General features: G+C 45.3%; 1 protein-coding gene across 3 annotated transcripts; it reads right to left on the bottom strand.

Annotated features, from left to right (window-relative positions):
- Nucleotides 1-82477: 82477 nt before the first annotated feature.
- C1GALT1C1 (C1GALT1 specific chaperone 1) lies at nt 82478-230946 on the bottom strand. 3 transcript variants are annotated; one of them, XM_069612676.1, is made up of 2 exons: nt 230317-230596; nt 82478-92327 (listed from the first exon to the last, which is right to left on the bottom strand). In XM_069612676.1, the coding sequence occupies exon 2, from the start codon at nt 92320-92322 to the stop codon at nt 91369-91371; it is 954 nt and encodes a 317-aa protein (XP_069468777.1). In that variant the 5' UTR covers nt 92323-92327; nt 230317-230596; the 3' UTR covers nt 82478-91368. The 3 variants fall into 3 exon arrangements, 2 of the variants coding, with proteins under 2 accessions (XP_069468777.1, XP_069468776.1); XM_069612675.1 differs by lacking the exon at nt 230317-230596 and adding an exon at nt 229208-229244; XR_011274158.1 differs by lacking the exon at nt 82478-92327 and adding an exon at nt 198942-199187 and having other exon boundaries at nt 230317-230946.
- Nucleotides 230947-288358: the final 57412 nt, after the last annotated feature.

The raw sequence follows: 288358 nt of genomic DNA, 5'->3' as shown, positions 1-288358 counted from the left end.
AGGTGATTAGAAGTAGTAGTGTATACGTTCATCCATGCCATCACAGCGCTGTGCAATTGCCAGCTTGTCATCACTGTCGTCCTCAGCCTTTGGTGGGTGCATGACCATGTCAGGGGGCAGTGGGATGTTGCGCCTGGTACACATGTTGTGCAACATGGCACAGGCAAGCACTATCTTTCCCACCTTTTCAGGGCTGTACATTAGTGCCCCCCCTTGATCTGCTCAGGCACCGGAACCTCGCCTTTAACAGGCCAAATGTCTGTTCAATGGTGCACCAAGTACGTACATGGGCACGGTTGTATGCCTGCTTGTGGATGTTGTGTGGTTGCCTCACGGGGTCATCAACCATGGCATCAGGGGATAACCAGCATCACCTGTGCGGGAGCAACAGAAAGTGTACAATGTCATACTTCTGCTCATATCATGTTGGCATAGGCTGTATAGTGTTCATTTGAGAAGACACACCTGCACATGCAAAATGCAGTATAGCTAGCATATCTCCTATTTCGGGTACCAGAAATGCACATTGTGCGAATGTGTGTTGGGTGTGTAGTGTGCAGTAGCATTCACATGGCCCATTCACAGACAACATGGCCTCTGACCCTTTTAGTGCAACTGACACAAATGTAACTGGTGCATGTTTCATTATTGTCTTACAATACAATAATACCAATATGTCCATGAAACAAAACCTGACATATGTACTAGAAAACATTTAGATTTCAAATGAGCTGCATGTGTGACCGTGCAGTTCTAACAGGCAGGAGACCTGGCCAATTGTTGTGCAGGCAAATGGTTTCATGTGGGTGGTAGCATAAGTATTCGCTGTCTGTGCATCAGGTGTTGTGGGTTTGCTTGACTGTGTTTGTGCTTTTTTTTGTCACTTTGGTGTGGGGGCATTCTGGTACATGTAGTTCTTTTGTTTAATGCTGTACAGAATTGATGTTATCATGCATGCACTGGGTATTTTCCCTAAATTGAGACACACCTGTCAAAGCCTTGCACTCAGGCATGCTATTACTGTGTTGCACTTTGAGTACCACCTGTACACTTGCACGTTTAATGCACTCACAACCCAAAGTAGGTTTATCTCCCCTTCCCTTTTGTATCTTTAATTGTACTATTCTTGCAATTAATGATAATTGCTCTTATTCGTGGTCTACCTTCCCCTTTAACCACCCTATCCGACCTCTGTGCGCTTTCATGGTGTTTTTGTAATTGTATGAGCGCATAGAAATAGAGAAATAATGTATTGATGCATACACTGTGCGCAGCCACTGGTGATGGGTGCTATACATGCCCATAATCCAACAGTACATATGCCCTTGTAGTTGGTCTCACCCAGCAGCCAGGTAAGCTATGGTGTTCTCTACCCCCGCCCCCAAATTCAACAGTGCAGATGCTTTTGTAGTTAGACTCACCCAGCAGCCAGGTAAACTATGGTGTTTTCTGCCCCCTCGCAAATTCAACAGTGCACATAGCCTTGTTGTTACACTCATCCCTCATCCATGTACGTTGTCCACTGTGACGTGCCATGTACCGAGGCAGCGTGTAGTTGCGCAGCACCATGGAGTCGTGGGTTGAACCAGGAAATCTGGTGCAGCAATGGGTGATGAGGTGGCAGGTATCACACATCATCTGCATGTTCAGTGAATGATAAGGTTTTCTGTTGCAGTACACTGACTCCACAGCATGCCTGTCCACCAGCTCCACATGTGTGCAGTCCAAAGCACCTATGAAGTTTGGCATGCCTGCAAGGGCATGGAAGGCTATTTTTGTGCCATTAAACTGATCAGCAGTCCCGGGTAGGCTGATGTGTTCTCTAACGTGATGCAGAAGGGCATCAATGACCTGGAACAGGACACGTGAAAAACAGGGTTGCGATATCCTATGCAGCTCACCCACAGTGTGCTGGAATGTGCCTGTGGCTAGGAGGTGTGGCACAGACACTACCTTGAGCAAGGGGGGATGGCTGTGCGGATATTTATGAGGCTGACCAAGTTGTCATGGTCCACTATTGAAGTGATGGGGCCTCATTACAACTCAGGCGTTAAGGGTTAACGCTGTCGTTAACCCTTAACGCCTGATTCCAATTTTAACGGCTGCTTCTAGCAGCCGTTAAAATCCATGGCGCTAAACCGCCTTGGTGCTAATTACGGCACCGTAATTTACGGTGCCGTAATTAGCGCCTTCCCCACTCCCATTATGCCCTATGGGGCAAAAATGGGAATGGGGGAGGGTAAATGGGAAATGGGGATTTACCGCCCCACTCACCTTGGAATGGGGTGGTAAATCCGCCATCCACCATGGTGTAAACGTCGTTTACACCATGGTGGTAAAGTTGGTGTACTTACCTCCTGGGCCGTAATGACCCCAATGGTGTTCGTGTCTAGCTGGTACAGGGTGTGGCTCTGGCTTCGGCTCAGGTTGAAAGGTGTGGCCCTTAAGTATGGAATTGGTGGCTGCCTGCTGGCTGGAACCTGCTGGACATTGGGGTTTTGCTGGGCCATGATGGTCCTCCTTCTCCTCAAGCGCCTCCGCTGCATCCTCTGTGTTAGGAAAGATTTCGTAATTGTAGGTAATTTTCCGTCCATGTGGCAACCCCTAAACTTTTTGCTGTTGTTTTTCACCTTGTTCTTGACTTTGCCAGAGAAGTGCAGCCTTCTGCCGCACTCCTCTGGGCTTTCGCTCCTTTCTTACGGGGAAACTGACATGCCCTTAAGACAGTCGGTACCGGGGAACGCTGTTTCCCGTAGTTTCTTTTATCATGTTGCAGCTTTCGTGCAACATGACACAAGAGGGCACTGTAAGCTAAGTTACAGCTCTCTTGGGTCTCTAGCCTTCTACAGGCCCTAGATACTCGTTTAGGATTGTATCTGATCGGTGCAAGTGATTCAGGGACGGGAATGGTGGCAGCGATCGTTTTCTTGTGTTTTGAGCTCCTTTTGGCGTTCTAAGCGCGTTTTTCGCGCTTAACCCAAAATGGTGGCCTGGCTCCCAAAATGGCCAGACCACGAGGCTCCTTTGTCCTGTCCGCTGACCGTCTTGCTCCCTTCACCTTCCCCAGGTCGAGCCGACCCGGGGCCTTCCTTATTTGGGCATGTACTTTCCCGCGAAACACGGATGCTTTCGCGGGCTTGTGTGTGCCTCCAGGATGTGGGCTGGGATGTCTGGTCCCAATACACATCCTGGGTGCCAGAGAGTCTAGGGTGGTGTGAATGCCTGGGACCACCGTGGTCCGTGATTGGTCCACGAATGGTGTGAGTGTTGATGAGCGGATCTCCTATTGGGTCCCCTCCGTTTTGGCGCGAAGGGAACCGTGGATAAGAGGGGGCTGGAAACACCACTACCATGTCGATCTCCTGAGTTCGCACGAACGAAGGAATACAGGAGCCAAGTATCCTGCAACCAAGAGGCTGGACCGAGGAATCGCTGGTGACCCGCTGAAGGACTTCTCCTCTACACTGCTGTCGCCTTGTGAAACCCTTTTCACCTTTGATCGAACCAGAAGGCCTGTACTGGTGCTTCGTCCCTTAGAATAGCGGGAACAGCTATTCTCGGCATCTTCACCATCTCCTACCAGTAAGCCTTCGGAAGCGTCTCTGGGCCATCCAGCTGACTGACCAGCTTACACGGGAGTCTTGCTCTGTAACCGCCGCCAGGTTGTGTAGTATTTCGCGTCCTGGTCACTCTCACACGCTTCGTACACTTGGTGTTCCCAGGTCAGAAGTGAGTAGTGTACATTTGGCTCAAATACACACGGCCGCTCCGTTGCCCTGCTGTGGTAACGAACTGTGCGGGTTTCTTCGATTGGGACGTCTTTTTACTCAACACGACGACGAGGTGTTCCCTGCTCTCCTGAACCTGCCAGCTACTGAAACGGACGCGGAGAAGCCTGGGTCTGCTTGCATCAGGGACCGGTGAGTAGCATAGCTAGGATCTGGTCGCCCTCCTGCAGGAGCCCATTGCTTTTCCCCGCTGTGTCAAACAGCACCCTTGTCCGTACTCACGCTCTGCTTCTGCCCACTGTGGAGGCTGCGCTTGAGTCGCGGAACTTGTTCTTCTTCTTTTGTGCACTAAACTGAACTGCCTGATTTCCCTCGAAGAGCTTCTCCTTTTGCCCGTTGGCACCAGCATGTGCAGGTACTTTTGAGCACAAGGCTCCACTCTTCGCAGGGCTCGGACTTCCATCTAGTTAGGTGCCTCTGAAGGCGAACTGGGTCTAAGCATTATTTCGCACTGCCTGTCTTCCTTCCCTTTTAGGTGGACTACCCATTTCGTGCATCTAACGCTTGAGACTGTCGTATTTGTATATATATTGTGTTGGTATGGTATGTGTTGGTTTACTATCGTTATATTGTGATTTTCTCGCTACGGTCATTGTTTTAAAGGCCTTGAAATAAATGTGTATATATTTGTAATATAACAACTGTTTGGAGTAGTTTGTAAGTGATCTTGCTTTGTGTGCTCATTGCGGGCTTTCAGTCACCCTCACCCCTCTTGAGACCTAGTCTTGACCGCCGCGATCGCTACCTTGATTGGTCTGGCTCGTCCAGAGGTTACCCTGTTCCAAGTAATTGGGTTGGCCTTCTGAACTTCTGCGCCACCAGGACAGAGTTCAGAAATCCGTCTTAACAAATTGGTGTACAGCGGTGGGATACGACTGAAGGTATCCAGTGTTGCGCACGAACTAAGGCATTTCAGGTTATTCCAACCAGGACACGTAGTGAATTGTTGTAGTATAACTTTAAAAAGGCCATAGTCCTATCTAACAGTATGGAAACAAATACCTTGTTAACTTTAAATGCTTCCAAATCAGAAACATTGAAAAAGATGTGTGCGGAGAGAGGTGTTTCCTCTCAAGGCACGAAATTGGAAATGATCCAAAGAATCGTGGCGTGGCAAGAAGCGCAGCTTGACGCTATAACTTCTGAGGACAGTGCGGAAGATGGTGGGGCTGCTCTCACTGGTAGAACCGACGGTTCTGCCGCTGCACTGATCCATCGCGACCACGAGGACAGGGAGGACGAGATGTCTAATGTTTCCTCTGCCAGTGCTGATGGGGAGGCTATGCTTGAATTCAAGAAGCAAGAGCTACGGTTTTGGCAGCAGGAGCTTGAATTCAGCATAGCCAAACTAAAAATCGAACAGGCAGAAAAACAAAAAGACAGGGATCACCAGTTGGAACTGGCCAAGCTTCAGTTTGCAAATGGGTCCGGGGCTTCCTCTCATCCACGGTTTCCGAAAGATCTGCTCAGTGTGTATGAAGAAAGGAATGACATTATGGACTGGCTGAATGCGTTTGAGTATGCATGCGAAGTTCAACAAGTTGACAATGCTGATAAGATTGCCTGGTTACTCAGCAGACTGCCCCATTCTGGCTGTAGTGCCATTATGGAAATGTCGAAGGCTGAGCGAGCTGATTTCGCAATGTTAAAGCAAACTCTCATTTTAAAGTTTGGGAAGACTCCGGCCCAATATTTGAAACGTTTCAGAGAGTATAAGAAAAAGGAAGGTGGTACTTGGGTATCTTATGTCACTGAATCCTTGAAAAACTTAACTGGCTGGGTCGAAGGTTATAAGGTTTCTACCTTCGAAGGCATGATAAATCTTGTCATGCTGGAACACATTTTTGCATCTTCTTCCCCGGAGCTTAAGCAGCATTTGGCCGATTCAAAGGAGATAGATCCTAAGAAGCTGGCCATTGCAGCAGACTTATGGGTCTCACATCGAGTGTCCCATAAGGACAAAACTCATCCTGGTAAGCAGGAGGAAGGGAAACAGTCCAAAGATATGGAGGGTGGAGAATCTGATAAATCTTCTCATAAGGGCCACAAAAAGAAAAATAAGGGTAAGACACAAGAGAACTCACAGGGTAGTGGAGGTCAGCCTCCGAAACAGAAATCTGGTTACAATAAGCCTCCCTATGTAAACAGACCTAATGGATCTTGTTTTGCTTGTGGAGCAACTGACCACGTGAAGGGGGATCCCCGGTGTAAGGTTAGACCTTTGGGGGTCCACTCCGCTAATCTGGCCTTCTCCTCCTACGAGGAAGAAGAGATTACAGGAGCATCCTTCTCCTCAGACTCATTTCCCAGCGGGATAGAGGCTGAGGTAGTTTTAGTTTCCCTGGGTTCCTGGGAGCCTAAAGTCGCAGAGGCTTATGCTAGGATTCCGGATAATACCAAGCACTACTTTAAAGACAGTGGCCCTCATTACGACCCTTGCGGAAATCGGAAAACGATGGCGGAAATGCAATACCGCCATCGAATAGCGCTCGGTGCGACTATGACCCGTCACCGCAAAGTACGAAGCCATTAGCGACACCGTAGTGAACGCCAACGCTAACTGCACCAAGCACGCGCGTGCGCGCCATGCGCGCCATGCGAAACCGCAAACACCACCATGGCGCAAGGGTACGCCAATTCCGACCCTAGCGGACATGTACCTAACGCCATCAGGCATGGCGTAATGTACCATTCCGCCATGGTGAGAAGTACGGCATCGCGAATCAACCGTAAACGGCCCCACTGAGTGCCTGTACACCGCTCCCTGCCCACAAAGTACAACTCCCCGTAGGTGCAATGAAGTCACAATGCAACCATTGAAATGTACAAGTCACCCATGCATGGCAACGAACAAAAGAAACACAAGAGGGGCCAATGGGAGCTGCAGGGCACAGATGGCACGAATACAGAAGCCATCCCAATGGACATGACCACAGTCCCCCACCAAGAAACGCACGCAAACACAGGCACCTGTGACCAGCAATATTCCGAGAATCACATCATTCCACCAGTCCACCTGGCTGACCGGCATCTGTTACACAAAACCCAATCCCCCGCCCCTGAGCATGACAACATTCAAACTGTCATATTGGCAGCCCCCATCCCTGACCTCACGGGCTTAGTAGGCAAACGCGCCCAGTACAGTACCACGCAACTAAACTCCGAAGCTGGAACCCAATGCAGATCTCCTCACAATACATCGCCCCCCAAATAGGCATATGCCACATCACTTGCAAAGAAAAACGCTACACGGGCCAAATCAGAATAGAAATTTAATGCACATCAAAGTCACCAAGCCCATACAGCCATCAGGCCATGAACTCCAAAACACCAATCACCATTGTGGGCTGCATCCGCAAGAAATGACCAGCCACTACTTGTGTGTCGCCCTGTTCCCCCATGGTACACAGAGCCACATTCACGTACGAAAAGGCAACATGGAAGCGCACAGAACCGCAGGGCCGTCCCAATGGGGAGGCACTAGTCCAGCTGAAAGGCCGAAATGTTGCTCCGAGCCACCAGTACTGCGTAAGGGCATGTGGGCCATTGGCGATCGTCCCATAAGATCGTAATGCTGCTCCACTGATTAACACGAAGCAGCAGGTGTCGGGAGTAAAAGCCATCTGCAGGAGTGGCATACAGATGGCAGTGGCAAAAGGGGAGGAGATACCTGTCAACCAAAAGAAAAGAAAAAGAACAGAATGGCCATCAGAACTACATTCCAACAACTCACTTCAATGATCACACGAAATCCACAGCCATATGCATGCTAGCCCACTCCAAAGGATCATCACCACCCCAAAACCACTTGCGACTCATAACCATCTATATCGAGGTGCAAACACCATCACAAACGAGTGTACCTGTGCATGCGACTGTCAAAACAGAATCCATCAGATGGGAATGTTAACGTGCATGGACACAAGTGTCTGAGGGCGCGTCGAGACAGGGAGGGCTCAACAAGGCCAGATAGACGATGGTCCCACTATGGCAGCCCTGCATCACATAGCGTAGGGGAGGCGGATAGATCCCAAGAAGCCCTGTACATGGCAAACTCTGTATCAAATCACCTGCCCATGCATCCATTCATCATTCCCTCATCCCGGGATCAAAACGCCTGAATAATTACTCACATAACATTAGAAACATCCATTGAGTCTGTGCGTTATGCAGCCTGCAAAATCCACAGTGCCCCAGCCCGTGATTCCAGTGTTGTGAAGTAACATGTATTTGGGAACGGCCGGCCTCATCGCCCACGTAGCTATTGCGCATCCCAAACTATTCATATCAATCATTGCTTCCTCGCCATGGGCCCTGTCTCAAGGACATTGAACAATAGAACGTTATATTTGCAGTCAGACCTGTGGGCATCTCCTCGCCGCTAGCTGGAAACCGAAAGCGCCGCCCTTCGAATTCCTCATTTGCAACATCACGTCGAAAAGGCATCTGTGGCCGTTTGAAATCACTAATTATTCCATCGAGTGCGGCTGTGTGTGAAAATGGCAACTGCCTTCACCCACAAATGGGACGCCCCGCCCGTCGTTGCAACTCGGTACAGTGATGCATGAGGGCCCACCGTTACTCGAGTACTACGTTCCACTGACCCTTCACAAGTCTGTTCGCGACTGCACAGATAGTATGTGAAACAATGGGACCACAGCAGAATGAACATATCAACCAATCTTACACGGCCATCGGGTACAAATACATGATTGCAATAGCAAGATGCCATTCCCCGAATTGCAGCGTTGTGCGCGGGACGTGCTCGGCCAAAGGGGAGAGCAGTTTGCACAGGTGGAATTAATCACCACAGGTGGAGGCCATACAGCCTGAAAACACATAAATTGCACAGCCAGTCTCCTCCCACAACCACACCGAAATGCTACCGGCAGGACTCCCGATGTTGGCCCTGGGGGACCTGATAGCACTGCAAGTGCTCCAACTCCAAGAAGAAGACGAACACCAACTACAACCAGCCGCACGGAGGAGACGCAGGAGGAGGAGGAGGCCAAGGCAGGGCCAGCAAGGCCCACCAGCACAGCCACTACCACCACGCAGGCAGCCCGCAATCCCACGCCTCCGAGCACATCCGTTCAACCTCACTGATGAGCAGATCCACACCCTCTACCGTCTGGACCGGGACACCATAGCCGCCATTGTAGACATGACACAGGCTGACCTTGTCAGCATGATAGATAGCCCAACCGCCATCCCACCCCTACTGAAGGTGGTGTCTGTACTCCACTTCCTGGCCACAGGCACCTACCAGCACACAGTCGGACAGTTGCATGGCATTTCTCAGCCACTGTTCTCACGGACACTATTGCAAGTGCTCGATGCCCTCCTGCAGCACGCAGACGACTACATCTCTCTACCACGCTCGGAGCAGGAAATTACCAACACAAAAGTGGGATTCCATGCACTTGCCGGCATACCGGGTTGCATTGGTGCCATCGACTGCACCCATGTGGAATTGGTCGTCCCACATGCCATGGAGGCCCAGTACCGCAACCGAAAACAATTTCATTCCCTGAATGTACAAATGGTGTGTGACTCCAACAGGATCATTACACATTGTTGTGCCCGATTCCCTGGATCAACCCATGATTCTATGGTCTTGAGGAACTCTACAATACCACGCTACATGGAGCGACACGCAGGGAACAGATCCTGGCTACTCGGTGAGTCTCATTACATGCATGATTATGTGGGGTATGTGAATTGGCAATGACCTGGCAGGAAGGGGGGGGGGGTGTGCGTACGTATCAATGGCATTCCACATCATACGTTTCTCGTCCACATACAGGTGATGCTGGATATCCACTGAAGAGATGGCTCCTCACACCAGTCCGGAACCCACGGGACCAGCATGAGGAGGACTACAACCATGCCCACTCACGTACCCGTGTAGTCATTGAACAGGCATTCGGCCTACTGAAGACTCGTTTCCGCTGCCTCAGCAGGTCTGGCGGGGCACTCCTGTACCGCCATGAGAAGGTTGCAAAGATGGTCATGGCATGTGTCATGCTCCACAACATGTGCGTACGTAGAAATGTGCCCATGCCCCCTGACGCAGAACTGCAAGCACCTGATGATGGTCATGATGAGGGTGGGGATGTGGCAGCACCTCATGGAGTCTGCGAGGCACCGGAGGCCCGTGACATTCGTCAGCATCTCATTGATGTATGCTTCTAGCACTCACGCCTGGTGGCTGATACATGGACACGGGACTCGTGGCACTGCGTGTGTCTGGGACATGCACAATATGGACTGTACGCCTATGATGGCCTAGTACACAAAGATCAATGTCCACACATCTCATTGGTTGATCGTGCACTTTTTATGGCATATGTGATGTCATGTTGAACACCCTATCGACCCGCCACCCAAGTGAGCCCAACACACCCCCTCCACCCTCCTACCTCCCCCCCGAACACCAGTGTCCAAAGATGCTCATTGTCAGTGGGCTGTCGCTATTGCAAGCCCCCTCTGCGGGTATCAGGGGCACCCCTGCCTGTGGAGCGCAGGTTCCTTCCAGATCTACGTTGGGGGCTGCCCTGGACGGAACTTGCAACGGATGATGTGTCTGCCTGCTCACGTCCATGCATGTCCCTAAGGGTTTGCGAGAGCTCAGTGAGCACACGGCGCACTGCGGCAAGTTCGGCACATACGTCTTTGGATGTCGCATGCAGTTCCCCCCTCAGGCTCTCGGTGCTTCTCTCCATTTGGACTCTCAGGCTCTCGGTGCTACTCTCCATTTGTGCCCTTAGCGTCTCTGTACCTCTCTCCATTTCTGCCCTAAGTGTCTCAGTTGATGTTTCTATGTCTGCCTTAGTGCCCCCACATTCATCGGCATGGTCCTTGAGGAGTGTGGCCAGTTGCTGCTGTTGTACGATTAACTGGTCGAGGGACTGTTGCCTCTGCTGGGCCATGGCCATTTGCGGGGGTGCCACAGAGGGGCTGTTGTCCTCATGTTGCCTTGCCACAGGGCTTGTGGGGGATGGCCAGTCGTCGTCTTGTGGGTGCCCCTGCGTGGTATCCTCATGTTGTACGGGATGGGACAGACAGGGGGATTGGGACAGGTCATGGATGGATCTGACTTCGACATCCCCGTTTTCTGTGTCCGAGCATGCTGCCATCAATGGGGTGTCACCTATGGTGCTGCTGCCACCAGAGGCAGTGCCTTCTGTGGCATCCATTGGGGGGACCTGTGGTGGTGGTGTTGTGGGCATGCTGGCTGCTGGGGTGCCTGTTGATGTTCCCTCCTCTGTGCTGCCACCTGATTTGTGCTGCTGCCGTGTCTTGATGCGTGCAGCTGAGGTGGAGGGTCTTTGGCCGTTGGTCTTGGCCCTCTTTGCAGGTGTGCTGGTAGGGGTGTCCTGTAGCTCGTCGTTTGGATCGGACCCTGTGGTGGAGTAAAGGAGGGCGAGGGTTATTGATGGGTCTGTGGGAATTGGAATGGCATTGTATCACATGCTTTGGGGTGGTACCTGAGGGTGATTTGGGTCGGGGCCTTGGAGGTGCTTTAATTTGTGTGTGGAGTGAGGGTGCAGTTGTTTGGCAGCCTGCAGTTAGGGTGTGCCTGCTGCACGTGTAGTGCGTGTATTAGGGGTTTTTAATTATTTATGTATTTATTGTGGGTTTTAACGTGCGCTATCAGGCCGATGTGTGTGGACGTTCTCCTGGACATGTGTTTCTGTTGCACTATGTGGACGCATGGTACTTCACATGGATGGACTGTGTGGATTTGGCATTGTTTTATCGGGCCCACCTACCTGAATCTTCGGATGTCTGCACTCCTTTCTCCATCCCTCCGACTCCCTCTATGCTCTCCATTCCGATGGTGGAGGCACAGATTTCTTCCCAGGGGGTCAACTTGATGGGTGATTCAGGTCCTCCCCCGGTGGCTGTGGCAATGTTGCGGTTGGCAGAGAGTATGCTGCGGACGCGTATCCGCAGGTCGTCCCATCGCTTGCGGCATTGCTGTGGGGTGCGGGGTGCGGTCCCCACCGCACTTACCCGCTGTGCCACCAGAGCCCATATGGTCTTCTTGTTTGCAAGTGCCGTTCTGGTCATTTGCGTGGAGAAGACGACGGCAGCATTCTCCTGGAGGGTCTCTGTTAGCACGGTGAGTTCCTCACGGGAGAAGTGGACCTGCCGCTTGCGGTCGCACGCTTTCTTCGCTACTTTTCCCATTTTTCTTGGTTTCGCTAGGGTGGGTGACGGGTTGGGGTGTGTTTCAGGGTAGTGATTTTAGTGGTTGTGTGGTTTTAGTGGTTTTATAGGTGTACGGCGGGATGTTTCCCGTTCCGGGCCCATGTTTTTACTTCCGTTTCCGTATATTTCCGGTCACCGTACTTTCCGGTAGGCGCACACTGCGGTGACCGCTAAGAGGGGTGGCGGTATTGCACCTAGGGCGCCGTACGGCGGCGGTGTGGGCCGTTTTGGGGTCATTTCCGCCATCGCGGACTTTGCACTTCCGCCGTGGCGTGGTGCTCGTGCCCGATGGGTCGGAATGGGCCGCACTTTGCTCCTTCGTGCAATGGCGGAAACGCTATTTACGCTGTGGCGGTCCGGTCAGTCACTTTCCGCCAGGGTCGTAATGAGGGCCAGTGTGTTGATCAATGGAGTAGATACTCCAGCTCTTAGGGATAGTGGGTGCAGTCGCACTGTAGTGGATTCTACGTTGGTAGACTCAGAGGAAGTTGCCAGAGCTACTCTGATGCCCACTAAGTTGGCTGACGGCCCACTCCGTATGTTCCCAGTAATACCTGTAAATCTTACTTTAAATGGTACAGCAGTCAGGATTCCAGTGAGCATTCAGAGAAACATCCCAGGAAAGGTCTTGTTAGGTAATGATCTCAGAGCTTTAGGGCTCGTAGGAGACACTGCCGAAAGACCCTACCAAGGTCTCAAGCACGGGCAGCATTGGCCAAGACCAATACGCTGCCCCAGCCGAAGGGGAAACCCAAGGCGAAAGGAGTCGACAAGTCAAGACGAGGGAAAGAGAATATTCCCCCGAGCTCGCCTACCACTGCGGTGGAGGAAGTTGGTCAATCGCCCGGGCCTGACGAGGAGGTGGCGATGCCTGAAGTATTTGACCCCAACGATCATCCTGAACTAAAAGACTTGTTAGTTGAAGGAGGTCCTGATAGGGACGAATTCAGTAAAGGCCAACGTGAGTGCCCATCTCTGGAAGGCCTAAGGAGACAGGCCTGCTCCCAGCTTGAGGGTGAACCTCCTGGGACGCATAGGATTTATTGGGAAGGTGGACTCCTGTATAGTGAGCCCACAGAGTCTACAGAAGGAGACCATAGGAGGTTGGTGGTTCACCTTGCTGTTAGGCCCTTCCTCCTGCAGTTGGCGCATGAAGTTCCCCTTGCTGGTCACCTTGGTATGAAGAGGACCAAGCAAAGGTTATCCATGCACTTCTACTGGCCCAAGATGGGGGTGCAAGTAGAAAGTCACTGCAGGAGTTGTGCCTCCTGCCAGTTGTCTGGTAAGGTTGGCGCGACAATCCAAGCTCCGTTGGTACCGCTCCCAGTTGTGGGGGTACCATTTGAAAGGGTAGGGATCGACATCGTTGGTCCCCTTGACCCGCAAACATCCTCGGGCAATAGGTTTATCCTGGTGCTGGTCGACCATGCAACCAGATATCCTGAGGCCATCCCATTGAAAACTGTAACTGCCAAGTCAGTTGCAAAAGCTTTACTTGGCATATTTACTAGGGTTGGATTCCCTAAAGAAGTTGTGTCGGATCGTGGCAGCAACTTTATGTCGAAGTATATGCAGGCTATGTGGAAAGAATGTGGGGTCACCTACAAGTTCTCTTCTGCATACCACCCCCAGACCAATGGTCTGGTGGAACGTTTCAACAGAACGTTAAAGAGCATGATTGGGGCTCTGGAGGAACCTCAGAGAAGAAAATGGGATCTTCTTTTACCATGCTTATTGTTTACCTACCGAGAGGTACCACAGGAGGGTGTTGGCTTCAGCCCCTTCGAACTTCTGTTCGGTCATCCCGTACGGGGATCCTTAGCCATCGTCAAAGAGGGATGGGAGATGCCCACTCCCCCTGTTACTACCAACGTAGTTGATTATGTGCTAGGGCTCAGAAAACGGATGGTACTTCTGATGGGCTTGGCTAGTGATAAATTGAAGGCAGGACAAGCGCTGGCGAAACATTGGTACGACCAGAAAGCTTCCCTCATCAACTTTACACCTGGTCAGCAAGTCCTGATCATGAATCCCATAAGGCCTTGAGCTTTACAGGACAAATGGTCAGGCCCTTACACAGTGGTGGAGCCCCTGGGTGAGGTTAACTATTTAGTGGACCTTGGAAGGCCTGGACAGGCTCCAAAAGTGTTTCACGTGAATAGGCTGAAGGCTTTCGTCCCAAGAGTCGAAATCGCAGCACTGCTACTGGCTTCAGACGTTGAGGAAGAGGAGTCTGAACCTCTCCCCGACCTGTTCCAAAGCGGTCCTTCAGATAGCTCCATTGAGGGTGTCCGAGTGGCCCCTCACCTGACTTCTGATCAGCAGGCTGAGGTGAAAAGTTTGCTTAGGCAGTTTTCCCCCCTGTTTTCACAGTCGCCTGGTTTGACACCTTGGTGCAAACATAACATTGACACAGGAGACAGTGTACCTACCAAAAGTAGGGGATACAGGATGTCAGACAATGTAACGCTCACCTGATTCCCGTAGAGGCGCCGGTCTTGACTGGGCGTATACCGTATCTTCAAAGGTGATGTGTAACACACGGCTGGCTCTTTGGGCTGGTCCTCTGTGCACTGTATGTCTTACTCGAAGGGTAAGATGTCTGCAGATAGAAAATATGGGATTAAGGAACTGGGTTATTGAATGTCTCTCTCTTCTTCCCTTTCTCTTCTCCTGTAGAACCCCAAAGGTTAACGCTCTCACCTTAGGTAAGTGAACGCCGTGCTCTCCATCTGCCTCGGGGCAGGGTGCTGTAACCAGTTTCTTCACTGGATAAGGGGAGCAGGCCTCTTGACTTCAGAGGACTGCTGTCCGTCGTTTACTGCACGAACGGTAAGTTTCGAGTAATTCTAATGTCTTTAAAGTCTTTAGTAATGATGTTTCTTGTTTTGCAGGGTTCCGGCGATGGCGGATGACGGGCTGAAGTGAGTTGAAGATGGAGCCCGTGTGATGAGTAGAAGCGCCTGGAAGCACGTAAGTAAGCGCTTGTTGCCTGCTTCACGATGCGCTCTAACTGTCTTTTTATTTTGCAGGTACAAGTTCGGAGCGGCTGCAGGGTGCCGGAATACCCACTGGGTTAGATGTGGAAAGGAGTAATGGCACGTGAGTATTAAAGTTCCCCAATGTCTTTAAACGCACCTTGTTTTGTCTTTCAGATGCGGGATGCAGCGCCGAAGGCCGCCGGAGCGTGCGAAGAGTTGGTAAGCTTTTGTCTTTCAGATGCCGGAATGCAGTGTGAAGACCTCCGGAGCGCACGAAGAGTAGGTAAGCCTTTGTCTTTCAGATGCCGGAATGCAGCGCGAGGCGTTGGTGACAGCCGATGGACCAGGTAAGTGAAGAGCTGTCACTGAAGACCGTAATGCTAACCTGTTCTTTCTTGTCTTTATAGGTGTTGCTGAAGACTGGATTCAGGATGGTAAGCCTTTTTCCTTAGGCCCAGGATCAGATGCAGAAGACATGATGAGCGTTCTGTTGCAGAGGATGCAGAATAACGCAAAGCAAGATTCATCCATCGGGTGTGGTTTAAATAGCCTCCTGTAGTGCTTAGGTGTCTCCTTCCACAGCCACGCCTAGGTAAGAAAAGAGTTCCTGCTTTCGAGAAGAGTTCCAGTGTTCTGAATCTAGGGAGTGGCTCCTGCCCCACCCAACAGGAAAAGTAGTTCCAAACAGAAGAGGATCAGAGGCTCAACTGGCAGGCAAGTAAGCAGCATGGTCTGCTGCAGGTAAGTCCACCCAAGCATTATGAGCCCGGCGCTTCCAGCGCTGGGACTGGACATATTTATGAGCCTGGTGCCACTGGCGCCAGGACTGGGTCCAAAAGGTCCCAATTGGGACTGGTTGGCACTCGGAACCTGGGTTATGGACCTGCTTCCAAGGGAGTTGGGAAAACCCTGACCTTTTGGAAGCAGAGATCATGACAGACAAAGTACGGTCTTATATTAAGACCGAGGTCAACAAGATGTTAGACCTTGGGGTGATTGAACCCTCTAGTAGTCCTTGGTCCAGCCCTGTGGTTTTGGTTCCAAAGGCAGGCACTTCTGAATTGAGGTTCTGCGTGGATTACAGGGCTCTGAATGCTGTCACCAAGACAGAAGCTCACCCCTTGCCTCGAACAGATGAGCTGGTGGATACTTTGGGTGCCTCCAAGTACCTCAGCACGTTTGACCTCACTGCTGGCTATTGGCAAATAGCTTTAGCAGAACATGCCAAGGAGAAGACAGCATTTTCTACTCCAGACGGCCTTTACCAATTCCGGGTAATGCCGTTCGGGTTGAAGAATGCACCTGCCACTTTCCAGAGGCTTGTGAATCATGTGTTGAATGGGTTGGACGAATTCTGTCTTGCATATCTGGACGATAAAGCAGTTTTCAGTGCCACCTGGGAAGACCATGTGAAACACCTCGGGATTGTGCTCCAGGCTCTTCAGAAAGCACACCTGACCATAAAGGCTAGTAAATGCCAGATTGGACAAGACTCAGTGGTTTACCTTGGACATGAAGTAGGTGGAGGGAGGATACAGCCTCTTCCCAGTAAAGTACAAGCAGTACAAGACTGGCCTACCCCCACTACGCAAACCCAAGTGAGAGCCTTCTTAGGACTCACGGGGTATTACCGCAATTTTGTGGCAGACTATGGCACCATAGCTGCCCCTCTGACTGCCCTCACAACTCCGAAGAAACCCAAGAAGGTAACTTGGACCGACGAGTGTGAGAAGTCCTTCAATGGCTTAAAAGACTCCTTGTCCTCAGGGCCCCTGATTATCAAAGACCTTTTATCGTGCAGACGGACGCCTCTGACACTGGGATAGGAGCTGTACTATCACAAGTAGATGAGAAGGGTAAGGAACACCCTATTGGTTTTATTAGCCGCCAGCTTAAGGACAGAGAGCTCAGATGGTCCACGGTAGAGAAAGAATGTTTCTCTGTTGTGTGGGCCCTAAGGAAGCTGAGGCCCTACCTCTATGGGACCCACTTCGCTGTGCAAACTGACCATAAGCTTTTAAAGTGGCTAATGAACATGAAGGGGGAGAATCCAAAGTTGCTTAGGTGGTCCATAAGTCTACAAGGCTTCGACTTCACTATTGAGCATAGGCCAGGTGTCCAACATAGCAATGCTGATGGGTTGTCCAGAATGTTTAACCGACCTGAACAAGAGACTCATCCAGGGGTGGATTAGTTCCCCCTGTCCATAGTCTGGGAGGGGCGAGTGTTAGGAAAGATTTCGTAATTGTAGGTAATTTTCCTTCCATGTGGCAACCCCTAAACTTTTTGCTGTTGTTTTTCACCTTGTTCTTGACTTTGCCAGAGAAGTGCAGCCTTCTGCCGCACTCCTCTGGGCTTTCGCTCCTTTCTTACGGGGAAACTGACATGCCCTTAAGACAGTCAGTACCGGGGAACGCTGTTTCCCGTAGTTTCTTTTATCATGTTGCAGCTTTCGTGCAACATTACACAAGAGGGCACTGTAAGCTAAGTTACAGCTCTCTTGGGTCTCTAGCCTTCTACAGGCCCTAGATACTCGTTTAGGATTGTATCTGATCGGTGCAAGTGATTCAGGGACGGGAATGGTGGCAGCGATCGTTTTCTTGTGTTTTGAGCTCCTTTTGGCGTTCTAAGCGCGTTTTTCGCGCTTAACCCAAAATGGTGGCCTGGCTCCCAAAATGGCCAGACCACGAGGCTCCTTTGTCCTGTCCGCTGACCGTCTTGCTCCCTTCACCTTCCCCAGGTCGAGCCGACCCGGGGACTTCCTTATTTGGGCATGTACTTTCCCGCGAAACACGGATGCTTTCGCGGGCTTCTACATGTCTTGTGTGTGCCTCCAGGATGTGGGCTGGGATGTCTGGTCCCAATACACATCCTGGGTGCCAGAGAGTCTAGGGTGGTGTGAATGCCTGGGACCACCGTGGTCCGTGATTGGTCCACGAATGGTGTGAGTGTTGATGAGCGGATCTCCCATTGGGTCCCCTCCGTTTTGGCACAAAGGGAACCGTGATAAGAGGGGGCTGGAAACACCACTACCATGTCGATCTTCTGAGTTCTCACGAACGAAGGAATACAGGAGCCAAGTATCCTGCAACCAAGAGGCTGGACCGAGGAATCGCTGGTGACCCGCTGAAGGACTTCTCCTCTACACTGCTGTCGCCTTGTGAAACCCTTTTCACCTTTGATCGAACCAGAAGGCCTGTACTGGTGCTTCGTCCCTTGGAATAGCGGGAACAGCTATTCTCGGCATCTTCACCATCTCCTGCCAGTAAGCCTTCGGAAGCGTCTCTGGGCCATCCAGCTGACTGACCATCTTACACGGGAGTCTTGCTCTGTAACCGCCGCCAGGTTGTGTAGTATTTCGAGTCCTGGTCACTCTCACACGCTTCGTACACTTGGCGTTCCCAGGTCGGAAGTGAGTAGTGTACATTTGGCTCAAATACACACGGCCGCTCCGTTGCCCTGCTGTGGTAACGAACTGTGTGGGTTTCTTCGATTGGGATGTCTTTTTACTCAACACGACGACGAGGCGTTCCCTGCTCCCCTGAACCTGCCAGCTACTGAAACGGACGCGGAGAAGCCTGGGTCTGCTTGCATCGGGGACCGGTGAGTAGCATAGCTAGGATCTGGTCGCCCTCCTGCAGGAGCCCATTGCTTTTCCCCGCTGTGTCAAACAGCACCCTTGTCCGTACTCGCGCTCTGCTTCTGCCCACTGTGGAGGCTGCGCTTGAGTCGCGGAACTTGTTCTTCTTCTTTTGTGCACTAAACTGAACTGCCTGATTTCCCTCGAAGAGCTTCTCCTTTTGCCCGTTGGCACCAGCATGTGCAGGTACTTTTGAGCACAAGGCTCCACTCTTCGCAGGGCTCGGACTTCCATCTAGTTAGGTGCCTCTGAAGGCGAACTGGGTCTAAGCATTATTTCGCACTGCCTGTCTTCCTTCCCTTTTAGGTGGACTACCCATTTCGTGCATCTAACGCTTGAGACTGTCGTATTTGTATATATATTGTGTTGGTATGTTATGTGTTGGTTTACTATCGTTATATTGTGATTTTCTCGCTACGGTCATTGTTTTAAAGGCCTTGAAATAAATGTGTATATATTTTTAATATAACAACTGTTTGGAGTAGTTTGTAAGTGATCTTGCTTTGTGTGCTCATTGCGGGCTTTCAGTCACCCTCACCCCTCTTGAGACCTAGTCTTGACCGCCGCGATCGCTACCTTGATTGGTCTGGCTCGTCCAGAGGTTACCCTGTTCCAAGTAATTAGGTTGGCCTTCTGAACTTCTGCGCCACCAGGACAGAGTTCAGAAATCCGTCTTAACACTCTGCCTCCCTGCCTCTTCAAGTAGTAGGCCGGCAGGCATGGCCTCCAGCTCCAGTACTGCTACTGCTAGCATGGTGGTGTTGTAAGGGGTGTGGGTTGTGGGAGTTGTCCTTTTGTGCTGTAGCACTGCTCATTGGGACCACCTGTGATGATTTTGGGGACCTGTGGCATGTTTCTACACACCTGAATTTACTTAACGTGTTGTCCGCAATGCCGGTGTTTCCGGCACCATTTTGACGTTGCTACCAGCATGTCCATGCCGGTAATTGCATGTTCGTGCAGCTCGGAATGTGCACTTACTAACGCCATGCCAGTATCTCAGGCATGGCTGTGGTGTCTCTCCGCTGATTCCGGCAACGGTGTTGCCGGATGCGATGGGTCACTTGCAGTGCCAGTGTTACAAGCATTGCAACTCAGATTATGCCGGTCCGGGAAAAGGTGCCGCTACGGATCTACCGCCAACGCTTGTTCAGGACCGGCATACTTCTAATGAGGCCCACTGTCTTTGGCATCAGTGTTCTACAGATTGCCTCAGCCCTTTCTGGAGTCACTTTTCGCCCTTCTTGTGAAATCAACTGCCCTATGTAGAGCACTTCCCTTTGGCAATATTGTAATTTTGCCTTGTCCACCTTATACCCCTTTTCTGCCAATACTGTCAACAAATATACTTAGTAATTTCAATACTGTTCCTTTGATTTGCTACAAATTAAAATGCCCATTTGTTGTATTCCTGTGCTCGCTATCTGTATGTTGCCTAAATCCATTTAAAGGACCCTATTAAAGATGGAAGTAACTCACAGTACCCTTTTGGAGGAGTTGCATGTGATTCCATGTCCGGTTTCTGTATAGGAAGGAAGTTAAGTCCTGTGACTTTTGGTGGAGTGGTATAGAAAAGAAGGCTTTCTTCAAGTCTATTACCATGAAGGGCGTGGCTTCCTTTGGGATGCTGCAAAAAATGGTCTCTGAGTTCGGAAGTTAAGGGAATTCTGCTTCAACAATTTGGCACAATGGGTGAAAATCCTGAATAAAATTCCATGATCCTCCTGTCGCCTTTTTCAGTGGATATACTGCAGTGTTGCACTGTGATTCTGAAGGTACCAAAATGCCTTGCTTCACTAATGCAGTGATCATCTCGTAAATATCCTTGTCTGCCTCCCTTGATAGAGGATACTGTCTTGCCCTTGGTAAAATAGCCCCTGGCTATTTATCTTGAATGCTTCTATCCCTTTTAGCAGACCCACGTCATAGGGACTATTGGGCCATAAGGCATTGGGTATCCGCCCTAAATCTTCCTCGAAAAATGGTGGTGGCAGATTTTTCACAACACATCCATTCTCTGCAGTACTTCCCTATAATATATTTCCACCCAATGTGTAATGCTTATGTCAACCACCACCTCGTTATCTGATCGATTGTCTTGGAACAACCCCTCATCTGTCACGTCCGTCAACCTGTATCCTTCTCCCACTGCATTACAGTCCTCCATGATCATCCTGTATCATCAGTCCCATGCAGTACTATCCTCTCATCTCTCACTATAACTGCCTCGAGTTCTATTGGGATCACTTTTCATTTTTTCTCATCTAGAGGAACCTCTGGTCTGAATAGAAATTCATTGGGCATGCGTAACAGGCCACCCTGTATTCCTGGGAGCCATGTGATTAACACTTCTACCCCATATAAAAACAGTTTAATGTCTACTGGCACCCATTCTGTACCTTTAGGCCACAATAAGCTTGGATGAATTCTCTCACATTCATGTAATGAATCCCTGGCATTGAACACACTATCCCTTGGTCTGTAAATGAAATGGTCATGTTAAATTGGCTCATCCTGTGTCTACCCATTATATTCACTGGTGTCTGTCGGGAATATAACAGTGGCATGGTCAGGTTGTTTTCTCTCACAGAAAGTTGTAATTCGTCAGTAAAAGGAATCAAACCAGTGGCCTCATAGAATCCCTCTGCATTCATGGCAATGCCTGGCATTGAATATCTCCCCTCCCTTATACAGGAGCTAGGCGCCCCCGTGTCAATGAGAAAGGAAAAAAGTCTTGTCACCTATAGTCACCCCCTATACGTGGTTCCTCAGCCGGGTTGGGTGTAACAGATAGGATTGAACACATCAGGTCTGTCTATGGGCTGTCCTATTGTGGATATAATGACATTCCCATCCCTGTAGATGGTTTGCTCCCTACAATAGTCGCTCCTCCCAGCTTTCACACAACAGCTGACATTGTGGAGCCTGCATGCGTCATGGTCATGATGTTCTGTTGGGCCCGTGCCTGCTATGCTGGTTGTGATTGATGCACCTGTTTCTGTGTCTGGAGTGCATGTGTCATGAGCTGATATTGCTGTATTTGTGTGTCCAGGGTATGCATCTGTTGTGGTGCGTACAACTCGGCTTGTGTGTGAGATCTTGGGCATAATAGTCAGTCTGCTCTGTCAGGTATGTGGGCTGTTGCTGTATTCCTCCATTCAGAGGTATCCCGCTCTTGTAGCTACATGCTCGTGATATGTGGCTAATTTGTCCACACACCCAGCATTGTGCAGAGCCCCCCCTCGTGCATTCTACTGATTTGGGTTTCTAAACCCTCTTCTATGCGCCTTCGTCCTCTTGGCCACTGATTCATGTCATAAAACCTCTTCCTGTCATCTGTGGTCATTTGTGTGCTTGCTGAGCAACTACTCGTTCTCCGCTCATCAACATCGACCCTTACATTGTATACTTAGATCATTTCTTCTGTACTAACTTCACTTCTTGTTTCCTCTCCTCACGCTTCTTTCTCACATTCTCTTGCATTAGAATGCAATAGTGCACTATATTTAGCTGGATTTTTGACCATGGCATAGCCTCCATTCCCACTATTCTCTTAAGCTTCTTTTGTACTTGTTCGGGTAACCCCAGACATTATATGTGATAAAATAACCCCACTGTTTTGTCCCAGGGCTCTCTCATCTCGAGACGCCATTTCTCTTGAATTTCTTGAATATATTGAAATGAGTCTTCATCCTCACGCATTTAGCATGCCATGATTGCGCTTATGTCTGACGTGTGTGGGTATTGCACCCTTAGAACTTGCCATACGGCCGCTCGGCAGTTATTGAATGGCACGCCATTGTGTGCCGTGTTTTGTGCATTCACTCCAGGATATCCTGCTCTTCTTCATACATCGTCAGATCGTCAGCTACTTCCCCAAGAATGGCTGAGAGTAGACTCTTCATGTCCCCTACCGCTAATGTCGTTCCTGTTGTCAGTGTTTCGATCTTGTAAATCCACTTGCCATCCCCCACAGTTAACAAAGGCAGCTTACATCTTAAATTGTCTTTGTCCATCTTCTGCTATGGTGTATACTGAGGTTGCCCCTCACCCTTTTCCAGTAATGGGAACTGTGTCTGTGTCGTCCCTCTGTCCTTTCTCCCCATGTCTTTAGTGGTGGTGAACGCCCTCGCCATCTCTGTCCTGGCTGGGCCCTGAGGCTCTGCACATATGGAGTGATATTGTCCGTGCTCCGCAACCCACTCTCAGAATGTGGTTGTCACCTTGCAATGTCCTCTTCTCCCCTTCCTATATTCTCTTTGCCTCCCCATATTGTGTCTCTGTCTGGGCTCACTTCCTTGGAGCATTGAGTGTGTCTTTTCTTCTCCTCGTCTTCGGTCCCCTGTGAATCCTCATCTGACCCCATGGTCCCAATGCTGCTGCCACTGTCCCCCTCTCTCTTCATCAAAGCTATGTCTCCTTAACATTGTGCCTTCCTGCCGTTTTCCCCTTGTACGATCTGCAACTTCATGCTCCCCCCTCACCGAGGGTTCCGCACTTCGGTCTGCGTGTGGGGCACCCATACTACTTCTTCTGCTCCTATAGAGTTCCCCTATCTTCCTTCGTATACCTTCCCCCAGCCTCATCATCTAAACGTGGCAAGTCCATCTTATTTCCTACTGCGTTCAAAGAGCGTCTTTCTCTGCCGTCGTCTCTATCTCGTTTGCTTCTGCGCTCCTCTTTCCCAGCCTCAGCGTTCGTTAATGAGCTGCTTAACTTCTAACCTCCCTTTCTCCTTTGTTTGCAGTTGATTTTCCTGCTCTTCTTCTGATTTTCTCCTTGCTATATCTTCTAGCTCTGTTTTCTTTTCTCCCCTTCCTCTCTCTCTTGTGCTTCTGTTGGCTCCATTTCCTTTTGCAGTCTTCCACTTACTTCCTTCTCTTCCCTTTCCCTTCCCTTCTGTTTACTTCCTCCATTATCTCTGTCCACTCTTTCGTTTCTTCCACCGCGTCTTTGCTCCTCGGCAATTCCTTTGCTGCATGCCCTGTCTCACTGGCTAGTTTCCCATCCAGTTTGAGCAATATCTGTACGCCTATACATTTGACACCACCGCTTCTTGGCTTTCACTAAACCCTGTTTCCCCCAGGTCATTCTCCTTTAGCTTTGCTTGCATATTACTGCGCTCCCTACATTCGCTGTTTCTGTCTTGTACTGTTTTACTTGCTTGCTTTGCGCCATCAGGTGCACTTTCGCCACTTTATGCTTGAGGTACAAAAATGGGATTAGTGAATCCTGACGCTGCTTTTAATAACTTCATGGGCTAAAATCCCTTGCTTTCTGCTGCTGTGTCTACGTCAGCTATTGGAGGAGGAGGAGGAGAAGAAGAGGAAGAGGGAGGAGGAGGGGGAGAGGGAGGGGAAGGGGGAGCCGAAGGCTGTTTGTCCCCGGGCTCAGCAGCCAATGCTGCCAAACTGAGTCCCCTTCCTCGTGCTGAAACATTTTCCATAACTCTAATATGGTTAATCGCTTGCTCAGTTTATTCCCTTTATAAGCTGCCTGCAAATAAGTGACCATTTGTTGCTGCACACATTTGGAAAAACTTCCGTCTTTGGGCCATGGCTTTGCCACCTTGCCCTCTGTGTCGCAAGCCCATTCCGCGATTTGTTCTATGTCCGCTGTGAGGCCTGCGGGCGATTTGGCGCTATACCAAGAATTAAAATAAATAAATAAATACTTGTGCATTTTGTCTTGATACCGCAGGAGGGACTTGCACATATGTTGAAGAGGTGAATCACTCATTTCTCTTCTCTTTATATAGCACTCTAGCAATACTTACTTGACCTCAAATCAGTATTACGACATATCCAATTTTAATCAATACAATATATCAAAATCTTTTCTCTAGCCTCTCCTGCTCACCACCAAAAATGCAGGCGTGCTCTGCACACTGTCCCTCTTGCGGCTTTCTTTGCCCGGAAGGCTCAAAGTACAACTCTAAGATTCTGAAGCTCTGCCCAAAGGGCACAATACTGATTTTCAAACACAACTATTCACCAAGTTCTATCGCGTTCTGTACACTTCAAGTCCTATTGAACAAGCTCACTGGTAACATCACCACTACCATAGAGGATGGAGTTTTGCTAATCAATCTTTCAATAGATGTGTCCGCTCATGACCTGCCCCAAACACAATGACAAACACGACTTTGCATATATACGGCTGCATTTCTGTCTCCTAACAGGGGAATCAAAAAAATCTTGCTGTCCCTTTTCTATAGCGTCGCCTTATAGAAATGCACCTTCGTGAGGTAAAACAGGAAACCACCTTCCACGATATAAGGCAGCTTCTTCCGCTAACCAATATAACCAAGTAAACCATTAAATAATCATTCACAAACCAAGCTATCGTGCCTAACTCAAAGGGAAACCATTTTATGTATATTTTTTCTTTCCAACGTTTTTTCATCTGCAAGCTAAGCTGACTGTCTAAGCTGACTGCCCAAACTGACTGCCTAATAAAAAGATATCCTTACATTAAACTGAGTCTATACTTACACTGTGTGATCCACTGAGGTCTTTGGGACACTGACTCTCCCACAACCTGCCACTCTGCCGTCCGGTCTGAAATGCGTTCCACGGGAAGCAGGAAGGAATTTACCTCCAAAGGTGGCTCCTGTCGACCTTTTCTTTACACGCGTGTGGTTTTAGGGATTGATTTCCATGGGTTGCCACACAGCCCCTCAGGCATGTGGCGGGACGAGACGGTTTCACAACAAAAAATCCTAGCAACCGTCTTCAGCTACCACTTTGTAAAGGTGGCTGGGGCTCTCTAGCAGTCACCCTAATTATCAGCTGAGAACACTTGGACCCATCAAAGACTGCCCGCCACAAGAACGGAAGACTCACCCATGGGGCAAAGTTACTGGGCCTCATTACAACTCTGGTGGTAGCCGTGCCGTTTTTAAGTTGCATTTTTTCTGGCACCCATGAATGGGCAAGAACCGGGTTGTACCGAGCTCAGCGGACCCAGTAATTGCCCATTTGCAGATGCTGGAATCAAGGGCCTCCCGATCCCCATTCTGCCCCATAGGGCTGAATGGGGATGGGGACGTCGGATGCACTGGCACATTTAGAGTTGTGCCGGTGCATCCGACGTGCTGTGCTCGCGAGTGCCGTTACACCTGCCAGGAAAAACCTGGCGGGTGAGACGGCACCCGAGAGCAGAGCTCCTAGTATGGAGGTCCGGGAGCAACAGTACCAGCATGCTTACCGGTACCATAGTTCCCAGACCGCCATGCTTGTAATGAGGCCCACTGTCTTTTATTATCAAACAAAATGACAGGGATCACACCAGAAAACAAGTATCCTCCGGAGCTCTCGGCTTCCAAGCATGTGTCACCCGAGTTTATCCCAATGTAATGTCACAAATCCAGGTTCCCTCCAAGAAACCTATCACACATTCACATTGGTCAGTTTGGGTAGGATACATATGGGAAACTATATGGGCTAGTTCTACAATTGGATAGCCATGTCTAGGGGCCCCTCCTAGGACCACCTCTACTAGTAACAATCTACAATGTTGCAGGGTCGCAGAGAAACCATTGGCCCTTGCAACAATATTTCCCCATGTGAAAGGTAAATCTGGATTGGTCAGAATGTGTCCTCCCTTCCCTGTGACCCTGGACAGTTACCAGGCTGAGTGTACCTTTTCAAGGCAATGGGAATGAACATGGAGGTGCAAAGGTGTTTCCTAATGTTGCAATCTCTGATCACCTAAGCATGGGAGATTGCAGTCAGTTAGCAGCTTGTGGGCAACCCTTGGAGCCTTTTTCCTTTCTGGTTCCATGGGAACAGGCCTCCTTGTCTACCTTGGCTGAATGGGCATTGTCCGGTTGAGTCACGTGTGTGGAGATCACAAAATGAACCTGCCCCGCTTGTAATTATGAGGGTTTCATCCTGATTCTGCAGGTGGCTCATTGTCTTGGTAACTCAAACTTTTCCGTCTCCACTTGTCCTTGGCTGAGTGCCTTGTTTCTGCTCTCCTCTGGCTGCAGAAATCAGGTCAGCTTTTCCTTGTGCTCGAAGCCTTTCTCTCCTTTGCCATCAATATCAGAGACCTATAGCTTCTATATCATTCCCTATGCCCTCTCCATGTCAATAGCAGTCAAACATGTGCAAGCTAAATATATGAACTCTTTGTATCTTGTGGTTTCAGCTTTGGCGAAAGATATGAACATAAAGATATTTATGTGTATTCGTCCTCTACTGAGTCCTAAGCATGTGCTTCATGCCTATATGCAATAAACTAGTGCATGTTCGTGTAACTTCATGAATGGATGAATATGTACTTCATGTATAATGCAGCTATGTTGTGATGTCAGTGATGATGTCATTGATTTCTGGCTTTGCAGTCAGTCATCATGCTCGATCAATGTCATTTCCATATTGTCCAAGTCATCGATTGGGTATGGTCTGAACGCTTGTGTGAGCGAATAACGCTTCTCACACCTGCAATACATTGAAGATCGTGGTAATGGGCCTAGAAGTGAAGTACATCTTTTGTTTCTCTGCCTTCGTACGGAGGGTCATGTGGGAGGCATGAGGGTTAGATTTGGCCCCCCATCTACAGTTTGCTTTTCGGTTCTAGTGATCTTCATTACTCCAGTCCTGTGATTACAGTTGGTGATTGGTATGAGGGGTTGGAGTAAGGAGACAAGACAAAGTGTTGGTTGTTTCACAATTAGTTTTATTTAAATCATAAAGTGGTTTAGAAAAATGCCTCACTAGCCCTGACTCTGAGGGGTTTCCATGCCTCAACAAAAATAACTAAAGTGTCAGTCGCTGTCAGGATGTCCAAATATAATGTGCACCGTCCTGTGCCAAAAACCTACTCTGACCCTCACACTCTTTATACAAAAAAATCTACTACAAGGGAAAAATAAAGTGTCCTTCAGCTGCTTTCCTGCAGCCTTTCTTTAATGGCCAATGCACAAAGTTCCATTGTGTAAAGTAGTCCCAACTCAAATGTATGAGGAAGTGGTTTTCTTCCCCTAGATAGTGTCAAGCATTGCCAAGGGGGACAATCCACATCCCCTGGTCCTCCTAATCCTTGTCTATAGTGTCACTTAGTTTACAAAGTGTTTATACAAAACTTGTATTCAGTCCAGCATGAATCTGTTACTTTCGCAGATCATGTACTGTGTTTCAGTTTGGCCCACAGCATTTTTATGTATTCTTCCAAGGTTTATGTGTTCACTTCTTTTGTCTAATCTACTTGGTTTACTAACTTGCCAAGTAGTTACTTTTCTGTGTTTCCCAACCAACTGGGGCGAGGAAGAGTAATTCTTTCACTCATGCACTGATGTGCCCTTCAATATGGCTCACCTCAAAACCGCTCTTTTTGGTTCGAACAGATTTCCAAGGATTGCGCCAGTCTTCTGTTGAACTATGCTGTTGGTACAATCTGTAGAAACACCCGTCCTCTGGGCTTTTCCTCCAAGCACTCCCTGGCGTCGCATGTTGGGGCTGTGTTTGCTATCTAATGTGACTGATATGCGCATATCGATCTTGTTCTCCCAAAGAACCGTTGTTATTGTGATACCATAACATATATGGCAACATGGGCTGGGGGGTCTACCCGTAGCACTCATAATATCAGGACTTTACCCTGTCTATGAACCAAATATTCTCGAGTGCAATAAAGGTTACAGCTATTCCCCTCTACTGCTTTTCTTACTGGAGCAATGGCCTTGGGAGTTCAGATGGAAGGCGCACCCTTAACCTTTTGGGGTTCATGGATTTTCCACCAGCCCCATGTCTCTAGGCCAGTTAAGTGAGGCTAGTCATCATCTGTGTCCGTCATAGGACATACTGCAGGAAGAGAAGACGTCAGTCATCTCTTCTCCTAGCGTAACAGTCTTGGGGCTACAGATCTTGTGGGATCCCTGGTTTGTGTCTGCCAGGCGCATCCCACTGACAGACACAGTGTTGGTTGTTTCACAATTCGTTTTATTTAAATCATAAAGAGGTTTGGAAAATGCCTCACTAGCCATGACTCTGAGGGGTTTCCCTACCTCAACAACTATAATTTGACCGTTGTTGTCAGGATGTCCAAAAATAATGTTCACCGTTCTGTACCAAAAACCTACTCTGACCCTCAAACTCTTTATACTAAAAAAATCTACTACAAGAGAAAAATGAAGTGTCCTTCGACTGCTTTTATTTAATATTTAATAGCCAATGCACAAAGTTCCAATGTGTAAAGTAGTCCCAACTTAAATGTATGAGGAAGTGGCTTTCTTCCTCTAGAAAGTGTCAAACAGTGCCAAGGAGGCCAATCTACATCCCCTCGTCTCCCTAATCATTTTGAATAGCGTCACTTTGTTTACACAAATCTTTTATTCAGTCCAGCATGATTCTGTTATTTGCACAGATTCTTTACTGTGTTTCATCTTGGCCGGCAGCCTTGTTGTGTTTTATTCCAAGGCTTATACCTTCACTTCTCTTGTTTAACCTACTTGGTTCACTAACCTGCCAAGTAGTTACTTTTCTGTGTTTCCCAACCTCACTGACTGAGGAAGAGTAATTCTTTCAACCATGCACTTATGTGGCCCTTCAATATGGCTCACCTCAAAACCGCTGTTGTTGGTCCCAACGGATTTCCAGGGACTGCGCCAGTCTTCCACTGAAAGAAGACTTCGGAACTGCTGGAGAAACGGCCATCCTCGGGGCTTCTCCTCCAAGCACTCACTGGTGTCGCAAGTCAGGGCTCTGTGTCTCATGGTCCGCCCTCTGTCACCAGCTACTTTTGTTTTAACTGTATCTCGAGCCCGTAACCGGCTCTGATAACAAGCATTGCTCAAGCTTGTATTCAGATTCACCGGCTCACTGCAGGGTTGTTGCTCCTTCTGAGAACACAGACCACGCTCTGGTACCTTTCCCTCTGAGGAGGTGATGAGCCTCGGATGATGTTAGTTGCGTGGCACTTTCGCGTCACACCAAGGTGGGTGCTGACGCAGCTGTCAATGAGGCAGGAGCTGCACCAGTCCGAAGAGCTGCCCTTGGGACTTCCTCTCGGGTTTTCACACTTCAGCTCCCCGACACAGCGACAAGGTCCTTTACCAACACAGACACCTTTGGGCTCATCCCTCGTCGCTCTTCTCAGGTTGGAGGATGTGCGGTAGATTTGTTCCTCGTGGTATCTTCCAACAAGCCACGGCCCACCGTTCTTCTGCTTCTCTGTACACAAACAGGTTTAATTCCCCGGTTGGTGACTGAGCGTTACTTTTCTCACTATTTCCTTCCTTCTTCGGTATGCTTCTCGTTCTCCTGCTTGCACGACTTCTCAGTCTACAATTATCACGGCTACTACTTCTACTACAACCACAACTGATACTATTGCTTCTCTTTGGATTCTGTTCCTCCTTGCTTTTTATTTGAGGATCATTCCTGCGGTTTTGGGAACAACTAGAACGCTGCTGATGCTTCCTTGTATCCTCGTGTGGCATCCTTGTCCCAGTCCTAATAGTATATGTAGCTGGTGGTAATATTTTGGAATACTTGGCTTGGCACATGAGTGTTAGACTGAGGGTAAGTGTAGAAAACTTTTTTGTTATGTCAGATCTTTGGGACGGGAGCAATGCCCTTGAAGAGAGGGACCCAGGAATGGCCCCTATAAACACCTATGCGACTGTCAACCTGCAGAACGAAGAATGAAAGGTGTAACTCGCTGTTTGGCCAGTCACAGACTGCACCAATGTATCACAGATAAGACAAGAGATCTACTCTCAGAAAGCCATTTAAACCATATCCAGTTGATGGTTTTGAGGAGGCAGAGGTCTCATCAATGGACCAGGTGGACTGACAATAAAGCCAGGTATCGATGACGTCATAATGGACATCCCGACATAGCCATGAAGCTACACAAACATGCTCTAGTTTATTGCTTGTAGACATGAAAAACATGCTTACAACTCCTGTAGGTAGAGGAAGGATACATTTATATAATGCTAAGAACCTTTCCTTTCTTTCACCAAAGCGAAACTGCAAGATGCAAAATATCTGTGGACCAAACTTCCATATGCTTTATTGCAACTAACCATAAGAAGCCATGAAGACACACATGGAACCCATAGGGTGACGGAAGTGAATCAGGGGGGAAAGACAGGTCTCAGATACATGGAAGTGGAGACTTGATCACTGCAGCACGAGGTGCAGAGCTGGTTTTCACAGCCAAAGACAGGGGCGGCTGGAAAATTCCTGGTTCCTGAGGCAGCCAGCCACCTGCAAGAATTCAGAATAAAATACTCATAATTGCAGACAGAAGAGATTCATTTTGCGTTGCTCTCACACGTTACCCAGCAGAACAGAACAATTCTCATTTACTTGTGGTGGGAAGAGAAGCTGTTTCCAACAAGGCAGAGTGGAATGCCCGCTAAAACTGCAACCTGCATGAACTCTCTCAGGCTTAGGTGATCAGACAGTGGTAACAATATGGAACACACTGCCCTCCATGTTCGTTCCTATCACCTTGAAAAGATCCACTTAGATCTATTACTGTTATTCTCACCTGGTCTCTGCAGAGGCCTTGGGGCACAGTTGCAGCCCTCCCAGGGGTGAGGTTGCTCGGGTCCGACTTCGCCCTCTGCGCTTATGTGGTAACTGGTGGTAATAGGTGATGCTGCTCGGGACTGCTCCTGTTGATTAGTTTTGGCGAGCACTCCATTCTGATGCTTCTAGCAGGGGCGCTTGTATCATCTGGACCGAGTTCCTTCACTGGTCCCTTGCATGTGGTAGTCCAGTCCTGCTGCGACTAAGCCACTATACTTCAGGTAAGTGTTCCTTTTTGCCTTTATCTTTCCTCGTCTGTTTTTGTTGTATTGTAAAGTTCGTTGTCTTGTATTGCTGTCCGTTCAACTTTTGATGTTCGCTCTTTTGCTTTCTTTCCTTGCAGGTGATGTTGCCGGCCCGGAAGAAGCTGCAGAGCTCGAGGCGGCAGCCGGAGGGAATGAGGAACGAAGCTGCAGCGGTACAGTAGCTGGTAAGTTGTTAACTAGGGGGCGCGCTGGGTTCAAATGCGGCGCGGCCCTGGGACGATGTTCTAACCTTGTCTTTCTTCTTCTTCACAGGGTCCGAGTTTGTGGATGCGGAGTGCAGTGCTGCGGCGCCGGGCTCAAGATCACTGGATGTCAGGAGAGGAGTCTGCAGATGAAGCGATGAAGCGCTGGTTTCCTGGAGGTGAGTATGCAGGAGAACGCCTGGTTTCAAAGGTAAGTAAACTGGTCCAAGCGGCTGTGAGCGTCACGTTGCACGTGAGTGCACAGTAACGCGAAGCACCGGCCTTAAGGATGGAGCAGCTCATATAGCTGAGCTTCTGAAGCCACGCCCATAGGTTCTGCCTGCCTGCCACACCCGATGAGTCAGCACATGAATACCAGGCCTAGGGAGCCACACCCGATGAGTCAGCACATGAGGATGTTTTCTGGAATAAAGGCTTTCAGCTCCTGGAAAGTTCTTGCAAAATGAAAGAACTCCTGCACTGAAATAAAGTAAAAGCACTCCTGCACTGAAAAAAAGTGTTCCTGCTCACATCTCTATATGAGCCTGGCGCCAAAGGCGCTAGGACGGAGTCCAGCCAGGCCCCCTGTGTTTATGGTTCCCAAATGGACTTAGTGAGTCAAGTGACCCATTTCGCCCCATCACTAGATGGTGTGGTTTTTGTGTTTTGGGGCCTGTAGCCATGACAGTTACCAGACAGGGTCCTTGGCCTGGGAGGACTCGCTCTAGCCAATCCAGGAGCTCTATTTGTGAGGTGGTATAAAATGTTGCATGGGCCAATGGTCTTCCTGCGACCCTGCAACAGTGTATTTTGTAACATTTAGGAGGAGTCTCAGGTGGAGCCACCTGATATGGGGAACCAATGAATATACTAATGTATAGTTTTTGTATATGTAGACAGCCCAAACTGATGAATGGGGACACCCTTTAGGATTTTGGGGTGGACCTGATTTTGTGAGATCATACTTGTATAAAACTGTGTGACACAGGCTCGGAAGCTGAGAATGCCAGAGAAGTGTCTTTTCCTGTATGATCCTTGTCTTTTTTGGATAATAAAAACAGTATACTTTGCCCCATGGCGAAGTCTTCAGTTCTTGCGGTGGTGTAACGCTCACTTGGTATCCACGGGAACGTCACTCAGCCTGTCCTGACCTCTTACTGACCTCGAACACTTCCCTGGAGGCTATTCGACTGGAGACTGGGCCTGAAACACAGGATTGGTAGAGTTTAACTCCCTATTGTCTCTGTGTTCTTGAACCCCTTCTTCCCCGGGGTCTAACCCTTCCCTTTGATCCACAGCTCACCTTGTTTTCTTGGATAGTGTGCTCTCCGTCCTGCTTTCAGCGCAGGGGCTCGTTGCTGCCTAGTTACTTCACTGGCAAGAGTCCGACAGGTAAGTATAATGAGTCTTTTGAACAGTTCTCTAACTTCGTTCCTTTCCTTCCTTAGATGATGGCCGGCGTCCGAGGATGGCAGCGTGCTGCTGAGATGAGTAGCGCTGAAGGTGAGTGAGAGCCCGATGCACCCCTTTCGTATTTGTATTGAACAGAGTTCTTTTTCTGTGTCTTTTAGGTGCTGCAACGTTTTCAGCGTGGATGCCGGTTATGAAGAACAAATGCGGTGAGTAAGCGCGGTATGCGGCGCCTCTAGATGTTTCCACGCTAACCTGGGGTGTCTTTTCCCTCTTGCAAATGGATGAGAAGTTCCAGAGACAGAGTTCCCCCAGAGTGGCTGGGATTCATGTAAGCGTTTGAAGCTCGTACAGTATTTAAAAATAAGCGAAGATTTGCACAATGCTTACTAATGCCTTTTTTCTGTTCTTTTCCCTTTTCCTTAGGAAGCAGCGTGCCGGGATGGGAATGACACCGCCGAAGATGCCCGCAGAACAGAAGGAGCGATGAATGATGGGCACAAGCGCTGCAAGGTAAGGCTGTTCCTAACGGTGTTCTTGTTCTTGCAGGAGCTGAGCGCAGAGGAAAGATGCAGGCCGACTGGAGACCGATCCGAACACGGTGAGTGTCACGCTGCAGGTGCAGAAAACAAAAAGCATGTTTCTCAGCCTGGGCGTGGCTTAAGTAGTCTCTGGGTATCCCAGGTGTCTCTGGGCTGAACCACACCCAAAAGACTAGACTGCACATGCAGTTCTGGGAACCGAAATATGTGGGGGCATCCATCTTGTCCCCATCAATGCACTACAAGTCCAATCCCCAATGTTATCCTATGGGAGTGAGTGAGTCTGGTGCCACAAGCGCCAAGTCTGACTCCAAGTGGGTCTTTGGAGGGATGGAGAGCCCCTTTGTCCTGATGTGTAGTACGTTACCCCATGAAATAATACGCAGACGCGGAGCCTTCATTCAACACGTCTTTATTCTTTAACGCACGATCTCCGAAGTGCCCACCCTACGTCATATCCCGTTCCTCCCCTTCCTGCTGCCCCGTGTTCCCTCACACGTGACAAGGGAGGAATGTGACGACATCACACCCCCCCGATACTAAACATTAAGTTCACTATCAGGGCATCTCCTCAATGAGACGCGGTGGTCGACGTCGGGATCTCTGAGGCCTCCAGTTACTTCTTTCACGCGACTCATGAGGTGTCCAGCGGAGCTCATCAGTGTCGGAATTTTCTTGGTCTCCTTCGTAGGGTGCATCTCGCATCAGAGTGTCCATTGGTATGCACGGTTCGATCAGTGGTATGATCCCAGGCATCTTTTTGAAATGAGAGCTGTTTCTTGTTATTGTGTACACCCTTGAGAGCCATGTAGGTGATCGTGGCCTGGGTCCAGCCTGACATCTTGGAGGGCTGGGGCATGAGGGGCAGGAATCATGACAGGTGGGGAGTCTTTGATGGGCTCAAGTTTCTCTGCTAAGTATCTGGACGAATGCTGTGAGGTCCCATCCGCAAATCCTGAACATCCTCTGGTGGTAAAAAAAGGATGTAACCCCTTGGAATCATCGAATACCCTTCCCCTCAACTCAGTGGCTCCCCCTTCTAGGGAAGATGACAACTTCTCTGATGTTTTCCAATAGAGGTAAGTCACAGCCTTGGAGTTTTTCTTCCCAATTCCACTTGGATTATTCATGAGACCCACTGTGGAAAACCCTTGTGTTCGTCACATAGGTCATGACTGGAGGTTCTACACCCCCACTACAGTATGCCATACAGGAATAGGCAGGCAAGTGGGTGTTACCAGACGCTAAAGAAACAGGGAAATGCCTGCCCTAACCTAGCAAGCCTACACCGCCTCTCAGAGGCTTGTCTTCCCTCATGTGTTCCTCCCACATTTAGCCACCCCCAGGGTCTGAATCGGGGAGCTTCTGCCTTTCTTTGGCCATATGAGGGGAGATTTCCCCCAGTGAAGTTGTGACGACCATGCTAGATTCGTCATACTAGATTAGCTTGTGTCCATCTTATTCGATTCCTTGCATTATTTACATGCAGAGAGCTAATGGTAGCCTGATCATTTCCTTCAGAGCTTTTAATGTTAAAATCAGCAGTCAGACCAGCATGATCACTTGCCCTAGTAGGAATTGCCTGAATGTAAGAGATGTGTTGAATATGTGGGAGTGAGGTAAAAATGTCATCAATAGACGATGCAGTCTTATAGTGTGTTCAAGTTGGTACGCTGTTATGTCTCCTGGGCGGCATCCATTTAGCATTACTAAACCCCAAGCTGATAGGATAGATCATGCCCTACCCTGTTCATTTGATCTCACTATTTTCCGTTAGAAGGTTGTAAGGTGACATTATCATGAACAGCCTCTAGAATTTCCGAAAAGTCCACCTAAAAACTATTAAAAACACCCAAGATTATAAAGGTGGCTGGTCCCGCAATCATCTAATCAAGATTGTAGTATTTGTTACTGAGATCACATTTTGTAACAAATGCCTCATCTCAGGAGGACTATACAGTGCAAGGAATAACCATCTCTTGTTACAAACATTGCCAATTAACAACGTTGGGATCGAATTTGTAAAATACAGCAGCACATTTGTTGCCAAAGTTAGGTGGCTGTCAGATGGGCAGGCTCGCTGACCTTTACTAGTATTTCTGAAATGACAAGAAACTCTATCAAATTCGGGGGTATCAAGAAGCCAAATTTCCAGTGAGATACAAGGAACTCAGCATTTTATTATTGGGAAGGAAACTATTATTGCCCCTAGCAGTCCAAAAGAGTAACTTAACGTCTTTAACATTTTGGCTAGGAAAAGTGCTTGGATGCTACCGGTAATGCTCCTGGGAACCAAGACAAACCAGTGCGTATAGGGGCTGTGTTAGGTGATCTTTTCTCTGCATGCACCTGCCGCTGAAGCAGATTACTACCTGTTCATTGAACCATGATGTTATCGTTCCTATTTAAAATATGAGGGGATCCAGTGTCAAGATGTCTCATGCACAAGCACTACTGTACAGCCCTGCGCACAGTGAGCCTCTTATGAAATCGAATATCAAAGCCCATGAGCTGCAAAGAATCTCTTTTGGCACTATTGAGTCTGTAAAAGTCTGGAAATTCCACTAATGTTATGTTCTGAGAGAAAATCGGTCTGATAGTAGAGACTTGATGGAAGGTCAAGAAGATGGATTGTCTGGTTAACAGAAAGGAGAGATCCTCAAATAGTACTTTTATTGTTCGAGTAATAGGATAACCCCCCAACCAGCAATCTTCCTTCAGGGAAGTTTTGTCCACAACAAGTTACCGATTTATCCTGTTAGCCCTCATTTGATTTGTGGAGGATATTTCTTCTGGAACTAGAATAGCAAGTGTGGCAGATGCATGAGTTTGGATCTTCTTGATTAATTACAACTTGATTCTGACTATCCAAAGAATCTTCCACCTGTATGGAATGGTCTGAGCTATTGAGCATCTGTGGTGACACCATATTGTTCTCTGATACAAGCAAGTCATTTTTAAATTTCAACTGACCTGTTGAAAGCAGGTTTTCATTTGGCTGAGTTTCCTTAGTTTTGTCCACACTGTGATGCTTGAGTCTGTATTATGAGTCATCGTTTTCAATTAAGGAAAACTTTTTCCAACTTGCCGATGATACATTTCTGCTTTTTTTAAAGATTGGCAATTTTTAACGGTACCTTTCTGCTTACCATGGTGCTTTGGACCTTGTTGTGGTTCCGGCCCGATTTTGCAGGAGTTTAGCCGGGACATTACTGATGTTTTCATGCAGCAAAGTATCTTCAATGGTTTCAAATGGAGTAAGAGGTTCTTTGTTTTTTCAGGACCCTCAATTTGCTCTATGATGAGAGACTGCAGCATTCCCTCCCCTTCGAGCTCCCTACTAGTGTTTGTTTCTTTATTGCAGCTGGGTTCATAAGAATTTGCCCTTTTAAGGTCCAGGCAGTAATAAAGCCTGCTTGGACCTTAAACCCCAACATCTTCTAAGGGAGGTTATACAGTTTTACAAAAGACTGCAGCACCAAGTGCAAGGCACCTATAAGGGAGGGCAGGTGTCAAAAAGGTCGAGGGAGAGTTTAGCAAGATGGGCAGACTCCCTTGTGAAAGTAGTCTTAGTGATATACCTGAGAGGTCCCAAAAATGTTGTGGTTATTCATATTTGTGTGATTTAAGAGGGTGTCGCTTAAAGCAGCGTTTTCCAACTCAAGACTTCAGCTTGTAATAGTGACGTCTCTGATGCTAAATTAGAGGCGTGAATGAGCAGTTTTAGTGATTGTGACAGAGGTGTGTATTTACCCAAGTGGCGCATTTGGAGCAGTAGAGAAGTACAAAGTCATTTTAAGGTCACTCTTAGCATCAGTATCTTGTACAACATCCTTATTAACCGCTGACCCTTTTTGGTAGTCCACACTAGCGTTTGCCTTGTTGCAATCTATAATCCCTTCCCCCAATGAGCCTTCCTGCAAGATGGTGATGGTTGTAATTAGATTATCATTTTGGTCTTTACAGGAAGGTATTGGACGATACTGCTGACAAAAGAAATGCCTAATACGCATTTACTGTGCATTCGGATGTTTGCAAAATACTGACTCCATTACACTGAACCAGGGGCGTTGCTAGGTCTGGAAGAGATCCGGGGCTACGCTTATGTCGGGACTGTCGGGACTCAGGGTTAGCTACCTGTTAGGGAGATTTCTCACTCAAGTGCTAAATTCCCTCTACCGTAGAGCCCTCCAGCTCTTTTGCTATATTTTGGGGCTTTGAACTTTTCATTTTCAATGTGTTTTACTTTTGTGTTCTTTGGTTATGGTGTTTTAAACAAACTCCATGGCATCATCTTTTTCTGTGTGTCACACAGCACCTTCAGTGCAGTGGCACAGGGGTGTCTTTCAGACTCCCCAAGGTTTAAATACCTTCTCTGGGACTGACTAGTGTCTCCCAGAGCATGTAAAGTTAAATTGACTTTGCTAATCTTTTCAAATTATTGACCCAGCACATACGATTTTCCAATAGAGTGCTGGAGGGGTTGCTAGCTTCCCCTGAGTCAAAACACTCATGTAACAGTAAAGTGTTACCCTTTTCTACTTTAAATGGCTGGTGGCAGTGGTTTAGATCAAACTACCATGATTTTTTCCAACCGCTAACAGTAGCTAAAAATCGGGTCAGCCATGTTTTTCAATATGGCACCCAAGACCTATCTGTAAAAAAACACTCCGGTCATCTTTTTTCGCCATTTCTTTTAGGAAAGGTCCTTCTTGTGTTTGTCTCTGCGCGCCAAACCAGGTTTGGTCCCTTTGTTTGTTGGCCTTTGGCGGGCTTCAGTGCTGAAGCATTTCTCTGGCGCCTGAATGTCTGTCGTGGACAGAATGTTAGGGAGGTGCCGAAACTCTCTGTGCTTAGTCTCCTAGGAGACCTGAATGCACTCTGGCGGGATTGGCCGTCTGGCTGTCCAGCAAGAACGGCCACCCTGCTGTGTGAGTGACAGCCAGGCTGGAATGAATGGGGGAAAACTGTTTAAAATCAGGTCTCTGGGACTTGGAAAGCAGAGTCGACCACTGGAACGAAAGAACCGAAGAGGAGAGGAAGGAAGAGGACTGTTGCAACTCCTGGACGACCGGTGAAGCCCTGATGCAGGTCCGAATTGCCTGAAACTCCGACAACAGAGAAGCCCTTCAAGGTGAACTTCTTCCCATGAGTTTGGTGGGAACAACCAACTCGCAAGCCACCTGGACACCGTCCCCATCTGGTCGAATTTTCATCAGAGTGCTGTTGAAAACAGTATAGCCAGAGGGAAGGAAACCTGCTCATGGACTTCAAGGCACTCACACCTTAAACCAACGTCTTGCTACAGCTTTTGGCCTCTTCCCTGGGCAGTGCAGGAACCTCCCGACATCCTCCTTCTTGTCCCCATGACTGAAGCTCAGGAACAGTGAGATCTGCTCGAACAGCCAGGAACAACTGCCTCAGCTACAGCTTTCTTCATTGACAAGGTACTGTGCAAACGCGGTCCAGAAATCTTTTCCGCCATCGAGAAAGTGCCTGAAACTTTCCTCAACTATGAAGGCTCGTCCTTCCCTTAACATTCGTCAAACTTTTCGCCTAGCCAAATCCTTTAAAAATCTGTGGCAAAGACTTAACCGTTACTTACCAGAACTGTGCTATCCTATACAAAAGACTCTGAACCATTGACTTTGGCCCAGGCCTATTGAGAAGAATTGCTGGTTGTATTTAACTGAAACCCTTTGCCCTGCCTATGAATGTATTTGGACTGTCTATTCTTATAACCTTGTCTTTTTCCGTGTTTATTAAGTATCTGAAGTGCCATTTTGCTCCCACTTCATTTTGGAGCTAAACTTGTTTATTTACTTACCCGTTGGATTTTTGTGGTTTATTAGTGTGTGTTTTGGAGCTGCGTGTGCTAGTGTAATATTTTGGAATTGACTGAGTAAATAAATGTATATTCTTTTACCAAGAAACCTTGAGTAAGTGTCTATTTGAATCACTGTATTAGTTGGTCCTTCGTGTAACTTGTTCTACTGCTCACTCAACTCTTCAGATAAGTCTGGCTGCTCAGCCACTGCTACCACATAACTGTGTAATACAGGATTGTACCAAAGGTGAGATTGTGCTGACACTTGTAGTCTTAATTGCCTGTAGTGTTCCCCAAGGGTACTGCAGGTGATTATGTCTAACACTACCCTTTTGGTTGTAGCCCCAGAGCATCTATCCGGGGTTACAACCAAAAGACCTGGGGCTATAGCCCACTAAGCCCCCCCCCCCCCCCAGCAACGCCTCTGCACTGAACAAGGGGAGCAAGGATGTCCCCTGTTCTTTATTCAGTGTAATCGCCTCAGGGTTGTCCTCTGCTTCTATTACATGGACAGTGCGGGACGATAAAGTAAAAAGTAAAACGGACCCTGCAACGCCAATTCCGACCCATGTTAGTGGAAGGGAACTGATCCTGCAGGGATAGAAGAGAGTCAGCGGCATACACAGAAGTGTGCAGCCAAAAGGTGAGTTGGCAGGGAAAGGGGAGGAGGATATAGGGATGCGGACAAAAGTGATCACATAGATCCACCAGGAATGGCAACTTCCATATTAAAGAGAAGTATTCAAATGTGTTGAGTTAAAAACTACTTACAGGCTCAGAACAGCAAAGAATGTCAGGACTGGGAACATGGCTTGCCACTTTGCATGGTGCTTTTGCGCCTGTGTGGTAAGTTTCTCTTTCATTCGGCGTAAATACGCAACAGCATTAACTGCCAGCAAAGGCAGACTGTAGAGTTCTGTGTTTTAGTAGAATGACTCTGACATCAAGGTGTGGATGAGTAACTTCTTTAATCAGTTTCCAAGTGTAATATCCAGTTTCTAGAGTCATTATTCATCAGATGGTAAAGTCCAGTTCTCATAGACCAAGCACCGGCATCCTCTCTCTCAGGCTACATCTCTCCAACTCCCTCAAGAGAACACAAGTCACACATAAACATTCTAACCAGTAACATTCCATTGTCAATCATGACACTCACTCCAGATTCCACTAGGATGCAGGATAAGACCAGATCCTTCCGTAGACTTGCAGGGCTCCTGTAGTCCATTGTTACACCGTCTACACTGGGCACTTGGCTCGCCATTTTGTGCTCTATCATTTTACCCAACCAGACACAGCTCTTGATCCAGAGGTTGGTCTTTTATTGTGCGATATGATTGATGATGCCACCAACTATCAGGGATTTGGCATGCATCTCTCAACCGCCCATTCTGTTAATGATTCTTAGTGACTTCACCCCTGACACACGAAAATTCTATAGGGGAGGCACTGCCCACTGACAAACGGGATAAGCAATTGGACAGCAAGAGTGGGGAGATTGAGTTTAAGTGTACGCGTCATAAAACGGGGCATCTTTTCAATACTTCATGAAAAGCCTTATTGCAGTATGCATTCAGATCTGTATACAAATATCTTAAATGGGAGGCGTTGTTATGGGGTAGAAGTACATTGTTTTAATACACAACTTAAAACATTTCCAGGCTGACCTATCAGTTATCAGAAGTAATAACTTACTGCTTCATGTAAATGAAATGGGCCGCAGCATGCTGACAATCTCCGTCTAGAAAAGCAAATCCCCTTTGCTGTCTAATGGGCTTTTAATAGATGTGTGGATTCTCATCAGAATGACCCAATAACACATTTGGTGTGACCGGATATGTGTAAGTAGCCCAAAATCACCAGATTGTTTCCATCATAGATGCTGTGGTGGAATCAGATATTTATTTTAGTATTTGTATAGCGCACTACAGCCCACAGGCATAGAGGCACTGTAAGAATATGTATGCAGGCTTGCTTCAGAGTTATAGGAGAGCGGCCCAATACAATGGAATAATACTGTTGCTTAGTTTACAGTGCGTTGCATATCAAGGTATATTACATAGCAGGAAAGTCAGACAATGGCAGTGAGGGGGAGGCGAATCAAACAAAAAGCCTCGTTTATAAAGCCTTAAGAAGGCAGTATGAGATTCGATCATTCTGAATTGGGTTGGGAGGGTGTTCTATAGTGTCCCTTCATTAGCAAAAGGGGCATGACCAGACACAGTGACAGGCAGGATGTCCCACACAACAGAGGAAAACAATAATACATTGGGATGAAGCTCATGTTATACTGGGAATATAGCCTGTGTGGCCTAGAGAACAAAATATGATTCCTCTCATACCGATGAAGCTCCCTTTGAATATTAATGATGCCCAAATAGACTGACATCCTTAAGGTTGGTTGCAGCCAACAAAGGCCTAGCAAAGCAATGAGTGTTCCAGGCTACATCCTCCTCTGGACTGAACCTCACCGTCTCATTGCCTCCTCTTGTTTCTGCTCTTTCTACCTACTCTGCTGGAACACACTGCCCATAACACTCAAGCCAGTCCAACTGTCAATCTCTTCAAAGCTCAGCTTTAATTCCTCTATTCAATAAGGAGGGATCTCCCCTGCCCCATCTCCCATCATCCCTATCTGACCCGCCACTGCCTCCAGTGATGCTTAATAGTGTAATTTTGTGTATTTAAATAGTACTCCTTTAGGTTAAAGCATGTGGTCCCTTATGTTAACGTTACCTTTGTAAGTCACCTGTTTTCTTACGTACTTTTTCCGGTTTGTTTTGTCCCTGGTATATGTCCCACTTGTTATAAACTGGATCGCCACTTGTTCACATCTTTGTGCTATTTTACAGGCACCTTTCATGGGAATGCCTCCACCATCTGTAAATGTGTTGTAGTAAGTCAATTCTGATCTAAATTGACATCCCTGACAATGTTAGTCACTGCTAATAAAGTGAGTTGATGCTTAGAGGGAGTACATTTTTGTAAATAGTGTTATGCAAAACCCATTAAGAATGGTAATGTTGCTCCATATAAAATGACCTGCTATCATTATTCCCAACCAGGAAACGACGATGGGGCGGGGAAAGACAATTGTAGACTAAGTTGGACACTCACCATTTGCAAATGGAGTAGCGAAACACCGGAGCAATTCATTCACTTTTCAGTTGTACAACTTCCGATTCCGTCATCCAGATCATCCTAGTGGAAGACAGCCTTCAGACCGCATGGACTCTTTCAATATTAGGCTATGTTCTTTGGTCTCTGCAATGCCCATACCGCCTCCCAGTTGTTTGCCAACTGGTACTTGGGGACTACCCCTTGGGGGGGTTTCTGGACGCATTCGTAATGGTCTGCTTAGACAATCGCTTAATTTGCTCTGCATCGAAGGAGAATTACGACAAACCACTTGTATTATTCTTGTCCATCCATCCGTCACCAAAATAAACGGTTTTGCAAAATTGAGTACATGCAAATTCCACGTGACCTGCTAAGCAATCCTGGGGCCTCATTACAAGGAAGGAGGCAACCATGCCGCAATTTGCAGCATGGCTACTTACATTCCGGGTACCGGGTTCCCTGCATGGGGAAGTACCGGGCCATTCCAACCTTGGAGGGCCCAGTATTTCCCCATTCAGGAAACCCGGTCCATCCCTATTCCCATTTGAGCCCCCATAGGGCTCAATAGGAATGGGGAGCATGCTAACAACGGGCCCTTTAAAAACGGGCCCGTTGTTAGCATGCTGGGCTGCTTGCGGGACCCGCGAGCAGACCTCCTAATGGGGAATGTAAGGGGGTTAACGGCTCCGCCATCTTTACTGGCGCTGTTAACCCCTTACCGCCCTCCTCGTAATGACGCCCCTGGTCTTTCAGTAACCACCTTAAGGTAAGTAGTGCAGACACTTTTGTTACCCTTTGATGTGAACGGAACAGGCAGGTGGCAGTAAACCTATATTTACTTTCTTTATGATGCTCTATCGTGCACCAGTGTGGTATTCTTAATAACAAATACTCAAAATGGCTGCTCCTTGTGACACAAGCCCCTTTCTTGGTACCATACTGCATTTTCAAGTCGGAAATGACAATATGTCATTAAGCACTTTCGTAGGGCTCTGCCACGGACTCCCAGTCAGAGCGTTGTGTTTCTGAATTGGTTGAAGCTAGGCCTTGGGGCTGTCGGGCACCATTTCAGTCTAGGGATTTTAACAAGCACGTGGGGAAGCTGGCTGGCGATGACTGGTCAGCATTTGCCCGTTTCAATGGTGCAGTTTGTTATCATTGGAGGGCTGGGGTTGCTTATAGGCTGAAGCTGGGATATAAGGAGAGGGCCTGGAGCCATTCTGGATGCCGCACACTAGAACCAAGAACCTGAAAACACTATGAAGAAATGCTGGAGGGCTGCGGCTGCAGACAAGCATTGCCAAAACCATTCATATGGGAACCTCTGGACAGATTTATAGGGATGAAGGGAGACTTTCACCGGGCAGCTTTCTCCATTAGACTGGTGGGCTTAACCAGTCATAAGTCTTGCACAGCCATCCTTCTTTCTCTGGAACTCAGAAGCATCCCTTAAAGTTCCTAGACCATCATCTAAAGAGACACTATATTGCCTGGTGTTTTAAGACTCTGCAGATCCATTCCTCATGGAGACTCAAACTTGTTTGCCTCCTGTTGCTCCTCTCTCCCATCAATAGGAATGAGCCTACAGCCTATGTTCAACCATACTGTGACCTGGACCCCAGCGGACCCTAGGTGGGGTCACTGTAGCAACACAACCCACCTGAAGTATCCTGGGTGTCCTCCAACAATGGAGACAAAGGAGCCATCTTCCATAGTCGCCAATCATGTCCAGCTAGTAGGTAGTGGGTCACTGATACCGTTAGTCCTTCAGGAGACCAGAAATGCTGCTATACGGACCTGACATTGAACTCTCCCAATGGCCTGCAACCCCTGGACCTCCTGCAAATGGGGCAAAAGCATGAGAAGTTGTCCCGGATGGCCTTGGAGCTCAGGGGCTGTAATTGCATACCACTATTGAAGCGCTCTTACCACCCTATCCCAGTAGCATTTGACTCAAACTACCCTTACCCTGCCCGTGGTCTAGGACTCCTTCCTGGGGAATTGGACGTTGCACCATGTATTTGTGGGACACTCTTTAACTGAAAATGGGGATCTACGTGATCCGTCCGCGGCTGATTTTACTGCGGCCGGAAAGTTTGCATGAGAAATGTACGAACCACCAAAGGTTCGCCCATTTCCCATGCGGACAGACGTTGAAACCCTACATATCCTCACCCCCACCCACACCCATGACACACCCCACACCCACACCCCCAACATACACAAACCCTACTTACCTTTTTCTTCTTGCTCAGTCCCTGCGGCGTCAGTTCCCTTTCACTTCCGTGATCAGGAACTGGCGCTGCAGGGTCCTTTTCTTTTTTTAACATTCTTTTTTCTTCCCGGGTGTGCTGCAGGGGTGTCCCCCGCAACACCCCGCTCCATATACTCTAGAGTATAGTGAGCGGGTGTTGTGGGAGACACCCCTGCAGCCCTTGCAGTCTTTTTTTTGTTAATACTTACCTACAATGCTACCACCAAAGGTTGAAACTTTTGGTTCAAACCTTTGGTGGTAGCATTTTTAGGACTTTTTGTACATGCAACCGTTTGGATACGGTCAAATCATACAATACCAAAATGCTATGTCACTATCGTAAAGTATCAAAAAGAACATACCTATTGGTTTGGGCCAAATGTTCCTTGGGGGACTTTGTAACTGCCTTTAACCCCCTTTCCACGTACGTACCTTTCAACTGTTCCCATTGGAACTCTGATTACTGAACTGGTTATGTGGGGAAGGCCTTAAGCATTTTAGGCTTTACTTCATAATTATACTGAATATATGGTATCGCCTGTCTAAACCATTTTTATTGACTTTCCTTCCCACTTTACTTTGAATAGCATTGCTAGCCTTGTCACTGTGTGTATACTAAAAAGGCGAGTAGCCCTGTGTGTGTGTTACTAAATGTGTGTGTATGTAAATTTAGCACATAGTGTGTAGTATTATTGACCTTAATGCATGTGCGTTCTTTTAATAAATAGTATACTTGCATAATCTGTGTGGACATTCATTTACTTGTCAACATATTTGATGTTAACTGGACCTGCCACCGAACCGCTAATATTTTAATTCTAAGTCTTACTGCTCGGCCTATGCTTCCCAGAGAGTTTAGTTAGACCAAAGTGTGAAAGCCCCTGCAGGTTGGCTTGCCAGAACCCCATAATAGTGTTGGTTCTGAGAATCTCTTATCTGCTTTAGTCGGGGCTTTTACACCATTGTGCATCCATCACAGTGTTGTGGAAAAATGAGAATCCTTTTAGAAAGACTACATGAGCCAGAAATGGCATTTCAAGAACTGTGCTAGGCATTCATTAAGGCTCAAGTAGTGCAGCACCCATTGGCTCCCTGTGTCTAAACGGATCAATTCATACCTCTGTGCATAGTACACCGTGGCTTTTTTGGCACAGAATATCTTCAATCCAAATTGCGCCCAACAATCATTATGCTCGTAAAACGCCTACCTTATTCAGGTTCTGTGTTTTTAAATACTCACGGGTCGGGGTCATGCTTTTTCAGTAGCTTCAGCCAAGCTCTGGAATGCGCTTCCTTGTGCTCTTCGTGCAACTCAGAATCATCTAGTTTTCCGTTGCTCGCTAAAAATTCCTTTTGTTTAGGATTGTCTTTTAAGTTATTTTTGCTCCACTTCTTGCTTTGAATGGCTGGTGAAGAGAGGGTCCTAGGAATGCCGCCCCTCATCCCAATAAACATGATGGGCCAAAGAGTCAAGAACGCACAAAGTCACTCACTATTCGGACAGCTCCCAGGAGGACCACTGACTGACACGTATGCAGAAAGGTATCCTCTCAGACAGCCATTTAAACCTTATCCAGTGAATGTCTTTATGGATATAGGTGCTTCAACAGTGGTCATAAACCCAAATGCCTAGATGGATGACGTTGACTATGACGTCAGTAGTGACACCACGACATAGCCGCGTTAGTCATGAAGTACACTTGCAACCATGCACAACTTTACACAAACACACACTTGTGTACACAAAGAACATGCTTCCACAGTTCTTTATATAGAGGACATATACATACTGTCGAAAGCTTTTATTATTTTTCTCAAATAAGACTAACGGATAGGAAACATAGCACGATATAGATGTGCAGAAATCACAGTACAAGTATAACACAGATCACATAAGGCCACAGGACGAGAGAAAGCAGAACCAGGTTGCACAGAGCAGGAAGGCCAGGACTATCAGCTAAGGTCAGAGACAAGCAGCACATTCAAAACCTAAAATAACAAGGGGCCATCTGCAGAAAAACAGAACAAATCCTCCTAATTGCAGAACAGAAGAGCTCGATTCTGTGGTCCTGACCCAGTGATGTGGGCAGAGGCGTTGCTATTGGGGGGCTAAGGAGGCTATAGCCCCTGATCTTTTGGTTGTAGCCCCAGATAGATTCTCAGGAGCTACAGCAAAAAGGCTAGCTAGCCCCCAGTCCTGAACGTTCCCGACATTAGCTTAGCCCCGGATCTTTTCCAGACCTAGCAACACCCCTGGATGTGGGCAAGCTAGACAATGGTCATTCACCCACGGTGGGAAGACAAACAGTTCTGAGCAACACAGACTTGAAGTGAAACATGAACAAGTTAACAACGTTGCAACGTGAAGAGCACTCTCACAGGTAAAGGTGGTGTTTCTAACAGATACATTGGAAACACAGTATTTACCTTGAAGCGGTGCACGGAGCGCTGAGAACAGAACTGGGTCCCAGGCCTGGGAGATCAGTTCCAGCCAATCAGGGGACCAAAATCTAGGGGTGGATGGCAGAGGGCAAGGGCCAATGGTAATCCTGCGACCCTGCAACAATGTAATAGATCATTTCTTGGGGAAGGGGCAGGTCAGCCACCTGCCATGGAAGGGCCAATTAATGAGGGTCTACAGGGGCAATCCACAGTGTATACCACTCCGAGCACCCAATCAGTAAGTGGGATAGTTTTTTCAGGGAGGGTCCAGGATGTGACAACGTTTTGTATCAAAAAGGATTGACACAGGTTTGGGAATGGTGACTGGAGATTTTTGAATGTCTTGTATGATCCTTGTTGGTTTTTTGTAATAAACAACAGTCTAACTTGCCTTTGGCTGAGTCCTCTGTTTGTTCTGGGGGAAGGATTGTTGGGACTTTGGAGCTGAACGGGTGAGCTCGTAGTAACCCCCAGACCTCTGGCATACCAGACCTTACCAACAAGTTGGTAGCAGAGGGATGGTTTACTACGCCCGTTCGGCATAAAGCCACCTCTCTCCCAGCAGCACCTGGAGGGCTTTGGGGCACCCCACAGGAACAGAGACAATGGGGTGTGCACTCTTGTACAAAGGCAGTCAGGAGCCAGCTTGGAAATATTCTGCCCGTGGTCTGTGAGGAGTCCAGTAGACCAGAAGCTTGGCGACAGCATCAGTGCAACACAGAATGTAAGTATTGATTTAGCCACACGGAAACTAAGGGGAGTGGGAAAGTAACCGAGGGTGTAGGTTGGTAATGTGTATTGTCTAGTGTTGAGTATTGTGAACCATACTATGGAAAGGAGCGGAGGTAGATGTCATTTCTGTGGTTGGGGCACATTCGGTCTTAAGGGAAAAGGTTCTGGTGAATAACCTAGACTATTGGCTTGTGGGCACGGATGACAGAAGTTATTTAAATATTGGGTTTCCTGTGGATTGGGTGTTTTTGCTTGGGTCATGGATGATGGTATCCATGTGTTAGGGCTTAGCAAAGGGAGCTGGCCTAGATTGGGAAGGTGTTAGTTTGGTTAAATCTCGAGGAGGTATTTTACCTGCAAGGCGACGCTCTAGGTACAGATTGAACACACAAAATATTGGTATCCCCTGTTAGGAGGCAGGAAGACAGCTGTGGGTTCATGTTGGGGTTGTGTAAATGTTTGTGTAACGAGGCATTAGCATTGTAAGTGATCTTTAGCCCTCCCTTGTCTAGTGAAGTGGTGACATCACCCATCAGGTTTGTGCATAGGACTCAGAGAGCATGAGGTGTTATAGAAGTTGGTGTTAAGAACCTTAAAATTGACAGAGGAGGCTGTTCATTGGCAGTGTGTGGAAGGCGCATGCGCATGATTAGTGGGTGGGCCCGAGGAGGCAGAGAGTTGTAGAAGGGCTGTGTGCAGAGCACGCCGGGCAGGTTGTTTTTGGGCTGGAGAGGCTGGAGAAAAATTGTTGAAAACTGTTATTTGTGATAATCATAAATCTGAACTGGAAGTATTCCTTGTGCTTGTGTAATAACGGAGTGTCAAAAGCCTCGACTCGAGGTCAAGTAAGTATGAAAGCAATGGATCAAGGGAAATGTGGGCAGACACGCCCCAAAAGCATTTGTGTAATGCTCATTTTAAGGACAAGATGTGTAAATATAGCACGTAATAGCTGAAAAGCACAAAGCGTACATTGACTAACCCATGGCCACAATGCAGAAGTGTCTCCAAAAATGTGCAGCAACCATTACAGGCACACATACAGGACACCTATAAGGGGAAGAGGTTGGCCAATAGTATGGCGATATTTGACACTGGGGACTCAGTTCTCGCCCTCTGCTACCCCACCTTCACCTCCGAGCGAGAAATAATGGGATACAGAAGAAGAGCAAGGGTTGTACCTATGCGAAATAGAATTTGGTATGATATTATACTGTGAATGTGCCCCTCTCCAAGTATTTTTTGTTTGCTCTGGTGCCAGATGTTCAGGAACTAAGTGAACCTCTAGAAAAATGTGTTCTTTTGGAGAATCAATGATCCTATGGCATAAAAGTGATGCCTTTGTTTTGTACACTAACCCATGAAACATGAGAGTAATTGCTATATGTGAATTTGTAAACCATATTGTGTGATATGCTTTTTAAATGATACGCTTTGAACAAAGGAAATTGTCGTAAAATGAATAAAAAGATTATTTCCTTTTTTGAAAACATGAAGTTTTGGGTCTGGTCCATGCCTGTTGATATTTGTGTCAACAGTGTGTAGCTGTTTTGGGTCTAAAATATACTGTGAAATACAGGAGAAGGAGGTAGTCTGTGATTCCTAAATACTACTTCATTGTCTTTAATGACCAGCCATACCTAAAAGTGATTGCATAGGAGCAACAGTAGTAGGTCTGGCTGTTATTTTAACAGCAGCAATACAGTTGTGAAAAGCTGGGTCTCTGCGTCCCTGCAGAAATATGTCCCAAATAGTGCATTGCTGCCTGGTCCAACTATAATTTCTGATTGGAGCCTTTGGTGCTTTTAAATGCTCTACTCACAAAATACCACAGAGTGTCAGGTTTATTGGCATTATAAGTAGGCAAAGTTAGGCGTATATCATCTGCATATCGTACTAAATGAAGGTGGTGTTTCCAAAGGTTTGCCGAGAGCCTGTGCAGCAGGGATGATTAGGTCAAAAAATTAGCAATTACAGCCATGGACCTTTGTTGTTAACAGTTACAGGAACAGGGCATATATTGATTGGCACATTGGGAGCTCAGTGACAGTGGGGAACACTTCCCCCATTTTGTATTTCCCAATTTGCTCGTCTATCTGCCATCCAGCAATTCCAACAAAAAAAGAACCCAGGGAATTTCTCCAAGAGGGAGATGTCCCCCATTGCACCTTGGGGTGCAGGGAGGCTTGCAAAGCACCAGTCCCTTACTAGAGTTTGTGTATAAATGGGATGGGAAAGAACCAAATTCTTCTTCCATAGGGGTGAAGACAGGCCCATCAAGAAGGGAAAAAGACCCTTACCTCAACATACCTGGGGAGTAAATGGAATACCCGTTGGAAAAACCATTGAGCTTGCCTGCTTCCGAAGACATCCAAATATCCGCAGGGATAATGTGTGTCTGGAAGTGCCTCTAAAGACTTCAGCCTGAGAGGAAGGAAAGCACTGGTTTGAAAGGTTCTTGGATGAGTTGCCCTCGGCCCCATTCTCCTACAAAAGCCAAAAGATTTTACTTCTGGCTGCTGCTCCGCAGACCTAAAAGAATATTAAAGCAGGCATTGAGCTGTGAAGCTGCCACTGAACAGGTATTTCCACATGGACTACCATATGAGCGAGACATCAAGCCCCACTTCACACCAGTGAGCCAGTCGAGACAGCCATCCAAAGACATCACCAATGAGAGAGCACCTTCAAGCTAACTTCCATACCTTCAGCAACCTAATTGAATCCATTGAGACACTCGTCCTGAAGACCCTGCCACTACTATCCAGTACTATTTAGCTACTCATCTTGAAGAGAAGACCCCCACACAGTAACCGGTACCATCTCAAAGATATCAAACTTATGAGAAGCACCAAAAATACCAGTGTCAAACCACCAATGACCGGGGTAGTGAACTAATGAAATGGGAGTCAGTCCCAAGCACACTAGGTACATAGACCACAAAGTGTTAGCATAGGCCCTAGAGAAGGTTTAAGCCCTCATCAATATCTTCACTGAAAGCTTTTGAAAGAGTATTTTTGTGTTTTATTCCCTTTTTCTATTTAATGGCCTATATTTTACCTCCCACCTGCACTGCAATTCCTGGATATCCAATGTATCTATTGTATATGTTCAGACTGTCCATACTGTGCTAATCATTTGCAGGGATTGATAGTGTATGTTTGTAGTAGTGTGTGCTAGTTTGGATGATCATGTCCGTTAGGTACTGTGGAAAACCGAGGGCATTCCCCATCTTTCTCCCCAGTGAAAACTTCAGAGGAGAATATCAAAAGGGGAGAATAATATTAATTCCTTTTGTAAATTCCATCATTCTTCGTCCTTTTGTACCTGAAAAGGATATTTGAGTTCAATCTCGAACTCCACCTCCCCAATTCGGAGAACTACTGGGACGAGGAAGAACAGACCTGAAGAAAGAAATATTCCCCATAGGAAAAGTAGGGCTTTGACTTCCTATGAGAGTCCATCATATTGTCCAATTAATGAGATCAGGAGGGGTCAGGCAATCCATTCTAACTACACACACCTGACGCCCATGACTCCTCCCCACAAGGTTAAAAGGTGGAGCACTGAAGCATACAGCGAGCGAGGCAAAGCTTGGAAGGAGCTGGTTGTTTGGAGCAGTGGCAGACCAGGCAGAGGGGAACGACTAGACATTAAGAAAGAGAGAAGCTAACAAATTCTAATGATCCCTTTGCCCGTGCTTAGTTGTCTCCCGAGAATCGTGACAGTCAAGGCCGCCTGCAGGAAAGATTAACCGAGCCCAAAGGTGCTAGCGGGTTGCAGACGACCCTCCCAGGTGAACGACAAAAGTTAGAGAGGACCAGAGGATGCAGCAAAATCAGCCTTGACTTCAAGAGAGAAAGGACGCTACAGATCAAAGCCTCCATTCACAGCCGGTGAGTCTGAAAGAGAAAAGGAGTCCAGTCTGTGTCAGGAAGAGCTTGCAACAGTAGTGAAAGATGCACATGCTGACAGAAGCGATAACAAGTGCGTTGCGTGTTAAAGAACTGTAAATACCGACAATATTAAGTAGTAAAGTGGTAGGGCAAGGGGATTCCTGCCCATTGGAAGGACTTTGTTAAAAGTATGCAAGTTGTGAAAGAGAATGAACAATGGAGTATGGAATTGTAATGCACATTATTTTGAACTGCAAGAACCAGAAGTCATTGTTGAGGAAATATCAAAGTGGTCCTGTTGGGGTTGAGCCAAAACCGCCAACACATTCAAAATACTTAGATAGCTATTTTAGGGACTTGAGCACGACCTAGGAGAGTCCTGAAAGCAGTGCCAAAAATCCTAGGGGAAGGGAATCCTGAAGGGAAAAGAAACAAAGCGAATGGTAACCCTATTGAGGGAAGTCTCCAGTGAAAAGAAACCAGGTAAAAGTTGGTCTGAGCCCAGAAGAGGGGGACTAACTGTAAAAAGAGGGTTTGAGCTCGGAAGAGGGTATCCTGGGTGACACACCCAAGAACCAGATATTAAAAAGACTGTGTGAAGCCTGGCTGGAGACTAAGACCTGAGCTTAAATAAAGAGAAGAACATAAGAAATCTTGTGAACTGTGGCAAATGTGAACCCGACAGAGGGATGCCTTCGAGTTGAAGATAAAGAGTGATATACCCGTGAACATTGTGACACGTGTGAACCCGGCTGAGGGATGTTCACAATGAATAATTGTTGAAAAAGACATTGAGACTTTTTGAATGATACGATTTTGAGTGCTAGGCCGTAGTGAAAGAGATTGAGGGAGGGTGACGTCAAGAAGAATCAGAGCTCGGCTGAGGGGATCCAAGGGGCAAAGAGCCATCGCCCAACGTGAAAGATTGTCAAAGGAACTTTTCTTTCGTTTATTGTTCATGGTCCAGCAGGCCTTCTAAGGCAAGAGACTTTGCAGGAAAAAGACTTGGCCCCAGAAGGTCCTGGCAAAAGAACTGTAACTTTGTGCTGGCGAGGCTCAGGAGTGCACTGTGCTCAAAGGTTCTGCCTTGTCCCGTGCTAAAAACATGGGGAAGGGAGACCCAGCCATACCATCCTGACTTATCATTTGGTGAACACTTTTTTCTTTTCTTGAGCACATTAGCCCACGCCATTTTATAATTTAGTTGTAAGGATTGGCAATTGTTTATTTTTCTTTTAGTATAAGCTCTTTTTATTTGGCAAGATGCCACTAGGACTGCCTTATTATTATTTGATGGTCATAGCTTGCTCCCATCTTAGATTTTGGTTTAGATTAGGTGTTTTTCTCACCCATTATACAGTTTAATAAATACCCTTGAACTGTGATCACTTGTGTCTGTCTTTACTGTTGCCATCATGAGTTCCTTACAGTACACACTGCACTGATTATTTTATTTCAGGGGTCTGCAACCTGTGACTCTCCAGATGTTTTTTTTACTACAATGACCATGATCCCTTTCCATCAACTATGCTGGTTAGGGCTGACAGAATGTGTAGTCCAATACAACCACTGAATTATTGGACGCTTCTGCTGACCAACTTCTGTGCAGTGCACCCTATCCTTTGCCATTGAGGAGGTGGCAAACGCCCTTCTATTTTTGTTTAGGCATTATGATTGAACCATCTCTGTGCCATTTTGTGGTACACGTTTCAACATAGCTCATAACGAGCCATTGCAGTTTGCTTATACTTCTTGGGACCAATAAAAGACATTTCCCAAGTTACTCTGTGAGCATGTGTTCCTATACCACAGCAACCCCTGACACGTCAAATTGAGGCAGCACCATACTGCCAACTGATTCGAATATGACTGCCAGCACACACTGCAGTTTTGCAGGGGTGGCACCTAGCAAGATGAAAGTCAGTCACAGGGTTCTGACAGTAATCCATCCCACCAGCATACTCTCCTCTCATGGTTTGGTCATATGGCAGGGATGAAAAAACATTCTAAATGGGGGAGAAGGACCTTTAGCTCACTAGGTGATATGCCACTGGGTTTGCCATAGAGTCCACATTAAAAGTCCCCAAATATATAGATTCAAACTTGGCGTCTGTTTTCAAACAAGGGTTCCAGGTGGACAATCACACCTTATTCCCTGCGTGGAACGAGTTATGCCAGTCTCCTTTTGTGTTCAGCTAATCTTTTTGCAATCAGATCTAGCCGTATGGCAATTCCGATAAGCCTTTCTCCTGCACATCTTCTTTGTCTTGTACCTCTACCCGAGATGACTAAAAGGAGTGCATCAGAACCATCATAGGATGTTACCCATTAAGGCAGTAGAAAAGAAGCTCCACAATGAAGGTCTGTAGGGAAGTGTGTGCATATCTTGTTATCCGTAAGAACTCCACACAAGAATATGCCCTTTCTTTAATGAAACAATGCAGCTATTCTTCTGCAAGCCGATCCAGCCTAGTTGACCATGTGTCTAGCGGTGCAAGTTTCCTCTCAGGGGTATGCATACCTGGGAGGCAAGTTTGGCACCCGTGTCCCAAATAACCACCCAACACAGACCATAAGCCAGTATGTTATGCCATCAAATGAGCTAACCTCAGAGGTAGGAACATCCTTACAGGCTACAAAATGGCCTAACTTTGTTAAGGAATCTATGATCGTCAGAACAGTGTTAAATCCAGTTTTGCACAGGCAATAGCCCACAAATTAAATTGTTCCAAGTTATGTCAGGTATGGGCAAAGGCACCAGGAGACCCAAAGGTTTCCCCATGGTATTTTCCCTTGGCCTGCTTTGCCTAAGCACATGTGGTGCAAAAAACATTTTTCTTAAAAGAATAGTAAGTCCGACTACTATAAATCTCTCTGAATATGCACACCATTCTGTTATCACTTTTTGTAAGGTGCGACATTCACCCAAGGGCATCTTGGCGCTAGGGAACTCCAAACAGACAGACTAACGTTGGTGAGGTCTGGTATGCCACAGGTCTGAGGGTTACTATGAGCTCCCCTGTTCAGCTCCCAAGGGCTTAACAACCCTGCCCCCAGAACAAACGGAAGACTCAGCCAAGGGCAAGATAGACTGTTTATTACAAAAAAACGACAGGGATCATACAGGACATTCAAAAATCTCCAGAGTCACCATTCCCAGACCTGAGGCAACTCTTTTTGACACAGAATGTCGTCACAACCTGGGCCCTACCCGAAACACCTATCACACTTACTGATTGGGTACCCGGAGTGGTATACACTATGGATTGCCCCTATAGATCCTAATTAATTGGCCCTTCCATGTCAGGTGGCTGGCATGCCCCTTCCCCAAGAAACTATTACATTGTTGCAGGGTCACAGGTTTACCATTGGCCCTTGCCCTCTGCCATCCACCACTGGATTTCTGTCCCCTGATTGGCTGGAACTGGTCTCCGCAGGCCTGGGACCAAGTTCAGTTCTCAGTGCTCTGTGCACCTCTTCAAGGTGATGCGAATGACTATGTGTTCCAAATGTATCTGTTAGCAACATCACTTTTGCCTGTGAGAGTGCTCTCCATGTTGCAATGTTAACTTGTTCATGTTTCACTTCATGTCTGTTTTGTTGAGGACTGTTGTCTTCCCACTGCGGGTGAATGACCATTGTCTAGCCCGGCCGCATCACATGGTTGAGGACCACAAAAATCAAGCTCTTCTGGTCTGCAATTAGGATTTATTGTTTTTCTGCAGATAGCCCCTTGTCGTTTTAGGTTTGGAATGTGCTGCTTGTCTCTGGCCTGGCTGTGAGCCCTGGGCTTCCTGCTCTGTGCAGCCTGGTTCTGCATTCCCTCATTTCTTGTCCTGGGGCTTGTGGCCTTATGTAATCTTCGTTATACTTATACTATGATTTCTGCACATCTATATCGTGCTTGGTTTCCTATAGGTTAGTCGTATTTGGTCCGGCCAGGCTCGTAATTTAGTCCTAAAGCTCCATAGGGTTAGTTGCCACAAGCATCTGCAAGCTTGCTCTGCATCTCTTCGTTGCCTTGCATTCAGCGTTTCTGCACTTGGTTAATGAGAAAAATAATAAAAGCATTTGACAGTATGTATATGTCCTCTATCTACCGAACTGGTTAAGCATGTTCTTCGTGTACACAAGTGTGTGTTTGTGTAAAGTTGTACTTCATGACTAATTTGGCTAGGTCGTGGTGTCACTACTGATGTCGGCACTGTGGTTTCTTGGCATTAGTCAACATCATCATCAAGGCATTTGGGTCCATGACTACTGTTGAAGCACCTGTATCCATAAAGACATTCACTGGATAAGGTTTGAACGGCTGTCTGAGGGAATACCTTTTTGCATATGTGTCAGTCACTGTTCCTCCTGGGGCTTTCCGAATAGTGAGTGACTTTGTGCGTTCTTGTCTCTTTGGGCTGTCATGTTCATGGGGACAAGGGGGGCATTCCTGGAACCCTCACTTCAATCCCCCCTATGGTCGACATGTCAACCAAACCGCCATACTTTGCCACTCTCGCTTTTGGTAGCCATATCTTTGTTACTTCTCCAAGATGTCCATAGTAATTTGAATGATCATCGAAACTCCAGGTCATGTAAGCTGCCATCACCTTCTGGGTTGCACCATATCCATTTCCCCAAGTATCTGTTATTGTTGAAAGGATTATGGAATGTTATCATCTCAGTCAGAAACAGTGGCGACTCCTTTATCCTGGCCCTCAGGTTAATTCATTCTTCCACTATCTTGTCTTTTTGTTCTTCTGTGTTCACATCCACTAACACCTTCATCCCCTTTGTCTTCTCATTAGTTTTGCAACATTGTATAATGCAGACCTTCACCACAGACAGTCCTACTAGTATTAGTGCTCCTAGTAATACCTTCAGTCCGTCTGACAACTATGATGGCATCCAGGACCATATGTATGACAACCAGCTCTGGTCTTTAGCCTGTCCCTTTGGCTTCTTCCTGCAACTTGGTGTGCATTTTTGATAATCTTGTCACTGCTTCTGTCAGTGTGCCGTCCTCTCCATCATTTGCAGGTATGAACATACAACAGGAACTCCCGATCTTGGCACAAACCATTCCATTGCTGTGAGAAGGTCTACAACATATCTGTTTTGGAGTGCCATTAACCTTACTGCTCAGAGTTCTTGTTTTATCATATTGAAGTCATTTACCATGGAGCTTATTGTCTGCATCAGCTTCCATCTTGTTATCTGCAACCATTTAGTGTTTGTGTACATATGGACAGCTGGAACTACTGACGTGAAAAACCTCGGTCCTGCTGAACAATCGATGCTCGGGTGGCACATCGTCTAGTAATCCTTCTGATTCTGATGAGAAATAGTTGACTCTTTTCACCCTACTTTTACAGACCAATTCTTTGTTCCCTTTTCTTCCACTTCTATCGATTTCTTCTTTCTCTTGTTAGTATCCATTTTAGGGAAATTGTCTTCACGTCCTTTTATGGCACTACCAGTGCTAGCATATTCTCCTTCCCAGTTGGGTGGCAGCTTCTCGTATGCCTTGGATCCACAAGCCCAATAGTGGTCCATTGAAACCGCTGTGCCGACCTTCATTGCTGGATGCCTGCCTCTCTGTGTACCTACACTCTGTGTTATCTCCAACCTTTACTGCACCTGTATTCTGGTAACAATGCTGGTTTCTTCAGTGGTATTATGGGCATTGATCCAGCTTCATGGTCTACCCAGGTGAGCTACTTGGTGCTCGCAACCCATTCTTCAGGTTCTTTTTTTCTTCACCTTGTACTGTGTTTACTGGTGCTTGCACTAGCGAGTGTGCTTTGCTTCCTACTACTTCCTCCTTACATCCTTCTGCTGCATATACTTGGCAATACACAAGCATCTGTGGTGTTTCCCAACATCCTGGTTCTCCTCCTATCTCCTTGATGCCCCCCCCGACTCCCCTTCTGGCAGGGTAATTCCTTCAGTGTTATTGTTGTTGTCTCTCTTTTCTGTGGGCCATCAGTTATGTATTGTATAGCTTGGTATAATTGCCATAATTGTTCATCATGTCAAGCGTCTTTATACAACTGTCTTCATAGGGGAACGTTGCCTGAGACATCCATCTCAATATTTCTGTCTTCCCTTAGAATCTTCCTCCGGTTGTAACCATGCATAGGTACATAAGGCATTGTGCCCTTGCTGCTGGTATTTCAGTTGCTATAAATGTTCTGGAAGCACTCACGGCATAGGGAATTAGTGAGCAGACATAGCAGCTCTCCCCAGTGGTTTCTTTACCTACTTTGGTCATGTGCTTGTATCACATGTTGTTAGTAGTGTCAGTGAGATATAGGTTCACCCCTCCCATGTCTCTATTGGCTCTCCGCATACGTCTCCCTAATGTCCTTACAGTGCTCCCCTGTCCACCGGATATGGCCGTGCCACCTGCAGAGGTTGGGGCAATGTTAGTAGAGGATACAGCGGCAGCACTAGATACAAGGGATATTCGCCAAAAAGGGAATTCAAAAACACCACTTGGACATAAGAGACCAGACAAGTATTCTTTTAATAGCCCCTTTCATTACCTGTGCTGATTGGATCCTTGTGCAGCTTGAAGATATCAGTTGCCTGCCTGAAAAGTGCAAAAACAAGCATTATTGTGTTAGTGTTGTAGTAGTTCAAGCCCCGTAAACCATGTCATGGCAAAAATGAATCATTTTTCCCACACAGCCTTAATTGTAGGGTCTCTGAGGACTGCAAGGACGGATCGGTTTCCTCTTTTTAGTAGTGGGTAAACTTGGGCCAGATATGCTATGAAGATGTGGAAATACACATAACACATACTTTCTACTGCTCTGAAGTAATTGACCAGGGTCCATATCCTATTAATCTGATGCCTACGTCTCCATTTAATGTGTGTGCACACACTAGTTTATAAATGTGCATGCACTCAATCTGAGGTTCCTACCTCATCTGCAACCAGAGGAGCCAGCGAAACATCAGATGTAGCCTCTATACGTGTGCCCATTGTACCTTAAAAACCTGTGCTCCTAGAACTTTAGGGTTTTCATGACTTATTCCAGATCTTAATGCACAATGTTATTGTTGAGGTAATAAATTAGTTAATTGATAAGTGACCAGACTGTCCCCAAATTTCAGCGGTTAATGTTTTTGCGATTTCTTTAAAAAGGTACTAGTCTCACTGCATTGTTGGGAAAAGTCTTTGCTGTTTTAATAATAATAATGTAGCATTTATATAGCGCTACGAACCCTCAGGCATCTGAGCGCTGCTTATTAAAGGCTGAGCTTGGTCCTGCCAGGATTCAAACCTGCGTCAGCAGGCTCTACACAGATGTCAAAGCGAGCGCTCTACTCGCTGTGCTATCGGACCTGCAATACTATCCCAGTGAAACTACAGGATCCCACCAATCCGGTACTCGCACCAACTCTGCATCCACCCAAACATTCTGCCATTCATACACACAACACAGTGGGATGTTGGGTTGGAGAGAAACCTCCCCCGGGAGGTTAGGGCTACTTGGAGTCCATGGATCTAGAACTCATGGAAGGCTCAACACCTTCCCTTTGCCAAAAAGGAACAGAGGTCCAGACAAACAGCAAGTTCAAACTGTGGTTTACTATGGCCAAAGATCCACAAGGATTAGTGCATGGAAGAAGGGTCCAGGCACTCTCTCTCAGAGCTCTGGCTTGCAGGCCAGTTTTGTAATACAGTAGTGCCATGCTGACATCACAGCCTGGGCTGATTCCCAAAAAACCGTGAGTGGTAGTTCATCTATAGCTCACCCTATAGGTATTATTTCATTGGTCCTTCCATGTCAGAGGGCTGGCCTGGCTTTTCCCCAATTATCTAGTTTCTACAATGTTGCAGTGTGAAAGTCTTCCCATTGGTTAGTGCCCATTGCTCCCCACTCCTAGGGTTCTGAATTGCCATTGGTTAGAGCTAGGGCCCCCAGGCCTGGGACAAAATCTGTTCTCAGCTCAAAATTTACCCTTTCAAGGTAAAAGAATAACTATGTTTCTGCATCATAATCGAGTGGGAAATACCAATGCCTCCGAGTACACTCGCTCTCATCATTAAACATTCAGGCTATTCTGTAACATTTGTTGAAAGGCACGTCGGGTTTGTGAGGCTGTCCTTCACTCCCAGCTGCCAATCTTGGCCCAATGTCAGCTCTGCTGGACCACATGTTCAGCCACTGTGCTTCTGGGCTTCTACAGCTCCGAATTAGTAATATTTTATGAAGGATTAGTAATATTTTCTTTGCTGGGGTTTATTGCAGTTCAGGGGAAGGAACATTATCTGAAGCAAGTGGCCTTGGCAGCGAGCCTGGCTTACAAAGTGTACTTCCGTTGTTCGTGCTGAATCCAGCGCCACTTGGCTCTACTGAGAGCTGGCTGTGATTTCTTGAGACCAGAGGATGGCTTCCACATTGTGCTATGTTATAGTGCTTGAATTAGTCAATGATACCGCTGTCAGGTTGTTCAAGTGTTTCTGTATTTCCATAGGGTTATTGGCATATAGGCATCTGCAAGCTTTTAAACAGGAACCCTTGCATCTTGCTATTTCGGCGTTGCTGCAGTCACACTAATGGACACAAATAATAAACAATGGCAGGGTGTAACTGTATCTGTCCTCTAATCTCATAGAACTGACGCATATGTTCATCGTGTAGGTGGGTGTATGATTGTGTCCCGATGTGCTGTTGTGGTGTTCCTCATGTCTAACGCAGCTATGTCATGAGGTCTCTAATGACATTGAGTCTGCCTTCTTGGCACTTTTATAAGAAAAATAATTAACACAAGTACTCCTTTGGCACGCTCCAAATAATTTGTATAATTTTTTTTCCAAACTTTTCAATTCTTTAAATGAAATTTACAGTTGTGAGTCGTATTAAGTTCATACATCACATGAAGATTTCAACATCAGATTGCATTCAATTTTCTCATCACATGAGCATTTCAACATTGGATTCCTTCCCTATACACGTGTTTCCCCATCTTGTTAGGTGGTTCCTCAGGAGGGATTCAGTGTTTTAAGTGATAGGTATTTTTCAAATTTGTTTTGTAAATATGATTATGGTAGTATCGATTACAATCATATTATCTGTGGGAACAAGATTATTGTGTAGTTAGGACATTTTCATAATTGGGCCAGTGTTATTGTAACATAGCATTTGTATCAGGTGTTTATACTTACATTGTACATCTATCAATGCTCACTGGTATTTCCCGTATTTGTTGTACCATTGGTATCTTATTTGTTATTGTTCCTTTCCAATTTTGACAAATATATATTCACTGAGCGGTTTTTCACCATTTATTCTAAATTCTTATGTCCTGTGCTAATAAAAGGACAATAGTATCATGGTGCCATATCAAATTACTTTCTTGTTAAGTTATGGGCAAATTTCTTGTTGCTTCCCTTATTGATTCGCTTCCACTCCAAATGAAAAACTGCATGTCTTTTCAGGCCTGATATTCCGAAAAGGACTTCAAAATGGCTGAATTTAAACGGCGTCATTTACGTCGGTATTTATATGCGTAATGACGTCATTGCGCGATTGCATTACGATCACCATTTTGGGTCGGGATATATGTATCACTGGCCCATTGTATAGCATTATTGCGGCCTGGAGAATTCTAATTTGTTATGTCTGATCTGGTTGGTACTTACCATTGTATATTATATGGAGATCACTATTCCTAGTTGCGCACCAAGGTATATAGTGATCATATGTGTATATGTTACCAAGTGAATTACAGTTGCCTATTCTATTCAGGCAGAATACGTGTTTGCATGTATATAGTTGTTTTTCAAACTAGTTGGCTTCATTTTGAAACCTAGCAGTATCACAAATTTACAAAAGCATAAAATTACAAGGAATTGCAGAGAATTACTAGGAATTACAGAAATGCCCCATTTCTGTATCACAATTAAGATCAGTCTTGCAGCAATCAAGATTACAAATCCATATAGCTTACAACTATGGGAAAATATTTAGAAGTTGGAAGAATCCCGAGAGGATTGCGAATTTGTATATTTCCGGCATTTGAAGAGGAATATGTCTAAGACCTCAAAGATTAGGAGGAACTTCTAGTTACAACATCCAAAGAGATGATCCATAGGATTATTATGAATACTAAAAAAGCACATAAGCTCTTGAAAACAATTGATATTATCAAGCAAAATCTAGAAAGTATGAACTTACCTGAAGCAACCTTCAAGAATTTAATACCTATCAGAATTTGAAAAAGAACTCAAACTCAAAAAACAACAGACCTTCCAAAGAGATGAACTAGACTATAAATTTAAAAGGGTGTACACATTTCAAAACAAATATAGAAATAAACAAACCAAACCCTTTAAAAAAGCTACAGAACAAACAGACATCCTCGGGAATTTCGTCCGGATCATCAGAAGTAGAAAGTGAAAATGAAGGAGAAACAGAGCCACAACAGGTAGCTAAAACGTCAGCAGAAGTAACCACACCATATTCTTTTTTAGAAGAATACCAAAAACACAGAAAATCGAGAACATACCCACTACACCAAAGTACACAACAACTGAGGAATTAGCAAAAAATCAAAACACAAATGGTGGCCAACAAAGAGGGGCATCAAGAGAAAGAACAGGAAAGGCAAAAGAAAATACAAACTGAGGGATGCAAACAAGATCCAAACACTTCCAACAGAGGAGAACTTAGTACTTAACTTAGCAAATGTAGAACTATCTAAGGACCTAACAACGGCATTGCACAAAGGTCTATCGTTTAGCCCAACAAACCAGTCAAACTTTTTTCAAACAAATCTGGACCTATTCAAGTTTAGTAGATTACTCAAATTGAAATAATTCTTTGTAACCTCAATAAAACCTAAATGACCAGGTACTGAGAGGCCACGGCCATCAGAACTAACAATCTTTGATACAGAACAAACAGCGACTCTACTGAATAATAGTGAACAACAAGATATACATACAATGGAAACAGTCATATCAGACATGAATCCTGACACTGGACAGATTGAAGCATCTAAATTGAAACCCAGATCAAAATGCATGCCATTAACATCAACAGAAAATGTGATAGACATCTTTGTACTGGCCATACAACAGGATCTAAAAAAGAACGATATAGCCAACAAAACAATCAAATGGAAAAAAATGCAATCTCAACACCTTAGAAAAGAAAGCCATTTATGAGTTGAGTCAAAATGATGAGATAACGGCGAAAGAGGCAGATAAAGGAAGCAAGATTGTACTCCTGAACACAATGGATTACATCAAAATGGCAGAAACTCATCTAAATGACCAAATGTGCTATGAAAGGCTAAAGGAGAACCCAAAGCCAAACATAATTAATGTGTGGAATATTCTGAGCACCCACTAGCATGAAAATGAACTGTTGACGGGTGAAGAGTATGACTATATGAAAAACGCACATCCAGTTCTTGCAACCATCTATTTCCTACCCAAAATACAACAAAATACCATCAAGTAGACCAATAATCAATGGAATAGGATCAGTGAGCGAATCAATATCAGCCTACATATATCGACATTTACAGCAAGCCTAGCCTCATATACAGGACACAAAACATATTATACAACAGCTGGAATTCATTGAATGGGAGGAGGAATACAGATTGGTGACCTTTGATGTTACATCATTATATACAAGTATCCTACATCTAAAAGGAATAGAAACAGTCAATTATTTCTTAAAAGCAAGATCAATCTCATACTTGGAACAAAACCATATGATTCTGGAAATGTTGAACTTTGTCTTGAACAACAATGTCTTCCTATTCAACAACACAATTTACAAACGCCGCCAAGGGACTGCGATGGAGGCATAATTTGCCCCATCGTATGCAAATCTATATATGGAAAACGTTGAACTCAGACACGCATGGCAACACCCGGCGTTTACCAAAGAAAATATAGATGACGTCCTAGTCATCTGGAAAGGAAGTGAAATCCCTACATGAATATGATATGTACTTAAACAACAATAAATACAATCTCAAACTAACAATGGAAAAGAATGTTAACAGAATCAATTTTCTAGATTTAGAACTATATATAGAAAACAACAAAATACAATCTACATTATATACCAAACCAACAACTGGTAATAGCATTTTACATGCAGAAAGCAATCCTCCACAACATATCATCCAAAATATACCATATGGAGAATTCCTTAGGATTAAAAGAAAATGCACACAGTAAAAGGAAAGGACCAAACATGTGGATTTTGCAATTACCAAATTTGCACAAAGAGGATACAATAAACAACAATTAAAGGAAGCCTATAACAAAACCAAGTCTCACACAAGAAGTTAACTATTACAGAATAAACCCCAAGCAAAGAAAAAAACAATAGAAGGAAAGATATGATTCATCACATCATACAGCTCGGATCACATGACTAAGAAAAATACTCAAAAAACATTGGCCTATATTGAGGCTTGACACAGATCTGATAAAGTATACAGATGAGAATCCATGCATCACATTTCGCAAAGCGAAACATTTGAAACAAATCTTATGCCCTTCACACTTTTTGACAAAAAAGAAAGTCCAAGGGAAAAGAAAATTGTGGACAACTGACAAGCTAAAGGAAATTTGTAATGTGGAACTTGCAATTACTGTACATATTCAGATAATGGCAAAAAGGAAATAACATTACCTAATGGCAAAAAACACGTGATTGAGTACTTCATAAACTGCAATTCAAGCTTTGTGTTATATGCAATAGAATGCATCTGCTCCAAACTCTATGTAGGGAGCACAGTGAGGGCACTAAAAATCAGATTTTCCGAGCACCTAAGGACAATCAAAAACAAAGATACGAGATACCCACTAGGGCAGCACTTTGAATCAGAACATCCAGAGGACAGTCCAAATTGAATTAAATATTATGGGCTGGAAATAGTGAAGACCCCGCCCAGAGGCAGAAGTAGAGAAAAACCTTTACGCCACCATGAAGCTATCTGGATTTGTAATCTTGATTGCTGCAAGACTGGTCTTAATTGCGATACAGAAATGGGACATTTTCTGTAATTCCTAGTAATTTTCTGCAATTCCTTGTACTCTTTAATTTCCAATCTTTATGCTTTTGTAAATTTGTCATACTACTAGATTTTGAAATGAAGCTAACTAGTTTGAAAAACAACTATATACATACAAACATGTATTCTGCCTGAATAGAAAAGGCAACTGTAATTCACTTGGTAACATATACACATATGATCACTATATATCTTGGTGCGCAACTAGGAATAGCGATCTCCATACAATATACAATGGTAAGTACCAACCAGACACCAGATCAGACATAACTATTCAAATTCTCCAGACCGCAATAATGGTATACAATGGGCCAGTGATACATAAATCCCGACCCAAAATGGCGATCAGAACACAATCGCGCAATGACGTCATTACGCATCTAAATACAACGTAAATGACGCTGTTTGAATTCAGCCATTTTGAAGTCATTTTCGGAATATCGGGCCCAAAAAGACATGCCGTTTTTCATTTGGAGCTAAAATGGAAGCGAATCATTAAGGTAAGCGACAAGCAATGCATGAAATTTGCCCATAACTCAACAAGAAAGTAATTTGATATGGCAACATGATACTATTGTCATCCTTTTATTAGCACGGGAGAAACACAGGACATAAGAATTTAGAATAAATGGTGAAAAACCGCGCAGTGAATAAATTTGTCAAAATTGGAAAGGAACAATAACAAATAAGATACCAATGGTACAACAAATACGGGAAATACCAGTGAGCATTGATAGATGTACAATATAAGTATAAACACCTGATACAAACGCTACGTTACAATACCAGTGGCCCAATTATGAAAATGTCCTAACTACACAATAATCTTGTTCCCATAGATAATATTATTGTAATCAATACTACCATAATCATATTTACAAAACAAATTTGAAAAATACCTATCACTGGATCCCCCCTGAGGAACCACCTAACAAGATGGGGAAACACGTGTAGAGGGAAGGAATCCAATGTTGAAATGTTCATGTGATGAGAGAATTGAATGCAATCTGATGTTGAAATCTTCATGTGATGTATGAACTTAATACGACTCACAACTGTAAATTTAATTTAAAGAATTGAAAAATTTGGAAAAAACATTATACAAATTATTTGGAGCACGCCAAAGGGGTACTTGTGTTCATTATTTTTCTTATATAATTTTTTACAGTGGAAAGCCGCAGTGTTGCAAGCTCCAGGTGCAGCAAACAAAACATTTCAGTAAACTTTCTAAACAAACATAAGGATACTCGTCATAGTTGCTACGGGCTGAAACAAACAAACATTCTTGGCACTTTTAGCCAAGACTGTCAATTGAGGGATCTTTAACAGCATCTAGGGGCTCTTCATTTACTCTGGGCAAGGTTTGTGTTGCTTTTGGGTTGTAGGGTTGATGGAGTGGGTACTTTTTAGCATATTTGTCACTCATGGGTGCACTGGGAACTGGTGCAGAATGGGGAGTGCGATCATAATTCTTTCTGTTCTTCTTCCGGGTCATTTGTCTGGGGTAAGGGGAAGCAGAGGTACATTTAGACCTCCCCTCTTCAGTGATCAAAGAGAGCCCCGGGCATGACATGCTTGTTTTACTGATGAAAATGTGGCACACAAAGAAAAAATAGGACTATGAAGAGAAAATTACTTGTCCAGATTAAACCCAATTATGAAGAGGCAAAATGCCAAAGTGTCTAGCCATCAAAGTTTAGGATACAAAGAGACAGACGTTGCTCTCTGAGTCTAAGACCTTAATACACCCAAGGGTTTCATGGTTTTAATTTGGGCTATTATGTGGCACTGTAAACATTGCCTATAAGCTGAAATATATAGGCATGGAAAGGGAATATAAGATGCAAGGAGGGACGCAGCCTATGGGTGTTTTTTCCATGACCGCCCATGAATATTCTAGTCACTATGGCTATTCTCACACACTACCCGTCTATCACAAAAATACCAAGCCCACGGGATAGCTTTCAGCAATCTCTGTGTTTTTAAGGGGATGCCACTGCCGTTTCTTTTTTTTTTTGTTTTTTATTATTGAGATACATCGGCACATAAGGCTGGATATAGCATACGGAAAAAAGAAAAACATTTCAATGTGAATATCTTATACTATAGACAAACTTTCATATGTATACTGATAACTCATGAAAGGCCTAATATGCAAAACTAAATGGGACACATCTTAGTGGATAAATATAACATTTATGCAACATTTCAAAATAGACTGATAGGTATGTAGTATATATATTATGGAAGTTATAAAACAGAAGGGACAAACAAGACGGCCAGGAACAAAAGGGGTAGGAAAGAGAATTTATATTACTTATTGTAACAGTTAAGAGCTAGGCAATGTACTATCTAAATACTCGGTGAACGGTCTCTATTTAAATTCATGTTTACTTTGTAGAGATGGTGATGAAGCATTACATTTCTCCATTCTATGAATGTTACAAATGGAGTTCCACCATATTTTACAATTCAATTTTTTAAGGTCTTTCCAATTTGATGTTTTGGATAGCTATTGCTATAAGGAGATCAAACAGGAATCCTTTGTTTTTACCAATAGAAGGTCGAATGGTAGAGCTTCCTAGATACAGATAAGCAAAACAAAGTTCTTGACGCAATTGAAAAATTGATTTTCGTATACCCCACACTCTTCCAGAATGATTGTAAATGGATACAATCAAATACTAGATTTTTTAATGATCCTTTCCTGCATGAGCAACTCCAGCAATTATCCTGTGTGAAACCACCTTTGAATAAAATCAATGGAGTTATAAAGATATGATGAAAAAAATATAAAGTCTGAAGCAAACTTGCTGATACAATAGCTTTAGAGATTTTTCCATATCAAAGGCCATTCCATTTGAGAGTATATTAGGGAGCAGTCCTGTTTCCATTCCAGTTGACTTTTCCATGGAGTTTTATTCTCCGACACAGATAGAAGTACTTTGTAAAACATTGAAGCATTAACATTTTGATTAAGTAAATGTTGCATTTTGTCATCTTGATACGAGTTATCCTTGTCAACCAACATCTCATAGTGAACCACAATTGCATCTAATAGGTTTAAGTATTGGCACATAAATGATTTTGGAATATTATATTTATTTACCATTTCATTGAAAGTAAGAGGTATCCCCCCTACAAATAGTTGTCCCACATATTTAATACCAAGATATGGTTTTCAATATTTTGTTTTTTTGTTAATCTTGATTAGTGGATTCAGCCAGATATATGGGGATACTAATTGAGACGATTTGGAGGTATATGATAATAAATATGTTTTAAGATACACCATAGTAGTATTAATACTACCACCAGTGATGAATCTATTGATTCTACAGATATATGGCCAATCCGCTAGGATGTGGGGGGAACCCATCACTCTCTCAAAAAGAAGCCAACTAGGAGGGTTCTACAAGATGGGGACAAACCATAGCTGAGTTGACATAGCACAAAAGCTATGTGATATTTTCTAAAATCAGGGAAACCCACTCCACCCTCTGTCCTAGGGGTTTTGAGTTTATTAACAGATTCTGTGTTTTTTATTTCCACAAAGAAACTTAATGCATGAGTCTAGAGATTTGAAGAATGTAGCAGGAAGGGAAATGGGGAGCATATATAGCAGATAAAGGACTACTGCGGCAATTGACATATTTATGATTCTAGCCTTCCCCACCATGACAAAAATAGCAGAGACCATGAGCTAGTATGATCTTTGACTCTCACAATGATATTTGTGGTATTTTGCTTTATAGTCTCCTTAATGGAAGGGGTTATTGTAATACCTAAATATTTGATCCCTGTTGGACACCATTTCATTCCTAGATTGGAGCAATGATGTTTGGTACAGTGTATGTTCAGTGGTAAGACCTCTGATTTTTCAATGTTAAGTGTATAGTCCGACGCTAGAGAAAAATGTGTGATAGTGGAAAGTAAGTGATCAAGGTAAGAGTCTGAAATCTGTAACAGTAGTAAAACATCATCTGCATAAGCAGCAGTCTTTACGTGGATATGCTTATTTTGAATTCCCACAATGTTTTCATCCTGTCCGATAGCTTCTAAGAATGGTTCTAGGGCCAGAATAAAAAGAAGAGGGGGGAAAGAGGGCAGCCTTGGCGGGGGAACCTCTACTCAGAGAAAAGAAAAAGGATGTGTGTCCATCAATAAAAATTGCTGTTTTGGGGTTGGAGTATAGTATTTTCACTATTGAGATAAACGAGTCGGGAATACCATGCCAATGAAGCACTTTGAACATAAAATTCCACTCCACTCTGTCAAAAGCCTTCTCAGCTTCAAGCGCAATAGCAGCATAAGGATTGGTGGACGTCTTAATAAGGTTGACAACATTAGTAAAGAGTCTAATATTTCCTGAAGACACTCTTCCTTTAACATACCCTACCTGATCACTTTTAATTAGGCTCAGAAGAAAGGGATTTAGTCAGCTGGCTAATATTTTGCCTAGAATTTTGCAGTCAGTATTAATTAGGGATATAGGTCTATAATTTTGAACTAGTTCAGGGTCTTAATTGGGTTTTGGAAAGACTATTAACATTGCTTCCGAAAAAGATCCTGCCGGTGTTTCATTAGAAATAAAGGATGAATAGAGATCCTGGAGTCTAGGGACTAAAAGATCTTTAAAGTGCGCAAAAAAGTCTATCGGAAATCCATCAGGTCCTGGGGCTTTACCTTTTTTTTTTTTTAGTCCTTTTATGGCTTTATATATTTCATTAGCTTGTACGGGCTCATTTAATGTTTGGAAGTTAGTAGTATAAAAATCATGATGTATATTTCTAAGAAAGTTAGTTCCATGGGTGTCATTGGCAGATGATTCTGAGGTATATAATTTTCGATAGAATGTGGAGAAGGCTTGTAGAATGTCCTTATCTTTAAGAATTCTCTTTCCATTCTGATCTTTTATAACCGCAATTTTTCTAGCTTTATCCTTCTTAAGTTTTAGGTATGAAGTTAGTGATTTACTTGATTTGTTAGAAAATTATTACATTTTTGATTTATACTTTAAAAGGTTAGTACAGGAGTATTGTGTAATCAATTTGATATATAGAATTTTTTGTTTGGTTGATTGCATAAGAATAGAACTAAGATTAGTGCAAATATATTCTAAACTTTTCATTGTTTTAAGAATGTTGTCAGATTCTTGCCTGAGTTTTTTCCTTTTTTTGAGATGCTTAAGAATCATTTGACCTCTTAATACGACTTTATAGCAGTCCCAATTATGGATGGAAGTATCTATATTTAGATTCTCAGTAAAGAAGTTGGTGTGTTGTTGAATGAATTCAGTAAATAGATCATCTCTTAGGAGAGTAGAATTAAATCTCCATCTATTGTGTTGATTTATGCTGTGTGAATTAGATAGTTTAACATTAATAAGAGCATGATCAGACAAAATAATGGGTTCAATTGTAGCTTCTAGTAGGTGATATATTTAGACCAAAAAATAAAATCGATTCTGGAAAAGGAATTATGTGGTGGAGAATAGAAAGTATATTCCCTATCTGCTGGGTGAAGCAAATGCCAAGAGTCTATAAGACCTAATTGCAATACGAAATTAGAGAATTGTACATGGGAGTTAGTGTTTTTAAAGCGTACATTTGACTTTCTATCAAGCATAGGATCCATGATCTCATTACAATCTCCACATACTATAAGATTGGTTGGGCTAGATCTGAACATATAATCTCTCAAATGGGTCCGGAATGTGGGGTCAGCATTAGTAGGACCGTAAACATTTAAAATTGAATATTCAATAGAGTTAATAAGAAGTTTGACCAAAACCCATCTTCCCACGTCAGACTCTGTCGAGATAACTTTACATTTATTAACAAGGGTTATGACTCCATTTTTCTTTCAATATGATGTACTGGCAAAAACTTGTCCTACCCATGTTTTAGTTTCATTGCTTCCAGTTGCGAGAGGTGGGATTCTTGAATGCATGCTATAGCTGGTTTAGCCCTATTAAGATGTGACAAGATGTTTTGTCATTTAATTGGCTTATGCAGGCCTTTGACATTCCATGAAGTAATATTAAGGGACATAGGAGGCATTCAGTATAATAAAAACAATTACAAGGCCCGAGTTAATAAGGTGATGTACAGGTAAACTGACATACAGGACACATTAGGGGAAGGGGAAGACTATCAAATTTGACATGGAGTTTTGTAACAAATATATAGAGTCCATGATACCCAACAACGTAATGGCTAACTGGAAACAGCCATTTCAAACCATGTCAAGGTGAGGTTGTACGTAGCAGTGGTGGACAACCAGATCTAAAGGGTTTACCAAATGCTTTGCTTCAGGGAAAGAGTAATGTGTCATCGTTCCATTACTCCTTTGAAAAGATTTTCAAGTAGGTGGTCTTGACGTAGCCATTTCCTCTTTTCTGTGGTGTTGTATGAATCTCCTTACATCTGCTGGATCTTGGAAGGTGAACATACGCCCATTAAGAGTGATTTTTAAAGATGCAAGATGTATAATTCCGTGCCTAGCATTAAGTTGTTTGAGAGCTGATCTTAGTGTTAACAATTCTTTCCTCCTTGCTGCAGTAGCGTTCGAGACGTCTTGAGATATGTAAATCTTAGTGCTTTCCCATTGTAATCGTTTCCTTTCTTTAGTCTTTTCCATGATAAGGACAACATGCGTGTAGTCCAGCAATGCAAATATTAAAGTTCTAGGAGTTTTTCTCGATTGGGTATAGGGTCCTACACAGTGTGCTCTCTGGATATTGAATTGTACAGATGTTGGGATATTAAGTAACAATGGGAGCATATGATATACGAATTGAATGGGATTATCTTTTTCAATTTTCTCTGGAAGGCCAATAATGCTCAAGTTATTCCTTCGGTTTTCCAGATTTTCAGCTTGTTTCTGGAACGAGATAGCGGTGCTTTCCAGAGCAGTCACTCTTCCTGTGACATCTGCGTTGCTCACCCTTTTTTCCACCTAATTAATTCTGTTTTCAACCATGACCATTTTTCATCTAACATCTGTAGTTTCATAGATGTTACCTCCATGAACGGTTTGAGGGATTTTATTTCATCTAGAATAGCTAGCATTACTGGGTCGTGAGTCTTCTTTGGGTGTTGGAGATTCTCTCTTGGGTGCATTATTGGGTACGGTCAGGGACCCTTCTTTGGAAGTTTTTTGTTGTTGTTGAAGACATGGTGGCTCCATGCAAAGTAGTTCTAACCTTAATAATGATGTATTTTGTTATAAATGAGATGCAAAGGATAACCACCTATATGGTACATTTATCAGCTTCTACAAGTACTATTGCACTTCAGTCATATACCAGTTTTCCAAGAAAGTCTCATCAAATGAATAACCTTCGCTCAAATTAAATGGTTACTATTGTTGCATTAATCCATATGTTAATATTAGGATAGTATGGTGCTTAATATTTTCTCCTGTAATGAGTTCACCTATACTCCTATGCATATATAGGATACACTATATATAGTTAAGCAATTCTATATTTAATTTCATCATATCTTCTTATTCTTCATAGAAATGCGTTTTGCCAGTACATGTGATTTAGAAATGTAAAATAATCCAGCGCAGTATTTAAATAGGATGTGTTCCTTTAAATTGGTTCGAGAAAAACACTTCAAGAAGATAATAAATTGATCGACAATACATACCATCATACACGCGTGTTTAAAAGTACTGTTCCTTTAATGCAGAACCTTTGTTGTGAGTGAAACAGTGTTCCTCCGTAGAGCGACGCTTTCCTGTGTCCAATGCTGACCAGCTGACAGAACACATCAGCTTTATTTTCAACTGCGCGTCGCTGCCTGAGGCTGCACCCACCGGAACCTTAGCGTTGCAGCGTTATCACTTTTCTGATGTCTTCCTGGTGTTTGCTGGTATGGGAGCTCCTCAAACTTTCGCCCGTACAGTAAGGCTATAAGTTAAAGGGGATAGTATAATCTTTTAGCGTGTTAGTGGCTCTTAGGAGATATGTATAATTTCATCCGAGCGGGAGCTTCGCATTAGGCATCCATTCTCTATCGGCGCAAGCCACGCCCCCTCCGCCAATGCTATTTCTAAGTAACCTTCTGAGAGGTAATGGCACAATTGAAGGTGTACATCAGATGGTTCGTTGATGAAAATGTCTTAACCAGGTGTGCCATCAACCATTTGATTTATATACAATATGTGGGTCCTTAAATCTGTTCCTTACACTGAATGCCTATTAAAACAGCCATGTCAAATCCAACAGTTTTGGCTCTTATATAAGCATTTGACAGGAACTGCCATAATATGCCCAGATACTAATACATTGGCCAGCTGTTGCCATCTTATGACCAGGTAGTTATGTTACGTTACTATGCCTTATTAGCGCACAAAATCGCCATATGGCAATACTTGGAAAATGGCATTCCCATCCATACAGATAATTGTGTACGTTTGTAAATACACACACTAAAAGAAAACACATGCACTGCTAATCAAATAGACATACAACCTAAGGATATGAACAGGTGAGTACAGTGGAGAGGCTATTCAGGAGGATTTCTGTTAGTATAAATAATGCCCAATTTGTTGGTGTTCCGAATAGAGTCAGGGCCTGGAAGCAGCAATCCGGTATGAATGTCTGGGAGTTAAAGTCGATGCAACCTCCAAGACTACAACAACCAAAAAGTGAGGTAAAACATACTTCGGTGAACAGTCCTATGGAATCAACAGACCTACGTCCAGGAAATGACACAGATGAGTTTTTTTTTTTAAACATGTTTATTTTAAACCAAGGCAGGACAGTTTACAAATAGCATTGCACAACAACTTTGCTTATTTTTAATAGTTCCCTTGAGTTCATACTGCCCCCCGCCCCCCACTTCCCCTCTCTGGTCCTCTGTCTCCCTCCCCCAGTCCTCCCGTTCCGCGGCTCCGCCCGCTGCCCCTGCCTCTCAAGTGGTCTCCTGGTCCTTCAGGGCCCATCGAGTGTTGATCGGTTTGAATGTCAAGGTGGGGAATCGCTGGTCATAGTCCAGTACTGGGGCCCAGATGTTGTGGAAGCGGTGCAGGACTCCCGCCCTCGCTGCGGTTACCTTTTCCGCGATCAGGATGTCCCATAGTTTTCCCCACCAGTGAGCCATACAGGGGCCGTCCGGGGATTTCCAGAAGAGGGCAAGCACAGTTTTGCCTGCCAGGAGGCATTGTGTTAATAGTTTCACGCTGTTTCCGGTGCGGGGGTAGACCCCGGGGGTTGGGACCCCCAGTAGGACGGTTTTGGGTTCCAGTGGGAGCGCGCTGCCGGTAATCTGTTAAGATAGTCGACAGTCACTGTACCCAGAACTGCTGGATTTTTGGGCAGGTCCACCACATGTGAAAGAAGGAGCCAGGCTGGGCGCATCCCTTCCAGCAGGAACAGTCCACTCGTGGTTTCATGTGGTGTAGCCTAAGCGGAGGGGGGCGGGGGGGAGTACCATCGCAGCATGAGCTTGTATGCGCATTCCTTGTTGGTGACACAGGTAGATGAGGCATGGGTGCACGTCCAGATGTCCACCCAGGTTTGGTCGTCAATCGGGTGACCCAGGTCAGCCTCCCATTGGGCCATGCCTCGAGTTTTTGCCATTAGGAAGTCCCCCAGGAAGCGTCTGTATAGGGTCAAGGTCCTGCCTCTAGATGGTAGGTCCTTAAGCATTAGCTCAAGGGGAATAAGGGGGTGAGTGGCTGCCTGGCGGGTCTGGGGGTGTGAGCACCAGTGGCGGAGCGGACAGTAAGTGAATGTCTCTTTCCTGGAGTTGAAACACCTCCTTGCACTGTTCGAAGGTGCAGGGTTTGTTCCCGAAGTATAGCTGTTCCATGGTTTCGATGCCTCCGTCTATCCAGTTCTGGAAGTTACAGGGGTTTGTCCCCGGCGAGAACTTTGGGTTATGAAAGATTGGTGAGAGAGGGCTTTGACCTCTTGGGATTCCCTTTTGTTTCAGAGCCCAGTCCCAGGAGTTTGGCGGGTGTTTGGTCGTCAGCAAGAGGTTCTTCCAGCGCTTTCTAAGGGGGGCGGGGGCTGGATATGTGGGAGGAATCGCAGGGGGAGCGGAAGTTGAGCTTGCTCCAGTTCCATCCATCTGGGGCGGTCTGTGATTATCTGCCAGCCGTGGATGTGTGCTAGCTGCGCTGCCGCCCTATATGCCCGGAGATCAGGGACCCGCATCCCCCCCAGTCTAGCGCTGCCAACCAGAGTCTTGTGGGGGATTCTGGCCTTCTTGCCCCTCCATATGAACTTTAGCAGTTTCCTCTGTAGATCCTGAATGACTGGTGCTGGGATGGCTGCTGCGAGTGAGGAGCAGGCATAGAGGAATCTCGGGAGCAAGTTCATTTTGACGGCTGTAATTCGTCCCATTAGTGAGATTTCCTGTGTGGTCCAGCACTTCAGGTCGCCTTCCAGTTCTCGGAATAGTCTGGGGAAGTTTGCCTGATGTGTCTTTTGGGTTTGCCGAGATGTGAATTCCCTCCCAGATAGGGGATGGACTTTTCCTGACACTTGATCGGGCACAGCACTCCCGTTGGAGGCCGATGCCCAGGGCCACTGATTGGAGAAGTTGACAGTGAAGCCGGTGACCTCACTGTAGTTCTTTATTTCCGCCAAGGCGTGCCTCGCTGAGGTGCTATAAAACAGCACATCAGCGAGGTGCTGTAGCAAAACATCATCAGCGTATAATGCAATTTTGGGTTGGGACGGGCCAACTTGTGGGCCCTTGATGAGCTTGTTCAGCCTGATCCTCTGGGCGAATGGTTCCATTGTTAGTGCAAAGAGAAGGGGAGACAGCGGGCACCCTGTCTTGTCCTACAGGTCATGGAGATCGGGGTTGATAGGGCGCCATTGATCGTCAGGAGGGTTTTAGGGGATTTGTAGTTGGCCAGAACCATAGACTGGAACGCTGGAACGAAGCTGAAGGCGTCTAGGGTGAGCTCCATGAAAGACCAGTCTACCCTGTCGAGTGCTTTGGTGGCATCTAGGGCCATCAGAGCGAGGCCCTGGGAGTTTCGGTGGGTAAAGTCTACCAGGTTCAGGGTTCTCCCGATATTGTCTCCTGTGGCTATGTTCAAAATGAAGCCAGTCTAGTCGGGGTGGATTATGTCTGGAAATATGTGTGACAGCCGATTGCCCAGGACCTTGGAGTAGAGGTTGGCGTCTATGTTTAGTAGGGCAATTGGTCTATACGAGGCTGGGTCCCTCGGGTCCTTCCCTGGCTTAGGAAGGAGGATAGTTGTGGACTCCTGCATTGAAGGGGTCACCGAGCCTGTCTCCTTGAATGAATTGAAAAGTGTCACCAGATTGGGGGGGGGGATCAGCTGGGGTTTGAATATTTTGTAGAATCTCGAGGAGAACCCGTGTTTTAAGAGATCTGATGGCTTTGTTGACCTCCTTGTCCGTGATTGGTACCTCCAGCCTCTCTCTCGTTGGGTCAGGTAGGCGTGGCAAGGCTGCCCCTGCAGGTATTCCTCTTGTTTAGACCGGTCTCGTGGGGGTGCAGTCATTACGTGGGTTAGGTGGTCCACCGCCAGTTGTGGTTTCCTTGTCTCAGTGTAATGAGTCACCCCCTGTGGGTCGCGGAGCCCTATGATGGTATTGGTGCATCTTGTTTTGGCCGGCTTAGCTACCAGTAGCTTGTTAGCTTTGTTGTTCTTAGCATAATAGAATTGCCTAGTCTTGGCCAATAGTTGCGTGGTATGCTCAGCGTAGTGGGCCTCTAGCTTCTTTCTGGCTGTGCGGATTGCTCGTTGAGTCCTGGGGGACCACCCTTTCTTCTTTTGAGCTTCCTCTGCTGTTTGCAGTTCCTCTTCCAGGGCTTGCCGGGTTTGTCTCCGGTGGAATGCCACCACTTGAGCTATCAGGGATCCCCTTATCACTGCTTTCATCGCGTCCCAGTTGTTAGCAGGGGAAGTGTCTATGACCGGGTTCTCCTCAAAGAAATTCTTAAATAGTGGTTGCGATCTTGTCTCTAATTAGCATGTCATTGAGGATCGGGTCATAGAGCGACCATCTGCATGGGGTGTTAGCTTTGGGGTCCTGGGTTCGAAGCTCCATTATTATTGGAGCATGATCCAATAGGATCCTTGGGCCGATGGATACCTCATTGGCGTAGGCGAGGATTTGGGGCGAAGTTAGGAGGAGGTAAATTCTTGAGAAAGTTCGATGAACATAGGAAAAAAAGGAGTAATCTTTCTCGGTGGGGTGGAGCACCCACCATGAGTCCACTACTTCCAGGGTTCTGAAGAGGCGCAAGAGGCTAAGGGCTTGCGTGAAATCACCAGGGACGGGGGGTGCCATTTATCTCTGGTGGGGTCTGGTACTCCATTGACGTCTCCTCCTATTATTGTTTGGCCTTCTATGAAGCCCGAGAGGGAGGTACCCAATGAGTCGTAGAAGCTTGCTTGCCCCGAATTGGGGTCGTATGCTGATACGAAGGTATAGAGATCTCCCAATAAAAGGCATTCAACTGCCACGAAGTGGCCTATTGGGCAGGTTATGGAGTCCAATATCTGGGGATTTAGGTCTTTCCTAAACAGGATCGCCGTGCCCCCTTGGAGTCTCCGGAGGCGAGGAACTGACGTGGGTATATGCAGGATCGTAGGCGTCCAAAGTCTGCCGGAAGGAGATGAGTTTCCTGGAGCATCTCCACCCCAGCTTCTTCGTCTTGTAGTTTCTGTAGGATCGACTTGCACTTGGAGGGGGAGTTCAGCCCGTTAACGTTTAGCGAGAGACACCGTAGTGTCTGATGCTCACGGGCTAATGCCTCTTCCAACCCCCCCCCCCACACGGATCAGGGGATGGCTGAGAGCCCATTAGTTGCCATCATAGGAGTGGGTTGGATGCCTGCTGTCCTGCTCTTGGGGTTTTAACACCGGCCCCCAACGGGAGGCCAACTCTTTAACTGGCGGGGTGGTCGACTTTGTGGGTGCGCCAAACCCCTGGCCAACAGGCCCAATTGAGTCAGTAGGAATAACATGTGTTTCCAAGGACACAAAGATGGAACGTACCTTGGAATGGGCATAGGCCGTGGGTGGAGCCCGCCGCAGTGGGTAGTAATGATCTTGTGCAGGGCCGGAAATGGCACTTCGCTGTAAAAAAGGGTTGGGCGCCTAGTCCGAGAGTGCAGCAATGGATCCTGTAGCGTGACTTGAGATCTGTTTACCTCCTCCGGTTGTTTCGAGATGCCCTCGACCATGAGGACCGCCTGGGTTGCGGGGGGGGGGGGCAGTCTACAAGCTCCCTGTTGCCTCCGGGTTCGGTGAAGTGGCCTCTTTGGGGGAAGACGGGTGCATGATCTTGCTGGCATCTTCCAGGTGGCTAATTCTCCGCAATGTGCCATTAAATGAAAATTGCAGTGCCGTTGGGAAAAGCCATCTGTACTGGACCTGACGTTCCTGAAGGAAGAGGGCTAGGGGTCGGAGAGCCTTTCTCCTCTGGAGAGTCAGGAGCGAGAGATCTTGATCAATCTGGAGAGGCGAGCCCTGGCAGGTGAGCTCATCTCGTGAGCGGCTGATGGCGGAGATGGCTTCTTTCGTGGAGAAGAAATGGACTCTAGTGATGACATCTGGAGGCCGGTCCGGCGTGGGCGCAGTCTGTGGGTACGGTCTAGCAGTAATTGTGTTTTGTCCAATTGCGGGAGGAGGGCCTGGAAGAAGTCCCCTACATATTCTGGCAGGTTTTTGTCTGGGACCGAGGATGGGATTCTCCCAGATCCGAAGGTTGTTGCGGCTGGCCCTGTTCTCCAAGTCCTCCTGCTTGAACTCGAGGATTTCACACTTGTCTTGGAGAGCTCTTACTGCTTGTTGAATGCTTGTTGAATGTCCCCCAGCGTGGTTGCCTGGTCCTGGGAGCGGTCTTCGACTTCCCCCAGCCTCTGCTCCACCTCAGTTACTGTGTGGTCAGTTTGCTCTAATTTGGTGGTGAGTTCGGTCATGCAGGACCTAAATTCGGCTTGAATATCTGCCATGAAAGCTAATAGGTCGCCCCTGGTGGCCGGGGTATCAGCCCCCTCCTGGGAATCCTGTGGGGTAGGCTTGGCAAGGTCAGGTTTTCTTCCTCCGTCTGGTGCTGTAAGCATGGTGGCGATGTCCGCGTTTTTGCTGGTTTTCGTTTGTTTGGACATAGTGCCAGTTCGTGGGGCTGAAGAGGTGTTAAAGAGGCTGGTTTTGCGTTTAGCTTCAGGGGCGCCGGTTAAGGCTTGGGAGTGTTGGTCCTGGAGTCTGAAGGTGTGAGGCTCCCCAGTGTACAGGGTCAGTCCCGACAGGTCTGAGGATTGTAGGTGGAGAATATGTCCCCTCTGTCTGGTGGGGAAAGGAGGTAAGTCACTCCACCACAGTGAGGCGTCAAATCTGATGGATCCCCTCAGGTTTCAGGTTAGGTGAAGGAGCCTGAGTGGGGAGATGGGCCGGGGCGTCCCAGGAAGTGGATGGCTGAAGAGAGTGCCGCTTCAGGAACGATATGGGGTCAGAACCTCCTCCTTGGAGGGGAGGGGAAGGGGCCGAAGCGGGGCATCCAGATCTGGTGTATAGTCATCTTGCACCGGGGATTGAGTACACCACTACCGGCCTGGGGGGCCAAGTGGATGATGTCGCTGCCTGGCGGGTCTGCCTGCCCCTGCTGAGTGGTGGCTGTGAGTTCCAGGACTTGGGGCCGTAGGACTGGGGTTGGGTGCAGATGGACCTTTAGCGCTTTCCAGATGGGGTCTGCCCCAGTGTATGATGAGCGAGGCGTGGGGTCATCAAACTTGTTGAGGGAGAGTGAGGAGTTTCCTCCGCTTCTTGGACCAGAGGAGAGGTGCTGCATAGGTGTATGGGCCGGGGCACCCCAGGAATTGAGGGTGCCGGCTCAGTGCTGGATGTAATCTCTCTCACCGGCGCAGAGAGAGGACTGGAGAGAGTTCCAGGGGCTGCCGGGGGAGCCGTCTCTTTGCATTCCTTTGGCGCGTTCAGTAAGCTCCTTTGGTGGGGGCCCGGGTAGGGTGCGAGATGGACCCCACCCCTCCCTCGCCCCCCAGCAGCCCCTATCTGGTGATGCACGGTCTGTGCCACCTTCTTCTATGGTGCCGGAACCGGTGTTGTGATCCCGCGCAGGAGAGGCTCCACACACCGTGGGGGCTGCGGGCCAGCCTGGAGTGCGCTGCGGGGGGGGGGGGCCTTGAGGGGCACCACGGACCTCGCTGTGTGGCACACTGGGGGCCGCTTGCATCCGAGTAGTTGCGGGAGGCACCACCCACACGGCTCCAGGTCGGGGTTGATGCCGCGTGTCCTCAGCAGTCTCGGGTCCCGGGGGTTAGCTCCGCTGTTGCTGGGGGCCGTCCTCGGGGCTCTGGAGAATGGTGGATGCCGTGGGAGCCGTCAGTGCTGCCTCTGTTCTCCGGGGGTAGGTGCGGTCGCCATCTTGGATTTTTGGCGCCGTTCTGAGTTCAGAGGCTCCGGCTGAATAACTTCGTCCAACATGAGCGTTATGCTCTCCTGTTCGGCCCAGTCATGCCTTAGGTGTTCTGACGCCCTGGATGTTAATTGGGCCCCAGCTTGGTAGCGGGATGCCGCATCTTTTCCGTTTTTACGGCGGGCTTCACTCGGCTGGCCTTAGGGAAGCAGCCACATCGATGGCACTCCAAGCCAAGCCCGACCAGATGAGTTTTTTTGTAGTCGGTCAGATCTGACTATCTAGATGTGAACTACTCAAATAGCTTCTACTGGTTTTGATAGAAGTTACATATTGCATGTACTGCTACACATCATTTTTCTTTTGCCTCTGGATTTTGAATGGTCTTTTTCAGAAAGAGAACCATTGTTTCTTTAACATTTATGCTTAACAATAAACTGGATCCCTCATAGTTCGTATGCCTGTGTATTATACAATTTAAGGTGCATTTCTGCATATATCATTGTTCCATGGACAACAGAAGATGGTGATACATCTTCTCAGATGTATCCTGTCTTTCTGGGCACTCAGTTGCCATCCTGTTCTTGATTGCTTATCTCGATATTGTTTGCTTGGCAGGAGGTTTACTCCTGTTAGAACAAGTTTCCCTGACCCCCCCCCCCTGTTGATTTAAAGATCTCTTAGGCATGGTTGCATCATGCTGGCCCTTCGCAGCCAGGGAACACTTTTCAGATTTTCTATTTCGTTATCTCATTGAGTTAACAATGTGGTGCCTCTGGCCATCTTTCTCATAATACTATATGATGTATGTGTTTTTACCCAGTAACATCTATTCTGGAAAACCAACTTTTCATGCTTTGTTGTAGATTTGCGAAGACTACCGGGTAACGCTGTGGCATGTGTGACTTGGTTCATATGGCTTATGCTACTTTCACATAGAAGGGTGTTCTTCTAATCTTAACTTTGCTGGCATTTGCTAAACATATCTCAATGCTCCTACCTCAAGGCTGTCAGACTATACTGCACTGGCGATCCCTATTAAGGGGGGGGGGGGGTGCTGGTATACAGGTGTTTGCTGCTTTGGGTCAAAGAAATTATCCATAAAATAGCAATGCCCTGTACGAGAATTACAATTTTCTGGAGCTAAAGGCTTGCATTTGGGTTGATTTGCATACTCCTAAAGCTTTGCTTATGTGGCTCTCAACTGGAGGTGAACATCCTTTGATGGCTAATAGGTGCCACTGGGCCATATGTGACTTGGCTGAAATGATGTATTCAAATTTGTGGGTCCGTCCTGCTAATTAGTGCCTGCTCAATCTACATGAATTCCACTGCACTGATCAGGTTTGATTTTAGGAGTACTGACTTTTTCATTGCATATCTCAGAGTTGATTTTCTAGATAGTTTTAGTTGGTAGGTAGCCAAAGTCCCCTTCCAAAATGGCAGAGAAAAAAATAATCTGTTGTGAAAAGATCGTTGTTGCCTGCCAATCATCCTTGTGGCTTACTTTTTCAGGCCCCAAACCTCTGAGCTTCCCACTTTGGGTTACAAGGTCTCCGTTTTTGATTTTGACCCATGCAATTTTTGCAGGTCTCTCAATTCACCCTGCTGGCATACTTAACAGAGCCACCTACCTCCTCGTTGGAAAACAGTTAAAAACAACAGGTCTAGCAAACCTTTGACTAAAAAGGGATTCAGCATGACATGGTAAACAGCATTGGCGAGGGAGCCCCTTTATGTACCTACTGATCGACACAGTATATTTTACATACACCCCTGTCTCAAATCAGATCTAGCCAAACACGCCAGTTGAAGGAAGCGAGGGAAAACAGAAAAAAAAAAAGATTGGTTTAGTTGGACCCCATTTTTGAACAGATGTTGACACACAGGCAGGACCCACTGGCTGGCATTTACACCCGACCAACTTGCAGACCTGAATCCTTGGTGGGTTTTAATTCCCCCTTTCACGGGGAACAGGGGCGGATGGTGCCTCCAGTCAACATCAAGCAAAAGGCAACTGCAACCACCTGAAGATTCGAACCCCACATCTGCAAAGACCCAATGAACAGAGAGGACATGCGAAGGGAGAAAACAGTGCTATGGGAGATCCATCAACAAACACAGCATGAGAAATTACAAACAGTACATACCTTTAAAAAAAAAAAACATTTCATGGTCTGTGAAATAACACCATACGGAATTAAATGTAAATCATACTTTAATAGCAAATACATAATTTACATGATCTATTTCATTCAAATAGGTTTTTGTATTTCATGAATATCTGTCAGATATGTACAAAAGTAGAAGAATGTGTTCCCATACACCGTCCTAAAAATATTTTGAAAGCCTCTTCCAAAAATATATTTTGTATGTACAGTTTATTCAATGTTCATTCCTCCAATTTATGTCGATATTTACAAGTACACATCCAGTTATGCCAGCAAAGCAGCGTCCCTTCGCTGATTAAACACCAACTGCACCCCAGTAACATTTAATTCTACATACACAGAGTTTGAAGACAGGTCTATCCACAAAAGATTAAGGTAAGGAACAGTCATTGGACATCAAAGAAGCACACACATGAGCAGTCCCGAACTTGCAAGGGTGCGGGGGAGGTGAAGGGGGGCAGGGAGGATTGCTGCATGACTCTTACATTTGGAGGTCTTGATTTTCAGTGAAAAAGTTGAAAATAAGTATTGTTTCAGTAATTTCCTGGACTTCAATATTAGACTAAACAAATTATACAAAATATGGGTCAATGTTATATTTGGATTAGTTATCATATACACAGATGTTACATGGTGCTGCTTTACCATTCTTCTCCCAACTGATCTATGGGATTAGAAGGGAAACATAAAAGTGATCTTTTTTTAGTACTCCTTTCCATTGGTTCAATGGGGAGGGCCCGCCTCCCACTTCTCTACACCAATTCTTTTAACCAACCTTTATTTTGTTAATAGTTTACTTTTTTTTAATGTACTGGTCTATCTGATCAGTGAGAGGCATCTGTCTTGCCATAGGAGTAGACCACCTGGAGGGAGATAAACTGAGTGGGGTTTAGCTTTGCTTTCTAGGTCTGAATTCCAACAGTCTTGAACTAGACCAATTGTCAAGATGGCATTCTACTGCATAAATAAACTGAAGAGCAGCTAGGTTGCCCTGTACACGTTTCAGTGCTCATTCTTCAAAAGGCTTCAAGTCTAGGAGTAGGTAATGAGGAAACCTGTTCTTGACTGACTAGACCAATTAACCATACAGAAATCTTGGGCCCAACCCATGAAGATGATTCCTAGCTCAGTCTGCAGCTTGTGGTACTTCAGATGTTTTGGACTATGACCCCAATGATCCATCACCATGGACTATGCTGCCTAGGGCGGATGGAAGTTGCAGTCCACGATATCTGGAGAGCCAATGGTTGCAGACCCTTGGGTTAGATCACATGGATTTGTTGAACACAGGTGGAGCCCGAGCAATGGGTTACAAGTATGAATACTGCATTTGATGATGTACTGCAAAGCTCTTCCTCACTGTGCATGGATAAACTCATACATGTGTCAAAATGAGCTCTCTTGGGAAACGGACCTGTATGCAATTACCTGAGAAGATTACTAGCATGTCCAACTGCTTAAAAAAAGCAAAAGTGTTTATTAATAACAGAATCGAGATGCAGATTTACTTGGACTGTGCAAATTGCACACATTGAGAGATTCCCTTTTGAGACTGAAGGCTTTCATGAGTACAACGGCATATTTGCCATTGTCCGTATGTCTAGTTGAATACACTGCAGACTAATAACCATGGGCTACATCATCACACCACCCTGGCCATAAGGAAATCTTGATCAAGGTTTAAATCAGGAACATTTTTCTATAGCATGTTTCCAATTTTAGAAGTTCAAATGATGTCAGACCCCCACACAGCAATGCAGAAATCGCAGTGTAAAACATCTGTTATCAATACTAGTGAAAGGTAATATAATTTGTTTATTGTATTGCGTCTTAGTTCTAAAGTGCGAAACCAAGACTTGAAGGCATCTGTGTGTTGACAGCAGACCGGTGAAGCAGTAAACATAATTTCTTAAAAAAGAAGGGTTTTAAGAGTTTTTCGAAAGAGCAGGTAATCTGAGATCGCTCGCAGGTGTTGACAGAGATAATTCCACAGTACTGGAGCGAGTATCTCCACAGTACTGGAGCAAGTACAGAGAAAGAGGATCCTCCAGACCTGGACTTGCAAAAGTGAGTGAGCACCAATAGTTTCTGGGAGGCTGATCGCAAACCTTGTGAGGGCCATAGCATATAAGCTTGCACAGATGCTTAAACTTGCTCCAGCTTCTCACCGGGAGCCAGTGAAGTTCAGTCAGCAATGTAGTTGAATGGGAAAGCCTAGAAGTGCACTAGAAATTCAGGCTGCCCAAGGTAGATACTATTGCAATAGTCCAGAGAGCCCATGATAGAAGCAGTAACTACCGAAGAGCAACAATGAGATGGTAAAGAAATGAAGAATTTTTCTCAAGCGTTTCAGCCCAAGAAACCCGGTGTTGGAAACTGAAGCAATCTGCGACTCACATGAACCTGTAGGGAGAAGCCTTAGCCCTAAACTCTTCACACAAGCACTAGGGGCTGAACAGGGGCCAAACCAATCTGGCCAAAAGGCTGAATTCCAGAGAGAGCTGGGATTAGGAGAGCCAACCACCAAGATCAGTTTTCTACCTGTTAAATTTCAGCCAATTTCTAGACATCCAGCTCCCGATCTCAGTTAAGCAACACTTAAGTTTAGACAGAGTGTCTGAGACCGGGGCCTGAATCGAAAAACCATCTGAGTATTGTCGGCATATGTATAAAAGCAGATACCATAAGATGAGATGGTCAGCAAGAGATTGTAAATAAATATTAAAAGAGAAGAGGCAACAAGGAAGACCCTTGAGGAGCCCCACAATAAACAGAGGATGATGCCAAACGGAAAGGAACCAGAGTCATAATCTGTTGTCACTCTGAGAGGAAGGAAGTGAACCAAGCTAAAGGGGCCATGGACATCCCATTTTTCTCCAAGCACTGGCGAAGAATTATTTTGTTCGATTGCATCAAATGCTGCAGAGAGGTCGAGGAGAATCAAAACTCTGACCTCGCTGCGATCCCGCAGTAGTGCCAGATCATCAAGAACAGAAATCATGACTGACTTTGTTCACTTAAGTGGCCTAAAAGCTGCTTGAAACGGATGTCTGCTTTCTCCAGAAATCTGGATAGCTGAGGGGTAACAATAACTTCCATATGTTTCATAAGGGCGGGGAGCAGCAAAATAGGATAACTATCAGGCACTGTTGGATTAAGGTGGGGCTTTTTTTCTTAAAGAGGTGAGACAACTGTATGTTTTAGGGAAGCAGGGAGAACACAATTTGAGAAACAAAAATGGAGAGCTGCAGTAAACAGCGCAATACAATCAGGAGGGAGAGCTAGAATCAGATGCGAAGGAATGGGATCAGAGGGAGTTGCCAATTCAGGTTTACAGACTGGTTTAGACACAACCTCATTGACCCGGTTACCAAAAAGAAATGCTGAGGGTGCGCTATTGAAGTGCACTCCTAAAGTAGGAGTTGGTACCAAAAGGCTGGACCCAGTAAATGCGATGGAGCTTCTAATCCTGGAAATCTTGTCCAGAAAAAAATAACTGATTTGGTCAGACTTCCTGGGAGCGGGAGGGGTCAATCAGAAAGGGAGTTCATTGACCACTTTAAAAGGTTCCTGAGAGGAACAAGTGGCTGAAATGATGCAATCAGCATAGTATTGTGACTTAGGGACCCTAATAGCCTTCTGGTAGGATAGGAGAACTTGCTTATATCTTGCCCTAGAGTCAAGGGCAAGGTGCCATTTACGATCAGCACCAAATGCTTACTTCAACAGTCTCAGACCAGGGGAGAACCAGGGAGCAGATGGCTTAGCTCGGCAGGTGCCCAATTTAACAGGAGCCAATCTGTCGGCTGTGGTCACCATTGCTTTCAACAAAGCTGAACAGAGGTCAAGGGGGGCGTCTTTAGAAGCATTTAGCTTCAACATGTGTGTGACACCCTGCTACTTTGTCAGAAGAGACCTTACACCACTGCTGCCGATAAGTATGTACACGTGATTTCAAATTCGGCAAAAGGGATGAGAAAAGGAAGTGACCTGACCATATTACAGGTAAGGGTTTAAAAGCGGCCAATAATCAATCTGTAGAAAAGATAAGATCAAGTGTGTTTCCTCTAATGTGCATAGGGAGAAACATGTGTACATGTAGATTAAAATCAGCAAGTCCAGATGAAAATGTAGATGCCCGAGCATCATAACATCATTCAAGTGCGCATTAAAATCCCCCATTAGGATGAGGTTAATACGTGACAAAGCGAGATCTGCTACAGATTGCATAAAGTTGTTTAAAAACTCAATGACGTACGAAGGTGGATGATAAACAAGCAATAAGTGAACCGTGTGGTTATGTGAAAACTGCAATATTGTTAACAGCAGTGCGCAGGGCAAAGAATGAGTAAGGGGGTTAATAGCACATTCCAGATGTGCTTAGTAAATTCGAGCCACACCACCGCCTGAAAAAGAGCCAGGATGATCAAGATGTTTTAACGTATAATTGGAGGGCAGCAACTGGTCAACATCTGGGTCAGAAGAATCTGTCAACCATGTCTCAGTTAGACATATAATTCCATTCCAGGCTGATATTCTGTTAAAATGGCATGCATTTCATGATATGCTACTGCTGAGCGGGCCTTAATCAGAAAGCCTGACCATGAAGTGGCCATTTTCTTACCAATTCCACAGCGTTCCTCCTATCTACTAACTGTCGGGAATGGCCCGCTTAAGAAAGTGGAATGATTTATCGGAAGGTAGGTGGCCTTCAGGGCCAGGGCTAGTAATTCAGCCTGGGAGTGGGGATCGAGACAATCATTTAGTAACTGATTTGGACATTGGTTCTTAGCCCACAGCTCAGTCCGGTCCAGTCCCAAACGTGCACAGACAGGCTTGCCAGAGGCGCGCTGTAGGTGCATGCTTCACGTTCGCTCCGCCGGCACTTAAGTGCCTTGAGTCACGTGGGGGAGTGGCGCTTCAGCTTACTACAATGGATGAGAGAAAAAAAACAATTGTACATGTAAACTATGAAATCCCTAAATGCTGCAATGACTATAAATCAATTTAAAATGCAGTGGGTAATATCTACAAATTAAGCGCAATAGAATTGATTAAGCACAATTGAAACCTATGACGCACTAATATGAGGGTAGCCTCACTGGGTGCTGTTTCGCGTTTGCTCCCCGGCACATGTTGATATTAGTCATTCTACACTGCGCGTCTGCATGCCCAGTCCTATTATGTAGTGAAGCATACACAACCATGCTACTCCCATTTGAAGTGGTGTTCTCTTCATGCACAGACTATTTCCAGGTGTTTATGAACCAGACCATGCCAAAGTAGGAATAACTACCTCACTCGCTCCCTTCTGACATTTTAAAAATCCTGCCCTCAACATATTTGCTTTTCGAAACCCATCACATGAAAACTACTCTCACAGTTTTGGGTTTAGTGGCAAGAGTTACCTGAAAGTATGAACTGCTAAAGTCATCATGCCAACCCAAGGTCATTCGTTATGGCTGACAACCTGTGCATTTTGTTTCTTAGAACAGAGTCACGCGCAGAACCGGACTAGGGATGCGTTTTGTTGCGCAGGTTATGTTCAAGTTAGAAAATGTTAAGCGGCTGCTTCAGACATTGCCATGAGAAGGTTCCAGGTCGCTGAAGCCCTTCTGCCAGTCATATCACATTCAATGCTAGTCAGAGCCTTCCATACAATGCAGAAGGCATGGAGGAAGCCCGGCTACCTAACAAGGCGGCATCCTCTGGTCACAATAAAGGATTTCCAAAAATGCTTCACTGGAGTCCACCTCGTGGGACTCTTGTACAATAGCAAGGATTAAGAGGGAAGATGCTAATCTGCTTGGGCTCTTTGGAAGGGACTCTAAACTCTTTCAGTTTACAATGACTGATCTTTGTTCAATGATGGTCCAGGAGATGTACAGCAGAACTGAATCCTCTGTTCGCACAGAATTTTGTAGTCAGATTGGTTGGTAAAACACTGCATGCAGGAGCAGAGTATACCAAACGGAATTCTTGCTAAGCTGCAAGACCCCAGACCTGCTCATTCTACTTCACTCCCTACAAAACAACCCAAAGACAAACACATTTTGTGAACAGAGACTCTGGGACATTGCATAATTCTATAAAACATGTTTGCTGATATGCCAAAATCTAATGCAAACCACACAGGCAGAGTTTTCCATAGCACATGCAGGTGGCAAATCCCTTCATGGACCACTTTAAAATAATGCATTTATATTTAAAACTATTTTATCATTTTAAAAAGCAAAACCAGGTACATGATCCCGCTAAGGTGTATGTGAAATGCCTGATCAGGAGGTAACATGCTTTAACGTTGGAGTTCAGGCAGGTCCACAGAATGTCACAGACTGGAGTAAGTTGGGGGGGGGTGGGGGCTCCTGTGTATGGTGCCAAGTGGCTTATCTGGCAAGAGATGGCATTCTCCCTTAGTAATATCTTGGTACTAAAGAGTTAGGAGGAAGTGTACAAGAGGTGTCACCACAATGCAGGCCAACCGCCCCCCCGCAAATCTCACAGTTGTCCCAGAGGCACAATACAATCAACAGAACCGGTCTCAGAGTTTCGCAGCCTCTATCCCACATGGAAAGGAAGAGATAGAAACTGCTTAAGAGATGTCAACAGAGAGTGGGAAAGTTAATTAGGGCACAGCTACTAATTTCAAAGTCCCGATTCACCACAACACATCATGGGGCCATGTTCTAATTTTGTACTGCTCTGTAAAAAAGCAAGACTGGTCATAAAATGTCAATTAAAAAAGGTTCCTGAAGCAACAATGAAGTACTCAATCTTGGTGAGCAGAGTAACAATGGTGGATCAATAGGTACTTCTTAAAATGATGTAAATTCAACTACCCAACTCCTATCTTACTGTATATGTTTCTGCTCATGTGTAGGTTCTTCAGGGCTTACTCATTTATGGAATGCCAATGTCAGCACAGCACACAGACCTATCCCATGAGCCTCCGGTCGCGGCAGCATCACTGAAGGATACAGTAGTGGTTCCAGTACAAAATAGGTTCCAGCAGCTTTAATCTGAGCAACAAAAAAAATCTAAAAAAATAAAAAAAATCGCATCCTATTTGACGGCAGTTCTCATTCTCTTTCAGCTCTCTGCTTTTGATGTTGCAAAGCACTTACCAGCACTTTGTCAAAGACCGATGGAAAAAGCTTATTTTTGGTACATTAAATGCATGCTATTTTACTGGACCAAACAGAATTATTCCTCACGTTACTTTACAAATATAGCGTGTCCATCTGCTTCAGTGAACCATGAACAGTGTCTGCGAAAATACTGCAAATATGGAATGGCACAGGATAGAGCCATACACAATAGCAAAAAAAAAGGCACTTGTGTAAACAAGGGAATGTCCATAGGACTATACAAACAGACGTGCACCTAAAAATACATGTCACTGCTTCTATGTGGATTTTGAGTTCATTGATGAATCCAGCAAAGCAATCATGGCCTGTCCAATGCAAGTCTTTTTTGCAGAGTATTTTCGGGTCTATGTTGCGCCTCTTCACCCACTTGGACACTGCTGGATTCCAAACCTCACAATATGTATACACATTTTATCATTATTATGAAAAGCCAGTAATTATTCATTGTACTGTTTAGTAGTTTCTCTATATAGGCCAGGGGTGTTTCAGAATATGCCATATTACATTAAAGCTCTCCCACTTGGGCTGGTTTTAGTGACCTTTCATGATACACATTCTGGACCATTGGTGCACACAAAGACTTTGAAAGTGGTTTGCTTAGAGGCCATCAAATAGACAACGAGACAAGGCCCCGTGGTCCTTCGCTTTACTTGAACAGCGTTTTTGATTAATGTACATCACTTACTCTAAAGGGGTTGAGTCCATTTCAAAGCTGCCCAGGTCAATGGAACGCAGGGAGGTTACGCCACCATAGTAAACGTATAGCTTTAGCTTAAAGAGTGATTGCACACTAGGTCCCAGAAGAAATTGCGTTGAGTGCAATTAATAAATGAACATATTCACATGTGTACATGTTATTAATACAACAGTAGCCAAAACAGCGCCTTGTGTACACACACACACATCTTTGATGAGGTTTAAGTTTCACAGAGTCATCTGCTGATTTCAAGTGGATTCACTTCTTAGGGAAAGTGGTGCAAACAAACTCAAAGCTGTAGTTTGTATTGCGGCAACATTTCTTTGCAAGAACACACCTGGCCGCAACGCCACGTCTCTGTGATCATTTTCTAGCGTTACCCTTGACCAGCAGATTACACAAGCTACCCTCAGACAATAAAATAAATTAGGTTTATTTATAGTGCTCTTTTAAATAGTGTCTCAACTTTACAACATTGCACCTGGACGCAGTACGTTTTCGGAATGCGTCTTTCTGAATTGAATGGTCATCGAATTCTCATCACATGGTGATCCAGTGCTTTGAAAGAAAGTTCAACAGGGGCGCGCTCTAGGACGGCTGACTCTGCTCTGTCTCCCAGGCAGTGGCCGCCTCGTGTAGGCCATGATTCTGCGCATGCGTTGTCAATCTCCATTCACATCCAATGCAGCGGGGAACAGCGCCGTTATTGGTCTTGCTCTTGTTTCGGATTCAATAAACTGGCCCAGCTTTTTTTTTTTTTTAGATAAGGTAGTTGATGCTGGCCCGCAGTGCTATCAAGCCAGATGTTCACTTACCACACTGTGTCCCCCACACCAATGCTGTTTGTTACTCTTATTACTGCCAGAGGATATGTATTGGCAGTCCCGTTTAGTACTGCTTCCGTTGACCCCTGTGCCCCCACTCCCCGACAGTCGAAATGACACAGCAACCAAAATATTAAAAATATACCAGGGCTTTTAAAAAAAAAAATACAAAACTGCCACCACTTATTTCTGCGCCCCAAGTTGTCACAATATGCGACCGGCACCTGCCCCTTCAGTCTGTACATATGCCTTTAATCGTTGTCCGAACCACTGGGTGGCAAAAAGACCAACGCATCGTTAAACGTGTGCCCGTAGGCTCGCAGCCGATAGACGCCGTACATCAGAACGTGCATGTGGTTGGCCGACGTCTCGGTGAAGGTGACCGCCATGTCCGAGCAGCAGCCCTCGACCACCTGCTGCGGGCTGCTCTCCATGGCCTCTTTGATGAGAGTTTCCACAGACTTGGCGTTGAAGACATCCTTGCCGTCGGAATCCTCTGCGTTCTCTGCAAATACTCCGGCATATTTCAGGCATACGGCCAGCTGCTTATCTTCAGAGAGCTTCCAGATCATTCCCGCCTGTTCCGGGCACTTCTCCGGGTCTTTCATCACCGTGTGCAGGCGGCGCAAGGACTCCACGCTCAAGACGATGCCCCCAGCCATGTCCACGTACTCGAGCTCGCCGGACTTCATGGCCTGGCCTATGTAGAAAGGCTGCGCTGCATCCTTTTTAAACAAGAAATACTTCAGATTTTCGATGACCGCAAAAGTGGTTGGGCGCACCATGAAGAACCAGTTGTAGCTGTCTTTGTACTTTTCATACGCATGCTGTAAGGCTTTTCGCATCATTTGCCACGCGTCGGCAGTCTCCGTGGAGATCGAGTTGAACACCTTCACGTTTTCCGAGCTGAAGAAGTCGGCCTTGTCGCAGTGCTTGCTCCACGTTTCCTTGACGGCCGCCCAATGGCTGAGCTCTTTAGGTTTGACAAGGATGAGGCAGTACACGCGGATGCCGCGACTAAGCTCCAGGCGCTCCGCTTCGGACAGCTTCAGCACGTCTTCCTTTTTGGGGGCCTGGATGTGGTGGTGCTCGTGGTGCGCCCTGGGCTCGTGAATAGTCTTGACGTGTCCGAGCATCGTCACCACTGCGCAGAAGAGACCGCCTATCATGAGGCCCTTCATAAAAGAGCTGCTTTCAGAAATCATTGTTCCTAAAAAAAAAAAAAAAAAAAAATGATTAAACCAGAGCTGTTAAAGTATCGAAAAACAACTGTACTTTCTCTGAACGAGCTTAAAAAAGCACATCATATCAAAGGCTTTGTAAAATCATCAACTGCATGTTAATTGTGATCTACGGTCAAAATCAATGAGTTTATTGAATTCATTCTGAATCAACATCATTTCAAATAAATCAAGGAGTTTTGCTGCAGCGTGTGTGTGTGGTGCGATTGAGTTATACACATCGTTTTTCATGGTCATGGTTTTTTTTTCAAATATAGCTTATGCAGTTATCGATTTTCTACTTTTATTCCTTGTCATAAACCAACCACCCTACAACCTTGCCTCGTCATTGCTTTGGGGTGAGGGCAATGTAATTTTGATATTACAGCCTATTGCGCAAGTAAGCAACAGCTGGACCCGACTAATTATGAGCCACCTTAGTGCGGCTTTGTCACAGCTCTGAGACCCTGCAATACCAGAAGCTTGTGGGGGCCAGTCACAGCGCCGGGGCCCTGCAATACATAACCTAAACGTTAGAGAGCGTTTTAGTTGTGGCTTCCACCCCACAGCTCGGACCGTTGGCTGGATTTAGAATAAGCACTTTTATTGCTTGCAAGAAATAGTTTAAAGATGGCAAGCACACTGCTGGAGTTTCTTCTGTGCCCCGTTAATAAGGGCATATAAACAAGGATGTAAAGATGGCCTTTTATTAGGTGTATGACCAGAGAAACAGAGTTGGCGTATAATGGGCAGTGTTATGAACATTTCACTTAAACAAAAAATATGCACACACTTGTGATATCTCCCCCCCCCCCCTCGACCCCCCAGTGCCCACCCACTTGCCTGAACGCTTGGGTTGCTTACTGGAGCGAGCCTAGCCAGCCCATTGAATCCCTGATTTGGCCAAATGCTCACACGGATTTAAGCCTTTCGATAATTTCTCCATACCTGGACTGCAGTCCCTGAGGGTGTTCCCACCACAAGCGCATTGAGACCATAAAGGGAAAGGGTGCTATAAAAATGACTACTACCTCCAACTGATGTATTTTCCTTTTTATAAAAAAATGCTGCAGTTAATTCACGTAAATGGTCATTTAAAAATCAACCCTCTATTACAAAAAAACAACGTCCTTCTCAACTTTCTTGTGTTGGTCTGTGAACAACGTGGCGCATGCCCAGCCCCTACATATCCTAACACAATGGCTGAACTCTCACCTGGCTTTAATGGGAAGAACTCGGGGTAACATAAGTGCACAAAGTGGTTGGGACCCTTGCCCAAATTGAAGGGGGAATATATTTCACCAAGTCCATTTCCACTTGGAGAAGGGGAGGGAGGCCATCAGGGTCCACAGAAAATGCCACAACCCCTGCCCTCTATCACCCCTCCTCCCCCAGGGGAACAGGGTGGTGTGGGAGCTCAATGTACACATTGAATGCTTCGGTCAAGGTCCCGTTTGGTTGTGTGACTTGGTCTAACACATGCCCAGTGGATGGCAAGTACTTTTGGTGGATGCCCGCAAACGTTTTGTTCGCGGGTGGACTGCCTGCAGTGTAACTGCTCGGAGCCCAGTTTTGACGATGGATTGAAAACGGGGGCCAACCAATTTTTGTCCCCCGCCACCAATGTTAAGGATGCGGGGGGACACCCCCGCCGCCCCTGCTCCTAATGTTTGGTATTTTAAGTCGCGACCAAAATGGTAGCACCCAAATTGAACAAAACGTCCTTACTGACAGTTTTAAAAAATATTAAATTGGGTATTACCCTTTTTGTCACGGACTACTCATTCTCTTTATCAAGAATGTAAGGAACCAATTTATCTTCTCTGTTTAATAGTTAAAGTGAATACCCTTCTTTCATTTAAATGTCAAACATTCTGTGACTAACTTTAAAACATTGTTTTTTAGGAGAAGCAGTGCCTATTTTTATAGAATAATGAATTGTTTTATTTTGTAAGCAATTAAACGTCAACAATTAAGAATTTCAGGTTATAAGGAAAACTGAATAATCAAGCAATACATGTTTAAAGTAAAAACATGGGACAATGAATAATTCATCATTTAAAAATTAGTAATACATGATTTTCTCTACATGGATTACTCGATTGGTTCAGGACACAGATTAATGTATCTCTGTCTAAATACACTGGTATTTTGTATGTATCCGTGTGGTATTCAAACCAGTCAACAGTGCAGCTTGCGACAATGGCCAATACCTAGGGGGAGGCTGCCCCAATTCAAGTTCGAAACTAGATTTTTTGCCTTGTATATATATGAATTGTTACCGATTGTTTTTTCCTGTTTGGCAAGCACAGTTTTGTATTGCCCTTTTATGACCTTTGCAGATCTTACTCTTACTGTATTCATTGGGATTCGATACAAAAATATATTTTATCATGGCAATATATACATTTTTCTAAACAAAAAATATAATGTTCAATTATTTATCTAGTTAATAATGATTTGCTTTGTTACCAATGTGATTTGCTTTCACTGTGCATAACATTACATTCATAGCACAGTTTTGAGTCAGACCACATGCTCAATTGTGTTAGAATTTGCAATAATCACTCCTAGTCCATTATTTCTAATTGTGTTCTAAATAATTTAAATAATCTTCTTAATGCTTTGCAACGCCCTTTACAAAAACATTTTGCCCTAGTGTCTTGCTTGGATACCTGAGCTTCCCATCTCCTTAAAGAGCTCTAGGGGGCGGTCTGTCGCTTTCGCGGGAAGGAAGATGGAAAACCTCACTTGAGCTCACTCTCAAATCGAAAAGACAAACCACTGAACAACCACCATGGCAAAAAAGGGTTGTTGCATACAACTGACTAGCAGGCAAGCACCATGGAATCCAAGATCCAAGCCCAACAGGCTCGATTCACCCCTTAATCCTTCCAAGGACGATAGACACAGACCAATAAATTGGGTAATGGTACCCATCAATACTGCACTCGGAAGCAGGAGCAATCTGGCATGACACGGCATCTAGATACATGATATTTTTAGGGGTGGGGGAGGGAAGACGTGAGAACTCGCCATAATCTGGTGTGATGTTTGCAGATTTGGAGAAAATCAACTTGTCATAATGTGGTGAAGTCTGCATTGTACTACGGTGGGGTGTGGGGTGGCGGTGAAATCAGCGTGTCTATGGTTGGCTTGTAGGATGTGATCGATGGGAAGTTGTAAGCACCAATGCTGTGTTCAGGCACACAGTGTTGGTGGTGATGCGAAAGGTGGCATTTCTGGAGTGGCTTGTGAAGTCAATGTCCACGTGGTCTTGGTGATGCAACAGTCTTGGCTATTGTGTGTGTATGTAGAAATTGCTGCATTTATTCCACTGGGGATGGGGATGTCAGCTTTATGAAATTGAATGAGCGGTTTATGTTTTGTACATGGTGGGGGTGTGAAGGGTAACATTAGGTCTATTTTGTGCCAGGGTTTGGTGGTGGATTTGGTTTAGCGGATGATGGGAGATGACAAAGTAAGATGACGACACCGGTATGGAAAAAACAGTTTTGATGTGTGGATCCCCCAAAGGCCTTCACTTGTGTTTCCCATATATGTCACAAGTGTACTGTGGGTTTTCTGTATTTTTTAAAATTTTATTTTAATGCTGTGTAGTTTGGTTACAAACTTTTAGCATATTTGATGAGTGGTACAAGTGTCTGATATTGTTTTCAAAGGTATTACGTGACTTTTCATTTTTCCCCAAGTTTATCTTGCACTGCATATTTCCTTCCCCCTGCCTATGAATCTAAATGGACTCGCCCCTGACTACATTTTCTGTGCGTGCGTTTACATTACCAGTACATGCATGTTTCCTTGCATTTTATTTCAGTTTCTGACAAGCCCTGACCGCATTTCCTGTGCTTGTGGTTTATTTCTGCCAAGTGCTTCTGTGTTCTCCTGCGTTTGTATATTGTCCATGACAGAAGCCTGATCACTATAGCCTTAACCCCCTTGGCTTTTTGTTACTTCATGCCAGAATCTGTATTTGGTTACTGCATTCACGCTTCACTGTACTTGGTTTCCACATTGCGTGCTCAATGCGTTTTGTACTGTTACTTTATGATCTCTCTAGTTGCTTGCCTCCTGGCACACTGGACATTGCCCGCCTTTTTACCCTGTGTTCCTGGACTGTATGGATAGCTGACATTGCGTCTTTAGTATGTGTGTGCACGAGTGTGTATGTGTGACCCTGCCTTGCGAATCTGTGTTGAGTTCCTGCTATTGTGTTTAGTATCATGTTCCTCCACTGTGTGTATGGGTATGTGTATGGGTATGTGTATGGGTATGTGTATGGGTATGTGTGCATGTATGGGTATGTGTGCGTGTATGGGTATGGGTGCGTGTATGGGTATGGGTGCGTGTATGGGTATGGGTGCGTGTATGGGTGCGTGTATGGGTATGGGTGCGTGTATGGGTATGGGTGCGTGTGGGTATGTGTATATGCATGTGGGTATGTGTATATGCATGTGGGTATGTGTATATGCATGTGGGTATGTGTATATGCATGTGGGTATGTGTGTGTGTGCGGGTGTGTGCGGGTGTGTGTGTATGCGTGTGTGTATGGGTGCGTGTGTGTGGGGGGGGCGGGTGTCGGGGAGTTTGTGGAACTGAAGCCATTCTCCTGCCTAGACAAAGGGAACTCCATTCCCTCCAAAACCTGGCCAACCCTCCTGAAAACAAAACTTGTTCACAGCCCAGGTAACAGCTGCTCTTCGAAAAGGGCTGACCACGCTGGACATGTTCATTAAAACACTGATTTATTCACCAAACGCTTGGGGTTGTGGACTGCTGCTAATATTTGGAACCTCTCTTTTGTGTTGCTGTAGAAACGGAATCATGAATGTTCGCAACACGGAGAGCCTTGAAGTAACTTGTTTTCGGTTCAGAGCTAAGCTATGCAGACGCCTTGAGTACCAGCAATGTGCTTAATTTTAAAAACATTTAATTTTCTCATTGATCATGAAGAAGTCAACGCTATCAGCTATTGCCAGATGAATGGGTGCATCTGATCCCCATCTGATCCCCACGTTCTTGCCAAGAACGTGGGGATCAGAGTCCCAGCATCCAGACTTGTATTGTGGCATACCAAACTGGCAAAAATATTGTCTGCGCACAGAGATGTGTGCGGCATCCAGAGATTCTTTGCTTGTGTGTTCTACTGTGATTTCATGGAAACCACCCTGGAAGCCACGCCTCGCCATGGGAGCATGTCAAGGAAAAGGAAACCGCTCAGAGAATGACGAAAGCGACGACTATGTCCAGATGTTTCCCATGAGACCAACAGACCAGCAAAGGAAACAGCTGAGCCTCCAGTCGCAAGGCCTGATTCAAGCCAGATACAAGATGAAACATGCATACTCTCAAACCCAGAATCTGTATTTGGTTAATGCATTCACGCTTCACTGTACTTGGTTTCAACATTGCATGCTCAATGCGTTTTGTACTGTTACTTTATGATCTCTGTAGTTGCTTTTCTCCTGGCACACTGGACATTGCCCGCCTTTTTACCCTGTGTTCCTGCACTGTATGGATAGCTGACATTGTGTCTTTAGTATGTGTGTGCACGAGTGTGTATGTGTGACCCTACCTTGCGAATCTGTGTTGAGTTCCTGCTATTGTGTTTAGTATCATGTTCCTCCACTGTGTGTAGGGGTATGTGTATGGGTATGAGTATGGGTATGTGTGCGTGTATGGGTATGGGTGCGTGTATGGGTATGTGTATATGCGTGTGGGTATGTGTATATGCATGTGGGTATGTGTATATGCATGTGGGTATGTGTGCAGGTATGTGTGTGTGTATGGGTGGGTGTGTGTGTGGGGGGGGGAGGCGGGTGTCAGGGGGAGTTTGTGGAACTGAAGCCATGCTCCTGCCTAGACAAAGGGAACTCCATTCCCTCCAAAACCTGACCAACCTTCCTGAAAACAAAACTTGTTCACAGCCCAGGTAACAGCTGCTCTTCGAAAAGGGCTGACATGCTGGACTTGTTCATTAAAACACTGACTTATTCACCAAACGCTTGGGGTTGTGGACTGCTGCTAATATTTGGAACCTCTCTTTTGTGTTGCTGTAGAAACGGAATCATGAATGTTAGCAACACGGAGAGCCTTGAAGTAACTTGTTTTCGGTTCAGAGCTGAGCTATGCAGACGCCTTGAGTACCAGCAATGTGCTTAATTTTAAAAACATTTAATTTTCTCATTGATCAGGAAGAAGTCAACGCTATCAGATATTGCCAGATGCATGGGTGCATCTGATCCCCACGTTCTGGCCAAGAACGTGGGGATCAAAGTCTCAGCATCCAGACTTGTATTGTGCATACCAAACTGGCAAAAATATTGTCCGCGCACAGAGACGTGTGCGGCATCCAGAGATTCTTCGCTCGCGTGTTCTACTGTGATTTCATGCAAACCCCCCTGGAAGCCACGCCTCGCCATGGGAGCATGTCGAGGAAAAGGAAACCGCTCAGAGAATGACGAAAGCGACGACTATGTCCAGATGTTTCCCGTGAGACCAACAGACCAACACAGGAAACAGCTAAGCCTCCAGTCGCAAGGCCTGATTCAAGCCAGATACAAGATGAAACGTGCATACTCTCAAACCCTGTATCCCAGGGAGCTTCCGCAGGCGAGACCAGTGAGGATACCTCTGGTTCTAGCAGTGCATGGCAGAATGAGCCAATGCTCATGTCCTTGCAGAAATCTGACATGCACATTTTGTTTCCTTTACCACTTTGCTTCTTAATGCACATCAAAAGAAGGTTTGCATCAAACCCTGAAATCAAAATGCATGAAATTCTGTGAAATATGCCACTGCTGGAATCACAATCGGGGTCCACATTACTGAAAACTTACTGCATTAAACCTCAAGGTACAAGTTTGTGCACACAGCATATGTACATATTGGATGACCTCTACTTGCAAATCACTGTGGGTAACAAAGGCACTCACATCTTGGTCTACTTCAAAGAACACCAATTTAAACCGTGGACGGTTTACACGTGTGGTCACAAGCTCAAGATCATACAGTCTAAAGCGCAGTGGGTCAGAAAGTCAGGAGCCAAGATATGCTGGTTGTTAATTGCTAATGGATTCTCAAAAAATCCCTCGTCTTATCTTGCCTTACGTTGAAACTATTGCCAGTAAGGAGTTTGAATTAACCTAAATACCTCACATTAAATTACACACATTCATTCATGCATTCTTAGCTGGGTCCAGTTACAATATATTGGACTTCTCCTGAAATATTTCACTGTTAAATACACGTATTTATTTATGCTTGTGTTGGCCATAACCGCTAACTGTTTTGAAATGTGATGCAGTTATCTATTTGATTTGTTGTAGCACCTACAATATGTTTCTAGGCGCTCATGTATTTATCAAGCAACTTATTTACTTTGGAATGCAGTAATCAGTACTCACCGGTGCTAGGATGCGTATGCGTATGCTTTCTTTTTTCCACCAATATAGGAGGCCTGTTTTGCAAACATAGCTCCTAGAAGGGTTAATGACGGCTTCACAGTGCTACACATCTTTGATCATCTTCAGGGGGATGACATGAAAACAAGCCTAATGTAATACAGCTGTTCATTACTCATGCAGGCCTGCAGCCATTGATGGCCCAAGAATGGTCTTGAAACATACAGCACATGTTTTACATAGAAGGCTAGTGTGCACACTTGCTGGACAAATATTCCTTGGCCTCACCAAGGTCCAGGAAGTGGTGCTTTCCTGTTTTGGCAGATGTGCAAACCACAAACAGTTAACTGCACACCAGTAGGTGTGAGCATTGACTTCACACCGTTAAGTGTTGTATCTGATAAGGATTCAAGAACAGGAAATTGGCAGACACGAACAGAAGCATTGTGCATGTCCGCAAGGTCAAGAAGTAACAAGTGAGGGAAATGTCTCTACACAAAACCTAGGGCCATAGAGTACAGTGGAGGCATTCAATGAATGGGTACAAAGCTCTCACTGGAGGTGCGAAAACCCACCTAATGGAGTTGTACATAGGAGCCCTAAACTCAGCAAACACAGTGACACGCTCAGCTCTAGGCTTTACTCTTCTAGATAGCAGATATGACGCATGCACATGGTCAGGGAAACCATGTTCCTTCCTACATAAAAGGCCCAAGCAAAAAGGGGAAGAGGAGGAACAGCAGTAGACTTGCCTGTGCATCGAGGCCAGAGGGGCTGGTGAGGAGTGCTGAGCAGAGCAGTTCTGAGTAGAGCAGCCACAGGAATGAGACAGCCGGGCCCAGCGAAGCAGAACTCGTAAACCGCAGATGGCGCGGTTTCCTTTGAAGCACATTCTTCTCTAAACATGAGTGAAGGGTGAGGCTTGCTGAGCGCATTTAGGCTGATGGCATGTAGCATAGTGTTGCATAGCTTCATGAGACAAAGTTTACACATGCTGTTAAACTAAAACCACCACTTCTTTGATTATTTATCTATTCAAACATGCTCTTTGCCCACATGGCAATATTGTTCATAGGTGTGATGTTATGTTAGATCTGCTTTTGGTTCAGCTTGTTTAATGAAAATAAGAACCCTCAGAAGATAGGGAGTCATATTAAATACACTAACATGAAAACTCCTGTGTCAAGTGTATAATTCAGAGTAATCTGTCAGAGTGGTATCTCTGAGTCAAAGAACTTTACAATTCCTGGATGTATATGTTTAATCATGTTGGTAAGCACACCAACCTAGGCAGCCCTGTCTTTTAATGCTGAGACACAGCCTAGGGTGAATGTCGACATGAAATGACTGATGATCAAGGGTCTGTTTTCACAGTCTCAAACTTGGTGGAGATCAGAGGCTCAAGGTCACGCCTAACTCGTAGGCAATGAAGTCAGTTGTTTGTTTCAGACTAGCGAGCGAGGGCTCTTGGATACAATAAACCGTCAATGTTGGTAAACGTTGAACTATTACTTTTTTTAAGTTATAAAAATCACAGGGAAAGCAATACAATTAACCATTGATAACAGCAAAGACATGTGTCCTTTACAATGGGGTGAGAGAATGTGACTTGAAGGCCAGATGATGCAGGGGAAGGTGGAAGCATAAACCAGGGACGAGAACAGGACAGAACGACATAGGAACGGGATGGAGAAGTGAGGGAATTATTTTTTCTTTTTTTTTTCTTATTGTCTTATGTCTGCGTTTTGGTGCCCCGATACCTGCGGGTTATCAGTGCCTTATAAATAAATAAAATTAAGGATGAAGGTGTTTTGTTGTCCATGAAGGGTAGCGAGAGAGGAAAACAGGGTGATGCAGTAGCGTAGTGTGATAGGAAAACAGGTTCTTCAGAAAGAAGGCGAGCTTTGAGGTTGGATTTAAATGTTGGCAGAGTTGGAGTAGTAGGGAGAGGATAAGCATTCCAGAGTAGGGGAGCACATGCTTGACTGCCACGAACATGGAGAAGTCGTAGGAAACCATATGGAAGCTATAGACCTCTGAAGCAGACAAGGAAGGAGAGACAGGCTTTGGGTATATAGAAAGGCTGACATGATTGTCGGAGGCATGCAGAAACAAGGCACCCAGCCAAGAACAAGTGGAAACGGGAAAGTTCCCGTCACCAAGACAATGAGCCACCTGCAGGAAATCAGGCTAAAATCCTCATAATTACAAGCAGGACAGTTTCATTCCGTGGTCTCAACACACGTGACACAGCCAAACAGGACAATGCCCATTTAACCAAGGTAGACAGAGAAGACTGTTCCGATTGAACCAGAGGGGAAAAGTTACAAGTGTTGCCCACCAATTGCCAACTAAATGCACTCTCTCAGGCTTGGGTGATCAGAGATGACATTAGAGAACATATTGCACCTCCATGTTCATTCTCATCGACCTGTGAAGGTACACTCAGTCTTGAAACCGTCAAGGATCCCAGGGCAGGGAGTACGCATTCTGCCCAATCCAGAGTCACCTTTCACATAGGGATATAATTTGTTGCAAGGGCCAATGGTCTCTCTGCAACATTGTAGATTGACACTAGTGTGGTGGTGCCAGGGGGAGCCACCAGATACAGCTATCAAATGGTAGAACTATAGCTCCTATATGTAGCTCACCCAAACTGACCAATGTGAATGTCCGACAGGTTTCTGGGATGGAACCTGGATTTCTGATGTCACTCTGGGATGAAACCGGGTGAGACATGCTTAGAAACTGAGAGCTACGGAGGACTCTTGTTATTCTGGTGTGATTTATGTAATTTTGTTTGCTAATAAAAGACAGTAACTTTGCCCCATGGCTGAGTCTTCCGTTCCTGTGGCAGGGAGTCTTTGATGGGCCAAAGTGTTTTCTGCAGAAAAGTGGGCCGGCTGCTAGAGAGCCCTGGCCACAACTATAAAAAGAAGTGGTAGCAGAGGATTGTCGATGGGATCTTTCGGCGAGAAACTGCTTCGTCCCGCAAGCATGCTCGAGTGGCTGTGCAGCGACCAACGGATATCTAGGTCTAAAGCCACGCGTGGAGAAAATATTGGTCAACACAAGTCACCTTTGGAGGGAAATCCTGTCTGCTTCCCGTGGGACGCCCATCAGACCGAACAGCAGAGTGGCAGTTTGGGGAGGGTCCGTGTCAGAGATTTCAGTGGATCACAATACGGAAGTATAGACTCAGCTATATGGCAAATGTGGGGAGGGAATGTCCGCTTGGTGTTTTTTGTTGAAGTATTTGTTTGATGTAGGGATACTGGTTCGTTAGGCAGTCAGCTTAGCCAGTCAGTTTAGCCAGTCAGTTTAGCTTGCAGAAGAAAAAAGAAAAAAGGAAAAAAAATAACCTTGAAAAAATAAATAAAAAGGAAGAACAAATATAATGGTTTCCCTGTGAGTTAGGCAATTTAGCTTGGTTCATGGATGATTATTTAATGGGTTCCCTGTGAGTTAGGCAATTTAGCTTGGTTCCTGGATGAGCCTATGATGGTTTACTTGGGTATATTGGTTAGCGGAAGAAGCTACTTATATCGTGGAAGGTGGTTCTCCCGATTTATCTCTTTGAGATGTATTCCTATAAGGTGACGCTATAGAAGAGGGAGACCACACAATTTAATGGTTTACCCCATTAGGAAAGCAGGAAGACAGCCCTGTATATGTTATGTTGCATTTGTCATTTTATTTTGGGGCAGTTCATGAGTGGATGTATTTGTTGAAGGATTGAGTCTCAGCAATTCTGCCTCTACAGTATTGGTGACGTCACCTGTGAGGTTGTTTAATAGGACTATAAGTATACAGAACACGGTGGAATTTAGTGGGTAGTTTTCCGATTGTGTTTGAGAACCAGTATTATGCCATTGGGGCAGAGTTTGAGAAGCACACGAGTGGAGTTGTGATTTGAGCCTTCAGGGCAAAGAGCCGCAGAGGGGTGGTGCGTGGAGCACACCTGCATTTATGGTGGTGAGCCGGAGAGGCTAAGGTAAAGACTTGTTATTTTGTGTTGATTAAAATTGGATGTGTCGAAATCCTGATTATGGTATGGGTTATTTATAAAAAGCATAGACATAGGCAAGTGTTTCAAAGCGCTCTTTGGGGTTAAGTAAGTATTGAAAAGGTGTTATATAAGCTGATGAACCGATGGATACACCTCGTCAACACTTATGCAAGTCCCTCCCACGATATCAAGACAAAATTTGCAAATATAGCACAGATTGGACTTGCGACACAGAGGGCATGCTGGCAAAGCCACGGCCCAAAGACGGACGATTTTCCAAATGTGTGCAACAACAAATGGCCCTTTATTTACACCTAGCCTATAAGGGAGAAAGCTAAGCAAGATATTGGCCATATTAGAGTTATGGAACTAACAGCTCCCCCTCCTCAAACAGCGCAAGTAGATACAGCAACAGAAAGAAAGGGATTTTACCCCAAAAAGGAGTTAAAAGCAGTAGCAGTATACACCAATCCCACTTTCGCACATCTAGCATATAGAAATGGAGATGCACTTTATGGCGCAAAGCAAGCCAGTAAAGTAACATGAGACATTAGCATCGAATGTAAGGAGCGCAGCGAGATGTAAACAAAGCTACAGGAGAATGACTTGGGGAAGACTGGGCTTGGTGAAGGGCAAGAACTGATAGTATTGAATGAATGGATGGATAGGCGGACAGATATTGCTCAAACTGGACGGAAATACAGCCAGTGAGATGGGGCATGTGGGGAAGGAATTATCGAGTAGTAAAGACGTGGAGGAGGAAGCTAAAGAATGGGCAGAGATAATGGAGGAAGTGCAGAGAATGGAAAGGGAAGAAAAGGAGGAAAGTTAAAGATTGCGAAAAGAAAGGGAGTGAGCGGAAGAACGAAAAGTAGAAAAGGAGAGACAAAAACAGAGCTAGAAGACATAGCAAGGAGAAAAGTAGAACAGGTGAAGCAATTGCAAAGAAGGAAAGAAAAAAGGAGGTTAGAAGTCGAGCGGCCTGGTAAAGAACACAGACGCAGGGAAAAAGGAGGAGTGCAGATGCGAGCAAGAGGGAGACGAGAACAAGGAAAGGTGCTCTCCAAAAGCGGTAGAGATTAAGATGAACTTGCCACAAGGGGGGGCGTTGTTGCGCGCGTGGCAAGATGGCCATGTTTGTGTGAGCTCCATGGAAGTTGTGAACCTTCCAGCTCAATCCTCGCAGTAACAATGCAAGGTGGACCGCAAAATTACTAGAAATGTGCATGTGTAGGTCCAGGAGGTGCTCACCGAGTTTCAGGAAGATCGCTGCAGCAGCACTGGAGATATCCAACAAGTTAAATGGGCCCCAGCGTGACGCATACACTGCTGCACACGGCCACTCTCGAAGGATCTCTTCACAGAGGCAATCCTGGAAGAGAGGGGGGGGGACATCAAAGACATGCTGTGGTGTTTGAGAGCCCGGTGGAGAGACCATATACAGGCCTGTTGGGTCGTGAACCCAATCTGCAGTAATCAACGCTGTGCATGCCACGCAGTGACCCGTGCTGGGTGAAGCCCTGAGAATGCCTGCGCAGAGGATCAGACCCGCTGCCACAACCACGGCGGGGGTCGGTATGCGACCAGGAGGGCTCCTCCGCCTCAGCAACCTGAAATAAGGAGACGAGAATATGAGGCCAGAAGGGCGACATAGCTGATAAGCTGACCAGCTGGCGTATTTGCCGGCAACGGCGGCCTGTTGCAGCACGGCTCGAGAGACGGGTGAACCGAGTTTACAACAGAGACCCTCACGGGCCAGGGCACTCGAGAACACATTGCCCAAAACATCCAGAGAGAGACACAGCGAGAAGGCGGTAAGGCTGTTTGGTTGTGAAGAACGAATGTCCCACACGCTGAAGAGGGAGCAGCCCCCCGGCATGCTGCGACTGCCAGGGGGACTGCAGCATACCCGCCCTTACTCGATACAAGGTCTTCCTCATTTTCAGCATGCGTGGTTACGAAAAGAGACAAAAAACATGAGGGAGGATTGCATGTGCGTGTGAGGCGAACCCCGAACTCCGCCATACTGTGTTGCAGAGCCCCATTACAGGACTGCTGTGCTGGAGATGGAGGACTACACCACCATCCCGTACAAAACAACGAGCTGGGACGTTGTTTTGTACGGGATGGTGGTGTGGTCCACCATCTCCAGCACAGCAGTCCTGTAATGGGGCTCTGCAACACAGTATGGCGGAGCTGGGACCCCCGGCATGGACTCATCTGTTTGTGAGGCCCACATTATCACCAGGTGCATCCCGAGGAACAGCTGGCAGTCGGGGCCTGAGAGGAAGTGAACACATTGATCTCTCTAATTGAGCTCGCATGGAGAGTGGGGATTGCAGGCACCTGGCCCAAGGCAACTTTTAGTTACACATTTGGTGCGAGGACAGTGTTTGTACCGCGAGGTATTTACAATAGCGGTATTAACACTCTGCACCAAAACAGGGTGGCCACTGCCATGACTCAAAGTACGTGATACCTCCTTCAATCGGTGGTGCTCGCCCCTCAGGAGGTGTTGTCGAATTGGTCCTGGCAATGGGGGGTGACCTGACCAACCGGCAACATCGATAGCCACATACAGATTCCTCCCTCCCCCACCTCAGACTATCATTTGAGCACTGGATATATTAAAGCAACCCAGACGAGATCTGGGGTGGGGTGTGTGGAAGACGCAGCCAGCGACAAGCTCTCCGACAACAGAAAGGAACACCCCCAGATTGGCCTGTTACAGATTTTCTGTTTATTATGGGAGAGGTTTAGCCTGCTCTGCTGATGTTGCGGGATGCACTGCGGCGCACGGCGGAGAGGCACCAGAGACCTACTATAATGCCTAAGGGTCAACCTCCCAAAGAAAAGTGGCACAATGGACAAGCTAAACCCACAGCTAAACAATTAGATGCCAGCAGTGAAGGATCAAGCAGCCATGAAACCCAGATGGCAACCCCATTGTCGCCCCCTGCCGACTTACAGGGGGTGGTGGCAATTATGCAACAAGGATTCGGGTCCATTAATGACAAATTAGACGCCATAAATGTTACTGTCTCCACGATCCGTGCACAACTTGAAAAAGCTACCCATTGTATTATGGAGGCTGAAACGAGAATAGGCACGGCAGAAGAGGCCATTGAATCCCTGCAAAACACAGTCACAACAATGTCAAAAGATCTGGGCAGCATCAAAATGAAATATGAAGACCTGGAGGCGAGATCACGGCAGAACAATATTCCTATCATTGGAGTGCCGGAGGACGCCTTAAAAAGGTCCCATGGAAACGGCTGTGGAGAGCTTGTTGAAGGACTTGCTGGGGACCCCAGGATGGTCCTGAATGTTCGTGGTGGAGCGAGCTCACAGATCTCTGGCGGCTAAACACAAAACAGGAGTGTTTCCTAGGCAAATCATTGCGAGTTTGATGAACATGGTGCTGAAAGCGGCGCGGTAGAAGCAGGATCTAAAAATGGGCTCGAGTGCGATTCGTATTTTCCAGACTGGCGGTACAGCAGGAGACACATTAATTTGTCGGAGTCAAGAAGTTGATAAGGGAACACCAGATACCCTACGCAATGCTATATCCGGGTAGGCTCCATATAAAATTCAAAAATAAGACTTTAAGTTCCCGGAGGAGGCGGCGTCGTTTGTAGAATTCAACATTCCATTGCCAAAGAAGAGACCGCTGGAAGAAGGGCAGTGACAATGAAGATTGTAGCAGCATGTCTAAGAGAACACTCAATATGTTGGTAATATATCACTATACCAGTCGTTGTGGAATGTGAACAGCTGCCCCAGCTAGGGTCGATTCTCAATTTAATGCTCTGTTTAATGGCGGGTGGTAAAGTAAGTTTTGGACAGTGTCTGGTGGGGTATTCATGTTGGCACGAAGAGTTGACTAGGCTGATTTTATACACCGGTCACGCTATTCATTATGTGAGTTGGTAACAAAGGTTTAGATATTTGCAAACGGTTCAAGCCCAGTTTCAGTTTTGATAATGCGTAGGCTGGGAGTTCTAGACACCACGGAAGCAGTCGCCCCCAATGCGAGTGCACACTTTGGTTAAACCAGTTTATAAGGGTGGGGGAGGGAGGGGACTGGAGGTCAGCATCGTCAAAGTTCGGGGTACTATGAGGGTGGGGGAGAGAGTTGCTGGGGGAAGTTGGGGTGAAAATGTTTTGAAAAAGCAGATTGATTGCAGCACGCCATGGTCCATTTGAGAGATGGTATGGAAATATAAAGGACACACGAGGGCATGTAAGAACCGATGGCTATAACAGAAGACGACAAAAAAAGCTGGGCTTAAGGTTACAGCTGGTCTGTTGGGTGACTCCTTCGACCTTAAATTAAATGCAAAAAGATCCAAAATGTGAACAGGGATCTATAACTCCTCTATTGCTGATATTCAATGGTCTGTCGCAAATCACTGGACCGACGGTAAGCCACAAAGAAACCCGTCAAAAATAGTAAAGAAAATATGCAAAAGCATAAAAGAAGATCCAGGACATTGCGCCTTATTTCAGGTGATTATGTATTTTAATATTTTTTCTCAAAAAAGTTGCCCTTATAGTATTACACGTGTTTCGGCCTCTGCCGGCCTTTTTTCAAATTAATGCTAACATGTTGAACTGATAGAAAGCATATACACAACAATGTATTACATCATACATATTCAAAGTGGAAGTAAATCGAGAAACATTGAATGCATTGCAAGCAAAAACCCATAATACGAAAGTATCGGTGAAATTGAATAGATAACAAATCAAAATATTCAATAATGAGTTCAAAAAAGAATAATTACACAAAGAAAGGTGGAAAAGTGGGGAGGGGAGACATACAAACAAAGCGGGAGACAAAAGACAAATGTTATAATGTTATATTAGTCATGGTTATTACCTATTTGCTGTGTGTAGTAAAACAACCACGGCTACATCAGGCTAAAACTTAACTACACTGGGGCTCAATGACTTCTTATTCGCGAAAAATGTATTGGGTCGAATCCCATTATTATATGCTCCATTACCAAGAAAAGAATATACAAAATGTCTTTCAATTCCAAAATCATCTATGCGCGCGTCATACATCATGCACTGTAGTGCAAGCGCAGTATACTTCTCCATTAAATAGTATTTTCTTTTCCGTTATAACATGATAAAGTTAGCATTCTACAAGTTAGTATTTATCTTGTAAAGTTTGCAAATCCACATTTCAAAAGCGATCCTCATGTGGGTCGCTAATGTGCTAAAGCAACAGACGCCACTTACTTGACGAAGGAAGTAATCACTCGCGTCTGCTTCACTGTTCTACACAGCTGCCATCTTGGGACTAATTTATTTGTTGCCATGGATACCCGACGCCGTGTGTGCCGCTTCGCCCTGTTGCTTGGCAACGTGTGCGCGAAGTTCTAAATCTAATGTGTTTGGTTACCTTAGTCTGCATTTGCTCGTGTTGTGAACGCCTTATGTGCTGCTCCGCCCTGTTGCTTGGCAACGTGCGCACGAGGCGAATGTCTACATTTACTCATTAACCAACTAGTGGATTATGAATCCAAATATGTCCTTCAATGGCTATTTAAGTCAAACCATTTCTGCAAGATCAAGACTAAACACTATTTCGTTATTACAGAAATGGTTTAAGGGTGTATACTCACCAAGATGAAAGCGGATTAGTTAATTACTATCTATTCAAGAACAATAAAGGAGTGAGTTGTCAATGGATAAGCACGTTGATAATTACTAAGGCTCAACTCAATGTTGGCTTGTAATTCAAAGAAAGGGGTAACATTACAGCTGTAAGTCATGCAATATCGTCTGGACCATAATAGATAAAACAGCATTCTCAGCATTTCCATCAATTATAACAGAATAGGTAATATAGTCTACATTTAAATAATTATAAGAATGATGCCATTTCAGTCTCCAGGTTTAAACCCAGTACAGTTGTGTTAAAGAAACAAATGATTTTAGCTTCTGCTAGGCGTAGTGCCCAGACTCGATCCCCTCCCCTCTTATTCAGAGTAACATGCTGCAAGCCAATACATTGGATGTCTGACTTATCATCTAACTGGTGATTCTTTTGCCAATGGACTGCAGGGGGGAGGTTGGGATCTTGACTCCCAATTTTCGCTAAGTGTTCCCGAATTCTGGTTCTAAGTTCTCTTTTGGTACTACCTATTTACAGTTTTGTACAAGTACATCTAATCGCATATACCACATATTGTGATCTGCAATTAATTGAGTGTTTAATCACAAATACTTTTCTATTATGCCCATCCAGGCTTCTGGTCTTATCTCCCACAAATTTGCACATTGTGCAGTAGCCACATTTCCTGAAACCTGGCTCAATTTTAGTGAGCCAAGTATTTTCATTGTTTTTCGGTGTGTCTGGTAGCATGGATGGGCAGATAGTCGATTTGATAGTGTTGGCTTTCTTGAAAATAATAGTCGGACTGTCTTCAATAAATTTGGTCAGATGTTCATCTAGTTGTAACAAGGACCAATGTTTTTTATAAAGTTTTTCTGATCAATTGATACTTGTATTGGGTTACAAACTTGAGTTTCATTAGGGTTCAGTGTATCCTCTTGCAGTAGATTCTTTGTTTTCTCAAAAGCCTTTTGTAGGCACTTGTTAGGTTAGCCTCTTTGTTTGAATCGACTTCTCAGAAGCTGGCATTCTTGTTTGAATGTCTGGTCATCCTTGCAATTACGTCTTGCCCGTATATATTCACCAAAGGGGATGGTGGAGCGTTGATGGCAGTTTTGTGCATGTAGGATCGAATTCACTTCCGTTGGTTTGCGAAATGTCCTCGTTTCCAAATGACCCTCCTTAACATGGATATTAAGATCAAGAAAGTTGATGGATTCAGCATTGGATTCTCCTGTGAATTCGATCTCAAATTGGTTATGGTTCAGTTTTGCTGTGAATTCATGTAGTGGAGTTACAGACCCATCCCATATTAAAAAAATGTCATAAATGCAGCGGGTCCAAAGTTTAACATGATCTTGGAAAGCTGTATCTGAGTATACAATATAATCCTCCAACATCCCCATGAAGATATTTGCTAACGACGGGGCATACTTCGTCCCCATTGCCACTCCTTTTCGCTGTTGAAATAGACAGTTATTAAAGGTAAATATATTTGAGTCCAAAGTTATCTGTAGCGTTTCTTTCAGCATTTCTATTTGGCCATAATATGATGCGGAATCATTTTTGAAGGTATAATCAATAGAAGCTAATGCCCATTTATGTTGTATAGATGTATACAAGGCTTTAACATCAAGTGTTGCCAGTAAGTAGGTTTTCTGCCAAACAACTGATTCGAGTATCCGTATAAGATTAGAGGAGTCCCGTAGGTAAGACTTGACTTGAGTCGCTCGTGGTTTCAAAATTTCATCCAAATATTCTGATAGATTTTCTGAGATCCACCCGATACCGCTTAGTATTGGGCGGCCTTCTGGTATAACTCGATAGCTTTTATGAATCTTTGGTAAAAAGTACATTGTTGGTGTTATATCTTTGTGTAATTATTCTTTTTTGAACTCATTATTGAATATTTTGATTTGTTATCTATTCAATTTCACTGATACTTTCGTATTATGGGTTTTTTCTTGCAATGCATTCAATGTTTCTTGATTTACTTCCACTTTGAATATGTATGATTGTTGTGTATATGCTTTCTATCAGTTCAACATATTAGCCCTAATTTGAAAAAGGCCGGCAGAGGCCGAAACACGTGTAATACTATAAGGGCAACTTTTTTGAGAATAAATATTAAAATACATCTACAATCACCTGAAATAAGGCGCAATGTCCTGGATGGCTATAACAGGTCCGACTGGGTTGAAGTGAGTGGAATGTGAGGGGGCTGGGCTCACCCATAAAATTGTGCAAAGTAATGGCGTATGTGAATAAGCAAGGAGCCAAAATTGTTGTTCTTGCAGGAGACGCATCTTTTAGAACCCCAGGCATGTAGAGTAGCCCCAGAATTGGGGGGGAGTGGGCGGGAACAGCGCCATCATAAATCATACTCACCTAAGGCCTGTAGGGTTATGATCCTGGTCCACAGGTTGCTACCATTCATAAATTACTCATCAGAAAGCGACGATTGTGGCAAATACGCGATTGTGCATGGGGAAACTGGGCAGTGCTGAAGTTCTGTTGATAAATGTATATGGCCCCCAATATAGATGACCCAGAGTTTTACGAAGGAGTATTCTGAAGGTGTGCTAAATACCCCACTGCATTAGTAATTGCGGCAGCGATTTTAATACCATTCTTGACACTGTTCTGGACCGCTCATCAGCGTCAACCAGAAACCTAACAAGTGCATCACATATGATAAATACATACATTGTGGACCTGGGTTTGAGAGATGTCTGGCGCTCGCTGCATGGAACACAAAAGGGCTTCACCTTTTGCTCGATGGTACTTGACATGCATTCCCATGTAGATCTCTGGCTGAGGTCACAAAGGGTATTAGGGTGGGTGATTGAATCCCAAATACGGGCCAGAACACTATCTAATCATTCACCGGTATCACACACATTGGATATTCCCGAAGCAATCCCCTGGAGACCTCAGTGGAGATTTAAGGCTGCATCCTTGTTAGACCCAGTATACCAGTCCAGTATGGCACAACACATGACTGACTTCTTCGAGAATAATGAAGGTTCAGTGGACACGCAAGCAGTGTGTGGCAACCTTTTAAAGTCTACATGCGAGGGGTTGGATTGGCTATGGAATTCGGAGTCCTTCGAGACATCGGGGAACTCAAAAGATGGGAAGAGGCCTTGGGGAAACTGCAGACAGAATACGCAAGGGACGCCACACAACACACCTGCGGGGAAATTAAAATAAAACTAGTTGAGTTTCATGGCGGCAGACAGAGAAGTACGTTACTTCGACAGACCGGCAGCAGCAGCACCACGGCATGGTGAGCAGGAGGCCAGGTAAACTATTATTATTAAATTATTCTATCTCTTTAGCACTATACCACTATGGCCGGGCAGATCCTTCTTCACACGGGTAACCGGAGCAAGCTCCTTGTTTGTGTGGAGGGGACTAGCCAGGGTCAGCTGGAAATGTCTGCCATACGAACAAGGGGGACTGGCTGCCCCCGACTATGAGCTGTACTTCCTGGCGGCTCAGGCATAATACACGGCACATTACGTGGCACACTGGGTAGAGGACGGGCCACACAGATCATAGAGGCACTAGAAAGACAAGGGAAGAGCAAGGCCACACTTCTATACTGGGTGGTAACTGCAGGGCAGGGACATGAGAATCACCTGGACCCAGTATTAACGACACGGCAAGCATGGTGACTGACCCAAACACCCAAAAACATGACAATATATAGCCCGGTTATGTCAATCTGGGATGCTCCACACCTGGACCCATCCAGAGATGCAGTACTAGCCACACACTTGCGTGAAGCAGGTGTAATACATTTGCGACCTGGGAAGACATGAAGTTACAAGTAGGGGACACCCCACTTCAAAAGCTACAATACTGTGGCAGTGGCATGGGCTGGATTCCCTTTGGAGCCCCCCTCAATACAGAGTCTGAATTACACAATCTCCCCTGGTATGACAAAGCAATCCGCCTCAGCAATATATGAATTGGCACTATCGACAAGGGAGATCCATACGCTTGACATTAAGGGTGATTGGGAGAAGGACCTCAACACTACCTTCACGGACACACACTGGCTCCAGTTGTGCGGGCTGATAAAACTGGTGTCATAAAACTCTAGGTACAGATTGGTTAATTTCAAAATTATAAACAGAGTGCACCTCACCCCAGCCAGTCTTAAGAAAATGTACCCTGCAGCTGACGTAAAGTGCCTGAGACGCTACATTGAAGATGCTGACATATTCCACATGCTGTGGTCGTGCGGGGCACTTACCGAATAGTGGTACAAGGTATGTGAAGCACTGGAAGAGATGACAGATCAATCAATAAATTGGGAGCCTCCAATATGTATACTGGGATATGTCTTCAAAATGAACCCACTAAAGCATAAACTCATAAATATTGGTCTGTTAGCTAAGCGTGTTGTATTAATGAAGTAGAAGAGTGCTATGTCACCTACATTTGAAGATTGGGAGAGGGATATGACCTGGGCAAATGATAAAGAGGAAGTATATTCCAGCCTACTGCCCAATAGGAATCGACCAAAGGTTATTTGGGGAGGCTTCCGCCAATACCTGGTTGATAGAGAAGCTAGCAGGTGTGACAGAAATGTTGCGATGTGTTGATAAGTTGTTCACTGTGTAACCTAAACATGTAATAATGTACTGACTCCTTCACATATATCATCTGATTGTATGCATGATCGATGCTGTATTCCTGCGCAAAGTTAAAGTAAAAAATTTAAAAAAAAGATGTACTTGCCACGTTTAGATGATGATGGGGACAGGATACGAAGAAGGATAGGGGAACTTTATAGGAGTAGGAGAAACAGCATGGCTGCCCCACGGACAGACAGGTGTGCTGGAGTACCCACGGTGAAGGGAAGAACAGGGAGATACAGACCAAACAAAGGGAAAGCAGTGGGAAGATACAACTTTAAGGAGACTAGCTCCAAGGACGACAGAGAAGGGGACAGTGACAGTAGTATTGGGACCATGGGATCAGACGAGGATTCACAGGGGAGTGAGGTTGATGAGGAGGAAAGACTCTCCCCGCTCCAGGGAAGCAAGCCCAGATAGAGACACAATATGGGGAGGCGAGAAAGGCATGGGCAGAGAAGAGTAGGACATTGAAGAGCGACTGCTGCGTCCTGAGAGTGTGTCGCAGAGTGCGGACGATATCACTCCATATGTGCAGAGGATCAGGGCCCTACCAGGACAGAAAGGTACAGAGATGGCAAGAGCGTTCACTACTACTAAAGACATGGAGGAGACAGGGCGGAGGAACGTGGCTGACACAGTTTGCATTATTGGAGAAATGTGGTGGGCGACCTCAGTATATTCCATGATAGCAAATCGACAGACAATTTAAGATGCAAGCTGCCTTCACTGACTGCTGGGGCTGGGAAGTGGATTCATGAGATCGAAAGGCTGACAGCAGGGATGAAATTAGCAGTGGGCAACATGAAAAAGCTTACTTTCAGCCATTCTTGGGGAGGTATCAGGTGATGTATCGAAGAGAGCAGGGTATCCTGGAGTGACTGCACAGAACAAGGCACACAATGGTGCACCATTCAATAACTGCAGAGTGGCCGTACGGCAAGCTCTAAGGGTGCAATACCCAGACACCTCAGATATAAGCGTGATCATGGCACGCAAAATGAATGAGGATGAAGACCCACTTCAATACATTCAACACATTCAAGAAGGATGGTGCCTTGAGGTGAGAGAAACATGGGACAAAACAGTGGGGTTATTTTACCACATATGTCAAGGGCTGCCCGAGTAGGTGCGAAAGCAGCTTAAGAAGCTAGTTGGAATGGAGGCTAAGCATGGTCATAAATTCAGCTAACCATAGTGCATTATTGCAGGCTCATGCAAGAGAATACAAGAAAGAAACGTGAGGAGAGGAAACAAGAATAAGGAAAGTTAGTCCAGAGGAAATGATCTATGTATACAATGGAAGGGGTGATGTTGACGAGCCGAGAGGGAGTAGTTAATCAGCATGCGCAGAACAAGCCACAGATGGCAGGGGGGGGAAGGTTTTGCAGGATGAGGGGATATGAATCAGTGGCCAAGGGGACGAGGAGGGATGCCTCAGGAAGAGGGTTCGGACCACCAATGCAGCAGAACTCAGGAGGGTTTCATGGGGGACAGCAGAGACATTGGGGGTCCCATAGTATGTTGGAGTAGCGGGATACCAGGCAACATAGCTCGATTGTGCAGAGAGAGAGGCAGGATGCTTCCATATGGGGGAATGCAGCAACAGCCCACATACTAGATAAAACAGAATGACCCAAGACATGCAAATGCAGCAATATCAGCCCATGACACATGCATTACAGCCGCAGAGAAACATACAGCCATCACAACCAGCACAGCCGGCACCAGTTCAACAGAACATCATACCCACAACACATGCAGACTCCACAATGCTGACTCACATAAGAAAACTGGGAGGGGCGACTGTTGTAGAGGGCAATCCATTCACAGGGACGGGAATGTCATTATATCCTCAATAGGACAGCCCACTGACAGTCCTGATGTGTTTGATCCTATCCATTAAACCCAATCCAGCTGAGGATCCACATATAGGGGTGACTATAGGTGACTAAGACTTTTTCCTTTCTCGTGGATACGGGGGGGATTAGGTCCTGTATTAGGGAAGGGAGATATCCGTTGTCAGGCATTGTCATGAACATGCAGTGATTCTCTGGGGCCACCGATTTGGTTCCTTTTACAGATGAATTACCAGTCTGTGGGCGAACACGACTTGACCATGCCACGGTTATATTCCTGACAGACACCAGTGAATAAATTGGTTAGAGACATGATGAGCTAACTTAACATGACCATTTCATTCAGAGACCAAGGGATAGTGTGCTAGGGATTCATTACATGAATGTGAAGGAACTCATCCAAGCTTATTGTGGCCAGGTGGTACGGGGGTGCCAGTATACATTGAACTGTTTTCATATGTGGTGGAAGTATTGATAGCATGGCTCCCAGGGATACATAGTAGAGTGTTATGCATACCCAATGAGTTCTTATTTAGACCAGAGATTCCCTTAGATGAAAAGTAAGGAAAGGGGATCCCAATAGAACGCGAGGCAGTTATAGTGAGAGACAAGAGAATAGTATTGCATGGGACTGATGACAGGATGATCATGGAGGACATTAATTGCAGTGGGAGAGGGATACAGGTTGACCGACGTAACAGATGAGGAGTTATTCCAAGACGATCGATGAGATAGCAAAGTGGCGTTTGACACAAGCATTACATACTGGGTGGAAATGACCTACAGGCAAGTGCCACAGAGAATGGCTGTGCTGTGAAAGCCACCACCACTATTCCTCGAGGAAGATTTGGGGAGAGTACCCAGCGCCCTATGGACTAACAGTCCCTAGGACATGGGTCTGCTAAAAGGGATAGGGGCAGTCAAGATAAAGCTTAAACCAGGAGCTATTTTACCAAGGGCAAGATATTCTCCCCCATCGAGGGAAGCAGACGAGGGCCTTAAGGAGACGATTGCTGCATTAGTGAAGCAAGACATTTTGGTACCTTCAGAATCGCAGTGTAACACCGCAGTGTATCCTGTGAAAAAGTCAACCAGCGTATCATGGCATTTTATTCAGGATTTGCATCCTTTAAACTAAATAGTAGAAGCAGAATTTCCATTAGTTCCAAACCCAGCGACAATTCATTGCAGCATCCCGACAGAAGCTACACACTTTATACAGCAATAGACTTGAAGAACGCCTTCTTTTCTATACCACTCCATGAAGAGTCACATGACTCGACATCATTTCTATATAGAAACTGGAAGTGGAAAGACACAAGATTACCACAGGGATACTGAGAGTCACCTTCCATCTTTAATACGGTCCTCCAGATGGATCTTGGCAATATACAGATGGAGGGCACTGTCATACAGTGTGTAGATGACATTTTGATTTGTAGCAAGTCAGAAGAGCAGTGCCGAAACTAGACTATTTACTTGCTGACAGTCTTGGCTGAAAAGGGTTACAAGGTGGACAAGGGAATTTTATAATATTGCCAAAAGGAAGTGCTATATAGGGCAGCTGGTATAGCAAGAAGGGATAAAAGTGACCCAAGAAAGGGTGGAGGCGATCCGCAGAACGATGATGCCAAAGTCAGTGAGAGAGATGCAGCAGTTCTTGGGCCTTTGTAATTATTGCAGAGCCTAGGTGTACTACTATAGTACATATACAAGACCCTTGTTGAGCGGGCTCAGGGAAGCACAGAGAGGGAATGACAAATTGCTATGGACACATGAAATGACTGAAGCATTCCAAGAGCTGAAAGAAGCAATATGCACAGCTCCAGTGTTAGGGATCCCAAACCTTTGTGACAAATTCTATTTGTTCTCACACTCCAATGTAGTAGTGATGACTACAGTACTGTGAGAAACCTGAAAGTGTCTCACCCACCAGTCCCCGGGGATCTGTCATCCAAGTGGCCAGGCCACCGCCATCGCTATTGGATCAAGTTCCTGGGGTGGACCAGTGCAGGAGGATCACCTGGATGAGGGGTCTTTGGGGAGTGGAAGTGAGACACTGAAGGGTGAGATGCGGTATACCCTTCCCTGTAACACCCTTTCCCCATCCTACCAGGTACGATACCTAGAAGCTCAACCCTCCTCCCCTTTCCTGACATTAACACTTTCTCACGGACAGTTCATCGTGAGCGACAACGGACTAACAGAGCCCTATACCTGAAATGACCCAACACAGGCAGAGTCAGGCAAGCAATTACTCATAATTGCACACACCTGACTTCCATCACACTTCCACCTTTTATCCGTGTATGGAGCATAAAAGCACACTCTCAGCTAGGCAAAACGCACGAGGAAGCAGCAATTCCAAGATGCCGGTTTAAACATAGGAGAAAGGCGGCAAGATCAGAGAGGGGTGCAAGGAGGGGGGAACTACCCGTGACCTTGTCGGAGAAGAACCGCAACATTCAGGAGGCCTTGAGGAAAAGAAACATAAGACTGGAAATTACAGCTGAAGAAAGATGCATTGTGTGTCAAAAGAACGCAGGCACAGGGCCCTGCCGCATTGATAGCCAAGGCGGGGAGAAGCGATTGCCGCTGTGGTACTGTCCTTGGCTCAGAGAACAAAGCAGCGCAAGTGACATCAGTACAGCCGGTGAGTCAGAGAGACTGATAGCAGAGGGGACTGTGCCACCATCAAGGTTGGAAGCGGTAGGATTGTATGAAGAAAGAGGACGCATATCTGATTGAATTTCATGAAATCGAAATAGGTAACATATACAGTATGGTCTGGTGTCACGTGGGTGCTCATTCGAAGGTCTCTGTTTCATATCCAACAGAGAATGGGAGAATGATTCAACTGTGAAATCGAAGTGGTCCTGCAATGGGTCAAGGTAAATCCTGTGCACATTTGAAAAGTCGATAGCGAATACGAACTGAAATTGATCTGAGCCCGGCTGAGGGAGACTATTGTATAAAAGGGGATCTGAGCATGGAAGAAGGGGGGATCCATAGTCAACCATGAGTCACCCAAGAAGATATTACTGTGGCAAACATGAACCCGACTGAGGCATGCAATGCATGCAGACTAAAATTGGTCTGAGTCCGTGTGAGGGAGGCCAATTTATAAAAAAGTATCTGAGCCCAGAAGAGGGGGATCCAAACAAAAGATTGTGGCAAGAAAAGGGATCTGAGCCCATCTGAGGGGGATCCAGGGTGAAGAGTGTATCACCCGACTTGAATATTTGGGAAGGAACTTTTTTGTGGTTTTTGGTACATCAGGCCCTCTGAATCAAGAGACTTTAAACATAAGACTTGGGCACAGAAGGCCTTGATGTTGTTAAAAGGAACTGTGTCCTTGTGCCGAAGAGGTCCAAGAGTGTGCTATACTCGAGTGAACCACCTTGTCCCGTTCTAAAAACGTGGGTAAGGGAGGCCAACGGCTTGAACATCCTGACTTATCATTTTGTAAACACTTCCTTTCTTTTTCATGAACACTACCCCACACTATTTGTAACTTAGTGGTAAGGATTGGCAATAGGTTTTTTAGTATTGGCCCTTGTTATTTTGATGAGACTCCACTAGGACTGCATTATTATTATTTGATGGCTGTAGCTTGCTCCCATCTAAGATTTAGGTTTAGATTGGCATCTATGACCCCTTTGATAAATTTCAATAAACACCTTTGAACTGTGGTCACTTGTGTCTGTCTTACTTTGATACCATGCCGTCCTTACAGTACTCACACAGATGACTACCCTAGGGCACAAGCCATTGGATTATTATAGTGGCTGTTTCAACCCGGTAATGAAAGGACATTACCCTTGCGAATAAACTCTGGCTGCTGCTGCATTCGCAGTAGACAAGTCAGCAAGTTTTACTACGGGGTGTAGCACCTTACTTTACATAGAGCACGCCCGCTTAGCAATTGTCAAAAGACCCAGGAGTATGCTGACTACACAGAGAGCTTCTGGATATGAGGTAATCATCTCAAATCCAGCAATCAAGGTAGTGAGGTGCTGGACTGTAAACCCGGCGACGTTTCTAGCTGAACCAGTGGAAGAGGGAGACTATGTACACAACTGTACTACATACAGGGAACAGTATGATGACCTTCTCAAAGTGGGGGAGAAGCTGCTTTAGGGGGAGAAGTGCTTTACATTGATGGGTCATCAACAATAGACCAGACAACAGGGGAAAGCCATACAGGTACAGCAGTGGTGAGACTAAACGCAGATGGCACATCAGCATAAGCAATAGCAAGCGCGAGATTGCCTTCACATTTATCAGCAGCAGAATTAGTGGCTCTCATAATGACATTAGAAGCGTGCAGAGGCTAGGAAGTTACACTGTATTCAGATTCGGCCCATGTGACGTCTACAGTACACTCTGGGCTGTCACAATGGCAGAGGAGGTGCTTCCGATTTGCTGGCGGCACACCAGTGCAGCACGTGCCCCCACTGGGCAGGCTCATAGATACGCTTCAACTCCCAGCAGCAATAGCGGTCGTAAAGTGCCAGGCCCACACGAGGGAGGACGACGCAGTCTCCCGGGGCAACAAAGCCACAGAGGCAAAGAGCACAGCATATTTTTCTGGAATAGCGCACTTTGATACCCAATCAAACACACGTATCCGTGTGCGCAATTTGATTCTAAAAGAAGGCTATAATACATTACCAGCCAACACAGATAATGGAGTTTCAGGGAAGGGCTCCGGCAGAGGAGAAAGAATTATGGGTGAGAAGGGGATGTTCAATATCCCCATGGATGCTTTGCAGTGACAAGAGAGCACAGGCAAGCTAGTAATTCCAACAGCATTACTGCAGATTGCACTTATGCAACTGCACTATCTGACCCATATGGGTAAAAACATACTTGCTGTGCACATTGGGGAAGAGTGGTTCTATCCAAATATGGTGGAGCATATAGCTGCATTTATGGAAAACTAGGTTACCTGTCAAAGGTTTACAGCAGGACATTCCCATGTAGTGAGAGGATCCAAATGCCCCCCAATCAGGCCTTTCCAACATCTCCATATAGACTATGTTGACATGATCCAGGTGTGCTATGGCTACCACTACAGGACAGTGGTTGTGGGCTCCTTTTTAACCGATGGATAGAAGCTGGTCCCTGGTCACATCCCAATGCCCCGAGGGCAGCAGAATTCCTCATTAGAGAAGTGTTCCCATGATGGGGGGTCTGTGAGGTCCTGTGGTCTGACAATGGACCTCCTTTTGTAAATGACTAGCATATCACAACCTTCCTGGGGATACAGCACAAATTCTCCTGTGCCTATCACCCACAAGTGAACAGAGTTTGTGAGCGTCTCAACGGCCCGTTCAAAGAAAAGATTGCAAAGATAAATTCCACTTAAAAAAAAGGGATGGCTTCACCCTTTGCCCCTAGCATTTTCGCATTGCGCAATCAGCCCGGATCCAACCACCACTTAACGCCCCAGGAAGTGGTAACGGGGCTGCGCATGAGACTTCCTCTGGCTCCTCCCACTAGGGCATTGATAGATGCAAATGCAACCACTAATGTTCTTGGAAATTAGAAGTACGAATATGTGGCTTTCTTGATTGTTAGTGCATCTTATCTATCGCCAACAGCAGGCTCGGGGGGAGAGGTCGAAGAACAGCGAGGAAGATAACATTCCAGACATGAATGAACCACCATTACTGTATCCCGGGGACACTGTCTTACTGCAGAATTTTGTGAGGCCCTGGTACAAACCCAGGTTCGAGGGGCCTTATGTGGTAGAAAAAGCCACTGATCGTGCAGTGAAATTGAGTGGGAAAAAATGGGGAATTACATTGGAGACATGAAGCCCTGCCTCTTCCTGCCTAAAAGAAAAGGATTTGATTCAAGAAGGAGAAAAAGAAAAACAATAACTGTGACCAACACGGTCCAAAACCAAAGAGTTAGGGAAGGACAATATGCACACCCAGATTAGGCACACTATCTTTTCCTTACAATAGGTATTCATCAAGAAATTAAAGACTGTCCCAGCCATATGGTTTTCAATAGACGTAGTCCCTTTTAAGAATGCTTTATTAGATTCATGATACGAACATAAACTAAACAAAATGATTCCTCCTTTCACGCTTTTTTTGCTTTATGTAGCCCAGACATACCCACATTTAGCCCGAGGAAACCCATCTATTATTACCCTGCTTTGTGATTCGAGAATCCGTATAGTGTGGGAGTGATTGTTCTATGCACACTCTCCCAATACTAAAGGCGTAGAGGTTAAATTAACATACACTAACCCGAAAACAGCACATTTTTTAGTCTTTTAAGATGAGACGCTCATGAAGAACATGGGAAATGACATTCAAAATGTTGTGATATTTTGTGCTTTCGGCTGTCTCTACATTTTAACACTCCTTGTTTTAAGAATATTGTTGTTTTCCCAAGCACAAGCTTTGGCCCTTACTAACTTGACCCCGGACCATGCTGTAACAGAAGCCATATCAGGGCAGGCGATAAGTGCTGCTAAGGAAGTAAAGAGTGTTAAAAACAGTGCAGAAGTATATTTTAACCAGGAAAATTCCTATATAACTGATTCAGCCTGTATATCAAATAACATGTGGTATAGCCACATGGGCAAAATGAGGAAATTAATGACAAAAGAGAGCCGTTACGTCTGCTCTCTCATCCCCTATGCCAGCAAGAGCACAATGCCTCATGCATTTATTGCAGTGTACCACAAGAGGATGATTTCAAGGGAGACTAGCAACACTAAGGTGGATGTCCAAGAAGACGTTCCCATACGAAAACAACTACAAAAAGACGAGGAAATGTTGGACGATTACTGGAATACAGATAAGCGTGTAGAATATATCACAGAGGAGCTGCACAAAGTGGAAATACAGATAGTGACACAGAAGGAGTTGCAATGTCCCAAAACAGGACCCAGAGAAATGGGAGGAATGCCAGGATGCTGGGAAAGACAGCAGATGCTGATGTATGTACAAGTATACACAATAGACAGAAGGAAGGAGTGGTTGGGAGTAAAGCACATGCTCTCCCAACGGTTCCAGTGGAAGTAGTACAGCAAGAAAATGACAAAGGCCTCAAAGAATGGGAAGCAAGTGTCAGACTGCTCACATGGGTGGAAAACAAAGCAGGGCCCATGCTCATCATGCCGCTCGAGGGAGCTGCATTATGTTTCTTGAATTATGGCGAAGTAGAGGTTGGGGGAAAAAAAAGGGTGTACGCAGATTTCAAAAAGGTACCAGGCATGAAGGTCGGAACAGCAGTAGTGGTGGTCCACTACTGGGCCTGTGGATCAAAAGGCTAAACTGCAGCTGCCTCCAAATTAGGGGGGGGGGATAATGGTTGCTGGTACTGTTGAGCACACCAGCATTGGTAGTTCCTCGAAAAGACATACAAATAGAAGGGTTCCCTAAAATGAATGTTCGCCAAAGAAAGAAGAGATCTGTAGGGGTGGCCAGAGTAAAAAGAGGGAACTATGCCTCATCAGATATGGAAAATGCATTGAATGATATACTACCAGAGCACAGGCTGTTCAGCAGAACTTATATTCTTTGAATCTATCTTTTCAGCAGTCCAGGAAAGCACAAATGCCAAATGGCTCCCGGGTAAGTTGTGAGCTGATGCAGAAAAAAAAACCCACAACTGTAAAGGAGTTCAACGCCATCAAGAAAGAGCTGAGAGCAGTTAGGCTGATGGCCCTCCAGAATAGATACGGTCTTGATCTTCTCACAGCCATGGAGGGAGGCGTTTGTGCCAAGACAGGGTCTTCCTGCTGTACATTCATTCTTGCCCATGACAAAGACAATGGGACCCTGACAGAAGCCATCACCCGGCTTTCTGAACTGCATGCCAAGATGGAGGCAGAAATTAACGCTGTAGGGAGGGGCGAAGGCTGGCTGTCATATCTTCTCATGCATATGAACATGGATGGCAATGGACTGAAAGTATTGGAGGCAGCTTTGATATTAATGTTAGTCTTCTGTGTCATCAGGATAGCCATTGAGCAGTGTAGAAAGACAACTAAAAAGACTTTAGGGAAGAAGGTCCTGATAGACTTAGAGACTGAAGAAGATGAGAAAACAAAGACAGAATGCACTCAAATCACAAATGACGCAGTGTCCTCTGTTCCTGACAGGAACAGCCTTTGAATTCCCATACAACAACTGTGACTATTGGGGAAAATGGGTTTGGTGCAACCCTGATGGAGACTGCAGTTATGTGACATGGAGCCTGGATGATCATGCAAAGTACATCTGGGAGGTATAATGAAGGTCTGGTTCCCGAAATTGCAGATATAAAGAGGGTGACGTTTAGGTAGGGTTGTCGACTCGTCAACCAGAGAGGGGATTGTAGACAGGGGGCCAAATATGACCTTCATGCCTGCCACACGACTGCCAAACAAGCGGGCAGAGAAACGACAGATGTGCCTCACACTTAGGCCCATCACTGCAATCATTTATGTATCAGAGGTGTATCGGAGGTGTGAGAAACGTTACTCTCTCAGACAGCCATTAAGACCATACCCAATCGATTTGGATGATATCAATCGAGCAAGTCGACTGACTGCAAAACCAGAAATCAAGGACGTCATCACTGACATCACAAGATAGCCGCACTTATCCATGAAGCACATTTTGATCTATTCATGAAGCTACACGAACATGGACTAGTATATTGTATATAGACACAAAGCACATGCTTATGACCCACGTATATAGAGGACGGGCACACATACATATTTGTATATATTCATATCTTTCGCCTCATATCTTTCCCCTAAGCTGAAACCGCAAGATGCGCACATGCTTGACTGCCACTAACATGGAGAAGCCGTAGGAAACAATATGGAAGCTATAGGCCTCTGAAGCAGACAAGGAAGGATAGGCAGGCTTCAGGTACGTCGAAAGGTTGACATGATCACCACAGCCAGAGGCAAGCAGAAACAAGGCACCCAGCCAAGGACAAGTGGAGATGAGAACGTTCTAGTTACCAAGACAAATGAGCTACCTGTGGAAAATCAGGCTAAAATCCTCACAATTACAAGCAGGACAGTGTGACCCAGCCGAACAGGACAATGCACATTCAATCAAGGTAGACAGAGAAGACTGTTTCCATTGAACCAGATGGGAACCTTACGAGTGTTGCCCGCAAACTGCCAACTGAATACATTCTCTCAGGCTTAGGTGATCAGAGATGGCAACATTAGAGAACACATCACGCCTCCATGTTCATTCTACTTGCCTTGAAAAGGTACACTCAGTCTGGTAACCGTCCAAGGTCCCAGTGCTGGGAGGACACATTCTGCACAATCCAGAGTTACCTTTCACGTGTGGATATCATTTGTTACAAAGGCCAATGGTCTCTCTGCGACCTGGCAACATTGTAGCTTAAAACTTGTATAGGTGGTCCCAGGGGGAGCCACCAGATATGGCTATCCAATGGTAGAACTAACCCCCATAGCTCCTATAGGTAGCTTACCCAAACTGACCAATGTGAATATCCGATAGGTTTCTGGGATGGAACCTGGATTTGGGACGTCACAACAGGATAAAACCGGATGACATATGCTTACAAGCTGAGAGCTCCAGAGGATACTTGTTTTTTCTGTTGTGATCCCTGTTATTTTGTTTGCTAATAAAAGACAATAACGTTTCCCCATGGCGGAGTCTTCCGTTCTTGTGGCGGGGAGTCTTTGATGGGTCCAAATGGTCTTTGCTGATAAGTTGGGTGACTGCTAGAGAGTACGGCCACATCTATACACAATGCATAGTTTTGAAGATGAGAAGAGACTTATACTTAGCTCTTTGTTTCATAGATGGCCAGCCAATCTGGTGGCAGACAGAGGTGGTAGAAAGAAAGTGAGAGATTGAAAAGTGTGAGGACCGTGAAGTTGAGGACTTTGTCCCGAGTTGAAAAAGCATAGTTGTGATGGCCATAGAGGAGACTGGCACAGAGGTCAGATCTAGAAAGAACTAAAGAGGAGATTAGATATTTAGCAGTATTGAATGGAAGATGACACATTTTTCTGACATTAAGGAGGTTAAGCATGGTTGCAGTGGCAGATTTGGCGATGAAGAGCCATAAGTTGTGTGATGGGTTGAAGATGACCCCAAGGTGAGTGGAAGCAGAGTAAGGAAGGTAGTCGGGAGCAAAGAAGAGGAGGTGGACAGGAAGATATCCTGTTTGGCTGTTAAGCAGAGAACTTCAGTGTTGGTGCAATTGAGGGTGCAATTGAGGATGAACGCATGAGACACCATCCAATATTTGATGGTGGAGAGACAGTTTGACATTTTTGACAGAAGCTCGTCAGATCAGGAGTTGAAGGAGAAGAAGATCTGAGTGTAGTCAGCAATGAGTTATCAGGAGAAGCCGTAAAAGTAGCTCAGGGCACCAAGAGCTGAAGTACAGAGAGTGAAGAGAAGTGGACCAAGGACAGACCCTTGGCGAACTCCAACAGTAAGGGGCCACGAGTGGGGAGTTATGGCTATTCCAGAACACCTGAAAGTGTCTGGGGGCAAGCAAACTAAGTGAGGGCCTCATCTCTGATGCCAAGGAGAGAAAATGCAGAGAGGTGGTCAGAATGTTTGACAGTATCGAAGGCAGCAGAGAGGTCGATAAGAATAGTTGAAAGGTTAGCATGCCAAGAGGAAGAGATGAAGTTGCTAACATTGAGGAGACATTACTGGCAATCAACGGTGACTGTAGGTTCCCTTTGAAATTTGGCCTCAATCGGGTCTGTGGCACACCCCTTACCTCACTATTACCATTAAAAAAATAATGCAATGACCCTGTTTTTTACCAATGCAGCCGCATGCCCAAAGCACATGACTGTTGCGCTGGACAGCAAGCACACAAAATATATGACTTTATCCTTAATTGAATGGAGCCTACTACTGATAACACGATTGAGCAAGCCAGTGACTCTAACCTAGATACTTACGCATTATTGATTGTGACATCACTACTGAGGTTTGTATATAGGACTCAGAGCACGAGGAGGTGCAAAACATTTTGACGATCAAGGATTGACAGAGTTTGTGGTGTTTTTTGGTGGTGCACGGAAGGTGAATGCGCAAGATTAGTGGGTGTGCCTGAGAAGGCGGAGAGTTTCAGAAGGGCAGTGTGCGGAGCAGTCTCAGGATAGTGGTTGAGAGCCGGAGAGGTTTGTGATATTGTGGATTGAACTGTTACGTGAATGTTTGAGGTTAACATCAAGTAAAGTGCATTTGTTTGATAACAGCGGAAGTGCCAAAAGACCCGACTTGGGGTCAAGTAAGTATTAAAATAATGTATTGTGGCAGCAACGTGGGGGGAGGGGACACCCCTACAGCACATGTGCCAGTCCCTTCAGTGATAAGGGTAACATTTGTAAATATAGCACAGAATGTACACGAAGCACAGAGGGTAAACTGCCTAAGCCATGGCCAAAAGTTGGGAGATTTTCCAAATGTGTGCAGCAACGATTACACGCGTACATACACTAGGTCTACAAGGGGAAGACATTGAATAAATGAATGGCTGTATTTGAACTGTGGAAAATGTTCCAGCACAATACAATGGAGCGGATGTGGCACAGCATCACTGGATGCTGAACCAACAGGAGGCTGCGGTTGAAAACCCCTCAGCTCATGCCCCTCCTCGAGAGCGAAAGCGCAACAGTGGGGGATCCAGGGATTATATCCAGCGAGGGAATTTAGAGGAACGACAGGGTACATAAATCCAATATTTGCACCTCCTTCATATTTAAAGCAGGAGGGAAGGGCAGAAAGAGACTGGACAAGCATAAAAGAGAGCGAAATGGGGATGGAAGGGATACAGGAAGGACTGTAGAATATAATATTGAACGAGTTGTTAGGCAGACAAATATTGCTTAAATTGGATGGGAAGACAGCAGGAGAAGTGGGAGGTCCTAATAAGGAAATAATGGGTTGTAAGGACACGAGTGAAGCAAGGGAATGGGCAGAGATAATGGAAGAAATAGGTAGATGAGAGAAGGAGATAGATTAACGCAAAAAAGTGTATGAAGGGAGAGACAGAAGGCTGAAGTGTAAGAGCGTGAACAGCGAGAGATGCAGAGACAGAGCTCAAGCATATGGTGAGAAAAAGGGCACAAGAAGAGAGAGAAAAGCAAGTGCAGATAAAGAGGGAGAAGAGGAGGTTGGAAGTGAAATGGCCGCTTAGAGAGCGACAGCGCAGGGAAGAGGATGATCAAGCTGTGAGGGAACTGCAAGTGAAGTTGGGTTTAGCACGTTTTTATGACAAGAAGGAGAGCGAGGAGCAAGAATGAGGCATGAGCTATGATAGGGCAACAACGCTGCCGGACAGAGACAATATCGGGTACTCCATTAAGGGGGGGGTGGGAGTGTAGGAGCATGATTGACCTAGAAAAAGGGCAGCAGGGAGGCACAGTATTAAGAAGGCTAAGCTTCCAAGATAATGTCAACAGCTATGGTGAAGATACCGTGTCAGATTATGACTTAGTAGGGAGTGAAGATGAGGAAGTGTGGCGACCAGCCCATCGGTCTACAGGGAAGAGCCTAGACCGAGGCATGACTTGGGAAGCAGACAAGGACACGGTTCAACAATGGGATGACAAGGGTGAGAGGGCACATCACTCTAGGGCTATTTCGCGCAGCACAGATAGCGTTACTCTGTATACGCAGAGGCTTAGGGACCTTCCAGAATGAAGGATGGGAGAATTGGCAAGGGTGTTAACCGCCACCAAAGGCACCGGGAGAGAGGGTGGAAAGACCAGACTAACAATACCCACTATTGGAGAAGGCAACCTCAAAACCTATCATGGCAACAGATTGACAAAGGCAACTTGAGGTATAAGTTATCATCGACTGCGGGTGCGGGGAAATGGATACACGAGATGGAAAGACTAAGAGCAGGCACGACACTAGTGTTGGGGGATATGAAAAGTGTACTCTCTGCAATTCTTGGGGAGGTTGCCGATGACGCATGGAAAAAGGGCTGGCTACCCAGGAGTAACCGCCCAGAACACGGCGCATACAGTTAGCCATTTAATAACTGCCGAACAGCCGTGTGGCGCGCTCTACGAGTACAGTTCCAAGATACCTCAGACATTAGCCAGAATAAAGCATGCAAAACGGGGGGGAAGACAAAGACCCCTTACAGTACATTCAAGCTATTCAAGAGAAATGGAGACTTGAAACATGAGATTCATGGGTCAAGACAGTGGGATTATTCCATCATATATTATGTCAAGGGTTGCCAGAGCAGGTGCAAAGGCAACTCAAAAAGTTAGTGGGGATGGAAGCCAAACCGTGGTCCGAAATTCAGCTCACTATAGTACACTATTGTAGGGTAATGCAAGAAAATGCGAGAAAGAAGCGTGAGGAAAGAAAGCAGAAAGAGGCAAAGTTAGTGCAGAAGAAGTTGTTAACATACACAATGGAAGAGGCAATGTTTACCAGCACGAAGGACAAGGTGCCCCGCATGTGCAGTACGGGCCGCCGCCCACAGGGCGCGACTTTCACATGGCGGGGTGATGTCCATTATGGGGGGTAATCTCTGCCGTGCTGGGTAGGTGGACACATAGGGCACATTTCCAAAGTGTGTAGAAGCAGGGGGGAATGCAGCAGAAGGGGGGATTCAATGTCAGCCCACATATCATGGAGAACAGACTGAGTACTACCCTCAGGACCAAACACAATGATGAGTGCAGATATCCAATGTATACCCGCAGGAATACCAGTCCATGACAGACACCCCAGATACAGGCGCCCACACAGCCATACTCACAGGCACAACTTGCACCACAGATGCAAAATAACACGCTGGGACCATACACAGCACAGCAAACCGATGGGATGCAGGCACGCACGGACTCCATGGAAATGACTCCCATTCAGAAGTTGGGAGGGGTGACTGTGGTGGAGGGCAACCCGTTTATGGGGAACGGAATGTCGTCATACCCACAATAGGACAGCCCACAGACAGACCTGATGTGTTCCATCCTATCGATTACACCCAACCCGGCAGAGGAACCACATATAGGGTTGACGAGACCTCTTCCTTTCTTGTAGACACAGGGGCAACTAGATCCTGCATCCGGCGGCGCAAGTATCCAATGTCGGGCGACGCCACAAATGCGCAGGGATTTTTCTGGGGTGACGGATTTGGTTCCTTTTACAGACGATCTTACACTTTCTATAGGGGAGCATGACGTGGCTCTACCCTTGTTGCATTTCCAACAGACACCGGTAAACATAATTGGAAGAGACATTATGAGCAAACCCCACATGACCATCTCATTCACTGACCAAGGGAGAGTGTGTTCCACACCTGGGATTCACCTCCTAAACGTGAGAGAAATGATTCAAGCCTATTGCAGCCGCACAGTACAGAGGGGGTTGCCAGCAGATGGAGCGCTATTCCAATATGGAGTAGAGGTAATAATAGCATGGCTCCTGGGAATAGAGGGAAAAGTATGGCGCCTTCCAAATGAGTACCTGTTTAGACCAGAACTACCGTTAGACGAGACAGAGTGGACGGTGATCCCACTAGAATTAGGGGCAGTGATAGTGGGAGAAGACAGAATAACAGTACATGGGACAGATGACACCGGACAGGCATGGAGGTCAGTGATTGCAGTGGAAGAAGGGTACAGGCTGACTACTGTCACTGAAAGAATTATTGAAAGACAACCGCTCGGATCACAGAGAATGGCAATGATGCTACAAGCACCACCGTTATTTCTCGAGGAAGACTTGGCCAAAGTCCCCAGTGTTCTATGGACCACAAGTCCCTATGATGTATGGAATTTGAAGGAAAAAGGAGCAGTAAAGATAAAACGTAAGCTAGGAGCCATTCTAGAAATAAACACACTAGGCTCCCACAAGGTAATTTTGAGTCCATATTATATATATATATATATATATATATATATATATCTCACAGGGTCCTCTCGAGAAACAGTGTAGGAATGACTGTTGACTGTACTAGCAGAGAAAGGCTACAAGGTAGACAAAGCGAAAAATTACAATACTGCCAGAAGGAGGTATTATATATTGGACAACTGATATCGCAATAGGGGCGAAAAGTGACACCAGAAAGAGCCGAGGTACTTCGCAATACCCCAAAAACCACAACCATAAGACAAATGCAGCAGTTTCTAGGCCTCTGTAATTACTGCAGAGCATGCGACTATAGCACATATATGAGACCCTTGTTGAGCGCACATTATAGACAGAAGAAATGACCGAGGCATTTGAAGAGCTGAAAATAGCAATATGCACAGCTGCAGTGTTAGGCATCCCAGACCATCAAGACACATTTGACCTATTCTCACACTCTAAAGGAGTAGTAATGACTGCAGTACTGATGGAGAAAACGCCCATGGGTCACAAACCTTTAGCATACTACAGCAGGAAACGAGACCCAATGATGAGAGGGCACTAGTCTTGCGAGCAGGCACTAGCTGTCACTGCATTTGCAGTGGAGAAATCAGTGAGTATTAACATGGGATGCAGCACTACTCTTTGTGCAGCATGCTCTTGTCGCAATACTAGAGTGACCCAAAAGTACACTGACAACACAGAGGTTTGGGATATGAGGCGATACTGTCAAATCCAGCTATCAAGGTAGTGAGGTGTTGACTTGTGAACCCGGCGACATTCGTTACTGAGCCCACACAGGAGGAGGACTACGTACACGACTACACCACAAACATAGAAAACCATGACGACATATCGAAGGTAAAGGAGAACGCACTTGAGGGGGGGGAGAAGTGCTTTATATTGACAGGTCATCAACAACAGACCACAGGATAAAGACATACTGGTAAGGCAGTAGTGAGAGTAAAGGAGGACAGGACAAGCGAGGTGGTAGTAAGCGCACATTTACCATTACATTTTTCAGTACAAGCTGCAGAACTAGTAGCTCTAATACTGGCGCTGGAGCGAAGCAAGAATAAGGAAGCAACAGTATATTCAGATTAAGCCTACGTGACGTCTAGAGTGCATTCTGGGCTGTCATGCTGGCTACGGAGGGACTTCCGACATGCTGATGTGTCACCAGTGCAGCACGCGCTCCTATTGGGTAGACTGATCGAAGCGCTCCAATTCCCAATGAGCATAGCGGTCGTGAAATGCTAGGCCCACATGAGAGGAGAGGATTCTGTCTCCAGGGGCAGTGAGGCAGCAGACACGGAAGCAAAACATGCTGCATATTTGGAGGATATTTTAGGAGGATATCTTAGAAATGGACACGCCATCCCAGACACGTATCTTACAAACAACGGTGTTGAAGGAAGGGTACAACACATTGCCAGTGACGCAAATAAAGGAGTTGCAGGGAGCTGCACCAAAGGAGGAAAAGGAATTATGGTTGAAAAGGAGATTCTCCATATCTCCATATCTCCGCCAGACACACTATGGCAGCAGGAAAGCACAGGGAAAGTAGGTATACCATTATCATTGTTACATCCTACCCATATGGGGAAGGACTTACTTGCTGCACACATTGGAGAAGATTGGTTCTGTCCCAACCTGGCAGAATTCACGACCATTTGCATTGTCTGTAAAGGTTTCACAGCAGGTCATACACTGAAGGTAGTGAGAGGAGTCATACTTCGTCCAATGGGCCCATTTCAACACGTTCATGGCGATTATGTAGTATGCTAAGGCTACCGCTACATAGTGGTTGTGTGCCCATTTTCCCGATAAATCGAAGCCGGTCCCTATTCCCTTCCTGATGCCATTCAAGCAGCAAAATTCCTCGTTAGGGTTCTCATGCTAGGGTATCAGGTCCTGCGGTCTGACAACGGTTCTCACTTTACCAATGAGATGTTTCATCACATCACAACTTTGTTAGGAATTCAACACAAATTCTCCTATGCGTACCACCCGCAGGCGAACGGGATGTGGGAGCACCTCAACAGGCTGCTCAAGTAGAACATAGCTAAGATAAGGAAATGTTTGAATAAATGCTGGCTACACTGTTTGCCCTTAGCTCAGTTTGCATTGCGCAACAAACCAGGGTCCAACCACCATCTAACCCCACACCAGGTGGTAACAGGGCAGCACCTGTGACTTCTCCTGACTCCTCCGACTAGGACGCTGACAGATGGAAAAAAAAAATGTGTGATGTATTGGGACAGGAAATGTATGATTACACTGCTGAAAATGAGCGTGTCCTTGCTGGACCTAAAAAAAACTGGAATATACTGAATAATCAGGATATACCAAAACAGAGACACATGGATAGCACAAATACCTTAAACCAAAACCGGAAGGAACAAGAACTGAAAAACTGGGCATGGTTGCCAGGAGTGCTATCAATCAAACCCAGATTCTAGCAACTAGTGGCTGACAAAGGAATAAATCGTGACATCTTAACCCTCACAAAAATGGATGTCAACAGTCTGACTTTAGGTTCTTGGAACACCAGGGGCTTCTCACACTTGGCCCAATCCTGAGACATTAACTTTGGGTTATTCGACATCCTTTGTCTTCAAGAAGTTTGGATGACAAACAAACCTTTGATTGACGGTTTCGATATCGCCTTCTCCTCAGCCTTGCAAGGACCGGCAGGAAGACCAAGGGCTGGTTTAATCACAGCTATCAAAATAGGAGGCGATCTATAACTAGAGAAAATATTAACAAACAAACCTCATATACTTGCCACCCTAATTAAATGGCCCCCAGCACTAACTATTAACAATTCATGGAAAGGAACCACATTTCTCGTGATAAATATCTATTGGAATCCGCGAGAACGTCCTGCAGAGACATTAATCCCTGAAGTCGAAGAAATTCTGGATGAGGCGGGCAGGGCCCACACAATAGATAACACGATCATATGTGGGGATCTAAATTCTAAAATCTTCAAGCAGGGCCAAGAAACTAGTGCAACCAAAAATCTTACTTTTGAAAAGAAAAATAAAGGTTCAACAATTTCTGATGCTATAATCAGAGGAAACAAATGTACTACAGTAATGGATGTCTACGATATGCACAACTTACACACGCTAAAAAAAACCTCTGAACAGGCCATTCCAACTTGGGAGTAAGCAGGTCGTCAGGCAACTCTAGATCACATATATGCCTCCAGTTACCTACTGTCTAAAGTTACGATTTTCAAGATCATAGCGTGCATAGTGACCACAGCCTCTTGCTTACAACATGGAAACCTCCTATTTCCACCGGCTTGCTCGTTTGCCCTACAATGCCGACTAACATCGAGACCAACAAGGGTACTCATCTACGGTTGAAAGTTACAGCCATCACCAACTTAACTGAGTATTACTGCCAAATCACAAAGCTTGAAAAGCGAAAAGCGGAACCATCTCTCACAGACTACTGCTCCCTATTGATACCATATCAATCGTTGGAAACGGGTGGTATAGTGTTATAGTGTCGAAAAATAATCTGCATCAAAACAACCAGATTTTGAAGGAAAAGACTTTGTATGAGACGAGCCACAAGAAAAGCTACTAGTCTGCCCTCTTTACACAATCTTGTGGAGGCTAAGGAGGCCGCTAAGCATTATAAAAACTGGCTTAAAGGATCAAGAATACTCTGAGGCGATGTTTAGAATCCTCAGCGGCAAAAAAACAAGAGCTTTTTGGTCACTTCTCTCATCCAGGGGAGAAATAAATCAGGATTCACTAATGAGCTGTGTGAATGCGAAATCCTTGGTGATGCACTTTTCCAATCTCTTCGGCGATTGTCCAAACCCATCTCCGGCTTACATTGAAAAAGCAGACAGATGGGACATAGAACTGGACAGAAACAACATCGAAGAAAAAAAAAGATCAAAAAGCTTAAATCATCTTGTGCCCCAGGACCAGACGGATTGTCAAATACGGACCTAAAGAACAACTCTGGCCCATGGTCCTTGCCTATAGCGGAAATATTTGAATCATGCTCATTATCAAGATCAATACCTCCATCTTGGAAAACTGCAAATGTGGTGCCGCTTTATAAATCTGCAGACAGAAGAGACCCAAATAACTACCGCCCTATTGCTTTACTCTATTCCATCGGCAAACTTTTTGGATCATTTCTACTTGATAAATTCAAAGTATGGGTCTTATCCTCTGAAGGGTCGGATCCCTTCCAAACAGGTTTCACAAAAAATCTTGGAACAATCGCCAATATATTTACTCTCAGCATTCTAAAGGTGAAAGTATTGGAAGGCTCACCTTGCCTTTTCCTTGCGTTTATTGATCTGTCAAAAGCATTCGACAAAGTCAATAGAAACAAACTGTGGAGGAAACTTGGTATTTGGAATTGTCCAAACTCCTTGTTAGCACCAATTACTGAATTATACTCGCAAACCTTGATAAGAGTTCACCTCAACGGAGCAGGATCACTCAACAAACATTGGCACTGGTCGTGGAGTTCAGCAAGGATGCCCTCTGGCTCCGGCGTTATATAACGCCTATACAGGCGACTACCAGTACACTGAAATCACGGTGAAAGCAATCCCGCCTCCTCCGGGCTTGGAAAAAATCAGTAGGTTGATCTATGTGGATGATATTATCTTAATTGATCAAACTAAGATCGGTCTACAAAGAACGCTGGACAACCTAGACGAGTACCTTCAGGCCAACGACCTGGAGAGCAACACAGAAAAGACCAAAGTAATGTGTCTAGATAAAGGCCCGAGGCGAAAAGATCCAGGCGCATGGTTCCTTGTCAAAGAACGGTTGGAAAAAGTTGTAACCTTTAACTATCTGGGTGTCACCTTCAGTAACCATCGTTGCAAACTACCGATGCAAAAAACCTTGATCCAAAAAAACAAAGGCCTGACCAACCAAACAATAATGGACAGAAAGTTTGGACGCTTCTCGCTAAAAGCGGCAATCACATTTTACAAGGCGAAAGTGGTTCCTGCGCTTACCTATGGGGTGAAAGCTATGCCAATGATTCCCGAGAACATCTGGAACAAGTTAGTGGGATCTCTATGGAGGAAATTATTACATATACCGCAATCTACCCCAGTGGCTTCAATCAGAAAAGAGCTTAGTCTTACATCTCTCAAGGGAACGGTCGATCTGAATGGCATAATGCTATTTAGGGAAAATACTATCTTCCAAAAACAAAATCTTCATACTCATCCATGAAGAAATGAGGAAAACATTAACAAAATGCTGACAAACTGGGTGAATAAAAATCAGGACATTTTGAAAGAAATTGGAAGTTCGGAAGAGGAGCAGGACATTCAAAGAAACCGATTGGTGTAATACCTTGACCAAGGCCATGAGCTAGAAATGCAGCACACACCTCCCGCCGTTTGCACAAAAACTGAATGAGCCCATCAGTTATCTACTAAAATTTCCGAATGAGAAAATTCGCTCTACCTTCTACCAAACCTTAACACCCTAAAAAAAAAAAAAAAATTCTGGGAACCTGGAACAAGACCAATGCAATCTCCTGTCGCTTCTGCACAGATCCACTTTCGATCGAAAATCTGAAGCACATCATCCTCAAATGCCTGGCACTGGTGTCTAACAGAATGACTCACCGAGCTCACTTATATTCACATTTCTGCACTCTAGATGAAGATTACTTGTGGGCATTTTTGATGGACGGTCTTAATCGAAAGCCGGTAATTGAGGTCGGAAACTTTTTAGAGAGTCTTGATTTGGAGACACTCTACTTGGGAACAAAACGGCATTAAATCAAGGCGTGGTCCTTCGGAACTAATCCAAAGAGAAAAAGAAACAAACATTTTAAAGAAATAAAAGGGAACACTACGAAGCGCAAACTTTGTAAAAACAGGTAAAGCACAGTTAAATACAACAAAACATTTTTTTAAAAATGTGTGCAACTTAACCAGAACATCCCTTTAACAAAGTTTTTTTTACTGAATTTCATGGGTTTTTACTAGTGCATGCTCATTTCCTACAATCTTACTAATATCATACTTGACCCAATATAGCAACATTTTTGTCCAATTTACAAAGTTTCATCTTAAAATTCTGCCATTTCCCACCTTTTGGTATCATTATTAACACTTCTATCCACGTTTTGCAACTTTTTTGACTGTTTTTGCATTCGCCGACATCCGTGAACGTCTGCCGTCATTGCGGACTATCTGAAACATGTCACGTGACCGCACATGAGGCATAACGACGTGTTTGCGAATGCATCTGCACTTTGCAATCTGGTCCGTGCTTCGCAGACAGTTCGGAACTGCATTTTCTACTGATCTAGGACCTTTCAAGCTCAAAATGTACCTTTGCACAGCTCCTACACCTATTCTTACTTATTATCCATTAACAATCTAGTACAGAGCACATACTTAGATGAATATTAGCAAAACTGCTCTTTATCTTAAAATTGGCATAAGCTATTGCCATCCCTCCTCCCCAAGATCCACCACCACCAGCTGGAGGACCTACACAACAAAAAAAGCACAGTACTTTCAAAGAGAAGAGGGCCAAGAGGATGAGGTAGAGGACCAAGAAGATGAGGTAGAGGAAGTGCCTACCTCTAGCACCCAGAGAGAATCATGGGTGTGGCAGTTCTTTACCACTGTTGAGAATGTACCAAAGGCTAAACCTACCAAAGTGAAATGCACTGAGTGCGACGTTGTACTCTGTCGCAGACTACCTGGGCAGTACTTCTACGGGACCACCTCCATGCGCCGCCACACCCAATCCAATCCAATCCAATCCAATCCAATCACTGCAATGCTCTCAGAAAGGCTGCTCCTGTCTTAGCATGTAGTAGTCTGTCTTCCTCCACCTCATCTTCCTCAACTAATAATGTAACCACACAGCCTACTTCTGTGGGACACTAAATGCCACCAGCTACCTTGCAAGCAATAAAATAGGCTGTTGATCCACATCTTTCGAAGACAACAATCCTCTGTATTTTTGCATTTTTTATTTATTTGAACTTATATAGTGCACTTACAGCCCAGGGGCATCGAGGCACTGTTACGACATGGTATGTTAGTTACATGATACAGCATTGCTTACTGGTTACATTATGCGTAGCAATCTAGTTACCTGACATGGAATTGCATACTGGTTACTTTAGGAATGTTGTAGAAAGTTACTGTATATACTGCAACACATCACTCTGCAGGGCGCAGCAATTCCGAAGTGCTTTTGAAGCTGTAATCAAGGAGCATGAAAAACACTGCCCCATACCTTAGATGTAACACATGTGCAACATCTTACCCTGTCCACTTGCCTCTCCATATTAGTGCTAATAAAAACAACAACATAAACATATAGACTCCATCTACTTTACCTTTCTTAGTAAAGTACATAGACTCTGTTGGGACAAATTCCCAGGTAAACCAGAGGGCCACTAGGAATTCACGGACTCTTGGAAGGCCCAACACCGTCCCCCAAAAGGAACATAGACCCAGTCAAATGGTAAGTTCAAACTGTGGTTTATTAAAGCCAAAACTAACAGGGATCAGTACAAGGACAGAATAAATCCGTGGACATCTCAACATCTCCTGGCTTGTAAGCCAGTTTTGTCCCAAAATTACTTTAGAATGAGGTCACAACCTGGGCCCCTCTCCAGAAAACCTAACGGGCGGTCGTCAGGAGCCTAATAACCTATATAATCACCTATATGTGTTATTCCACTGGCTCTCTAATGGCAGGTGGCTGGCCTGGTCCATCCCCAAATTACTATCTCTAACAATGTTGCAGAGTTACTCTCTAACCATTGGTTCTTGCCCGTTGCTACCCACCACTAGGATACTGAAAAGTGGTTGGCTAGAGCAGACGCCCCCAGACATGGGATCTGCAATGGTTCTCAGCTCTTGGTGTACCTTCTCAAGATAACAAGTATGACTATATGTCTGCATTGTAACTTGTGTGTACCACCTTCGTCTACGAGAGTGCTTGTCCATCTTGTGCAACACTTGTCTCGCATTGTAACATATTTGTTGCGAGCTTCTGCCTAGCAACGTGAGATCGGCTCCCGTTCCCAGCGCTGGTGGCTGTCCATTGTCTGAGTCGGCCAAGTCACGTGTTCGGAGACCATGATTTGGGAGCTATGCAGCTCTGAATTATGAAGAATTACTTGCATTTATTGCAGTTGGTGTTACTGTCGTTGAGGGAATGGAATGCCATTCGTATCTGGTTGCCTTGGCAGCAGGCCCTGTCCCACACGTTTGCTTTTGTCCAGCCTGTATTCAACTCAGCTCAGCTCTTGCTGAGAGGCTGGTGGCCTGCTTTAAATTTGCTAAACCATTATGCGGTTCCTACAGTATCCATGCTATTCTATATTCTCTATAGGTTAGTCACACTTGGCTCTGGCAGGTCCCATAGGTGCTCCTGAAGTTCCATAAGGTTATTTGCACATAAGCATCTGCAAGCTTTATTCAGGATCTCTTGCTTCTTGTGGTTTCTGTGTTCCTGTGTCTTGCTAATGGCAAAATAATAAAGCAATAACAGTATGTATATTTAATCTGTCCTCTATTTACAGAACTGTATGCTCCTGTTCTTCATGTATTCGAGTGTGTGTTTGTGTCCTGATGTGCGGATTGGCACAGGGCTTCATGTCAAATGCTGCTAAGTCATGGTATCTTTAACGACGTCAGTAACGTGGCTTCTTGGCGCTTTAATCGATACTGTCAATTGAAGTCTCTTTAGTGGCAGCCTGGGGCTCCTCATCCACTCTGGGGTAGACATGTACTGCTCCTGGCCTGTAGGGTTGGCTGAGGGGGGTACCTCTCAACATACTTATCAATCATTGGAGCACTAGGAATTGGTCCAAAATAGTATTACTGTTCAAGGTATCTCCTGGCCTTCTTCTGTGTCATATCTTATAGGAGGGGTAGGAGGTGGCGAATTTCGCCATCCGTCTTCAACTCAATAAGATTTCCCACATTTCCATTAGTATTTTTCGCTACACTAATGGGAATAATGTGGCGTTCATCCCCACACATTCTAGAGTCTGGAACGGGGATAATGGCCCTAGTTATCGGTCCAAGTGACGAGAGGGCAGATAACCAGGGCTCTGGACTGTTATATATATATCTTTTTCTTCCTACACCGGGATGCGTGCAGCGTCCCACCGTACGAAGGGAAATCCTTTTCCAAGATGGCCACAATGGAAAGGGAAGGCGGGGCTCTGTACACAGCCCCTCTTTCCTTTCCATGGCGGCCTGCTGAAGGCAAAGAGAGAACCCTATGGCCATATTAACACAAGCAAATATTTATCATACCACATAACCAGTCCCTGGTGGACATGGCCAATTTTTCTCCATTGGTCGTCCCTTGTGGTAATGGGCAGTAGCCAGATTGTCCGGGTCATGACCTTATGCCATGACCCGGGCAATCTGGCCACTGCCATGGCCACAGGCTATACCTCAGTCAAGAAAAGGTATATCACTATTTTTGTACCTACATTATGACACTTGTCGAAAAATAAAACACTGACACAATTTGAGACCACCGCAGGCCCTGTAATGCATTAAACATACTTTTTGGAGAATAAGGAAGAAAAAACAATTCACATTGAAGGAAATAAAAATGATTAATCTCTTTTTAAAAGGTGTGATCTGAGACAGATAAAAAATCATGAATATGTGATCAAAATGATTAGGAAAGAGTAGGGATAGAGATAATATGTATGAGACTATGCATATAATTAGAGTAGATTGAGAATAAAGGTAGATTTTTTTAAACGTACATTTTAGCTTTGAGGAACAAAATATGTTTTATATAGTAATAGAGTGATCTTGGATCAACATTATTAATGGAGGGGTGTATTTTGAAAAGGTTATATTTTGTATACAAAGTTTTAAGTGAGCTAGGGCCCACTACCAACCACCCTTATAGAAAAAGTAGCTTTGAACCAGATCTCATAGAACTGACTTTCGTTTTTAAGGGTTTTTAATCACACACATGTAATGCTTTTTTTTCTTGAGTAGAGAAGCTCATCTTTAGGTCCATATAGCAAATACCATTTGAAGAAATTCAAAACTGATAATAGATTTGGGGGAGAAAAAAAATCCTTTTTTAAAATATTGATGCATTTTGTGTTGAAGTAATATGCTGGGGGAGCACTTGATTGGAATGTATGGGGTTATGGGGTGGCTAAGCCCTTGGTTGTTTATTTAGTAATAATTTTGAAGCATTTTTGTTTTGCCAAGAAAGCTATATACAACCGTATTGTGAACCCACTGTTTTACACTAGAAATTGTCCCCAGGCACTACACATATATGAATTAGATTGGCACCATTAGATAAATAATTACATAAGCCACTTCCCATTTTAAAAGGTTTGTTAGTTATTTTGGATTTATGCCAGATACTTCTTTTTTAAAGGATTTTATTATAGAACATTATATAAGCACACACTAGAGCACCACTGATTAATTAATCTAATTTTAAGCAATATAGACATTTTTTATTAGTAATAGATGGGACATTTTGAAAGAGCATATATCATAAGCATGCATATAGGGCGATTACATAGAGGAGAAAAAGGCAATGGCAAAGAAACCTGATGAAAAGTAATTGGGAAAATGGAAAGGTGCCTTGCTCAAATAGAGGTGCCTCACACTCTTGTGATACACAGTATAGAAATGCTTGCAACAGCTCGAATAGCTTTAAGAAGTTTCAGTGCACTACCAAAAGGAAGAGCAGATGCACACAGTTTATTTTCATAGACTCTGTAACAAGGAGAAGGCTAGGAAGTATGTCAGAAGGGGGAAATGGGAAAGTGAGTGACGGAGGAGAGAGAAAGAGCACTGAGAAAAGGAACAGACAGGACAGGGAAGACAGATTGCAATAAAGGCATGACAGGTGCTTAATATGTGCCTGGTGTTTGCCAGTGGGCAACACCGTAACTCTTTTCTGGGCACCGGCACTCATTGAGTCAGCGTCAGCCATCCTGTCTACTCCTTTTTTTGACCATTTATGCTATTTCGCACTCAAACAAAATTTGGCTACAAGTAGGCATAATCCATTCTCACCACGTGTATAGCACGGGTTCAATAAATCATACTATTGCCCAACGCTAATACTTTGAGTCAGCGACGTGATACCGCATGTGATCAAATTGCACAACTTTAAAAAGTAGATAGCATTTTAAATGCAGCTTTCTGGCCTGCAGTGCCGACAAAGCCTGCAGGACAGGTCACAGCAATCAGATCACCCGAACACGTGCACATGTCCGTGCCAGCCAGACAAGGGGCACAGACTCAGTGAGTCCGAGATCACACCCTAGCGCTAGCTGGTGCGTACAGGCAGGCACTGACTGCAGCGGCTAGGCTAAGCAGCATGTTCGGGCGGCAACTCAGCTGCAACTAGCTTCCCTCCTCTAGATCAGCACCCTTGGGCACTAGGGAGGTTCAAGGTGAGACTTGAGTTAGATGTGTAAAGTGAAATTAAGTCTGATGATGATGAATGATGATGATGATGATCTCAGCATGGTGGCGGGAGCCTCACGCCCTCACCCTGCAGTTCCCCAATAGCAGAGATACAACAGTGCCTTCCTCCCTCTTGCTTTTTCCTTGGGGGTGCGTATCAGTCAAGTGGCCTCTGCTTCTACCATGGAGGCTGGCCTGACTGCTAGCAAGGGGGAGGGGGGGGGGTCGGGATCCTGTACCAACCCCCTCCCACTAAATTCATGACAAGAAAGAAGGCAATGAAAGAGATCCAACCTATGGTGAGGTCCTCTCTTGCCATCTCAATAGCTCCGTTCTTAAAACTTTACGAGCAAGTAGATGGGAACCTCAAAGACCTGACCACCTTAGTCGCATTGATGAACTCAAAACTGGTAGGCACGGACATGGAAATCACATTAACCAACCAGCTACAGTGGGACAAAAAAAATAAAGGCTTCCTTAAATACAATGTTGGATCAAAGAAAAACTAACGGAACGGAAAAGAAGCTGCTGGCGGAAATTACGAAAGAAGCACTCAATTTATAAAAAACAAAGAAAGCCTCACCTGAGCTCTCCAGAGAGGCGACCAATTATCCGAACCTGAATCAACAGGGACTGAGCGCACCGAATAAGAGTACGAGCGTTCAGGTGACAACAACCCTGGAACCCAATCCGACCGCAACAGACTTCCCGCTTGAACAAACAGTATGCAATTCAAGCAGAAGTTATGAAGAGATCAACACAACACCGCCCCCTATAGACTTAACCAAAGATGAACCCATACAGCGGGAAACAACGCAATCGGAAAGAAGATTGGAAGATCAAAAGAGGACTGATGTACTCGATAACCCGATGGAAACCAATTCATTAAGCATAACCGTACTTAAGCCTGTTAGAAGAGAGGCTTCCGAACAAAAAAACATGTCTAGTTTCGAAAGTATCCTGGAAAAAACAAGATCGATAGTAAACCAAGCCTCTTGTGACCCACAAACACCAACTACCTCATCTGACACTGGCATATGTGGAATCCATCAAGCTGGTGAATCAGCAAACTTTGATAAAGAGGAGGAAAGGAATAACGACATCTTTCCGATCTTTAAGGGAAACATCAATCAATTGTCTGAAACATCTAAAAACCAGGTTAAAAAATCATTACAAGTAAAAAAGACAAAAAAAAAAAAAAGAATCAATGCACCAAGAAATCTCGACGTTGCAATGATTCCAGAAAGTTCTTGCGCAACATAAAGACAGTAAATGTTACTGTTAACCAAAACCTAAGAGCGGAAAACCAAAATGTAAGAGTGGAAACCCAAATCCAGAATAAGAATACCCTAGAAGAGGTGATGGTAGGCGAGCTTCCAGAAAAAAGAAAGGTGTTAGTAAATAAGGACGATGATCATACTAATGCTTTATTGAACCCGTCAATCTATGGGGAAGTGGATGAATCGGGAGCAGCGGAATCTGAGTCACTAACTGGGACACCTGTAGGTCATAACGCTCCGCCCCAAGAGATGGAAAAAACAAACACTGAATCGAAAACTACGATTCCGACGATGGCTCTTAACGAACCACTTCCTCAAAGAACCTGTTCGTTGATACCAAAGATCGTAAAGGCGCTAGATGACTTGCCTTTGGAGGCAAGCCCGATCTTCCTCACAATTAAAGAAAGACGAGAAAAGCTAATTATGAAAAATGCTGGCAGAGAAAGAAGGGCGACGGTGGTAATTAAAAATATACCTCAATCAGAACGTATGAACAAAAACCGAGGGGAGCTCCCCGAAGTCCGAAAGTTTATACCCACTAAGTATAATGGGAATGGGCCTCAACGAGCAAGGAATCTGCTCCGAAACAGATGTTCCTGGAGTCAAAAGCACGAGTAACACATCAAACAGACAAAAAATAGGTGGCAAAAATCCTGTTTCACTCTATAAAGTGAAGCTAGAAAGAATTGAGAGCCAAGATGACCTTATTATGAATCGCAATAACATCCTACACCTTTTACACTGTGTACCGTGTCTTAGAACTATACAATCGTATGACATTCAAACAGTGGAATTTCCACAGGAAGGCCAGAATGACCACGTGATCTTACACCTGAAGTCAATATTATAATAAACATTATCCTAGAGGCAATGCCTGAGTTGATGTCACTAGGGTTTGACATCTCAGAAATAACTAATGAAGGCAAATATAACGAACATACACACAATCAGTCAGAATCACCTGAATGGAAGAAAACAACTGAGGCTCGGACATCGGAGATAATGCGACAAGCTCCCCCTGCATCAGCGAAATCGGGACTCCGAAAGTGAAGGTGAGCTAAAAAATGTGTCATATGACGCCAGCGATCTGGGGGAGCAAATTCAAATAACATTTGCTAGTAATCAAGCTACCAACGAGAAAAATAGTGCAAGTGAAACGAGAAATACCGAGAAGGAGGCAACTAACAATTGGGGTTGGCTAGCCAAGGCTTTGAATAAGACAACTCAAAGTTAATGCCAACCTGAGATCAGGGTCCCAAGGGTCAAGTTCGGATCTTGGAATACCAGAAGATTTTCGCACTTGTTCCAAGAGAGTTGGCTTCTTGGGCTGGATGTTGTTTATCTACAAGAGACGTGGCTAGACAACTGCCCTATTTCCAGAGACTATGAGATTGCATTTAATCCAGCAATTAAACAAACGTTGGGTAGACCTATGGCAGGCTTACTAACCTTAGCGAAAAAAAGTTTGGGATACTATATCATCAATTCCAAAAACGTGTCCCATTACATTCAGGCAACGATAATTGCACAGAAGAATGTAGGAAACACAAAAATTCATATTCTGAATCTATACTGGAATCATAAAACAACATGTGGCATTAGCTATATTGACCAGGTTACATCGATCATAGACGAATGGCTAGAGGCAGACGCTGCTGCCGATATTGTGATATGCGGAGATCTGAACATCAACTGCCTAACAGCAAATAACAACCTAAAAGTGAACAACCCTAACAAAATACAACTTGCTAGACAATGGTCGTTAGAGATGGAGTTAAGAAATCTGGTGCTGCTGAATGGAAACATTGCAGGTGACATCCCAACCAAACCAACGTGGTCCAGAGGCAATCAGCGATCTACACTAGATTACTTCTATGTCAGCGAGAAAGTACACCAAAAGTCTATCTCACTTGTGGTGCACCCCACGAACCATAGTGATCACGACCTAGTCATAATGTCAGTTGCCACAACCAATGGCCCTAAACCCTTAGCTTGGAACTTTCCTGTTATGATTGAATCTAACAGAGTTAGGGTGAAGCTAAATAAGACGGATGTCAAACACATTATAACCTCATACGTGGAGGAGCAAAAAGAAATTGAGTATAACCATCTTTTAGCCTCATTTAAAGAGAAACAACAGGGCTCTAAAGCTTGTCGTTTTGTTGCAAAACATAAGTTTGATTTAGAGGTGAGAAAAGGGAAGAGAGAAATGAGAGCGCAATTAAGACATCTGTCAAAATGGACCACAACGCTAATCCAACTGCCAAACGAGAATGCAAACAAAAATATAAACATTGGCTCCGAACTCACAAAGTAGTCATGCTGCAAAAAGATTCAGAATTAATAATGGAAAAACTGCAAAATAAAAACTCCTCGGAATTCTGGAAGATAATTAATAACGAAGGCCAATGTAATAACCGAAGCTGAGTGGGTAAAAAACTTCTCGGATCTGTACAGCAAAAGAAGAACTGTAAGAGAGAGATCACCACCCACTCTTGAAAATTGGAAGCTAAACTTTGAAAAAAGTGACATTGAGGTAATAAAAAAAGCTAGCTCCTCTAGAGCCCCAGGACCTGATGGCCTAATAAACCACACTATTAAAGAAAATCCGGAGATGTGGACAGAACTATGCTATGTGTTGTTTAATAGAACATCGGCCAACTGTAAAAGTCCTGAATCGTGGAAGAGCGCGATTATTCCAATTTTCAAGAAAGGGAATCGTGCTGATCCAAAGGACTATCGACCTATAGCGCTCTTAGATGTGTTGGGGAAAGTGTATGCAACCCTGTTACAGCAACAACTAGCAAAATGGGCAGCTGAATCAAAACATCTCGACCCACGTCAGACTGGTTTCATCAAGGAAGTAGGTTGCGCCTTGAATCTCCTTTTGATAAATGTACTCAAAATGGAATCCATAAGAACAGGAACCAAGGTGTATCTAGCTCTGATAGACTTCTCCCACGCTTTCGATAGCATAAATCGAGATCTATTATGGGACAAATTGAAGACGTGGGAGTGTCCCGAAAATCTGTTAGCGGCCATTCGAGAGCTCCACACTGGCACAAGCATTAAAATTTGCCTAGATCAAAAGGGCACTTTGTCCGAAGCAATAAACACCTTTTGCGGGGTTATGCAGGGCTGGCCATTGGCTGCTACAATATTCAATCTATTTCTATTGGATATTGGAGGAGCGATCGATAGTGTTCGATCCTTCTCTCCGAGAATACATGGCTCCCCAATAAGCTGGATGTTGTATGCAGACGACCTGATATTACTGGATGTTACACCAATAGGTCTGCAGCGAAAGATGGATGCTGTGGACCAGTATGTAAGAACTAACGGTCTACAGATCAACAAAAAAAGTGTGAGGTGCTAACACTGCAAAACTTGAAAACATCAAAGCAGAAAAAATGTAAATGGCACCTGGGGAAAGAGTGCCTAAACAATATAACAAATACAAGATATTTGGGCATGCAAATCAATGCAAATCTGAATGATAGTCCCTGGAAAGAGGTTGCCAAAATTAAATGCCGGCAATTTGCATGTCAATCAAGTGTCTTACACAAAATTTTCCATAAAGCCTGTAAGGAACTTCTACTGCCAAAAGGTAGTGCCTGCACTAATATTCGACGCAGAAAATGCATTTGCATGCTCCTTTGATGTTTGGTCTATCTTAGAAAATATGTTTTGGGTAAGAGTTCTTCAATTACCGAAGGGAAAATCAACTGCTTGCATCAGATATGAACTAAATCTAATATCAATTAATGCACAAGTTAGTTGGAACCTCCTGAGTCTCTTTTGGAAGGTGACCATGAAGAAAGTGGCTCTGGAGTTCGAAATACTGCATAATCCAAGCAAAGGAAACCCTGCGTGTCTTCTGTCATTATGGAACAAACGTTGTGAGGAAATTCTGGCTTTCTATGACATAGATTTAAAAACTTTACACGACAACCCAAATTCTGCAAAAATCAAAGTCTGGCGACTAGATTGGATTCTGACTGGACTCAAAGGACCTCTAACAAGCTGATGAAAGATGTCCCGAATGAAGCCAGAAACTTAAACATGCTGCAGAACCATGTAGAAATGTACCCAGACAACAACAGCAGATCTTTGCATATACATTTTTCGCTTAAATGCCTTTAAAACCAAAGGGTGGTTAAGAGAGCTATGCAAAACGGAAGACATCAATGCAGAGTGCAGATTCTGCAATCAGACGGAAGAAACTCTAAAACATCTGACACTCTTCTGCGAGGGCCTGCACCGGCAAAGATCTCTGACATTGGGGCCACAGCTAATGAAATATCAAACGCCAAGTGCGGACGACTGGTGGCAAGCTCTGTTTGATAGCCGTGAGAAGCAACTGAACTATGCCTTAAAGGGATGGTCTAGTAAAAATGTTTATTTAAAAAATAGATAGGCCACATAAAAAAAAAAATACTAGCATCCTCCGTTTTAAAACTTCCTATGTAAAATTTTGAGCTATTCAAGCTCAAAATTTGAAAAAGCAAGCACAGGGGCGCAGCCATTTTGTGAAATGGAGGCCCTCCTGTGCTGGCTTTTGCGGCACTAATGAAGGAAAAGCCAGCCAGCTGTAGTAAACAAAGTCTACCGCTGGGTGGCTTTCCCTTCATTAGTGCCGGGACTCGGAGGACGCGGACCGGAGACCAGAGCAGGAAAGCTGCAGCTGAATCTCGGTAAGTGCTATTTATTTTTTCTACAAAAAATAAGCACTAGCTGCGTTTTTTTTTCTAAGTTTTCCGGGCTGGAGGAGCCCGGAAAACTTAGAAATAAAACCGCAGCTTTAAAAACGCTATATTTATGTTTGCGGTCGCTTTTGAAGCGACCGCAAACATAAATACAACGTTATTGTGTTGGAAAACGCTGCTGTTTTAAAACCGCAGCGTTTTCCAACACAACCGCGTTGTGTCTGCCTGAATCTGCTTTACCATTTGGGGCTCTCGGAGCCCGAGAGCCCCAAATGGGAAAGCAGATTTAGGCAGACAACGCAGCATTTAGCATTTCCCATTTGGGGCTCTCGGGCTCCCCACGGGGAGCCCGAGAGCCCCAAATGGGAAATCAGCTGCAGGTAGAAACACTACGCGGCATGTAAACATAACCGCGTGTGTTTCTGCCTGCTGTGGCTTTCACTTTGGGTCTCCGGTGCTCCAGCACCGGAGACCCAAAGTGATAGCCACAGCAGGCAGAAACACACGCGGTTGTGTTGGAAAACGCTGCAGTTTTACTTTCCAAGTTTCTCAGGCTCCTCCGAGCCGGAGGAGCCTGAGAAACTTGGAACGAAAAACCGCAGCGTTTTCCAACACAATAACGTTGTATTTATGTTTGCGGTCGCTTCAAAAGCGGCCGCAAACATAAATACGTTTTTAAAGCTGCGGTTTGATTTCTAAGTTTTCCAGGCTCCTCCAGCCCGGAAAACTTAGAAAAAAAAACGCAGCTAGTGCTTATTTTTTGTAAAAAAAATAAATAGCACTTACCGAGATTCAGCTGCAGCTTTCCTGCTCTGGTCTCCGGTCCGCGTCCTCCGAGTCCCGGCACTAATGAAGGGAAAGCCACCCAGCGGTAGACTTTGTTTACTACAGCTGGCTGGCTTTTCCTTCAGTAGTGCCGCAAAAGCAAAAGCCAGCACAGGAGGGCCTCCATTTCACAAAATGGCTGCGCCCCTGTGCTTGCTTTTTCGAATTTTGAGCTTGAATAGCTCAAAATTTTACATAGGAAGTTTTAAAACGGAGGATGCTAGTATATTTTTTTTTATGTGGCCTCTCTATTTTTTAAATAAAATATTTTACTAGACCATCCCTTTAATTCGCTTTTTGACACTGTTGGAAAAATTGCTGCTGTAATTATTAAACCAAGAAAAATGTTCCGATATGGGTCATAAGAAGGTGACTGTTGATGAAGGCTAGAACATGGACTGCGAGCTAATGATGTCAAGACTGGGATGGAGGAGGGATATACGGATGAATATATGAGGAAATTGTGTATAAATGTAATGATGTATTTTGTTTTTTAAAGGCAATTATTGCCAATAAAAATAAAAATAAAAAATAAAAAAAAGAATCTGCTGGCTTGATTCAGGCGAATTATCATGTCCTCTATGTTGGGTCCCGGGTGTCTTTCCCTCATGATGGCCGTGTTAGGTATCCTCATGTCTACACATAGTCGAAGTCGTCCATGTGTTTTAGGTACTACTACCAATGGAGACACCCAGGGAGTCGGACCGCTTTCAACTCTTTCAATGATATCATTGTCCTTTAACTGTTTCAGTTCTTGTGGCACTCTTGTTTGCAAATGAAACCCTATACGTCTTGGATGCTGAGGAACAGGTTGAACTGATTTATCAATGTGCAGGTGTATCGTGCTGGTCTTTAATTTTCCAATTCCTTGAAATAACTTTGGGAATTTGATCTTCAGCTTTTCTAAGTCTAACACTTCCTCTGACATGGATCTTCGAGCCAAACATCCTGATGGAACACCTTTTATCATTTCCGATTGGTCGTATCGCACATCAATAAGTCTCAGATCCATGGCAATTTTACAGCTGAGACATCTGCCAACAACAGGACTCTTTATAACATGTATGTTGGTTGGTATACATCATTCTTTATGAATTAAATTGCATCAAAACTGTCCTTTATTCAATAGTGGTTGTTCTCCCCCCCCCCACTGAAAAATTGCAGCTTTTGATCAATGTAAAGGATATTGGTTAGCTATTTTCCCATACATTTCCTCACTCATGACATTCACTGTAGCTCCAGTGTCTACCATGAATGGTCTCTACTCCACATATATGCATTAGTACTCTTAGGGGAGTTTTTCCACTCTCCTTGCCACATATTAACCTCACATACTATTTGCTGTATCTATCATATTCATATTCTTGATGATAATCCATAGTCGGTTCTTCTCCTTCATACGACACGGGTGGATTTTCATATGGGTTTTCATATTTCATCTCTTCCTGATCCTGAGCTTGATTGACTGGCGGTGTCCCATTGCTCGATTCTGGTGTATTTTGGTCTGTCATCCCAATTTGCAAATTATCCATGGCTCCAACGAAACCAGGTCGGGTTGTCTGTAGGTTTGGTTTTGCAACAGGGTAAGGTCGCGCTTCTCTTTCTGTAAAGTTTTGTATTCCTAAACCCCTTTGGTTATCATATCTCCTATTAGGTATCAATTGAGGGTTGTATTGATTTGATGGCATTGTTATCCTTTCCCTACACATTGTTTGGAAATGATTTTCCTGCCCACATTGTAGACATATCTGACCTAGAGCAGGACACGGGCCTTTGTGAAGAAATTCAAATCCGCACCTGTAACATTGTCTCCCTCCTATACCTCTGCGCATTAAACCCGGTGAACCTATGCCTGGATATCTTCTTTGCCATTGGGTGTTCTTATTCATAACAGCGATGGTGTCCATCATCTTCGGATTCTTTATGTTGGCTGCTTGTGCATCTTCTCTCTCATATACCCTAGCAAGTTCCAATACTTCCTTCAGGGGCAAGTGTTTCCTGAATTGCAATGACAAACATCCTTCAATTACTCTCAGGCGTATTGCTTCATCATCATTGAAATTGATAAGGTTACAAAAGAAAACCACATTTTGTGAATTTAAGACAAATTGAGCTATAGTCTCGTGAGGGCTTTGTGTGCATTGAATGAATACATATATTTTATAATCTCTGTTGAGTGGAACTATTATCTGAGCATTACCTGCTGCTATTAACAATGGATATGTCGTTCTATCTTGATGTGGAATAGTTTTGATTATGCTTTTTATTTCTTTTCCCACTAGGTTTGTGAAAATGTCCAGTTTATTTTGGGGCATTTTGATCCCCCTTGGCTCTCAAGAACTCTTCAAATTCATCAATCCATTCTTGCCATCTTTGGCCTTATGTTTCTTGTGGTTCCAAAGTAAAGGGGTTTGGTCGTTGTAAATAATTTAGTGGATTGGTTGACATAAGTTTGTTAGCGGAATTTTGAGATGTGGTTTGCTGTTCACTTGCATCTCCAGCTGCATTTTCAACTGACATTTTTATGAGTCCACGTCACCCTTGATATTTCAGAAACAAATAGAAATAATATAATTAATTGTTATCTCTCCCTCTTTTTTTTTAATCTGTGGATTTATTCCACTGTGGCTTGTTCATTATTTTCACCTGCTATGTTTGTAACTTGTTTTATCATTTGTAGTTGCAGTCTTTCAATCTACTTTTCCTCTGTCACTTTCCTTTTTTTTTTTTTTAAATGGAAAATGCTTTCATTTTCCTTCTTTCAGCATGCTTCTATTGTTTTCTCATGTAAATTCACGTGTACTATTCCTCACGTGTTATAATCCGGTTGATTATTCAAATACGTGCTTTTTTCTATTATGTTCGTTTCCATCTGTGTTTAAACATCAGCCCATCGATTGCATTCGCGTACTCATACTCTTATTAAAATGTATCTTAGCTACTCAAAATGGCGGCACGTATTTACACGCCTGTTGGTCCTTTCTTCCAATGTCCTTTCCAGCCCGATTCACTTCCTTGACCGGCACGTAATTTGACGCGCATGTGTCCTTTTTTCTAATCTTTGCCGTTCGCGCTCTGGATCACGCGCTGCCGGTACGTTAAGGTATATTTTAAAAAATGCCGTAAGTATCTTTGTATATATTACTGCGCTGCGTGCGCTTACCTTAAATTTCTTTTGTTCTTTTCTTGTACACAGTTCATGGTACGCCCGTTTGGCCTCGAGCTTCACTGTTGGGCTTCTTCCTCCGTTTATCTTCTCTTTTCTTTTATATACGCCCACATCTCAATTAGCCTGCCATATTCCTTAGTCAGTACTTCTGTCTGGATTCTGCTCCCCTCGTCGCCACTGTTATGTCTTCACTTAGTAGTATATTATCAATAAATACACGAGTACCGTGGTACATTCTCATCTAACTTTATTCTTATTCTAACTGAACCTCCTACATAACAACAACATTCCAGAAGCCCTTTTACCCTAACATTCTATATTCCACTTGACCCACCATCATCCACAGGCCCCAGCAACTATAACAATAGCAATACATAACACCCCACCAAGTTGGCACCAGTAGACTGTTGACTTGTGGACACGGATGACAAAAGATATGTAAAATGTAAATAAGTGGATTTCCTGTGGGTTGGGCATTTTAGTTTGGGTCATAGGTGACGGTATTCCCGTGAGGGTTGGCAAGGGAGCTGGCCTAGATTGCGGAAGGTGAGTCGACTGATTAAGTCTCCTTGAGAGACATTTTGCATGCTAGGCGACGCAGCAGGTACAGTTTGATCACAAGAGAATATTGGTATACTCTGCCTGGAGACAGGAAGACAGCTGTGTTTTTTTGTGTTGTTGGGAGTAACAGGCTATTACAGTGTGCGTGCAGTATTTGATTTTTCTGAACTACCTTCGTTTGTAGGTTGTTAACGTCACCCGTAGGTTTGCACAAAGGACACAGAGCATGAGAAAGTGAGGAGCTAGTATTGGAAGTTGGGACTGGGGGATGAGGTGAACAAGTGGCAGTGCGCGGAAGGTGCATGTGTGAGATTATGGGGGTGCCTAAGGAGGCACAGTGATTGTCAAGGAGGGGTGGTGCGCCTAATAAGTTGTGGCGCTAGAGAGGCTCATAGAAACTGAAAAGTATTGCCATTATATTGTACCTTTTCCCCTAAACAGACTGGAGGTCAGGTAAAGGTACAAAAGATGTACCAAGGGAAATGTGGGGGACACACGCCCCTTCGGCACTTGCGAAGACACTCCTGCCTTACAGGGAGAAGATTTGTAAATATAGCATAGAATGATCCAAAAGTACAGAGGGGAAGTTAACTAAACCATGGCCACCATGTGGAAGTTTTACCAAAGATGTGCAGCAATCGCTATTGACACTCATACAGGGTACCTATGAGCAGAAGAAGTTAACAAAATGCATTTTTGAGTTGTGGCGCATGTTTCAGAAGGGCGAGGAGGATGCAGCGAGGAGTCAATGGATGTTGAGCCAGCAGGAGGTGAAGAAGCCAGGGGCTCATCCCTCCGCTCCTCCCCTTGTCCCTTTGAGCGTAGTATCCGATGACACAGATGACAAGCAAGGGATGTACCCAAGGGAATTAAGGGCAGCAGAGGGGTACTGAAACCAGATATACAAGCCACCACCATATACGAAGGAGGAGGAGGGGCCACTATCGAGCTTGAGGCATGCAGCGAGGCGCAGAAGGGTGTGAAGGGGGGGCTTGGGTGCATAGCCACGAGCTAGTGGATAGGCGGACAGATACTCCTGAAGCAGGAAGGGAAACCAGATGGAGGGGCAGAAGGGGTGACTAAGGCAATTGAGGGCCTGAAGAGAAGCAGCAAAGCATCAGACTGCACAGAGATAATGGACGAAGAGAACAGAAGGGAGAAGGAATGGGAGGAGAGATTAGAAAGAGGACAGGAAGAGGAGGATAGAAGAGAAGTTGGAGAGAGAGGATAGTGAACGAAGGAAGGAGGAAGAGGAGAAGGAGTGCATGGACAGGGAAGGAGAAGAGAGGATTGAGAGGGATCTTAAGGAGAGGAAAAGAGCAGAGCAGGAGCAGCAGGATAGAAAGGGATGTGGAAGAGATCGAGAGGCAGAGGGAAGTAGCAGAGCAGGAAAAACACAAGTTAGCTGAGAGGAAACAGAGGAGATTACAGTTGGATAGACTGGCAAGAGAACGAGCGTGCATGGAGGACGACAAGCGAGCAATAAGGGCGGTAAAGACACAAGGAACCATAGAAAGGGGAAACAACAGACTTGAGGAGGACAGACTAACAGAACCAGATGGCACAAGCTCACAGGGCAAGAACACAGCAGTAAGAGACGGAGCAGGCATGATCAGAGGGACATTGACCTCAGCATGAAACCCATCACAGACTTCACATTGAGGAGACTGATTTTCGCAGACAATTTCTGTAGCAACATGGACACAGGATACGACAATGAAGACAGGAACAGTGGGGATGACAGGTGGGGAGCAGTTCCGACCCCAGTCAACGGGGACAAACAAGCGGATGTCATGGGAGTTTAGGATGCATACAGAGAGGGATGGTGGTGGCAGCTCGAATGAGCAGGCACGACTGGTAAACTACGTGCCCACCCTACATGTCACTGCTACATATGTTGATAGACTTAGAGACCCTTCCAGGACGAAGAAAAGGGGAGACAGCAATGGCTTGTTCAAGGAGAAGGTTAACAAGGAGATATGATGACAGTATCACAGTACCCAAACTAGAACCAGTGGATGCATGCACAGGCACTGAAAGCGAGAGAGGGGACAGACAGGTTAGACTTACTAGAAGAATGCATGAGGAGGAAGAGGGGTTCACAAAAATGCCCTTATTAGAGAGAGGAAAAGTAAGACCCCAGTATATACCATGGAAGCATGCAGACAAAGAATGTGAAATGTAGGCTGCACTCGTTGAGTGCAGAGGCTGGGAAATGGATTCATGAAATGGAGAAGATGACAGCGGGAAATAGGCCAGCTGTAGAGAATGTAAAGGGACTCCTAGTGTTGATCTTGGGGGATGCGGCTGATGATGTATGGAAAAGGGTGGGGTTCCCGACGGTAACGTCAGCACACGTTGGGGCGCCTTCTGCAAACTGCAGAGCAGCAGTATGGCAAGCACTAAGGATACAATACCCAGACACATCAGACATTGGGGCAATTACATCCTGGAAAATGAGGGAAGATGAAGAACTTTTAAGGAGATTCAAGAGCTTTGGCGCCTTGAAACTCGAGAACCGTGGGACAAAAAGCAGTAGCAATATTTTATCACATATTAGTACAGGGGCTTCCAGAGTCGGTCCACAAAAGTTTGAAGAAATTGGTAGTAATGGAAGCAAAGGGATGGACAGAAATACAACTCACGATAGTTTGCCATTGTAGGTTATGGCAGGAGAAGATTAAGAAAAAAGCAGAGGACAGGAAGATAGTTTTTTCTGTACTAGTTTCACTTAATCTATCAAAGTATGCGATGGAAGGGGCGGTCCTAACCAGCCCCACCCCACAGCGACAACAGCCGCAGCAGGAGCAACCACCACAGCTGTTCGGACCACACATGGGGGGGGGGGTTCTTTGGGCAGGGTGGCCCACAGCAAGGTTTCTGAGGAAGGGGCCCAATAGAGAGGGCGTGAATTCGGACCACAGATGCATAACCACCAAGGGGGCTTTCCAGGAGGGTTTCGGAGATATGGGCAACAAATGCAACAGAACCCAGGGGATTTTTTGGGGGGTTTCCAAGGGCAAGTGAGGGAGCCACCACAGTGCTGGACGTGTGGGCAGCTAGGACACATTTCAAGAGTGTGTAGGTACAGGGGGATGCAACAAAACTGGGGGGCGCAGGGCCAGCAGCCCTATCATGGGGTTCAGGACGATTACTAAGCACAGGACCAACAACAGCAAGGACAGATGCAGGGCACACATCAGCAGATGCCTCAAGTACAAGCGCCACAAACACCATGGCAGGTACCACAGATGCCAGCACCGGTACCACAATACTTGCAAGCACCACAGATCCGAGGGAACAGACAGAAAATGGCACAGATACATAATAATGATGCAGCAGCACACATGGACTCAATGGTGACAGTTCCCATTAGAGAACTGGGGGGAGTTACCATGGTGGGGAACAACCCCTTTACAGGAAATGGAATGTCCTTATACCATCAATAGGACAGCCCACAGACGAACTTGATGCGTCACATCCTGTCGATCACACCCAAGCCTGCGGAGGAACCTCGCATAGGGGTGGCGATAGGTGACAAAATGTTTTCCTTTCTTGTTTTCAAAGGGGCGACTAGATCCTGCATTAGGGAAGGAGCATTTATATTGTCAGGTGATGTCATGAACACTCAAGGATTCTCTGCAGCTCGGGAAGTGGTTCCTTTTAGACATTTCACTATCCATAGGAGATCACGATCTATCACTGTCTTTACTCTCGACAGGCACCTGTAAACATGCAGGGACGAGACATTATGAGCAGACTGAACATGACCATTTCATTTAAAGACAAGGAAATAGTGTGCTCTACACCAGGAATACACATGCTCAATGTAAGACAGATTGTTCAAGCACATTGTGGATGCAAGGTACAGAGGGGAGTGCCAGTGTACGCAGAAATGTTCCAGTATGGCACGGACATCGCCATTGCATGGCTTCCAGAAATTGCAGGGAAGGTGTGGCGAGTTCCAAAAGAATACTTAGTGAGGTCCGATCAACCATTGGACAAGGAAGAGGGAACCATAGTGCCAATAGAAATAGAGGCAGTGGTCGCAAGAGAGGATTGGATTGCAGTGCACAGGCAGTGGAGTAACTTTGCTGAAAATGTTGGGGGGACATGACAACTGAAGGAAAGGGGTGGGTTGAAGGGAGGGTGGATGGTGGCTCTGAGATAGTTTCGGCCAAATTGTTTAAAAAATTGTGGTTGAAAGTTAGATTTGACCAAATTCGGTCACCACCATTAGTTCGAAGCCGAAGATACCAAACATGAAGAGCAGTGGTTGCAGGGTTGGCCCCCTCAACCCATGCTCAGTATTTTTGGTTTTGGCGGTTGCGGGGGTGTCTCCTGCTTCCTCAACAGTGGTGGCAGGGGACCCAACAAAAAAAAGAAAAGGGACACTGCAGGGTCAGACCCGAACCGCGTTAAAGGGATGGATCTGACGCTGCAGGTTACAGGAGAGGCAGCGGATGGAGAAAAGTTAATTGGGGGGGGGGGTTTATGGGTGTACTGGCGGTTTGAGGGGACATGTGTTTGGTTTGTTGTACCGAGGTAAAAACGTATTCGCAGTGAAAATTATTGCGGTGAATTCCGCCGTGATTTTGTATGTCGGTCAAACAACCTAAATCCCTGAGGGATAACACTAAACTACTACACCAAAAGAGTCAATTGCTGACGCTCTGTTATAACTTTCATAAGACTGGTGGCATATCTTTAAAATTCAATCGGGCCCCCACACATCTTCAGCCGGCCTGCCATGCACCCAGTGACACAACATAACATTCACAAACTGAATTCCACTAGAACATACAAACAATGCATTATTTATCATTAATTCAGACACAAAAGTCAACACACATATGCTTGCACACACTCTCACTCGCACACAAATTCACTCAGCATCTCCACTAACATACACTGTGTGCACACAACATTTATATGGACATTTACAATAACACATGGAAACAGTGGCGCAAAGTCCATTGAGCAGACCAGACTTCATCACCCCCTGATACCAGAAGCTTTGGAGTACGTTGACTTGACCTAGCTGAACTTTAAAGCAATGGCCGAAAGGACAAGATTCACTGGGATGTCAGCTATTTGCCTGATTTTTCCTTTCATTCAAAGGTAGAAATCATAGGTTAATGCAGTGCAGTGGGTGACCAGGTATAATTGGTATAGATTTTTAAATGTCATATATCTCCAAACTTGGGTTCTGCACAGCACCTTATAGGTCTACGTGCTGATAGATTTTGTTCTGCAAGATTATGACGGATTAAAATTAAGGTATGTTTTCCTGTGTAAAAATGGCTTCAAACTCTGGATTACGAAGCGGGATAGCCGCAAGGAGGTGGTCAAGCGCTCCCCCCCCGTAGCTCTTTTAAGAGCCAGACCGAGACATTTGTCATTTGGACATGCCTTTCCCATTCGGCGCCTCAAAGAGGGTGCCCAACGGTAAAAGTTTCCCGCTGGCAGGACAATGTGTGCTGAGCAATTCCTGCTCAGCATGCTCATTGTCCTGGCAGCAGGATACCTTAACCGTTCCGAATGGTAGAGGTGTCCCGCTGCCAGGACAATGTCCCAAAGAGCTTCGGCAGCAGAAGGTCCTCACGTTGCTCTGTATCAACAGAGTATTACAATGTGAGCCATTAGGCACTGACGGGAGGGAGGGGTGTACTATTAGCAGGGACTTTTGTCCCTTTAGAAATGTAAATGGGAGGGAATGATCAGAAGTGAGAAGGGTGCATAATGTTGGATGCTTTATGAAATAATGACTATGGGCCGGCACCCTTCATTACGGGATGCGCAATTATGAGGTTCCCTTTGCGGGACCCTGTAAGGACGCCTGGTAAAACCAGGTGTCCTTTCCGGGTCCCACGAGGGGAAGAGGGAGGTTATAACGGGCTATTTGTAATGTGCCCGTTATTACCTCCCTCCCCATTCCCATTAAGCCCTATGGGGGCTCAAATGGGAATGGGGATAGGTTCCTGCAAGGAGGAATTACCGGGTCCTCCTATGTCGGAATGACCCGGTAAGTCCTCATTGCAAGAACCCGGCATTGGAGCCCGGTATGGAGGCAGCCATGGCGCTAATAGCACCATGGCTACCTCCATACTCGTAATGAGGCCCTATGGCTTTAAAACCCAAGGAGGATTTGTTAGGCTCACATTCATCTGCGTGATGCTATTGTGACTTTGCATGCAGAATGGGGAGAATTAAACTAAAGACATACTCCAATTGCTCAACATATTTCTATGACAATGGCCCTCATTACGACCCTGGCGGAAAGGGGTTTACGCCGGCGTAAACCTTGGCGCCCCTTTCCGCCTGAGTACGAGTTCCCGTAGCGCCATGGTGATTTTTACGCCTGCTTTTTGCAGGCGGAAAAATCCATGGCGCTACGGGACTTGTTGTTAATTACGCCACCGTAATTTACGGTGGCGTAATTAACGCCTTCCCCACTCCCATTATGCCCTATGGGGCAAAAATGGGAATGGGGAAGGGTAAATGGGGATTGGGGACTTACCGCCCCGCCAAGGTCGGAATGGGGCGGTAAGTCCGCCAACCCCCATGGCGGAGTTGGCAGCTTAGCGCCATGGACCATGGTGCTAATAGCGCCATGGTCCTCCGCCAAGGTCCTGAGGGCCAATGTATATAGTGTATGGTTAGTTTACTATGAAAGGCTAGTTTATTATGTAATGTGGTTTGCTTCCAATGCATTGCCTTAAATGATTATATGTTATATGTTATATAAGCTCTGTGCCGCTGGCCCCCAGAAGTGCTGCTGCTAGCGTCACAGCTAGCGTGACAGCACAGCTGACATGCCCGGCAGCACCCAGTTCAGCACCCTGGCTGCTGACTGAGTCAGGCCAGCTAGGGTGAGGGGCAGGGCATCCCAGCCCTGAATGCATTGCAGCGCAACTGCCAGGCATCTCTGCATTATGTAATGAGACAGCGCAAGCCTTGCTGAGCACCCCAGACGGGCTTGCGCTGTCCAATTACATAATTGATGATTGTGGCCCTCCTGCACTCCCTCCAAAAGATGGGGGGACAAAAAGGCATGCCACAGAAGTTGGGGGGACAAAACCCCCTGCCCCCCCTATAATTAAGCCCATGTGCACAGGATGGGTGACACAGGACGAGCATGGAGAGCAGGGATCACAGTGGCAGAAGGGTGCAGGCTGACCACAGTGACAAAAGAGGAGCTATTCAGGGAAGAGAGACTTGAAATAGAGATGGTGTTCGAGATGACTGTGACTTACTGGTTACAAATAATGCACTACAGGGAAGTGCCACAGAGAATTGCAATGGCACTGGAGGCGCCACCCCTATTCTGGGAGGAGGACATGGCCAAGGTACCCGGCACCCTAGGGACCACAAATCCATAGGACGCGGGTCACAAAGAGCATAGGGGGAGTGAAGATCAAGCTGAAGCCAGGAGCAATTTTACCAAGAGTGAAACAATACCACCTAACTAAAGAAGCAGATGAGGGCATTTATGAGACAATCACAGCCCTGATTCAGAGAGGCATCCTTGTACCATCAAAGTCCCCATGCAACACTGCAGTGTACCCAGTGAGGAAGGTGAAAGGGGGGGGGGATCATGGCATTTCATACAGGATTTGAGGCCTCTTAACCACATCGTAGAAGCAGAATATCCTTTAGTTGCAAACCCCACAACAATTTTGTGCAGCATTCCGGCGGAGCTGCCCGCTTCACGGTCATTGATTTGAAGAATGCATTACACTACACCCAAACTCACAAGATTTGACCAGCTTTATGTATAGAAACCAGAAGTGGAAACATACAAGACTTTGTCAGGGGTACTGTGAGTCACCATCTATCTTAGAGTGATACAGATGGATTTGAGCAATATACAGATGACGAGCATTGTTTTGCAGTATGTGGATGACATTTTGATTTGCAGAAAGACAGAAGATCAGATCAGTGTAGGAAGGACTCAGTACATATGCAGACGGTGTTAGCTGACAAGGACTACAAGGTGGACAAGGACAAATTACAGTACTGTCAGAAGGAGGTGCTATACATTGGACAGACCATATCCCAAAATGGCTGACATATCACCCCAGAGAGAGCAGAGACAATACGCCAAACAACTAAGCCCACGACAGTGAGGGAAATGCAACAGTTCTTAGGGTTATGCAACTACTGCAGAGCATGGGTCTTTGACTAGAGCACATATATGAGGCCCCTACTGGGCACTCTGAAGGAAGAAAGGGAACAAAACATTGATAAACATGGATATGGACCACAGAAATGACTGAAGCATTGGACATGCTGAAAGAGGAAATAAGCACAGCACCAGTGATAGGGATCCCAGACTACAAAAAGGAATTTTTCCTGTTTTCTCAGACCGACGGTGTAGTGATGAAGGCAGTACTGACACAAAAGACAAGCATGCGACACAAGCCAACAGCCTACTACAGTGGGAAACTCGACCCAGTAATGAGAGAACGCCATCAGTGCAAACAAGCTTTGGCAGCTGCCACATTTGCAGTAGAGAGGTCAGCAGCAATAATGAAGGGGTGCACCAGCACGCTCTACGTGGAGCTTGCCCTCTTTGCAATACTGCAGAAGCCAAAGAGCACACTGACAATCCAAAGAGCATCAGGGTACGAGGTGATACTATTCAATGTAGGGCTCAAGATGGTGAGATGCAGAATTGTCAACCCAGCAATATTTCTAGCAGATGTCCTAAAGGTAGGAGACTATGCGCACGACTGTACAGCAAACGGAGATGTTCAGCGACACTCGCAAGGTAGAGGAGGATGCACTTGAGGGGGTGGAGACATGCTCTACATTGACAGGTCTTTAACAATTGATCAGACAGATCGGGTCAGGCATACAGGAACTGCAGGAGTAAGACTGAAGTAAGACGGGACAAGTGAAGTAGTAGCCAGTGCACGACTACCATCCCATTACTCAACACAAGCAGCGGAACTAGTAGCCCTAAAACTAGCACTGGAACACAGCACAGAGAAGGAGGTGACAGTGTATTCTGATTCCGCCAATGTGATGTCCACAGTACACTCTAGACTGTCACGATGGCTAAAGAGAGGGTTCAGGAGGGCAGACTGGTCTCCAGTACAGCATGCACTTCTATTGGGGAGATTGAAGTAATTGCTTGACCAAAACGTATAGTGAAGTGCCAAGCACACACTAAAGGGGAAGATCCCATTTCAAGGGGAACGAAGCAGCAGACTTTGAGGCAAAGTGTGCAGCACACTTAGGGGAGCCATGGGAACTAGAAGGAGTTCCAAATGCGCAAGAGTGCACCAGAAATATGGTGCTTAAAGAAGGGTACTATGTACTGCCAAAAGCATAGATCATGGAATTGCAGGGAGCTGCACTTAGGGAAGAGAAGGAATTGTGGACCAGGAGGGGATGCACAATGTCTCAGACAGATTCCCTATGGCGGCAAGATAACACAGGGAATTTGGTGATGCCACTAGCATTATTGAACACTGCACAATTGTACTATCCAACACTCACGGGGAAGGAGGGCATTGCTACACGCATTGGAGAAACATGGTACTGTCCAAATCTGGAACATGTGGCTGAATTTGTGAGCAATTGTTTGACTTGCCAACAGTTTACAGCAAGGCATACTCTGAGGGTTTTGAGAGGAGCCATACCGAGGCCTGTAGGCCCCTTTCAGCCTTTACATATGGATTATGTAGACATGATCCAAGTTTGCCAAGGATACCCTACATGATAGTGGTTGTATGCCCATTCTCCAGGTGGATTGAGGCAGGCCCCTGTTCACATGCAGACGCCCTTATAGCGTATAGGCTATGTTCCTGGTCAGGGAAGTGTTCCCAAGATGGGGTGTGTGTGAGGTCCTGAGGTCTGACAATGGCCCTCACTTCGCAATGAAATGTTCCAGCACATCTCAGCGTTGTTGGGCATTCAACACAAGTTCGCCTGTGCGTACCACCCACAAGCAAATGGGATGTGTGAACGCCTGAATGGCCTCCTGAAGGAGTGCATAGCCAAAACACAGCAGTGCACAAACAAGAATTGGCTATACTGCTTACCTCTCACCTGTTTTGCATTGCGCAATAAGCCTGGGTCCGACCACCATTTAACGCCTCATGAGGTGGTGGTGGGATGGCACATGCATCCCCCACAAGAACACTGAAAGACTGAGCATAGTGCAGATGTGTAAGGACAGGAGATGCATGAATACATCACTTCTTTGGTTGTTAGTGCTTCTTTTAGCTCTCGCCAGATATGACGACACCAGGGAGGCCCAGAAGACAATGAAGTGAGCAACTGTGACAGTGCACCACAAGACATAGAGGCTCTGAATGTGGGGGACATTGTCCGCCTGAGAATCTTTGTCCGGCGCTGGAATGCGCCATGGTTCACGCATCTGCACGCTGTTGAGAAAGTGGCCGACCATGCTGTCAAACTCAAGGGGAAGCAGGTCTGGAACCAACTGGCAGACATCAAGCCCTACAAAAGGAGTGGCCTCGCCTGGCAACAAGATCACCTCGATTGACTGGGCCAATGTTCAGCACCTAGGAGAAGTACCACCACGTTCTGAACTTACACGATTGGGAGGAAGAAATCCAATGGTCATGGGCTCACAGGCAACATAGTTGCGGACAGAACTGCTCATCGATTTACAGTGAGGGCACACTGTCTGTTATTTTTCTTAAATAACAAACAAGAAAGCCGATGCAATTGTTGATGAATGTCTATGTTGCCCTGTGCCAATCAACACTTTCTCAAACTAATTTGTCCATACTATGAGGAGACCAGGCAGATTCTGAGCTCGATCCCCCGGAGTATACGATCTTGGCTTTATAGAGCATTTGGCCCAAACATACCCAGAGCTTGAGTAAGGCAATCCCCCCCATCCTGACCACACCGACAGACCCATCAGTAAGGAAAGTGTAAGAAAAAGTGTTTGCATTTGCCATAAGCGATTACTTCGTACACAGGGCTTATGAACACTTACAGTACTAACCAAATAATGCATTTCTTTCTGCATTTCTTCACGGGCAACTATATCTTCAAGCCGCATAAGTGAAAATGAATGACATATTAGAAAATGTGATGGTTCTATTTGACTTACTTATTCCTAGCAGTGTTATTGCATTTGCATTTTGTAAAATTACCTGCGTTGCTAGTGCTACCATTGTACCCTCCCCTAACATTCCCCCAACCCAGGCAGGTGGAATGACCATGTCATGTGGACAGGAGTACACTGCTGATAAGGTAAGGAGAGATAAGCGCAGTGTTGACACAGACATGAGAGGAGTTGACATGTATCTCACTGACACTGCTCAAGTGTCTAATAACATGTGGTACAAGCACATGACCAGAGTAGGTAAGTAAACCACCGGGGAGAGCCGTTATGTCTGCTCCTTAATCCCCTACGCCATGTCCCCTATGCCATGAGTGCCTCCAGAACATTCATTGCAACTGAAATACCCGCAGCAAGAGCACAATGCTTAATGTATCTCTCAATGGTGACAACTCGAGGAAGGTTTCAAGGAAAGACAGTGACATTAAAATGGATGTTCAAAGCAATATTCCCATATGAAGACAATTACATAAAGACTTTGGACATGATGAACAATTATGGCAGCTTATTGAAGCTATACCATACGTAACTGCCTAGCCTGACAAAGGAGAAACAGACTATCACACTGAAGGAATTGCCATGTCCATGGACAAGAGTGAAGGAGACAGGAGGAGAGCCTGGTTGCAGGGAAAGACGGCAGATGCTTGTGTATGGCCAAGGGTACACAGAAGATGGATGGAAGGATGGAGTGGTGGGAAGCAAGGCACTGATACTAGCACAATCACCAGTGAACAAGGAAAACAGAAAATGACAAGTGCCTGAAGAAGTGGGAGGTGAGTGCAAGACTAATGACTTGGGTGGAAAATGAAGCTGGACCAATGCCAATAATACCTCTGAAAACACCAGCACTGTGCTATTAGAATAATGGTATGGTGAAGTTGAAGTTGGCGAGAATATCGGATGCAGGAGCATTGAAAAAAACACCGCTATGAAGGCAGGAACAACAGTACTGATGGATCATTACTGGGCTTGCGGATCGAAGGCATACAAGAAGCTGCCACCCGACTGGGCAGGAGTATGCTCGTTGGTACACATCAACGTGCCTTTGTTAGTCATGCTAAAGAAAGATGTGAACGATGAATTCCCGAAGATGGATAATAACAAGGAATAAGAGGTTGATTGAAGGGCTAAAATCAAAAAAAGAAAGAAAGAAATGAACTTTAAAATATGAATATTAAAGCAACAATATAATACAAGTTGATGGAAGGTATAAATAAAGGAACACAAATAACATTATGACATAAGGTTGATGGAGAAAGGTGTGGATACAATATTCAGATTTTCAAATAATGTGCAGCAATGGATGGTGCCTGTTTGAATTGATCAGTGTAATATACTTCATAAAATAAAGAAAATTAATGAAAGGCCAGGAAAGTATGGACAGCCAAGATTGATCTGTCAGTATGAAAGAATGTTTGTCAAAAGAGCATATGAGCGTAAGTAACAAGAACATTATTTATGTAAAAATCTTTATGCATTGCAGGTGAAACATTTTCATTTTTGGAGCGCGTGAGTAATGTCTATATGGTCTTTGTAGAGTATAGTGTAACAATGGGAATAAACATTATAAAAAAGGTAAATATACTCGTGGACAAATAGAAAGAGTAAAGGTAAGTCCCAGTGCACACAGCTAGTGTGTGAATCTCTTCATTCTTCATTACCAGGAGAAAGAGGACCCAGGTGAATACAGAAAAAGGTAGTAAGGGATACAGTATTTATAAACATAGCATTTTTTTACCAAGAAAGGTGTAAACAGGTAAGCAACAGAATAGTATATAAATGCGAGTATGGTCATATCTAGGAAGAGAATGAAGAATAGTTTTGTATGGAAGGTGGAGTAGCCTTTTTTTGATTATGGTGAGAGAGTATTGAATATGTATACCTGTTTAATGCATGAACCTGTAGAGATAATCAAAACAGTGTATGCCTATATGCCACACTGGCATGCACTATATGATCAGTGGTTTTTCCAATATCATGGGTAGGTAGATTAGTGTAGGTAGGAAGTGTTAATTATGTTGCAACAGAATAAATACAGCAAAGAAGGAAGAGACTGTGGTCCCACGCCATCAGGAGGACTACAGAAGTACAGAGAAAATGTTCAGCATAGCAGAGAAGATTTAAAACAGGCATGCCACTACACCATGTTAACACAGAAAATAATAAAGTGCACCATTGTTTCTATTTTTTTTTTTTTTTTTTAAAACAAGCTTGCATTCTACTTGGCCAAAGATATAAAGAGACGACCCCAGCAACATCATGTTAAAGAAAAACATAAGTCCAAAGGTCTATTTTAGGGAAGTACTGTTTGCTTTGCTAGCTGATCAAGAATTTGCCTCTATTTTGGTTTTTACAGGGCGCAAAAAACAATGTTTGTCATGGATGTGCCAAAAAGAAAGAAGACAACATCCTTTAAAAAAAAAAAAATATATATATATGTTTTGGGATTTGTAATGTCTGTTTTCTCTTTTATTATAAACAAGTGACCAATGTAGTGTTACGCTCACCTGGCTCCCACAGAGGCGTCGATCGGAACTGGACAGCTGCGGTCTCCACCAATGTGACGCTTAGGGCCGAGATGACGGACTGGACTGGCCCACCTAGCTTCGTTTGCTTGGCCCGTAGGAATATTCTTCTGCAAATGGAGAAAGGGAATTAACCACCCGTGGAGTTGAGCGTAAATCCCCCCACCCCCGCTGTTCTCCCCACAGATCACCGTTGATGTCCCCTCTTATAGTCTCACCTGATGGTTTGAAAAGATGAGCTCTCCATCCTGCATTGAGCGCAGGGGCGCGTTGATAACCAGTTGCTTCACTGGCTCGAAGGAATTGGTGAGTTCCAGAACAATATTGACTCTGAGATTCCCGGCAAGACGCCGTAAGTATAAAGTTCGTAAGAGTTCAAATGCCTGACTTTCACTCTTCTACGATTCCTTGCAGGTTGCAGCTTGATCCTAACGAAGAGTTCCTCGTGGCAACTGGTAGTATTCTGGTAAGGATTTGTATTTTCCAACACAGTTCGATAAAATAATGTCAATATGTAACCTGTTGCTTTCTCCCTTATTCAGGCGCTGAGAGAAAGTATGAAGTCTTGGGGAATAAGGTAAGTCTATTGTGGTGAGGAGGGTTCCCCTAGTTAGTCCCTTTGTTTCACCTTGCTGTCCTTTTGTTTCCCCTTAGGGGCCGGGGTTCGGCGAAGATGCAGTGGAAGCTGCGCCGACCCGTGAAGAGGCATAGTACCCCTGGTGGTAAAATCAGGTAAGTCTATGGGAGGGTAGCTAATAGGGATGTAACGGTATAACGGTATACCGTTAAAGATACCCTAAACCACTTAATTGAACAATAATAACCGTCAACACTGTTTATACCGTTATACCGTTCACACCGTTAAGTGTGCTTTTCAATCTGATTTGGAAAGGCTGCAGTAAGCAAGTGCTGCGCAGTCTTGGTCTTGCACTGTTTGGATGTGCCGTCTGCCAAGTAGTTTCAGTTGGAGCAGTTTTTATTGCCATTCCATATACCACACGTGCCTGACACAAAATCAATATGTTAGCAGTAGGAAGAATAGATACAGTGCCATGAAGGAAAAGGGTTTACTTTGGGGTGGCGGCTTTGGGGTTTATATATTTATAATGGAGAATGTTCTCTAAACATATAGCAATGGGGGATTTCCCTGGTTCTATCATTGAATTTACATATAATATGTCACAATGCGAAATTCACTCATCTGTCGGTATTCCCTGCTGCCATACCAAAGGGTAACATGTCCTGATTACTGAACACCTTTTGGCCCGCAAGTAAACTAAAGTAAGAGAGAGAGTGTGTGTGAGTGTGTGTGTGGGTGTGTGGGTGTGTATATATACAAGCGTATACTACCATCAGCCTCCATTGATCTGTGGCATGCAGGTTATCAAGATGGCAACATGTTCATCTTCACCAGTAGCCAGTGGGGGAGCAAAAATCCCAAATGACCACTTAAGAAAAGCTATTCAGTTTGCTTTGCCAGTTGCAGCAGCTCCCCTCCCCCCCTCCACACGTGCGTTTGTGTTTGGTGGAAGCAAAGCATTTCAGTGGAAAGTATGTTGAAAAGCCCAATTCTGGCCCTGGGTGACTGGTTTTGTTTGTGATGATAAATCTGTCAATTTATGACCTTTTAGAAAATATATTTGTTAAGATTAGTTAACTCCACGTGCTATACCACGATAACCATGATGTACCGTCATTTGGCAAGAAGGTTATCGTACCGTCATAAAACTAATACTGTGACACCCCTAGTAGCTAATATTCCTCTGTGTATTCCCTTGGCTCACCTTGATGTTCTTGTCTTCTCCTTAGGTGCCGGAGTGCGGCGGGAATATACAGGAGGATGCGGTGGAATGTGAAGATGCTGCGAAGGCCGGTGAGTTCAGTGCGGTGCTGCAGCAGGCGAGGCGCCGCGCATAAAATAACTTCTTTCTTCCAGCTCGAAGGCACGATGGATCGGGAATTCAGGTAAGGATTAAAAGGTATTGCTCTCCAAACTCGAGGCGGGCGTGGCAGAAGGCTGGATGCAGCCTTGCAGGCACGCCAAGTGTTACGCTGCTGGATGCAGAATAACGCGAAGCGTGTGCCGCTCTTCGGGTGTGGTTTAAATAGCCCCCAAAGTAGTCCCAGGTAAGTATTCCTCCCCAGCCCCGCCCAAGTAAAAAATAGTCCCCAAGTAAAGTAGTCCCTTCCAAGCCTCTTTTGGCTTGGAGCTCTTGCAGCATGGTCTGCATCAGGTGAGTTTTAATCTATGAGCCTGGCGCCCATGGCGCCAGGACTGACTCCATATGAGCCAGGCGCCATAGGCGCCAGGACTGGACCCAAATAGCCCCTAGCAGGGGTTGTTGGGCTTGCTTAGGATAACTTGATGCCTGCTTTCGGGGTTGCTGGACGTGGTCTGGGTCCCCGGGGGTAGGCATCATGACATGTAGGCCCAGTGCTGTGAAGAATGTCACAACCACAGAGAAAAGCTATCAAAAATAGAAAACTTTCCTTTGTCACTTAAAAAAGAAAAGCTTGGTGATGACGGTCGGGTTTTTAACACAGCACTTAGAAGGATAAAATGGAGCATGAACCCAGGAAACTGGGGCAAGTGAAAGTAAAACGTGTGCGCTGTGAGAAACCCGAGGGCATTCTGAGTAGACCTCGAGAATCCCTTATTCAGGTGGCCAGGGAAGGGCTGGCGCTCTCAGATCCCAACCCTGGGAGTGGACGAGCTAGGGAGGATGAAAGTGGTAGGGGAGCCCTGGGTTATGCTCAGGGAATTGCCTCAGGTGAAATGTGGTATTGTAACGGGGAAGATGGAGAGGAGAACAATATACTGAGGCTGTAGGCTATAATACGTTTACCCACCTGTCTTACCGAAACCTAACATCCCTTCCATATGTAACAAATCCCCTAGGATCCTACACCCCATTGCATTCAGAAAACATCTCCCAGAAGCCTTGTTTTCCTGTTCCCTTTCCTAATACTCCCAATTATTCTTTTTCACGTCCCTCTGGTTATTCTGTCCCGAACAACCAGAATACAGCATTGACAACACCCTAACATTCCCACAATCCTCCCTGTTCAGATCACGATAAAAACTCTGGTCATTCTTGTTCATTCCACAACCCCTACTAACCCCCTAGCAAGAGAACTATAATCCCATATAACATCTCCTCTCCATCATACCCCGTAGGATACTCGAGAACTCTACCGCACCCCGTTTCCAACCTGAAAACATCTTTACCTTGTAACAGATAACAGACTTGTAATAAAAACGTTTACCTTACGTGTCCCGATACAAGGGTCAGGCAAAGTCAGGCAATGCACACACCAGACAGCCCTTCCTTTTCCGCCCAAGGATAAAGGTTGGAGCAAGAGAGCACAGTAGGAGCAAGGCAGACCGCACGACGAGACAGGTATCCAGATGGGGCAGTTCAAGAGGAGGAGAAAAGCAGAAAATATCGAAAGGCTGACGAGGAGAGATACAACCTTAACCTTTTCGACAAAACCCGGTGAACGCTCCGTTGAAGGAAGCACAAGACCGAGGACAATAGCCCAAGTGTGCTGCAGCAGATGTGAACGGTACACTGAGGGTATCAACGCTGATGAGCAGGAGCGAGGGAGACTCCTGCTTCCATGGTACCAGCCTGACACCAGTTACGAGGAAAGCCAAGAGCTTTATCACAGCTGGCGAGTCGAGGGGAGAGCCGATAAGAGCCGGGTTGTGGTGAATGAAAGTCGCAAAGTGGCAAATTGAACCAAGTTCAAAGAACTGTAAAAGTGTTATGGGGAGACCGGTTGTGAGGATGTGAGCAGGGTGGCCGACGGAATGCGGGACGCCCGGGCAGAGGAGCCCGCCGTACCGCGGGCGTGTGCGGCGCAAACGCTGCCAGGAGTCGCGCTGATGGGGGGCGCCGGGGAGGTGTCCCTGTCGACGGGAACGCCTCATCGGCATTCCGCGGTGGTGCCGGCGTTGCAGCCGCAGCGCCGCGTACGCCCACGAGTGCCCGGGCCACTAGCGCTGCGGCTGAGCAACCCGGGAACACGGCGTGCATCGGCGGCGGGGCTTGGGAAGTCGAGAGCCCGGCTCGTGCCGACCGCTCGGCGTCGGAGGAGCGCCGTACACGTGGTCAGGAACCAGACAGTGGGGGCAAACCAGAACCCCCTCCTTACCTCGAGCAGGGCAGACCCCTAGCAGCAACATAGGGCCTCGAGCAGGACGGGCCTCCGGGGAGCTTGCCTCAAGAGAGACACCATGTTGGGGGGGCAGGGCCTATGGAGAGGGCGTGTGTCAGACACGACCCAGGTGGGATAGCGACCAGGGAGCGGCTGACAACAGGGAGGGGGCAGCTCTACTCATAGAGGGTGGGTGCCTAAGGTCCCCACCAATCGGAAAGGGGGGGGGGGAGTTGTCCCTGATTGGCCCTCTTTCCCTCCAAGCACCTGGTATAAAGGGGACTGGCCTAATGGCAGTTTTGTTGCTTTTTGCAGGGAGAAGAAGAGGGGAGTGAGAGCAACTGGTGGGCCTATCCGGGTCCGTGAGAACAGGAGACACTTCAAGGGGAGAGGAACTCCTGGTGCCTTTTACTCACAGTGAAGTAACTGTGGGACAACCTGGAGTCCAATCACCGTGGTCAAGACATTACATTTAACCAGTGTGTAATAAAGGTCTGCAAAAACTCCACATCGGCTACTGTCCTGATTTCCACAAGTGGCGTAGTCGGCAGGATTAACGAGAACGCGATGAGAAAATAATACAGACACTGTCAGAGGGGCAACTTCAGGCCCAGCAGGCGGCCGCTGATCGCCAAGCCTTTCAGCAGGCAATACAATTGCAGGGTACCCTGCAGTCCACGTCTCAGGACAAACATCAAGAGACGATAAGACACCTGACGGATGCAGTGACCGGCACCCGAAACCAGCCCATGGTCCCTTCCGCAGTGTTGCAGAAATTCAAGGAAGGCGAAGACCCGGCTTTCTTTTTTACCACATTCGAGAGGATCCCCCGGAATGCACAGTGGCCGGTGGACCGCTGGGGCCAGTATGTCGCTCCCCTTTTGTCTGGCATCATGCAAGGTGCCTACCAGGCCGTTAACCCAAACGGAACCACGCCTTACGCTGAAATCAAGAAGGCAGTGTTGGACCGGTTGGGACTTGACGAAGAAGCCCTCAGAATGAGGCTACGCAACACTAGACTCAAACCGGGGGAGAACCCCCAACAGCTCTTCTACCGCGTTAAGGACCTCACCGAGAAATGGCTGCAAGCACCGGGAACAGGCCTACAGGATGTGTTAGATAAGGTCACCCTGGAGCAGTTTGTCGAGGCCCTGCCCCCTCCGATGCAAAGATGGGTCCGACAACATCACAGACCCACCTTATCTGAGGCTGTGGACATAGCATCAGCCTACCAAAAGGCCGGGGGGGGCGGGTAAACCCTTTGGAGTCGGTTCTTCCAATCGCAGCCCGATGCCACCGTTGGAACCCCTCACAACCAAGAGCCTGCGAGTAGTGCCTCCCAAATGGAGAGCAATGGAAGAACGCCCTTCTAGACCCGAGGAGAAGAGAAACGGTCCCGACCCGCGGCCCACCCTGTTGTCCACGGGATACCGGCAACCGCAATGTTATGACTGTGGCGAGTGGGACAATATAGCCCGGTTTTGTCCCCGGAAGAGAGGCGCCGAGCCGATGGAGATCGGATTCATGAGGCGGAGCAAGGATCACGATGCCAAGGTCTCTACGAGATGGACGTCCGGGTAGACGGGAACCTGGCCAGGGCCCTACTCGACAGTGGAAGTCGGCAGACGGCGGTGCTACCAACCGTAAGTGATTCTCCTTACCTCACCAATGTTAGTATCCCAATTCGGTGTATACACGGGGATGTGAGGACCTACCCCATGAAAACCATAACAGTACAGGTGGGCCCTAACGTTGCAGAGGTGAGAGCTGCCGTCCTCCCCTCCTTACCCGCTCCGGTGGTGATTGGAAACAATCTGCCCCACTTCCACCAGACTCTCAAAGCCCTAGACCAGGGATGGTGGGAAGAAGCACCCTTTGCTAGGGAACCCATCCCCCCGAACACCCAGGGACGGGAGAGACCCGCTAGGAAAAGAAGGGAAGCTCGCCTTGCTAAATGCGCATCCATGTATGCCACCCAACGGATAGCCTGGAACCCCGAGGACCATGAGGATTCCATCGGGGGAGAAACCCTGACCGACCCTACCTTAACACTTGCCCGCGAAAGAGCCATCACAGATGGGGACCCAGACCTGACCAAGGGAGCCGGTTTTACATCTAGACAGGGCCTGCTCTATCGGGTCTACCAATAGGAGGGGGGAGCACGAAGGGAACTACTCCTGCCCAAAACACACAGGGGTATTGTCCTCCAGTTGGCACATAATCACCCGTGTGGGGGCCACATGGCCTCCCTAAAGACACAGCAAAATATTCTAAAACGTTTCTACTGGCCAGGGGTCTATGGGGAGGTGGCGGAATTCTGTAAGGGGTGCAAAACCTGCCAGCTGACGAGTGGGGAAAAGCCAGCCTAGGCACCTCTACAGCGGATGCCCTTGATCACCATACCCTTTCAAAGGATAGGTATAGATCTGGTAGGCCCGCTCGAGTCAGTCAGTCGTGGATACAGATACCTGCTGGTCATTGTGGATTATGCCACCCGGTACCCCGAGGCCTTCCCCCCTAAAGGGGATGTCGGCTAACCAGGTATGCGACCAACTCATCCCATACTTCGCACGGGTAGGCCTACCCACCGAAATCCTCTCCGATCAGGGTACAAACTTCATGTCGGCTGTCATGCGACAAGTCTGTGAAAGACTACAGATCAGACGGCTGCGCACCTCGGTCTACCACCCCCAAACGGATGGGTTGGTGGAGAGGTATAACCAAACGATAAAGAAAATGATGAAAAGGGTAACAGGCCCGGAGGGGAAGGACTGGGATAGGGTCATACCCCTGATCCTAATGGTATTGAGGGACACTCCCCAATTCTCGACAGGATTCTCCCCGTTCGAGCTGCTATTTGGAAGACAGCCCAGAACAATCCTAGATCTGGTCAGGGAGGACTGGGAAAACACTAAGGAAACATCCCTCACCGAGTACGCCGAGGACCTTAGGGAACATCTGTCTACTTTGAGGGGACTAGCAGAAACCCATCTAGGTATAGCCCAAGACCGGCAGGAGAGGGCATACAACAAGGGCTGTCGCCTAAGAAAGCTAGAACCAGGGGATAAGGTACTAGTGTTGCTACCCACCAGTACGAACAAAATGTTGGCTCGGTGGAGAGGCCCTTATGTGGTGAAGGACGTGGTGGGACCGGTGAATTACCGGATACACCAACCTGACCGGACCCCATCACATAAAGTCTACCATATAAACCTACTGAAGAAATGGACCGAGCCTGCCCGGTCGACGTACTGGCCACCCAAGGTACGGGGGTGATCTACGCAACCGGCCAATTGGATGCGGTGCAGTGGGGGGAAACACTAACGGAACACATGAAGAATGAGATCCAGGAGACGCTCAACCCCCACCGCAACGCCTTCTCCCATTTACCTGGAAGGACCAGCCTAATAGAGCATCGTATTGAAACCCTAACCGGACACAAAGTCCGGCTGAGGCCTTACAGGATCCCAGAGGCCCGAAGGTTGATCATTAAGAAGGAAATCGAAGAAATGATTAGGCTGGACATCATTGAACCGTCAACCAGTGCGTGGTGTTCTCCAATCGTACTCGTACCCAAGCCAGACGGGGCTGTACGATTTTGTATGGACTTTAGGCAGCTCAACATGAGATCTCACTACGAGGCCTATCCCATGGCCAGGATGGATGAACTACTGGAAAGGCTAGGTGCTGCCCGTTACCTCAGTACCTTGGACCTCACCAAGGGATACTGGCAGATCCCACTACGGGAATCTGACAAAGAAAAGACGGCCTTTGCTACGCCCCATGGACTCTTTCAATATAAAGTACTACCATTCGGGTTGCATGGGGCTCCAGCCACCTTCCAGAGGCTGATGGATGTCCTTCTGCAGCCCCACGACCAGTACGCCGCAGCCTACCTGGACGACATCGTGATATACATCATGGAGTGACCACCTGACCCATCTACGCGAGGTGGTCTGCACCCTGACCCAGGCCGGACTCCATATCAACCCAGGGAAATCGGTCCTAGGGACCCGGGAAACCAAGTACCTCGGACATATAGTCGGTGGCGGAGTGATTCGACCACAGGTGTCCAAAATCGAGGCTATTCAGGGGATCCCAGTACCAACCAACAGGAAACAAATAAGGGCCTTCTTGGGGTTTATAGGGTACTATAGACGCTTTATTCCCGGTTTTTCTTCCCTGGCTGCGCCGCTGACCGAGGCGTTAAAGATCGGGGGTTCCCCAGACCTGTCGACCAATCACGCAGCCATACTGGCCGTCGAGGAGCTGAAGCGCAGTATATCATCCCACCCGGTGTTGGTATGCCCTGACTTCCGGAAGCATTTCTTCCTGCAGACGGACGCCTCTGGCCTGGGGTTGGGGGCAGTCCTGACGCAGGAAGTGGACGGGTTCCTACGGCCAATCTGTTTTGTGAGCCGGAAGCTCCTTCCGCATGAGTTAGCGTATTCCACAATAGAAAAGGAATGTCTCGCCATCAAGTGGGCGGTGGACACCTTACGATATTACTTACTGGGGAGGAAGTTTACGTTGTATACCGACCATGCACCGCTGCAGTGGTTGGCGAGACACAAGGACACCAACCAACGGGTGCTGCGGTGGTTCCTGTCCCTCCAGCCCTTCGACTTCATCACCTTACATAGACCTGCCAGCTTCCAGCTGGTGGCGGATTACTTGTCCAGGTGTTCGATCCAGCCCGACCGGCCTGGATCTGTGGTGAGGGTATGTGAGGATGTGAGCAGGGTGGCTGACGGAATGCGGGACGCCCGGGCAGAGGAGCCCGCTGTACCGCGGGCGTGTGCGGGGGCGCCGGGGAGGTGTCCCTGTCGACGGGAACGCCTCGTCGGCGTTCTGCGGCGGTGCCGGCGTTGCAGCCGCAGCGCCGCGTACGCCCACGAGGGCCCGGGCCACTAGCGCTGCGGCTGAGCAACCCGGGAACACAGCGTGCATCGCCGGCCTCCGGCGGCGGGGCTTGGGCGTCGGAGGAGCGCCGTACACGTGGTCAGGAACCAGACAGTGGGGGCAAACCAGAATCCCCTCCTTACCTCGAGCAGGGCAGACCCCTAGCATCAACATAGGGCCTCGAGCAGGACGGGCCTCCGGGGAGCATGCCTCAAGAGAGACACCATGTTGGGGGGGGCGGGGCCTATGGAGAGGGCGTGTGTCAGACACGACCCAGGTGGGATAGCGACCAGGGAGTGGCTGACAACAGGGAGGGGGCAGCTCTACTCATAGAGGGTGGGTGCCTAGGGTCCCCACTAATCGGAAAGGGGGGGAGGGAAGTTGTCCCTGATTGGCCCTCTTTCCCTCCAAGCATCGGGTATAAAGGGGACTGGCCTAATGGCAGTTTTGTTGCTTTTTGCAGGGAGAAGGAGAGGAGAGTGAGAGCAACTGGTGGGCCTATCCGGGTCCGTGAGAACAGGAGAGACTTCAAGGGGAGAGGAACTCCTGCTGCCTTTTTTTTTTTTAAATATTTTTATTTGGTTTATTACAAACCTTTAAAAAGTGAAAAAACACATCATTATTCATTACACATCTTACAATCTGTCCTGACAACAGAGATAGTCCCCCCTTTTTTTTTTCCTTTAAAAGAATGATTTTTCCACTACAGCATTCGTTAATTAAGACAGATCATCACCAATTTAGGTCACAGACAAGAGTTTCCGGGAGAAGATAGCTTCTAAGAAAAAAGTCAAGGCTATAGTAAGCCTTCTGTCACTTTCATCAAAAAGAACTTGCCACCAGTCCTCGAGACTCAATGATGGACGTGCATTGCTGAATTTCCCCAGGTGATTGCATCTTTCACCAGATAAGGCTGGGCATGTCATTATTAGATGTTTAAGTGATTCTTCCGATTCGTTACACAGTCTACATAATTCTGGCATGGTAGCATCGTTCACCCATAGGTTAGAACGTTCTCTCGTCTGAAAAGCATTTAGACGAAATTTCATATAAATTTTCCTTCGGCGTATATCCGGAAATTTCACTAAATAGTTTTGAATTTCATTAACACTTCTTTTCAGAGGAGGCACATTCTTCATTATGCAATGTTTTTGACATTGCTCACTCGTTAAAATCCAATCTTGTCTCCACAACTTTAATTTAACATGGTTAGGATTTGTCTGCAGAGTGTGAGTATCAGTGCCCAATTCCTTCAGGATCTTCTTAGAACGCTCTACCCAGATGGAAAAAACAGACACTATCGTCGTTTGATTTGCCAAGTTCAGAATCTAAAATTGGGGGTTTTGGGAAGATAGTGTTATTTTTCGGTACAGGTTAAGCGTAGACCAACAGACTCTTGCATTGAGTGAAATCAGACTGAGCTCATGCTTGATGCAGGCTGTTGGAGTACCCCGTGGAAGAGATAAAACACGTGACCAAAACATATTTTCCAATTGGTTCCATAAACCAGCTGAGCACCCAAGAGCACACTCCGTTCCATATAGAAGAGCAGGTACAGCTTTCTGTTTATAGAACGCTAACACCGGTAGAAGTGAAAATTTGCCATATTTTTTGTTGAGCTAAGTCGCTTGATTTGACAGTTTCTTACATTTCATTTTGATGTTGCTGACCCATGGTGCATCGTTTATGTTCGAATTAAACACAGTACCCAAATATTTAATTTCCGATGTAGTGGTTAGCAGTTTGTCACCCAAGTACCATCGAAATTTTTGTCGGGTTCGTGCGTGGGACCCTTGTAGCTTTTGCAATACCATGATCTCAGATTTAGTAGTGTTAATAACCAAGTCATTATTTTTCACGTATTTTTGAAGGGCATTCAAACTGCGTTGTAAGCCAATCGGCGTTAAATCGATCAAAATGAGGTTGTCTGCATAAATCATATGGCCAATATGACAACCATTGATTTTAGGGGGAAATGAGGCAGCTTCCTTCAAAGTTTGACCCACATCTGATAAAAAGAGATTGAAAGTGATTGCTGCCAGGGGGCAGCCCTGTTTTACCCCACAAAATGTCTGGATGGCCTCAGACAGTCTACCAGTTTTATCCAGCCTAATACGTATGTTTGTATCGGTATGTAGATCTTTAATGGCAAGGATTAAGCTGGCAGGACAGTTCCATTTGGACATCTTTTCCCATAGTAATTTGCGATTAATACTGTCAAAAGCGTGGGATAGATCAATGGATGCAATATAAATTTTTCCACCAACTTGGAGGTTATTAATTTTCAACAAATTAATTAACAAAAGGTTAAGACTACAACCAACACCTTTAATGAACCCAGTTTGTCGGATGTCTGTGTGATTGCTAGATAATGACCATCTCCGTAGATCTCGCTGTAGAAAAGTTGCATAAATCTTTCCCAAGACATCGAGTAAGGCAATGGGTCGATAATGACTATGATCTAAGCGATTGCCTTTTTTAAAAATTGGCACGATAATGGCTCTTTTCCAAGTGGTTGGTGTTGTAGCAGTAAGAGCAATCTTGGTAAAAAGATCGTAGCAGAAGTCGGTCCATTCCACAGGGTTTTGTTTCAAGGTGAAATTGGTCAGACCATCAGGCCCAGGGGCTCGAGATGAACTTAATTTAGTAATGGTCTCCAAGATGTCAGATTTCTCAAATTTTAGGTCCCAACGGTTCAACTCTGGCACTAAAGATCTTTTGGTATCGCCTTTGGAACTATAGAGTAATGTATAATGATTAATCCAGCTTTCCTCTGATACCATATTTTCTTGTAGGGCGTCTCGAGGAGCACTAAGATTATTTACAAGTTTCCAAAAGTCTCGGGTATTTTTATTGGCCAGTTCTGACATCATGGCTTCCACATCAAGTTGGAGCAGATGGGCTTGATGCTGTTCTAACCAGTTTTTGTATGATTGCTTTATTTTTTTCCTTTGCAAGGTGGACATACTGGTTGAATCTCTTGGACATCGTCTAATCTCCATTCTCATTCGGCGTTTACGTTTCAAAATATTCAAGTCAAAGACATGGGATCGTTGAAACGTTTGACTTCTTGGTCCCTTGTTAGTCTCTTTAAATTGTGTTAGTAAGTGCCGATATTCAATTTGATTCGGTTCTTTTAGGAATGCTTGATTTATGTTTTTAACCTCTTTATTTTCTAAACGCAGACGGATCCTGTTGGATTCGACAGAAATATTGTGTCCCCAATGAGCAACTGGCTTATCGTATGCGGAAATTACCAATTTCAATAAGTTATGATCACTTTCTTTTTTTTCCACCACCTGAAGTGACTGCACTCTAGCATGAAGGTCATCAGAAACATAAAAATAGTCAAGATTAGATTTCTGAGCCGTCCTTTTCCCAGTAGGTTTCGCAGGGATGTCTCCAGTAGTACATCCATTAAGCATCGACATTCCTCGCGCAGACATCTCTGCAACCCACAACAAGACATCATTTTGGGTAGTGCTTGTCGCATCCATTGTCCTAGTCTGTGCTTTTAGGCAATCGATATTTAAATCCCCGCACAAAACAATTTTAGGAGACAGTTCATTTTCATAGATGGTATAAAGAAGGGTTGAAATTTGATCAATAAACATATTTGCACTAGGCGCTTGATGTTGCCAATACACGTTAATGATTGATATTAAGTCCACGGGACATTTTGCTTTGTTCTCTAATCTAACCGATACAAATTGAAGATATGGTGTTATATTTCTACTCTCTTTGATTTGATACCCAGAGCTTTTCCTTATCATAGTGAGCAGACCGGCCATAGTTCTACCTCGTTTGTTCTGGATCGCAGGATTTAATGCCACTTCGAACTCATCACATAGCGGAGACTCTGATAGCCATGTCTCCTGGATACACACAAAGTCCAATCCCATAAGCCAGGAGTGTGAAAACAAGTGGCTAAACCCACGAGAGTTCCATGATGCTAGTGTTACAAAAGTTCGTTTTCCAGGTTTTAGGCATTAGCTTCGTTGATTATTAGCCAAGGATTTGGCAATCCAATCCCAATCATTCGACTGTGTAGGGCCGACTGCAATGACATCCGTAGCGCTGTTATTGTTTGCAGCAGATCCGACACAAGAAAAGGTTATTTGAATTTGTTCACTCATCCGGGGTGCATTTGTTGTCTTGGGGGGCAGACCATCATCAACATTGAGGCTCCTCGAAGGGTCGATTGCAATCCCCATGAGGTGGGTTGACCCAAGACCATCAAGGCACCCAACAGCGTCCTTTGATTGCAATTGGGAATCAGGTTGAATTGTCCTTGAAAGGATACAATCTTTCTGAACAGATGGATTGGTTTCTTGTGTAATTTGATCTTCTCGAATGTCAAAGCCCATTGATAAAAGAACAGCAGCAGAGTCCAAAAGGATGTTACGTATGATCCCAGAATCGATATGCAAACGGACAATATTGTTTTGTGGTTCTTTATAGAATTCCACAGTTCTAATATCCCCCGTTTCAATTGTCCGAAGATTAGGTACATAATGGAGTAAACGGAGGACGTTGTTCCTATTTAGTGTAAAACCATCATTATTCGACGCTATACGTTCCAAAATCAGTTGGTATTTAGAAATCGGCTTTTTAAAGAATGGCAGTTTGGTTTGATTCTTCGAGGAAGATGCGTGTGTTAAGACATGCTCATTTGTTAGAGCTCTTGGAAAAAGATTCTTCCTGTTTTCACTTTCTTGTTTGTTAGCAGACATAGTGTCAAAGGGAGTAATTATAGAACTCCCTACCCGACTGTACACATCATTGGCAGTTGAGTCCTTCAGTTTGCCATGTTCGTACATTGATAGGTTTTTCCATCTTTCTCCCAGAGTGAGAACCTTCGAGCTTTCAGGTTTCAAAATACCAACGAGTTGTGATTCTTTCGTGGGCACAATGACGCACAGTCTTGAATTCTGCAAGGGTTCAGATAAGATGATGTTAGGAAGAGAAGTTCCAGCCAAGTTAACCTGGTTTGTGTCATTTGAACCTTTTGATTGAATTTCTGTCACAATTTCAGAGTCATCATTATGATCATGTGTTGATAGATCTAACAAATCCACATCAGATTCAGGTAAGTTAGTCACAGGTTTATCAGAGATGACACAAACTGCAGACTTTTCAGCCTCAACTAAATTATCATTTTGTTCTTTGTTGATTGTAACAGGATTGAGGGTAAAGCTTATAGCATTTAAGTTACACAAGAACTTGCGAGAACCATTCATAGCACGAGGCTTCCTCTTAGTTATATTCTTTGATTTTTTTGCTGGTTTGCTTTCACACTCTGATGTTTAGCATCCGATTTAAGCTTGGTGTTAAATATGTCAAACACAGCCTCTTGTTCATCGGAAATAACAACGGGCTCTGTAGTAGTCTTATCTGCCAATGCTTCCCGGATAACCTTTTCGGCAACCTCGAGTGCTACATTAGATGTTGTAGGCTCCTGGATATCTTGGTTTGCACCATTATCAGGTTGCTTAAGACTTTGTAAAGCAGAAGAAAAGGAATAAACTTTGCTTACTGGTACAACACTTCCATTAAAACACAGTCCTTAACACTAACGGGTAAATCAGTGGGCTGTGTTTTATTTGCCGGATCTGAGTTTTCCACAGCACAGACTTTGCCAGCGTCTGGTAGAAGAGTGAGATCTGGGGGCAATAAGTCGCTGGGTGCTGATGGAGAAATAGTAATTACTTCAGAAACATTTAGTCGGCCACTCGAAGAATTACAAGGCCTTGTAAATGGTGCTTCAACACTAGGAAATGAGGCAGGTTTCGAACTTTGTCGTTGTAGGATACTTAGAGCCTGTTTGGCCACTTCAGCAAGTAATTTCTTGTCATCAGCATCTTTTAACCGTTGGTCGTTCGTGTTTGTTAAATTGCTGTCCATTTTATCTGACATTTTACCTAACAACTGAGTGGACGACATACTTGCATGTTCAATTGCACACATTTTTGTATTCAAAAGTGCAACTAGCATTGTCAAATCTTTCACACCATCTTGAACCTGCTCATATAATTTGACAAACGGTGAAAGTGTTATAGACATAGAAGACATCAGGATCGGTAAAAGTTCTTTAGAAATTTTTTCCATCATCTGTGCATAATCAGGCTCACAAGGAATTCGATCTGCTGTTTTATAATAAGTTCTTCGAACTTTAGGAAATGCGCGTTCCATAATTGACGATACAGAGGATTCATCGTCAGAAGAGCAGTCTGTTGTCTGACTCTCAACATTCTCAGTATTTGTTGGAATGGTTAATGTATTGCTATTTCTGCTTACACCAATAGGCTGAAAAGACTGAACCTTAGAGAGAGAGAGGACTCAGGAGTATTTGCAGACTTGCTATTAGAAAGTCTAGGTCTCGATTGTGAACAATGTATTTCTGGAGATTTACTGACTTCAATCCTCCTTCGTTTGATGGAACCAGAAAAACAATTACTATCAGCCTCAACCATGAGAGTGCCTTGACTATTACTTATATTTAAAGCTTGTGTTGACTCAACAGGTCGGGTCTTATTATGTTTAAGACTAGCACGAGCAATGTTGATTTGTTCTAGATCAACCAAAAGTTTGTTTACAATTTCGATAGAATTCCGCCTGTTGGGAGGCTCAGGTAACGAAGAAGGAAGTTGAACAGGATCCATTACAAAACCACACTCACCAGAGCAGTGGTTAAATTCCTCACAAGGCGCGTCTAAAACAGACACTGGTACCAAAATGCTCTCATACGACAGATGAGCTTGCAATTTCTCGGTCGCCATGCGAGCCAAAACATCCAACCTAGGTACAGCAAACACAGCAGAAAGCCTAACGGGAACAACATTAGGCCCATAGTCATTCACGGCCTTCATATGCATTTTTATCTCTTTTGCCAAGACGCTGTTATGTGATAATAAATTCAATTCGTCAGCAAGAGCAATCGGGCAAGGGGTGGTCAAGTCCAAGACACCCGCTCCTACCCCTAACCTACTTGTTGAAAAAGCATCAGCATTATATTGCGTATCAATGGGCTCTTCAAATGTCTCTTCCTCTACAGATCTTAATTGACTTACTTGACTTGCTTCAATCACTCGAGGCAACTGGGGAGTGAGCGGTAATAGGTGTTGAACGTTCCTCTCATTCTCCCGACGTTGTTGCAGACGTGTAGATGGGTAAGACAAGGTCCTTATTTTCCGACGGGTGCCTTCTGTAGAGGCAGGCACCAGAGGTTTGGAGAGCAAGTCATTAGCCAGAGACACAGGCTGCATTTTGACGCCCTACAGCCAAACAGCAAAACAGCAAAACAGAATCTCCTCGCCCTTGCTCCTAAGGGCTTACGCCGCAAGGGTGGTTCGCGGCTCAATTTGAGGTCGCTGTTTTCACATGTGATCAGTCACGTGACTTGCCTCAGGACCGCCTCCTCCAGGAAGCGGCAGCAGCGTCCAGCAAGAGCTCAATGCAGCTCGCAGTGCTGGCAATGTGAAACGAAGGAAAAGCGAAGCAGATTAGCAGTTCAAGCGTCCAAGGCAGAAGAAACACCCCGCACGGGCGGTTCGCGGCTCAATTTGAGGTCGCTGTTTTCACACGTGATCAGTCACGTGACTTGCCTCAGGACCGCCCCCTCCAGGAAGCGGCAGCAGCGTCCAGCAAGAGCTCAATGCAGCTTGCAGTGCTGGCAATGTGAAACGAAGGAAAAGCGAAGCAGATTAGCAGTTCAAGCGTCCAAGGCAGAAGAAACACCCCGCACGGGCGGTTCGCGGCTCAATTTGAGGTCACTGTTTTCACACGTGATCAGTCACGTGACTTGCCTCAGGACCGCCTCCTCCAGGAAGCGGCAGCAGCGTCCAGCAAGAGCTCAATGCAGCTCGCAGTGCTGGCAATGTGAAACGAAGGAAAAGCGAAGCAGATTAGCAGTTCAAGCGTCCAAGGCAGAAGAAACACCTGGTGCCTTTTACTCACAGTGAAGTAACTGTGGGACAACCTGGAGTCCAATCACCGTGGTTAAGACATTACATTTAACCAGTGTGTAATAAAGGTCTGCAAAAACTCCACATCGGCCACTGTCCTGATTTCCACACCGGTTAAGGGGAAGACCAGCTGCAAAGGAAACCAGCACCACGTGGGTGCCAACTCAAGGGACTCTGGTCAATCCCCATTGGAGTAAACTAGAGATAGAAGGCCATAGGATAGCTACTAAGTTAGGGCAAAGTGGTCATACAGGAGGTCAAGCAAAATCCCTGTACAGTCGAAAGCCTTTGACCTAAGAACTATAGAGAAAGTAAGGGAATTGAATCCTGCCACATAAGAAAGCAAGGGAAGTGAACCCCGTGAACATTGAAAGTAAATGTGCATGTGAAGTTGGCAAGGGTGAACCTAGAAGAGGGATGCCGACGAGGAGGTGGCACAGTCTAAAGTCCCAAGAAACAGGGTGTTGACAAAAGTGAACCCGGCCGAGGGATGTCCACTGGAACTGTTTAGAAAGACATTAAGATTTGTGAATGAAAGTAAAGCCATAGTGAACCCGGAAGAAGGAGGCTGACATTTGAAAGGGGTCCGAGTCCGAAGGAGGGAGATCCAGGGGTGGAAAGCCACCACCAAAAAATTGACTAAAGGAATTGGTTAAACCGACATTAAGATTTGTGAAGCAATAACTATTGCAAGACAAGGGGAGGGGAAGCACCCCCTCTCGTCATTTGGGATCCGAGCCCGGCCGCGAGAGTTCCAAGGGTGGAAAACTATCACCCAAAGTTCACTGAGAAGGGAACTGTTTTGTGAATTTGTTGAATACAAGTACTGAGGGGTTTGCGCCCAGGAGAGGCGGACCCAGGGGTGAAGCTGTCACCCTAAAGTAAAACCAGGAAACAAACTTTCATTTTGTTGAAGAACTTTTGTTTTGTTACTTGAATACATCAGGTCCTCAAAGGCAAGAGACTTTCAAGAGGAAGGAGACTTGGCCATTGACGGCCCCGATAGCTGCAAGTGGAACTGTCGTCTCATACTGTGCTCCAAGATCCCACCTTACCTCATTCTTAAAACGTGTGGAAGGTAGACCCAAGCTACTGCATCCTGACAGATTATTTGTGAACACTTCTTTCTTTTCTTGAAAACCATCCCACACCCCCTTTTGCATTAGTTGTAAGGTTTGGCAATTTGTTTCTTAGTATAGGCCCTTTTTATTTGACACAACACCAGTAGGACTGTCTTATTTTAATTTTGATGGTCGACACTAGCTCCCATCTTAGATTTAGTTTTAGATTAGGCATTTTTCCAACCTGCATACAATAAACACCCATGAACTGTAATCACTTATGTCTGTCTTTACTGTTGCCACCATGAGTTCCTCTCAGTGCTTTTTGGTCTCATGTCACAGCACATGCAGGTATCAAGATATATGAACAGGTATGCATGAAAGGGAGACAGAAGCAGACATTCTATTACATTACAAAAAGAGGAAATTCAGTGGCAATTATTTTGGGAGGTAGGAGCGCTTTGAAGAAAAGGATGCACTGAAGCAGCAATGTTTAGATTTTAGGACGAAGTACTGATGATAAAATGTACTTATTTTTCAAGAAACTTGCTCAGATTTTGTATGGCAGATGGACGGGCAGTACCTGCACCCCAAGTGACTAAAGGCAACCAATCCTGCAAGCAGGGAGAAAAGCCTGCATTGTGATGAAAAACAGTTTTGGAGGGACCCAGCCAGATGCCCAGTTGCAACGACTCTTTATGAAACTCCCACATCCTTGTGTCTCATAGAACATGTAATATCCCCTGAACTATCTTATTCAAAGAAGAAGAATGCCCTAGGAATTAAGGGGCCCTTGAACTAGCTGAAAAGCAGGCAATAAAAAGACAAATAAATGATACATGGACTAAATGAAAAAGTCCATGGACTTGGAATAAGGAAAATAAATAAAATCGGGCGGAAGGTGCGCAGCTTGAAGATGAATAAACTGACAGTCAGAAGATAAACTAGAAGTGAATGGGGAATAAGGCGGGACCAAGGAAGCATCGTGGGGTGGGAGAATAGAGAAAATATGAATTAATAAAAGTGTTTTAAATGAAAGTAACGGTAAATAAATGGGCTGGCGAGTTCCCTCGAGGGATAGCAGATGTTGTTCTAACGAGATCTACTGATTCTCGTGGTGGCCAAAATCACTTGCTCTGCATGTTATTTAACATTTAATTGGGTAACAAGATGGGAGCAAACAAAATTACTGTTTGGGGATATGTACGTACATACATACATATATACATACATACATACATAGATTAAAAGAGGGCAAACATATGCCAAAACCTTTGACAAAAAAGGGATACATATGTATATCTTAGATTAGGAGAATACAACATGGTTGGAGATACTATTGGTTCTTTAGAAGTGTCTTTCGCAATACCTCCCATGTTGAGAAAGAGCATTGCATTGAGGGGGCGACAGATGGGGATACATAGGTACACTACAAATGGGGGAGGGTAGACACTATGTACAATGTTGGGTAGTGGTTGAATATTGAATGCTCGTTAAATATCGACCAGACGGGGGGGGGGGGGGGGACATACAGGGGGTACTAACCCCTCCCCCCTCAAATGATATATAGACAAAATGGGAGGTAGGTCAAATAGTTCACTCTCCTGTCCATCATTGTAGAAATCAGGATTAGATTGCCTTTATGAAAAGTAAAAAGTACATTCGAAGTAGGGATCACTGCACACACTTGGTTTGGGGTGGCACAGGAAATGAAGGATGCATTTAGATTACACACCCTCCATGGGTGCTACAGGGATATATTATGAATAATGAGTCTAGAAAATGAAAATGCTTAAATAAATGCAGAATATAGCTCCCTGATATAAAAGAACAGCACAATGTTAAATAAATATATTTTGTAAAAAGATACTCAAATGCAAATGGTTTACAGGCCTATAAAGCCAGGTGTGGGGAACTTTTAACCATGCCAAGGGTTTTGAGATAAGCAAAAAGGACTGACACGTGGATTTTGGCAGCAAAATCAGCAATTTAGAACTATTGATGAAGGGAGTAAACAGTTTTGGCAATATCTTGTAACAAGATATAAGGTTTGGTAGGGTAAAAATAGAATTGGCATAGAAATCAGACAAGAATGAGATAAGGCTAGGCCGCTCCATAATTCCCAGCAGGTATCAGATTTGAATAGAGTTGTGTGAATGTTAGCACTTGCCACACTTGAACGAAGTTGTGGACATTGGCACGGGCCTAGACCGGATGTAGTTGGTAATGATGGCAGGTGCCACCCCTGGAAGTAATTGCAAGCGTTGGCATGTGCCACGCTTCAAAGGGGCTGGGAGCGGTAGCCTGCATGAACATGAATAAAATGATGAATGCCGACCTCTGCCACATATGGATGGAGTAGCCTTGGCTGACCGATACCACACACCAACTGGATTGGGAATGCTCTCTGGGCCAGATTTGAAGGGATGCACAAACACCTGCCTGCCCCGCATACAGACAGGTTTGATGTAGGTGGCCGGGGCCGAACTTGGGCAAGATTATGAATGTGAGTGGACGCCATGTGTGAAAGGCACTGTGAGTATCGGACTGTCCCAGATCTGGACGGAGACGCAGAGATGCTTGCGCACCCCACCTTCCAGACAGCAATGCCAATTAATCAACCCACTAACAATTTCATCCCTCTGCATACACCTCTCAAATGCAAACCAAAAACAACCAGAAGCCTACAACACAACAATCAGCACTAACTTCACTACACTGCAACAACAAAACAAACCACACAGACTTGTACAACAGCACACGATGTCTACAGACCGGAAACTCCCCAAGCCCAGCCAACAGAGTTACCGGGCTGAGGCCGCCAAGCCCACATCACTGCTCTCTTGCACTTTTCCAGCTTATTCCCAATAATTCACCCCCTCTTCTTTTTTTCAGAACCGCAAGAGCGCCACGGGCGTACTCCGGTGGTGATAGTGTGCGGTACAAATATCCTTTAACATGAACATTAACATTAATAGAAGCTTCGGACACATTTATCTATGTTCATGGGTTCATGTAGAGAAAGTGTATAAGGCATATCATCTAAATTAGTTTCAAAGATCAGCTGTATTATTTGGCACCATAAATAAGAGGATATATATTCTCGAACTGTGTTGTGTACTAAAAACGTGGCATAACTTCAGCAAGTACATATGGTGCAGACATTGACGCATGAAGAATGTTCTTGCCAGGAGTTGAGCACTTTCATGGCTATGTCCAGCCAATTCTAAAATAGATCTATTAATTTCCTGCGTCAGGGAAAAGCTGGGGATGCCAGTTATGCTAATAGAAAATTGTTGTGCATATGTGATAACATTATCCAATGGTAACAAAGGGAGGTTTGACCTTTAATTAACTTGGCCTATCAAAACCTACCATATAAAAAAGTGCTAATTCAAATGTTGCGTAATCTTGGAAAATCTATAAAGATAGGTTGGATGCAGACATGCATTGAGTGTGCTCTTTTGTCTTGATGATAAGACACTTTTTGACAACCAGGCTTCTGTTTTTCCCTGTCTCTGCCTGATGGATGGGAGCATGAGAATCCATGGATGTCTGATGGTAGCGTGGGGGGTGTGAGGGAATGACCCCTTTACAAACAATGTATTTTCTACTGCATTTCAGGCAGTTCACTAATACCGTCAGGGCAACACAAGGGTCAGAAGTAGAGTAAGTAATGAGTGCCATTATTAAAAGTTGAGAATGCGGACTTCTGTCTTCTTTTCGCTTGGTATTTTTGCCCTTATTTTCTGGCGATTGTCTGGTTATGGAAAATAAAGCTGTGACCCCTACCAACACTGCCCCAATTCCGGCAGGTGTGGCTACCATATCAGGGCGGGAGGTAAGCACTGCCAGACCAATAAGGAGAGGTAGATGCAGTGTTCATATAGATGTAGGAGGGGTAGATTTATATCTCACTGATACTGCTCGAGTATCCAATAGCATGTGGTACAAGCACATGAGTAGAGTAGGTAAGCGGACAACTGGAGAGAGCTGCTAGGTCTGCTCTCTCATCCCCTATGCCATGCAGGCCTGGATTTCCCTCCATGTACTAATCCCTAATGGTTTGTTGGCTGTAATAAACCACAGGTGAACTTGCTGCCTGTCTGAACGTGTGTTCCTTTTGGGAAAGAACAGAATCAGTTTTTCTAAGTGACACAGGTTTTCATTTTTGCTTTAAAGTTATTTTCTGAGAAAAGGCGGGAATACAAATAAGTATTTTCCCACACACTTGGAGCAGCATTATGTTTCCAGAATGACGGAGCAGTAAAGGTGGGAGAAAACGAAGAATGCAAGCAGACAGCGAAGGCTCCAGGCATGAAAGTAGGGACAGCAGTACTAATGGATCACTATTGGACTAGCAGATCCAAAGCAAACGAGAAGCTGCCACCAAACTGGGGAGGAATATGCTCACTGGTACACATCAACACACCAGCATTAGTAGTTCCACTGAAAGACATCAAAACAGATACATTCCCCAAAATGGACTCTGCCAGAAGAAAGAAGGGGTCAGTAGAATTAACTAGGGAAAAAAAGGGAACTACATATCATCAGCGATGGAAGACTCAGGACGACATACCACCTGAGCACCGATTGTTTAGCAATGTTCTTCAAATCCATCATTCCCGCTGCAGAGACATACACAAACACAAAATGGCTCCAGATTACGAGGTGGGAGCTGATGCAAACCATAAACTCTACTGTCAACTGCTTCAACACCACCATGGAAGAGCTCGGAGCAGTAAGAGTGATGGCCCTCAGAACAGGTATGTTCTAGATCTCCTCACAGCAATGGAAGGAGGAGAGTGCACCAAGATTGTTTTTTCTTGCTGTACATTCATTCCAACAAATGCCAAAATGGAGGAAGAAGCAAAAGCTGCAGGTAAAGTTGAAGGTTGGCTGTCATCTGTCTTCTCATGGACATGGACGGCCAACGGACTGAAGGTATGCTGGACGCATTAGTACTAGTGACACTGTTTGTGATACGGATATGCATCACCCAATACCGCAAAACGACAGAGAAAACCGTGGGGATGAAAATATTAGTAGACACAACTTTCAAAGAAGACAAGATAATAGCAGATCAAGTTACCTGTGGGATGATTCAACCCACTTTTGCTCTGCCATGCGGCATCACTGTGTTCTGATGGTGCCAGAAACATCAAAATGGCCGCAAAACCCTTGTGCACGCCAAAACCTCTGAAAATCGCGCTGTGCAAAACACAAAAAGATGGCTGCCCAATCTACCACGCATGTTGTCAGTGGTGGAACAGAGATCTCACTCCTGAAATATGTCAGTGGGCTCCACAACAAGTGAAAATGGAGTACAGAGGGAAAAGCAGTGCTCTGCTAAATGAAACCCCAAAATCTTGCTTTAAATAACTTTTCTTGGTTGCTGAAACTGCAGAATGCCAGTACAAAACACCCTTAAACATCCCAAATTCTTACTGGGTGCTACAATTCACTTAGTTCAAGAAATCATTGTGAAATTACAATGTCCTGAAAAGCTGAAAGCATCAAAGAAACATTCACAGCAAAAGTTGCCTGCCTGTGGAATCTGTCAAAATCTGGGCACAGTACCCTCGGCTGCCTGAATGACAGCTGTCAGAAGCCTGCATGATAAACTTTAAAACTTGTATAAACTGAAATCAAATGTGTGCAATCTAAGTGGCCTGTTCCTGAGAGTAACCTATGTTGTAATTGTTAATCCCAGGGTTTAGAATCTGAAATAAGTGTTCTAGCTGCTCATTTGAAATCACAAGTGTGTTTTAAGCCAAGGAAAAATGCAACAGAATTAACATTTATATGCAAGCCTGGCTAAAAGTCACCCAAACTGGAGTAACGGCTTTCTCTACAGAGGCAGGGCCTCTCCCTCCAGCTCCTCTCCAGCAGGAAATCACACCTAAGTGATGATTATAGGGTAGGGGACGAATTTGGTCTGCAGGGGGAAGGAGACAATGGACATCCTCCAGCTAAAGGAAATGCTAAGTGTGAAGAGTCGTAAATGGCCTCTGTCCAGGAGAAACAGGGAGGAGATGCTCCTGGGTCCCAGGGAGAGACCAAAGGGGTGGAGCTAAACAACCATTTGTTGCTTAACAAGGACAAAAGACACTTAAAAAAGGCTGATAACTTACTATGTAAAATTGTGCGAAATATAGAAATAACAGCATTGTTAATGTCATTTCTGGATGCACAGATGAAAAGGCGCCAGAACTCTGATGTTCTGGGAAGAAACGCCCATGTTCAACGTGCACGTTTGTAGAAATTTGCTCTTAAATAGGACATTGTGTTCTGGATTAAAAGGGCACAATTCTGGGAAAAGCAGACACAAGATCCTACAGCGACGGGGTTTGGAGGAGTATCTGCTACACAAAATATGTATATATGATTGTTATAGAGGTTGCACATGTGGAAATATGTATTGTACCAAAAGTAGATTTTGTGTTCAAGGAGCTAGGGGTAGACTCTAAGCCTCATACACCCACACCATAACGGTGACAACCTGTTTTCCTCCTCCTATCAAGGAATAGAGGAGAATCTGACCAATCCCTGTCAAGGGGGCGAGCTTAGGCTAAACCAGCCCACACACCCACTTTATCATAAGCATAAATAGAGACAGCTCAGCACTCAGAAAGACAGACAGATTCACCCAGTATACGAATGCTGGCGGAGCACCCTGCTGCAGAATTATCCATCTTACTTGCTCCAGACTACAGAAACTTGGCAAAGCAGAAAGGCCCATTACATAGCTGAACCATTTTCAGCTAGGCCTTAAATTTCCAGAACCAGAACCAACCCAGAAACCAAAGGGGAGCGTCAAGACACAGCCGGGCTGTGCTGTACTGCTTGCCTGCTGAACTAATTATCATCAGAACCAAAAGATCCAATCCAGTCCTGTGCCGTGCTGTGACCAGAGCCATTGCAGATCTGATCCAGTCTGGTGCCATGCTGTGAACCGACCCAGTCCAATCCGAGGTGCCCAGCAGTCTGTCCTGACCAGAATCCCTGACGGTTCCATTTGAAACATATCTAGTGAGTATCTATAGATAGAACTGTGTCACTAGCATATGTACCTGGCTTAGTTAATCCCCATCTTAAATCCATCCCATCTGGTCTTCAGAACCTGCATTGTTAGTACTTTCGAATTGCCTGAACTCTCTGTCCTATCCCTCCTATCTTCCTCCTTTGCTAGTATTGTTAAAACTATCTTTGGCAGATATTTTCATCTGAAGAAGGCGCAACCACTGCAGGCAGTCACCCTGATCAAGTGGCTGTGTTCCTGTATGGTATCCGTTTATTCATAGTGATCCTCTAGTGTAAGAAATCCTTTTTGTCATTTTAAAAGTGCATTCCTGTTTCCCATTCTTGCACCTGTCTCGAAAAAATGACCTCCTCTAAAACGTCCATAACTTCCTCGATTTTTGTGCTAGAAACATTTACAATTTAAACGTCTATTTGTAGCTAACATCCACAGCTTTAATTCGCATCTAAAACCACATCCCAAATCCATACGGTTCTCCCGTTATCTCAATTACCCCGCACTGAAAAGTTTGCTGCAAATTTCGTTTTAGGGAAATTCTTACACGTGTAAAACAGTTTATGATTGCTCCCGACCTTAATTTTAAGATTTTAAATTGTTGCTTAGTATTAAATTATTACTTGCGTTTATGTGCAACTATCCAAAGCGGCTCCCATAAGAATTATAACAATTTCAGCAATTTAAACCATATTTTGTGTTTTTGCCCAATCCATTTTCAAGATAACTTTAAAAGCCATTCAGACAGCTTGACAGTCCATTCTGTTTTCTCTTGTGTTTGCTGGGGGAAATTGGGATTGATATTTGTTTGAATTCTGCCATTGCTGAATACCTGCTCTCTCTCCTCCTATCTCTTTACATTGCCTATTCGGGGGTACAGGGGTGTGCAGGGGGAACCTTTAACCACAGTGCTATCTGTTCTGATCACACACACAAAAGTATTATTTCTGTGTTGAATTGTTTTGCTCAGTATTACTCCTCATGTATTAACGAGATTATTCATTGTTACATCACCCCATTGGTGATCCTTGTGTACCCATTAAAACATTTTGTGATTAAAATTGTAAATACATAAATAAATATTTTAACTTTGCAAACCAGCCTGATTCCTGGTTCAGTGTGACCGGGGGGGTTCCAGGAGAGGGGCGTGATATGAGTGGTACATCGTTCAGAATAAAAGAACTTTTAGACACAAATAAATAAGGATTTCAGTTGTGCATTACACGCTAGGCGTTGACTTGGGTGTGTGCCAGATTGAAATCACTTACATACCCCAAGGACACAAATAACAGGGAGTTGTTAGGGGAGAACTCCCAGGCAAGCAGGGTGGTTGCTAGGAGTTCGCAAACACCGAACTCATTGAAGGCCTAACTCCTTCCCTTTCCCAAAAGGAACGAAAGTTCAGACAGGCAGCAAGTCCAACTGTGTTTTATTACAGCCAACAAACCTTTAGGGATTAGTACATGGAGAGAAATCCAGCCACAGCTTGGCGAACACTGGTTCGCAGGCAAGTTTTGTATTTCAGTTACTTCACACCAACATCATAGTCAGGGCCCTTCTCCAGAAACGTATGGTCAGTCTAGAAAAATGGATACCTCTACTTTGTGACCGCACACGTATTTTGGTGCCCGTGGGCCAACCGTCTCATGCACGATATGACAGAAAATAGGTTGTCGAGTTTGCCAATGAACGGCCATTTTGATGTAACAAGAATCGCCATTTTGTTTTCTAACCATTGCTCATTGCTTTCTGTTCCTATTGCTTCGCAGTATATTTTCCACTTAAACTGCTCGACTGTAAAACATTGTTGTCTGTACTTAAAAAGGACAAGGCCGCAGGGCCGAGAGGATAACAAGAGTTCATTGAAACACAAACGTAGGCAGTGCCAGGAAGAATGCCCAGCTCCCTCCCGATTGTAGCCTTGAAGCAGAGCTGCAGGGCATTTAATAATTTCGCAGCTGCCAGGCAGTCTCGTTATATGGTAGAATATGTTAGAATAATACTGCTAAAGGCTTGAATTATGCTTTTCTTACGGCCCCCCTTTGCTGAGCCCGCTAGAGCGTGTCGGCTCCCAGGACACGAATAGCAGCTAATAGATAGCAGGTCCGGAATGTAACTCTTCCCTCCGTATGTAGCTCGCTTCCAAGAACAGAAGCGCTGTGTTATATTCAACAACTGAAAGATGCCTTCGCACTCACAAATTGCAAATTGTTACTAGAATAGATGTTTGAAGGTGTCATAATTGTCGGAGATGTCCATCATCACACCAAGTTCAAAGAAACCCAATAAAAGGGGGGTGTTAAACATGTCATAGCTGATTGTTTGATATGCATTTTGTATATATGTAACTGATGTACGTAATTCACTCTCTTGCGTCCCTCAAGGTCTAGAGATACACGTCGCGGGGCGTGAGACCGAGTTGGCCAACTGAGACTTTTGCTTTGCAATAAACCCTAGCTTTGGGAATACAACCTTGTGTCTGGCTTATCTATCGTGTGTGGTGACTCGCCTTGTTTCCATAGACGTCAGGGTCCCCTTTCAGTATCACCTTCTATGACTGGGTGTTGAGTGGTAGTTCCCTTATAGCGTCCCTATAGAGATTCGTCACTGGTCCTCCCATGTGATGACTGGACCATGCCCGGAAAATGCTACTTCTAAATTTTACAGTATGCAGACTAGATAATTGGTTGGTGGCCCCAGCTACCCACCCCTAAGGCCATATATTGTGATTGGTCGAGCTGCTAGACCCCAGGCCTGGGACTCAAGTTGGTTCTCAGCTCGGAGTGTACCTATTCAAGGTGACAAGTGCAACTATGTGTCTGCATTATACCCGCAAGTGAACCACCATAATTAGTGCTTCTGTCCCATCGTATAAATTCAGCTCCGATTGTAACAACTTTGTGCCAGCCACTGGCTGGCTCGTGAGACCTCTGCTCTTCCCAGCATTCAGTTCCTGGCTCATCATCAGCTCTGCTGGACCATGTGTTCAGAGACCGTGTTTGCGAGCTTATCGAGTTCTGAATTAGTCTGAATTTAAGGAGAATTATTTGCGTCTGTCGCGCTGGTGTTACTTCAGTTTGGGGAAAAAAGGTCACTTGCAACAATGCTACCTTGGCAGTGGTCCTGTTCCATACATGGCAGCTCTCTGGTTCGTGCTACATTCAGCTTAGCTTCAGTTTTCTGAGATGTTTGTGGCCCACACTGATTTCCATAGTCTGGTTTCTACTGTATGTGCTTTTCCATATTATCCATAGGTTAGTGGGTTCCGGCTCTGCTGGGTCCTTTGAGGGTTCCTGTATTTCTGTAGGGTTATTTGTATGTGAGCATCTGCAAGCATTTACACAAGATCTTCTTGCGGTTTCTGTGTTCCTGCGACAAGCTAATGACAAAATAATAAACAGTTAGAAAGTATGTACATGTTACTATCCCTCGTCTTACAGTACTGTACGCATGTGTGCTTCATGCGTTTGGGTGCGTGATTGTGTCCCGATGAGCGGATGGCACGTGTTTATGTCTAATGCTGCAATGTCATGTTGTCTCGAACTACTGGATGCATGGCTTCATGCCGCTTTTAGTTGAGACTGGCAATATTGTTGTCTTTGGTTCCATCCTGTGGGTCTTCGTTCACCTTGGGTAATGTTCGTACTGCTCTTGGGTTGTAAGGTTGACTGAGAGGGTCTCTCTCACTGTATTTGTCCATCGTAGGTGCAGTGGGGATTGGTGCAAGCTCGTTTGATTGGCGGCCATATTGTCTTTGGTTTTTCTTCTGGCTCTGAGTATTTGGCAGGTGGGGGGTAACAGGGCCGGATTTCGACCTTCCCTCTACAGTGTCTACTGTACCCGACCAGAGTAGTGGTCGAGGACCCAAATGACTACAAAGAATACTGGGGGAAATGGGTGTGGTGCAACACGGAAGGAGACTGCTGTTACGTGACATGGAATTTAGATGACCCTGCAAGATTTTATGGAGATCTAGGAGGAGTGACGAAGATTTGGCTCCAGGGGGCGAATGTGAATATGCTTAGAGAAGTGGTCGACAAGTCGACCAGAGGGGGGACTGAAGAGAGGGTCCCTGGGATGGCCCTTGTGTCCCCTATGCGCATATCAGCCCAAAGGACGTGAAACGAGAGATGCCAGTCACCGTTTGGCCATCCCCAGGTGGATCAGTGTATTCCACATATAGGAACAGATATTCTCTTAGACAGCCATTCAAACCCGATCCAGCCGATTTCTTCACGGACACAGGTGCCTCGTCACTGGGCTAGATTAACTGATGATAATTGTCCAGCTGTGCTGACGTCATTAGTGACAACACGATATAGCAACATTAGTCATGAAGTAAACTCGCATCCCTGCACAAAGTAACACACACATACATGCACGAAGAACATACACACATTTCTGTAGAGGACAGATACAAATACATACGGTCAGAACACTTTCCTTTTCACTAGCCAAACACAGAAACGCAAGAAAGCAAAGTTCACCCGGAGCAAGCTTGCAATCACTTTACTTCAACTAACCATATGGAGCTACAGGAACATATAGGGAACCTGGAAGAACTCTGAAGAGGAAAATTCGAAATGTACTCCTGCCCCCTCACCCCAGATACATGAACAGAAGATCAGGAAGAATAATGAGCCCACTCACCATTTTGCACCAGTCCCCAGTGCGTCCATGGGTGACAAATATGCTGAAAGATACCAGCTTCACCAACCTAAAAGTAACAAACCTTGCCCAGAGTGGATGAAGAGCTTCTGGGTGCCAGCAGAGACACTTTAAATGACAGTATGGATTAAAAGCGCTACGAAGACATGCTACTTTAGCCTCAATGAGCAATACTGCCATGCAGAATCTACAAAACATGAGAGTTCCTTTTCAAAGGCTTGCAGATGTTCACATGAATTAACCCAATGGCAAAGCAAAAGCATTGAGCCACCTAACAGCGCTATAACTCTAATTTATGCTTATCAAGTGGCACAATGCAAGTCATGCCCGGCTTCAGGACTTTACAGCCAAATACACTTGACTCACTGAAGTCCAGTGGCGCTGGGACAGTGCAAGACACAGGAGTGCATCTTTCAAGCCCAGCTCAGCCAAGGTTGTGTTCTTGTAACAAGATAAAATTCTTCTCTTGAACGGCAATGAACTCAGTACAGACAGCATCAATAATGCTTATAAAATACAGCTAATTCAACCCAGAGTGTGGAGACAAGACATGCGACTCAGTGGCATTTCTATGAGAACGAAAACACGAGCTCGCAAAAGCCAGACATGATTTGCAACAATGTGTAACAAGAATGCCTGCATGTCGCTTTTAAAAGTGAGTGCATTCAAAAGGCAGGGGTGATTCACATATTTATAACACACAAGAGACAGTTACTTTTATGGGGGAAACACACATTTCGACCTGGGAGCAGATTTTCTCTCAAGCCTGGAGACCCCAGCTCTAGCCAATCACCACTCGAGGCCCCAAGTGCGGAGAGCCTTGCTCAGCTAAACCGATGGGAAGGCTTTCACAATGCAACATTTTAAAATTAGGTTAATTGGGGAAACAGCCAGACCATCCCTGTGACAACGTAGGACCAATTTACAGGGCTTCTATAAGGGAACTATATGTGGCCCATCTCTCAGCAACCAATCTCAGGATGAGATAGGTTTCTGGGAGCTAGCCCAATTTGTGATGTCAGTATGATGCTGTTGTGTTACAAAACTGGCTTGCAAGCCATTCTCTCTGAGGGGTGCTTGGATTTCTTTCCCTGCACAAATCCCTGTGTGTTTTTGGCCAATGAAACAGTTTGAAACATGCTGCTTTCCTGGACTCTGCTGCATTCCTTTTGGCAAAAGGGAGGTGTTGAGCCTCCTGTACCCTGGGACCCCCCAGAAGCCCGGGGAGGGGAAGGTCCATTTCTACCAACAACTTGAGTACTACTAACCTCTAAAGAAGATAATACAATATATAGGCAAGCCATAGAAGGACTGTAGTGAATTCACAAAGCCACAGACCTCAGAATAAGGGAAGGAGAAATGTACACTCTGCAGGGCAGCGCGAAGCCCAGGGCCAGTGCTTGCAGCCAAGGACAAGGGCAGGTGGAACATTCCTGGCTCCCGGAGCAGGGAGCCACCTGCAAAATAACAGAATAAAATCCTCACTAATTGTAGACCAAAAACATCCGTTTTGTGGTCAACACCCACGCAACTTAACCGAGCCAAACAATGGCCTTATACTTGTGGTGAGAAGCAGAGACGTTCCCAGCCAGAATTGATACGCGTTGTCTGCCAAACATTGCAACCTGCAGGCACTCTCCCAGGCTAGGTGGCTATATCTGTGGCAGCAATGGGGACACACAGTCGTTCTCATTACCTTGAAAAGGTACACAGAGCGCTGTGAACAGAGCAAGGTCCCAGGCCTGGGGAGACCCGCTCCAGCCAATCAAGACGCTCAAATCCTGGGGTGGTGTGTGAGGATGCAGGGGCCAATGGTAGTCCTGCAACAATGTAATTTTTGGGGAAGTCTCAGGCGAACCCACTCGACATGGGAAAACCAATCAAACAAACCATATAGGGGATCTCTATAGATGTTATTACCCGAACTACCCAATGGGTTTGGCTCTTAGGTTTTTTGGGAAGGGTTGGGAATTGTGACGTCACTATAGGACAAAAGTTTGTAACACTGGCTCAGGAGCAGTGATTGCCAGAGATTCCACTATTTCCTGTATGATCCCTGTCTGTTTGGAAAATAATAGGCAGTTCAAATTTGCCCCATGGCAGAGTCCTCTGTCATTGCCAGGGGAGGGTTCAATAGGCCCTGGGCACTCTGCTGAACTGATTTTTTGGTGTGGGTCCTCTGGCATACCAAACACAAGCATGAAAGAAAAAGTATAGGTGCCAGTTGAGGAAACTCCTGAGATATCACAGAAACATTCCCATCCATTATCGGTATTTCATGTCATCCCTCAGCTGGACGTGATAGTCTACTGATAACGACATAGTGGAATTTCTGGATGATAACGATTCCTAGAAAGATCCCATATTATTCATTTTCTGTTGTCTAACAATATACAAAGACCGTCTGAAAAGCCGGGTCCAGCCGTACACTTAGCTTATGGCATTGTTGAAGAAGCTGTATGTGGGGTAAACAATCATACAAAATGAAAGCCAAGAGCGTTGATACTCGGGTGTGGGATTAATTACCAGCAATGCTGCAACCTTGTTTCATGCGAAGATCCTAGAGATTTAACTTATTTCCTTCGTATTTTATCTTGAATAAGAAAAAAAAAAAAAAAAAAAACACACACATTTTAGTTATCAATCTCTTGATTTTATTTGCCATCAATAAGTAGGATGACTTTCTATACAAGCACTATCAATCAAATCCAGCAGAGGAAGACCCAAAGGTGCTCCATGTATAGCTGTAAAAAATAAATTAAATAAATATAATTACCCAAACCTGCGTCAAGTACGTTTTTCAAAAGCTAATATATGAATTGGAGAGAAAGATAGATATTTACACCCACCTGTCCCGGAAGACATTTCGCCAAGTGAATATCTATGATCCACCTGGGAAGGGAATGCCATTTACTGATGACGAACTTGAATAACCATTTCTTGGCAACTGTCCAGCTTTATATCCAGTAGACCACATAATTGCGATGGGAGCCCTGAAAGCAAAATGTTTTTATAGAAATGAGTAGTGAATCCAACTGTATTCATCTAGGTGCCCTTTGGACGGTTCCATTATCAGTGTTATTTTGTGCCCAGTCAAAGGTTAGAGGTCATGACTGGGTAGCTTAATTAGAAACACTCTACAATGTTGAACGGTTGCTATAAGGTCGACGTATTAGTCAAATACAATCAAGTGTCAAAAACAACTGCTTCTCTCACAGATTATACATTCATCCTTTGTAAAGATGTTGAATGGGCCCTTAAATTAAATACAATACGTAGAGAAGAGAAGGAAAGGATAATTTCCCCTTTTACAATGGGGGAGTCCCCTAAATCCAGACTCGCGCCGCGTCCTTTTATACTGAGGGCACTGAGATGGTCTTGGGTCATTTGTGCCACCTCCCCACCATGCGCTTCACCTTCCCTCATCTTTCTCCTCGTGTAATGTGGGTCTCTCCTTCTCTGTGCTCAGTAATGTCTTGATTATAATGTATAGGCATACAAGGGGGCTTAAAGGCTCCCACAGCCATCGTGGAATAGGGTAGTACCACCAAGGTGACTGCATGGCTCCGCAGCTCAACCACCCCCACTCCCCCATGATACCGACAAGCTGTTTCCTCCTGCTTCTCTGGGTTTGAAAAGGTGTTGCAAAATTATCCAGCATACTGCTGGTGTAGTGGCCCAACATCTATTGTAGTTCTATCTGGTCACCCACAAGACTGATTGTCAAATGTATGGAAACACCCTAGCTTGCATCAATATGGAACACGGCAGTTTGGAAGAATTGAAACATTAAGGCAACCATCTCTCTTCCCACAAGGAATGGCAGCCTTGCCTCCAGCCCGAGACACGAACATGCCATGTAAAGGGCGTAGAAGGGAAGCAATTTACCAATTGCACCAGAAAAGGGAGCACACAGTGAATGAAACCAGGGTGCACGCTCTGTAGGTTTTCTAATAATAAGTGTATTGCTTGTTGAGGTAAACGTCTGAAAACTAGGCTAGATGTTTTTGTTTTAAAGCAGGCACGGGTGGGACCAGTGTGTCCCTTAAGTAACTAAGCAAACTCTGAGCGATTGGGGCTTTAAAACGACAGCCATTACTTTACTTGGCACATGTAAAAAGCAACCAATGAAGCTGCTCGCAGTGCAGCATTCCCGGCACTTGTTACAGGAGTCTCCAAGTCTGGGCCACAAGAGCCATGCATCCTGTGTTTTCAGAATATCCACACGAAGTGCATTTTAATACAGCAAACCTCTAATTGATAGTTATTTACATAATCATTGGTTATCCTGGAAACAGAATGGTTAGCAGTCCCCTCGAGAAACGCTGCAATATCTCCATCCACTGCCATTCTCGGTGCCCAATGCAAGGATAGGAACAGCTTTACTGACCCACAGCGGAGGCCTTACCTCTGGCTATGGTTCCTCAAGCTTTGTTAAAGGCTCTCGCGCTCAGTACTCCGAGCCCATAATGCCTTGTACGGAATAGTACAAGTCTACAAAGATATATTTACATCGGTTCTTTAATCATTTTCTCTTAGAGCATAGCTTCTTATCTGTACATTCCAATATATATTTTTGCACAAATGACTATCCTGTATTCCAGGCAGTGGAGCAATGACCACAGGGAAATGGAGCTTCAACTCCCCTCCTCCCCACAAAATGTTGGGTTATGTTGAGTTGGTCTGGCTCGTTTACAGGGCAGGACATAGATGATAAACAGTGAATCGGGCTGCACTGTTAGAAAAAGGCCCTGGCAATTACTAACGTAAAGCATTTCATTGTTAGCAATAGCGTTCGTATGCATACATTTTTAAGCAATTGAAATCGTGATGATGGGATGTTAACACTTGCATGTCAGGGAGCGGAACGGTACGCATACCGTGCTCGTCCGCGAAGGTTGCCATGACCTGTCGGCTTGCGGATGAGGAAGATAAACCCAGGGCACAAATCATCCAACATTGTTCATCGGCATCCCTGCAGCGCCAAATCTTAAAGGAGCCCGACATTCCCCTGCACCGGATCCTGGAGCTAGGAAGAACTCAGGAGCTCTCCACCTCCAGGGCAGCACAGATGCCTTGAAAGGCGGACATGTAGAGCTTGTACCGGTGGTGTAGGTAAAAGGATCACAAAGAATCCACAGATGGTACAGAAGGCAAAGTGCGCAGAAGCCACCAGAGGAGCACCAGAAACATTGCGAGGCCTGTGGGGGCCCAGCACATCACAACCAATCAACCCCGGCGGCGGAGCCACGTGCAGCGATGCGGCAAGGTCATCCACTATGCCCGGATGTGCAGGTCACCGTGGGAGTCAGCGCAAGTATCTAGACCGCCCCAACACCATCCAGGCCATGATGTCAGCAGGTGGCTGCGGTGGATGAGGAGGGGAGAACAGGCCCTGCAGCCCTATTGATGATGGAATGTGCAGGGGACGTGGAGGAAACATTTTTCATTTCAGCGATATGCCTGAGCAGCAGAAGAGGAAGCCTCGGTGCTCAATCACCATCCGGAACACGAGGATGTCGATCCTGCTGGACACCGGGGCATCAGTCAATGTAATGCCAGCAGCAGAGCTCAAGAAGCTCTCGCCGACACCGCCACAACATCCAAACAACTGTATCTTCACATATGGCAGGTCCACACCCCTGCCACTAGATGGATTCATCGTCACCCCAGTGCAACATGAGGATGTCACAATGAAGGCCAAGTTTTACGTGACACCAGTGGCAGAAGAAACACTGCTGAGCTGCGTAACAGCAGAAGATTTAGGGCTAGTGCACTTTGCCTTCCAGGTTTACTGCCAAGACATAGATGACCTGCGGTCACAGTTTCCAGGGCTATTTGAGGGAGTAGGCTGCCTCAAAGGGTAGGAGGTACGGTTACACGTGGACCCCACAATCCAACCAGTGGCACTAGCACGTCCCACTCCACATGAGGCAGAAGGTGGCAGAGGAGATTGTCAAGCTGGAAAAAGCAGGCATCATTGAGAACGTGGAAGGGCCCACACCATAGGTATCCCCAATTGTCGTGGCGTCCAAGCCCAAGAGTACAGAGAAGGTGAGGATTTGTGTGGATATGCGGCTGCCCAATCGGGCGATCAGGAGGGAAAGGCATCCCACGCTCGACAACATCCTGGCCAACTTGCGAGCGGTCCAGCTGTTCTCAACGTTGGATTTCAAGGTCGGGTACCACCAGGTTCCGCTACACGTGTACTCCAGAGTGATCATGATGTTTTTCTCACAAAATGGCCTGCCTCGGTACCGCCGGCTGAGCTTCAGAGTGTCATCAGGGGCAGAGGTCTTTCAGCACACAATAATGGGAGTGTTGGCAGGCCTACCTGGCGGCCTTAACTTGAGTGATGACGTCCTAGTGTACTCTGCATCACCGAAGGAGCACCTGGTGAGGCTCACAGTAGTGCTGGGGAGGCTGTCCCACTGGGACTTAGCCTAAACCATAGAAAGTGCAAATTTATGGAGCCCAGAGTTGAGTTCTTCGGCTTCATTTTTCACGAGGCAGGCTGTTGCCGGACCCCAAAAAGGTGGAAGATATGAAGGCAGCCCCCACTCCAACATCATTTTCAGAGATCTGCAGCTATCTGGGCATGGTCAACTTCTGCGAGAGGTTCATCCTGAACCTTGGCATCATCACGGAGCCCCTCCGCGTTCTGACAAAGAAGGACCAGGACTGGAACTGGGGCAGGGTGGAACAGGATGCCTTCAATGCTACCAAATATGCCCTCACCGTGGACACCACAACGGCGTACTTTGAACCTACAAAGAAGTCTGAGATAATGGTGGACGCGAGACTGGTGGGACTGGGGGCCGGTCTCCTACAGGGGGGGGTGAGACCACCAATTGCTTTTGCGAGCAAGGCACTCACATATACACAGCACAGGTATTCACAGAAGGAGCGGGAGGCTCTGGCTGTCCTGTGGGGGTGCAGGTACTTACACATATACATCTATGGGCACCCCATCACCGTGTTCACGGATCACAAACCCCTAATCCCCATCTTAGGCGGGACGGTGCCCAGGCCCCCAATCTGACTCGAATGCTGGCTCCTTCAGCTGCAGGAATACAATGTGACCCTAACCTACAGGGCAGGCACCGACAATCCCGCTGACTATGTCTCTCGACGCCCGAGAGGGCCAGCAGGTGGGGGAAGAGGAAACACCCGCTGATGACATCGAGGCCATAGTGGCAATGGTCACGCAGGCAGCAATCCCCAGATCAATGTCAGTGTCCAAAGTTGCAGAAGCAACCCTATAAGACTCAGGCCTGCAAGAGCTGACCGAACAGTTACGGTCCGGACATTGGAAAGACTTCCAAGCATCACACAAACCCAGACGCTGGAGGCACAAGCATTTCTTCTGGGGCTATGAAACGTCAAGAACGAGTTGACAGTGGGGCCAGAACAGATGCTACTCAGGGGGACACAACTGGTAATCCCCATGTCCCTTCAGAAGTCAGTGATCAAACTTGACCAAGTGGGGTACCAAGGAATCATCAAGACAGTGGTGAAGCCCCTCCAGAAAGTGTGGTTCCCGGAGATGGAAAGAACGGTGGAGGAGATGGTTGCGACGTGTATCTGGTGTCAGGTGGCGAGACCCCTGGCCAAAAGGGCCACCCATCGCCTCCCCAACATAGGCTGACGCTCCCTGGAAAGCCCTCAGCATGGACTTTGGTACCGTCCTGCAGTATCAACACTTCCTAGTGATGTTGGACGAATTTCCAAGGTACATGGGGATGCAGTTTGTGGACTCCACAGCCAGAGCAGTCATACCAATACTGAGACACGTTCACCACTTTTGGGCTCCCAGAATTACTGAGGTCCGACATTGGGCCCCCATTCCAGAGCGAGGAGCTGGCCACCTTCCTGACGGCATATGGCAAAGACCACCACCGAATCACGCTGTGCTGGCCACAAGCCAACGCGATGTTGAGCGGTTTATGCAAACACTCAACAAAGCATTCCCCATTGCCCTGGAGAGGGGCCAGGCACTGAAGCCCGCCCTCACCGAGTTCCTCATGGCATACCAGACGACCCTACACTCGATCGCAGCTGAAGCACTGTTATGGCGCAAAGTCAAATCAACGATCCCGGAGCACGAGGCTCGGTTGCAGGGCATAGTAGAACCCACCAGGGTGCGAGAACGTCAAGAACAATCGAACTCCAGAGAGTCTGTTCGCCAAGACCTAGTGGAACAAACGCCGGAAGTCGGTGATCAGGTGCTGGCCAGGGCCAGGAACCTCATGTGCACGTTCTGCCTTCCTCATGACCTGGTCCACTGGAGGGTGGCGGCCGGCCAAGGAACAATGGTCAAGGCGACCCGCGAGGGCTCGTCCCTCACACGGAACTGCAGCTGGTTTTGTCGCATCAGGGACACACCGACAAGGGGCAATCCTGAGAATGGGAACAACCAGTGAGCATGAGGAAGAACGGCCAGGGCCCAGTGATGACTGGAATGACACAGCACGCCCCGCAGACCAGGCCGGCACTGTGTCGCCCAGCTCACTGACTCCCCAAAAGACAGAGACTATGTGGTGGAGTAGGCAGCTGTGAACCGCAAGTTACTGATTGACTATGTTCTGGCCTGGGTGTTTCTGTGGCATGTTCTTGTTTGGAGAACAGTTGGAAGGGGATGTTACAGTGTGCATGGGTACCATGTCAGGTGATCCCCACGCACCGTGGTTAATAAAGGGGAGGGCTTCCCGCATAAGGGCAGTCTCTCGGAGTTAAACAAACGACACCCAGACTCCTTTATTTAAAGGCCCGAAGTTATCCGCCCCAGGCCTATAACAGGAGGGGACGGTCGATAGCTCATTCTCATAGCAGTTCTTAAGTGTCTGATTTTAGATGTGAAGGGGAGAGTTGAAGTTTCACCAGAAGTCTCTTTAGAATGTTTAAATAAGTTTGATACCCTCACACAACTAAGTTTGCCCCTCCCTCCCCAGTCTCTCAAGTTAACCCCCCTCCCAACTTTTGAAGTGTTAGCTCCCCCTTCCTCCCCGAAATGTTAGTCTGGTTGCACCCCTGATTTTGGCAACTTTGCTCTAAAAGACTCACATACAGGCATCAAATGAATATCCAGAGGGCCGGACTTAACCGAGGAATAAGGGGCAGACAGTAGACTGAAACTTCTAAAACACATCATCCACGGAACTGCTGCCGCAGGGCAATGGCTGGGTCAGTACCAAACTAGATCACCCCGGGTTTGAAATAGAACAGCTATGTAGCTTCTGCTTATAGGTTAGAGGAGACTGGTTAGCTTATTCGCGTGCAACCTTTGCCTCCAAGACAACTAGTGGCATACAAATATACATGTGTCATTGCACCCGTTTTGGCCATTTCGGATTTTCCTAAATATGCATCTTAATCACATTTTTAAGTGTGATTTATTAGTTTGAAACTGTGGAAAATAGTACATCCCATTGACAGCAATAAGAAAAAAAAAGCAAACCCGTGCTTTACAAGAAGCCTGCCCTTCCTTCAACATGCATCTCCAGTGCCCCACGTCCAGTCCAAACATACGCTCTGCCGTAAACCAGGCCCTACCAGGCCCTATTCGGTTCTACTCTTTGCAGTGCAACTATGCGTAGTGACATAGCCAGCCTCTTCTTGGATGCACAGCCTGCTTTTCATTTCCGTGTAATGGTGACAATCCATATGACCAGAGGCTGTGCCTGCTAAACAGAGCCTGAGTGGCAACTCGGAGGGCTGCTCCTTTTTCTCCGAAGGCAGCATTCCTCGCACCCAGCACAGAAGTTGCCCCTTTGCTTCGGGTTTATTTGAAGTTTTCAACGTCCTTCTGCCACACCTGTGGCTCTTTAATGTTACCAAATGGGCTGAACCACGGCTATCTTTTTTCAGCGATATATAGTAAATGCATTCTAGGCGCCAGCAGATCAGGCTCCAGGAATTTTCATCTGGGTGGGCCAGGGTTGTGATCAAGGGGGCCCACATTTCATTGGGTTTGGTTCTAGAAGTACCCTAAACAAAGTGCTGGCGTTGATCCAGATTTCCAAGATCCGTGATCCAGCAAAAAATGTCATCCCAGATCAGCAAAAATATATTTGCACCCCTCTATAAAAACAGTACATAGCAAAAGAGAAGCAAGGAAAATATTGTTGCAACATCACTCTACCTATCTTCCCTTCCCATCTGCTCGCCCCTTTCTGTTATATGTGATCCTCCTTCACCTTTCACCGTCCAGTCACCTTCCTTCAGCTGCCCTAACCCATTTACCCCCCCTCCCACCTACTCACACCTGTACCCAGCATGCCTTTCCTGGACTGAATTGGGAGAATTGAGATTGGTGCCTCCTCCTCCTCCTCCTCCTCTGAGAGGGCTGAGCAGTGAGGCCCCCAGTCTTTGTACCATCTCAGATGGTGTCCGCCCAACAATACCTTTCCGAGCACTGTGTCTACTGCCAGCAGGCCCCAGAAGAGATGCTTTGTGCTCCCTCCATCTTGTTGTGAAAGATAGACCCCCACCCAGAATACTATATCAAGAAATATGACATTTTGTTTCTTACAAAATTACATGTTTTTCAAACTTCTTTAAATTTCAAGAACAGAACATACCATGTCCAATCAATACAGGTAGTCTTGTTGGTCTTAACAATATTTGGAGCACAACAACATATCCTCTAATAACATGCACATGTATACAATCATACAATCCCCCCTTCACCCACCCATTCCACAACACCCCCTCCTTTCCAACTGAACCCCTGCAGTAGTCCCATTCTGAATGTCTCATTTCCAAATTTACATTTTAAACACAAAATGTTATTTTCTGTTGCATTTTTGCAGCACATTTTAATTGAGTTGAGAGTGCAAGGGTGTGCTAGGGTTGTAAGGGCTGCATCAGGAGGCAGACAGTGCTGGTTGAGGGGTTTGCAGCCCCCTGGTATCGCTCTTAGTGGGGCATGCCCCTGTACATCATTGTCTGGTACATACTGTTTACATATTGATTTTAATATACAACTGTACATGATGACTCTGTGTTTGATGTGTTTACTTTGATTTGCTATTGAATGACACAATTGTGTTCAATAAATGTGGCCCAGGTATTTTCAAAGTTAGATGTGTGTGTGTTCTAATCACTGTGCTGGCCATCTATTAAACCATGAGTGAGGCTTTTTATAGCTTATAATGCAAACTGAATCACTTCTACGGGCCCCTAATTTTAACATGTAAGGCATAGTGAAATTAAAAAATATGCCCAGGATCACATACTTTGGTGAAGTAGTAAAGGCATAATTTGAGCCTAACATGAAATTTAAATACTCAAGCTCAAGTTGGTACAAATGTGTGTTGAAGTTTAGCTTTGAATACCTAAAATAATACTAAGTCACATGATAAGCCAACCTGACGACGTATTCATCATTGTAGAAACATGTTGATGAAAAGCTGAAGGGGGGGCATTTTGTTTTGAATCCTAAATTGCACAGATCTGAATTCTCCTGTTTGCACTTTTTTGCAAAAGGGGCCATTAATTAATTTTAATTGTTTCCACCAAGTAATGGAAATGTAAAGAGTAAAGCACAGGTGAACATCGCCTTTGCTCTTTACTGTACCACTACGTGTCTGGAAAAGTGTAAATCACTTCTTCAATTAACGGTTGTTGGAGCCATCCGCAATGGATTTCTTTGGACTGCCCGCTTTTTCCAGGTGTAAGTCAGGTAGGTCCCACAGGAATCTATTGGTTTTCCGCCAATGTAAAAATACATGCTGGTGGAATAATCGGATTTGGCAGGGGGACCTTGTTAAGTCCTATCTGCTCTCCAACTTCACCTGTCAAATCATATAAAATCTAGCAGCTCATAAAAAGTGGAGCTACATGCGTTTAGTGCCACTTCTTCCACTCCGCTTGAGCTGGAAAATGATCCCCTATGACTGTAGCTTTATTTTACCCATCCTGAGTGGAAGTCTACAAGCTCCAGTATAGCAAATAATGGGAAATTACAAACAATATCATCCAGACACAGTGAAATTTAATGCATGACAAGGATATTGTTTCACTCAGCTTGTTCAGTATCTCCTTACTAATCACCCAATTACACTTAAATCGCTTTTTAAAACCATGGCCACAGTAGTGGCCATGTAGTTATGGTTAAGTTGGAAGAGTACTTTTTGGGTGGCTTATAACTTCGCTCCACCTGGACGAATCCACACCAAACTTTGCAAAAAAAGTATATGGCCCACTCTGAAAGTGCAAAGTTTGGTGAGGATTCGTCCAGGGGGGGAAAGTTATTGGGGGGTCCCAAAATTTGCTTGCGCCTACAGCCCAAACCGCTGGACGGATTTTCACCAAATTTGGACCAGGAGCAGCGGCTTGGTCCCGAAAGCGTGCTTTTGCAAATTTGGTGAAAATCCGTCCAGTAGTTTTTTTTTAAATGACCAAAAAGTAGGTAAAAAAAAAATTAGTGATATCTGTGTTCGGTCCACGGACACACAGTGTCCTGATTGGCTGAGTGGCTTACGTCATGTCCGCGGACATATGGCGCGTTCATTGATTGGACGGTGTGAAGCGTGAAGCGCGTCAGATTTTCAGTAGCGCCCGCCATCTTGGATTCGCAGATGTCCGCGGACAGCGCTGTGAAAGCGTGTTCAAAATGTGTATTTAGTAGAGTGTGTTGGTGTGTAGAAGTGTTTGGGGAGGATGGGAGGGTATGAGATAGGTTAAATGTTTTTTTTATGTGGTAGACGTTCTTTTTGTGTTTGATTTGTCTGCGGACATCACAAGTGTTCTGAAATGTTCTAAATAAACTGAATGGGGGGTGTTCTGAGGACTCAATATGTGTCCGTTTTGACGCAAGCAAGCTGAAACTGTTATAAGAACACTCGCGGTGTCCTGAAATGTTCTCAAATAAACAAAATGGGGGTGTTCTAGGGATGCTGTCCGTATTGTTCATTGGCAAGTTGAAAGTGTTCTAAGAACTGTCTCGGTGTCCTGAAATGTTCGTAAATAAATAAAATGGGGTGTGTTCTAAGAACTCACGCGTTGTCCTGAAATGTTCGTAGGGGGTGTCCTAAAGACGCTGCCCGTATTGTTCGATGGCAAGTTGAAAGTGTTCTAAGAACACTGGTAATGTCCGCGGACATTAAAAGTTTCCATAGGCTACAGTTGAAATGTTTGACTCTATGGGTGTGATATGCTGCAGTGGTTGTGGCCAGGGCATAGAGTTTTGGGTGCATGACCAAAACTCTATGCCCTGGCCACAACCACCGCAGCATATCACACTTATAGTTGCTTATAACTTTGGGTCAAAAAACAAATTTATAAGGAACAAAGTTATAAGATATTATGGGTGCGATATGCTGCGATAGTTGTGGCCATGGCATAGAGTGTACTGTTTGGTTTAGTGACTGGAGTACATGTATTTCTTGTTGATTTCTGTGATAAAAGAAAATAGCACGTTAGTATTAGTATTTTGTAATGACTTATTACATGTATAATCAACATTTTATTTTTTTTGGACCCTCATATTTAGTAGATTACAAACCAGAGTACTGTGCAATTTGCTCAGTTTCTGTGTTCGTTGCTAAAATCATTGGGTCTGTGGGAGAAAAAAAAATCCATGTTGGATTAAAAAAAAAAACCTTTTCTGTTATGCTACAGTTTATTTGTTTGTTTGTTTTCAGTGTTCATTTGTTGTTTCTGGCTAATGCTTTATACATTGGGTTGTTGCATTTTTTTTGGAGCAGTAACATATTTATTTGTTTGGATATTATGAAATTTTGGAGCAGTTAGATACCAGTAGGCGTATTCTAACTGTCTATTTTTTGATATATTTTAGTGGTAGTGATTTATCTGTTTGGATATTGTTACATTTTGGGACAGTTAGATACCAATTGGCGTATTCTATCTATTTGTTTATATATATTTTAGTGGTATTGATTTATCCGTTTGGATATTGTTAAATTTTTGGACAGTTAGATACCAATTGGCGTATTCTAACTGTATTTTTTGCTCCTATTTAGTGGTATTCATTTATCTGATTAATTGTTGTAGAATCTTTGGGCAGTTAGATAGCTTTTGGAATATTCTAACAGTTTATATTTTTTACTACAAGTTTACTTGAGGTTTAAGTACAGTTTAGTTATCAAATTTTGGTTTTAAGAACATTAAATAAGCGTTTGTAAGATTTGCTGGTAATCTCTGCTTTAGAGTAATGGTACTATCATTACATTCAAACCATCCACATTTCTTTTTTATATATGCAGTGTAGTGCCTTGAATTGATTGTGGCTCCTGCGTGATAGATTATACCTATTGTTGTGAAGGTTTTCTTACCAAGTGATATTTGACCATGTGTGAATCCAGTCAGCTTGCAGTTGTTTTTGGTACCATCTGCATTGTAACGTAGAAGCATTAGTATTTACTATGTGTTTGTATTACTAACGTGGAGTGATTATCTGAATTGCAGGTAGAACATAATCTACCATGGTTTGCATTTTGTACAAGTTGCTGAAATGGAATGGATTCACAATTAGGTATTTATATATATACGAAGCGTTCATTGGGGATTTCTTCTTGTGTCACATTGTTGCAAAGAGTGCATGTATGTTTCCACATGTATGAAATCTGGAAGATTTCATTTATAGGTATGTTTTTGTTTTCCAGTACTTGTAGTAAGGACATTAGAAATGCTTGTGGATCTTCCTGTGAGTTTATAGTGAATTTCACCATTCCGGCAGAGTAGTCCAATTGTTGTCTTATTCCATAAACACTATACGTGTTGTCAGGATTGTTTGCTGCATTTCTGTGAAGTACTAACATTTGCATACACAATGGGTCTGTACTGTGTAAGTAAATGTTGTCAACAATTGGTGGTAATTGAAATAGAATATTCATTGCTACATTTGCCTAGCAACTTACACCAACTATATTTGAGAGTTTAAATTGACCAGGTAGTTCTGTATCTGAGTGATTTTTTTTTAGTTTGTCTTCCTTCTTTGACGAAGTACCTGGTTTACTTTCCCCAATTGGTTCTTTTTTGCTTGTGGTACTTGATGAAGTTTTAGTTTCTTTTACTCTCTTTGGAGGATTTGCAGTGACATCCTGTTGCATTTCTGTTTGATTTATTTTTCTTTTAGAACATTTTCCTTTTTGTGGAACAGGATATGTTTCTAGATGGGGGGTGTATAGTGAACGAAGTCTATTGTATTCTAAAATGCAAGGAATATCAGCTTTATTTTACTTGCATCAAAGTTGATTAGAGATAGACCGTCAATTGTACGTAAGCGTGATAGTGCTACGTAGCTCATGCCTTCTTTAAAGACTGTTACCAATGTCTATCATTGCTTTGTCTAGGGTAAGATCTTGTGATTTATGAATGGTGACTGCGTATGCAAGAGTTAGAGAAAATTGTTCTCTGCGTACATACATGTCTTTGAAGAGAAGGAATCGAGCTGTTGAGCGTCCTATCCTTTTTTTTTATTGTGCCAGGAGAGTTTCTGAGATACTCTTTTTGTTGAGAGAACAACAGATAGCTATGGCTGTGTGTTTCAGAAAACAGATTGTTTGGATTTTGGGAGATTCGTGGATACATTGGTTGAAGGTGCATGCAGAAAGCTGTGGAGTAGCTGTAGATCTTGGATTTTCACATGTGGAAGTACACTGGCATGGAGTACATGGAATGAAGTGGTTGGACTTACTACTTCTTTGTGCTACTTTGGAGACAGAGCAACATCCAGACATAATTGTAATTCATTGTGGAGGGAATAGTTTAGGACATGTGTCTGGAATTTCTTTGCAATTTTCTATGAAGGAAGAACTTGGGAAGGTCATGGACATGTTTCCTAATTCTCAAGTAATATTTTACGGATTGCACAGAGATAAATGTGGCTTCGTTCTTCTTCATTTGGTCCACGAATGGAAAAAGCAAGGCGCAATGTTAATAAGGCTGTTTGTGCCTTTCTAAGAGAATTTGGCATGTCTTATTCTCATAATGAAAATATTATGTTTCGTAGTACATACATTTTTCGCAGAGATGGAGTTACTTATGCTGGCAATCAGATTTTTTTGACAAATATACAAATGCATTACAACCTTTTTTAGATTTACAGCATCTATTTCGAAGTAGGTGTTAAGTATTTATAATTTATGACATACAAACACCTCCCAAAGGCTCTTTTAAGAGCCACCACTTCCTACCAGAGAAAATTGCAATGGTTATGATAGGGTACCAACCCAATTTTTTTGATGTCTGCGAACTTCTCAAAAATACAAAGGGCCCTGCTTCATTTATTTTCACTTCTATTTTTTAACTGTGAAAGGCGGCTCTGAAAAGAGCCTTATTTTCTTTAGATTTTTGTAATTTTGTATTTTCTTTTGGTTTTTTAGACACGACACACTAGGAGAGGAGGGGAAAGGAGGGGAAAGGGGGGGGACACCAACCACAGGGATAAGAAAGGGCGAGCTGAGGGAAGAAGATGTAGAGGGGGTTTTATTTGGGTAGTGAGCAGGTCTTCTTGTGCTCTGAGACGATAGCCTCAAAAGCACTACGAAGTCGCTCCCCCCTGCAGAGTACTGTGTCACAGTACATACATACAACTGTGACCCTCAAAAGGTAAGGGTCATCAGAATTCTGTATGGCCTGTGAGGCAGCTTGAGGAAGACGCTGTCCCACAGAGGCGGTCCTTGTGGTGACAGGATCAGAAACGGAGGATGACATAGAGGAAATCAACCTACTACGTTCTTCGCAACGTACAACCTTGCGAATAGCCCCAGAGTGAAATGACCTCAGGTATCGCTTCATGGTCATGGTCCCAAAGCTGTACGAACCGTGCTTCCCGCGACTGAGTACTCATTGCAGATAACACGGTTCGCACGAGCCTTAGGACCATTCCCATAAATGGAAAATAACCGCCACACCCAAGACTCACGTCTAGTGCGGGTAGTAGGGATTTCCTCTACCTCATTCTCGTCATCCTCTTCTTCCTCCTTTGCATCCTCACTCCTGTTCCCCTCTTCAGGCCCTTGGGAAGGTGGTGGTGGTGGTGGACAGGGTGGGGGCGATGCTGAAGCAGGTGCAGCACCAGGTGGCAGTTCTGCAGCCAGGGATGCCATCTCGATGCTGTAATCAGCAAGTTGCACGAGAAATAGCTGTGCTCTGAAGAATAGCCAGAAACACAATGAGAATAAGCTCTAGGACGTGGTCTTTTATAGGGGTGCTTGTACGCGGTTCGCAGACATGCGCGCTGTCCGCGGACAGATCAAAAACAAAAAAGGGTTCAAAAAGTTTCAAAAGATATGTAGAAACTCAGGATTACTATGTGGGACTTGTGCCATGATGAGTTTTTATGGAAAAATAATTGCGGATTACTCGAAAAATAATTGTGGATTACTTGAAAATGTACTTTTAATTTGTTCGGGGACACGAACAGTGTCCGCATTCAGAACACGCGATTAGCGTTGGTGCGGTCACATGACCCCTTCGCGAACATGTCCGCGAAGGAAGCTCCTGTCCGCAGGACACCAAATGCACGGACATTGGTTTGTGCATGCACGTTGATGTTCTACGGACAGTGTTCAGGTCCTGAATTAATTAAAAGTGCGTCACACATCAAACAAATATTTCTGGACATCGCGTTTGTTCTAGAACAGTTTAAACTTGCTAGCGAACACTACAGACAGATTTAGTGTTCTTTAGGACACTTCCATTTTCGTTTGATTACGAACTTTTCAGGACACCAATTGGGTTCTTAGAACAGTTTCAACTTGCTAGCGAAAAGTACGGACAGGTATAGTGTTCTTCAGGACACATCCATTTTCATTTATTTACGAACATTTCAGAACACCCGTGCTGTCCGCGGACATCTACATTGTTTTTTAAAAAATAAAAAAATGGGAACTAATTACAACACAATATAAAAATGTAACTTTATTTCACATATATTAATAATTTATGACAGAGAAGGTGAGGCAGAAACAAACAAAAACAGGTATCAGGTGAAGAAGGGATGGATGTCTCATCAAAACGTTTTGGATTATGGAGAGGGCTTGGGGATAATTGACTGGGATATGGTGAGGCGGGACAAGTACATGTGGGACAATGGTATGAGGTTGTTTTAAAATGATCCTCAACAAAAGTTTTCAAATTATTAAAATTGCTCAATAATAAATCCATTTTTTCTTTTAAGCTGTCAAGCGTGCTTTCCATAACAGTTTCTTCAGAGATATTTTCTATTTTGGTATGCTCTGTACAAAAAGAAATATATATGTTAAATATATATAAAATAATTACAATATAAACCATTTAATTGTTAAGTGTGTACCATTAGCTTCACTATTTTCTGTCATTGTCATGTGGGAAGTGCTCCTCTAGCCATTCCAGAGTACTAGACATTTCTGTGAGAAAAAAAATATATATATAATAATTTTTATCATCTAATACAGAAAGTTTATAATGATATGAGTAAAATGATGTACACTTACTATTTCAGGTAAGATATGTTCCGAGTACTCTGTAGGTCTGGTCTGGGTCTTAGTTGTGGAGTGTCTGTGAGGTAATTATGTTGGAAGCCAATTTATCTTCTCTTGGTATATTCCATTTTAGAACATATTGTATTTAAATGAATGGTTAGTGTGGTACATATATGGGTTACATTTCTTATGTATTACTACATATAATATGTATGTGTACTACTTTGTGAATTTTTTAAATGTTATCATGTTGTAATATAACAATTAAACAACCCCCCCCAGCCAGACTTTTTAGGTAGTGGTACTGTTGTCCGAAGATGTCCGCGGACATCAAAAAAGTTTGCGGACATCACATTCAGTAGAAGTGGTTCAGTATTTTCCATATTACATGTACATAAAGTCAAAGTTACTATTGTTAAGCTTTGCTACTAAAAACCTATGAAATTCAGTGAAAAAAACCTTGTTAAAGGGACGTTATGGTTCCTAGTAAAACCGAAAAACCCTTGAAATTCGCCAGTTATGGTAAGCTAAGCAACCATAATTCGTGCCACTACCGTGCACTGCTAAGACTAACACCCAGGACATCAAAGATGACATCACAAATGGAGAAAGCATAAACAAATGTTTTTAAATGTATGTACGCTGCCCCCAAACGAAACAATAAAAGCAAACAGTTCTTGATAAAGTGATTCTCGGGCGAGTCATGTCTGCAAGTTCACTTGGTCCCTAACCAATTTTAAAAGGCTCTGCAGCAAGCTTCCTAGTTAGGAAGTGCCAGAGAGTCTCTAAACCAAACCAAGGACAAGGCAGCTGCCTGAAACACACTCCTCGTCTTTGGGCCATCCGCCTTAAAAGGACAACACTAGCCCAGTGAAGAAGCTAGGAGGAGTGTGAAGATGGAGTCCCAAGACCACCCCCAGGTTCTGGCCAGGAAGAAGAGGTGGAAATGCTTGCTGTCATTCATCTTATGTTGCTTGAATCCCGTGTGCACCAATGATCAACAAGTACACTGAAAGATAACCCCTTAGCCACCACCTTAGCCAGCTGTACAGACCAAATACAATGCAAGTCTTACCAAGTGTGGGAGAAGAGTCAGTGATCGTGGACAGAAACACCTATATGGAGAGCCTCGACTAAGCACCAAGAAGTCATGGCACTGACGTCATTAGTGACACCACAACATAGCAGCGTTAGACATGAAGCACACATGCAGTCCGCACTGCACCACATAAACATACACTTGTATACATTAAGAACATAATAATAATAATAATTTGGCATTTATATAGCGCTACGAACCCTCAGGTATCTGAGCGCTGCTTATTATTACCCACGGTGTGTGGTGCTCATTTATCGACCTCGGAAGGATGAAAGGCTGAGTTTGGCCCCGCCGGGATTCGAACCTGCCGTTAGCAGGCTCTGCACGGGTGTCAAAGCGAGCGCTCTACTCGCTGTGCCACTTGATTAACATGCGCGTATAGTCAGAACATGAGCGTACAGTTCTATAGCTAGAGGAAAGGTACACATACATACAGTCAATGCTTTTATTATTTTGTCCTTAGCCAAATGCAGAACTGCAAGGCACAAGAGATCCTGAGCAAGCTTGCTGATGCTTAATGCCAATATTCGCGTGGACATACAGTATATAACCGGATCGGGCCACGTATAGTTAACCTATAGGGAACGTAGCGTAACATGGACAATGTAGAAACTGCATTATAAGGTTTATTTTTTATTGTGTAATTCAGTTACAAAAGAAACTTTTTTTTACACATTCTTCATAAAATTACGTTACAAATAAACATGCCAAATTTTTAAAAATACAGTACGTAGCTCTGTAAAAACATAACATCCCAAACTTATACAACTTAAACAAATGGTTCAAACAAAAATCAAATGTTCATTAGGTGTTCTAAGTAGGCATCATTAGTCTCAGCACAAACTTATTATTAGACTCATGCAAACGATACATGAATTTGTCAGGATTGAATTGGTCATAACACAGGACAACTACATCAATTTTAGGTATGTCAGCCTTTTCAATAATATTCTTTTCTAAGTCACACTTTGTAAGTTATAGTTCTATATACCTAAATCAAAGTAATGTTTTGTTTCATATTGCCACTTTTAGACAAAGGCAAAAATAAGGTGGCAAATAATGAGAAACATCAAACCATTCGAGAAGTGTCGCACTACTCCATACTGTCCAATGAAAGGCCTTGCTGCTTCTTGCACAAATTTGCCTCTATGATTACAAGGAAATCAATTAGTCGGAGTATTAGTTTTTGACTAGATCCTTCCATGCAGCATTTCCAAAGAGATTCCCTGGCAATATTTGACTTATTTGATAGGTAACACTCAAAGATTCGAATTCGAGATTCCTCAAAGAATATGCAATAAATCACCAAATGTTTCAATGTTTCATTCACTTCAATTTCTTCACAAAAACGACAACTTCCTGAACCCATGATTCCATAACTTTATACCAGTATTTAGTTCTTGAACGTGTTGGAAGTTGATTTAATCTGAACCGCATATATGTTTTCCTTGATGCTGCAGATGGAAATTGAATTAGATATTTTAGCCTTGTGCCTCATTTGCTTCGAAAGAGAATGTACTCCTCGAAAGAAGAGTAAGTCCCCATTTCATCCAGCATGTTGCACCAGTAAAATCTTTGGTATTTTTTCTTTTGACTAGGTAGCCACATGCTCATGGATTCCAGAGTTTCATTAATGGCACTTAAAATTCCCTTGAGTTTTAAAGATAGTTTGTTCAGCGATTTTATGCTCGACTCGCCTAAAGTCTTATTCAACTCTACACAAAGAGTATTTTTAGGCGGATTTACCATTTCGATGTAATTAGTTATATTTCTTCAGTTACCTTTTGCTGAAAGGGGTAACACATTTAATTCATGGCATATCATTACATTAGGGATTGTAAGTGCAATGCCTACTGCATTTTTCCAGAGTTTTCCCTATAATATATCTAGAAAGTCATCAAGCTCATAGCTACAGATATCTAATATGTATTATATTGTGGGTTCAACTTTCAGCAAATAAAATTGTATCATGGGTAACAACGAACACATGCAGTATTTGTGAAATATGATTTTCATTTGCGTTGTTAGGATTTTAAACCTTTTGATTTAAGAGGTTTTTCCACATTTTCAACAAATAGGAGTCTGAGAGTGGATAGCCTAAATAGCGGATCATGGCTGCATATTCGACATTTATTCCGTTAAGGGACCAGTTGTAGCAATAAGGTTTTCGTTTAACATCAGAGACAATTAGTATGAAAGATTTTGCACGGTTGGGTATTAAGTTATGTTCGTATGCCAATTCAGCAAATAGATCTAATTTCCTTTGCAGACCAAAAGGTTTTCTGTCAAAGAATAGCAGATCATCTGTGAATCCCATCCAATCCAATTTGAGGGAACCTAGCTTTACTGAGAAGCTCTCACCACTATACCAGTGATCGTCTAATCCCAGAAGGTGTAAATTAAATAACACTGCTGCCATATTGCACCCCTGTTTTACCACCATTTCAGTCGGAATTGGGTTAGTAAGTGCACCTTCACGATTCAAACACATTCGGTAGTTAGTGTTTTTATGTAGCAGTGCAATTAGAGAGACCAGGGTGGTAGGAATTCCTAATGCTAACATTTTAATCCAAAGGATCTCTCGAATTACGCTGTCAAATGCAACGGTTAAGTCAAGGCTAGCCATGTATACCGGACCACATTTAGCTGTCACGGTTTGAGCCTGAAGATGGCATAAGATGGTAGCATTTAAAGGATAGCCAATTCGAAACCTGACTGGTAGAGTGACAATAAACTTTGTTGGTCAATATGCTTTTGCAACTGGTGTAACAATAATAAAGAGAATATTTTCAAAGAAGCATCAGTTAACGCTATCGGGCGATAATTAGACGGAGTGTCGGGAGGGCCCTTTTTTGGGATGAGCAGAGGACCAAGAGTGAGAAATGGTGCCAGTTTGAAGATTCATATCAAATCTGATTTTTAATATATGGGCCCAAATAAATGGGTTTGATTTGTATAAACATGCAGGCAAACCATATGGTCCAGGAGCTCTGGAGTTTTTTAACTCCCCTATGACTTCGATGATATCCCGAATCGACCACATAGGTTGAATTCCTGATTGCAATTCCGGTTCTCCCCCTTTGAGCGAGATGAAACGATCAGGGAGTTGATATTTTGCTTTTATGTGCGTGACCCATACTTCTGCCGTAATTACTGATTCTGTCTGATTAACCGAGTCAGAAGTTATGGTACGCAAAATGGACCATATATGCCTAGAGTCATGTTTTAACAGATGATAATTTTTTGATTGTCTTTGTAGTGCAATTTAACTTTCATCCTTTTTAGTTAATTTCTATAAGTTTGTTTGATCTTTTTTTATTTGTTCCATTTGTTCTTCTGATTGAGGTTTATTTTTGATAAACTCCTAATGACTATGATTATTTGGGCTTTCAAAGTGGCTACATACAAGTTAAAAGTATGTGTATGATGGATATGTAACTGATCTTTCTTAGTTCCTTCAGATGCCAATTTCTGCAGGTGGAAATGAATTCTGGTAGAGTTCTCATTTTGTATATGTAACAGGCTAGTGACCCCTAAGTCTATGTTGGTAATAATCTAAGAGATTTAATAAGAGACTTACAAACTCTAGTATTCCATTTTACAGATAGATATTGGCGATCAGGTTCTATTAGAGATAGAATTGGCTCTTCAGCAAAAACGGGCAATTGGTATGTTTAAAATCAAATTAATGATCAGATTATCTCCTAAAGTCGGATTGATTATTGATACAGAATTGACATACCAGTAAAGCCCCGAAGAGTCAAAAAAGTAGTCAATTAGTGACTTACATCCTCCATTTGACCAGGTGTAATTATAAAGTTCTAGGGGGAAGATACTGGTTTGCATATCCCAATCGGGAATAAAATCATTCCACTTTTGCCCGTTTTTCTTTGATAGTTTAGAGTGCTTGTTCCCCAGTGCTCCCAATTGGGAGTTCTCATCATAACAACAACAATTCAGATCGCCACCAACAATTACTCTTGCAGTAGGATTTGCTATCACTGCCTTTTCGGTCAGATCATTCAATTCATCAAGAATGGCATCAATTGTCATATTACATTTATTCCAGTAAATACAAATCAGTAAGAGAATGATGGATGGATCCTCATCATCTATTAAAATAATTGCCAATATCGAGTCAGAGTTGCTGATCAGTTCTGTAGAACATTTACAAACAGTATTCATCAGGATGGCAAGACCGCCCGAAGTTCTTCCCAAAGGACCCCGGCGGGCTACTTGAATATAAGCAAAGTAACCCTCAATTGTAAAATTTGATTGATACATGGATTCTTGCAGGAAAATGATATCGGGCCTTTGGTACTTATTAACACTGTACCATTTCTTAAAATTATTTAATCTGCAAGAATTCCAAGAAATTATATGGAATTTAGCAAGGCTATGAATCTCTTATCGGATCGGAGAATTTGCCCGTTTGATCTTGTTGTGGATCCATCCATGACATCCCTTTTAAGGCAGACACAAAGCCCATAAATTGTTTCATTGTGTTTGCATCAATATTCGTGGAATCACTTTGGGTAATACTATTAGACGTGTTCTCAACAGTGGGCAGAATAGTTTCTAGAAACCTTATTGCATCTTCAAGGGAGGAAAATATATTAGTTGATAAACCAATGGATTCTAGATCTTCCTTGTTTTCCCATATTAATTTCAATATGAAAGGGGATATGAATTTGCAAATCATTCTGTTATTTACAGAAGCCAGTTTTATCCAGTCGATGTTGTTGGATCTTATAATGCGTAATGCTGGGATCTCCTGTAATGCAGAAAGTAGAAAGGCACGGGTCAGCCTAGCCTTTCCATGCCGATCTAAATCACTTTCCCATCCCATCACGATGGCAGTTTTTAAAACATTAAAGTTATCAGATACAGTAGGACAAGGCGGCGCAGATGTCGATGCGCCGTCATTCAATTTTGACGGGATCATGTGACCCTGTTCATGTTTTAGTCCGTGAGGAGACCGACTATCAGGTCCCAGCTCAAAAACTTTCATTTTCACTTCATCGATGATGGCTTTTGGGACAGTAAAGGCAACTTGCTGATCATTTCCCTTAATATTTGTGCAATTGCTTTTGTCTTGTGTCTTTTGATTAATGCCTTTACCAATTATCACTTTTCCATTTTTTTTTATGCCCAACATCGGATAGAAGTTTGAAAGTACAGATTGTGTTTGAATGGGAGAATGTTTTTCATTGGGGGATACCATATATGCGATTTCTTTTTCTTCGGCTGGTCTGGCAGCCCCTTTCTTGGATTTTGGGTTTGATTTTATTCCACCCTTGTCCATTTTTATTGGGTTAGTGTCAGACGTTCCTTTAGTACCTTGTAAGATTTTCAATTCAGGTAAGATTTTCAATTCAGGTGGAACCTTTTTCAATTGTTGAGCCGATTGGTTTAGTTCTGGAAGATTTAACAATACTTTTGATTCTTCATTTAGCTGATTTAAATCGATAATTACATATGTCCTTCATATGGGTGTTGTGTTTGTCGATTTTATTGAGTGCTTGATTATTTTGTGTTTTCTCTGCTTTTCCCTTCATTCTTTTATCAAATTTTTTTCGCTTTTCTGCTCTTGCCATGGCTCTTTTTTTGTTTCCTTGTTTGCGGAATCAGGGATGGCTCAGCTATATGGATTTTATGTGACAACAATTCTTCAGATTCCTTCAGCTCAATGCCCTCCTCAGTTAGATCAATAAGATCGGTGAGCGCTGAAGGACTATCCAATTGAGCTTTTTCCTTTTCATGACTAAGAGCAGTAGCTTCCATTTTGATTATATTTGGGTGAGTAGCAAGTCTAAAAGCCATCTCATTGACAAGCAAGGTCAGTTCTGCAATTTTTGTGGCATTCACATCCACTATATTCACTGAGGGTGGCGCTACGCCCAACTCTGGAACAAATTTGGGCTTAAAACCCTCTAACACTGCCTCGGCAAAGGACTTTGTCTGGGTGGCAATGTTATAAGTTATTGGGATCACATCATGCTTGTGAGTCAGTGCAGAAATCGCGTCACAAGTAAAAAGCAATCCCTCCATTCTGCATAATTTACCTATTCATTCAGTCATTTGTAATTGTAGAATTTTAATTTCTCCATGGGTTTGTTCATGGCCCTTGTAAAGTGAGTTTAGAATCCGAGTAAGTACTGGAAAGGATTCAGGGCTATCTTGCTGGTCATCTAGTCTATTTTGCAGCTCATCTGGTCTACGAGTTGAACGTGAGCCAGAATCATGGCTCATTGACTCATTGTTTTGATATTGTGGATCAGTGAAGCAATCAGGACTATGAGAAGTTTGGGTACACTGACCAATTGATTTTTCTGAGATTGGGGAGCTATTGATCTGCTTATTTAAAGCAGTCATGTGGATATTCTGGGAGAGAAAATACTCCTGATCTCATGAACCTCTTTGTGGACATTGAAATGGGAAGGCACTGTGTATGAATAATTGGGAGGGTTGTTAAATAAAAAGACGTTATCAATCCCATATTTGCTTTTATTTACGGAGGTAGAAGGTTCATGCGAGAGTCTTATGTGCTTACCCAATTCAGATTCTATTGTGGGAGCTAACATTGAGAGGTCAGCATAAGGATTGCCAAATTGTTCCATTCCCATTTTTTTCCTGATTTCATCTCTATCGAGGCTTCTGTCAGGGTTTGTATCCTCATTGCTCCATCTTCTAGGAGAGAATTTGTTTGATTCTTTTATAGAAAGAGGCCCCAACGCCTTAGTGTATGTTGATGGATTTTTACGAGAGTCCGTAGGTTCACTCTCAAATGGGATAGGTAACTTCTGTGCGAGACTGCTTAGAGTGGTCTCGAACCTCTAGCTGAGTTTTAGCGTCTTTTTTGAGGACATTAGATTTAGTTCCATTAATTTCAACAGCCTTTTCAAGAGGTTTTAAGGAGATTGTTTCTTTATCAGACTGCGGGGAACAGGGGCAATTCTCCACCTCTGACTCAATTTTCACCGAGTCAGCTTTTCCCTTTGGACCCATATCAATGTCCAGTTGCATTGCCTCCTCTTTTTTACTGGGGGCTGCACCAGCTGCCATTTCGGGGGTGGTTAAGTCATTTTCAATATTGTCGCCAATTACCTCTTCAGGAATAGAGGGGTTATCTACCAAAACAGATGTAGGGGAAACCCCGAGACAATCAGCAACGGAGCATTTTTGTTTGCTCATAGTCCATTTTTTTCTGCTAGGTAAACCATTAACCATTGTCACAGAAATTCGATTTTTACTCTCAAAAAGTACTTCAATTAGTTAGGTCTTGTGTCAAATAACAAACAAGTCTTCAAAAGATTGCAATTTAACTCCTATTAGGAGGCTAACAAATACGTACTATCATAAGGCAGAGTTTGAGTAATAAAATTGTTGGTATGTTCACACACACCCACACCCTAGCAGCCTAACAGCCCAACAGCCCACTTTGAATGCACTTCGGATGCGCGCGCGCGATGCGCGGCCACAAATGCTATTATAGGAAGTGATGCAGTGGGGGCGGGCGAAAAGGCAGGAGAGCAGGGAGGCGGGCGGGGGCAGTGCCAATGGTAACTAGAGGGGGGGTAAGCAGAAAACACACAGGTGAGTAACTGATGAGAAGTGCTTAGATTGCACAACAAGCCGGGGTGAAGCCGCGCCAACTAAAAGAGACAGCAACTTAGTCCAAACTGCTATTTACTTGTTGCAAAGTCCAACTGAGGTCACACCTCCATATGCCATGTTGCAGCGATAAGGCGTGCTTCCTCTTGCTGACGGCAAGGTCGCAGCAGGATCACTGCAGACAAGTCCTTCGGCCCAACAGCCCACTTTGAACACACTTCGGATATAAGGTTTAGGAAAATTACAGCAGGCCTCAAGACACTGAGCAGGAGACGAACAGAGCGGGCTAAGGCTGCACAGAGAGCAAGACGCGCGAGACAGGCCCATCGCCAAGGTCAGAGATATGAAGACACATTCCTTCCCCAGACGACAAAGGGATCAGCTGCAGTAAGACAGAATAAATCCTCATAATTAAGAGCTGCAGAGCTCAAATTCGTGGTCTTTAAACATGTGATGCAGCCAAGCAAGAGAAGGACTTTCAGTCACGGTGAGAAAGAAGAGCCAGTAGCTGCAAACCAGACACAGATTGCACCAAGTGTTGCTACCATGAGGAGTATATTCTCATAAGGCAAGGTGGTGTACACAAGTTACAAAACAGACACATTCTCGTTCACATCACTTTGAAGAGGTACACAGTGAGCTGAGAATTCAATCGAGTCCCAGGCCTGGTGGCAGCTGCTCTAACCAATCACAGTTTAGTATTCCTGGGGTTGATTGCAAGGGGTATGAACCATGGCAAGCCCACTACTCTGCAACAAAGTATTAGAATAGTTTTTGTGGATGGGACAGGCCAGCCACCTGACATGTACGATCCAGTAGAATAACATTTATAGGTTATAGCACTCTCAATACCCAATCCCGCGGCCTGATTAGAGATGGGCCCAGACACGTGGAATTCAAACAAAACTGGCCTGCGTGCCATGAAATGGGGCGAGGTACCGGAATCTTTCTGTGTTCTTGTATTGATCCCTGTTGATTTTATTTGCAATAAACAGCAGTTTGTACTTGCCTTCTGACTGAGTCATCCGTTTATTCTGGGGAGAGAGTTAGGCCCTCTGAGTCCATGGATCCCCAGCATCGCACTGGCATACCTGGGAGTCCTCCCTAACAAGTGCATCGACTGACGTCTTCCGTAAAGGACATTTTCGTGCTGCAACCAACTGCACCGTTGACTGTTGTTACACCGCAGATGCTAACGCCATCTGAGACGCCTTGACCAGTGCTTCAGCGACGCAAATTAGCAATGAAACAAATTACGGACTCTGAATCGCCGTGTAGGTCAGCCTGCAGTCGTTCGTCCAGACTTGCTTGTCGAATTGCCTGTCGTACGCACAGCTGTCTGCTGTCTTGAACTCCTCCGCAGAAGCTGCAAGGAGCCCGGAAACGACTCGACCCTGTCGAGAAACAAGAACATCTACAGCACAAGGCACATTGTCGTTCTGTCCCCCTGGTCTTTCTCCGAAGGCCCCTTGTGACATTATACAACCGCTTGCTCCCTTTTTATTGAATGCAAGTAAGTATCCTTAAACTATTGTGATTAATTACTATACCGACTATCCTCTTGTCAGTATCCAGAGTGCATACCTTTTCCTTCTTTGAAGCGGTCTGTCCTCTACATTACCTTACAGGGTGGGTTCTATTTTGTCGTGTGCTAGAACTGTTTGTTGTGATGGTAAAGTCAATATTTTAATAGATCCTTGACTGGACAGTCCCTTTTATCATTGGGTAAAAATTATACATTCACTGTGATGCAACTAACCAACGATCCACGCATGACCTTGCGGAGATAAGCCTGCTGTTACGTCCACATTACTAAAATTGGACAAAGAGGTTTATAATTTACATGTGTTTCAAATCTGTTCGGATACCTTCTTGTGTACTAGAGGTGTGAGGCTGATTGATGGTTTAGAAACCGATATTCCTCCCTGGAACACTGTTGCTCCAGAACTTGATTTATCACACGTTTAGAGCCATGGCCTACAAAAGAAAACAGCATTCATTTACCCTGGCTCAAAGTTTCCCTCCAAATCCCAGCAGTAAACATGCATCCTTTCTGGAAACAGGCTGCGGACATCTGCAGTACATGGACACCACTGCTAACTGCCAAGTCAGAACCTCATGTTCAGTGAATCAAGAACTCTACAGCAATCTACACCGACATGAAACATGAATTTGGTGAAAAACACCATTTGCATTAAAGGCCTTCGATCGGGAAGGCTCTGGACATCAACCTACGGCCAATTCACAGTCTAACTGCCTTCAAAAAGCAAACAAAATGTTTACTTTTCAAAGAGTCCTTCCTAACCTATCAACCGCTAACAGCAGGCCACCATGCCGCATACAAGGGATCGGACCCAGTGTAGGAAATGGAAAAAATGTATTGGGGGGGAAATGTCACCTCTCTGGAGGGGCAGGACTGTGGGAAGGAGAGGGCGTGGGCCGCGGCCAGGTTGCTCAACACAGTATCCCTTCATAGAACCCAATCCTAGCGATTTGCATAAAAGCAAAGAGCATAATGGGAACATCATAATGTCCACAATTTTAAATGTTAAATATGTCTTATAGTAATTCACTAAGAAGCCCTTTTAAGTGAATAATTGACTCTTATGTTTCGATTGTTCACAATGTTCACCCTAACAAAGATGTTTGTAAATTGCATGACATATACACTAGTTTGAACAGCTGCAACACTTCATGTGAGGTTTTGACAGTTTCTGCCTGGAGTTCTGACCCTTCTGTAAGCTCAGTTGAAAAACATGTTACTCTTGTGTACAATGTAACAAGCAGACTGCTTTCAGAAGATTAAGCCATCTGCTCGTTGAGGCAGCAGGAGCTGGATGCGATAAGTGCTGGCCCCTTGGTCTGGGAGACGGTACGTCACTCTGGCAAGATATTTTTTGCCAGAGCGCCGCTCCGTCTTGTTCCGGCTCATTCGCTGCACTGTTCGGACCTCAATACTTCAACATGTCTTCCATCTACTTTCAATGGTGGGCGCAGCTTTTGGGTGCCCCTGCTAATCCATCTACATGTCTGAGCTCTGTGATGTGGCTACAAGTTGACAGGCTGGTGTTTTACAAGCCACCAAAACAGATTCTCAATAAAGCCTTGGACTCAAATATTGGACACCACTCATCCACAACACCTGCGTGATAAACTTTAAAGGAGCATGGCATGCATCATCACTAAGGCTACGTACTGGCCCAGTGTCTGGATGCACAGGAGTGTGTGCATTGACAAGGCGCATACAGGTCAAATGCTGCATGCCATGGAAGACATTTTCATCCAGTCCTGCTTTATTCCATTGCATTCTGTGACTTGTAGTTCTGGATTTATGACAGGAAGAAAAAGGAACAGAAGAAAAAACCAAGACTGGATGAGCATTTCCTGTCTGACCTGGGATATGTTAGCATCTATGCAAGGTGTGTGGTCTACGTAAATGTTTATTTACAATTATATCATAGAAAGATACATAACAAAGATTATTTGGTATCTGATTTAGGAGTTTGAAGCCCACCAATGACTGCACAGCACAAAATGACCAAGGCTGAAGTGATCACCTAAGTTTGCAAATAAAATACTGTTGCCCTAATTAAGGTCTGAAAAATATATATATATTGCACCACAGGAGTGTGGTGAAACGCGCCAGTCAGCCTCTCTGGCATGTACGAATTTGGGAAGCTTTTTAAACTGCATTTCTAATAAAGCTTTCACCTTCTACGACTTCGTTGGGCGGTTTATGAGTTGGTGTGTCGATTGGATCCACTTTGAGGGGAGTGCAGCTCTAAAGAATGGAGGCTTTGCCGCCTTTTTGACTTGATATAAATATAAGTCTGAGTCTGTGTATGGTTCACATAAAACCTTACACCCGCATCAGAAAAAATCTTACAAATCATCAAAAGCCACTCTTGTTTAGAGATAAATCACTTTCATTCCAATTAATTCCTTAATATTAAATCTCACACAGATAAAACATGCAAGACCATACAATGACGCAAAAAAAATTACACTTTCATTGTTTCTGCTAAGTTTGCTATTTATTTTATTGGTCATTTATATATCGCCTATATACAGAGAACAGTATTTCAAAGCGCTTCAAGGCAGGGGAAGGAACAGGTGTAAATGCAATAATGTTCTTAATGGGCTTTGAGTCATTCAGAATGGGCAAGTGCTATAAGTGTTAAAGATGGCATGCACACAGAACAATAGGAGACTATTTTACAAAATATAGAACAGAACTAACGTACTCGGCCTGACAGCATTTCAGATAGTGCAAGTGCTGTGACATGGATGAAGGAGAGAAGGGGCGGGAGAGAGTGGGGGGGAAGTGACAGACAAGATGACGAGATAGAGAAGTTCAGGCAGGCAAACGGTAGGCAAGGGATGCAAGATGTAAAAACACACCTAATTTCGAAATTGCCAGTAAAGCACTAGAAAACAGCACAGTATGGAGGATGCATAGTTGGTAGGCAAACCAGTCAGACCCAGTTTGTCGATTACGCTGGGGCAGGGGCAAGAATCAAGAATCATCAGCAGCCAAGCATAGGGTCGTAGTCCATTTCAGGTGCTTACCAGTGCAGTATAGAAGCAGCCTTTCATGGTCCGGGGTAAAAAATGCAGCCGGGTGCAAAGGAGGGAGAAGAGGGCTCAGACAGGAGCCTTAGGGGAGGACCTTGGTGAGGTGGCCGGCTTTCGCCTGCCGGCTCCCCTGATTAGCCCTAAAGGTGCTGGCTGGGCCAATCGATTCAGTGGCTGGGAGGCAAAGGCAGGCACTCCATTGCTTACTGTAGCAGAGTCCATGATGAAGTAGTTGAGGTTGAATTTTACAATACAATAAGCTTTTCCAGGAGAAACAGTCATAATTTACCCAAATCAGCAGTGTGGCCCTGCCACAAGAGTAATAAAGCTGATCAGGCAAAATTCGATTTTTGCAGAGCGCCACAAAAGCAAGACTGAGACGCTTGCTGGAAGCGTTGTATGCTGGGACTCACTCGGCAGACATCAGAAACTCCGAATTTCTAATAAATCTCAAGAAGCGTTTACATCTCAAGGAACTTGTAGCCACACACTCAACAGCCATCCTACTTGGCGTTAGCCATGTTCCATCTCTTTCCAACATGTCAAGTCTAGGACCAGGCACCTTGAAAACGCCCAATCGGTTAAATCTATATATCAAGACCGTGAACTAAACCAATCAGGAGAGCAGAACATAACAACATAAAATGGATAGAAAAATAGGTTTTCTCCCAAGCAGGCTCCCTCCCCCTTTACTAGCCTGGCGGGGTCTGCACCCTTACTTAGCCCGATCCAGCCCCATCCTCGCACTTAGCATGTACCCCCATTCTCTTCCCATACGGCCTACTGGGACTGTTTTTTGTTAGTCTTCATCCCTGTTCTCCCGCCCCCAGTTTGTCTTGTGGCGCCTTGAAACATCATTTACTATAAAGGCGCATTATAAATACCAAATAAATAAATAAAATGACATAATGATACTACATATAAATCTAGACTTTTTTATGGAAACAGGGAGGGCTGTGTATTGTCCCATTTTGCAGAGGCAACAGACTCCTCTCCAGTCTCCCAGCATGTCACCCTCAGCCTCCCTGTTCAACAGCCAAAAGAACGGGCACAGATCGCCACACCACCCCCCCCCCAAAAGAACGGGCACAGATCGCCACGCCACAAATGGCGTCGCTAGTAGTAAAGTAGCTCTTGCTAACTTTTACCAATGACCGTGCGAAACATCTAATTGTGCAAGTAAGTCCTCCTCTATGTACAGTGCTACAGAACCTGCAGCGAGTAACTAAATCAATCTCGATCTGGAACACTGCCACAATAAGAAGCGTCCACCTGCTGCTGCCGCCGCCAGTACCTGCTGTTCTCAGTTCCTCTGCGCTCCAGTAATGCGGGTTTTTCCGGGTTGTGAACCCGAATCCTGCTCCTGCCCCAGTGCGCCCATCCCTCCCGGAACTAACGCCTACAACAGCTGTGCACTCAAAACTCTCACTTGTTTGCTGGAAGGCAGCAAACACACCTGCACGGCCTTTTCTTTTCCAGTTATACATAATCAGAAACTTGACAGCTTGGAACAGGGATCGGCCTGTGGCTTAAAAATGTCTCGTGCACGGCTCCAATGAAAAAGTGGCCCACAGTTGCAAATGGCAATTCACTCCTTTAAAGACTGAGTAGTTTGACGTTGATAAAATGTGATGCAAATTGCGTAATTTAAAGAATATGTATTCAGCAACAATGGTCAAAACGTCTAGCCACATAGTGAATGAAGTAACACATCAAACAGGCTCAGACTGGCCAAAAAAGTGGCCCACTGTGGCCCAAAAAGGTCGCACACACTACTACTAGCGTTCTGCGTTTTTTTTGGTTAGGGTACTGCCCTATTGCCCTTTAGGCCAGTCCAAGCCTGGCGTGGAATCGGGGGAGCAGCAAGAGGCTTATGTGTCCATCCGAGCAATGCAGAGGGCATCAGCTCCACTCTAAGAGAACGGAAGAGATTGGCACATGGTGGTGGGGCGCCGAAGGAGGGTGAGGGGAAATGGAAATCTGATGAATGGATGGGGGCAGGTCCACTGAAGCAAGGCAGTAGAGGGGTGGCATGAAAGGGGGCGAGTGGACGATCTCCTGAAGGAGTGCAGGCGGAGATCCTGCTAGGGGTGAGAAGGGTGGGGAGATCCAGGCTAGGAGGGATGGGGGCTGTCTGCTGAAGAAGGGCATGGGATAACTTGGAGACGTTTATAATTACAGGCTCCCACTGTAAATCACAAGGAACCACGCAAAAAGCAAACAAAAATGCCTCTAGCAGGGTTCAAGCAGACACTGCAGCTCCACGGAGGAGACTAGCTTTGCCAGGGTCACGTGCTGTCATTTAGGGCTAAGCATGGCGGTTTGCGTGCATGTTTTGCTATGCTACACCCCTCGGAAAGCCTGTTATGCTAGCGAGGAGACGTGCAGAAAGCATCCCCGTACCTGCGTTATAGCCGGGCTGTAGGTCTCTGGCGCTCGGCGTCTCGCCCTGAGAACGTGGGTATGGCCGAGGTCCGCCGCTCCTGCCGCACTGGGCTACTGGGGGTCTCCACCAGCGCTGACTCAAGCGGCCTCAGCCGGAGCTGAGCGTCAGGTGATCGGAAATGTTGTTGTTGCTGCTGCTGGTGTGCACACACCACGTACCCGCGCGCAGCCTACCCCGGCCGCCTTCTCTCCACTTCCTGAGTGTGCACGAACGGCAGCCCTGCCCCATCCTCCTGCTCCTCCTCCTCCTGGCCCGCCTCGGCATACGTGTCGTGCGGGCAGTGGGCTCCGCGGTGCATGTCCGTCCGCCTGCTATCACCACCACGGGCCCTGCATGGCCCAGCGACGGCGCTCCTGCCAGGCCCGCGTCTCCCATCCTTGAGCCCTGGAGGCCGCCCCCTCTGGGAACTGGCTCACAGAGGAGGCCCTGTTAGTGTTACACAGGCGTGTAACATTGTGTGTCACCATCCTCGATTTTCTTGTTGTTGCTTGTGAAGATCTTCGTTTGAAGCGCAGGCATGAACCCCGCTTCTGTTACTGTGTCGATGCCAATCTGTAACGTTTATAACCAGGGTCACCTAACGTTTACATGCGGTGGCAAGCACTGGCAGCTTCTGCTTAGTAAGTACACTGACTGACTATTTGAAGGGACACAGTGGCAAGCATACTGGACACTTTACTACAGGCTTGTCTCTCCAAATGGGTTCAATTTGAGTACAGCCAAGAACCTGCCCCCCTGCTTCACTACCATGGATCAATTTGGCTGGAGATTTTTGACTTCCCTCCCTTTTTATTTTTATAATTCCCCACCCCCACATTCCTTGTCATTTGCATTTATGCGTGCAATTATCATCCAGTTCTATTGAGAATGTGCAGCCATAGACTTCAAGGTTCTTGAACTTTATGGCCAAAGGCATCATTATTTCATATACATTCCCAAACAGAACATTTACTGTAATCGTTGTAGGTTGCCATCTTTGTGGCGAATTTCTGAAAGGGTTTCTACCCCTTCACGGGAACAACAATGTCACTTATATTGATCTTGTTTAATTTTTTTAAAACTGTGTTTGGTTAAAGGAATTCAACCTTTACACCATGACCATTTAAAAAAAACATTTAAACATTAGTTTGAAACGATTATAGACACTAAAATTACAATCAGTAAAAGTAAAATCCCAACTAAGAGCTACATTTAAAATTTCACCATAGTGAAATAATTGATAAAAGACACAAAAGTCTTGCATAAAAGAAAGTCCACGCGATACTTTAATTTGTTACCTATGTTAAAGCGCCTCAAGAAACCTATAATGGCAATTCCCACAGACATGAGATATCCTCCCAGGCAATTCCTCCAAAATGAATCATAGTCAACAAATGCAATACCATAGACTAGCCTGTTAAAATGTAAAGTGTGCAGTGCTGTTCAGGCTTTACATAAGTGATTTAGTATTTCAAATTGAGACTTCGCAAAAACAGCAAAAAGCTTCTTCCTTAGAAATGTGTTTACGACGTGTTAACATTTCCCCCGTCGGTAACTGATACCATCTAAAACGAGACACGTCTTCCCTAAAATGTCTGTTTGGAAAAACCGTTGAATATGGAGCCACAACACGTTTTTTAGGTTCTCAGGAAAGATGGGTCAAAGAAGGTGTTGGCTAGGTATGCCAGAGAGGACCGGGGTTCACAATACGCAGCCACCGTTCAGAGCACCCAGGACCCAACAAACCCTCCCCAGCATACAAACGGAGGACTCAGCCAAGGGCAGGTTAGAACTGCCCTTTATTTTCCATAACAGACAGAGATTATACAAGAAATAATTCTCCAGCAATCACAGCCCCTGAGCCCGTGTCAGGGGCTTTTGTTACGGTCTGACATCACAAATCAGGGCTTTTCCCCAAAAACCTAAGAGCCCGTCGGATTGTGTGATTGGGGTGTTATCACCTGTAGCTGTCACATATAGATGTTATTTGACTGGCCTTCGCATGTCAGGTGACGTGCCTGAACCTTCCCCAGGAACTATCTATTACATTGTTGCAGGGTCGTAGGATTGCCATTGGCCCTTGGCCTCTGCCATCCACCACTGGATTTGTGTTCCCTGATTGGCTGCAGCTGATCGCCCCAGGCCTGTGATCCAGCTTGGTTCTCAGCGCTCCATGCATCTTCTCAAGTTGATGAGAAAGACTATGTGTCCCCATTGTTGCCATCAATATTACCACTTTGGCTTACAGAGTGCCTGCAGGGTTGCAATGTTGTAAAGCAACCCATGTATCACTTTGTGTCTGTTTCGCTGGGAACGGCTTCTCTTCCCACCACAAGTAAATGGCCATTGTTCGGCTCGGCTGCACCACATGGGTGAAGACTGCAAAATTGAGCTTTCTGGTCTGCAATTAGTGAGGACTATTCTGTTGTTTGCAGGGGACTCCTTGTTGCATATGTATTTGTCACTGGTCCTCCTGGGGGATGTCGAAACAATGACTGGCTTCTTGGATCTCTGACTCTTCGGGCTGTCATGCTTATAGAGGTCAAGAGGGGCATTTCAGGGACCCTCTCTTCAGTCCCCCCTCTGGTCCACTTGTTGACCAAACCATCAATCCTAGTCACAGTTGCCTTTGGTTGCAATATCTTCGTTATTCCTCCAAGATGTTCATAGTAATTTGCATGGACATCGAAACTCCATGTCATGTAACTGCAATCTCCTTCTGGGTTACACCATACCCATCTCAACCAGTACATCTTGTCCACTGGCTCATCAAATGTTATCTCGGTTTGTGTCCTTATTTTATTTCTTTCCTCCACAATCTTATCATCTTCACCAATTGTATTTATGTCTACTAACACCTTCATCCCTATTGTTTTCTCTGTCGTCTTGCAGCATTGTGTGATGCAGATCTTTATCACACATAGTCCTACTAGTACTAATATTAGTGTTCCTAGTAATACCTTTAGTCTGTCTGCATCCATGTTGGCATCCATGAGAATATATACGACAGCCAGCTTTGATCTTTTCCTGTTCCTTTTGCTGCTTCCTCCATCTTGGTGTGCATTTGCGACAATCTTGTCACTGCTTCTGTCAGTGTGCCATTTTCTTGATCGGATTTAGGCCCAAATGTACAACAGGAACTCACGATTTTGGCGTAAACTTGGCATAAACTCCTCTTTCCATTGCTGTGAGAAGGTCTAGAACATATCTGTTCTGGAGTGCCATCAACCTCACTGCTCAGAGCTCTTCTTTTATAGCTTTGAAGCCATTTAAAGTTGAGTTTATTGTCTGCATCAGCTCCCATCTCATAATCTTGAGCCATTTTGTGTTTGTGTATTTCTGTATAGCTGGAACTACTGACACAAAGAACATCTGCGTCCTACTGAACAATCGACGTTCAGGTGGCACATCGTCCAGTGATGCTTCTGATGCTGCTGAGAAGAAGTGCTCTCTTTTCACTGTACTCACTTCTACTGACCTCTTCTTTCTCTTTGCACTGTCCATCTTAGGGAAGTCTTCTGTTTTGATGTCCATGTGTGGTAGTACTAGTGCTGGTGTATTGATGTGTACCAATGAACATGCAAGTACAAAATTACTGACCTGGGTGGATAATGAAGCTGGACCAATGCCCATAGGACCACTGAAGTAACCAGCATTTTGTTTCCATAATGGAGAAAACAAAGAGCGCAAGTACACAGAAAAGCATCCAGCAATGAAGGTTGGGATGGAAGTATGAATGGATCATTTCTGGGTGTGCAAATCCAAGGCGTATGAGAAGCTGCCACCCAACCCTTTGTTTTCTCCAACCTTTACTGCACCATCATTATGGAAACAAAATGCTGGTTTCTTCAGTGGTATTATGGGCATTGGTCCAGCTTCGTTATCCACCCAAGTAATTTTGTACTTGCATCCCATTCTTTCAGGCATTTATCATTTTCTCCTTGTACTGTGTTTACTGGAGCTTGTAAGAGCGTGTATGCTGTTGGGGAGAACTCCCAGGTATGCCAGAGCAATGCTGGAAGTCCACAGACTTGGAGAGTCCAACTCCCTCCTCCAATATAAACAGAGGACTCAGTCAACGACAAGTTCATTTATTGCACATAAAACCAACAGGGATCAATACAAGAAAACAGGTGGATTCCAGTATTTCTCAGCGTCTTCTGGCTCACAGGCCAGTTTTACTCCAAAATTGCATCATTACTCTGTCATTACTTGGGACATTCTCCAAAAACCTTTCAGTGTGAGGGATTGGCTATCGGGAGTGTAATAACCTATACAATCACCTATACATGTTATTCTATTGGCTCTCATATGTCAGGTGGCTGACCTGTCCCATCCCCAATTCACTATTATATTGTTGCAGAGTAGTGGGCCTACCATTGGTTCTTGACTGTTGCCATCCACCCCTAGGATACTAAACTGTGATTGGCTAAAGCTGGTCTCCCACAGGCCTTGGACTTGAATGAGTTCTCAGCTCGCTGTGTACCTCTTCATGGTGATGTGAACAATTACGTGTCTATAATGTAACTTGTGTACACCACCTTGCCTTATGAGAATATTCTCCTAACGGTAGCAACACTTATTGCAGTCTGCGTTTAGCTGCTGGGACTGGCTTCTCTTTCCCACCATGGAAGACTGTCCATTGTTTCATTCGGCTGTACCACGTGTTCAGAGACCATAAAATCGAAGTCTGCAGCTCCGAATTATGAGGATTTATTCAATGTCTCTGCAGCTGGTCCCCATGTGGTCTGGGTCTTCATATCTCGTGACCTTGGCTGTGGGCCCGTTTCACGCTTCTTGCTCTCTGTCCAGCCTGAGTCAGCTCTGCTCGTCTCTTGCTCAGTGATTTGAAGCCTGCTTTAATTTGACTAAACCTTATAATGCGGTTGCTACATTGTCCATGTTGTACTACATTCCCTATGGGTTAGCTATACATGGTTCGATCAGGTTCCATATATACTCCTGTATGACCACGCAACTGTTGGCTTTAAGTATCAGCAAGTTTGCTCAGGATTTCTAATTTCTGCGTTACTGCATTTGGCAAATGCCAAAATAATAAAACAATGACAGTATGTATATGTATCTGTCCCCTAACTATAGAACTGTGCGCTCATGTTCTTCATGTATTTGAGGGTGTGTTTGTGTGGTGCAGTGCGGACTGTACTTCTTCATGTCTAGCGCTGCTATGTCGTGGTGTTACTAATGACATCAGTAACATGGCTTCTTGGTGGTGCTTAGTCCAGGCTGTCCATATAGGTGTCCCTGTTCACAATCATGGGCTCTTCTCCCACACTTGGAAAGACTTGTATTGCATTTGGTCTGTATGGCTATCTGAGAGGGTATCTCTCAGTATACTTGTCAATCATTGGTGCGTTTGGGATTCGTCCGAAATAAACTGAATGGCTGCAAGCATTTCCGGCCTTTCATCTCTTCATGAATTTATAGGGCCGGGTGTGGTCTCTGGACCCCGACTCCCTCTTCAGTCCCCCCTCTGGTCAACCTGTCGACCACATCCTTATATGTTAAGCCTTTAGCTGCCATATCTTCATAATTCCTCCGAGGTCTGTAATAATTTACATGATCGTCGAAAGTCCATTACATGTAACTGCATACTCCTTCAGGGTTGCGCCACACCCACTTCCCTTCATAGTACTTCGCATTGAATGGGTTGTCCAACTTAATCTCCACAAGTGGGAACAATTCGCAGGTGGCTAACCCGTCTCTCAGCTTGTCTCTTTCTGCCACTATTTGGTCTCTTGCTCCTCCAATGTTCACATCCATCAAGACTTTCATTCCAATAGTTTCTTCTGCTCTCTTCCGGAATTGGGTGAGGCAAAGTGTAGAGGAGCAGGCAAATGCCTCTACCGGAAGTCCCGCCACCATTTTGCCTATATGTTGGAAGCCAGACATTGCGAGATGCACAACTCCAGTGATGGTGCCTATACCACGAAAGCCTTTGAGACAAGTTATCCATTGGGAAAGCCCTATCTGATGTATCGTCAGAGAACTGACGGTCTCCTGGAGGAAATCCCTGAAGGAATATGAAGATGAGTGAAAGATGAGATTGATGGTGTCGCAAAAAGTAAAGGTGACTCACTGAGAAGAATAACTGAAGGAAAGGATGTATAGTCCTTTTAGAATCTGACGAGGAAGTAAAGAATTGAGAAGCACTTCCATGCGTGGAATAAAGATTGCACGTGCGGAGAGGACTGCAGAAAATGCAAGCCATTTTATAACTGTACAGGTGCTGCAACACAAGTAGACTAATCGTAAAGGCTGGCTATACGTAGTGAGTAGACTGCTGGTGGTGCTGCCACTATATATAGAATCTAGATATTCCATGTCACAACTTTAGTAAGCTCAGATTTATGAAGAAAGAAGCATTGTGAAGTGTGGCGCAGCAAGAAAAGCAGCTGAAGATTGAGGAAGGATAGAGAAGGCTGTCTGGCTTGGTGTCAAGCGTTAGGGCAGCCAAGAACTGGTTATCTATCCTTGAAGATACAGAGAACGTGAGAAGCGGGACAAGCCCTTTTAAAGGTGCAAGAAAAGACACCATGAGTGCCAAGTTGTATTAATTTAATACAATTAAATACGAGAAAGGAGCTAAAGCACGGTCTCCTGTCACATTGGTTGGATGGAAATAGAAACTGGGCATTCAGCATCAGGCCTGAAGATAAGAATGTGCTTTCACTCAATTCTATTCTCAGGAGCAGTGATACTTTGCAAGGTCAAGTTCAAAGACAATTCAAATGGCAGAAGGCATGAGTGATGATAGCTGTTGGGTTTATTGGGTGGGGAGACATAGTCAAGTCCACCCACTGACACCTGGGGTACCAGTTTACGTCTAGCTAGCGAGTCGAATGTTCCAGAAGGGTACAAGCGTGCCAACCAATTATAGAGAGCGTATAATGAAGAGCCCTATAGTTTGAAAGCTAATAAGATGCTTAATAATTGTTGAAATAGAGATCCAATCACAATCCAATCCCTTATAGAAAGTGTACTTAGATGTTCCCCTTAGTCCAATCACAATCCCAAGTAGGTTTTCATAGTTTGCCATTCAGTATCACGTCACGAGTGATGAATTTATGTTATAGAAGTATGATTTTTTATGAAATGCTTTGAGACTATGCTGTGTGACATTTGTTGATGTCCATCGTAAATCACTGCTTTAGACAAATGAGATTAAAACAGAGTCTTTTTGCCAACTTTCTGAGTCGGTCTTATTATTTGCTCTAAGACTTATTCTGCATCCCGCTCCATCATACAATGTGCTACCTCAATTAAAAGGACCATAAGGGTTCACGTGGTAGCATGACGGATGGTTGGGTAAAAAGACCCATCGACCTGTAAGACTCAAGTGTTTTGGACGATCAGACACCCTCTGCCATCTAGCCGGAAGATTGCGAGGTTTCCTGAGGAGAGCGGCTGATATAGAATTCTTGCAAGAAAATCGAGACAGTGGTACAGGTCCATCTTTGACGAAATCCCTCCTTGTTTCCACAGGCGCTTTGTGGTATAAGTGGTCGATGTCATGATGCCTACCCCCGGAGCACCAGGCCAGGCCCAGCACCCCCGGGGAGCAGGCATCATGCCCCCAGGTAAAAGCCCAGCGGCCCCTTATACGGGCTCTTTGGACTCTGTCCTGGCGGCGTTGGCGCCAGGCTCATGTTGGACATCAGTCTTGGCGCCATAGGCGCCAGGCTCATAAAGGAAGGTGTTTTGTGCACTTACCTGATGCAGACCATGCTGCAAGATTCAGGCCTCCCTGAGACCTGAAAGGGACTGTTTTTTCATTGGGACTATTTTGCCACTCGGGCGTGGCCAGGGAAGGATACTTATCTGGAACTACTTTGGGGGCTATTTAAGCCACGCCCAGACAGTAGCTCACGCGTCGCGTTGTTCTGCATCCAAGCAGCTGAACGCTCACCGTGTCTGCTCCTGCATCTGGTCTCCAGCCACGCCCGCCTCGATCCTAGAACACCTGTAAGGAAAGAAGAGAAGAGAAAGGTGAAAACCAAGAATTTTATCAAACTTCTTACCTGCATCCGGAACCTTCACGCCAGCGTTCCTGAGAAAAGACTTTCATTTAAAAGCACCGCGTTGCTCGCTGCAGCGCCGCGCTTCACTCAACTGTCCTCGGGAGTTCTTCTGGCTCCATCGCGACTGTCTGCACCGGTCGCAACATCTCTGCGCCTAGGGGAGAGAAGAAGAGACAAAAGGTGAGCAGAAGGAACATATGAGGAAAGCCTAATTTTCCGCCATAACACTTACCGGTCTTCTGTTGGTGGACCATTCCTCATTTCGGGTCGGCGCCGCTTCGTTGGCAGGTACCGCACCCCGGCCCCTAAGGGGAAAGGACAAAAGACATTACTGGAGGAATATAAAGACATTAAGAGGGATCGCCCCCATCGCTAACTCACCTGAGTTTACCATCGGCAATTCAATCCCTCAACGCATCACCTTCATTCTGCACCTGAAATAAAGGACAGATCACAGGTTTGGAAGGCAACAGAAAAGGAGGCTCTACACTTGAACTTTTTTAATCTTCATACTTACGGCGTTCCGCTCAGAAAAGTCAAGTGGATTTTGCCAGCGCCATTCTGAAAACCAGTGAAGTAACTGGACAAACGCGCCCCTGCACCAGAAGCAGGATGGAGAGTTCATCCTTTCAAACCATAAGGTGAGTTTCAACCGGGGATTTCGGAGGAAGTTAGAGAAGAATGAAGGGGGAAGGGGGGAGCAAGCACACTATTCTGCAGACTGTTAATCCCCTTTCTCATCTGCAGAAGGATATTCCTACGGGCCAGACAAGCAAGATTTGAGGGTCCTGTTCAGTCAGTGTTCCGAGTTCTGCGCATCACGCTCGAAGAGGCCACAGCAACCCAGACTAGACCAGCGCCTCCGTGGGAGTCAGGTGAGCGTTACAGAACGCGAAGCCTTCCTACAAATTCCCACCCATGCGCTATGGAAACTTCTGAGACTGATCAGTTGGCCCAACTACTGGGGGAATTACGGGCCGAAGTACACGCCGCTCGTCAAGAAACTAATGCTCTCAGGAGGGAAGTGATTGTATCAAAGGAAAGAACTGATGACCTGGCTAGACAGTTTTTGCAAGGTCAAGCTGGACGCACTCCTCTACCCGGTTCCGGGGGGAACGCCGCTCCTGTGGTTCCCAGTAACCCTGTGCAGATTAATCTACCTGGAAACATGCCGCTGGCCCCACCCGAACGCTTTGCTGGGGACCCCAAACGATTCGCCGTATTCATGAATCAGTGTCGTTTGCACTTCCTATGCAGACCTGTGGCCTTCCCTAATGACCAGACCAAGGTAGCCTTTGTATTGTCATATCTCAGCAGCTGTGCTGCCGATTGGTCAGTTCCACTTGTTACTCAAGATGACCTGATTCTCCGTGATTTTCAAGGATTTCAAGCAAGCATGGAAAGGTTATTTGCTCGACACTCTCAGGGGCAGGCTCTGGATGACGAACTCCTATCCCTGCGACAGGGCAATCAGGACCTCCTATCCTACATTACAACCTTTAATAGACTAATTGTGGAAACTGGGTGGCCAGAGGTTAAAAGAATCACGTTATTTTATCGAGGTCTACGCGGATAACTTAAAGATGTCCTGGCCCAAGTTGTAAATCCGCCCCAAGAATGCACAGAATATATAGACTTAGTGGTCCAATTGGATCACAGACTTCAAAACAGAAAAGCAGATCGGTCCAAGTTTGAGACCCGGGTGTTGGTCAAGACCCACGCTAACCCCAAGGGTGCTGATGTCTCTGAGCCTATGCAAATCGGAGGGGTTAAAGGACCTTTAACTCAAAAAGAACCTGCAAGAAGACGGCAGATGCAATTATGTCTTTATTGTGGGTCCTCTGGACACTTTCTACGAGATTGCCCGGCAAAACCGCCCAAGAAGGTGGTAGGAGCCGCTGATAAAAACTATGAAGACTCTGTTTCAGGAAACGACCACGCCCGACAAGCGTAGGGGTCCGCTTGCCGAGCTTGAAAACTAACTCTCAGACCTCGCATTTCATTGTGCCAATAGTCCTCGTAGATCCGGAACAGCCTAAGCGGTTGCATGCAATAAAGGCATACATCGATAGTGCGGCTATAGGAAATTATGTGGATCGTGAATTGGTCTCTAGGATTAACCTCCCTCTGCGTCCCAAAACCAGCAAAGATGTCATGACCACAGTCGATGGAACCGGAATTGCCTCTGGACCGGTAACACATTCCACTGCTGAGGTGACACTTATAGGTCCGGACGGCCATCGGGAGGCAGTTGTGTTTGATGTAATCAAGGCTCCACAGTTTCAGGTTATTCTCGGAATCCCTTGGTTAGAGACAAATAATCCTCGAATTGATTGGCGAGCGAAGAGAATAACCTTCCCGGATTGTGCACAAACCTGCTACCCAGAAAATCTGAAGATTAGTCTAGCGTCTGTAACCTCTGTCTCCATGCAACTACCTCCAGAATACCAAGACTTTCAGGACGTCTTCCAAAAGGAACAGGCCAACACGTTACCTCCCCACAGATCGTACGATTGCCAAATCGATCTGGTGCACAACCCCCTTGTAGCAGGATTTATGCCCTTACTGAACCTGAGAATCTGCATTTGAGACAATATTTAGATCAATACCTAGCCAATGGTTTCATTTGCCCGTCCAAGTCTCCGGCATCCTCGGCTTTGTTCTTCGTGCCCAAAAAAGAAGGCGACCTTAGAACTTGTATCGACTACCGCGCATTGAACCAGATAACTGTTAAAAAACGTTACCCTCTGCCTCTGATCCCTGAACTCCTTGACCAGGTGAAGGACGCTTGCGTATACACCAAGTTAGATCTCCGGGGGGCTTATCATCTGGTGCGAGTAAAAGAAGGCGACGAATGGAAAACGGCCTTCCGTACAAAATATGGATTATTCGAATACCAGGTGATGCCTTTCGGGTTGTGCAATGTGCCTGCTGCCTTCCAATTCTTCATGAACGATGTCCTTCGGGAACTCATCGATGTTTGTGTTGTCGTATATATCGATGACATTCTTGTGTACTCCTCTTCGGAATCTGATCACAGAAAGCATGTCAGGGCCGTCCTTGAGAAATTGCGCCAGCACAAACTGTTTGCAAAGCTGGAAAAGTGCGTTTTCCATACCACCGAGGTTGAGTTTCTTGGATTCATCCTGACACCTAAAGGGGTCCGAATGGACTCACGAAAAGTGGATGCCATCCTCAAATGGCCATAACCTAGTTTGGTGAAAGGTGTCCAATGCATGCTTGGTTTTGCTAATTTTTATCGCAGATTTATCCCGGAATTTTCACGTGTGGTACAACCCATCACTGCACTCTTGCGAAAAAATAAACGCTTCAAATGGACCGAGGAAGCCGAACAGGCCTTTCAGGAATTGAAAGCTAAATTCACGTCTGCACCTATTTTGAAGCACCCGCGTCCCGATCTCCCATATGTAGTCAAAACCGACGCGTCCAGCTTAGCCATGGGAGCTGTCCTGTCTCAGAGAGACCCTGAAACCAACCAACTGCACCCCGTAGCATTTTGGTCCAGAAAGTTCTCGCCGCCTGAGGTAAATTATGCAATCACCAACAAGGAATTATTAGCCATTAAGTCCGCCTTTAAGGCTTGGCGGCATTATCTTCTTGGCGCCAGGCATACCATCACCGTGATCACTGATCACCGAAACTTACAATGTTTAAAAACTGCCAAGGCTCAATCGTCACGTCAGCTCCGATGGGCTTTGTTCTTTGCTGAGTTCGATTTTGTAATCACTTACCGCCCCGGCTGTAAGAATGGCAAAGCGGACGCGCTATCTCGAATAGGAATGGGAGAAATAGACACAAACTCTGAACCTGTGCCGATAATTCCCGAACAAAGAATTTTGGGGATAACCTCTTTACAAACCCTTGAAGACATTCAAGCACGGGTAAAACAACTCCTGGACTCTACAGCCTTGCAGGATTGGATCCAAAGGAGGGTCTTACTTTTCGGTCAACGATGGCATACCTTACTTCCAAGGACGCTTATTTCTGCCAGAAAAGGAATTGCAAGAACTGGTTATTTCCCGTCATCATGATACCCTGATGGAAGGACATCCTGGCATTGCCAAAACTGAGGAAAAAATTAAACGACAATTCTGGTGGCCTTCCTGGCGAAAGGATATTAAATCTTTCGTGATGTCCTGTGGAGTTTGCGCCCAAAACAAAGGCCAAAAGACAAAACCCGCCGGTCTTCTTCAGCCTTTAGACATTCCACCAGCACCTTGGCACACCTTGTCACTAGATTTTATCACGGACCTGCCCCCTTGTAATGGATACAATACTATTCTGGTTGTGGTGGATTTATTTTCCAAGATGGCCCATTTTATTCCGTTGAAAGGATTACCTTCAGCTTCTGTCCTAGCCAAGGAATTCCTCGAAAATATCATCCGTTTGCATGGATTCCCATACATACTAGTCTCTGACTGGGGAAGCCAGTTTATTTCTCATTTTTGGAGAAAGTGTTGTCAACTGGCACAAATCGACGTAAGACTCTCAACCAGCCACCACCCACAGACCGATGGTCAGACGGAGAGAACGAACCAGACCCTTGAACAATACCTACGATGTATGTTGCACCAATCGGAGGGTAATTGGAAGGATATTTTATGGGTGGCCGAATATGCATACAATAACTCGGTACACTCTGGAACTGGACAAAGCCCCTTTTATAGCCTATATGGACATCACCCTCGTACTTCAGACCTGGACTCACCTCTGAGCCTTGAAATGCCGCAGTGGACCATTTGCATTCCATGATAACTCAAGCCTTCAAGGATGCAACTGCACATTTGCAACAAGCGAAAGGGAAATACAAAAAGAATGCGGATCTGCATCGGAGTGAGGCGCCTCCATACCAAATAGGGGATCAAGTATGGTTGGCTACCAAACACTTATTGCTTAAGGGACCTCGAACTTTTAATCCAAGATATTTGAGCCCTTACTCAATCAAAGCTATAATTAACCCAGTGGCAGTCAAGCTCGATCTACCAGCTAACATGCGGATTTACCCCGTTTTTCATGTGTCACTTTTGAAACCAGTGCAACCAGGAACCAGATTAATAAAGCCACCAGAACCAATCCAGATAGATGGGGAGCCTGAATTCGAGGTGAAGAACATTTTGGATTCTAAGATCTCAAAATCAAAACTTTTCTATCTAATTGATTGGAAAGGGTACGGGCCTCAGGAAAGGTCTTGGGAACCCAGCGACCACGTACATGCACCTCGGCTGGTAAAAAGGTTCCATCGGAATTTCCCAAACAAACCGAAACCTCCAGAGGGAACGACCTTGGGAGGGAGTGCTGTCATGATGCCTACCCCCGGAGCACCAGGCCAGGCCCAGCACCCCCGGGAGCAGGCATCATGCCCCCGGGTAAAAGCCCAGCGGCCCCTTATAGGGGCTCTTTGGACTCTGTCCTGGCGCCGTTGGCGCCAGGCTCATGTTCGACATCAGTCCTGGCGCCATAGGCGCCAGGCTCATAAAGGAAGGTGTTTTGCGCACTTACCTGATGCAGACCATGCTGCAAGATTCAGGCCTCCCTGAGACCTGAAAGGGACTATTTTTTCTTTGGGACTATTTTGCCACACGGGCGTGACCAGGGAAGGATACTTACCTGGAACTACTTTGGGGGCTATTTAAGCCACGCCCAGACAGTAGCTCACGCTTCACGTTGTTCTGCATCCAAGCAGCTGAACGCTCACCATGTCTGCTCCTGCATCTGGTCTCCAGCCACGCCCGCCTATATCCTAGAACACCTGTAAGGAAAGAAGAGAAGAGAAAGGTGAAAACCAAGAATTTTATCAAACTTCTTACCTGCATCCGGAACCTTCACGCCAGCGTTCCTGAGAAAAGACTTTCATTTAAAAGCACCGCGTTGCTCGCTGCAGCGCCGCGCTTCACTCACCTGTCCTCGGGAGTTCTTCTGGCTCCACCACGACTGTCTGCACCGGTCGCCACATCTCTGCGCCTAGGGGAGAGAAGAAGAGACAAAAGGTGAGCAGAAGGAACATATGAGGAAAGCCTAATTTTCCGCCATAACACTTACCGGTCTTCTGTTGGTGGACCATTCCTCATTTCGGGTCGGTGCCGCTTCGTTGGCAGGTACCGCACCCCAGCTCCTAAGGGGAAAGGACAAAAGAGATTACTGGAGGAATATAAAGACATTAAGAGGGATCGCCCCCATCGCTAACTCACCTGAGTTTACCATCGGCAATTCAATCCCTCAACGCATCGCCTTCATTCTGCACCTGAAATTAAGGACAGATCACAGGTTAGGAAGGCAACAGAAAAGGAGGCTCTACACTTGAACTTTTGTAATCTTCATACTTACGGCGTTCCGCTCAGAAAAGTCAAGTGGATTTTGCCAGCGCCATTCTGAAAACCAGTGAAGTAACTGGACAAACACGCGCCCCTGCACCAGAAGCAGGATGGAGAGTTCATCCTTTCAAACCATAAGGTGAGCTTCAACCGGGGATTTCGGAGGAAGTTAGAGAAGAACGAAGGGGGAAGGGGGGAGCAAGCACACTATTCTGCAGACTGTTAATCCCCTTTCTCATCTGCAGAAGGATATTCCTACGGGCCAGACAAGCAAGATTTGAGGGTCCTGTTCAGTCGGTGTTCCGAGTTCTGCGCATCACGCTCGAAGAGGCCACAGCAACCCAGACTAGACCAGCGCCTCCGTGGGAGTCAGGTGAGCGTTACAGTCGATTGGAGGAGGGGGTTGATACCGAAGGCCTCAAGCTGAACAAGCATATGTTGAGTATACTAAATGGAATGGCAAACTGAGGGGATGGGATTGTGATAATTTAGAAAAGTAATGGGAAGTGTAAGAGGGAATTTATAAAAGTAACGAGAAAACTTTTATGTGTAATGAGAGAGAGAGAGAAGAAAAAGCCTGAGATTCCTAGCCCAAGGGGTTCTAGAAGAGGTTATCTCACACTCCATTCGGAATAAATTAGCCTGCGTACAGGACAGGTCCATATTAGGAGATACTCTACACTCTGTAAATCAGGGTATTATTAGGGGCAAGATGATGAGCATGAGTACCATGGTTTAATGTAAAGGAGTCGACTAGTCTGTCTTTTTGTGTATTTTGTTTTGAAAAAGGGTGTCGAGGACCGACACAAATAAGTGTGAAGGAATTGAAGTTAAGATAAGAAGCTATTACCTATCTAGGGCAATTGTCGTCACCAACCTAGAGGTAGGCTGAGATTATTGGAAAATAGAGGTTTTGAGTGACAAGTGTTGGCGCACGCTCATATTTCTTGTTTCAATAAAAGTATTTGTGTAAACACTGGTAAGTATTGACAGTCTATTGAGACTCGTCACAATGGGAGATATTACTCCTTTGATGCATTCATGTAAGACATTGCCAAAACATATGCCCAAGCTCAAACAGTATAGTGCAGAGTGGGTAAAGGGCATAGCAGATAAGATGTTCATGCCATGGCCACAAGGGGGATCGCTGTCAAAAGTGGTATTGCAGCACATGACCACATACTTGCACACTGCATACACAGGGAAGACATTGGAGAAGAGGTTAGCTATTTTAGAGCTTTGGAAGATGTACCAGGAGGAGAGAGAGGATCCGCCACCTGAGGAATGGATGCTTAACCAGTACTGGGAGGCCGGTGTTAAGCCTTCTGTTCCCCTTACCCCGCCGGAAGTAAACAGCGATAGCACAGAAGACATAGGATTGTATCCGTTAAAGGAACTGAAAGCGGTGACCGGGTATAGTAATCCGATATAGGAACCGCCTGCCTATCTCAGTGATGACAGTCCAGAAGAGATCAAGAGAAAAAAATGAGTGATTGAATATATCAGCAGATATAGAAAGAGAGATTAAGAGATGGAAAGGAGAGAAGGATTAAGCTGACGAGGTAGCACTCGTACAGAACGAATGGATGGGAGGACAGATATTACTCAAACTAGATGGGAAAAGTATTGAGGAAGTCAGGCAAAGGGAAGATCAAGACGAACAGGATAGAAAAGACAGGGAATGAGAAGAGAGATTAAAGGAGGTTGAGCATAAAAGAAAGAGCTGATAGCGGCAACAACAGATGTATCAGGAAGAGCAACAAAAGAAGGAAGAATGGGCAGAAGAGCAAAGAAAGTATGACAACAGGCAGAGAACAATAGAAGAATGGGACAGACAAGAAAGGAAAAGAGAAGAGGAGGAAGTGCAGAAATTAAGGGATAAAAGAAAGGAAGAAGAAGAGGAAAGAGCAGGGGTAAGAAGGGAGGAGGAAAAACAAGAGGAGGAAAGAGTTAGATGGGAAGCGAGAAAGTGAAGGGAATTAGACGAAGAATTGGAACAAAAAGGAGACAGCGGGAGTGCGATATTGACTGCATTCAAAAAGAGCTAATGGAACCGAGTCCAGTAATACAATGGGGCAATATAGAGGATTTCCTCACGTTACAGAGAGCAACATCAGGGCCATCTAAAGTAGCCCTAGAAGAGAATTTTGATACAGGAAGCATCAGAGATAGGATTGATAAAGCCTATCAAGACTTAAGAGAAGGTAGCAAATCAGGAGCCGAGGTAAGGGAGATTAATCCCTGGCCTTCCAATTACGAAGCAAAGAAAGTAATCCATGTAGCCTCGAGCATAGAGCCTTGTCCTTAGACAGGTTGACCTTAGATAAGGGTGAGGCGGACGAAAGTCACACTAGTTGGGGACTAGATATGTCGGACTAAGCAAGGGAATCCTTCCGTGGGGAAGAGGGAGGAGGTGCATGCGCCCTGAGGGAAGCATGCAGGCAGACAAGGAAGTGAGATGGTCTGACATGGAGCAACCTAAAGATAGGATGCCAGATACTATAGCATATCCAGAACGTCCCAAAGGACGATCATATAGCGAAAAGGGAGAGTCACCGCCATATGTGAACAGGTTTAGGTAATTGCCAGGAAGAAGGTGATCAGGAACCATTGTCCCCACTATGGATAGGCAGACGATGGGAGCGGATTGCGGGTTGGGGCCCACTCGGTTTCCTTTATTGGACAAAGGAGGAGCAAGACCAAACTATATTCTCAAGAGGGGGGCAGCTTATCCTCCCGCATATAGCTCACAAAATAGGGACACGTTCGCCCAAGATCAGACAGTGTATCAGATACATAAAACATTTATAGATACATAAAACATGTATATAAACATTGCTTGCAATGCAAGTTTCATTCACTTGTGGTGTATTTAATTAAATGGTAAAGCTTCATTTCTTTAGAATCTTCATAAGTAACAATCTTCTTGTAGTGCGATATTCTGAATAGGAAGATATATTTTTCAAGCTTCGTTTTCGGTTTGGCATTCAATAATGTTTAAATGTTTTCAGGTAAATCATTCTGTTGTTATTTTCAATTCACTTCATTGTAATTTGCCTTTGTAGTTTGACTTTAAATATGCCTAGCAGTCAGAGACTTTCGAAAATGTGCTTTCATGTGCACACAAACGGGGCGCAAAGTCTGCGGGTAATCCGGGGTCCGGTCAGCCCCCGGGAAATGGTATTTTAATGAAGGTGTTACGCTCACCTAACTCCCACAGAGGTGCCGGTCTGATCTGGGCTGCTGCGGCCTCCTCCAGCGTTATGCGTATGGCCGAGGTGTGTCGTTTGTCTGGCCTGTATGAGTACTCTTCTGTGAATGGAGAAAGGGGAATTAACCACCCGTGGAGTTGAGCGTAATTTCCCCCACCCCCTGTTGTTCTCCCCACTGACCACCTCCGATGTCCCCCCAAAGTCTCACCTTATGTTTTGAAAGGGCGAGCTCTCCATCCTGCTTCGAGCGCAGGGGCGCGTGATGGACCAGTTGCTCCACTGGTCAAAGGAATTGGTGAGTTTCAGGGCTATATTGACTCTCCCGGCAAGACGGAGGAGTTATACCTCTGGTGGTAAAATCAGGTAATTCTATGGCGAGAGGTGGCTCCCCTTGATTGTCCTTTTGATTCACCCTGTTGTGCTTTTGTTTCCCCTTAGGGGCCGGGGTACGGCGATGGTGCAGTGGGAGCTGCGCTGACCCGAGGTGAGGAATGGTTCCCCCGGTGGTAAATCAGGTAAGTCTTAGGGTGGTAACCAGTATTCCTCTATATGTTCCCTTGGCTCATCTTATTGTCTTTATCTTCCCCCAGGTGCCGGAATGCAGCGGAACATGCAGGAGGCTGCGGTGAAACGTGAAGATGCTGCGAGGAACGGTGAGTGCAGCGCGGTGCTGCTGCTGGCGTTAAAAATGAAGTCTTTCCTTTGGTTCGACGATGCGATGGCTCTGGAATCAGGTAAGAAGCTGGTAAATGTCCTAGTTCTAACCTTTCTCCTTCTTTACTTTGTTTCTAGGTGCTCCGGGTTCGAGGCGGGCCTGGCTGAAGTCTGGATGCTGCTGCAGGCACGGTGAGCGTTACGCTGCTGGATGCAGAATAACGCGAAGCATGTGCTGCTCTTCGGGCATGGTTTAAATAGCCTCCAAAATAGTTCCAGGTGAGTATTCCTCTGCTGCCACACCCGAGTGGCAAAGAGTCCCTAGGTAAAGTAGTCCCTTCTAGGCCTCTTGAGGGCTTGGATCCCTTGCAGCATGGTCTGCATCAGGTAAGTCCAGGTAAGTTTTCCCCTTATGAGCCTGGCGCCTCTGGCGCCAGGACTGAAGTCTCATATGAGCCTGACACCAAAGGTGCCAGGACTGTGTCCAGATGGTCCCTAACAGGGGTCGCTGGGCCCTGCCCCGGGAACGTGATGCCTGCTCCTGGGGCTGCTGGACCTGGTCTGGTTCCCTGGGGGTAGGCATCATGACAGAAGGTCCCTTAGAATGGGATGTTTTATTTTGTTGCCGCTGGACTCACCCCCCCGGCACACCCAGGGAAACCAAAAGTCAGCACCCCTACATGCGACCAGTCTGTAACAAAGTATTCACACTCGTTCAAGGATTATCCGATACAAAATAACTGCACGCATAAGATCAAACACTTGCATACCGGGTTTCTGTTTGCTTAGAAACCCACTGGTTGCTTCGATGCGAGTTCCTTTAGCGCAGATCTCCAAGCCTTCTGGTTGTTGTCTCATGAGCACTCCAAGCAATAGAAAAAAAGGCAGACTTTAGGCACAGCTCCCCTTATAAGGCTCCTTTAGTTCCACAGAGCCCCAGCTCCCGGGACACTCTTCCCTGAATCATAGGCATGCTTCACATGGGCAGCTCCACACTGCATTTCTTGGCTTCTCTTCTGTTGCTGAATTCTCACTGCCACTGCAACTGTTACTGCTTTCCCCCTCACTTTCATTTGATGTGGCTGTTTATACACCTGCATGTGCGAGTTTACAATTAGCCCTGCCTGACCAGCATTAAGGGGACATGCCTGACCTCTACTGCTCTCAACAGGCCTCTTCCTCGTCCCAGTACCATAGTGGTAAAAGCAACTAGTACTCATTACTCCCAGTTGCCTCTTCCTCTTCTCAGTACATTTTGTAGTTTTATAAAAGGAAGCCTGGGGAGATGGTTTATAATACCTCATGAAGACGGGAAAGGGGTGGGTTGTTCAATAGTAGGAAAAGGCCATGGCTTTCCCAAAGGCATCCCACTCCCAGTCCCCACAGAGCCTCCACCCAGGTGATCCTCCCTCGCTTGTCCACCTCCAGGGTCAAGATCCAAGAGTGATGGCCTTTCCCTGGCTACCTGCGGAGAGGACCCATGGAGAATAGGAGTGAGAATACCCTCAGGTTTCTCACAACATATAAAGACCTTCAAGGAGAGCCACTCCATCTATGATAACAATATCATCTCTTTACTTCTGCTCAGGCTCCTTTGCAAAGACGGTCTTGAGTTTCGAGATCCCCATATGATCACCCTTTTTAAGGGCAGTTTGTGTCTCCTTTTCAAAATGTCTTTGGCATACAGGTTTTTCCAGACGTCCAAAGAATTCTGTGGTGTTACAGCTATGGGGGTAGTGTTAATAGATGTATGATGTGTGTTGTTATACTCATTTACAAATGCGTCCACATATCTATGGGTGTATTGAGCTGTGAAGAAAAGCCAGATCTATGATTTAAAAGCTTGTATAGAACATTCTACAATAGAAGCTTTAACTTTGCGGATCGTCAATTTTATGCCCGGTGGACCATTTAAGAAAGTGTTGTTTTAAACATGTTTTCACCTCTATAGCTGTGAAGCCCTGAATGGCTAGGATATCAGCCCAGGTCACTACTCCTGTGACCTCATCCTCTTTAATACTATCTGGCTGTATTATCGAGATACATTGCTCACACAGTCTATTATTGAGATTCCCCGGGTTTTCAATTTGATTTGTGCAGCAAACACAGTAGCTATTGACAGAGTCTGCTACAGCTTAGCTCTCCTCATTTCCATCCTGTTTATCAGCTGGAGGCTGTAGACAAAAACAGAAATGCATGGTTTTAACTGCAGGTTAGGTGTCACACCCTTAAAAGGTACAAAAGCTTGCTTTAAAAATAAACCCACTGGCTGGCACGACGTCCGATATCCACGCTCCATGTCCTTCTGTATTCCCTAAATGTTCAGTGGGTTGTGGTCACTCTCCCCCACCTCAACTCCATCATTCTACATGATCATGGACTTGTATCCATTGTCTTCAGGCTCCATTTCACCATGTCGCATATCTAAACATGATAGCATGGGCTTTACGCCCATGGGCTGCTCGATAACCACAGCATCAGCACTGGTAGCCATTAGCAAATTAGCCATATCTTTGTCTGCACTCGCCTGAGTGTTTTGAATTACATCTCCAACAGACTGCCCCATGACAGTGGCGATTAGAGGTGGTTGATTACCCATAGAAAGTGTAGAAATGTTCTCACTGAGCTCCCAATCTTCATGGTCTGCCATCAAGGCCTGTGAGTCGCCTATAGCATCAAGATTGTTGTATCTTCTCCTAATGTAATAAGGTAAATGACTATCATCTGGATCGCTGGGGCTGCCGTGGCTGTTTTCGCCTTGTCACAACTGTAGCTGTTCATAATTACAGTTTCCTTGACACCACGCTAGCTGGCCCTGAGAAGTCTGAAGAGCGCATGTATTTTCAAGGCCTACAATAACAGCTATACATCCGTATCGTGCAACACCACCCTAATATCGTCATTGCCTTAGAGCTGGCCATAGACATATACCTATTTAGCACACATACCCATTCAAACTATAGGAGTGCTCTCAAAGTTGTATTTTTATATCAAATCCATTGGGGGTACTTATCAAATGTATTGGGGTTCAATTACATTCATAGAGGTTCAGATACATCTCTATCAAATGTTATATACACTACAGCGGGGTTCTTATCGCGGTTACATAAAATGTATGTTGGGAGGTACATGAATATGTCATCCATAGCTTCTGTCCCTCTCCCGGCCCAATACCGCACAGGTGAGAAACAATACTCACTGAGGCAACCGTACTGCTCTTATCCCATGCAGGTACAGGAGGATGTGGAGACAATTTAAGCTGCAGCTGGCCTATGCATTCAAACTACTGTTGTAACAGTAATAAGTGCATGAATTAGACACGAAGCAAACATGCACTCCACATGAAGAACACGTACACTAGTTAATATATGCATTTATACAGGAAGAAAGTTAACATAGCATCCATAAGACTTGAAGAACACTAACATCATCAATGTATAAGTCGATGCAACATGAACGACATGTGAATATAGCTCACTAACATAGAAACAAGAGAATAATTGGGCAGCCAGCTTCTTAAAAATGGAAAGCCGCAGCATGCTTTTAAATCATCAAGGGCCTCAGGACCTCAGGAAAACTCAAAAAGCTGAGTGCACAGAAATACAGATCTGTGCAGTGCCTAGTCGGTAGCTGGCAATTAATGCCAAGGTTAAAGTAAAATATGGGAGGTTGGAAACGGTGGAACGAAGGCACAAGATATCAGTTCCCAACACGCAAGAAGGATACTCCCAGATTAATAAAAGTTTTATAAGAATACAACCAGTCTTTGTTACAGTCCCAGTAAGCCAAAAGACTCCATTTGGAATAATTCAAGAGTGTCCCTGGAGGAAACAGAGAACACGACACACATGTTAATATTATCTAAAATCTCAATAAATAGAAGGTCATTCCATTTTATACATGGTCTTCTAGCACGTGACCTACAATTGGAGAATTCTGACTAATCATTAGACGTCAACAGAGAGAGAACACCTGTAATACATGCACAGACACAAGGTGCCCTACAAGGTCAAGTACAGCGAGATTACCGGTCTCATGGACTGAGAATGAGGGCTGGTAACTTCTTTAATTGAACAAAGGACAGTCCATGGGCCTTTGTCCCCCTACTCTGTCTGACTCATATCTTGATGACCTGTCAAGTGTTCATGGTTGGTTAGCAAGAAGCCAACCTATCAAAACCCTTAATATCACGCCACCCATCGATTATTAGGTCAACCAATTATTTGTTGTAGTAATGATGTGTTCTTACCTTTATCAATATAGTGGGGGTTCAAGGTGGAACCATCAGCTATGTGTAACCCATTGAAATGTTTAACCCTTATACAATCTATATGTAGCCAAACCCACTAACCAATCCCTGTAGGTTTTGTAAACAAAGATTATATTATGACATCATTGATGACACATTTTGAGTACTTAAACAGTTGTTTTCTATTAACGGATCGAGAGTCACACGATTTGAATGCTTGTATGCTGTCCCAGTTTTATTTGAATGATAATAAAGCTGGATTTTGCCTTGCACTTTGTCTACTCAGTCATTGAGTCTGGTTTTGAGTGACTCCAGTTCCTCAGGGTCTGTTTGGGACTTTGTGGGACCGCCTCAACATATGGTAGCAGAGGAAGGTCGGCTAAGTGTCATCGGATTGTCACAGAGTTCCCGCTGTGTCCCCGAGAACTGCCGAGACAACCTGTGGAGAGCAGGAGCATGCGCAACAGAGAAGGGTTGGCTCCCCTTTGGAGAAAAGTTCTGTCCGGACCCTTCCGCCCGTCCCGCAGGGCATGGAGAGTCGCAGGCTGATAGGGAAGACTCAATGCCAGAGACCTTAAGCAGATCTGTGGATGTAAGTATGACATAGGCATGGAAAAAAGGGGGAAGGTATTTTTGCATATTGTGGGATTGTGAAGAAACAAAGAGAGTAAGGAAAGAAAAAGAGATATCTTCCGACATGGGTTGGAAAAGATCACGTGGTAAGCCTCATCATGGGCCAGTAATAAAAGAGACAGATACCTCGCAGAGTGCAAGATGACAGATAAGTCATTGCTCTGATATAAGGACAGAATTGTTAAGTACCTCATAGAGTGAGTTAAAGATACGACGGGCAAGATGTTAATGCCCTGGCCACAAAAGGCCCTCATTCGAAGACAGTACTGCAACAGATGTACAGCTATTTACATGCCGCATATGAGGGAAAACTGTTACGAACAGACTAGGTATACTGGAACTATGGAAAATTATCAGAGAACAGATAGTGGAGCTAGATATAAAAGAATGGATGCTTAATCAGCATGACGAAGGTTGCATGACACCCACAGCTCCTCCTCTTCTCCAGAGCGAAGGAGCAGTCCTCGACTGTACAGCGACTATACTCATTACATGTATTAAAAGCAGCAGCAGGACATACTAACACCCATATATGCATCTCTTGCATATAGCAATGAAGACATTAGCAGTTGAGAGAAAATAAGAAAAACGAGACCAGTGTCCACACATGTAGAGTACAACGAGTGCCACGACTTGCAAGAGAAGTTAAGCCATGGTAGAGGTTCAGAGAGAGAGGGGCAAGCAAGATGACAAGGGCGAGACAGCAATTGTACCAAATGAATGGATACAAGTGCAGATTGTACTCAAACTGGATGGAAAGGGCATTGATGGGTCTAAAGAGAAGGCAAGGGAAATTGCAGGAAGACACTAAAAAGAAGAAGAGAAAATAGTGGAGTGAGAGAGAGAAAGAGCAAAAATGAAAAAGGGACTAAAGAGAGAGGGAGAGGACAGATGAGAGGAAGAGAAAGAAAAAGGAAATGGCAAGAGAAGGAAAGAGTCGGACAGACATATACAGAAGAAACGAGAAGATCAAGAAAGGGCAAGGAAAAGAGAGGAAGAGAAATAGAGAGGGAAACAGAGGGGTGAGGGAAAGGAACAAGATAATAAGTTAGAAAAGGCACACCAAGGCAGTTGATGACATTATGAGCAGACATGCAATGTCAAATAAAGGGGAAGAATGTGTTGTCCGAAGGTGAAGTTACAGTCTGGACAGGAACTGAAGGGATGGCATTGGTGGAAGAGGAAGTTGGTGAATAAACTAGCAAGAGGAAGGTAGGGACATAATGGAAGAAGGGATGAGTGGGACATACAGAACCGACCCTCTTAGGAGACTAGATTTCAAGGACAGAGAGGATAAGGAAGAGGATGACATGTTGACAGAAGAGGAACATGATGAAGAGAGTGGGGAAGAGGACGGTACATGAGCACCATCTACAGGCATGTGTGTAGGGAGAGAGGTGGCTTGGTCAGACTTAGAGGAACCAGCAATGAGGACAGAACTTGCTGAATACCCAAGACATCTGAAGGTACGTACAAACAGCTTGGAAAGGATGACGCCATATGTGAATAGACTGGAAATCTGTGACAAAGACAAGAGGTGCAGCCATGGTTGGATGGAGCACCTGGGTAGCACAATTCCCCTTATTAGAGAAAGGGGGAGGACTAGCACAATATACACCATGGCCACAAGCAGATAAAAATAACTTGATTAATAAACTACCATCGCTTACAGAAGGGGCAGGAAAGTGGATTTATGAGTTAGAGAGAATGACAGCGGGTATGACGTTGGCTGTGGGTGACACAAAAAGCCTGTTTGTTGCTATATTGGAAATGAGCAGGATATCCCGGGAGACAGCCCAAAACATAAAACATGATGGGCACCTTTTAATAATTGCAGAGCAGATGTTTGAAGGGTACTTAGGATACAATACCCAGACACATCAGAGATGGGTGCAATCATGACATGGAAAATGGGGCGAGATGAAGGCCCTGCTGCATAAATATAGGACATTCAAGAGAAATGAGGGAACCATGAGACAAACACATCACCATTTTGTAATCACATTTTGAGGCAGAGGTACAGAGACAATTAAAGAAAATTGTTGGGATTGAGGCAAAACCATGGCCCCGGAGACAATTGAATATTGTAAATCATTGTAGATTGAAACAAGAGAAGGACAGAAAGAAAGTGGAGGAAAGAAAGATAGAGGAAGCAAATGTAGTGCAAAAGAAATGATCAAAATAGACAATGGAGGGAGCTATGTTAATGAGGGCCAGAGAAAACAATGCTGTGCAGGAAGCACTGCAGGTGCAGCCACGGCCAAATGGAAATTTTCCAGGATGGAGGGAATATAATTATTACCCTCGGAGACAAGGGTTTGCACCCAGAGGTAGAGGGTACATTTTATGTTTTTGCATTTTCCAAGCAAGGAGGATGGTACAATGGAGGGTAAAATGAATGGAAATCACGATTTGGAAGACTACCACAACAGTGTTGGACATGTGGCAAAATGCGGCACTTTTCCTGTGTATGCAAAGAGTAGGGGGGATACAACAGAATTGGCAACAGTAGACACAAGAGGGGGGGCAGCATACCCCACCATATAGTGTAGAACAACCAGTATATTTTGCCCCAGATCACATGCAGTATCAGGCACAAGCACCACAAATACAGCAGCCACAACAGGGGATGCTCCCCCAAAGACAGCAAACACCAATGCAAACACAGCAAGCACCAATGCAGACACAGCAAGCACTGATGCAGGTTCAGGTGCCAGTACAACAGAATGCAGACACACCATGCACTGCAAACATATTGTTGCAGGCACCTACACCTAGAATAGGGGATGTGACAGTAGTAGGAGGGAATCCTTTTACAGGCACAGGACTGAACATGTACCCACAATAATACCTCCCAAAGAAAGACATAAAGACTTGATGTGTCTCATCCTATCGATTACACAAGACCCACAAGAGGAACCAAGGGTTGGAGTGACCATAGGTGACAAAACATTTTCCTTTTTAGTAGCTATGGGAGCTACCCGATCCTGTGTTAGAGAGGGAAAATTCCCAATGTCAGGTATTTCCATGTACGCGCAAGGAGTTTTTGGGGTGATGACAAAGGTTCCTTTTATAGACAATTTACCCATAACCATAGGATAACACAACATGGCTATGCCGTTGTTATATTCCCACAAGATGCTAGTTAACATATTGGGGAGAGACCTGATGTGTAAATTAAACATGACAATATAATTTACTGATGAGGCGATAATATGTTCAACCCCAGGGATTCACTATGTAAATGCACAAGAATTCATAACAACATTCTATATCAGAAAGCACTGAGAGGGGTGCCACTAAACCCGGAAGTGTTGCTTTATGGAGTATGCATATTGCTAGCATGGCTTCCAAGAATACAGGATAAAATATTGAGGATACCTGCAGAGTTTGTGTTTCACCCATAAGTACCCACAGACATGGCAGAAGGGCAGATAATTATGTTTGAGCTAGGAGCAGCAACAGTAAGAGAGGACAGAGTAACTTTTAATTGGATAGAAGACAAAGGGGTAAATTGGTGCACAGTAATAGCGTTTTACGAGGTACACAGACTAATTGACCTGACAGATGAAAAATTGTTTACAGATGAGGACTCAGACGACGAAGTGATGTTTAGCATCAGTATTACACATCAGTTACAAATTGAGGACAGGGAGTTTCACCAGAGAATGTCATTAGTAAGGAAAGTACCATCTTTTCATCAAGAAGATTTGGTGCACACACCAAGCTCACTGTGGACCAGCAGTCCATATGATGTGGGATTATGAAAAGGAGTAGGGGCAGTCAAAATTAAACTAAAGATGTCTATTTTACCATTAGTAAAACAGTATCCCATGTCAAAGGAAGCTGATGAGGGTATCTATGAAACTATTGCCACCTTAGTGCAATGGGATATTAATGCTTTCAGAATCCACATGCAATACGGCTGTGTATCTGATAAAAAAGGTGACAGGAGGTGTGAGGAATCCGGTGGAGTCATCACTGATCCTCCAGTGATGACCTCCTCCCATGGGGCCAGGGGACAGCAGCCACTACCTGATCCTGACCCTGGGGGTGATTATATTAGGGAGGATCACATGGGAGGAGGCGAATGCTGGGGGCAGTGGTGACTCTGTCGGACGAGTGGCGGAATTCTCCTGAAGAAAACCCTACGATACCCAAACTTCTAATGGCATACTGTCACTCCAGACAGAATTCCATTCATACCCCCAACATTCACAACACACATACAACATCTCCTGCTTCTGATGTTTCGCTGTGTAAAGCCTTTGAACAGTGTCATTTTAGAAATCCTATAACATCTACGGACTTCAGCTCCCATAAAGCCTCAAGTATGCAGGAGAAAGCCAGTTACACATACCAGCATGGCATGAAGGAAGGAAGGAGAGAGGCAGCAGGTACACCTGAAGGACCGTGTAAGTGCTGGGGGCTGAAGTGGGAGCTCCTGGAGGTACAGTCTTGCCGGTAATCATTCTCCAGTCCAAGCCACAGAGGTTAGCCATCGAGTGAACACAGAGATGCAGGAAACGCTGAAGAAATCTCTGCATCCCCTAAGAAGCCATTTCAGGAGGGAAGATACACTGCAGAGGCACGCCATAAATCGGAGATGCTAGGAACTACCGGTGAGTCTGCCCAGAGCCATTGGGGACCCCAGGGCATGCCGACATACATCCAATCAAGCGAATGAATTATGTGAGACTTCTATTAGGAACAATTCTCAAACGCAGTTTAAATACAGACAAAACCCAATGTTAAAGCAATGCCCAAAAGGGAGAATATTTAAATACTGACAAGATAAAGGGCAGCAACAAAACCTGTACAAATATCTATGAATGAAATGTCAATGTAGGGGAAAGCTGGTGCAGGGGTTACCCTAAGTAAACATTTTGAAACACAACAAAGTATATATGGCTGTGGCATAGTGAAAAGTACAGTGAAACCAATGAGCGGGCTTGGTAAAACGAATACACCAGGCAGTTGACATTTGGGAAAGATACCTGGCAGAGAAGTATACCAGGGGATCTGCAAGACCCCAGAGGATTCCAGGTAGGGGAGTATACCAGACAATTTACCAAAGTTGTATAAAGTTTCTAAGAATGTGGCAAGATACCTGGGAGGGGAGTATACCAGGGGATCTAAGAAGTCCATAAAAGAAGTCCTGGCAACCAAATATACTAGGCATTTTGAAACTGTATAAGAACTGTAACACTGTGGCAAGATGCCTGACAGAGGAGTATACCAGGAGATCTGAAGAGCCCACACGAGGATTCCTGTTAAAAGAGTACACCAGGCAATCTGCCAAAGTACAAGAGAAGTTAATGAAAGCTTGTTATGCAATTTATTAGATGAATAAGAACTTTTTGAATCCAGTAACTTTGTGAATACAATACAAATAAACCAAGGAAGTGTTGGATGTCATGGAATGTATTGTTTGAACAAGCACTTTCTGAATCCAATAAAAAGAACCAAAGGAACTGTTGGGCAAAGAGACACTTTTGTGATTCCAAGAAACTGATGTTCGAAAGAGATACTTTTGCCACCCTACCAAACTATCCAGGGGAAGGGAACCACCCTCTCTCTCGATCCAAGGGTTTTTTCTTGGAAATACTTTTTGTTGGATGTATCTTTATATTCTGATTATGAACACTTTTTGCCAAACAGAAGCCCGAGACCTTTCCTTGCACCCTTTGTTTTGTGCTTCTAGCGTGAGGGTCAGATTAGACTGTTTTGGACACAAGGACGGTTTCTAAGTTTCTAATGACTTGATACAAATGATCTTTAGTTTTAGTTTCCTAGGCAGGGAAACTCTTCTTTAGGATAGGGTTAGAGAGGTGTTTATCCAACCAATTTCTGTTTAATAAAAATGTCTGACAATGAGTATATTACAACTTTGTGTCCGCTTCTCATTTCTGACCCCTCAGATATGGTGTCAGAAGAGGTGGGATCGGATTCAGTTGCCACAAACTGGGGGACCCTTAAGTTTGAGAAACTCTGTAAACGAGCTTCTGATCCTACCATTGCCACTGAACATTCTATTAGATTTGACTTGTAAAGTAATAGGGGAGAATTACTTCAACCTGGAAACCGAGCTTTGATACCCACAGATTTACTCCTCATTCCCCCTCCTGGAACTTATATTAGACTATCCTCAAAATCAGGTTTAGCCTGGAGACATCCCTCTGGGTGGGAACATGTGCTTTATAAATACATTTCCTACGGTATTAAACACCCAGATTCATTTTGAGGTACACACTTCTCGCTTTTGACAATTTCATTCGATATAACACATTCTCCTAAATTCTTAATGATGTTGGTAAAATGCCACAATGAAGGGAGGTTTTTTAAATTACGAGTAAATTGCCCAGAGAGAGTCACGTCCACTGACCCATACGTGCCCAGGGCCCCCACTGCGCAGTTACAGGTGTATAAAATAGGGACAATTCATAGGTTTTCCAGTATCTCAGCCCACATGAAAATTCTGTGCGGGAGGAGAGAAAGGTGTATTTGCAGGACAGAGCTTCTGGAAGAGGCGGAAGGCCCACTTTCTGTTCCATCCCCAGCTTCATACTGTAAATGCATCAGAATGGCACAGATTGTAATTTGCCCGGGTACGGCTTGTCTGCTCACTCCTTCCATTTGCATACAAATGCCTCCCAAGGTCTCCTATTCTTCAATTTGCAATTGTAATGCTCAGTGTAATAGTCAGTCATTGTCACATGCGAGGAGTCTGGGAAAGGGCTCATCACAGTAAAGGGCCACTGAGTGATTTGCAATAAAAGTCAATAAAAAGCACTTTGAAACGTTTTTAAAGCAGCAGGGGTGCTGCGGTGTTGGAATGCAGGTGAGGAGCCCATGTATTCAGGTTGCAAAGGGGAGAGAGCACCAGGTTATGTTGGTTGCCTAGATCGAAGGAAGGGGGTTGCTGTGCTGATATACTGGTGTAAGTTTAATTCACCAGTTACATTTGACTTTCAATGGATCTTACTCCGGTATATGAATGTATCAACATTTTACTACATATGTCCAGTGTAAAATCATGAACAATTATACTATTTAAAGAAACAATTATTTTTCACCATACCAATTAATCAGCTATCCACACCCTACATGCAAGACCACTATTTGTGTAGATGTGAATCGTGTTTGAGTAAGAGGCATAGGGAATGGGGTTGTTTTCAGCATTGGGGTTTACAGTGCTTAAGTGGAAGTCTACAAGTGTGTGGGGAATGGGTTACAATGCTGACAGTCAAGATTGCAGTGTGAGACAGTGGGATGACTTACGTGATCAAGCAGGGAAGTGAAGTGCTGACTGCCATGATTTGAGTGATGGGAGGCAAGACACCAGGTATGGGTCTTGTGTTGTAGGGGTTGGGATGTACGATGCACGTTATGGGTCTTATGCTGAGGGATGCGGCAGCAGGATGACAGGTATGGGTTTTGTATTATGTGGAGGCAGCATGCCAGGTGTGGGTCGTGAGCCAAGACAGAATCAGTGGCTTGGCTCTGGATCGACTCCAACATGAAAGTATTTGACTCCCAAACACTTTTGTCATGCCCTTTGGTAAGTGATTGCCATCTATGAATTTAAATGTCTATCAGCCTCTGTCTGCCTATGTTAGGTAGATTTTTTATTTTTATGCCAAATCCCTGTTGCCTGTGAGACACCCAGCACTTTTTGCTGGACTTCTGGACCTGTTTCTTGTTCTCCTGAAGGAGGGGAGTCTTTTTCCCCTCATTCATTCCTTTTTGCTCTGACCATGTGTAAGGCAGACCTCAAGACAATCAGACAAAGTAAAAACAATCCTCTAAGGAAAAAGGCTTGGCGCACCTCTTTTGCAAGGAAAACAAATGTATGCTATATACAAAAAGGAAAAAGGTGACAGAGGGTACTGTAGAACCCCACTGCTCACTGGGTTAGTTCAAAGAATGCAGGACATTATAAAGCAAATTCTTGTCACTTGTGACGCACACAGTATACAGTGTTCATCCCCCACCCTCATTGGCTACCACCTATATGCATACTACCAGTCCCCTATAGTATCTGGGCTGATTGCCACATCTTGGCCTGCTCCTGCCCTCTAACGCATGGTCTTCTTCCCGTCACCTTGGTTTCCCGCTACCTGATTGGCGGGTTATCCTTCGCATGAGCCTAGTCAGATGGTGTGCACCTGGTCATTAACATCTGTTCAGTGGATGTTTTAGAGGCAAAATTGGCCCTTCAGAATAAAGGAGTGCTTCTCTTGATCCCAGACATGCAGGCACCCCCATCATATCTCCCAGTCGCAAGACTAAATTTGTTGGCATCACCTCCTGCTACTCGTCACTCCTTGCTCCCCCCCTTATCAGCTACCCCTCCCTGGAGTTTCTCCTGGCCTCTCAACAACCACACTCTGACGGATTTAGATGTTCTGTCCGTGGGCATCTGGTAGTTCAAAAGGGACAGGCATTATTCTGGGGTGCACTTGTGCCCTAAATCTAGACCAGGCCTTTGGCAGCTCGAGACCTCTGCCTCGGCTCGCACAGGTTTGTCCTTCGGGATAGGCACAGTGCTGCCCATGTAGAGCCATTCACATTCCTTTCTGGTTTCTCAGGCCTTTAACACGAGACAATTGTATTTTTATCTCTCGGGCCTGAAGGCATCTATATTCAGTTTCCCTGATGGGGCTTGGGATGGGAAAGTGATTCAGAACTCATTGCCGTGCTATGCTGCTACCCTTATCATGGCATCATGACCTGCAGCAGACTAGGACTCACTTTAAATATGGCAGTGCTTCAGTATTTCTCGCAGCGGGAACCAGTTCCTATGTTTACATTGTTGTACATTATATTTTACCTATTATACTTTGATAGCACTCATGCCCTATACCATGGCCTACCTATGTTTCCATGACTGTTACACAACACTACATTTATTATTCCCACGTTGCATGCTCCACCCCCCCTGCAGTCGCGCACATTCATTTCCTTGCGCACTAATATATTTGCCTCAACCTGAATTGTTTTGGTGGACATGGGAGCTGGACGTACATCCCAACATTCCCCCTTTAGTTCATCCTCCATTAACTAACCCAGTTGCTTCCCGTGCTCTATAATCATCATCCTTGGGCACTCACACCGTGCATACATGACATAAACTCCTCCCATCCTTGGCATACTTCTCTGGGGTACATGTGAGATAAAGGGAGTCACTATCTCCAGCTAGGTCGACCCAGTGCTCTACATAATGTTCTGGGTCCGGTGGGGGTGAAGTTAAAGTCCCTGGAGGATCTATAGGGCAGTCAATTCTCACCATGCATGGTTTAGTTGGATCTTCTGTTTGGATGTTCCTGTGTTTTGTATTAGGAGCAGCTCTACCTGCTGTAATTGAAACCATTATCATGGCACTGTTCAGGAGTGTCTTTGCGCAGAACCGGGGTATCATTTTGCACATGCAGAACATCACCAGCAGGAGTACCATAATAGAGACCAATATCTTCACCATTGCTTCAAGCCATGTTGGCACCCACAGGAACATTGTACCGATCACAAATCTTCAGCCTCTACACCTTCTTCATTTTCCATGCCTGTCTTTAGCTTGTGGAGGGCCCCTCTAATGTGTGACAGGGACCTGCTCTCTGCATCATTTGCGGGGTTGTATGTGCAACATGACAGTCCAATCTTTTTGCACATACCCCTTTCCATAGCCGTCAACAGATCCAGGACATACCGGTTCTGGAGAGTCATCAACCGGATCGTGCGCATTTTGCTCTTGATTGAGTTCAGCCCTTCCTCCATATCGTTCCCCAACTGGACCATTTCCCACTGCACAATCTGGACCAATTTAGCATTGGGTGCGGACTGGACCCCTGGTAGCAGAAGGGAGGTGAAGAACACCTCCATTTGGGTATATAGAAGATATTTGTCTGGAATTTCTTTCATCAATTTGGAGGAATCTTCAGATAAATAATTGGATCGCTACTGCCGATCTCTTATTGAGCACTTCTTGCGTCTCAATCGAGGGGACTGAGATGGGAGTGGCAGCGCCTGTGCTGTGACAGACCTGGGTGCTATAGTTAAGTGGGCCTCAGGAACCCCAAGGATGGCTGACTGTAGGGTTGTTAGCGAACATGTCACTTTTTCGTGATGTTATGTTATGTTATGTAATGTTGATTTATACTGTGCGCCGCTACCACTGCAAAGGCAGTCTCGGTGGTACTCACATGGCTCTGCAACAAAGATGACGGGGTGGGTTAGTGAGGCAAGAGTGATAGGACAGGTCCAGAACCAGGAGAAACTGGCATCTGTGTGTGTGTGTTGGCTTGCAGATGGGTTGAATGTGTGCATTGGCTTGTTGTATCCATAAGGGTGAGGCTCAATGCTTGGATTATTGTTGCATGATGAATGTTTGTTATGTAGGGTGTGTGTTAGTATGTTTTATGTGTAGATAGGCTGGCACTTAAGGTTGTGGTTGTGCGCACTGGCTTGTTGTATCCATAAGGGTGCAGTTCAATGGCTGGGTTATTTGTTGTGTTATGAATGTTTGTTATGTTGGATGTGCGTTGCTGTGTTTTATATGTAGATAGACTAGTATTTAAGGTTGTGGGCAGTGGCTTTTTGGATCCGTAAGGGCAAGATCCAGTACCTAGGTTGTTTCTTGTATGTGGATCTTACTTATGTTTGGAGTGCGTTTGTGTCAGTACTCATATACAAATGATCAGTTCGCCTGGAGATCGTATAAACCGAAATCTGACTGGACTGATACCGTCAAATCACGACTTGAACCCAAGGAGGGTCTCCTCAATAGAGGGCGACCTTTCTTTTGAGACACTGTGCTAATCGTAATATACAACGGATACCACAATGATTCAAACGAAAGAGCAAGGTACTACCCGTACACGCCAGGCTGGGGAAGAAAGAAAGGATGGTGTTAGAGGAGAAATAATGTTGGAAGAATCAGTACACTAATTTGAGCTAAAGTAACACTAACCTTTTGTACACAACAACTCCAATTCCAGGTATGTGCAGAAAACGGAACTGTCCAGAGTCTTGAAAGGTGGAGTGTAGGAACCAGAACTGACAGAGCAGAATTGAATGGAAGATGGAAGTTAGTTGGTTAGTGGGACCTATGCCGAATGGAATGAGGACGCACAACGGATCAAAAAAGGAATATGAGGTGAAAAACTGCATAGCGGCCACATCCAACAGGAAGGTAGAATCCAAGAAAATCACTGTCACAATCCAATCTGGTATGCGGAAAAACAATACAAATGGAGGGGTTCCAAAAGGTCCTCAACAATGACAAAATAAAGGGTTCAGGCAGAGGCAGTCTGTATAAATGTTCCGTGGTCTGGACGTGTGAAAAGCTAAAGCAAGCAGGGATTAGGCAGATGGATTCCATGGAGTGTTCCATGGTCAGGACGTACAAAAAAGCTGGAGTAAACACGGATTAAGCAGAGACAGTCCGGGAAGCATTCCATGGTCAGGATGTACAAGTAGCTGAATCAAACAAGGATTAGGCAGAGGCAGTCCGTGAGACTTCTGTGATCAGGATGTTCAAAAGGGTTGACACAAGCAAAGAGAAACAAGAACGGGAGCGAAGGTTGCCATACGAACTTCAATCAGAAGTGCTGCAGTGTAAGAGATCAGGTACAAATACGCTCAGGAGTGCGGTCACATGCTTACACTGTCCTACGTCGTTGCCTAGGCGACGGGACGCTAAAAGGTTTCCGTGTGCATGCCTGGTGCTGCAAAAGGCGTCATGGCAACCACCAGGGACACGGCCAAAGAGGACTTTAAGTAAAGTTGCCCTGGAGTAAAGCGCACAGGTCTGCGTATCGTGACAGTTTGTGTGTAGTTGGCTGGCCCAATAGGCTTGTATAGTACTTGGGAGGTGTGTTGGAGGGGAGCAGTAGTGGGGTGGTTAGTACATTGGGTGCTCTTAAGGTTCTTCTAGGTTGCTAATCTTCCCGATTCTATATAAAGTTACACAAGGCTAAACTTCACACTCCTATCTAAACGTGACGCAAAGCTAATCTTCATAATTCTCTCTAAAAGTGACACAAGGTTAATCTTCACAATTCTATCGGAAAGTGACGCCAGGCTAATCTTCACAATTCTCTCTAAAAGTGACACCAGGCTTATCTTCACAATTCTCTCTAAATGTGACACCAGGCTAATCTTCACAATTCTCTCTAAATGTGACAAAAGGCTAATCTTCAGAAAGCCATCTAAATGTGACGTGAGGCTAATCTTCACAATACTATCTAAAAGTGACGTATGGCTAATATTCACAATTCTGTTTAAAAGTGACGCAAGGCTAATCTTCAAAATTCTATTTAGAAGTGACTCGAGGCTTACCTTCACAATTCTCTCTAAACGCGACGCAAGGCTAATCTTCACAATTCTCTCTAAATGTGACGCAAGGCTAATCTTCACAATTCTATCTAAAAGTGACGCAAGGCTAATCTTCACAATTCTCTCTAAATGTGACGCAAGGCTAATCTTCACAATTCTCTCTAAATGTGATGCAAGGCTAATCTTCACAGTACTCTCTAAAGTGAAGTAAGGCTAATAATCTTCACAGTTCTATTTACATTTCATATTAGGCTAACTTACTTCATCAGGCGATATGCAAGAAATGCTATCTAGCACAGTCAGGCGAAATGCAATATTAGACCACAATCGAGTAGATATGTGATATCAAGTAATTAGAGAGCTGGAGTTTTCCTGGAGTACAGTAATGGCTGTAACCACTGCCCACACCACACTTACCTTGTCTCTTGCTGTGGGATGGTCCATCGGGTGTCCTTGGGCGAACAGGGGCTAACAGGGTCAAGAGCTTCCCAAACAAGGAGCTACCCTTGGCTGTAGCCCTTAGCTGGCTGCCTAGGCAGACTGCCCTATGGGCGCTTTAGATGAAGGGGGTTCTGGTCATGAGGGGCAGGGAAGAGGCCAATGGGGAACAGGAGAGGCAGGAACAAGGAGGGACTGGGCTGGTGTGCAAAAATATTGAATTGGAAAGCACACACACAGCAATAAGAGGCGGGCAAAGGCTTTAACACCCAGAGAGCACAATAAATGCTAACAGAACACATGCCCACATGGCACAGGGCAAGAGGAGCACTCAAATGGCACTAAAATTACTTCTAATGGGCTCCAATGTGAGCAAAATCCATTCTGGTCACAAGGGGCAGGGAAGAGGCCAATGGGGAAAAGGAGAGGCAGGAACAAGGAGGGACTGGGCTGATGTGCAAAATAATAAATGGGAAAGAACACGGATGGTAACAAGAGGTGAGCAAAGGCTTCAACACACAGAGAGCGCAATAAATACTAACAGAACACTTACCCACATGGGCACAGGGCACAGGGCAAGACGAGCACTCGAATGTCACCAAAATTAATTTTAATGGGCTCCAATACGAGCAAAATCTATTCCGGTCATGAGGCCCAGGAAAGAGGCCAATGGGGAACAGGAGAGAGGAGAGGTGCGAACAATGATGGTGGGAGATACATGTATGCTCACTGACCACACACCCAAAAGGTGTCCATGAGGACAGCAGTGCCCTTGCTGAGACCAGGGATGAATAATGTCTTGTTGCACTTGGTGTTCCCACCTCGAAAACAAAACTCATATTCATCCACCGCTTGCACTTTCACTGGTGTTTCTTTGGATCAATCCATGTCCGTTTTGGAGACATATGAGGCCCATATGGTTAGAGAGGTCTTGTTGATGTTTCATATAATTTCTTCATCAAACCCTGCAATCCCCCCTGCCATGAAGCTCTCTACTGCCTCCTCTCATCTATTTGACCTGAACACCAGTCCGTTCATTTTTAGCAGTGTTTTCTTGTTTGTTTGTTTATTTTATTTATATAGCGCTCCTGACCCAGGGGTATCTGGGTGCATAGGTTAGGGTAATGGTTACAAGATACAGTTACACAGTAATACAGATAATACATGCACATTGCAGTAGGACAAATTAAGTTGGCGAGGGAGGTAGGGTGGGAGAAGAACAGATATGTACACGAGGAATAGTAAAAGTATAGTTGAGGACGAGACTGCAAGGTGAAGTTAGATTTGTTTTTGTTCAATAACCAGGTAATGCTGTGTCTTCTGAATATTTGAAGTGTGGGCAAGTTTTGATGTCCTGTGGGAGCGTGTTCCACAATTGGGGGGCTAGATCGGAAAGCTAGATCCGCCAGCTCTTTTAAGGCAGTACCTGGGCACCGTCAAGCAGGAAGTGTTGGTGGATCTGGTGATTCTGGTAGCTGGTTTCTGCGTGAATTTGTCCGTGAGATATGGTGGAGCTAGATGGTTCAGAGCTTTGTACATGAGGTAAAGGGTTTTTAAATCAATTTTGTTTTGTATAGAGAGCCATTTGTATAACGTTCTGGTGGTGGAGATATGCTCTCTTCTAGGAATGTTTAGTGCGGCTCTAAGTGCATTATTTTGAAGAACCTGTAGTTTATTGATTATTGATTTGTTGGCGCCGAAATAGAGGCCGTTGCAATAGTCCAGTATGGACTGTATAAGTGCTGTGGCCAGTATAAGGCAACTGTTTGAAGAGAGAAATGGTCTGCAGGTTCTGATCTGCTTCCCAGTGTAGGCAGTGGCTGAGGCAGTCATATTTACTTGTTTGGTGAGATTGGTGTTGGCATCAAGGTAGAAGCCAAGGGTTTTTACGTTTTTGGCAATTTGGATGTTGTTACCATCAATAGGGATGCTGCTGTAGTTGGGACTGAGTTTGAGCAGGTTGTTAGGTGGGCCAACTAGGAGAAGCTCAGTCTTATCATCATTCAGGCAGAGGCCATGTGTGGCCATCCATGCCTGAATGATGGTGTAGACTTCATTGATCCGGTAGACATCAGAGTCGTAGATCCCTTATAGTGTTAGGAGTATCTGGGTGTCATCTGCATAGTTAGTGTAGGTGACACCCAGACGGTCCAATTTGTCAAAAAGGGGCTTTGTAAAAATATTGTACAAAGTGGGCTATATACATCATGGGTCTTTCTCTGTCTTTATCAATCAGTACAACTCATACTCTGTGCCACTGGAACCTGCTTTGAACCTGCCACAGTGCCAAATTAACCAAACACTGGGCTTCTAGAGGTGACATCGCTTGGGGTACTAACCTTTTTGATGCCCCGGATGCATGGGTAGAGAGAGCAAACGTAGCAGCTCCCATTTGACCTCTGCTTCCCCATTGAGCTCATGTGACTATACCATAGATTACTGAATTCTGGATGGTGCACATCAGCCATTGTGTCAAATACAACCCCTTTATACTGGTTGTACTCTTCCTCCTCCACCACTCTTTTCAATCAAAGCTTCCATTACCATGTGACTGTATCAACTATTGTGTTTGTTTTATATTTATTAGAGTACTAGTGGAACAGCCTGTGTACACGGGCCAAAGTGCGTGAAGAAAGACATTTTCAGAGTGTTAATAGAGACATTGTGGAGGCATGATATGCTGAAAATAATTGTACAGAAAGCCCTCTGTATGGGGAAAAAGTAATTTATTTTGTACGAGAAATAGTGCTTCATCAAATGAATTTCTGTTTATATGTTTTTTATGTATATATTTTCTTAGTATTTGCAACTTGAAGTATGCTGTTAAAGTGGTATGCCTGTCTTGGGCCTTTTCTGCAGCTAATTGTATGTTATCATTGTTGTAATACACATTTTGGCTCACCTGGAAGATTAACTTGTAGTCTTATTATTGTATGTGTAGAGCAACAGCTCCCTCTAGCGGTAATAACAGGTGAAGCAGTCAGTCTCTACTGTGCACCTTCAAGTCTTATTGTTTTATGCGTAAGGCAACAGCTCCCTCTAGCGGTGGTATCTGGTGAAGCGGGTGCTTGCCGGTTTCAGACAAACATACATCTGGCCTTTTATTATATAGTATGATTTGGCATGACCTTATTGCAAACATGACCATACTTAAAAAAATCATTTTTCATTCTACACCCCCCCCCCTTTATATGCCCAAACCATATAACCTGGCTAAGTAAATATATACACAGACCTGAAACAAAACCAACACATATGTACAATATTGCGATGATTACATGACGCTTGTGATGAAACATCTGCAGGGGACGAGAAGAACAGGTTAAAGATGTAATACTCATAGAATTGTTCATATTACTCAATGCAGCAACGATAGTTTGATAGCAGTGGACAAACATTACAGTAAAAGGAATGCACATTCTTTACGATATTGTTATTTGCTCCGAAGGAGCTGATAAAGAGACGGTATATATTGAGGTAGTACAGTCAGTGCGAATAACAAGTGACAATTAGTTGATGCAGGCTGACAGAGGACTTGGTGAAGGAAGTGCTGTATCGTGAGCCTTTCGGACATCAGAGAGGTGCACCCAATACCACAATTCCTTTACTGTGACCGCAAATATAGTGTCATATATGACCATGTAGGGCCAGTTATACTGCTACTCACTCCATCCATCTGCGGACAAAGTTCCTCACAACAGTAGTGTCTCCCTGTTGCAGCTGTACAGGTGTTAAGCTCACACCTTGTGGGGCAGCACTGTTTTCATGTTCTGTTCTTCTTGGCGCTGTCAAGTGATGAGCTTATGCATTTTGTTAACTGACACAAATATGCTTTAAATCCATGGCCTGACATGGACGCAGTCCTTTGAGCATCAAAGGCCCTACCTGTAGGTGAAAGTGGCGAGTGCATGCCGTGCCCCGTCACTGTTTAGTGAGGGGTAATATGATGGTCTTTGCAGGGCTGTGTCCGTAAACAGAATAGGGCTAAGGGCAAACAGTGGACCCAATTATTTTTTATGGTAACACACAATTTGTATAATTATGCCTTTAGGAGGCCATTAATCTGATGAACAATACTGCTGGCTTCAGGATGATCGATTGAGCACATCTTATGCTTAATTCCTAAAAGAGCTGTTATTTCTTTAAATACCTCATTAAAGAAGTGGGTGCCATTATCAGATTTAAGTGCTTTGCATACTCCTCAGAGGGAAAACACATCTTGTACTATAATCGTGGCTGCTGATTTAGGGTCTGGATGTGCACAAGATCCAGCCTCAACCCAATGGGAGAAGGGGCAAACAATAGTAATTAAATAGCGATATGTGTTGCACCGTTCCCCCATGTCAGCAAAATTGATATGTAATTCTCTGAATGGCCCGCTGGGGTGTGGTAATGTGCCTTGCAGCGTCCTCAATGTTTGCCCAGTATTGTATGTCTGACAAATGGTACAGTTAGAAATAAACACATTCAACAGTTCCTGTACAATTAGCCACATACAAATCCTCCTGTAGGTCTGCAGCAATATGCTGCTTCAATATATGCAAGGGGTAATGCAGCTGCTCAAAAGCAACCATTACCAACTGCTGAGGAATTACCACTTTAGTTGTGATGACCTACCTCCATTTTAGGTCAGTGGGAGATTACTGACACCGCCTTTTATTCCACAGCACCTTTTCAACCTGCAGTGTCTGTCACTGCACCTCATTTATTTGGGTAACTGGTATCATATTATATGGTACTTCTCACTGTAGCTGCATGCTAGCTATTTGTGGATACTCTGTGATATCTGGTACTGGAAGAGAGACAGATATCTTGGTCGGATGCCTCGTGACCGAGAGAAATCAGGTCTGTGTTGTTAGTATGCATGGCGCAGTTCATGACATTGACACGTGTAGGCCGCGAGAGAGCATATATTAGGCTGTCTAACAGTGCAGCATGTTGCAATGGAGATCCATCTGCCCTTCGGAACCCTCTCCTCTTCCTTCGTGACAGTCCTGAATTTATGGCAGTGGTAACATATGCAGAATCATAATAAATGTTAACTCGACACCCTTGGGATGCCTCTAACACTTCAATTAGGGAAATTATCTCTGCAGTCAGGGCAGAGTAGTCCATGGGTAATCATTTTTGTATTAGTACTTCATACTCTCCATCTACGAGACGGACCACTGCCGCATCTGTGTGCCTTTTACCCGTCTCCTGGTCAATAGTTGTCGTACATCGGACACACAGTGGAACACATGAATGGATGGACTGGACAGTATTACTTCTTACGCTGAAGTCCTCTGTGTTGTAGGTGTAGATTTTGACCTTTCTAGGATGGTAAATACTGTATGCTCAAGATATATATAAGATATATATATATACACACATATATATATATATATATATATCCAAACCAATATATATATATTACACAGCCACAGTAGTGGCTGTGTAGTTATGGTTAAGTTGCTGTTTCCATAGGAAGAGCCCTTTTTGGGTGGCTTATAACTTCACTCCCCCTGGACACATCCTCACCAAACTTTGACAAAAAAGTATATGGGTCACTCTGCATTTATTTGCAAAGTTTGGTGAGGTTTGGTCCAGGGGGGGAGTCATAGGGGGGATCCCAAAACTTATTTTTTTCCCATAGACTAAATGGGGAAAAAAACTTTGCTCACGCCTACAGCCCAAACCAATGGACGGATTTTCACCAAATTTGGACCAGGAGCAGTGGCTTGGTCCCGAAAGCGTGCTTTTGTAAATTTGGTGAACATCCTTCCAGTAGTTTTTTTTTAAATGACCAAAAAGTAGGTCACAAAAAATTAGTGATATCTATGTTCGATTCGTGGACACATTTCCCTGTTCGCTCTGTGGACAGTGTCCTGATTGGCCAACCGGCTTGTGTCATGTCCGCGGACATGCAACGTGTTCGCTGATTGGACGGTGAGGAGCGTGAAGCACGTCAGATTTTCGGGAATGCCCGCCATCTTGGATTCGTGGATGTCCACGGACAGATCGGTGAAACTTGGTGGAAAAAATACTATTTAGTAGAGTGTGTTGGTGTGTAAAAGTGTTTGGGGAGGGTGAGGGAGTAAGAGATGGGTTAAATGTTGTATTTATTTAGGTGGTAGACCCCCTGTTGTGTTTGCTTTGTCCGTGGACAACGCAGATGTCCTGAAATGTTCTAAATTAACGAAATGGGGGTGTTCTGAGGACACTACGCCTGTACGTATTGTTCGCATGCAAGCTGAAAGTGTTCTAAGAACACTCGCGGTGTCCTGAAATGTTCGAAAATAAACGAAATGGGTGTGTTTTGAGGATGGTAAGCCTGTTCGTTTTGTTTGCAGTGAAGTTGAATTTGTTCTAAGAACACATCATGTGTCCTGGGATGTTCGTCAATAAATAAAATGGGGTGTCCTGAGGACGGTATGTCTGTCCGTACTGTTCGCAAACAACTTCAAATTGTTCTAAGAACACATGTTCGCAAGCAAGTTCAAATTGTTCTAAGAACACATGAAGTGTCCTGGGATGTTTGTAAATAAACGAAATGGGGGTGTTCTGAGGACACATAGCCAAGGGCACCCCCGCTGTGTTCTTTTCAAAAGCATATATCCACTTCCCCGCACCTGCTGTAAGTGGCAGGAGTACCTTGAGGAGATTATTCTTGTCTATCTGTGCCCAGGGTACATATTGGGGTCTCCCTGCTCCCTTCTGTATCAGTGGCATTTGCATTCTCATCTTGCTTTTTCTGCCCCTAGTTACACCTCCCTTTTTTCTCGCTAACTCTATCCTGCCGAACCTTTCCCTCAATCTTCGTCCCATAAACTTTCCACCCTCGGGGTGCTTTGAGGCGCCTGTTCTGCATCTCCCTCCTCAGCGTCCTCAGCATCATCAAGCTCACTCCAGTCTTCCTCATCTCCCCTCCGAGACCCTACATTCTTGTAGCCCAAGCTGTCTTTCTCTCTGTCACGCTCTACGTGGATTGTTCTTATAGGCGCGTTGTCTATCCTAAATAAGAAATCTCATCCCCTGCTGGTTGCACTGGTGTGTCTGTCTTTATCATATCACATGCTGCCCATAGTGTGGCTAACTCTGTTCGTGCTGATGCCAGTGCTACCTCTAGGTCTCTTGCGCTTACCCCAGTGTTTGTGTTGACCTCCGGAGGAGAAAAATAAGGTGGAGGCGGGCCATGGCTGGTTTCGCAATATTCGTGCCTGTAGACACATATGTTGGGTTCGTATGCTGGTGGCTATATCCCTTTTGTCCCCACCAAGTTCTTCCCGCCCTCTTCTGGGTTTATGTCTTTGTTACTGTCATGTGTCACTTCCTCCCCCTTCGGGCCCTCTGCATCCTCAAACATTTTCCAGAGGTTTAATACTTCCCTTCTATTCTGCAATGGTCTACCTTTATACTTTGCTGTCAAGAAGGTTGACATGTGTTCTAACACATCTCTGTCAAAGGAGCCCTCGTCTGGCCAGGAGCAGGACATCCCTCCTCCTCTAGTCTTGGTCACCCATTGGTTGTGATACTTCTTGATCTTCTCACAATATAAAGGCAGGGCCTTGCACATGTGCTCTATTTGTGTTTCTCCCCTCATAGTCGCGTCTCCCGTATGTTGGGTAGGGGGGCTACGCCTGTGCTGCTGTGCCACATTGATACAGTAGTCCATTAAAAAAATATACAGTTCAGTTTTGTCAACAATGCAGTTTAATGTCATCAACAAATGAAACAATCGTCAGTTCAATTCCCCCACCCGTCTATTCCCAATTAAAGGTTTTTGTATACACACACACATGCATCACATCCTCCACACACCTCCACACAAAACACATACACGCTCCTCCCGGGCCTCCTCCTTACACCAATAATACACTAACAAAAAAAACTATAATAACAGGCTAAAACAACAACCACTACTATTCCTGAGCTCTCTACTTATACGGAGCTCCTATGTATTTTCCTCTTTTCCCTTATTGTTTAAACAATGATTGTGGTGCCACCTTCTCCCCTCACTCGGGGAGGTTCCCACTCTTCCATTTTCCTTGTCCTTAATATCCTTAAATTTGTTTTATAAAAACACAAAAAATGAACGCATCCATAGGCATGCCAAACTCCCAATTTCAGTCGCTGCGTGTTCACACTGTTCACACTCCTCCATACTTTCACACCTACTTAATTATCCCTTGCAAACCATACTCATGTGCGCATGTTCACCCAAACTCCTCCATTCACAGGGTTCCAACACCGGCCTGCACGTCTCTTTCAGGCTGCACCCTGCTCCAAAGAGCAGGCAGGATCCTGCAAAGACAGTTTCTGCAGGGCCTCTGGGGAGTACGCTTTTTGGGGCTGGTCAGTGTAGGTTGGCGCGGCACTTTTGGAGAGGTCGCCTGGATACCTCTGCAGGTATGGGGGCACTGGGCTCCCGTCAGCAGGATCACCAAATTAATTCAAGTCCCTGTTTACACACACGCCAGAAAGAATACAACCCTCTAGAGAAAAAGGCCAAGAGATTGCTTGCAAGGATAACAAGGTTTAATTGTACAAAAGACAAAGGGTTCAGCAGATGACGTTCTGCCGAAAAAAGGGTACAAGCAGGATCTTAAAAGGAGACACAGCGTCATAGATGACATCATCATATACAGTAGAAGCCTGCATGGCTGGTTGGCGTGACCCTATCCATGGTCGGCCTGCTGCATAGGGGATGCCAGGCTATGATTAGTTCTCATCTCTGCCGTCTGTCTTTCCCCCACGTGGGTTCAACTGGGCTCATCTCTTCAAGGACCGATGGTCAGGCGCTTCACATGTTGCTGTTCCAAGGTTATTCTTTGTGAGCTAATGCTACTACTACATCATTACGGCATGCACCTGGGAGGCTTATGAACTGGCACCAGAGGGAGGAAAGGAATACAATCATGCTGACCCACACATTCTGTGCTCTGTCCATATCACACTCCCTGCATCCAAGGCTTCCACCCTAGTTTTGAGCTGTAATACATCCGCCCCTGTACCTCTTATTACAAAAGGCTGTTTTCATGGGACAAGGTGGAAGGGTCTCACGTGTTCAGTTCTTTTATGACCATTGGTTTTATGGCTGATGGGCTGGGGTCACTCACTATCATGGAATGCAAGGATTCTTGGACTGGGTCACTGGTGGGTGCTATCCTTCCTGGTGGGCTGCCTAGGGGTTAGAGGTCTGCTGTTGGCCTAGTTGTGATGAATGGGCACTTAGAGGAGCCTGGTGCTGTCTCATGGCCTTGCACGGTGCATTCCTCTCTACGCTACTAAATAATTGCAACAGTCAGGGAACAAGGGGACATTTCTGTTGGAATTAGCAGCGCAGGTACATCTGTCCTCAGTGTTTGAGCCTGTTCATGTTTCTACGTCAGGCCTACATTTACTGTGCAGCAATGTAGGCCTGCATGTGTCTTCCATAACTATAAAATGGCATCTCTTTATATGCACGCACTAAGTCAATGCATCTATAATATCAGTGATATTGCATCTGTGCTAAGTTTCTTTAATACGGCCCTTTCGTGCGGCTGTGCATGGGATTCGCCTCACTCTAAAGCACCTATGAGGGTGGAACAGCTCATTTCCATCCCAACAATACACAGGATAGTGCAGTAAACTGAAGTCACTCCTGTGGTACAATTGCAACAGTATACGTGATTAAGAAAATGTCTTATCCAGAAAATGGAAATCTCAATCGATAGTTTACTATAATTAGCAAAAACAAAAAAAATGACGTGCTGATAACCTTTTGTAGGTCAAGTTGTGCTCCCGGATGGTCCTCTTTATTTTTAAAATGAGAAAAAATACATTTATTTCATGTTCTGTATTGAGGCCTTCCATAGTGCTCCATAGTTTACATATACATTTAGATTCCATATGTCTCAAAATTACTTTGAGATCAATCCCACGTTTCCCACACTTCGCTTTCATGAGTCCCATGAGTCACTTTTATTGTGCATCTGATGGCATTCTTGCCAATGATGTGCCAACGGTAACCTGAGATCTTGGTTGTTCAAACTTGCTAAATGTTCCCTAATATGGATTCTTAACTGTCTGATGGTACTGGCAATATATAGTTTCTTGTAAACACATATTATTGCATAGACAACATTTGTGGTTTTGCAGTCAATGAAATCCTTGATGATGAACTCTGTGCCTACCGTGTAAGCAAAATGGTTGCAATCCTTGTGTGCATACTTGTACATGCTGCAAGTCCCACATTTGTGGAAACCTGTAAGTGTTCTCAGCCAGTCACTGCCAATACTTGTGGCACCAGTACTGGGTTCAAGGTATAATGAGCATAGTTTGTTCCTGATGGTTGGTGCTCTTGTGAATACAAACCTGGGCTTGCAGTCTATAAATTGCATCAAATCAGAATCTATACACAAGAGATGCCAGTGTTTCTGCACTATTTTATAAATGGTGTGGACATCCTTAGAGTACTGTGTAATGATATCAATGTTGTTTTTTTTCAGTCCCTCCTTTGGTTATAGTTTGTAGCCTGTGTGATCTATCCAATCTTTTGATCTGGTCATGAGACGTTTTAACCTCTGTAGGCGAATACCCCCTTTCCTGAAATATCTCTGGGAGTAATTTGCATTCTTTCTCAAAGTGCACATCCTCACTACAGTTCCGGCGTGCCCGATGGAACTCCCCTGCAGGAATATTATTTACAGTAGATCTTCTATGGCAACTGCTAGCATGAAGTGTTGGATTGACCTCAGTGACCTTGCGAAATGTACTTGTCTCTATTTTACCTTTAGCAATGTAAATGTGTAAGTCCAAAAAGTCTATGGGCCTCATTACGACCCAGGCGGTAAGTTACCGCCTGGGTCGTACCCTTACCACCATGGTGTAAACTATGTTTACACCATGGTGGATGGCGGATTTACCGCCCCATTCCAAGGTGAGTGGGGCGGTAAATCCCCATTTCCCATTTTACCCTTCCCCATTCCCAATTTTGCCCCATAGGGCATAATGGGAGTGGGGAAGGCGCTAATTATGCCACCGTAAATTACGGTGGCATAATTAGCACCATGGTCTCTTAGCGCCATGGATTTTAACGCCTGCAAAAAGCAGGCGTTAAACTCACCATGGCGCAAAGGGACCTCGGAATCAGGCGTTAAGGGTTAGCCCTTTAACGCCTGATTCGTAATGAGGCCCTATGTTCTTGTCATCACAGTGCCCTTTCAAAGTCAGACCAAATTCATTGTTGTTCAAATATTTTGTGAATTCTTGAAACAGATGGTGTGAGCCATTCCATATTATCATATCATCTATGTATCTTCTCCACAAGAGTATATTGTCAACAAAACCCCTGTTATTAAGAGCATGCATCTCTTCATAATGTGCCATAAAATGATTGGCCAACAAACAGGAATACCCCCCCCCCCATCGCCACTCCCTTCGTCTGCAAATGGTGCGTGTCATTAAAAAGGAATACATAATCTTTTAGTGTAAATTTCAAGAATGATTTCAATATTTCCACATGTAAGATGCAGAGAAATCCTGACTGACTAGTACAATTAGCTAATTCTGAAGAAAGGGGAGCTGACCAGAAAGGCCAGGGGGGCAACCTTAAGAGACGTTCCCACTGATATCAAGGAGGAATCTAATATCTGCCCAGTGACGAAAAGCCCATAACCCACATCTTCCAACAAGAAGAAAGAGACCAAGGAGAAATCCAAAGTCTCAAAAGAAAAGAAGGGCCTCAAGCACAAACCTTCCTAAAAGAAAAAAACATCTGTGAAAGAAAAACTCAAGGTCACCCCAGTAACCCCACCACCAGCTGAGGCTGAGTTGGTGGAAGAAGAGTGCCCTGAAAATCCACCTATTGGTGAAACAGAAGTGGAGGGGATTCAACCCTGTCTAGAGGATCTGGATCCTACAGACCATCCTGAGCTGCAGACTTTGCTTGCATATGGTGTAACCTCTAGGACAGACTTTAGCTGTGGAAGAAGGAGTTGGTGGTTCTCCACTGATCTTAGGAACCATTGTACAGGAGTCCGGTCCCATCACAGACATCATGTTTCAACATTAGGAGCAGATTGTCTTTGACTTTATCAGGGTGGCTCACTTCCCAGTTATACTGGGCATTCCTTAGTTATGGAAACATAACCCCAGGATCGGTATCCAGGCATTGCTTCGAATACATAATTTTGAATGCAAAAGTATCGGAAAGAAATGCATCGAAAAGTTTTTTTTTTATTACTATAATGGGTTTTAAGGGGTAAAAAAAGAGGGGTTGGGGGGACACCCATTAAAAAAAAGCATTTTTTTTAATGCTTTTTTTTTATACTTCTGCATTCAAAACTTTTGCATTCGAGGCAATCACTCGGAAACCCAGGATCGACTGGGCAGCCAACACGATCTGCTCTCTGTCGCCTTACTGTGGTCAACATTGTATTCAGCAGCAGCTTCAAGTCCCAAGAGCCTGGGGCTTAGGTGCCCTTATCCACTTCCGTGGTGCAGTCTATTCCGTTGCCCTACCAGGAATTCTCTGACATTTTTGAGGACAAGATCCCTCGTTCCCTACCACCTCATCGGTCAGAGGATTGTGTCATAGACCTGATCCCAGGAGCTTCCGTGCCTTTCGGGAGGATGTACCCTCTTTTGTTACCTGAACGGAGAGCTCTTAAGGAGTATCTCGATCTCAACCTCCAGAATGGATTTATCCAGGAATCTCAATCAAGAAAGGTACCCTGGAGCTCTGACCTTGTATCGACTACCGTGGACTCAACAGTCTTATGGTAAGGGATTGATACCCAATGCCTTTGATGAAGGTGGTACTGGAAGCTGTGCTGGGGTCCTTCGTATTCACCAAACTTGACCTTAGGGGAGCATACCATCTGCTAAGCATAAGAAGGGGTGATGAGTAGAAGACGGAATTCAAAACTCCCCTAGGACATTTCGAATATCGGGTCATGCCCTTTGGTTTGTGTAACGCTCACCTGACTCCCACGGAGGCGCAGGCCTGGTTCGCGCTGCTGTGACCTCTTCTAAGGTGATGCGCAGGGTTCGGAAGACGGACTGGACCGGGCCCCCAAATCTGGCTTGTCTGGCTCACAGAAGTATCCTTCTGTAGGCGAAAATAGGGGATTAACTGTCTGCGGGGTAATGCAATCGGCCTCCCTCTTTCCCCTCTCACCCTCCTCGAAACCCTTCTGTGATTCCTCGTAGCGTCTCACCTTAGGGTCTGGAAGGACGAGCTCTCCATCCTGCTTCTGATGCAGGGGCGCGTTGGTATCCAGTTACTTCACTGGATTTTCGGATTGGTGAGAACCAAACTTGCTTGGCTTCCAGGTAAGTTTTTTGATAAGAGGTTCCCCTTGTGTCCATGCATTAATGTACTAATGCTAGTGTCTTTTTCCCCATAGGGGCCGGGGTACGGAATGCCGGGGAACAGGCACCGACCCGAGATGAGAGGTGAAATCCTTGTAGAAATCAGGTAAGTCTTTAATGAGCGTTTTTTTGGAAATGTCTTTTCATTCGCTCATTAACGCTGATGTCTCTTTTTCCCCTTAGGGGCCGGGGTCCAGAAATGCCAGGATGCGGCGCGGACCCGAAATGAAGAGGGAATGAATCAACTGGTAAGTCTTAACATGGAGATTTAGCTTTCCTTATTCCCTTCTCTCTCTCACCTTTTGTTCTGGTCTTTTTCTCCCTAGGCGCTGGGGCATGACTGCGAATCCGGATGATCGCTGCTGAACATGGAGGCACCCTGAAAAGGTGAGTGGAATGCGGCGCTGCAGCGATCGACGCGATGAGCTTTTAAATGAAAGTCTTCCTTTTCAGGATTGTCGGCGAGATGTCTCCGGGATGCGGATTTAGCAGGTAAGGACTTTTCCTTCTTCTGTTCTCTTCTTCTCTTCCTTTGCAGGTGATCCAGGATACTGGCAGGCGTGGCAGAAGTCAGGATGCAGGAGCAGACACGGTGAGCGTCCAGCTGCTAGATGCACAACAACGCGAAGCACGTGTGGCTGTTCGGGTGGGGTTTAAATAGCCTTGGAAGAAGTTCCAGGTATGTATCCTTCCTCCAATCTGGTATGTATCCTTCCCCGACCACGCCCGGATGGTAAATTAGTCCCACAGGTAAAGTAGTTCCTTTCAGTCCTCAAGGAGGCCGGGATCCTGCAGCATGGTCTGCATCAGGTAAGTGCACCCAAGCACTCCCATAATGAGCCTGGCGCCTATGGCGCCAGGACTGATGTCTTTCATAAGCCTGGCGCCATAGGCGCCAGGACACTGTCCAAAGGGCCCCTATATGGGGTTGCTGGGTCCTTCCTTGGGGACTGGGTGTCCGCTTTCGGGTACGCAGGGCTTGAACCGGCTCCCCGGGAGTGGGCATCATGACAGTTTGGTGAACGCCCTTGCTATCTTCCAGCGATTCATGGACAAGATATTCACAGACTTACTGTTCTTTTCAGTGGTAGTCTACTTGGATGACATTTTGATCTTCTCATCCAGACTTTCCGAACACCGGAACCATGCCTGTGAAGTATTGGTCCGCTTACGCAACCCTCAATTGTTAGTTAAACCAGAAAAATGCATCTTTGAGTCGCCTTCAGTATCAAATTTGGGTTTCATCCTTTCTAACGACGGAGTCCAGATGGATCCTGGCAAGATGAAGGCTGTCCTAAAATGGCCTACACCAAAGAATATTAAGGATATTCAACGTTTCCTGGGATTAGCAAACTTTTACAGGAGTTTCATCCCAGATCCTTGGGTATCGTTTTAGCCCATCACCTCCTTACTAAAGAAAGGAAGAAGGTTTGAGTGGGATAAGGAAACTGATGCTGCATTCCGTTTGCTCAAACAAACCTTTACTTCTGGTCTGGTCCTGATTCAACCTAACCAAACACTGCCCTTTGTCGTGGAAACAGATAGCTCAGAGGGGGCAGTAGCAGCTGCTCTTTTACAGGCAGAAGAGGATGGTCTCGAACACCCAGAAGCCTACTATTCCTGGACACTCACCCCTAGTGAAAGGAATTACTCCGTTCTTGAGAAAGAATTACTGGCCATTAGAAAAGCCTGCGAGGAGTAGAGACATCTACTCCATGGAGCTGCACATCCTTTTTTGGTGCATACTGACCATAGCAACTTGCAGTGTTACAACAGATGGAATGTCGCAACTCACAACACACCCTTGGGCGTATTTCTTCTTGCAGTTCGACTTTGACATTACCTGCCTCCCTGGCAAAGAAAACATCCTTGCCGATGCCCTGTCTCGGAGTCTGGAAGTTGATTCCGGTCATCACCTGGAACATGAATGGTTATTGGCTGGCAAGCGGTTTCTGGGCAAGGTTAGCACCTTCCTACAGGAAGTGAGACAAGCGACCCATTGTACGTCTACACCCTGTGAATGAAAACTCTCCATGGAAAGAAGAGAAGGTCTGTACTTTCATGAAGGAGCCTTATACTTGCCTTCGGAGGAGTTACAAACACAGGCCATCTTGTGTTGTCATGACCTTCCCACCACCGAGCACAAGGGCCAGAAGGACACACTGGATCTAGTGGCTAGGCATTTCTGGGGGCTGACCATGCACAAAGACGTGAAGTCCTACATTTCAGTTTGTCCCATTTGTGCGCGAACAAATATTCTCCCTTAGAACTCATTGGGCGACTTCAGCAAGAGAATCCACCCTCAAAACCGTGTGAACATCTGTCCATGGACTTTATTGTTGACATTCCGCCTTCACGAGACAAAACAGCCATTATGGTTACTGTGGACTCCTTCAGTAAATCAGAACACTTCTCCCTTCTACGAGGACTGCCTTCAGTGCCAGAATCAGTATTCCGCTTCAGTGTTCCTACATGATATTATTCCACTTCATGGGATACCTCGTACTATAGCCTCTGATTGAGGAGCACAGTTCACCTCAAAATTCTGGTCTATGCTATGCAAACAGTTGGGTGTCCAATGGGTGTTGTTTTCGGGGTACCATCCCCAAAGCAATGGCCAGACAGAACGCCTTAATGCCACCCTCGAACTTCTGCAACAAAGAACAAGAAGATTGAGCTGAATATATCCCCATGGCGGAATTCACTTACAACAATGCCAAGCACTCTGCAAATGGAATGAGTCCTTTTTTTTTGTACATTTGGCTATAACCCTGGAAACATCCCGATTTCTGGTATGGTACCTACCATGGCACCTACGATAGATCAACACGTAGAAATCTTGAAGCGCATCCACAAGGAAACCCACCTGAACTTGGAAACCAGCAAGAGAATATACAAGGTATGCACACACAGAAAGAGAAGACAGGAACCTCCCTGGGAAATTGGAACTTTGGTGTGGTTGTCCACCAAGTACCCGCCACAGTGGGTACATGCTGGGAAGTTTCACCGTAGATACATTGGCCCGTATCCGATTGTCTCCAAGGAGAATGCTGTTGCCTTCTGACTACGCCTACCACAAAGATTTAAGAGGGTAAACCCAGTGTTTCACACCTCTCTCCTTAAGGCATACTACCCAGACCCACATGGAAGACGTTTACCAGTTTTGCCAGTATCTAAGAGTCACTAACCAGAAAAATATGAAGTGGCCAAGCTGATTGACTCCAGATTTAAACGTGGGACCTTGCAGTATCTGGTGCATTGGAAGGGCTACTTGTCAGCCGAAAGTACTTTGGAACCTAGATGTCATATCCATGCCCCTCATCTCATCCGACTGTTCCATAAACAACATCCAGGCAAACCAGGAGGTACCCCGATGAAGAGGGGTTATACTGTCACGCTCTGTCCCTGGAAGGTATGGCAGCGATGGAGGCTCCGTAAACTCGGGCCATCACAGTTACCATTTCCGCATTGCAGCTGTCTAGTCTTTCTCAGCTGCAGTTCTACATATTGGAGCCACGCCCCCTACTCTGAGCGTTGCAACCCTTGTGGCTACAGATGCTCGTAGTTCGCTACTCTGATTCTACTTATCGTTAACCTGCTTTGTTTTAGCCGCCTTGGATTCCTTCTGCGTCCGGCTCTCCGGTATGCTGTTTCTTCTGTTGCCTTTCCCGTTCACGGGTGTTGCAAGGCTTGCGCCTCCCGCTCTGAGCCTTCAGCGGAGCCGGCAACTCCTGCAGCGCTCTTTCCAGGCTTCTCACATTCACAGGTTGTTGCATGGCTCATGCCTCCCGCTCTGTTCCTCCAGCAGGGCAGGGAACACCTGCTGTGGTATCTCTTGGCTTTCACTATTTCGTGGGCAGCTGCTTGGTTCACGCCTTCGCGTTATTGTCAACTGCAGAGCCAGCAGTACCTGCGGCGCTATCTATCTGATTTACCTTGCTTCTTCTTCCCAGTCGCCTCTATTTTGCTGGCAGCCCAACAACACTCTAACATCTTGCTGCTGTCTGATTGCCTTTTCCCTTTGGTTCTCCTGTCCTCTCCCTGAGTCTCTTCTTTTCCCATTTCCATTGAGTCTCCCATGCTACTTGCAGGGACTTTACTTCAGAACAACTTGACCAGCGTTCTTGTGCTTGCCTGTGTTGCTCACTCAGGGCCTTCTAGTCATCAGAGGACACCCTTTTGGATTGCTTCCAGCTACTTCTACAATCAGTCCACATCAACACAAGTTTTATTTTAGCCATTTGGTCTTTTCCCTGTTTGGGGCTGGCACCTCTGAGTCCCCTCTTGGCTGCAGTGTATTTACACAGTCAAGGTGGCCTCTGGGAGAGCGCACCCTTATCTCTATGAAAAGAAGAAGGAGAAGAAGGAGAAGAAGGACAAAGAAACAAAGAAGATCCGGAGAAAGAAGAAGACTGAGACCCAAAACAGCTCCACTGAAGAATCAGGTGAGGAGGGACAGGAGGAGGATTCCTCAGAGCGTGAGACCATGGAAACCCTTTTCATTGTGTTTTTACTTTAGTTTATGGAGTCATGCTTTCCTCCATACTTTCTAAAGGCATCTGTAATTTAGTTTTTAAGCAAACAGCACCCTTTGTGCAGTGTTTCTGGGAGCCCTTTGGGCTTTCCTTTTTACATTTGGTTATTTGCCTTCAAAACTAAAATAGTTTGAAAGGTTAGAGGGATACTTTGTATCCTTCTTAGCTTTTCCTTTTGAGAGATCGACACACTTCACCCTAGGTGGAGTTCTGAGGGGTTAGTATCCCCTTTCTCTCTGCTCCTGTAACATTTCTGTTAAAGTGACGAGTATACAGTTATTGCTGGTGGCAGTGGACATGTTCTACTGTCTTTTCTGCAATTTTTGCATACATGCTCTCTTCACAGCTGCGGCTATTCACAAAAGCATTACCATTGTCCCAAAATTGTGGCTTCTTTCTTTGTCATTTCTTGTATAGATATCCTTTTGTGGTTCTTCTTCTACCATCCTGGGTGAGAGAGGACCTAGTTTGAGTTTTGTCTTTGGCAGGAACCCTTTGTGTAGCCCGCTGAGGCGCCAGTGTGTCTGTGAGGACAGGAAGCATGGGAGAATCCAAAAACTTGGCTATCCATTGTCTTCTAGTATGCCTGAAAGGAACTAGTTCAAACTCGGGGGTGGCTGTCCTGATTGGATAGCCATCGGCCCCTATCTGTAAACTGTAGGGAGAGTTTGCATAGGATGAGTGAATTCCTGATAAACGGTGAGGATCCTGAGGGAGAAGACAAGTTGACCACTGGAACTGAAGTTCCAAAGAAGAAGATGAGCAGAGATGCCTGTGGCCCATTCCAGCAACCTTAAAGAGACCACTGCTGTCCTGACCCCATTTTCCAATCGACAGAGAAGCTCTGAATAGGATGACTCCTTCCCTTTGGCTGGTGGGACCAACTAGCCATAAGATGACCTGCCAGACGAGCCATCCCCTGACGTGCTATGACCCTCCTGGACTGCAAACCGCAAATACCTGTGGTCCTCCAACCACATTGCAGTGCATCATCGTCTTGTGAAAAAATCCTCAGAGAACTTTGATGACTTCCAGTTCCAGTTGGACCTCCAGAGGCAAGACCTCCCTCCTCAAAGTCCCCTCGCCAGAGTACAGGACTGAAGAATCAAGGTTGATTGACCGGGCAGTAAGCGTTTAGCTCTTGGAGCTTGTAAAAAGGCGCCAAATCTACAGACCGAAGTTGGAGCATGAAGAGTCCTTTGCGGGGAGTCCGTTCTCTCAAATCTGCTACGACTTCCTTTCCAGAGTCTCTCCTTTCGTCACCACGACCAAGGAACCGGAGACCAGGTCCACCGCTGCTGCACCGTGAATGAATCCAACAGCATCTTCTTCACAACTCCTCAGTACTGTGAGACTTGTGGTAGTACATACCTCAAGTCGTTCTGTCGCTCCTTTGCTGCAGAAGTGCTGATTCTGGTGTTTGGGTGTTCGCCCATACCCTTTGCCTAGGCCTAATGCTTGTGAGCCCATAGGGAGCCTAGAAAAAGCATCCTACTTACTTGTATTTTAAGAATCCTCTGGAACTTGCTTTTCTGCATCTGTGCCTTACCTGCTTTACCTCCAGTCTGACTTTGAAGAACTCGTACATAAATAGGGATGGACTGCTTGAGCCCTAAGGCCTCTGAAAAGTGTTAAGAGTCTTTTCAAGTATACAACTGCTATTGTTGGTGTTGAATAACTCCTTTGTTCCTACAACAGAACATTTTCTGAGTTACTATAACAAGTGATTTTACTTACGACTGAACAGTTTTCATGATCTGTATGATTCCCTACTATGAAGTATTGCTTATGTTTTCTGTTGAGTTAATTAGTGACAATAGTACTTACCTGAATAACTTTACCTTACGTATATAAAATAGAAATCTATTTTACTATAACTACAAGTGTGTAAGAGTTTCTTTGGGCCTATGTATTTGCTGAGTTTGTTGAACTTACCTACAGCTTACATCCTTCTCCTAAGAAAAGCCTGGCTGCTCTGCAGTTCTACCAAACCTTTGAGCAGTACAGACTCATAGGAAAAGTTGGGGCCTGTATACAAAGGGCTAGTTTTATAAAATCTCACCCCAGGTATACTTTAGGATAACTCCCCTAACAGCCTACAGTATCGTTTGTTCCAAAAGTAGAGCAATACATAAATAAATAAATAAATAAATAAACAAATAAATAAATAAATACTGCTCCAGGAGGTTAATGTGTGGGCGGAAGACAGGATCCTAATAAACAAATATGCCTTGTGTTTAGCCAAGCAAATGTTGGTTTAGATATCCAACTACATTAAGGCAAAACCTACCTGACATAGATACCAAACTAAAAAAGTCAAATGTTGCGATAAAAGTGAAAGCAAGAGTGGAAGCAAATGAAGAACTTCCCTGCCCCATCCCATGGGCCACCCATCACACAAGCAAAGGGAGCTGCAAGCCGCTGCTTAGCAGGTCAGAGGCCGGCCCTGCAACATTGGCCGGGGTCCCTTTTGCCAGGAGATAATATTATACACAGAACGAGACTGGGTGCAGGCGTGGCAGGCCAGAGGTAGCATGCAGGGGCAACGCACGTGCACCCCATGCACGCTTGGATGTTCATACCACCCTGTTTCGGCGTTCCACGCAGGCAGATTTTTCGGGAGGGCAACAATGGATTCTGACCTCACAGAGACTTGGTGTTTTCCCCACTTCCAGACCCACACTTAGGATTTTAAAGTGAGAAATATTTGTTTTAAAATCGGTTCCGAGCTGTGTTTTCTTTCTTAGCATGCACACTTGACCTATGTTTCGTTCTTTTTCGGAATCCCTACTCCTTGGGAAGCACACGGGGATGGTGGCTGGTGTTGGATACATTTGCCTTTCAGTGGTGAATGTAAGTAGGGGTTCAAGTCCATAATTTAGTCGTGTGTCTGGTCGTAACTTATTCAGAAAGTAGTATTTATCTCTTCTGTTTCTCTTTTTTTTCCGCATCAAAATTGGAGTACTCGGATTGTTGCTTTTCTGCTCATGATTTTATTGTGGCTTTACAATATATTTTTTTAAAGTGCTTAGTGCTTGGAAAATGACCTGCAATAAGATACACGCTTTTTTTTTATTTTTTATTTTTATTTTTTATAAATATAAACGTTTAAGTGTTCGACTCCACACTCTCCTTCTCTCCTCATATTTCTGACGTCGCTAAGAAGTCACACTACCAGCTGCACCTCCTCAGAGGTATTCTTCCCTTCCTCTCCTTCCCCCAGAAGCTCACTGTCTCCCGAGCCCTGGTTCTCTCGAAGCTGGATTGCTGTAACAGCCTCTACCTTAATCTACCTGCCTCCACTCTCCGCCCTCTGCAACTCATACAGAACAGAACTGCGAGACTTGTCCTTGGCCTCAAGCCCAGGGACCGTATCTCTCCAGGACTGAAATCTCTACACTGGCTCCCAGTGGCTGCGAGGATAAAGTTCAAAACCCTCTGCATTGTCCACAAGGCCTTCTGGGGCCTTGGTCCTAAATACCTTCAACTCTCTCTTCCCAAATATCTTCCTTCCCGAGCCCTTCGCTCATCCGCCTCCAACTCCCTCAGGGTCAGCCGCTTCTCGAAGCAACGAGCTGGGGGTAGATCTCTCTCCGCGGCAGGGGCCTCCCTCTGGAACAGCCTTCCTGCCTCCCTGAAACTTGAGGAGAACCATCTCCGGTTCCGGAAGCACCTCAAAACCTTCCTCTTTGCCTCTGCTTTCTCTCTCCCTCTCCCCTGCTGAACAGCTAATATTCTTCACTGAAACTGCACTGATTCTGCAACTGGACCACTCTTAACGGCCTCGGTCCTGGGCCCAGCCACTCTCCACTTGCACTGATGCCCTGGAACCCCTCTGCACTGCGGGACTGTCTCTGTATCCCTACAGCCCCCCCCCCTTTTCCAGCACTTGTTCTGCACTTACCTTGCACTTGCCACCAGCTGGCCCTATTTATTTATTACTTTACGCCACTTACCTTGTACTGCACTTCCCCCCCTCCCCTTCCCCTTGCACTTTTCCCCCTCCCCCACCCCTGCACTTGCGCGATCTGAATGACACCTGGCCTAGTAGGATCGTTGTCTGTCTCCCCTTGTTTCCTCCCCTCCCTGCCTCGTCGCGCCTTGAAACACCATGTGTATAGGCGCGTTACAAATGCCATATCATATCATATCATATCAATAGATAAGATCAGGTGTAATTTACTATTGTTGGAAAATCTCAATGCTTTCCAGGAGATTCGCAAAGAACTCCCACTTGCACCCACATTTGGTGGTCTG

Source organism: Ambystoma mexicanum, chromosome 5p (genome assembly GCF_040938575.1).
Source record: "Ambystoma mexicanum isolate Mex_15411 chromosome 5p, UKY_AmexF1_1, whole genome shotgun sequence".
In the NCBI taxonomy this organism is placed as follows: Eukaryota; Metazoa; Chordata; class Amphibia; order Caudata; family Ambystomatidae; genus Ambystoma; species Ambystoma mexicanum.
Note: the sequence above shows the minus strand (reverse complement) of the source record. Positions and strands in the feature narration are given on the sequence as shown.

Coding starts and splice junctions, on each gene's coding strand:
- C1GALT1C1 (XM_069612676.1), bottom strand. CDS start 92,322: ATGATTTCTGAAAGCAGCTCTTTTATGAAGGGCCTCATGATAGGCGGT.